Here is a 288,358-nt window from a genome sequence, read left to right as displayed (position 1 = left end):
GCTAAAATCAAAGCTTCCCCAGTCATATTTCAGGTGAACTTGGTGAGCTGCTGAAAACCCTCATCCTACTAGACTGTCATTTGCCTCTTAACTTTATAAATGTGCATTACCTCCTAGAATTGGGCATTTCCTTGGTCCGTGTCCATCAGTTAGCATTGGGCCTTGCCAGGCACAGACAGGGAAGCGTCTGCATGGCCTGCGCAGACTAAGTCCCTGCTATTGTAACAGCAAATCTGTTAGCAATGTTTTCATAGTTTAATAGATCTATAAGACAGAAATCTGTGCCATACCTATTCAACTCTCCTAAGGCATTACAGAATCAAAAGTCTAAAACTACACAGGATATAAGATACAAAACGTCTAAAGGAATGAATCAGAATTGCATCATGACTTCACTGCCTACTGCTTTAAACTCCCAACACATCTAGGCAGTGGCCCCAGAATTAGAAGCCTAAGTTAAAGCGTTGTGCCATGAAGTTCAGCAGATCTTCTCTGATTCTTCTCCCTCTGAGAACAGGGGTGTTCCATTCCCTTCTTACCACAAGCTGACTGCAAATATCTCCCACTGTGCCAATCATCCTACATAAAAACATGAGCACTTGATCGGTGCTGTCTTCTAGAATATCAATTTCCTTGTCCCCTCTCTTCTCCTGAAATTGTTACTTTCCAAGATGGGATTCATTATCTGACAGCTGAGACACAACTGCTTGGATTTTCTAGCCCCTACAACCATGACTGCGGTGGGAACTCTCTTCATTACAGCCTTCGGAGTTCCCCCCCTTTGAGGCAACAGTGCTGACAAGAGAAGGGACTGAGATCCATACGTTACAAAACCAGTCACATGGCACACAGCAGCGTTTCCTGTACGAAAATGTTTTCTCCTGTATCTTTCCAAAGCTTTTATACCACTATACACAGTTTCAATGTTATGAGTACGTATGGGGGCACCTCTGCTCTTGAAGGAGGTGTCCCTGTGTTAAGGTTTAGAGTTTCACACTTGCTGTCCATAGGCAGTGGGCTTTGGCTTCCAGAGACCGTTCCAAATAGATTCCTATCAAACAGCATTAGGCAGTTAAGAGGTGACACTGCCAAAGTTCATCCACTGTTCTGAGTGTTTTTCAAGATCAACATGTTTAACACCTGCTGTGGTATTGTCTAATTCAAGTCAAACCACTTGGATCCCCTTCTATTTGCCTCAAGGCTACAACCTACAGAAAACTTACGTTGAAGAAAGACCAAAAACTCCCTCTCAGATATCACTAACTGTACACAATTCTGTTTACAATAAAAACAAATTTAGTTATGATACTGCAATTGCAATCTTTTATATCTATACAACAAGCAAAACTGCTTCTAAAGATGGTGGACCGGATTCATGACAGACACAAAGAGGGCTATCTTTCCTTGACGTGGCCATTGGTGAGATGGGCTCTGCTGTTCAGTGGCTCAGACCCATTCCTCTGGATGTCATTGCTGCTCGTGACATTGCTGAAACGTGCAATCCCATTTTTCTCTTTTTCCATCATGTTTTCTCTTTCTTCATCCACATCACTCTCTTCTGTTTCACTTCTCATGTCCTTTTCCATCTACAAAAAATGTAAACGAGAAACAGTTCAAATGCAGAAGTGTACAAAAAGCAGTGCTAGCTGAGCCACAGGCTGAAACTGCTCCTTCAGCCACCTGCCTGCAGCATGCATTTCTGCAGTGCGCTTTTAGCTTTAGTTCACCTTTGCAAACAGTTTCATTTCTGTCCCAATTAAATCTTAACTGTGACCCTGATATTCATTATACAAACAGGTTGAAGCAGCCCCAAATCACAGCTGCCCAGGAGTGAGGACAGCCGTGTCAGAGTGAAGAGATCCACACTGCTGCTTTGGGCATCACCGTGCAGAAGAAGGGAGGGGAAAGGCCACACATCAAAATCTTACATTTTCCAAAGGGGACACGAAAATGGGTGCTGCAAGTCCAGCACTCAGAATCACAGGATCACAGCACAGCCTGGGTGGGAAGGGACCCACAGGATCCCTGAGTCCAGCTCTGGCTCCACAGCACCACCAAAACCCAAAACCTCTGGCTGAGAATGGTGTCCCAAAGTTCCCTGAACTCCAGCAGCTCAGGGCTGTGAGGCTTTTGGGCTCCAGGGCACGCTGCTGCCTCAGACCCTACTCACTCTTAACCAGAACCCTCAGGTTTCGTTCTGCAGGCTGCTGTCTGGCCTCTGATCTCCCTCCTGTAGCCATGGCCAGGGGCTGCACACCCAGGGGCAGGATTCGGCCCTTGCTCTCCTGGACTTCATGCTGCTGGGGATTGCCTGTGGCTACAGGTAGAGGATGAGAGGCCAGAGATCAGCCTGCACAGAGAACTGGGGCCTCTGGTTGACAGATGCCCTGTAGTGCATGGTTCCCAGCACTGCTGCTAGGTGAAGGAAGGGGCTGTCCTGCTCTGCTCTGCACAGTGTAGCTTCACTTCGAGCCTTGAGTGCAGGTCTGGGCCCCAGAAAGTCAGCAGGGCATCAAACTGTCTGAAAGTGTCCAGAGGAGATCCATATAATGGCCAACCCACATTCCATATCAGAATACTATGTGACTGCTACATAACAGATCAGCATCTAATCGTTGCATAGTATTTAATCATTGCATATTTTATTGTGAGCATATGTGTAACGTGCAGATCAGTGCCTCTGAAATGTCAGGTGACTTTGATCACCCACTACATTACTGCTCTCGTGAACTGTAAGCCTATCAATGTGCTAAAAGAATGGGTGTCAATCAGTGGTTCTCAATGTTCAGACATTTCCCTCTGCTCTCACTGCCTCTCACCCTGTCCTGAGCACCACTGCAGATCCTGGCTTTGTCTGCTTTGCACCTTCCCTCAGGTGTCTGCATACACAGAGAGACCCCCGAGCTGGCTGTGGCTTGTAGTGCTGATAGAGCTTCATCGGAGGTCTGATGTGCACAGCAACACTACAGGATGTAACCCTCGCAGCCCTCCTGGAGCACAGTGCTGGGCAGAACAGAATCCAGGCTGAACCTGAGTGGTGGAGAGCCACTCCCAGCCCAGTGGTGCTGTGCCATGCCATGCTGTGTTATGCTATGCCAGGCTGCACTACACCGTGCCAGGTTGTGCAATGCCACAGTGTTATGCTGCACTGTGCTATGCCATGCTATGCTATGCTAAACCATGCTGTGCTCTGCTATGCCAGGCTATGCTATATATGCTGTGCTATATAGGCTGTGCTATGCCATGTTGTGCTATGCTGTGCTGTGCCATGCTACGCCATACCGTGCTATGCTATACCATGCTATGCTGTGCTGTGCTATGCTGTACCGTGCTATGCCGTGCCATGTGCTATGCCATACCAGGCCATGCTATGCTGTGCTGTGCCATGCTATGCTATACTGTGCTGTGCTATGCTGTACCACCCTGTGCTATGCTGTACCAGGCCAGGCTGTGCCATGATGTGCTATGCTGTGCCGTGCTATGCCGTACCGTGCTGTGCTATGCTGTGCCATGGTATGCCATACATGCTATGCTGTGCAATGCTATGCCATGCTGTGCTGTGTCGTGCTATGCTGTGCCGTGCCATGCTGTGCACCGCTACGCTGTACCATGCTGTTATGCTGTGCCGTGCTATGCCACGCTGTGCTACGCTGCACTACGTCGTGCCCCGCTCGGGCTACGCCGCGCCCTCTCCGTGCAACGGACCTCTCGCGAGAAGTGTGGCACCGCCGCGAGCAGGAGAATGGCGCAGGAAAATGACGTAAAAGATGACGCAACTGACGCAGAGCGCCCTCGCGTGCTCCTCCACCCCTCCCCACCTCCCGGCGTTCCTCGCGCCCGGCGGCGGGGCGGGCTCTCCTCACACAAAGGCGCAGCGTTGGGAAAATGGCGGCAGCGGCGGCTGTAGCGGCGGCCACCGAAAGCGCCGGGGGTAAAATGGAGGAGCCGCCGGCGGCGGCGGCCCCGCCACCTCCCAACGGGGCGGGCGGCGCCGGGGACGCGCCCGCCAAGAGGTAAGGGTGCTGCCGAGGGCCGCCGGCCCGGCTGGGCCCAACGCGCCCCACGCGGCCTTCCCGCGCCTCGGGCCTCGAGCTGCCTGTAGCGGTGCCACGGGCGGGAGGAGGTGATTAGATGTAGGGAAGGTGTCGGAAAGGGAAAAACGATAAGAATCCGGCGGTTACGGTGAGAGGTCTGTGAGCGTGGTGGTGGTACGCAGGAAAAGCTGCAGCTGCGCAGCGCTTTCGTGTGGGGACGCTGACAGAACGCGGAGAGGTTTCACAGGGAGCGGAGCTTTGCTTTCCTGATTGTGAATTTGAGGAATATGGAGTGCAGGCTGTTGTGGCTTTTATTTCTTCTTTTTTTTTTTTTTTTTTTTTTTCTTCCCCTGTTAGTTTTTGTCCCCAGGCCTTAAATGCTACGTAGATTAGAACACTGCTGATGTTTTGTGAGCAATCCTGGTGGGGAGGTCAGCTGTGCGTGAGTGGATTTCCTGAGGTTCTGCACAGCTCACGGTTCCAGCTGCTGAGCGCTGTTAGGTGCCACGCTGTGCTGTGTGGATCCGCAGTGTGAGAGGTGTCTTGAAACCACAACAGCCCGCAGCTGCAGTAAGGCAGTCAGCTGGGGCTGCGGGAGGCCCTTCAGCTCCTTATCCCTGAGCGCTGGGCATTCGATCCCTCAGGGTTCTCCCATCTGGGGTCATTTTACACCGCACAGCCTGCAGCCCTGGGTGGTGCAGTTACAGTCGTTTCTCTTTGGTAACACTTTGGTAGTTCTGAGGTACTTGGTGCTGTAACGCAAGGGAAACCAAAGTAAATAAAGTGTATTCTGAAAGCTGCTTAAATGTGTTACTTTCTGTGGATCTTGCCTGTGCCCTGGGGGTGTTATTTTTCTGTATACCTTCTGTTTTCTTTGTAAACAGATCACAGTTATTCAGAGTAGTTCCCTGTTGGGATGGGTGAAGCTGCTGTGGAAGTTTCACTTCGGTCGCCTCTTTCTCTTAATGACACACACAGACATGATGTATTTTTAGGTGATGTGGGGAATTTGCTTCTTCCTGCTGTCAGGAAGTCCTGAATAATCAGTTGTGTTTGTGTTTGGCAACTGCAGTGACCTCTGTGGCCCCGCACCTTGCTGTCATGCTTTTACAGTAATTGCTTTTTGGGTGTTGGGGATAGCTGCGGTGGTTTATCTGAAGTCCTGCAAATGAAAAACTTTGTAGCTGAAACAGTTTCTTTTCACCTGGCTGGATTTTGATACATTGAATGTTTGCAGGAATAATTCCTAGCTTTATATTTGCCTTTAATGGCAGGTAGTGCTGCTTGCCTGAATTATTTATAGAGATAAGTGACAGCTTGATATGTTTATAGTATAGTCTGAGAGCTTTAAATGCAAAGCTGGAAAATGTTTTTGCATGGCACTGTGAGCTGGAAGCAGGTTTCACAGCAGTTCTACCCGTGTCTCACAGTTCCAAGGTTGAGGAACAGCTGTGCATTGGGCGTAGCTTCTAGCAGGTGTGCTCAACTCTGTGTTATTTCTTCAGTCAAACAGAAGTTAAGGAGTTCTGAGGATTCTCCTGACCTGTTCTGGAGTTTTTCATCATTTCATCATTTTTCATCAAGTGGGAAAGTCTAAAACTTCATTTTCTGATTAAATACTGTAGATAACTAATGAAAGTGTTTCGTTATAAACCTTCCTTCCAGCATATTACTTGTCATGCAGAACCTATGTCTCCTTTGCTGTGCAAGTGGAGCACAACAGCCATACTTAAGGACAAGTCCTGTTGCTGTTATGTCTGTGCCTGTTAAGTACAACACTTCTGTGTGTTTGATTTTTAACATGTGCTTGTGACTGGAGAAGTACAGGTTGTCACACAGTGGAAATGAGGAACTTGTTCCAATAGAACACTTCATAGACAACTGCATACGTCCCACCCTGCAGGCTGTTGTATCTGCTTGGTGATTTGAAATGGTTCTAGAGGAGTGAAAAGTGTTAATGCTGAAGTATGCTCACATCAGAAATCAAATTTCTTGCGCAAGTACAAGTTTCTGACATGGCTTGGACTGCATAGGCTCTGTAAAAGCTCATTGTATACACAAATTAAATAAGGTGATGTTCTAAGACTTGTGTTCGCTTGGATTCCTTCTAAAGCTGTGTTTTTTGCATCTTCTGAACAGCACACAGTGAGCAGGGAAGTTAATTGACTCAGTTAAAAATTGTGTCAGGCTGAGGCTGAAGTATTTCATTATTTTATTTTTGGACACTTACATTTTACATACTGAGTGCTGTTTTTCAGTAGTGTTGTTCTCCTCTTAGGGGCATTCAGGGCCAGCCCGGATGGGGCTCTGAGCAACCTGGTCTGGTGGGAGAGAGTTGGAACGAGGTGATCTCTGAGGTCTCTTCCAGCCCAAACCATGGGCAGCTAGGTTGGTTTAGAAGTAGTTTCTTCTTGCTCACTTTTAACCTGTTAGAGCTAGTGTTCTGAGATAGTTATGGAGACTGTTCCAGGTGTTTGTTGAAAGGCTTGGCGGCTTTGGATTTGCATTGTCCAAAAACTATATTTGGGGGAGAGTAAGAAGTGTTGTCACTGAAGGAGAGCTTCGGTGCAGCATCCCTTGGCTGAAATTCTTACAGTGCAAGAATATAAATATGGTGGATGAAAGCATTGTTTGTCTAAAGGATGTTGAAAAATTATAGGTTAAGGAAAAAGTAATGGATATCTGGTCTGGAGCATCACAAGGATGTGCAGTTCTGCCTGCTTGGCATTAGAGAGATTCATCATCTGAAGTCGTCAGCAGCTTTAGTTATGCTGCGTAAATAACTGTGGGAGAAGGCAGCGTGTGGTGGTGATAGAAGTTGTCTACTGCTGGGATGTCCTGGTTAGAATGCAGCATGCAGCACTGACTGTGTGAGCGCCAATCTCTGCTCTTGTGACCATGCTGCGGGTGACACAAGTAGATGAAATCTTGAAAGTTTTGGCGGTTGTTCTGTGGAGTGGTGTGACAGGGGCAGAATGTCTGACGGGCAGAATGTCCGCGTGCTTAATGCGTCTCCTTATCTTTCATTGTTTGCAGCGAAGGTGAACGACCGAGTCAGAATGAGAAAAGGAAAGAGAAGAGTGTGAAAAGAGGAGGAAACCGCTTTGAGCCATACGCTAATCCTGCCAAGAGATACAGAGCTTTTATTACAAATATTCCATTTGATGTGAAGTGGCAGTCTCTGAAAGATCTGGTCAAAGAGAAAGGTAAAGTGCAACTAAGTTTGATCAAGTGCTGTCTGTCGTCTGACATGCTGCTAACTTTGTAAACTTAACAGTTGAAGTTCTGGGTGAACTTGTGACATGAGCGTTGGGAAAGGTCTCCTTGAAGGCTTTTTTTTTGTGCTGCACAGTGTTCTCTGGCAGCCTTCCAGACGGGGAGATCTTCCATAGGCATCTGGCATATTTATATAGCGTTTCATCAGAGATTACGAAGAGCATTTGTCTTATTGGTGGGGAAAAAAAAAAAGGGTTTTATCAGGTTTTAGTCTTGACATGCAGTAAAACTTCCTGAAGAATTTTGTCTCTTGGTAATACTTTAGTTATGTAATGCTGATCTAGCAAGTGTGTTCCTACATGTGTGTCTCCAAACTCTGTAGCGATTTGGGCTTAGAGAGAGATCTGCATTGCCAGTTGATGTCAGTAAAAATGTATTTAAGGGTGACCTGCAAAGGAGAAAAATGAGGTTTATGCTTTGGCATGTACCTCAACATGGATAGGGCTTTGGAAATCAAGCTTATTGTTTTCCCCATCCCTGGTTCTCTTCAACTTACACCTGTGAACGGGAACCTTCTTAGTGTGCAGGCCTCATCATCTTCATCTCTTCAAGACAATGAAGAAACTGAGTTGATTGCACTCAGGTGGTGATGAGTCTAAATGCATATTTTTGGCTCACTTGGTGTTATTTCTTTAAGTCGATGCCCAGCCTGCAGATTTTGAAGTTGCTTTGGAAATGCAGTGGGTTGGCCAGAAAATACTTGGCTTCCCCATCAATAAAATATCTCAAACCATTCTAGGAGTTATGAATGCAACCATTCCTCTTGTGGGTCACTTCTAAAATACATAGTATAAGCCTAGCAAGTTAGAGAGCAATGTTCACTGTTGTTTGAACTGGGTAAGGGATGACGGTTCATGAGTTGTGGCCTAAAGAATCGGGAAAAACACTTCCAAAAGTGTTTTCCAGTGTCTGTTTTTGGAGGCAAAATGGAGCTGCTGAGTCTGTGCAATGAACTTAAGGATTATAAGCCCTGACAGCTGTCATAGTTAGAGGACGTGAGATGTTGACACTTGAGGTGCAACCAATGGTTTCCTGAAATCTGAAGATTACAGTCTTAAGAGACTGCTTTAACAGGCCCCCATTATGCATGGTCTCTTGTTTTAAACTATGCTTTCACTTTGCTACACGAGATACGTTGGTTAATAGGAGTATCTGTATGTGTAGATGTCTAACTTTAAGTGCTATGTTGAATTCCGTTCCAAGTGTTTTGTGGTTTCTCTCCAGTTCACGTGGATGGAAAAGTCCGATGTGAGATTGTTTCCTGCCTTGCTGTTCAGCTGCTCATTCCAGCAGATACTCCTAGGGGAACGTTGAAACCTCTTCATTCTGTCTGCAGGGTTGATATGCTAAATATTGAGAAGCATTGTTCTTGGTTTTTGGGACTGCTTCTTAAAACATTACAGTTTAGATTTGCTGTGTAGTTGTGATTCATTCTAATTAGTTCCTGACTTCTTCCAAATTGGTGCTTTTGTGCTGTGCTTGAACTCGCTGAATCGGTGCTTCTTGACATAAGGCATAGTAGTTCCAAGAACCAGGAATGTAGCTGAGGAAAAATCTAAATGTTAGAATTCTTGGTTTGTGAGTGTAAGAATTACAGGCCAAATGTTCAAGGCTTTGAGAGCATGTGAAATGGATTTGTACACAAAGGGAAACGTAGGGCATTTGTGACTGCTGCATCGCTTGGCAGTCTAAAGATGGAAGCTGTTAGCAGCAATGGTTTAGCAGGGGTCTGAAGGGAGGAGTTCACCTCCATCAGCTGTTTTGTGTCAGTAAGTATGGGTTAGGATATGAGCTTTGGAGGTCTGATATTTCCATGATCTGGTTCTTTCAGATGCGCACATCTGAAATCTTCTAACGGTGACATTTCTCTCAAGAGTAACGCCTTAGTTCAGTCACTTCAGTGTATTCGTTGGTGAAACTCAATTACAGGTATGCAGTATTACAAAGTTGTTAACAAAACTAACGAGTGTTCTTGTTTGCAACTCCCTTGTACTGGCTGACAGATGCAGTGTTCTATCAGCACTGGTTGCTGGCAATTGGTAGATGCTTCAGAAGAATGAGGGGGCAGTTCTTCAGAGTGTAAGTGGAATCTGAAAGTAAACGTGATCAAATACTTCATATGGGTCCTACTCTGTCCCTCCTCAAATGTCTCTGTCTTGGGGAACAAAATGGTAATACTTCATGACAGCTGGTATACGTTGTGCAGTACTGCATGGTTACAGCAAGTAATTGAATTTGGGACATATATGGATACCTTTAGTACAGAATTTTGTATTTCAAACCTTTTCTTGTCGAGAGTAGCAGGATGGCAGACAGCACAGAAGGAATGTTAACTATAAAGCTAGTTACATTCTGGTGTGGCAAAGCAGTCAAGGCTGTGCTCACACCACAGGTAGGGGTCTCGGGAAGCTCTAGGGACTGCTGGTATTAGAATGGTTGTAACCACTTACAAAGCCAGATGTGTAGTGTCCTGCAGGCATGTGTTTCTCCTGCTATCAGAACCTAGGTGTCAGAATAGATTTGAGGAGAGAAAACAATGCTTTTTGCAGATTAAACTTTATATGAAGAAAAGCAACTGCTAAACTACATGTGCAGTCTTTTCTCTTGCTCCATCTCCTGAAATTGTTAGAATCTTTGTGGCCTCTTAAAGATACAGCTGAAGCCCTCTTGTTACTGTAGTTGACCCCAGGTACTGCACAGCATTTTCATCAGTTTGAGAGCAGCAGCTGTTCATGCTTCAAGGCAGATATTCCTAGAGGGCTACATGGGCCCTTCAGGCCATGAAGCCCATGGCTTCAGAGCCAGAGAAGATTCACGGTGTGCTCTCAGACTGAAGTTTTTGATGGGCGAAGAGAAAAGGATGTGTTAGTTTATCTGTCATTTCCCTCCCCTTGCTTTCTGTTGGTGTGCTGACAAGTTCTCAACAGCATCTTGTCACAAAAGGATTTCTTCTCCTATCTCAACTTACTTAAAAATGGCTCTTCTGCAGGCCTCTCAACCTCCTTCCTTCCTGAACTGCTTCCATCATTCTTCAACATCAGGTTCCACAACAACCTCTGTACTAGTCAGTTTATTTTTGATATTGAATCTGCAACTGCAGACAATGCTTCAGTGCTCTTCTTTCTGCACAAGGAAGTAGACTTTCAATGAATGCCAGTAAAATATCTTGCATGAGAATCATGCTGTCATCAGTGTTCCACAGGGAGGTCAGAACTCAGGGCTGCGTGCGGTGCTCCTCAGCAACGACTGAAACACTGATGTGTTACCAACATTGTTTTTCACCTGAAGCTGAAACATCATACTAGATGCTATGAAGGAAAAATCGACTGTCTCCCAGCCAAAACAGTTGTACTTCTGTTAATTGCAGATGTTTCAGCTTAATTCACTTTTTGATCAAAGCAGATGTACTGCAGTAAGTTGCAGTGATTAAAAGGCAAGTAGAGCTGGAGTTTTGTGTGTTTTTTGTCAGTGTTGGGAAGAACTTTCGCAATTCAAGACTTGGTGGTACTTTTCAGACCTGTGAGAATGCTGTCTGAGGTCTTTTTTGTCATGAATTCACATGCATGGTGACTGCATAGAGAGGGCTTTGCCAGTACTAATGGGTTTGCTATGCTCACAGCAAGGCACCTGAGTGTTCTTAGAGAAACAAACTAGCAGCTGAGAGCTGAGGTGATTGCAAGCCTTTAACTTCTCTTTGTTTCCTTTTGTATAATGTTTGCCATTCAGGACTTTGTGCAGTCAGTAGGTTGTATTTGTAAGCTTTAGAATCTTTTAAATCCAGCTATGCACCGAATATGAGTCAAAGCAGAGCTGCGAGCACTGTTTAAGCCTGATTTCTAAGAGCACTGCTTCAATTAAATGTATTGAAAAACCATTATCAGTGGAATTTGGTACCTTGGAGGTACCTTTGGTACCTCTGCCTAGATAGTTCAGTTTAATGGAAATTGTGCCATTTTACTAAGAACAGAAGTTGTGCTCGATGCTCTTGAGCTGTCTGCCATCTTGTTCAGGAGGTGGCACAATCAGCTTCCCAGTGAGATGCACAGAGGAGGTTTCAGTTCCACTCTAATGCTGACAATATTTTAAGCAAATATCTTAAATTTCATTAGCATTAAAGCTTTCAGTGTAGATAATTCAATTAAGACTTTGAAATGTGAGGGTGGATCTGACTGTTTCTTCCACATTAAGGTTGGGAATGACCACTAAGATCAGGCCATCAAATAAATTGCAGCCATCAAGTTGCTCTATTTCATTGCTCTAACCATCTTTTCAGGGTTGTGGAGTGGAACCAAAACTGCTCAGGCTTTTTTCTTCTGGTCCCTCATGCAAAAGGGAGACTTCCACTCCCCTATGCTAAGAATTATCCATTTTCCCTTTGCTAAAAATACTTTTCTTCTTTTTAACTAAATCTTTGTACATTATATGCATCAAGTGTTGTCTCTTCCCTGCCCACCGTGAAACTTTCTAGCAGTTGCCAGTCATGAGCTTTTAAGCACCATAAATGACAGGGTAATTAGCAAATTACAAATTGTCTTATTAAAGGTATCTGGCTTTTGATAGCACAGCCTTCTTTTGAATCGTTTGTTTTGACTGTAGTGGAGATAATGGAACTGTTTAATTTTGGTGTTGTCTTGAGAAGCTCCTTTATTTATTATTTACTTTTGACACTGAGTCAAAGCAACTACTGTTACATAAAACATTTACCACTTCCTCCTTTTCTGTGCTTCTCTACTTCCTGATACTTGCATCTCTGGGCCTTTCAGAGAGAATCAGATTGCCCAACTTCATATTCCTCAAATCTGATGTCTGCAGCTGAGCTTTTTCTCCTGGTTGTTTCTCAGATGTGTGAATGCTCTCAGACTAACTTGCTTTAAAGTCTAAATTTTCAGTGCAGATAAAACTGCCCAGATTTCACATTCTCTCCCCAAAGGAGAAATGATAACTGTATGAAGTAGAACTTGGTCATAAATAAGAGTAGAGATTGCCTTAGTTTTTCTACTCATTTCCATTTCTGCTGCAGTCATCTGTATTAGAAGTGCTGAGTTCCTGAACTCTCTCAGATCAGAGCTTTAAGAAGGAAGTCTGTCATGACACTGTGCAGTACGTATTCCTTAATTATCTTTGCATTAACTTACAGCTGGTATTTTCTGTAACTTTCTCTCCCCCCGGAGGCTGATCTGGCACTCATAGAATCATGGAATAGATGGAGTTGGAAGGAATCTTCACCACCATCTCTTTCAACCTCTTGTGCCACGGACACCTACCAGCTCAGGCTGCCGGGGCCCCATCCAGCCCCAGCTTCTGGGCATGGCAACACAGCGGGTCTCACCGCTCAGTAAAGAATTCCTTCCTGTTTCCTGACATCTCATTTAAATCTTTCCTCCTCTGGTTTAAAGCTGTTACCCCTTCTCCTATCACTACACACACTGATAAAGAGTCTCCTCATCTTTATTGTAGGCTCCTTTTAAGTACTGTAAGTGATCTTCTCTTGTGTTTGAATGGAATTTCTTTGCTTGTGGATGCAGGATATCTTCCCTCACACGAAGAGCTGTGTTCCTTTTGCCCTCAGGAGGTTTCAGACAGGGCTGTCTGCTGTTGCTATTTCTCTGTGGTTTGTCTTTGCAAAGTTACAGGCTATCCTTGCCTTTTATCACTGATATATCCTCACTTCCTGATGTTCCTGTGGTTTGGAATCTACAAAGAAGCCAAGTAAAACATGACCTAGTACAGGTTTCCTTTGCCAGCCTCAAACAAGAAGCCTGGAAGAACTGTTAAGTTAGCATGTTGCTCAGGTGGAAAAACTGAAGAGAGCTGTGTTGGCTTTTTTTTTCCCCCTTCAGTTCTGCAATCTGGAATTGTTTTCTTAAATAGTGTAGTGGCTCAGTATCCATGTCATTTACCACTCCACACACGTCGTGTTTTGTTTGTGGTTTTTGGCTATTCAGGAAAATTCAGAGGTCGTTCAAAATGTGTGTTTCAGTTTTAGTGCAGGCATCTGTAGGGCTTGAATGTGAAGTACTGAGCAGATTGACAAAATTTTCCAGGTAATGCACAACTGCTGCTGTATCAGACTTCAGGAAAACTTGTTCAGAGGTGGTGTTCCTTTTTTTAAAAAAAAAAAAAAAAAAAGCATGTTAAATTATATTTAGTATGTTATGTTCAAGGTGGGCAGACTTCTTTCCAGAAGCGCTGATGTGCGTGAGGAGCTGGAGCTGGCTTTGATAGCAGAGCAGAGAGCCCTGGGTCCAGGGGCTCAGCAGTGTTGTTGAGAACTCAGAGTCACAGGCTTGTAACTTGCCATTGCTGTGCTCTGTGAAACGGAGTGCTTTTCTCTTGTAGGCAATCTGGGCATTTGTTGTCTTACTGCATAAATTGTTGAATCACGATTGCGTTCTTGATAAGAGTTCCATTGGCTGCTGCTGTTGAGATGAATGGCTTCAGAATGTCTTGGTAATGCTGAATGTTTGGGCTGGGTACGTGGCGCCCATGTCCCAGCAGGACTGTGACAGTGCAGTCCCTTCACTCAGTTGCTGTGGAAGCAATCCCACGGGTACGGTGTGACCCTGTGCTGTTCAGATTATAGGGAGGAGATGGTTTTTTTATTTCAAGAGCTGTCACTGAAGTAATGAATAATACTGTGGATAATTAGTGAGCACTCTAATCTGCCCTGTCCATTTTGAAGAGGTTTGTTTGCCTCTACCAGGCTTGAACCTCATGAAAATATGCTTGACTGACTGCTTTAGTCTGTCAAACTAACTGCTCTTTGGATGGAATGTTGATGTGGATTAATTTGCTTTTAAATTGGAAATGGAAGAAGAAAAATGCAATTTTATCAAGCATTCCTTTTCTTCCAGCTTCTAGGAAAAAAAAAAAAAGTGGAACAGTCCATTCCAGTGGTGGTCTGTGTCTGATGAAGGACTGCTCCTGTGGGTGCTGGGGCTGAGCGCTCTCCCTCTGCGAAGGAAACTCTTGAATGTGAGATTCCCTTGCTTGGAGTATGCTATCAGTATTTACATCTGGTTGTGATACTGTTTTCTTTCCACCTTTTAGATTAATGCAACTTGGAGTCCTCTTGTATTTAAAAAGTAGAATGTGCAAAGAAAAAAGTCTTTTAATGAAAGAGTGATTCTGAAAACCTTTGTATGCCACTCACTTCAAGGGCAGCAGCCATGGCGGTAGTTGTGTCCTGGAGGTACATCATATAGTTCTGTGGTCACAGAAACAAAACAAAAGTGTCAAAAGGAAAAGGACCAACATAACAAAAAGCAATCCTAATCTTGTGAGGAATGGTGCAGATACAGTTTTCTGGTTTGTTTTGCATCTTGCTTTAAGCTGTTTTGTCTTGGAGGCAAATATGCAGACAGCTAATTACTTATTATCAAGCCTCAAACATGGACTGAAATTTTACAGTGGCTTAACAACAGGCTACATTGCTGGAATGAAGTAGGCAGCGAATGATCTTCTGGTCTGTTGGGTCAGTCTTATCCCTTCTTTGGATTTTTACTGGAGAAAAGTCCTGAGAAAAGTGAATGATTGTTTGAGTTCTGGGCTGGGGAGATGAGACTGACACCATGCAAAGAGAAGGAAAATCGTTCTGCAGACTTCCTCATAGATTTGGATTGCCTGAAGTGTCATCAGTGAGCACTAAAGATCGAGTAAATAGATATTGTGGAAATAGCCAGCTTTTCAAGTGGAGGAAAAGCAAGAACATACTTAATCTTAAGATTTTACTGCATACCTGTAATTGTCTAGTTTTGTGGTTTAGAGAACATGGAGTGTTTCTGGGCTTTCTTTTAAGGCAGAGGCTCCATACACGGTTGATTGTTCTAAATTCCCATTGTTTTCTTGGCTTTTCTCCCTTGGTATATGTGTCGTCTGGAATCTGATTTGTAGTTGGTGAGGTAACATACGTGGAGCTCTTAATGGACGCTGAAGGAAAGTCAAGGGTAAGTGTTTGTGAGAATTTCTTCTGTGGATTTTCTACATGACAAATGTAATTGTATAGAGGCGTGGAATGAAAGGAGGTCAGGGAGGCAGAGAGTGTGTATGCTTATGGCTATAGCACAGGATTGCTTAAAAGCTGTGGGGATGGGGAGGTGGTGGGATGGGAACAGTGTTAGGGTGGTCTTCCACTGTGTTCAGTTGGTGTTGGCTGTTTGCATTGCCCATGGACCCTAGCAGTATGCATAGTGGTATGGAATATTAAAGTAATACTTGTGTTTTGGAAAATGTCACTGTAGTGGTTTGCTGAATTTGTAAGGGCAGTGTGTAGAAGCAGGTTCTGTAAAATATTCTTCCTGTGAGAGTAAACATAAGTACCTATGAAGGCAGTATGCATTTAAGTTTAGAAATTGACTTAAGTCCTTCAGTCCAGTGAAGATATCTTGCAGGAAGAAATAGTAGGAGCTCATTTAACTGTCCTGAAGGATATGGATTTAGGGTGAGAAAATATGGCCAGGATTTTGCTGTATGGCAGAGAACAGTTGATGTGGAGCGTGTGGTATTTTTCTTGGAGAACATGGACTTAGTTCTGCTTGCTACAACTTCAGAAACTACAGCTTAACCCTTTTAATGCATAAGCAATTATATCTTAATTCAATTCAAGGAATTCAAGTAATGAATTGGGTAACATTACATTCATTTTCTTTCTATTAGAGTTAACTAATGTGAATTGATGTTTTAAAAATGTTGTTTGTGTTTTGTGCTTTTACTTACTTTGTTTTTTCTTCCCTCCTCTCCTTGTTGTTCGTCTGTGAAATGATATCATCAGGGATGCGCGTAAGTTCACTTATGAATTTTTAGCAAGAAATGAGGTAACTCTTAAGATACAAGCAGTGTTCTTAGAAGTCTTGTATCTTCACAGTGTTGTTGAATTCAAGATGGAAGAAAGCATGAAAAAGGCTGCAGAGGTTTTGAACAAGCATAGTCTTGGTGGAAGACCGTTGAAAGTGAAAGAAGTAAGACTCACATCTGTTCTTTCAGCGCCGTGGAAAAAGGCAGAGGGGTGCTCTGCAGTCCAGCAGTATGGCTTACTCATTTGCAGCTGATGATTTTTGACCGAAAGCGTGGCTCTTGAAATAGATACTGAATTTTCTTTACCCCTAGCATGTGTTGGTGAACTTCAGTTTGAATGTGATTGCCTAGACTAAACTTGATTTAAAAAATAGTTGCTTCTGATAGTAAGGCAGAACTTGGGCAAAGCAAGCTGTAATGCAGGTATATGACTTGATAAAGCAACTTGCATGAGTGTTGTTTGTTCTTGACTGCTTTCTGTTGAATTCTGCATCATGATAAATGTGTTCTGCAAACAGTTCCGTAAAATAAGCTGGTTTCTGAAATACTCTGAAGATTTGTTTCCATTCTAGTGGCTTTGCTGTCGTCAACCCCTGTGACACGCTCAACTGTACCATGAGTTAATCCTTATTTATTGACAAGTTTAAACTTCTGTTCCAGCAGCTTAGAACCTGTAGCTACATCAAAGGCCCAATTAAACAAAAATCAAGAGAGACTTCTTCAGTGTTAACAGTGACTCTTGGCCGTAGGGTAAGCAAGTTGTTCTTGGCTAAGCAGGCTTCATGTTCTGCTGTGCCTGTACCGCCCCGAATGGTTGGGGAAAAAAACACCTGAATGAGTGTAAGATGGGAAATGTGTGCAGAAAGTCCACTCTCAGCAATGTGTGTTCTTAGAAGCACTTGAGGAAAAGAATGCGGTGTGGAAGTGGCAGCACTTCTCAGAATCTAGCTTGTTTAAATGATTTTATGCATTCTGAGGAGCAGTGGTTTGAGTCTTGCTGCAAGCCATCATCGTCTGCTGGTGACCTCTTGCTGCCCTTTCAGGGAAGTGAGAGTAGAAATGGATCATTAGAAAAGTGGTTCTACCTGAAACTTACCAAGCACTGACTTTTCAGAGAGGCTCTTGGGAGAAAAAGGTATTGAAGTGGGGCTGTGTGCGATCAGTTTTCCTGTTATACACTGTTATATTTGGAACTGAAAGTCACATTGCCCAGTTGGCGTCAGGCCTTGGAAAGAAGTAGTTGTGATTTGACCGAGTCTTCATAAAGCGATTGCCGTACTGGAATATTTCTGCTTAAATGGCACCAACAGAGCAGACATGGTAGCTGAAATGGGTGAAGAAGCATGCTTCAGTTGTAAGGGGTTCAGCACCACTTCTCCAAGCCAGGGGTTGTGACTGTGTGAAAGGAGTTAAATTATTGTAGACAAATGTTAGCATAAGTTTTGCCATCTGTCCAGCACATACATCTGTGTTGGCTGTTTCATTGCTGGAAAGCATGAAAGCCTTCAAGTGAATGACTGATTGAAGTAGATGTTGCTGGATTAATCAAGAAGGGTGTAATTCCTCCATTCCTCAATTTCACAAATGTGCTGTTGTTTCTTCTTAAAATTCAGATAAAGATATTTTTTTTATTTAAATAACTTTTATTCTTAACACCTCTGTTTCTGACTAATGGAATGAATTTTGATTTTTTTTTCACTTGCTCACTGAACACAATTTGACATTTCTGATTTAAGCAACATCAGTTTACCATGTGTTGTAAAGGTTCTCACTTTCAGTATGAAGTTACAATAATTTTATTTCCTTGCTAAAAGTCTTCGTCCTGTGCTTTTAAGAATATCCTAAAATGTGAGATCTCACAGTAATATAATGATACACCCCAACTATTTTTTCAATTTGGAAACTTGGGGCGTTGAGGTGTAGGAGTTGCCCAAAGGAATCTTTGTGAGATTTTACACAGTGTGTTTTGTCTTGTGAAGTGTAATTGCAAGATTAATGAGTTGTTGTATTTTCAAAATGCCAAAGGTTAATAGCAGTTTCTCTTCTAAAACCTTTGAATTGTCATTTTGTCTTCAGAACAAATGTGGCTGAGGTTTGTTGTGGGTGTTAATTAATAAAAGGTACCTTCAAAATGAAGGGAAATGTGTGAGTAACTTGCTAACTTGAAGGGGCCTCATACTTTGGTTTAAAAAAGTAAGATGATAATAAAAATATAGCAATGTGATTCCCCGTAGATCTACAGGGACCTGATAGACCCATATAAAAAGTCTCTTCTTTTGACCTGTGCCTATGCTACTAAGACCCTGTGCATTTATTGGAATCGTGGCAAACTTAATTTGTTGTTTCTGTGTCTTGCAGGATCCTGATGGCGAGCACGCCAGGAGAGCAATGCAGAAGGTCATGGCAGCTGGTGGAATGGGTATTGGCCCAGGCCCTGGTGGCCCTGGAATGATCAATATCCCACCTAGTATACTCAACAATCCCAACATACCCAATGAGATCATTCATGCTTTACAGGCAGGGAGGCTTGGAAGCACTGTCTTTGTTGCAAATGTAAGTGTTTTATATGCTCTGTGAAGAGAAAACCTGGGTTCAATCTGGTAAATTAAAGGAAAAGCTGTAGAGTTTCTCTGTCCCAGTAAAAATGAGTAGTAACTCTTGTGACTGATCTTACTTGGAACACCTGCTGAGTGGACAGTGAGCTTTTAGTGCTTCCTGTGAATGAAAAATGAGAGCTGGGAAAGCTGTCATGGATGTAGTGTAAAAAAATTTTTTTCCTCATTGTACTTCCCTGATTCTTTAGAGTATGCAGTGTTTTCAAATACTAAAACTAACCACGATCAGCAGAGGAAAATGCAGCTTATTTGATGGAGAGGCAGTGGAGAGACATTGAGCTAGATGGAGGCTAGAGAATGTGAACTCGTGGAAAGTCTGAAGGATCTGGGTTTGTTCAGCTTTAAAGGAAGAAAGCTCAAGGAATACCTGATTGCTGTCTCCAGGTCTCTGATCAAGGGACACAGAAAACAGAACCAAGCTCTTTGTAGGGTATGTGAGTTGGAAGATGGGTGCTTCTATTTACATTCTGGGATTTTTTTACCTTGAAATTGATGAAATACTGGAGGGCTTGTCTGGAGAGATTGTCAGCCGTGTGCGCTTCATAGTGCTCACAGCTGAGCTGAACGTGGCCCCGAACGACCCGAACTAATTAGAGCTGTTTTCAGCAGTGAGTTAAGAGTAGCAACTTCTGGAAGTCCCTATTCAAACCTGATTATTCAGTGATTCTCTGTCTGAGTAAAGTAAGGTTGCTGTTTCCTACATGTTAGGGTGTTGAGTAATGCATGAGGTTCTGGAGCATTCTCTGGCATCCTGTTATTTACATTTCATCCCATCTATCTGAACACTGCTTATTCTTATTGCAGATACTGAGAAATGAAAGTGAGAACACTGAAGGTATTCTTTTGTTGGAAAGCTTTCTCATGCTTTTAATATAACTTGTCTTCCAGTTGGATTACAAGGTTGGTTGGAAGAAACTGAAAGAAGTCTTCAGCATGGCTGGTGCTGTGGTTCGAGCAGACATTTTAGAAGATAAAGATGGCAAAAGTCGTGGAATTGGCACTGTCACTTTTGAACAAGCCATAGAGGCTGTTCAGGCTATATGTATCCTTAAATAGTAGTAATGGTAAATACTAAGTAGGTTTGCTGCAAAGCAGGATAAAATGTAAATTATGCTACTGTAGTTAAGAATCTTTATTGCAGTTAGTGAAGCCATTACAGTGGGTGGAAAATGTAAGGAAAACTGGGGGGGGAAAAAAAAAAAAAGAAAAATACATCTTGAAAGAACTTTTCTGACTTGCTCAGAATCATTAACAAGGGTGGATGTATGAATTTGTAGTTAGTAAATTCTTGTCTCTAGGTCACAACTGGTAATAAGTGCAATTTATCGGAAAGGGTTTGTCTTATATTACTGTAATGGAGGTAAGGGAGGAATGTAACAGATCCACCTGCAATGTGACAGGATTGACCTGGTTTGTTCTGTTGTCATCCATATCCTTACTCTGTCCAAGCTGTGATTTGCTGCATAGCAGTCCATGCACACAAACACACACAAAATATAAAAAGTTAAGCCTTGTCGGGGTAAGCTGAAGCTTAAAATATTAACATTAGTGAATCCTGTGACATTTGTGTAGTTGCTGATTTGAAAGTCATGGGAAGGTCTGCATGTTTTCTCCTGTTTGAAATAACTAAAATTTCCAGTGTAATGTTCTAACACTGGTTTTGAGACACGTCTTAAGGGGTGTCTTAATTTATTCTTAATCACAGGACTGCTTTTTAACTCTCATTTTAATTTCATTAGTAAGCTTTGGAAGGTTTTTTGTTTTGGAAAAAGCAGAAGGATTTTTCGTAGTCTGAATAATAACTAATAATAGTCTGAATAATAACTAATAATAGTCTGAATAATAACTAAGCTGGGGGCATGGAGTTCTTTTGTTCTGCGGTTTCTTTTGAACTCTGCATCAGATAGCATTTCAATTTTTTTCATTTTTTTTCTTTGGTTTTAATGCTTGCAAAGTAATCCTTAATGAAACAAAAGCAATGTTTAATGGGCAGCTGCTGTTTGACAGACCAATGCACGTAAAAATGGTAAGTATGTTCAAATTCGTACTGCTTTTTGAACTGACACAGTGATTGTGACTTTTTTTTTGGGTGATGTGTGACTTCCAGATTGGTGTGACAGAAGTAAACAGCATGTTATGGCAAACACAGCCCTGTGCTTTGCATCTCAGTTGTAGCTTTTGAGTTGAAGTACTGGAAGAAATGCACGTTCTGTTGGAAAGACTTGGCCTAATGCCTGGTGATACCAAGTCACATAACTGGGGAAGGTTATATCTAATTATTTCTCTAGAAGATGATGGTAAATACAATAAGGATTGCTTTAAGTTTCTGTAATTAGACGGGGGCAAGAAATAATTCTAGCAAGAAGGCAGGCCAGGGTCATGTACCAGCTTAATGTATTGAATTATTTTTAGGATGAGCGAGCCTTTCCCAAAGGAGACTTCTTTCCTCCAGAACGACCCCAACAACTTCCTCGTAAGTTTCTCCTCCGTGACTGAATGAATATGTTCTGTTATGCTTTTTAATTTGCTTCACAGCAACTTAAACACATGCAAGATGAGACTGAATTTGAAAGCACTTTGCCTTCAGGATTGCATTTAGAGAGATTTCCTTTATATTCCTGGGTTATGCATATTACTGAGTCTGCAGGTGTTTGAATCTTAGGCTTGAGAGGTACTGCTTCTGTGGCCTGCTATATGCGGGCAGGAAGAGATTAATAAATAGAATTTAAATAATAGATAACTATAACTTCTACTACTACCCAGCTGTTTAAACCCAGCCCTAGTGAAAATGGTTCAGACTTCTGAAAACTGGAATTCAAATGATTTTAGTAATATCAAAGGATAAAACAGTAAACGAGTTCATCAGCCTTGTCTCTTTTTGGGTACTTCCTTCAGTTCTTAGTAGCTTAAAGTTTATCCTAAAAACAGTATTCCATTAATGTACTCAGAGTTTCCAGGTGTCTCGAGTGCAATTCAAAAGCCCTACTAAAAACAGGGTTTAAAGGAAACGTAATCAGCTAATAGACATGTGTGCACCTTTTTGTGTGCTCGGATGTTCTAGATATCTTGCATTTTTTCCTTCAGTTTAAAGGGCTGAGCTGAGGACCTGAGAATCTCCCAGGTCTTTTCGGGTTTCTCAGTGGAATTTTATACCACTTTATCAATCCTGAAGGGAGGGTGCAAAGAAGATAAAGCCAGGCTCTTTTCAGTGATGCCCAGTGATGGGACAAGGCATCTAAACATAAGGAAATGTTTCTGTGAGGGTGGCTGAGTACTGAAACAACAAGTTACCCTGAGAGCTTGGGGAGTCTCCATCCTTTAAGATAATGATAAGTGGTTCAGGGCAGCTGGCTCTAGATCATCTGGGGCCTTTGGGATGGAGAATCTGCAGAGGTCCCTTGCAACCTCAACTATTCTGTGATAATATAATGAAACGTTGAACAGAATTGAACAGTGATAATATAATGAAACACTGAACAGAAGGAGACTGGTTTGAAAGGGAGAAGTGTGGAGGTGAGGAAAAACCCCACTATTTTACAGCTGAAACTTAATTTGCTTAAATACAGTGACAAATGTCAAGTTTGGCTGACTGTTCTAAACCGTAAAGTAGTTCTGTTAATTCAGCCATGTGAAGTTTTCTTATTCCTGGAAACAAATTCTGTTGTGTGCTGCTCCCTGGCACGCTTTAGCATTCGTTGATCCATCCCTTAGTTCAGTTATCTGCGTATTTGCCAGAGCTTTGTTCAGTAGCACTATCATCCAAGTTGCTTTGGTTGTTTCTCTCTTTTCTTTTTTTTTTTTTTTTTTGCTGCCTTGACTTTCTGTAACAATATACCTAATCAAGAGAAAGTCGTTGGTTTCTAGTTTAATTACCTTTGTGTTAAGTGGAACAACTAATTATGGAAACATATTTCTTGGCCTTTAATTTGGAAGGGGAGGTTATGGGAGGGGGGAAGAATGCTATCTCATGGTGCTTGAAAGCAAGATTTAACACTTCCTAAGAACATTATGTTGAGATCTAAACAAGGAAGTTGTATTCTCATAGGCAGAGAATACCATTGAGCTGTTACTTGGGTCAAATGCATTAAAAGAACTTTTTCTTCCTGATTAACGATGAGGAAAATGAGATGGTTTGGTTTTTATAATTTTATTTTATTTTGGGGCTGGGGAATCCATAATTGACTTGGGTACAGGAAAATTTAAATACTGTGTCTGGGAATGATGTTCTTCATTTCTGTAGGGAAGAGGCTGGCTGTGTGCTCTGAATTGTATAGGTGGCTGTCATAATGATAGGTGGAACCTTGTGGTCATTTAAATTCTTACCTGCAAGGGCAGAACCTTGGCAAAGACAGAAATAAGCCATTTGTTAATCAAAGGTGTTATTGTGAAAAGGATAGAAGTTGCTTCTACTAAATTGCCCACTCTATTCTCAGATTGAGGAGTTGCACAAAATAAGCAGTGTTCTAGCCAGTTATTTTTCAGGAGTCAGCTTAAAACCAGTCAAACAGAAAAACAACTTTTCTCAGCAGTGAGATAAAACTGGATGATGAGAAAGAATAATTGAGGTTAGATTTCAGTCTGCTTTGAGACACATCTACTCTGGATTTACACTTTCATGCATTAACTATGTACCCCAAAGTGGGAACACAGCAAGATTTTTTTTTTTTGGAGAATGGAAGTAAATTACTTAAGAATAAAACTTGCTGTTTTGTCAAATTATGGAAACAAGGCTTTTTTGATATCTGAATATTTTCTTCAGATGGTCTTGGTGGTATTGGCATGGGATTAGGACCTGGAGGTCAACCTATTGATGCAAATCATTTAAACAAAGGCATGGGAATGGGCAACATGGGACCTGGAGGTAAGAAGATTACTCCTATGCTTTGTTTCATGAGAGCTTTAAGCTGTGTAGAGGGTAGATAGCTTTGTTTTGCCCACAAAAAGAGTTGAAGTGTATTAGGAGTGTTAAAGCCAAGTGAAATTTTATTGAGCTAAGTAATGAGCTTGATAATGGAAACCTGAACTTAACAGATAGCTCCATTTTTATTTTTTAATCATGGTCAAGGCACAGCTCTCATTTTCTGACTCTTGAGCATGAGCAGCAGACACTGCAAATATACACTAAACTTTTAAAACCATCTGTTACTCTTAATACTCGTTAGTGGGCTTGCAAATCTTTGTTTAGGGTATGTTTAAACAGAAAAAGTTTTAAAGAGCCACCTAAAAAGTAGCACACATTCAGCTTTCAGATGCCTATGGGGTTTTTTTTTCCACTTACTGCTTTTATTTGTCGAGAAGGAATGTTTCGATCTACTCAGAGCTATCACATGTAATGTTCAGCTGAAAGAGTGGATGCAATGTATGATCTGTATTTCTGCAGCCAGTCTGATGGCTGAAGCTTTGTAAAATTACATCTGCTATATAAAGCTTTCTCTTTTATTTTGAGGAATGGGAATGGAAGGCATGGGCTTTGGAATGAATAAAATGGGAGGTAAGCTGTGTTTTTTGAAATATATATAGCTTGGGTTTTTGGAAAGCCATGTAAACTTAGCCACATATAACTATCAGGCATTTGTGTTCTCTGTGAAATAGTCACCCATTTAGTACAGACTTGTTCATTTTTGGGTATTAAAAGCAACTTCTGTAGTCGTATAAAGAAGGGATAAAACCTCAGAGAAAACATGAGCTTGGTTTGGATGTTCTTAAGCCTGACATTGGCTTAGGAAATAAAGTGTGACCAAATTCCAACTGAGTTTTGTGGATCTGTCATACAGAGTTGTCTTGATGCCTGTGAAAATGATCTGTGAAAAGCTCATTTTGGGGAGATGTGGTGTTAAGTTGAAAAGCATTGCTAAAAGAATCCCTGGAAAATACTTTCTTTTAGGAATGGAAGGTCCTTTTGGTGGCATGGAAAACATTGGTCGCTTTCCAGCTGGAATGAACATGGGCAGAATGAGTGGTAGGCACTGGGTTATCTATTACTCACCATTATCACTGACCACGCTCCTGAGTTTGACAGAAGTCCTTCTGTTTTCTGAAACTGTAGCAATGGAGGCTGGTTATTTTCCTCTTCCCAGCTTTTATTGGAAGAACTTAAGATTTACACGTGATGCAGTGTCTGCAAGGCCCTTGTTGCCTCTAAACTACAAAAAAAGACTGCTGAGATTTCCTTGAACAAGATGAACTGTGTTCTGTCTGTATTAACCAGAAAGTCTCTTCTAGAGCAAAGCGTCTGCCTTGTCTGCATTTAAGAGGATTTGTGTTGTTTCTGTCAGTTGTGTTTTTGTCTTGGAAAGACAAGACAAAATAATGAGGAGGACACAGTAGAGGTTTGCCTTGCTGTTAACCTTTAAAAATTATGCCTGCATTAAAATGTTCAGTCAGAAGTTATTCGGGTGCCCCAAAGAAAATAATCAAACTTGATCTTTACAGAGATGGATCGTGCTATGGGTGGAGGATTTGAGAGAGAATTTGGAAGAAATGAAATGGGAATGTCTCGTAGTTTTGGAGAGACCTTGGAGAGAGGAATAGGTCAGTATGCAAAGCTAAGTACGTGTGCTTTCTCCTGGAAATACGTGAACTGTGCATGAAAATAGCACTTTTTCTATAACAAAAAAAGACCATATTTTGTAGGTAGCTGCTCTGATATTTCATTTTTTATCAGACATATATGTGACAGTAGTAATCTGTGAGTTCTGTAATGGGATTTCAAATGGAACAGAGAACGTTTGATGGTCTTACATGCTACTTAGTGACTTTTTGTGTTAAATTGCCTTGTGTGTGGCAGAGTTCTGACTGATGTGAGACCTAAGCTTATAATGCAGCCTGCAGTCTACCCAGTAGATAAGAAAAATGTGGTGTAACCTTTGTTTCTTTAGCAGAAATTTAGAAATCGCACAGTGAAACGTAGTGCAGAATTGCTGATAGAACTGAGACATCTCTATGAAATTTGATCTTTAATGTAAAGGAGATCTTTTTATCAAAGTGATTAAAAAAAGCTTGATGACTGAATGATAGCACTTGAGTAACCAGGACTTGTCTCTAACAGCGTGAGGTTAGTGCTTTTTCAGTCTCTAAAGCTAAATGAAGAACACTTCTGTCTTTCAGCTGAAATACTGTATGATTGCTGCTGTCTTCCCAAGAAACTTCAATATATACTTCTTAAAGAAATAATAAATGTCACACAAGTCAAACCCATTCTTTCTTATTTAAGATACTACTGAAAAAAATGCAGAAGCCAGAGTCTTGTTTCTCTTCACTAAATATACTTAGAGTATTTAAGTGGATAGCTTCTTCAAGGCTTTTTCTCCTCAAATCAAACTCAAGGTTTTCTTGTTTTTTTTTCTTTGTTTGTTTGTTTGAGTTTTGTTCCTGAAGTGCTGAAGTTAAACTCAGTGGATAAGGTGGTTTGTACAATAGGAACTCCTCCTAAGGGAGAGGAGACCAAACTTGTACTGCTGGAACTAGAACACTCCGTAGGTTAGTCAGGACAACTCAACCAAGGAATTTTATGTAGCAGATCTAGATAATGTATTCTTGCTTCTGTTTTATGGCATAAGACAGCCTTTTCATACTTTCCACACTAAAAGGCTGAGCGTGCTTTATGAAGCCATACTTCAGGATTCTTTTGTGGAGTTTGCTTTTTTTTTCTCCCCCCCAGTGTACTGTACAGGACAGCTGCCAGCTACAATTTAAATACTAACTTTTGCCAGCTGATCTCCCCAGTATGCATATGCCTTAAAACTTTCCTCCTTCTGCGTGTGATGGTTTTCACTGTACATAGTGTGTGTAAATTAGAGTATTCGTTAGGGATAAAGTGCTCTCTGCCCAGCTGTAGCACAGTCTGACAGGATTAGTGATCTCCTAAAACGTGTTGCAGTCACAGTAACCTGAATAATCAGTGACAGTTATTCTTCCTGTCTGAAATAACTACTTCATATTCTACAGCAGGGCGCACATCGTGAAGTCATTTTCTGATTCAGTTTGCTAGTCTGTGTATGACTACTGATAACTTGTTTGTTTTGTTCCAGGTGGTGGAAATGCCAGCATTCCTGGGATTGAGAGGATGGCTCCTGGCATTGATCGTATGGGCTCGGGAATAGAAAGAATACCTTCTGGGATGGGTCATGGGATGGAGAGAGTAGGGTCAGAAATAGACAGGATGGGTCTTGTTTTGGATCGAATGAGTTCCAATGTGGATCGAATCGGTTCTGGAATTGACCGAATGGCCCCTCTGGGCATAGATCACATTGCTCCTAACATTGAGAGGATGGGACCAGCTATTGAGAGAATGGGTTCTGGCATAGAAAGAATGGGTTCTGGAATAGGCTTTGGTATTGAGAGAATGGGTGCTGCCATTGATCGTGTCGGTACCACTATGGATAGAATGGGATCAGGTGTGGAACGTATGGGCTCTGGCATGGATAGAATGGGTATAGGGATGGAGCGTATGGTCCCTGCTGGAATGGGAACTGGAATGGGTCAGGTCATAGAGAGAATGCCTGCTGGTTTGGATCGCATAGGTGCCACTCCTATGGAAAGAATAGGAATAGATCGTATGGGTGCTGCTAGCATGGAGAGAATGGGCTTGGAGCGCATTGGAGCCACTAATATGGAAAGAATGGGTCCTGCTATGGGGCAGGGCATGGGAGCAGGCATAGATCGCATGGGACTTGCAATGGGAAGCAATTTTGAAAGAACAATGGAAATGGAACGTGGAAACTTTGCAGGCAATTTTGCAGGCTCCCTTGGAGGAACTGGAGGACCTGCAGCTGGGGTGGCCAGAAAAGCTTGTCAGATATTTGTGAGAAATGTGAGTAGCCTTCTTCCTATCTGTGTTGATCTCATCTGTGTTCTGTTGACTTCCGTTACAGTATTTAATATTGGATGCTGCCAGAGGTGGAATGAGGGAGACCGTTGTGAGTGGGAGCTATTTCCTTAGCAGGAGAACAGCTTTCTGCATCTGTAAATAAACACGTTGAAGCGTGGCTGCCCTGGGATGGAAAGCTTTTGAAGAGCTTGCAGTACTCACAGGTCATTTAACAGATCTTCAGTAATTGTTCTTCTCTTTTTCACAGCTGCCCTTTGATTTTACATGGAAAATGCTGAAAGATAAATTTAATGAATGTGGTAAGTTACAAATTATATCACTGGCGATCTCTACTGATAGCTGTGTGAGACAGGAACTACTCTTCTGTCATAGGCACCAATACCTTAACTAAAATTTCACTCAGACCTGGCAGTACTAAATCTCAGGGTTGACAAGTGTTTTGCCCAGGAGAGTCCTACAGTGTTCAGAAGAAATGTTGTTACTGGCCAGTTGATAATCCAGTCAGTGCCCGCTCTCTCTCAGCTTGCTACTCAATTTAGGCTCCTCTCTACCTCATGGCTTACCATGTGGATAGCCTCTGTGTGGTTAGAGAAAGAAATGGGTGTGGAAATCCAGGATGAATTATGAGGTTCATTTCTATAGCAAAAAGCCAGTGACTAATGGAAAGTATTGGTACAGATGTTTTATGTTCGAGTGAACATAGTTTGGGGAAACTGTCCTTAAAAAGATGTTCAGAAATTAATAATAGTAGCAATAAAAGAGAAACAAATCAAGTAGCCAAAAGGATTGCTAAATGTTGTTGGATGTGGGCTGTTCTGCTTCTGGGAATTTCTCTTGGCAGTAGCTACTGTCCCCTCACCTTGTTCCCTAATATTTACTGCTTGCCAAGTGCCAGCCCTCATCAGTTGCGATACAAATTAACGTATTTGCAAGTTGGGCAGGGCTCATTAGCTTTGCTCCGTTCATCTACTTCTGATGCGTCATGCTTGAGGGAGAATTGACAGAACAAGTTTGAATTAATTTGTGCTTCCAAACTGAGAACACTCCTTTAAAAAAATGACCGTCCTGTCGCTTTAAGTCTCAAAGTGGTGGTGGCTTGTGAAGGTGGGCTTCCTGAGGTTCGAGCAGAGCACTGTGAATTGATAGTTAAGTGGTACGTTCTAAGTTAAATGAGAACCTTCCTTTTCTTTTGAAGGTCACGTGCTGTATGCTGATATCAAGATGGAGAATGGGAAATCGAAAGGATGTGGTGTGGTTAGATTCGAGTCCCCAGAAGTAGCTGAGAGAGCCTGCCGCATGATGAATGGGATTCAGCTCCGTGGGAGGGAGATAGATGTGCGAATTGATAGAAATGCTTAAGTAGTTGCTTTTTTAACACTGATACCAGATTTTTGAATTTGTATTTTTCTTGTTAACCATTTTAATTTGAATGGATGTAAAGGTGTTAAAATGATTCAGTTGCTTTCTGGAGTAATTTTAATTACTTTTTTAACAAATGGATTTCCATTTTACTGTTTTTTGCATTGAAACTGCAATGTGCACAATCTTTTTTTGTAGTTGTGGCATCTTGTTGACATTACAGATGTAAACAGTATGACTTTGATAATAAATGCAAGTTAAAGATTTCAGTCATTGCATCCATTACTGGCAGCATATCTTATGCTTGCAAAGCTATCTGTAAACTGAGCTCAGTAAAACTAGAGTTTGTTTTCTCCTGTGAAGTGTCAAGCAAGAATGTTCTTTTTGGTTGTCAGTTTGTGACAGACTTGAAATTGATGCACTTGCAGATCCACGTTAGTACTTAATGGCGTTGGTACAGGGGAGCCTTTGGATTCCCCCTTCAGACCTGGACGACCGCTCTTTGCAGGAGCACTGGGGCTGATTTTTCTTCAGTGGCATTGCTGGTTTTACAAAATAAAGCATCCTGCACCTTCAGTTGTGTCAGTGCCATTCTGAGGCCTGAACTGAAAGTGGATTTAGAAACCACGTGCTTATTTTTTCCTGATGTGGGCTTCAGCAGGGGCTGCACGCACTGCAGTCGGAGGCAGGAGGTGGGACAGTAACAGGATAGTGGTTACTGTGGGCTGCGTTCTGTACTTTATTGGCTCAGAGGCAAAGATACTGAGAAAGTAAAGAGTGAGGACTGCTACTTTTTGTGTTGCCCTAAGATATTACTTAAGCTGTAAGCCTATCAGAAAAGATTAGAAAGCAAGTTGGAGTGCAATCGTATGGCTGCTGTTAAACTAAAGCCTATCAAACTTGTCTTGTGCTGGAAGCGCCCTGCTGTGCTTTGTGCTACTACTGAATTGCAGCGCAAGAAGCGGAGCGGCAGGAAGTGGAAAGAAGTCCTTCATCGAGAGACCCGCCTGTGACCGAGGGGGGCGTCGCTCCGGCCCTGCTGGGCGCTTTCCCCCGAGGTTTCGAGGTGACGCGCTCCAGGAATGCCTTCAGGACAACGCCACGACTCCTGAGCTATTTTCTGTCTGCTTTCTCACTCAAGGAGTTCTCGCCCTTTCCAGCAGCTCCTGCTGTCCGTCCGCGGCGGACTGCACTGGTTCCATTCGTTGCACTGCTCACGCTGCTGCTCCCCGCCGAACCCCCCGCGTCCCGCGCAGCGGAGCGGACGCACTTCCGCCCCCGCAAGCGGCTCGCGCTCCCCGCGCGGAAGTGATGTCGTTGCACCGCGACGGTGACGTCACTGCCTCGCGCCACGCGAGGGTCACACGCTCAGCTCTCAAAATGGCGGCAGCGGCGGCCGGTAGCTGCCGGGTGAGCGCGGGGCGCGGGCGCTGCGTCCGCTTAGGGCCGGTTCTGCGGGTCTCGGGCGTGCCGCGAGACCGAGGTGGGGCAGCGGGAGCCGCCGCCGGGGCGGGGGGCTGGGGGCGCCTGGAGAGCCTCGGGGCCGGCGCGGTGTGGGGCGGGGCCGCCTCCTCCCGCTTCTCAGCCCTTGTACCGCTCGGGTCTTCGGCTCTCGGGGGCTGCTCTCCCCTTCCGCGCCCTCACCCGCACCGCTGGCGTCCCTCAGAGGCGGCAGAGCGACCTGAGCTGCGAGTAAAGCCAAGCGGGGGAACGGAGCCTGCTTAGTCTGTGTTCGGTTTGAGCTCCCGGAGGCTCTGGGTTCTGCGGAGCGCCTCGGCTGTCTCAGTGTGGGACGTGCATCGCCGTGTCTTGGGCTGCGATTTTGATTTTTTGAAAGCAAACGTTTCGGTGGTTGTGGCGCTACTCAAACACGTTAACAAAGCTTTATGGATGATCCCAAGCATGATCATGGCCTGATCGGGTTTCTCAGCAGCACTCTGAATCTGAATCTGAATCTGTGGTGACTGTCCATTTTCAGGATGCTTGTGATCCTTTCTCAGCTCTTCAGGACCGCTGTCATCTCATATTGTGTGCTAACTTGAACTTGTTTTTGTTGCAGAAATGTCTCATTAGTGGCATGTGGCTTATGCCTAGAAGATGCCCAGTTCCTGCAGTCCACAGTGGTGCTGTGTACAGAGCGAGCAGGCCTGTCTCAGAGATCAACCAGGTTGGCTAATGACTGAATGTAGTACTACAGGCTGAATCTGGTTTCCCACTAGAATACTGTATCTGCTGGGTGTGTTCCCCAGCAGCAGCAGTTCCAAGCTGCAAGTTTCACCTTTTCATGAATTCAAGGAGTTTTGTAGAGGCTGAATCGAAGCGACAGGCAGGAATTGTGCTCTGCTTACCAGACTGTTTCAAGCCTGGTTAGTGTCAAACTGCCTGTTAATGGGTACTTAGATGTATCCTATGTCGCCAGAACATCCAGTACCTTAGAATTGACCTAGTGCTGGGCTGAAGTAAATCTTTCTGCTGGCTTTGATACTTGCTGAATTTCTTTTTGGATTCTGCAACATGTAATGATTTTTTTTAGTCTAGATGTTACTCTTCAGGAGGAAGAAAAGGTTTTATATCAGGTTTTGTGGAGAACATCAAGCAAGAATTAGCAAAAAACAAAGAGATGAAAGAAAGTATTAAAAAGTTCCGAGATGAAGCTAAAAAGCTTGAAGAGTCTGATGCACTTCGAGAAGCAAGGAGGAAATATGTAAGTCTTTCTCATGAATTCCTTTGACGTTTTCACTGCGTATTTGCTCAGCTAGTTCTGTTTTTAATGTTAAATTTAAGTCTTTATGCAAATGAACTGTTTAGTGGTTAGCCTGCCTATTTTTATGAGAAGTTCTGCTTGGCTGGAAGTACTGACAGCTGAATGGTTGACCTCGAGTGTTTTTTTTCTAGTGGCAATGCTCCCAGCAGGCTGCTCACTGGAATTCCCAGTTGACAAGCTGATAAAATTTGGGGACGTTAAATTTAATGTTCACAGTGTTTGTTTAAATACTTCTTTTGCATTCTTTGAAGACTATTAAATGGCATTACTCACAGTAATTAAATGCTTGTGTTGGTTACTCAGTTAGCGTTTGCTCAAAGACAGATTTTTATCCAGCTGAGAATGTGCTACATTCTGATTTTTTTTTCAGTAAGAATGCATTTTTCATTTGCTAAAAGTGCTAGGAAGAAAGATAAATCAATTAATTCTATTTAGGCCTGAGCCCTAATTAGTTTTTTGTGGGTTTTTTTTTGCTCTAAATTAGTGTTAATAGGATATTCTGTGCACTAAGGTATTTTTGAATGAGTATCTTCTGCCCTCATCCATCATGTTTTCTTTTTTTCCACAGAAAACCATTGAATCTGAAACAGTGAAGACCTCAGAAGTAATTAAAAAGAAACTTGAAGAAATAACTGGTACAGTTAAAGAGGTAAAACATAGCTGTGGAATCACCTTTTTTTTAAGAGAGCTCATCTCTGAGGTTCTGTGTGTATTTGAATTGTCATCTTGTTTTTCTTGAAGCCAGGTAGTTGCTATTTCAAAGGTTATCACTGTTGCAGATCGTAAAGGATAGAGCTGCTATCAAAGCTGCAGCAATTAACATGTGACAGATGTTTTAGTTGTTGTTGTATGTTGTGTAGGAGAGTATCCAGCAGCTCCTTTCACATTTGGAGGTTGAAGATGGTGCATATGGTTCTTTTATTCTTTAGCACTTATGAAAGAGGATGATTGTATCTATGCAGATTGATTTTTCAGCAATTAAGCAAGTTCTCTTGTAGGGTGGCACCAAGCACTGAAACTTAATGAGCATAACTTCATTTCTTGTTATGTATTGAACTCTTCCAGGCATCAGATGTTTTGGAGTGGTTGCTACACCTTGAGTTCTGTCTCTTGAGTAAATCTCTGTGGAATTTTCGTTATAGTATTTTAAATATGGAGAAAAATTAGGTGCATGCTAGATGCTGGCTCTGATAAACACAGCCTAGGTGATACATAGGAATATGTTAGACTGAGAAATGCATTTGCTATTTCTTCAGGAAGATCTGAATAGCAGAGAGCTCTCAACCTCTGTTGTGTCTTCTCTTAAGAAGTAGTAAATGGTGGTTTTAAAGGAAAGCTCTGGAATGTTTTAACATCAACGGCCCTTCTCTTTGAGGTCAGGAAAAACAGTTTTTGTATGTATGAGTAGCAGCTATTACAAACGTGTGTGTGACTGTGAGCAGTCAGAACTGTTCTGCACAGAGCTGTTGGCTGTGTGAGTTTCAGTGCCAAGCCCAGTAAATCTCTCCTGTGACATATAAACTGTGTGTTCACCTTAGATTGGTTAGCCCTATTGCATTTAGGTCTTTAGCATTCTTGAGAAAGGCTTATACAAAATGTGCTTTCACCTGTGTTGTTATAATTGTCTTCTTTATTCTCTTCCAGAGTTTGGATGAAGTAAGTAAGAGTGATATTGGCCGGAAGATAAAGGAAGGTGTGGAAGAAGCAGCAAAAACAGCAAAGCAGTCAGCAGAGTCAGTGACAAAAGGAGGAGAGAAATTAGGCAAGACAGCAGCCTTCAAAGCTATTTCTCAGGTACACCTCTCTCTCTGGGACCTAGTGCTGCAGGCACAGATCATCTGAACTTGTGCTAATTATAAAATTTATTTGTTAAGTAGAAAGCCTTGGTACTGCTGTCTTTGTACATACGTTTCAGTAAGGAAGCATTTGTGTCATCACCCTCTAACCCTTGTTAGAAGGTGGTGAGGCACTGGCACAGGTTGCCCAAGGAGGCTGTGGATGTCCCATCCCTGCAGGCATTCCAGGCCAGGCTGGATGTGGCTCTGGGCAGCCTGGGCTGCTGGTTGGCGACCTGCACACAGCAGGGGTTGGCACTGATGAGCATTGTGGTCCTTTTCAACTCAGGCCATCCTATGATTCATTCTATGATTCTCTGAGTAAGAGAGATGACAATAACACCTGCTCTTAACCTTTGTCTTTTTCCTTTGACAGAAGCAATTTTTAATTTTTATGGGAAAGACGGGGGTACAGTAAATCAGCCTAATAGGATTGCTTTCCTTTCAGGGAGTAGAAACTGTGAAGAAGGAAATAGATGAAAGTGTTTTAGGGCAGACTGGTCCTTACAAACGTCCAGAGCGTCTACGGAAAAGAACAGAGTTCTCAGGCGAGAGGATTAAAGAGGAGCGAATATTTGAAGCTAATGAGTACGTATTTCATGTAATTCGGGGCAAGTCTTTATCAGATTATACACAGAAATGACTTAAACTTACAGATCAGGTTAAAAATCAAGTGCTGAAATGAGCAGAGCAGGTAGATCTGAGAGCAAGGTTCTACCATAAGCTTATGATACAGAATTTTCTGATAGTCAAGCTGGGCATTTGGAAGTACTGAGTGTGTATGTCATGTTCTGTCTGACTTGCACGTGTTACATTTTCTCTGTTCTAACATCTTGCTGTTGACTTGTATTTGACTTGGCTAAGTCTAAGCTGCTTTACTGTCTTCACTGCCTTGCCTCCACTAAACTGTGTATTTTTTATGCTGTGTATCAGCCTCAGTACTACTGCGTGCTTCAGTGACATTCATCAGAATATTCATCTTTTTGCTCTCTCACCTCCAAGTTATTTGTTCACAAGTTCCTGTCTTCTGTGCCTTCTAGGGAGGCCATGGGTATGGTGCTGCACAAGGACTCCAGATGGTATCAGCAGTGGAAAGATTTCAAGGACAACAACGTGGTCTTCAATAGTAGGTGTACCAAAGACAAAGTAGTAGCACATTATTTTCTCTGATCTGATTCTTGCCTTGTGGGATCTGATGACATTTGTGCAACCAACCCCAACAGAATGCTAATCACAGCATTGTATTGATATAGTTGTGGCTGTGGGTGATGTGAATGGGAAGTATGATAATACTGCAGGCCCCTAAGTTGCCATCCCCCCAGCCAGGCGTTGTCTTTGGTCAGTCTCACTCACTGTAAGTACCAAAACTAGCTTTCACAATTGCTTGAAGAACTCTAGATCCACCTTTACACTGTCAGGAGACCAGGACACATAAATGCGTGTCACAGGGTATGGGTCAGGCAGGTCTACTCTCATCCTTGAGCTTATTGTGAGGAAAGGTCTTGTTTTCAGTGAGCTGATTTCTGTTGTCATCTGCTTAGGACTCTGGAATGTGTGGGACTTTGCATCATTTCTATGTATTAAAAAAAAATAGTCTGAGAATACTGAATATCTGTACTCTGCAGCAATCAGGCAACACTGCACATGTGGCTGCACTGAGCTCTGCAACGTGTGTTCTCCTTTTGTGTATTCCCTGTACAACTGCAGGTTGTTTTTGGCTTTACTTTTTGATATGATTTGAAGCATAAGCTTCAACATTCCAGTTGTTAATTGACTAGCTGCTCTGTACTTACCTGTTATCTTGCAACTGTCTTCTGTGGTTCTGGTCTATTTGATTATGTCCAGAGACAGATAATGGACATAATGGCCTTGTTTTGCCCTACTTTGCTGCTGCAGTGCTCATCTGTTTCAGTGGGTTTGCTTCCTGCTCCCACTTTCAGTCTTCTTTCTGCCTTCAAGATCTTGCTTTGCAGTTCTCCCTGCACAGAATCACAGAACTGTAGAGGCTGGAAGTACCTTTGAGATCATCAAGTCTTTCTATAGAGCAAATTCTCTACAGCAGGTTGCACAGAAGAGCATCCAGGCGGGTTTTGAGTATCTCCAGAGAAGGAGACTCCACCACCCCTCTGGGCAGGTTGTGCCAGGGCCCCGCCGCCCTCACAGTGAAGTTCTTCCTCAAGTTTGTATGGAACTTGCTGGGTTCAAGTTTGTGCCCGTTGGCCCTTGTACTGGGCACCACCACAAGAGCCTCCATCCTCTTGACACCTGCCCTTTTGATACCTGCCCGTTAGATATTGATGAGCACCGATCATATTCCCTCTCAGTCTTCTCCAGGCTAAACATCTCTTAGTGTTTTCTTGTATGAGATGGGAGATGTTCCAGGTCCATAATCATCTTTATAGCCCTTTGCTGCACTCTTTCCAGAAATTACCAGAAGTCTTGCTTGAAGTTGGGAGTCCAGAACTGGACACAGCATTCCAAACGTGGCCTCTCCAGGGCAAAGTTGGAGCACATCCATTGCTGTGCTGGCCATGCTCTTTTTAATGCATCCCAGGGTTCCTCTGGCCTTCTTGGCCACCAAGGCACACTGCTGGCTCATGGTCACCTGCTGGCCACCAGGACACCCAGTTTCTTCTCCCCAGAGCTCCCTTCCAGCAGGGCAGCCCTCAGCCTGTACTGGAGCATGCAGTTATTCCTCTGCAATTGTAGAGCTCTGCACTTGCTCTTGTTGAACATCATCAGATTCCTCTCTGCCCAACTGTCAGCCTGTCCAGGTCCCACTAAATGGCAGCACAACATTCTGGTTTGGCCCCCTCCTCTTCTTAGCTTTGTGTCATTAACAAACTTGCTGGGAGTGAACAGGACCTGGCCCAGCACTGACTCCTGGGGAATGCCAGCTGTTACAGCCTCCAACCAGACTGTCAGACTGTCCTGCTGATCACTAAGCTCTGCCTGTCAGACAGTTCTTGATCCATCTCAATGTCCATTCATCTTTCCCCCACTTCCTAAGCTTTGTTACATGGATGTTGTGGGAGATGTTGTCAAAAGCCTTGTTGAAGTCCAGGTAGACTACATCCTCTGCTCTTCTCTCATCTACCCAGCTTGTCATGGCATTACAGAAGGCTACCAGGTTGGTCAGACATGATTTTCTCCTGCTGAATTCATGTTGACTATTTCTTATATATATATTTTCTCTTCTGCTTGCTTGGAGATGTCATCCCAAGCAAGTTGTTCCATCACTGTCCCCAGGGATGGAGGTGAGGCTGGCTGGCCTGTAGTTCCTCGGGTCCTTCTTGTCCTTTTTGAAGATTGGTGTGATTTGGGCTTTCCTCCAGTCTTCAGTCACCTCTCTCATTCTCCGTGGCCTTGCACAGATGATGGAGATTGATTTGGCAGTCATTTCTGCCAGCAGCTTCAGCACAAGTAGGTGCATCCACAGGTGAGGAGAGGGGGCTGAGTGGAGCCCCATGGTGCTGCAGCTCCTTGCAGGGAGCAGCGGGCAGTGCTGAGTTCTGCTCTGTGTGGACAGCAGCAGGGAATGGCACAGAGCTGTGCTGGGGGAGAACCAGGGCGTGAGGGAAAGGCTTTGGCCCAGGGGGTGGTGGGCATAGAGCAGCTTCCTAGGGCAAAGGGCACAGCACTGAGGGACACCACCCTCAACCAAAGGGTTTGGGTGGTGCTGTGTGGGGCTGGGAGCTGGACTGGGGGATCCCTTGGGTCCCTTCCAACTGTGATAATGTTCGTGTGAAAGGAACCAACCCCGTAGTTAGTGACAACTGTAAAGGTGAGGAGAAAACTAGCTTTTGAAACTGGAGCTTGTTAATCAAGAAAGAGAAGTAGCATGTTTAACCTGCAACACATTGCTTGTCCTTCCTTGTTCAGGGACTCGGTGGAAGGATTCTATGCTAACATCTCTTCTTGTTTCAGGGTTCTTTGAAATGAAAATGAAATACGACGAAAGTGATAATGCATTCATTCGAGCTTCCAGAGCTGTCACAGACAAAGTCACTGACTTGATAGGTAATGTGTCATCATTGCTATGAAACTGCATGTCCACCTTCTGGCTCTTGCTGTTAGTGATGTCCTACATGTGATACTAACCTTTGCAAAAGAGTCTCAAGCTTTTTAGTATTTTGCATTTATTGTTATTCAGTCATTCAGTGCAGCAACCTGCTGTTGGCAGTATGTGGGGTAAATGTCAAGCCTAACTTGGTCTGTTTCAAGGTGACTCTTCCTTCCCTCTTTCTAAAGCCCAAGACCCATCTTTTCTCTTGGTTTCTGGCAGCAGTTGTCATTCTACCAGTCTTGCTGAATTGTTTTGTCAGGTGGATTGTTCTCGAAGACGGAAATGTCAGAGGTTTTGACAGAGATCCTCAAAGTGGATCCATCCTTTGATAAAGATCGTTTCTTAAAGCAATGCGAGCGTGATATAATCCCCAACGTCTTGGAGGTAAGGTGGGGACAGAATGGGATACATTCAAAGAGGTACAACAGGAATTGCCTGGAGAGATTTGTATGAGATTGGCTAAACAAAAGCAGTTATTTTTGTTCATCTTGCAGTGCAGTGATGTTGAAAGAATGTATGTCAAACTGGTGCATGCCAGTAAACACATCACATACCTCTGATCCTCTGGTTGCGAGGTAACAGTGTGAGATAAACTGAAAACAAGAAGCAAAAGCAATGCTTAGAGATACAGACAATGAAACTGATGCGTGTTTGTTTTTGCCACTGCTGTCTTTGTGGTGACTGACTGCATGTATCAGAGAGATGGCTGCAACTGTAACGTCTGCACTGAAGTAAGACCTCCCAGGATTTCTGGGTAGTGCGTGTTCCGGCAGTGGATTGGGATATTATCTGAAGATTTATGCACATCTGCCTTCGTATGTGTTTACAGAAGATCTTATTGCTGCTCCTCTTTGTTAATTCTTGCTCTTTTCCTGATTCAGGATGTAGGACTTCAGGCAGTTTGCTACTGAAACTGCTGATACTCCAATTCTTTGATATGGCATATATTTTTAAATGCTCATATCTTACTGATTTTTTATTTTTCTGTTTTAGGCTATGATATCTGGAGAGCTTGATATCCTCAAAGATTGGTGCTATGAGGCGGTAAGTAGAGTACTAGGAGTACTAAAAATGTCTAAAAAGGTTGTGATTCTCACTTCTGAGTAGGTGTGCTGTGCTTTCTTTGCAAGCTGTGTGGCCATTATGACTGTGGTGCTGCTTACCCACTTTGCCTCTGCTCCCCCATTAAATTTGTTCATGCTGTAAAGCTCTAATGCAGTCAAGTATGCACCGTGGACTTCTGGAGTAGAATGGATGTGAGAGGAATGCTGTTTAGAGAGAGAGAATTGAGAGCCAATCCCAAATGAGTCTAACTAGCTTCAGTCCTTCAAAGCCTTGCATGATTAGATTGGACTTCAGTAGAGCCTTTGAGGTTTGGAGCATTGTTCTGTACTGGTGGTGACTTCAGAGCAATTAAGGCCCTGAAATTCAGAAGTCTCCAGGAACTGAGGAGTCTTTCAAGATCTCAGATTGTGGGATTTTGTGGAGTTTAATCAAATTAGTGCTTAGCTTCAGTCAGTTTAGTGCTTCTGCAGCACCAATTCACATGCTTCCAATTTTATTTAACATGGGCACAACTGCCTGATTTTCCTGGGACAGCTGCGGTGCCTTGACTCTGAGCTGTTCTGGGGAGGCTTTGTGCAAAACCGGGTGAACACGCAAAGCCCTCTTAACTTACTTCAGCTTTTAAGGAGCCACTGGAGCTTGAAGCTATGGAGGAATGACAGGAAAGACAGTGGCTCTCTCTTGTCCTGGCACTGGTCAGAGATACGGGCTGATAAGAGATGTTTGAGCTGACCCTAAAAGGTGATGATTTTCTGGTGGCAGTCAGATCGTCCCTGGAACTGTTCTACAAACAAAACTCCACTGTGGTACCCCAGCAGTCTTTGCAGGCTCAGGGTTTTCTGAAATTGCAGCTTAGGTAACATGCAGCCTGAATACCTGACTGCAAAAAATGGAATTTATTGGTGAGATGGTGAATTTGCTTTTCTTCTGGTATATGTTTTGATCATTGGATGCACTTCTTGGAGAAGTGAATTGGTTGTTATTCAGCGATTGTATTGTTGTCCTTTTAACTTTATGAAAGCAGATCTTTACCTGAAAACAGCATTTAAACATGAAAGGACATTTGTTCTCTTCCTCTCTGTCCCAAAATAGTTCTGCTATAGGCAATGCAGACCTGTGCTTTAAAGTAATGTAGCTGCTTCCCAGTCACAGCCACCACCAGGGGGCTGCAAGTTCACACACTGAAAAGACTGGGTTGGTTGGTGTTGTTTTAATTCCTGCATTTAAATCTTTTGAGGTTGTTAGCTGCTAACATCTTTGCAGCCATGTTGCACAATACGAGAGTAAGGTATTAAAGAATCCCCCTTATTTTCAGACCACCTTAATATTCCAAGCCACTTTTGAGATCATACCATAGAATTCCATTCAGATTTCTAGTGGGAAGTAATAGATTCACTGTGGTCTAAAAAGCATACAAACCCTTCTAGTGGTAGCCAGAAATTAAGGTCATAAGACTCATCCATAAGAACGACCAGGAGGTAAATGAGAGTTTTAGAAACGAGAATGCAGAAGATGGAGGATCTGTGAACAGAGCCGTGCTGAAAGTGTTAAGTTGCTGATGCTGGTCACTGACATGTTAGAGTACAAAGCAGGAAGGCAAGTAAAGCAACAAAGCTGCCTGTGCCTGCTGTCCCCAGAATCCCTGTTCTGTCATTCCAGCTTTACTCTGGTGACTTTCTCAGTATTCTTCTGTCAGGTATTTACATTTGAATGCTTGTGTTGAAGGTTAAAAGATCAGCATTGGGGGAGTCGGTAGGGACTCCTCCTGTTTGCTTGGTAGCTGCCAAGAATGCTGAAATTTAAATCCCAACAACAGTTCTTGATGCATAAATAACGAAGCATATGTGCCTGAAAGCAGCCAGGAGGAGCTGGTCTGCCTGCAGGGTCTGGCTGGGTGTGAGGAAAACAGCTTCATTCCCAAACTGTTTCTCCCTGTCTGCTGTCAAATCAGAGCTGCAAATGCCCTGGCTATCAGGTGCACTCAGTCTGTGTATTCTCTTGTAACCAATGACCTCTTGTTCTGGCCAGGGGAGATGGGATTCTTAGGAAGAATTTCGTTATGTGAAGCACAGAGCATTTGAGCTAGTCTGCAGGGTATATAGCAAGACATACTTGTTCAGTATATTTGCAAAAAAAAAAAAAAAAAAAAAAAAAAAAAAAAAAAAAAAAAAAAAAAAAAAGACTTTTATTGTCATATTTTCTGATGGTTCTCTCTAAGCAGAAAATTCCTTTTTCTTTGACAGAGCAAATTCAAACATGTAACACAAGTTTGTTGCTTCATTTAGACTTACAGTCAGCTTGCTCATCCAATCCAGCAAGCCAAAGCCATGGGTCTCCAGTTCCACTCCAGGATTCTCGACGTAGACAACATTGATGTGAGTGTATTTCTGTATTTCACCTTGGGGATGAATCAGAAACTCACGATTTCAGGGGTTTTCTTCTTTGCTCTATTTTGCTTCGTGCTGGTCTACTTACCGTGTTTGCTAAGGGAGGAACCAATCATTGTTGCAGGAAGAGAGACATGGGACTGGTTTGAGGAAGGAATTTTTTACTGTGTGATCAAGCCTAAGTTGTAGCATTGTGGTTTGCCTCTGTGCCAGGGCATCTTGGTCTGAACCACCTGCAAAAACTGAGGTGCTGTCTATGAAGGGCTTTGTTGATGGTTTTTTGGGATAACAACATGTGGTGCTTTTGTGACTCCAGGCTGTGCAGTGCAGGAGCAGATATCAGAGACCTGAGTGCTGCTCTGTGTGGTTGTGTGGGAGGTAATGGCACTGCTGCCCCAGGAGCCGTGTTGGCAGCTGAGCACTGTGGCAAAACAGTCATCATGCTTTATAACAGACTGCCTGCACAGTGGTTGTGCTCTCTCTAGTCCTCTTTACTCTGGAGTCTGAAGTGTTACTGTTGTACTTAGCAGCCAGTCTGCTGTGCTGCCTTCGTTTAATGAGGCCTTTGGTGTTGTCTGTCACAGTACTGCTGGTTTCTTTCTTTTGTTCGATGACAAAGGCGTCTCAAAAAGAAATTCCCACTTTTTATCAGATTATGAGATCTTTTATGTCCTGTAACAATCTCTGCCTCAAAGGATGTGAGTGAGTGGAGGAAAAGAATGGGGCAGTTGTACATTCACCCTTTGAAACACACAAGAGTTCCAGAAACATCTGAGGAGATGCCTTACAGCAAAAGATTGAGAAGTTCACCTTCTGTAGCCCTGTGAAAGAGCAATGGGAGCTGACTTGTCTGATGATCGCTCAGGGAGCAAGAAAATAATCAACCCATTAACAGACAGAAAGCTTCTCAGGACTGTTGGTGCCTGATATTATCTCTCATCTGTCTGGTTCAGAGGAAATCATGAAACTCTGGGCAGTATCTACAAGCACGTGCCACATGAGCAGGAAAACTTGTGGCATGGACAATTCTCCTGACTATCTAGCAATGAATAACATGTTCTAACAGAATCAAAGCTTTGGGAGTAACAAATGTGATGGCCTTTTTCCTGAGCATCTGATTTAAATCTGAAGTTTTTTTCTGTTATTAGAGTCTAGGTGGCTTGGTTTCCTTACAAGCTGAGTAACCTTTCTGGTGTAGGTAGGTGTATAATCAATGAATGCACAGATGTTATAATTATAGAATGTACCAGAGAGTTTGGCTAAGCAGGTTATTATGCAAAAGAGAGTAGATAGAATGCTTACCTGCGTCCTGGGCTCAGAGCAAAACTCCAAAGAAGGGATCTCCAGAAGAAATCCTTCCCCCTTGGCAGTCAGCTCTTAAATGGCTCTAGGAGAGGTGCAGCCAGGCTCCAGCCCTTCCTGCAGCACCGCTGAATCGCCTTCACCTGTGCTCCCGTGGCTGACTCGCTGCTCAGGTGGTCAATCAGGGTTTCAGGCTATGATTCAGCAGTTCCCATACACTAGGTAGGGTAGCTGCTCATTAGTATAAAGCTCTGCATAAATTCTGAGTGGTGTCTGGAAAGACATTTTGTTATAAATATGTCTTGGGTGCCTATTTTTGCATAAAGTTTCTTGAGAAAACTATATTATCCTGGCTGAAAAATGACTGACATAAGGTGTGATCAGTGCAATTCATATTACACTCTGTGTTGCAAGAAAGGGACATAAAAGGGAGATGATTTTTTAAATTTTTAAATGCATTTCTTTAGAAAAGATTTATGGTATTGTGCTGAGAGATCTCATCCAGAAAAAGGGTTGACTGAGCTTGAAAATCAACATGTAAAAGATTTGAAGGAGTTGACATTCTGCAAAATTTGCAGCACTGAAATTAAAATTAAGCCTTTAAAATATCAATGTATGCACTCATGTTCCATGCTTAAGGACTTGAATTTTAGATGCTTGGCTAGAAGGCATTATCATAGGGTGTCTTGAGTTGGAAAGGGACCTTGAAGACCATCTGGTCCTAACCCTCCTGCTGTGGACTGGCTGCCCCCCAGCAGATCACTGCCCAGGGCTCCATCCATGACCTCCAGAGATGGGTTCACTTCTCTGGGCAACCTGTGCCTCACCGCTCCTTGAGCAGAGTTTCTTCCTAATACTTAATCTAAATCTCTCCTCTTGTAGTTTAAAGCCATTCCCCCTCGCCCACCACTACCAGACTGTGTAAAAAGTCTCTTCTGCTTATAAGCTCCCCACGAGTACTGTAAGGCTGCAGTCAGGTCTCCCCATAGCCTTCCACTCTCCAGGGTGAGCACCCTCAGCTCCTTTGGCCTGTTCTCATAGCTGATGTGCTCCAGCCCTCTGAGCATCTTTGTTGTCTCCTCTGGCCCCACTCCCAACATCCTTCTGTGCTGGGGCCTCAGGCCTGGGCACAGTACTGCAGGTGGGGCCTCATAAGTGCTCAGCAGAGGGGTTCAGTCAACTCCCTGCCCACTGCCATCCCTCTGTTGATGCAGCCCAGGATGCTGTTGGTCGTCCAGGCTGCAGGCACACACTGCTGGCTCATGTCTGGCTTTTCATCCACCAGGACGCTCGGGTCCTTCTGTGCAGCACTGCTCTCAATGAGTTCTCCCAGTCTGTGCACACACACATCTGGGATTGCCCTGACCCAGGTGCAGTACCTTGCACTTGGATTGTTGAATCATTGTTGAAGTTCACATCATCCCACTTTCAGGGTTTTCCATTCCTTCTGTTGTATCAGCTGCACCACTCAGCTTGGTGTCATCAGCAAACTTGTTGAGGGTGCGCTCAGTCCCACTGTGTGTATTGATAAAGATGTTGAGGAGCACTGATCCCAGGACACCACTTGTGACAGTCCCCTACCTGGACATAGAGCTGTTGATAGCAATTTGTTTGCAACTTTCCTACCAGTTCTTTTTCCACCCAATTGTTCAGCCTTCAAACCCATCTCTCTCCAATTTATAGATAAGGATGTTGTGTTGGACCATGTGGGCCTTACACAGGTCTAGGTAGGTGACATCACTTGCCTTTCTTTTGCCTGCTGAAGTTGTCACTCCATCATTGAAGGCCACCAGATGGGTCAAGCATGATCTGTCCTTTGTGAAGCCCTGCTGGCTGTTTTGGATCATCTGCTCATCTTGCATGTGCATTAACATCTCTTCCAGGAGGATTTGCTCCATGATCTTTCCAGGCACAGAGGTGAGACACAGTGGCCTCTAGTTTCCCTGATCTTCCTTTCTCCTTTTCTTATGAATGGAAGAGATGTTTCCCTTTTTCCAGTCACTGAGACTTAACTAGGCAGCCACAACTTTTCAAATGTGATGCAGAGCAGCTTGACAACCACATTAGCCAGTTCCTTGCAGACCCTGGGATGCACATCAAGGGGCCCCCTGGTCTTGTACACATCTAGTCTCATCTGTTCTTGAACTGCTCTTTGCATTGCAGGGTGACTTGGGCAGGTTCCAGGAATCCAGTCCTTACTGGAATGGTGTCAGTTACTGCAGTGCTTGAGAACTGATTCCCTCTCATTAAGCAAAAGAGCACTGCAGAAGTGTGTTCTGTCATTGACTACCAGGAAGGCTGGCACCTCCCTGTAGAGCAAGATGTTGGGAGAATGCTTTGCAGGAGGACTGGTAACATGTGAGCAGAGAAGGTATAACTTGATGAAGAGTTTGGTTTGGGTTTGGTGCTGGAAGATGGTGGGATTGTTTGGCTGTGTAGTTGTGCTAAATACTTGGTGCCTCTACATTAATCTGCAAAAACACTCTATTTTCTAATAGAGTTTTCTTTAATTGCAGCTGGCCATGGGAAAAATGATGGAGCAAGGACCAGTATTAATCATCACTTTTCAAGCTCAGATCGTGATGGTAATTAAGAACCAGAAAGGGGAAGTGGTAGAAGGTGACCCGGTAAGTGATGCTCACCTCCTGAATGTGGCTGCCCCAGGTCCCTCTGTAACCATCTCAGCCATGGATTGAGTTTGTAGCAGCTCCCTATAGCAGTAGGTGGTGTATTTCAGCTTTGCTTACCCACATACGTTGTAATCCACTCACACTGCATTCTCTGTCCTATTCTAAAGGTTTTACTGAGTATTTTTGAGAACTTTTCTCTGGTGTTGTTGCTACACCAGCATCTCCACTGGAACATTTAACAGTCAGTGATTGTGATACGATCTGCTGCTGTGGTTTAGAATGCTTGTGTGCTTGCCAGTGCAGCTAAGCACATGGCTATTTTATGAATTCTGTTGTAATGGTGGTCCCCCCACCATAGACAGGAAAGCTGGGTTCTATAGGGTTGCAGTGTCTTGTCCACCAGTGTGTTTTGCAGATCTCCAGATGACACAGAGCTGGGGTATGAAACAGCTGACTTCAACACAAGTGACTGAGAAAATGGGTTGAGCAAGAGTAACTTTTTGTACCGCAGTAAATCAAATACAGTGTCTTTGTTTCGCATGCTCTCTGCACCTGGGAGGAACAGACAAGCTCTGTTTTGCAAGCAGTGGAGTTGAAATGGCTCCATGCATCCAAGTTAGCATACATACATCTGAGTTATCAGCTTGCTTTTGTGCTTTACAGTCATGACTCTGGCTTTTGGACCAAAGCCGGGTCTCATTCTTTCATCTTGAAGGACTACAGAGCAAGCATGAGCTTGTCTGCAGCTGCTCACATAGAAGAACTGTAGTTCAGTAATTCAGTCAGTTCAGCAAAATCATCTGGATCTTTACAGGTGAAAACAGCTGCCCATATAATCAACTGTTATCACCCACAGTGAAGTCACTGTCATGTAGTTGGGTGAGGGAGTGAGTTTCTCTGTTTGCTAGGCCATTAGAAATACTGGACTAAAATTAAAATACTCTTGGTAGTGATGGACAGATGAGAAAATGAATGAAAATCTGAAGGGAATGAGAAAGCTGTGGCAGGTGGAATCAACCTTGCAGGCTGCCCTGCTTGTATTTCTCTGCAGTCTTACCACAGATGGGTGATGTATATATTAAAGAGCTGGGAGAAGATGTTAACTGATAGAAACCTCATAAAATTCATTAATTGTGCTCTGTATGTTTTCCTTAATCAGTGTTAGCTTCTTCAGGTGGGCAGCTTGGATACAGCTCAGTGAGTCTGTGCTCAGTGAGTCACAGTTCTGTGAGTCTGGCTGCTTGTTGCTGTGGCTTTTGGGGCCTGTAGGTTCTCAATCAGACATGCCTTGTAGGCAAGGCTGCAATAACTGAGCAGAAATAATAAATAAAATAATAAATATAAATATAAATATAAAATAAATAATAAATATAAATGAAATAATAAGCTGGCAGAAGATGTGCTGGTTGTGAAATCCCGTTCAGCTCAGTGTGAGCTATTTATCCCTGTCACACTCTTGAAGTGCTACAGGCCATTAGCTGAACATTATCTTGTATGAGGAGAATCTACAAACATCTGGAAGGAACACAGAGTTGTAGATAATCTTTAATCCACAGTGAGGAGAGGAGCTGGAGTTAGGAGCAGCCCTTTCTCTTCGGTTGCTGCTGTGCCTGGCCAGCAAATTACTAGCCTGCAGAGGGGTTGTGTGTGGGTTCCACTGCCTTGGCACTCTGTGGGACAGAACTGAACTGTTCTCCTGTGGATTAAAGCTTCCTCACAGATTCCCCCCAAGCCTGTTATTTTTTTCCTCCCTTTCATAAAGGGCAGTTTAAGAACAGAGCACAAAGATGCTTGGAGGTTAGGCTGGAGTCATTGAAGCTGTTTGTTAGGAAACTGGGAACGTCACTGGAGCCAACTGGAAGTAGAAACTTCTTTTCAGCTCTTGCCTCACTACACTGGCACAGAGTGCCTCACAGAGCTCTGTTTGCTGAAACTGTCCCATATCCAGTTGTGCTGAGTACTGTGCATCAGCCGTTTGTCTACTGGGAACCTCTGACGGGGTGGTTGAGTAAAGATACAAAGGGCTGTGAGGAACTCGTTGCCATGAAGGCTGAAAATAAGGAAGTTGTGTGGTTTGGCAACACTGCTTTTGAATGAAGGCAGAGGATTTGAAATGGGAGGCAGACGTCATGTAGCATAATGGAACGGGGAAAGTTACAAGTATATTAATTAAGGTAATCGGAATTGGACAGATTCACCAAAGACTGGGTATTCTGCAAGTCCAGATGAGTCTGAGTCCCAGGAAATCTCTGACCTTTCCTTACTGAGCTGTGCAGTGCCCGACACGAGTTCTGTTTCTTTCACTTTTTCCCTTGTGCATCACATTTTGACCGTCTTCATGGGCAGTAGTCTCTATGAATAGGCAGGATTTTATTTCTTCTAATTTTTACAAGGAAAAGGAGATGAATGAGAACAGCTTAAATAAAAGAATAGCAAAAAAGGAAAATAGGTAAAGTAGGATGAAAACCAGATTGATGGTGGTCTCTAGAAGTACATTAACCTTCAATCACTTTCTTAAGCAGGCAAAAGTTCTGTTGTTCTTCGTTTCTTGTCTCCTCTGCATTCCTTCTTACACACCCCCATCATCTGTGCTACTCAAATTGATGTCACTTTCAACACTTCTAAGCGTAGCCAAAGCTGAGTGAAAGTGAAGCTGCTGAGACCCTGAACAAGAAGAAAATGGCTTTCAGTGTAGGATATTTCTAACACTTCCTGCAATACAGAAACTTCCCCTCGTCACATTTACATACCTGTACCTTGTGATCTGTAAAGACTGATGCATTCAGTCAGAAATGTAATAGTTAAGCTCACAGCTGGGAACTGAGCGCAGGAGGGTCCCCCAGTGCTGCTTTGTTATCTGGGGGGAACATTTGCTTCTTGGTGGTTGGTGTGTGCTCAGTATGCATCTCCTCCACCACAGATGTTCTCAGATCCGCTCTACTGTGAATCCCTGTGAATCCCTGGAGATAAGGCAGACAGGCGTGGTGGTTTGTGGTTTTTATGGTTGTTTTTTTTCCCAGTGATTTATGTATTTGGTTATGTGTATTTTGTGTATATATATTTTGTAAGATTTTTCTGTTCTTTTTCTTTCCTGAAAATGAACTTATAAAATCAAGTGCTTATAGCCAGTGATAAGAAGGTTTAAGAATAACTTCTCTGTCTGCTGGCTGGTGATGTACCTGACTTCCATGCAGGTCATGGAATCACTAGGGTTGGAAAAGACCCTCGAGATCATCCAGTCCAACCATCCACCTACCACCAATGCTGCCCACTGAACCATGTCTCTCAGTGCCACATCTACACATCTTCCTTGAACACCACCAGGGACGGTGACCCCCCCACTCCCTGGGCAGCCCATTGCAGCACCTGACCTCTCTTCTGGGGAATAAATTGTTCCTAATGTCCAACCTGAGCTTCCCCTGGTGCAACTTGAGGCCATTCCATCTCATCCTTATGCTGTTACCTGGAGAAGAGGCTGAGCTCCACCTGACCACCACCTCCTTTCAGGCAGTTGCAGGGAGCCATAGGTTCTGCCCTGAGTCTCCTCTTCTTCAGAGTGCCCCATCCCATTCCCTCAGCTGCTCCCCATAGCACTGTGCTTTAGCCCTTCAGCTCCACTGCCTGATGGGGAGAGGCTGCAGCTCACAGACTGCTGTGGGAAAGGTAGGGATGTAGCTGTGGGCAAGAGCCTTCAACTTAATTGAGTATCACAAACAGTAGAGCCTGGCAGTCAAACCAGATTGAAACCAAAAATTTATATTCATCAGCAAGTCAGATATTAATAAAGTCGCCGTCCCTGGCCGTGTTCAAGAGGTGTCAGGATGAGGAGCTATAAGATCTGGTTTAGTGCTTGTGGTAGCAGTGGTGATGGGAGGACGGTTGGATGAAATGATCTTGTAGGTCTTTTCCAACCCTGTGATTCTGTGAAGTTGGCAGGGGTGTCAGTTAACATTTGTAGGCACAGATATTAGGAAATCCTAATTGTGCTTTCAGAAATCAAAAGTTTACAGGTTCCTGATTGTTCTAACTGTGATTTAGCAAACGTTACAGGAGCTAAACTTACATGTGAGTTTGGGGCTTAGAACCTGGAGAGAAAAATTACAATGTTCTCTGGAGGGAGTATGGAGCATCTCTGCATCAAGCACTGAGCTCGGGGGTCTGTGACCATGATGCAAGCTCTAACAAGGATTTTCTTTCCAGGACAAGGTTCTGCGGATGCTGTATGTGTGGGCACTTTGCAGAGACCAGGATGAGCTCAACCCCTATGCTGCATGGAGGCTATTGGACATTTCCTCGTCGAGCTCCGAGCAAGTTCTCTGAGGCGAATTGCATCCAAGAGCTTTCTGTCCCTCCCTCAAAGCAATGCCATCTCTGAACTTGCACCAGTCTACTGCATGATGCACTGTGGGGGAGGGGGACCAGAGTGGTTCTCTTTCAGAAGAATGGGCTATTGGGTGTGCCATCATTACACTGCTCCCCATTGTGAACTGGACGAGTCTGACGTATCTGCCTTACGCTTTGCCGTGTAGCAGTTTGCACTGTAAGGATGTATGGTAGGTTGTAACTCGAATGGTCTAAGACACTTGCAGCTGCTGTTGGCTCCTGTTTAAATGGTGGGTGAAGGAGAATGTTTGGGGTCCTATACATTGACCAGTGCTTCCAGTGATGGGCAGAGGTGGAGGTGGATACTGATGAGCAGCACAGTGAGATGCAACAGGTCTGGTTTCAATCTGCTGTCATCCCCTGATGGCCTTACATCATCTCTGAGAGGAGCTTAGAGCTGCTCTTAAGGCACGTTGGTCTCATTCCAGCAGAAGCCAGGAAGCCTTCTGTTGCTGCAGTGTCTTCACCAAACCAAATACAATCACGTCTTTGCACATGGAACTGAGTGAGGATGGAGATGGTCAGAAATATGTCAATATATGTCCGCAGCTTTGCAGGGAGAACGTTGTTGTTTCTGGTGTTTTTGTTCTATTGTGGAGATGGGTACTGCTAAATGATACACAGCTGCATTTCTCTGTGGGCTGAGCTGATGATGTGGAGGAGACAGACACTCCAAATGGCTGCAGGGAACCAGGCCAAGTGCTGAAACAGTGACCAGGAATAGGGTTGGACCGAACAGCAACAAATGAGTAAGTAACTGCAGTAACAAGTAGAACGTCACCTCTTGTAGCTGAGTTATTATGTGAGGTGAGAAAAGAGGGCTTGTCCCACTTATGTGCTGCATAAGATGCATTACAAGCACAGCTCTCCTCACCAGATGGGTCTTTGCTTCAGAGGGACAACACATCTGTCCTGGAAGTCAGGTAGCAGGGGAAGACATGGGAAGGCAAGCAGCTGGAGCGTGTGCAAGGACTCTTGGTTCTGAGCTGCTGGAGACTCAGGTTGGAAGCTGACCTGGGGGCCAGTTCTTCAGCTGCCTTCTCTTAATGGAAAGTGGTATTGAGGGGAAAAGAAAATTGACGTGGATCAGAGGTCTGATCTGCTGTGCTCTGCGTGCAAAACAGGGTGGTGCAGGAAAGCACTTGCTTGACATGGTTATTAAAGACAATAGTTGCCAGTTCCTTTTGTGATTGTCAAGGTCAGTTCCTTTGAAAGTGAATGAGATTTTACCACAAACCTTGATTGAGACATTCAACTTCTGTAGCAACTCTCTTAAAGTGAGAGATGATGCATACAGCAAGTTCAGTAGCACGGTGCCCTCTTCCACTGCGTACGCCCAGGCTTACTGCCTGGCTGCTGCTTCCTGCACCCAGAGAAGCTGTGAGTGAGGTACAGTCCCGGTTTTCTTGCTGGTGTTATCGTGTGAACTGCCCCGCTCAACTTGTTTACAGCAAATTGCTGAGGGTGCACTCAATCCCATTGTTTATGTATTTGATAAAAATGTTGAAGAGCCCTGGAACCAGGACAGAACCAGCTGTCATTGGCCTCCTGGACATAGAGCCATTGACCACAACTCTCTGGCTATGACCTTCCAAGCAATTCTTTATCCACCCTCCAATCTGCCCTTTGAACCAATATCCCTCCTATTTGGAGCTCCAGCTTAGGAGCAGAACACCTCCCTGCTATCACAGCATCTGAGCCTCCATCATCCTCTGTCATGCAGCTGACACCCATCTGATCAGGGCAGGCTGGGGCAGATGCTGATCACTCACTGTCCCAGTCCCAGGGTGTGTAAGATTTGCCCTCTAGCAGTGTACGGGAGTGCTTTGAACTGTTTTTGTGCCTGTTAGATACCACGATACACTGGAGCAACGGCATGCCCAGCTGCTCCCCAGTGCTGGTCCCAGTCTCACACAAGTCTGTGCGGTCAGCAGCAAAACCATGTGCTGTGTTAGCACTGCTCTGCTCAGAGACATCTCTCCATCTCTGATAGCACCTCCTGGTTACCTGATATTTCCAGTGGCCACTGTCTAATGAGACAGCTCATGCAGAATGGTTTGTGGTTGATAGAGCAAGTTCTCAGTTAGAAAAAACTATTTCTTGATGCAGTCACCATACCAGCTGCGTGTTTTCATCAGCAGTGAATGAGAGCTGCACGCTATGCTCATCAAAACCTGCAGCAGTAGAGATGACCCAGTCACTGAAATGTATCACCTGCACTGTGCTCACAACATTGTTGTCTCCACAGACATTCAGCATGTGTCCATGAATGTCAGCATGGAGGAATTTAATTAGGCCCCTTTGCTTCATCTCCACTCCCACGTCAGACCCATTTTGTCAGACTGCCCCTCTGCTGCCATCTGTCACACAGCAACAAAATGCAATGGGATACTGCTGGGAAGGTTCAACCTCTACAGCCTCCCTCCAACATCTGCCTCCTATGTCATGAGCTGACATGAAAAAAGAGGCATTACATTTGGAACAGTTCTTGTAAAATACATACTATAGAGAGAGCAGACGTGAAAGGAGAGATGTTTTTTCCAGTTGAGAGAGGTCTCCACTCAATCCAATTGTTGAGTTGAATATCCAATTGCAACTCTATACATTACTTCTGAAAATTCCCATGCCATGTATTTCTGTATATGGGAAATGGAGCTGCAGGCGAAAGTTGATGAAAACAAAAAGGAAAGCATGGCTGTGTATTCAATGCTGTTCACAGCAGCCGATGTATAGAAACATAAAACCAAATAATTGCTCAGGTTGGAGAAGACCTTCAAGATGAAGTCCCACCTCAGCCCAACCACACTGCCCTAACTAACAATTCACCACTAAATCATGTCCCTGAGCACCACAGCCAGACGGTTCTGAAACACATCCAGGGATGCTGACTCCCCACACCTCCCTGGGAAGCTTTCTGTAAAGAAGTTCTTCCTGATGTCCAACCTAAACCTCCCCTGGCACATCCTGAGGCCATTTCCCCTCGTCCTGTCACCAGTGAGAAGAGTCCAGCCCTGCTCTCACTGCAATCACCTTTCAGGTACTTGAGGAGAGCCATAAGGTCTCCCCTCAGCCTCCTCTTCCCCAGACCAAGCAGCCCCAGTTCCTTCAGCCTCTCCTCACAGGCCATATTCTGCAAGCCCTTCCGCAGCCTTGTTGCCCTTCTTTGCACCTGCTCCAGCACCTCCGTGTCCTTTCTGTGCTGAGCTGCCCAAAGCTGAACCCAGCACTCGAGGTGAGGCCTCAGCAGTGCCGAGCACAGGGGCAGGATGACTTCCCTGGTCCTGCTCACCACACCATTCCTGATCCAAGCCAGGATGCCGTTGGCCTTCCTGGCCCCCTGGGCACACTGCTGGCTCATATTCAGCCGCCTGTCCATCAGTCCTGCAAAGTCCCTTTCTGTCAGGCAGCTTCCAGCCACTCCTCCCCAAGGCTGTAGGGTTGTTGTGACAAAATGCAGGAAAGCTGTGGAGGGACTTTTTATGCGGGCATGCAGCTACAGGAGGAGGGGAAACGGTTTTAAACTGGAAGAGGGAGATTTGACATGATATTAGGAAGAAATTCTTTCCTGTGAGGGTGGTGAGACGCTGGCACAGGTTGCCCAGGGAGGTGATGGATGCCGTCTGTCTGGAAGCGCTCCAGGCCAGGCTGGATGGGGCTGTGAGCAGCCTGGTCTAGAGGGAGGTGTCCCTGCCTGCAGCAGAGGGGTTGCAATGAGGTGATCTCCAAGGTCCCTTCCACCCCAAACCGTTCTGCGATGCTAAAGTACACAGATAAATAAACAGGAGGAGATGATGAAAACAAGTGAACTCTCCCCCAAAAGGCTTGTGTTACAGACGTCATGAGATGGAAGGAGCACCACTGGTTTAAGGAATCACAAAGTTTATTTTGCAGGCTGTAATTTTTTTAATGCTGTGATAGCTTGTCTGTTGTCATCTGGGGGTCGAGGGAGGAGGGCAGAAAGTCTTCATCGCTCCCAGACTTTCGTCCTGGTCTCAGGAGCACACTGAGTTACGGCGCTTGCCTTCTCTCCTGGATGTGGTGTCTCTGGTACTTCTCAGCTGGGCCCATGCATCCTTTCTTAGCTTCTCGTTCCTTCCTTATCCTCCAAGTTCACGTGCAGACAGTCCGTGTGGTTCCTTCAGATGCTGATGTGTGCCGCACTGAAGGTCCATGCTCAGGTGAGCAGACGCGAGCCACTGCTCCTGTCTGTGCAGAAGGACCGTGTGTGTGCAGGTCCGTGGTGGGGTCCGTGGCTGGGAGGTGCTGTGGAGCTGCCTCTGTGCAGGCGGTGCGGATGCTCGGATCCTGCAGGAGCACGGTGCGGTGCAGAGCGGGGCCTGTGCTCTGCTCACGCTGTGGTCGGTGCCTTGTCCAGGTGCAGACACGGCTGGTTGGCGGAGGCTGCGGTGCTCTGGCTCTGTGTGTGTCCAGATGTCCATCTGCAAGACAGAGGAGCAGCAAAGAAGCAGCTGCCTGTGCTGCCCACCCCTGCAGGCCCCTGCTCACTGGGTTGTTGTCTGCCAGCCATTTCCCCGGCCGTGTGTGGGAAGGGCCACTGCAATCTGTAGGTTGGTGTCAGCCCTGCAGTGGGGCCAGGTTTCAGCAAAGCGATATAAAATGCGGGGGTGAGGGCAGGGGGATCTTGGGGAGCTTCCAGGGTCCCTTAGGACCTTGAAAGGGCGAGGTTTGTGTCTGACTTATCTTCTCTATATGGCAGCATGGAGACCAGTTAGTGAGCTGAGGATTGGCGAGGATCGGCATGTGTCCTGCTCTGGGTCCATCTTTGTGTGGATGGCCGTCTGCAAGGCACATGGGAAGGAAGAAAGGAGCAGCCACGTGCCCTGCTTCCCTGTGCTGCCAACCCCAGCATTGCCCTGCTCACCAGGTTGTTGTCTGCCACCATTTCCATGGCCGTGTGTGGGAAGGGCCACTGCAGTCAGTCGGTCTGGTGCCAGCCCTGCAGTGGGGCCAGGTTTCAGCAAAGCAGTATAAAATGCTGGGGTGAGGGCAGGGGGATCTTGGGGAGCTTTCCCTTCTGATCAGGAAAGGACACTGTTTGTGTCTGACTTATCTTTTCTGTATGGACGCATGGAGACCAAATAGAGAGCTGAGGATCAGCGTGTGCCCTGCTTTGGTTCCATCTTTATGTGGATGGCCATCTGCAAGGCACATGGGAAGGAAGAAAGGAGCAGCCACGTGCCCTGCTTCCCTGTGCTGCCCTCCCCAGCATTGCCCTGCTCACCAGGTTGTTGTCTGCCACCATTTCCATGGCCGTGTGTGGGAAGGGCCACTGCAGTCAGTCGGTCTGGCGCCAAGCCCTGCAGTGGGGCCAGGTTTCAGCAATCCAGGGCAAAACCTGGGATTTGCAGCACGGGGTCTTTGGGGAGCTTGCAGGGTCCTGTAGGACCAAGGTGGGTTACAGTATGGGAGAGACTTATCTGTCCTGCAGAGTGGCCCTCTTGTCCAGAGGTGAATCCAGGTGAGGACAGGAGCACCTCGCCGTCCTGCTGTTCCCCGTGTGCGGCTGCGAGGCAGAAGAGGAGCAGCTCCCATCCGTCCCCATGGGCTGCTCCTGCCCACCTCAGCTTGGCACTGCCCTTCTGGTCTGCATTCCGGGTTGCTGTGACACCAAGCTCACTGTGGAACTCAGCCACCACCAATGTTGTGTTGTTGTGACATGGCTGTGCCAGTTGGGGTGTGGTTCCTGGAGCTGGTGGCTGCTCCTGGTGATGTGGCCATGACACAGCAGGGCTGGTGCTGCCTGGGATGGGGCTGCTGCCTTTTGCTGTGCATGTAATAAAGAGAGCAATGAGTTGTTCTTGAGTTGGTGCCTGATGGTACTTAGGCCATGTGAGCATGAGGATCACAGCCATTCCCTTTCTCCCATCTCCACAGGAAACCAGGCAGGAGATGATGGGAGGAAGTTACTCCTCCCCAAACGATGAGAGCGAGACACTCCTCCCCAAACTTCTAGGGTTGCCTGGTGTTTTTGTGACCAAAATGCATGACTTGACACTTGGCCCTTTTGCATCTTGTCTAGCTTGCTCTGACCCATTAACCTAGTTTATCTAGGTACCTCCATAGTGCCTTTCTTCTCTCTGGCAGATACTCAATACTCTTTCCCTGCTTAGTGTCATAAAAATGCACACAATTATTTGCTTTCATACCCACATTGAGTTGGGTATGCCACCCTTAATGGCTCTTAATTGATCGCTTTGATATATGGTCTGTTATAAATAACTGATGCGCAAGAGAGCATGTATTAATTCCTATTAATTATTTCGTCTAATCATGTGATTGTGAATATGGGAACACCATCTGCAGCTGAGTAGATTTCATACATCCTAAAGAAATCAGGTCTCTGCAGATCTGCTGGCAGACTGGAGTGGTTTTTCATGGAGGGTATTGAGCGATTTCAGGGCTACTGGGTTCTTGGGAAGGAGCAATAGTTGTCTTCCATGTCAGTGAGAAGAAAGGCAAGGAAGTAGTGGGTTCTGTACCCCTGCATGGCCACGGGAGCTGAGTAGTAACCTCAGCAGGCTCTGGGAGAGGTTGGTGAGTGTCTTTCCTGGAAATGTTTAATAGGAAGGAGCTGCAGGAGCAGGTTAGTGGAAACGTGCCTCAGCAGGGAGCCGAACAGATAACCCCGTAGGCACTGTGCTCCTCCTGGTTGGATGTGACATCCCTTCAGGTCCTGAAAGCAACCCCAGTCCCAGCTGGACTCTTTCCAAAGCTGAACAGTGCCATGGAGGATCTCTTGTTTTTCTTCAGTTTTCCAGTGATCATCATGTCCATCTTGGTAGTGCAAAACCTACTGGTTAAGCATGAAACCAAGTGCACCAAACCCTGGGAAAGTCCTTCCTGCCCACGAAGGGCCCCACAAGGACAGGCACTGCAATGTCCTGCCATACCAGAGAGGTGTTGGGCTGAGATGGAGCTGCCCAGCACTGCCAAACCCACGTGTTCTTCTTCCACACTGCTCCAACCCACACACCAGAGTGAGCTGTGGTGGGAGAAGTCGGTGGGCTGAGGAGAAGATGAGAGATCTGCATGGCTGAGGAAGGAAGAAGAGGAGCTGACAGCTTTCTGACACAAAGGATACACCATGCAGTGACGGGGATGCAGGTTTATTTTTGCTCATGCGTAAGGCTTTGAAAACCAGTGCTGACACAACTACAGCCACTCAAAACATAGTACCTAAATCCACTTCCCTGAGACAAAGGAATGGAATGGGCTTCGTCTGCAACAGGATGGACCCATCTCAGTTGCTGTGTCTGCCTGGACACCCAGAGAGCAGGACTGCCCAAAAATTGGTGTTGGGCAGGGCACGCTCAGTGCGTTCCTCTCAGTGCATGACTGTGCCCAGCACCATCCATACCCCAGCACCAGGCAATTAAGGACATAACAGAGTGAGGAGGCTGCAGAGGCTGCACCCCAATTCTCTTTCTACAGCTCTGTGTGGCTGCAGAGCTGACTCCTGTCTCTGAAGGCAGCACCTCAGTAAGGAGAGCTGTGGAGGTATTAAGGCAGATGAAGAGGGGAAAGCGGATTCTGGAGGACTGGGCTTAGTGTCTTTTCTATCCTGCCCAGAGCAGAGAGCCCTGAACACTTCAATTTCCCCTACTGCGGTGTCCCCCTGAGGCTGTTCTGAGCACTATTAGAGCACATCTGAAATCTTACTTCCAGACAGAGCCTGAGCTCTATTGATCTCTCCAGGTAAAGGCTAATGGCATTCAGGAAGTGTGCCGACCATCGATCTGTACCTAATCTGGCTCTGAAAGGTTGCATTGGTGCTGCTTCTCTCATGACAGCAAAGCCATTGTGAGACCTTCTGGTGGCAGTGAAATGGGAGGAGGGCAGCAGTCAGTCCAAGCACCTTAGCTGCTCAATGCCATGGCAGAATGGGATCAGGAAGGCCAGCTGGAACTGGACTTGGAAAGGGACACAAAGAAGAACAAGAAAGACTCCTACAGGTACATCATCAAGAAAAAGGAAAGTCCAGGAGGGCTTTCAGAGAGCAACACAGGCAGGCTGCTTACAACAGACAAGGAGAAGGCTGAGGTATTCAACAACTCTTTTGCTTCAGTCTGGTGACTATTCTACACACAGCCCTTAAGTGGATGGTTCAGAAGGTGAGAACTGGGAGCAGTGCTGTACATGAAGGTGAGGTTGGTGACCTGAAGAACCCGAACATCCATAAATCTGTGGGTCCCAGTGAGATGCATCCCAGAGTCCCGAGGGAATTGGTTGATGTAGCCACCAAGTCACTCTTGATGATATTTGAAAAGTCATGGCTGCAGGTGAAGCCCCTGGTAACTGGAAAAAAGGCAACATCACACTCACTTTTAAGAAGGGTAGGAAGGATAACTGAGGGAATTATCAACCTGTCAGCCTCACTTCTGAGCCAGTGATGGAGCAGATCCTCCTGGAAGCTGTGCTAAGGCACATGGAAGAGAGGAAGGTGATATGAGGTAATCAGCATGGCTTCACCAAGGGCAGCTCCTGCCTGACCAACCCATGGCCTTCTTTGATGGTGTCACTGTGTCAGTGGGCAAGGGAAGAGCCAGTGATGTTATCTCTCTGGACTTCAGTAAGTCATCTGACAGGGTCCCCCTTAATATCCTTCTCTCCAAATTGGAAAGATATGGATTTGATGGGAGGACTGTTCAGTGGATGAGGAACTGGATGTGAGATCAAACCCAGAGAGTGGTGGTCAATGGCTCAATGTCTGGGTGTCTTGGATTCCTGCTCTCTAACATCTTCATCAATGACACTGACTGTGGGATCGAGTGCATTCTCAGCAGATTTTGAATGACACCAAGCTGTGGGGTGCGACTGACATGCCTAAGGGATGGGATGTCAGAGACACCCAGGCAGGCTGAGCAGTGGGCCCAGGAGAGCCACACGAGGTTCAACAAATCCAAGTGCAAGGACATAAACTCATGAGCTGTGTAAGTGCACTCTCTCACCCTGCTGGCCATGATGCTTTTACTGCAGTCCGGGGTATGGCTTGTTGTCTGGGCTGCGAGGGCACACCGCTGGCTCATGTCCAGCTGCCACCACCAGCACCCCCAGGTCCCTTATGGTAGGGTTGTGCTCCACCCTTACATCCCTCAGCTTGTGTTGATTGCGGGGCTTGACATGACCCAGGTGCAAGACCTGTACTTGGATTTATTGAACCTCTTCTCCTGGGCCCACTGCTCGTGCCGTTTAGTGAGCTGTGTCACATGGAGGTTTTCTTCATTTTTCAGTAGTCAGATGTGTCCTGCTGGGCAGTGTAGCCCAGGGCTGTTCTGGGAGCTCTGAGGTGCTCAGCGTTGTGTGCCCACGTGGTGGCATTGCCTAGAAGCGATGCATGGCCCACCTCCCTGAACACGTCTTGCAGCCCTGGATGAACATTTAGAGGCCTGTGCTGGATTGACACGGCGAGGCTTTGGTGGTGGGGAGCATGCTGCAGGAGTGGCCCAGCAGCTGCCCTGTGTCAGATCAGCTCCAGCTCCAGCTGCTCCAAAAGGGACCGCCACTGCCAGAGCTGAGCCATGAGTGATGCTCACTGTGGGACAGCACACTGAAGAAAGGGAAGAACTGCTGTTACAGAGAGAAAGAAGTCAGAAACTGAGAGAGAAGCAGCTCTGGATCATGGAGGAGTGGCAGGGACAGAGCATTATGGTCTGACCACAGCCCCATTCCCTGTGCCCCTCCCCTGTATTCCTCAAGGGAGGAGGTAGAGGAGTGTTGGTGGGGGAAAGGCGTTTTCATTGCTTTTAGTTCTCACTGCTCTGATCTGTTAACAATATGCAATAAATTACATTAATCTCCCTTATGCTGAGTCTGTTCTCCCAGTGATGGTAATTGCTGAGTGGTTTCTCTTTGAAGTATGATTTACAACATCTTTAAATCTCTTCTCTTCTCCATTGTATTTTCTCCCCCAGTTATTTTGAAGAGGTACAGTAAGAAAGTGGTGTAGTGGTACTGGGCTGCCAACTGATTCCAGATTTCCATATAGCCAACCAACCTGAGGTTCCCTCTGCTTTGAACTGTATGTAAATCAATTAGCAAAAACTGTCCACAATTATTCTGCTCCTTGGTACCAGAACAAATACAAGCTTCTTCGTCAGTACTCCAATTGAAGAAATGGGGTGTGATTTGAGCAGGACCAGTTTGCTGCATCAGAGGAGAGAGATCCATGTTATCCAATGGACCTGTGCGAGTGAATTCGACACTAATTTCTATTGCTGGCAATGTGATGGCACAAACATCAAAACACAGAATTTCCACAAATATCTGGGGTAACAGATCCCTGAGCAACAGGTGGCTGACGGCAGCTGGGATGAATTTTGCCAGAAGGCCCAAATTCTTCAGTGAAACAGCTCTGGGGAGTCTGCAAGTGAGGAAAATGCAGAAGACATGAGAAATTGTAGATCTGAGAAAAGCATTCAGTACTTCAGGTCTGGAACACTTAACTGAGAAAATGTTTCAAATGGAGACTAAATTGGATGGAAGGCTGCTAAAGGGATATGGTGAAGGCAGCTTTTCATGTGTGGTGGTGCCAAGGATAGCTGCTTGCAAATGGCACTTGGACTGCTCCCCTGGGATCATCAGATGTTGTCGTGAGTGACTGCCCTGAAGGAGCTGCTTTCCCTGAAGCATTTCTCCATCTCCAGTATTCATCATCTCTTGTGTTATCCATCAGTATCAAGAACACTAGTCAAGAGTGTATTCCTCCTTCTGTGCCTCTGCAGTGCCCACTACCAGTACCCATGACTGGGCTCTAGGCCAGTATGATTATTCAAATGTATGTAGCAGTAAAAAAACAAACAACACAACAAAAAGACTTGGTTATAGCCAGGAGAAGCTGCAAGCATGAGAGCAGAGGGAGGATGCCAGGAGAAAAAGAAAAGAAAAAGAAAAGGAGAAAAGGAGCAAATACGATACAAACGTAATGTGTAAAGCAGCTGCCAAAAGTCTGTGAACCTCTGAATGTTATAGAATCATAGAATCATAGAATCATCAAGGTTGGAAAAGACCTCTAAGATGATCCAATCCAACCATCCACCTATCATCAGTATTTCCCACTGAACCATGTTCCTCAGTACAGCATATAAATGTTTCTTGAACATGCCTAGGGATGGTGACTCCACCACCTCCCTGGGCAGCTACATTGGGTCTTCAGCTGTGCCCCGCCATTGTCCTTGAGATGGGTGCTGGGAACTCCTAATCCTCCCACCTCTGCTGTCCCAACCCACAAGAACTGTTGGGAGCATCTGCTGTAGAAACACAGACAGCAGCTGTCGTCCCAACCAACCTGTGTCCTTTCCATCAAATGACAGGTTTCTCCCACTTTACCCTCATGCCAACAGGCCAGTCCTCCTCACCTATTGCCACAAGGCCGGCTTACACACCAGCTGATGTTACTGCCATCCTTTGGACCCTCTTAGATAAACGATTCTCCTGGATTTGGCCGGCTCAGCATCAGGAATTTCATCAGGAATACCTGAGTGTGGTTCTCCATCCCGGCTGTGCAGGTGATGAGTAGCTTGAAGTCTGCCTGCTTAGGAAGTGATGAGACCCTGCCAAGGCTTGCTGATCAAGCTGACTAGCCTTTGCTCCTACATCCTCTCACCACTGAATGAAGGAATGTCAGGGAATCCAGCTCATGTCCCTTGGCCTTGCAGACAGCTTCATTCATGGTTCCCAGGTGTGGGCTTATGAATCCTGTATTCCCCAGCAATCCTTCATGCCTCAGGCTGCCTTCTTCCTTTTAGTTTCAAGTCTACAGCTGCACTGTTCACATCAGTAACACATACCTGGACTGCACATAGTCAAGTGGGAAACTGAGATTTAAAAGTTGCCTCAAGGACATAAACCCCAATTGCCATCGATGATGGCAAATGTTACAGACACATGTAATTGCACATATGGACAGACAGAGAGCACAGGGGCCAGCTGCACAGAGCCAGGGAGCGTAATTAACTCTGCACAGCTCAGAATTCAGCATAGTCACTGACACTTAGCTTATCGATTTCTTCTTAGGACAAATCTAGTTATGTTTCATGAGATCAAGCAGGCACCAAGCCTGGGAGAGCATAATTTGATTGAGCTGAGAATTTCATGCCTGCTGTGTCTGGAGCTCTGTTTCTGGAAAGTGCAGCTGATGTTCTGCTTGGGAGGGGGAGGAGAGGGCTTGGGACTGAGGTACCTTTTGGGGAGGATGCTGTGCCTGAGGTTTAAAGATGTTGTAAATCATACTTCAAAGAGAAGCCCTTTCACTTTTCATGGAAAGAGGAGAGGAGAGGAGAGGAGAGGAGAGGAGAGGAGAGAGGAGAGGAGAGGAGAGGAGAGGAGAGGAGAGGAGAGGAGAGGAGAGGAGGAAGGAGAGGAGAGGAGAGGAGAGGAGAGGAGAGGAGAGGAGAGGAGAGGAGAGGAGAGGAGAGGAGAGGAGAGGAGAGGAGAGGAGAGGAGAGAGAGGAGAGGAGAGGAGAGGAGAGGAGAGAGGAGAGGAGAGGAGAGTTGGAAGGGTCCTACAATGATCATCAAGTCCAACTGACAGATCACTTCCGAGCTAACCAAAAGTTAAAGCATGTTGATGAGGGTGTTGTCCCACTGTCTCTGGCACACTGATGGGCATAGAACATCAACTGCCCCTGTTCCAGAGTCTGACCACCCTCACAGTAAAGAGATTTTTCCTGAAGTCCAGTCTGAACCTTCCCTGGTGCAGCCTTGTGTTATTCCCTCGTGCTCTATCCTCAGTCACCAGGAGAAGAGATCAGGATCTCCCTCTCTGCTTCCCCACCTGCTATTGACAGGCTTGCAGCAGATGAGTTCTACTCCTTCATCCAGACCACTGATAAAATTGTTGAACAGAACTTGACCCAGAACTGAGCCCTGGAAACCTCCCCGAGTGACCGCTTGCCAGTAGTGCCACTCACTGCAACACTTTGAGCTCTACCATTGAGCCAATTCACCACAAAGTGTAGTGTGAACCAGTTTATCTCACAGCTGGACAGTTTGTCCAGAAGGATGCTGTTGGGACATTATCTGGAATGCATCTCCTTCCACTTCCACTCATATCCACCATCTTCCCTTCATCCCCTGAGCACATATCCTTATCCAAGAGGAAGATTTCCTTAGGCAGGATTTGCCCTTCATGAGCCCGTGTTGACTATGCCTGATAACAGTATTGTTCATTAGATGCCTTTTAATGGCACTCAGGATAATCTCCATAACTGTACCAGGTACTGAGGTTAGACCAACAGGTCTGCAGTTTCCTGTGACAGCTCTGTAGATTCAAGTAACACTGGATGGCTTCCATTCAGCAGGGCTGACTCCGATTCAACTTGACATCAACCGGAACCACCGTGGACTGTGCCTGGATATGTGACTTACCATCAGTCTGTCTCTCAGCAACATAGAGGCAGTAAGGGCAACACAGCCACTGGAAGTAGCCCGTTGTCTTGAAGCTTCCGACCTACTGCATAAAGTGTCCTGCCCCATCCGCCTCCATTGGCATCCCTCCTTTGTCAATTGTGTCTGATTAAGTCCACTAAATATTGTCTGGATTGGGCTGCTGTGGTGTGATGAACACAAGGAACCCCCAGTGTGGCTATTGCCTGGGACAGCCAGCCCTCATTCCCCACACACTGCCAGAATCTGCCTGCTCTGCTTTGGTTCTAGCTGAGTTCCAAAAAAAAAAAGACATGGCTAAACTGCACCATTTGGCCACAGAACCTGAGGGCAGGCCCTTAAACACTTCTATCACGTTCCAAAGCCAAAAGGAAGAATTCATCACACTGCCTGGGAAATGATTCATTAAGTACACTGGAGAGAACCTTCTGGTCCCAGTCCTGCTCTGCCATTCCTGTGTCCTTGGGAATTACCAGGAAAACCTTCAGCTCTGCCCTGGAAGTCTCAGCACATGGCAGGGCTGTGTCTGCTGCTCTTCAGCTGCATGTCACAGCACCAGATGCCCTGGTTGAAGGATTCTTCATTAAAAAAAGACTTTATTATCTGGTAGGAATAAAACATCTGCCCCAGGCAAATTTATTCCTCTTGTAGGAGTGGATAAATTTGTGTGTTCATTTACACGTGCCTTTGGAGTGTTATTTAACAGGACTCAGACAGGCAGTAAGAGGTGCTGCTTCAGTGGCTTTCCATTACCATGGCAGGATGCAATACATGGGCTCCTGTGCTGTGTGTACACATGAACAGATAGTTCAGTTGTATTTCACCTTCCTAACGTATTCACCTTTCTTGCTTCCTCCTCTGTGCCATCCTTGGTCACAGTAGCAAAGCCACAGAGAGGCTCTGGTTTTCAGGTCCTCATCTTCTGGACTTCCCAAAACATTTCACCAGCCTCACATTTTCTACAGCACACACTCCCAGGTGTTTCATGGGCCAGGGCTGTGGCAGTCCTGCAGAGCACAGAGGGGACAAATGAGAAGTTCTGTAGGGCTTTTGTACCGTCAAGGAAACAGGGACTTCCTATATTTCTTCACTTTGGTTCCAACCCATTCCTGTTCTTCAAAGACTCAGTATCCTTAGAACAGTGTGAGAGCTGGGGAAGCCTTTAGAGGTCCCCAGAAGCACAGCTTCACAGACTGTGGAACAGGTGAAGGCTTTCTGCCAGGAAAGCAGCTCAGGGTAGAGAGCACAATGCTCCCAGAGCTAACCTGCCTTTGGCATCCTGGCCTGGGCACTCTGTGAGACGCAGCTGTAAGATTCTGTGCTGAATCCGCAGAGCTTTCAGCACTCAATCAGTGTTGAATCCAGCCCTTACTACAAGATTGGAGGAAAGGGGATGACTGGTGAAGTGAACGATAGACACCAAGGCACAGCCTGTCCAGCTCTCTCCAAGCTGTGGGCCTTGCTGCATGCCGTACCTGAGGTTGCCTCCTACTTCCCAGTGCCTCTCCCCAGTGCCGTGTATCCTCAGGGCAGTGCAAACAGTGCTGCTGACTGCTCTGCAGGGACCCAGCTGCCATGTGTCCCAGGCAGACAGTTCCTTCTTCTTATCCCATCCTTGCGTTCGTGCCCTGTGCAAGGCATCTCCTGCAACAAAGCAACTACTTGCAAGCATTCTTTTGGAGCCTTTGCTGGAGCAGTCCTGCAGTGGAGCAGCAGGTTCTCTTTGTGCTCATGCAGGGAGGCAGAGAGCAATTGAGCTCTGCTGTCCCCCAGAGGTACGCAGCCTGTCACAGCATTGGCCTTCTGCCATGATCAGGGAGTTCTGACAGTGATGCATTTGGCATTATCTGTGCTGAGTGTTGGGGATGCACTCCTGGTAGGGACAAGGGAGCAGTGAGGAGGTCCCCTGATGGATGGATGGATGGATGGATGGATGGATGGATGGATGGATGGATGGAGGGGTTCCCACGTTGTGCCTGTGTGTGAGCTGCACCAGTGTCCCTAGCAGCAGTCCCTAGCAGCAGTCCCTAGCAGCAGTCCCCAGTTCCCACCATTTCCAGTGTTCACTCTCCCTTCCTGCTCAGGACTTGTGGCCAAGTGGTCGTTTTCATAAATAGAATAGAAAATAGAAATCATGAACACCTTTTTTTTCTTTTTCTTTTTCTTTTTTTTTTTTTTCCTTGGGGCCCCAAATAGCTGTGCACGTCCTTCAGCATTTCCCACTTCCTTATGCTGCAAAGCACTCATAAGCCACCAGCCACCAGTCCAGACAATGTTGGAAAGATGAACAATCTTCACTTTGCCAAGCTTGGTCTTTCACTCCATCTGCCTGGTAATTAAATAGCATGGACTTGCCACTGAGTCTTGTCTGACAGAGACTCACGCATGACAAGTATTTTGGCCTCTGCTCCATCAAAGGCAGTTCTGTGGCCAGATTTCTCCCTGAGCTGTCCCAGTCAGAGGTGACCTTTGCAGGAGGATATTCAAGGGAATAAACAGGGCAGGGACAGAAGGTGGCAACAGGGATATGCTGACCACGTAGAACGTCTCTGGACTTAGAAGCATTATCAGAAGAAGGAAAGGATCCCATTGAGCAGGAGAGCTCAGGGAGACCCCAACAGAATTCAATGCCACGTTAGCTCTCTAGGAAGCCCCTCTCTATCTCCCACCCATCTTTTCAGAACCCCATCACTGCTCTCAGCACCTATGCTGTTGTTAAGCACATTGCTATGGTTATTTCTTCCATCCTACTGCCCTTTCTTCTTCAATTCTGCCCCAGGTAGCTCTCTCTTTTTACATGCACTGAGGCCTCCCAAGACCTGATTTGATTCTGTAGAGGTCATATTACCTTGCTAGGGTCCTGCACAGTGCCTTGTGCTGGATGGGACATGGTCCAGGGGTGACCAGGGGCATTTCAGGGGAAGGAACTGCCTCTGCACAGTCTTCTGCCTCATTGTTTAAACATTCTCCCTGCGAAAGCTTTTTCTTATATACAGCTAGATTTTCCTATGTTTCATCCTGTGCCAGCTGCTCCTTTTCCTTTCACTGTTCAACTCCAGTTTCCCCCTCCCATTTGACAGCTGAAGACAAAAATCTTTCCACCTCATCTCCCATTTAGCCTGCTTTGGCAGGGGGGCTGGACTTGACGATCTCTAGAGGTCCCTTTCAACCCCTATGATTCTGTGATTCTGTGATTTCTGTCAGCCTCTTTCCATCCATCCTACACTCCAAACCCCGATGATTTTGTTGGCCCTATCTAGGCTTGCTCTAACTTCTCTCTGTCCGTTTTGTACTGTTCTTACAGCAGGAAAGATCTCCAGCAGGACCGAGAACGGCAGCTCTCAGAATTTTCCTGCCTTTCTGCCCACTGCAGAGCAAAGCCCACCTCTATCTGCTCCCCCTGAGCCATGCAGATTCCTGCTTTGCCATGCTGCAGAGCTCTGCAGGGCCAACCTGCTTGTTCTCTTTGCCTTATTCATCCTTCTGCTCACCAGTCCAGCAGCAGCAGGAAGAAGAAGCCCAGCTCTGGATTCGGTGGGTGCGCAGTGATACCAAGCTGGGATGGTGGCCCATATCCCCACGATGTGTTTAAGGCAAACGGAGTTGCCATGGGAATAGTGATTCACTGCTTGGCCGGCAGCTGACTGCCAAAAAGCTGCTCCACGCAGCGTCTGACATTTCCGTGAGCTGTCTCCCAGCATGGGGGTGTTTTGCCACACAAGTCCCCGGGGCTGTGGGATCTGCAGAGCTCTTCTGGAAGCAGAGAGCTTTCCCAACAATGTCTCTACCTGATTGCCCACTACTCTTTTCCTTTAAGCTGCACTGTTTCTCCAGCAGGGCCCCAACTGGTCAGGCAATATTGAAGGGGTGGAGAACCCAGTGCAGTGCTGCGTCCAGCCTGCAGAAGCTCAAGTTCCCCATCAATCCTCTCATGCCAGGTCTCTGAGGCAGTGGAAGGATGTCAGTGTGCAATTAGAATCAGAATGAAAGACGGCCAGGCTGGATGGGGCTGTGAGCAACCTGGTCTAGTGGGAGGTGCCCCTGCCTATATCAGGGGGTTAGAACTAGGTGATCTTCAAGGTCCCTTCCAACCCAAACCATTATATGACCCTATGAAACACAGTCAGAGCAGTGTGGTAGGCAGAAGGTAACAAATGTGACATGCATGTTCATTGCTACAATGAATTGTGAAATATGACTTGCACCTTGGATGGGCTGGGGAGCATCACCATGGCTGCCAGGTTATGTCACTTTGGAGATGTTGGGCGCTAGTGTAAAAGAAATGAGAGAGCTGCCACATACCCTGGAAAAGAGACATTGCACAAGATGTGTACATGACATCTCCCTCCTCCTTCAAATAGCCTGCAGAGTGCAGAGCTTTGGGGTCTGGCACATTAGCTTATCAAAGAAAGAGTTGGAAACTAAGTACAAGAGAAGAAGACAAACCTTCAAAGCAGCAGTATTCCTCTAGCTGTCAATGCCAGCTCCCTGAGATATACCTCAGCCACGGGAGCCAAGGGAATGACTCAGGAACATTTTCCCTCCTCAGTTCTGCTTGTTAGAGCCATGCAAACTGGGACAAGCGGCTAGGGAATAAGTCCTCACATCATGAGAGCCAGCCAGAGCACCAACCTTTACACTACTCACTGCTCAGAATCACATCCTTTTTTCTTTAACCCAAAATCACATCCCTTGCTCCTTGCCTTGTGTCCCTTGTCTTTAATCTAGTCTGAGGAGTTTTTTTTCTGTGAATATTGGACTCTTTCTTTCCTGAAAGATTCTCTCAGGACCTTGTTTTCTGCTTTCCTTGTGTGGCACATCCTTTACAACATGGGTCCCTCCTGCATGGTCTAGGCTACTGCCACCACCGGTGCAGGAGAGTTTCCCAGCACATATCAGAATACACTTCTCCCTTAGCTTCACCCAGCTCTACACCATCTCTATGCTTCTCCCACTTCTGACCTGTGGTGAGTTCAGGGACCATTGCTGACAGATGAGGATGCAGAAGGGCTGCAATCCCTTTTCCATCTCTCTCACATTGGTCTCTCACAGGGAGTATCCAAGGCCTGGCTGGAGATGGCTCATTGTGTGCACTACTGAACAGATGTGGCAGCAATGCTAAAAAAGGGGGCACATTTTCTTATGGCCTACTTTGCACATTCAGTCATCCAGTTATGCAGGTAGATTTTCACCTCACTTATAGCCTTATGCCATCTGACGTCTTTGAAAATCTTCCCCCTCCTCAGCCTTTTGATCACGCCCATTTCTAATGGTGCTCTGAGCAGTGCAAGATGCTTAATGACCTTAAGGTTGGCTTTCACCCCAGTCAGCTGCTGCTCTGGTTTGCCCACCACAATCAGACCCCCGATACATGGGGCGAGGACATGGGCAGGGAGGACTTGTGCAGAGAGGTGCATGGGGAGCACCTCGTGACATTCTTTTGTTAACGAGCCAAGAGAGTGCAGACAGGGCATAGATTGGCATGTGTGGTCTGGCAAATAAACATAAGGTGCACAGAGAAGTCTGATGCAAAATTGTTTGGGGTATGGGACCTGATCAGTGAAAAATCAGGTCTGGTGCCATTTGGGGGGGGGGGGGGAGGAATGGAATGCAACTCTCTCTTGCAGGAAGCTGTAGTTAGAGGAGCTCCAATTAGCAAAGCCACTGATTATCATCCAGACTCTCAGTGCTGAAAGCAAGAATCATGCAGTTACCATGATTATAGACACAGTCAATTGCAAATTGTAAGCAATTTGCAGCAGAGAATTTGCCTGGCTTTGTAATATGATGTGTATATTTACAGCACTGCATATAGCTGTACAGTCATTGCATGGCTTTAATAACATTCTTGCAGCCAGGCAGGTGTTTTTTAACAACTCAACATGTATCTGTGCGTGCACAGATGTTCAGAATGCCATAACAACACTCCATGCTGGATACACATGGGATCATTGGCAATGATGATCTCCCTCTCTTCAGCTAGGTCTCCTTTTCAGAAAGGATCTAACTTCAATTCTCTCATCAGCTTCTGCTGGATGGGTGAGTTCACAGTCTCATCACAAAGCCCAACCATGTGCTGCATAAATGTGACAGTTCAAATGTACAGGAACCTTTCCTCATTTTCTGTTCTTGTCAGAACTCTTTGCAGGATAATACATCAGTTTCTTGCCCACATAAGAATACATTTTACTCCAGATTCAAGGAATGAAGAAGTTAGAATAGAAATAGAAATAGAAATAGGAATGAAATGGAATTGAAATGAAATGAAATGGAATGAATAGAACAGAAAAGAACGGAACAGAACGGAACAGAACGGAACAGAACAGAACAGAACAGAACAGAATAGAATAGAATAGAATAGAATAGAATAGAATAGAATAGAATAGAATAGAATAGAATAGAATAGAATAGAATAACTCAGTTGGAAGGGTCCTACAACGATCATCAAGTCCAACTGCCAGATCACTTCCGGGCTAACCAAAAGTTAAAGCATGTTGATGAGTGTGTTGACCCGCTGTCTCTGGCACACTGATGGGCACAGAACATCAACTGCCCCTGTTCCAGAGTCTGACCACCCTCACAGTAAAGAGATTTTTCCTGAAGTCCAGTCTGAACCTCCCCTGGTGCAGCCTTGTGTTATTCCCTCGTGCTCTATCCTCAGTCACCGGGGAGAAGAGATCAGGACTTCTGTCTCTGTGTCCCCACTTTGGGAAGCTGTAGGGAGCAATGAGGCTGCCTCTTGGCCTCCTTTTCTCCAAACTCAAATACTTAAGTGCCCTCAGCTCTCCTCAGAGAACATGCTTTCCATTCTTCCTTGAGATGCTTTCAAGTACCTGAATACCCTTTTCAGATTGTGGAACCAAGAACTGTATGGCATATTCAAGGTGAGACTGTACCAGGAGAATCATCTCTTCTGAATGGCCTTCTGTGTATCCCCAAATGCAGTTTGGCCCCTTGGCTGGCAGGGCACACTGCTGGCTCACGCTGATCCCGCTGCCAACCAGCACCCTTTCTGCTGAGCTGCTCTCCAGTCACTTGGCTCCCACCCTGTGACTCTATCTGCCATTACTCCATCCCAGCTGCAGAACCCAACATTTTCTTTCTGAAACATCATGCCCTTGATGACTGCTCAGTGCTCTGATGTATCCAGATTGCTCTGCAGGGCTTCTCATCTCCCCAGAGAGTCAACACTACCTTGCAGTTTATTGCCATTGGCAGGCTTGCAGCGGATGAGTTCTACTCCTACATCCAGACTGTTGATAAAAATGTTGAACAGAACTTCACCTAGAACTGAGCCTTGGAAATCTCCTGAGTGACTGCTTGCCAGTAGCCCCATTCACTGCAACGCTTTGAGCTCTACCAATGAACCAGTCCATCAGCCAGTGTAGCGTGAACCTGTTTATCTCACAGTTGGACAATTTGTCCAGAATGACCTTCGTCACTGTTTGCAGCCTTTCCTGCTCTGCTGCATCCAAATGGTCCAGAGAGATTGCCTGGCCTGCAATCCCCACCATCCCTGCAATACTGGCATGTCTTTCCTTTTCTGTCCAGCTTCTCTTATTGGAATTGTTTAACTTCATTTGAAAAAGGACAGCTCTGGTATCTGGTAGCTCTACCACTTACCTGTGCTCATGTTTGCAGGGCAATGACAGGAAAGAGGAATAGCTCCAAAAGGGCAATATATAAATATATCCAGTTGCTGGTGTCTCAGGCATACCTGCAGACTGTGGGAGATTGAGAACAGTGTTGTGGGACTCCACAACAGCTTCACAGCAGGTTACATTCACACCCTAATGAAGCAGGTTAAAATCAAGCAACAAGCTTTCCTTCCTCGCCCTATGAGCGATTTAGCAAATAGCTCTTCTTCCATGGTTCCACTGCAGGAAATATTGAAGAGAAACTCCCTTGAATTTGGCATGCAAGCTTTACATGAGATGCTGAGAAAGTGGTCCCAGATGTGAAATCACTACTCCTCTGTCATGGCATACTCATGTGAGCATGCTGCTTTGATAGCTCCTCCACAGAGATGCTCACAGAGAGCAAGGAAACTCTCTGACAGCATGGAGCAGCACAGAGCAGCTGGCTATGGGCAGAGCATGCAGAGTGACCCTCTGTTAGCTGTGGCCTGCGTGTTTTGCTGCTGCATTAATCTTTTCTCCAGGCCAGAGCTGAGCCTGTGGAAATGATGTTCCTTGATAGTCATGAGCATGTGAGTGCAAACTAGGAATGAGATGAGCAATGCAGCAGCCAAAGGTGCATCTGGCAACACAGCATCCTTGCCCTGTAAGCCTCTCATTGGTGGGCAGACTAGGATTTAAGAGACTGGGGAAAGTATGATTCCATCTGGCTTTTGTAGGTGTGTTACCTCTGCCTGTGTCCTGCATGGGAGGGTCTGCTCCTCTAGCATAAATGTGACTGCAGGTTATGCCTGGATTCATGTGTGGGCATCTGCTGGCCATCATCTACTTGCTGAGTTCAGTTCTGCATGCTCAGCTAAGGATGACATTAGTGCTAGTGCTAAACCACTGGTGCCATGAACTCACATTGCAGCTTGCTCTATCTTGGATATGAAAGGGAGCTTCCTTATTCACACAACATTTTGTCTCCTAGGAATAAGCTATCACCCCTGTATGCTCCCGCTTGTCTCCTGGCCCTTCAGGAGATAGACTTTAAGATGCTTGAGCAGATTGCTTCAGGAGCAATGTGTTGTGGTTGCACAGTGGATGGATGCCACATGTCCTGAGCTGGACCCACTGTTGCCTAGAGGAGGTCTCAGCATGGAATGGAAAGATCTCAGAGACCTGCAATAGTAAGAAACAGGGATGCAGCAGAAGATAGTAGAGCAGGGCAGGGTGCAGGCCTAGCTCCCAGCATGCCCACAGTGCTCAAGCTGCAGATCTTCTTGGTGCTATGTGACCATGCAGTGTATTTCCCACCTCTTGATCCCATCCTGCCTTTTGCTGCTCCAGTGAACTCAACTGGTTGCACTCTTGCTTTCCTGACTGGAATCTGGGAGCTGGGATTGCTGCCTTCCCCTTGTAGTCTTGCAATGATTTTCAGAATGGGCACTAAGACATCTTCTATCTCACAGTTTTGCACTCAGTAGTGTCAGCACTGGGTGTGAACTGGTCTATGGATGGCTATGAGACACGGGCAGTGCGCACCATCAGCCTGCACCACTTTCCTGGGATTGGCCTACACCACACTCTGTACTTCTGCAGCCTCTGAAAGTCTGTGCAAATCCAGGCTCGGGGGGTGGCTCCGGGTGGGGGGAGGGAGCACCCTGGGTTCGGTGGTAGTTTCAAGTAAATGAGTGGCTGTGACCTGCTGGAGTGGGAAGCCCCAGCTGTGCTTCGGAGCAACTCATTAGAATGCTAATGAGGCCTCTCAGACAGGGTGTTTCTCTGCTGCAGGAAGACGTGTCAGTGATGGATAATGCTGCGTTCCTGAACTTCCCTTCCCAGCTGCCTGCAGAGCAGCCTTGCCTCAGAGCGAGTACAGGATGGTCATCCCAGCTCCGAGCTCGCCTGAATCAAGGGGGGACTGCTGGGCCCAGTCAGTGGGGACAGTCCATGGAGGATTCTTTCCCATCACCCACCGACCCACTTTCCTTGTAAAAGCGGTGTTCTAAGTGTCCCCAGCAGTGCTGTTCACTGGGAGATGCTGCGCCCTGATTCCCTGAGATGGGGCAGCTTCAAGCTTTTCACTGCATTTCACTGCACCAGTATCAGTGGCCAGCAAGTGCCTGCCTTTTGCACTGCGAGGTTGCAAGCAAGGCTCTTTGTGCCTTGGGTGACCTCCATCTGAGTGCAGCAGACACATGCATCCCTTTGTCACCGTCGCTTTACAGTCTCACTCCACTAAGGGGACCAGAGGTATCACGTGCCCCTCGTGCTGCACCCCTCACTGCTGGGTGTCCCACTTCAATACCATGTCTCCATGGCCAGCAAGCCCTCTCACCACCCCTTTCCAAGGGAAATATAAATTATGATGGTTAGACAATAATATATAAACTTTTCCCATCGTACCAGAGTTGGCTTCCTCTATTATGTAGCAGTTTTTTGTTCCAGAATCTTTCTGCATTTCCCGTTGATACAGTTTGATCCAGTGACCTCCCTGCGTCTGCTTTAGACTCCTATAATCTATTTCCCTTTCAGATAATTCCTCCCTCTCTTGGCAGCACACTGCCTACAGCCAACATCTGACCGTAAGCTTTCATGAAAGAACATTGCAGCAGGCATCAGGACCAGTTTCTAGTGGGCTTGATTTTTAATTTTGTGCAGCCAGAATGAAATGTGAACCAGGATCTTCCTTTTTAAAAAAAAAAATTCCTTTTTCTTCTGAGGTTTTTCACAACCAGGGCTTGCAGGCCCTGAATACAAACCAATATGTTTAATATTGTACTCTTTAGGCAAAAATGGACCTTTTCAACGATTCAACGATCAGCAGTGCTTTTCTACAGCTGACACCCAACTCAACAGATCTCAGTTTGACATGTCAGATCTCGTTCAGTAGTTGCACTTTCTAGAAAGACCACTTCTAAGTTGTGGTTACAGTAGCCCTGAAATAGAGAATAAATTGGATGCTTCATTAACAGTTCTATGCCAACCTCTTTGTAGGGATCAGAATGCACATACATGGGCAATGCTGTGTTTGCTCTTTGCCATCATTCTCTTTCTTCTGTATTGCCTCTTTAAAGTGGGCTGTTTTCAGCTTCAGAATAGCTTTTTCCTTTCCTGAAATCGATGCAATTCAGTTTTATGTCACCCTCCATCTAATTCACACAGTTAAGGTCTAGTTGGAATAACAGCTAAGGTCTGGTTGGAACAATTTCATGTGACTCTGTTTTCCTTCTTGTTCTTCATAGTCTAACTTTGGAGAAAGAGCATTAACTTGAGCACCAGAAGTATTGGTCTAATTCTTTAAGAATTATTCCATTTTTATGCAGTATAATTGCCCACAAACACAGGCATCCTTCTACCAACTCCAATTATTAAATCTTGTGAGACCCATCTGCTGCCACACCTCTCTGTAGGACATATTTTGCAAGTACATTACACCCTCCTCCAATTTATATATCCATTATATACGCCATTCATTCACAATGCCAGCCTGAAGATTATGCTCTGTACATGGTCAGTGGAAATCTACCTGGTCTGATAAAAAGAGAAGACACTGCCTCCCTGCTTGACACAATCAAGCCTGCAGTGTTATTCCATTTGCCTTCATGGTCTCATTTTCATTTCCTCTTCTGATCCTACATTTGTGGTTCTGATTCAGCATCTCGTACTCTACCCTCAGACAAGATCGTCTCAGCTTTACATGGCAGCTTCCTTCTATCTATGTTTAAATCTATAATTTTTCTCCACCAGTAATAACTGACTTGTTTTTCATCAATTAATCATCTACTAAGCACATCTGATGCCCCGATTAAGGTATTTAATTAATTTTGATATTAGTTAATTACCAGACCTTGATAGAAAATCTATCTCTTGACCCTCTGTGTTGTCCACTTTGCCTGTTCACCTTCACCAAGAGGCAAAATATTTGTTTCTGCTTTATATTTTGAATATTTTGACAGTTTGAACATTTTTTGCTACTGCTGACTGGACGGCTCCAGTTTGCATCTCCATGAATTTTTGTTGGTTTCAGATATTATCTGCTTCTACTAATGACTGATGGATTCTTCTGAGTAATGAGTGTAATGTCAGGGCTATGCTGGTGCTCAGAATAAGGTAAATATGTGCATTCACATGTAGTAGAATGCAGTCTTGAGAGGGGAGAGAGAGAGAGATATCTCCATCTATGTTTTCAGAGACCAACATACTCACCAACAGCCCAGCTTGTAGTACTGGGATGCTACTGGAGAGCCATAAAATCACAGAATCACCAAGGTTAGAAAAGATCTCAAAAATCATTCAGTCCAACCATCCACCTACTGCCAATATTTCCCTACTAAACCATGTCTCTCACTACCACATCTACACATTTCTTGAACACTCCAGGGATGGTGACTCTACCACTTCCCTGGGCAGCCCATTCCAGTGCCTGGCCACCCTTTAGGAGAAGAATTTCCTAATGTCCAATCCAAATCTCCAATTAGAGATTTCCTCTAGTCCTATTGCTAGCTACACGGCAGAAGAGGCCGACAGCCACCTCACCATAACCTCCTGTCAGGTAGTTGTAGAGAGCAATAAGATCCACCCTGAGCATCTTCTCCAGACTAAACCATTCAATTCCCTCAGCCGCTCCTCATAAGCCTTGTGCTCCAGACCCCTCACCAGTTTCGCTGCCCTTCTCTGGACACACTGCAGGGCCTCAATGTCTTGTAGCGAGGGGCCCAGAACTGAACACAGCACTTGATGTGCGGCCTCATCAGAGCTGAGTGCAGAGAGACGATCACCTCCTGCCCCTGCTGGCTGCACTATTTTGATAGAAGCCAGGATGCCATTGGACTTCTTAGCCACCTGGGCACACTGCTGGCTCAGGTTCAGCCTAGTGTTGACCAACACCCCCAGGTCCATTTCTTCCACACAGTCTTCCAGCCACTCTGTCCCAAGTCTGTAGGATTGTCTGGGGTTGTTTTGTGGCCAAAGTGCAGGACCTGGCACTTGGTCTTGTTGAACTTCATCCCATTGGCCTCAGCCTGGTGATCAACCTGTCCAGATCCCTCTGTAGAGCCTTCCTTCCCTCAGGCAGATGAACACTTCCTCCCAACTTGGTGTCATCTGCACACTTACTGAGGATGCACTCAATGCCCTTATCACACACAGAATCACACACACAGAATTGTAGGGGTTGGAAGGGACCTCCAGAGATCATCGAGTCCAACCCCCCTGCCAAAGCAGTTCCCTACACCAGGTCGCACAGGTCGGCATCCAGGCAGGTCTTGAACATCTCCAGAGCAGGAGACTCCACCACCTCCCTGCGCAGCCTGTTCCAGTGCTCCTCACCTCACTGTAAAGCAGTTCCTTCGCACATTGGTGCGGAACTTCCTATGCTGCAGTTTCCGGCCGTTTCCCCTTGTCCTGTCTCCACTCACCACTGAAAAGAGTCCGGCCTCGCCATTCTGCCCCCCACACTTCAGATACTTATAGACCTGAATCAGGTTCCCTCTCAGCCTTCTTTTCTCAAGGCTGAACAGACCCAGATCACTCAGCCTTTCTCCATAGGAGAGATGCTCCGGGCCCTTCACCTTTTTTCTCCAAGTCATCAGTAAAGATATTGAACAGAAAAGGCTCCAATACCGACCCTTGGAGAACACCACTTGTGACAGGTCAGCAGCTGGATGTAAATCCACTCACCATTACTCTCTGGGCCCAATCCTACAGCCAGTTCATTACCCGGCATGTTCCAGTACAGTTTGCTTAGACCAACAAACTGCAGAGATTTGCCTGGCTCAGGCTTGTCTTTGTCCTGTCCCATGACATTGCTCTTACCACACACTGCCCTTACAGTATTTGGATCACGCTCAGTCTTCAGGCTCTGGTCCCACTTTGCTCGATTGGACAGTGCTCCTGGCCTGTTACCCTTGCGATTTGCTTCAGTCACCCACTCTTACGGTTCTTCTCCTCTCTCAGGTCTTCCTGAGAGTAGAATTTGGGTCAGGTTACTCATGTGCTCAGCAGACAGGACAGCGTGGCCTCCGTCTCACCCACTGTATTCCAAACTTCACAACATCGCTTCCCAAGAAAAATCCATTCCCAGCACTGTAGGAAGTTGAAGTAAGGACTGAAAGAGGAGAGGGCTAGACAGAGAAGGGAGCAGTATTGGCCGTGCCAGTCTTGAATCTGTCTACGTGAAGGGAGCTCAGAAGCACAAGGCTTACCAGAACTCTCTGCAGACCACGTATCTCCTGTGTCTGTTGCTGCCAGTCCCCAATTGAAGTCTGCCCAGCACCATTAGCTCAGGCCATCTTGGCAGGAACCGTCTGCCTCAGTAATTTAATGAGCCCCCAGCTTAATGCATGGCAAATTCGGACATAAATAAAATAAAATGTATCGAAGTGGAGATTCTTTCCAATTACAATTCATTAGCAAGCTCTGAGCCACTGGCCTGACCACAATCAATAATCCTGGTTAGGGAAAAGCAATTTATAACCCTCCCTAGGGACCTCAGGGGGACGCAGGCCTGCCTCACTCCAGCATGATCTGAGCTGGGCCAGCATCCTGCGGGAGCCTTTCACATCCGTCCCACCTGTGAGGACCAGGATGTGTCCTTCTTCCCTGCCCTGCCCCCTTTCTGATGTAGGAATGCACCTGCTGTTGGGACCTTGGTGTTGCCTGAGATGGGTTGTCCGCAGTAGAACATGAGGTCCTGACAGCTTAATGGGGTCCTACCCAGGCTGACCTTAAATACCTCTTGGGATGGGGCATCCACAGCCTGGGCAACCTGTTCCAGCACCTCACCACTCTCTCAGCAAAAAACTTCCACCTGACATCTAATCTAAATCACTCTTCCCTTAGTTTAAAGCCATTCCCCCTTGTCCTATCACTGCCTACCCATGTAAAAAGCTAATTTCTCCTGTTTCTAAACTCACTTGAAATACTGGGAGGCCACAGTGAGGTCTCCCCGCAACCTTCTCTTTTCCAGGCTGAACAAGTCCATTCCCTTCAGTCTATCTTCATAGGAGAGGTGCTTCAGACCTTGCATCACCTTTGTGGCTCTCCTCTGGACTCTCTCCAACAGCTCCACATCTTTCCCATGTTGGGGGCCACAGATTTGGAGGAGGAATTCCAGCTGGGGCCCCATGAGGGCAGAGCAGAGGGAGACAATCCCCTCCCTCGCCCTGCTGGCCTCCCCTCTTCTGATGGGACCCAGGATATCATTGGTCTTCTGGGCTGCAAGTGCATCTTCCGTCCCTCCTGATCATCACCTCAGGAGGTGCCAGATTAGAGCAGACAGATCGCAGGAGCCTGAGACAGCCCTTGGATTTAATATAGGAACTGTGGGGCTCAGCCCATACTGGGACATTCTGAGATGGAAAGTGAGCCAGCACTGAGGCCTGGCTGAAGCCTGCCCTGCTCTTTTGCTCTACCTACTCTGGGCACACTGCCTATAAGGTTGGCAGCATACAGGGCAGCTGTGAGTACAGGAAAGAGCCTTACAGGACAGTGCGTTGATTCAGTGTGGTGGATGCTGAGCATGAGGAGGAGTTCTCTGGACCATTAACAGCATTGTGCCAGCTCTCCTGGCTGCCCACAGGGGGAACTTACTGCCCAAAGTGCTGGGATGGATGCCTCCTGCTGGCTCCTGTCTCTCCTTCTTGCAGGCTCTCCCTCCCTTGAGGCTCTTTGCAGCAGCTTCAGTTCCCGCTGCACTGTGGCTCAGACCCCCGGTGAGCCCCTGAGCACATTACCCCCCAGATCCCTGCAGGGGATGGGAAGCTGTTCTGAGCTCAGTGAGATCAGTGAAATGGAGGAAACAGAACCAAGGCAACTTGCGTGTTGCCTGGTCAGGGAGAAACTGTTTAAATGAGGGAGGGCAGGGCCCTCCAGAGCAGTGTCTGTGTACACCCCTTCCTGGGCTTTGCAAAGAGAATCTGGCATGGGACATCCTTCCCTCTGCAGTTGTTCTGTGCCTGTGAGAGCCCTCCAAGATCCTGCATCCTCCATCAGCGGTGAACTTGTGGGAGGTGACCAAGAGAAGGCAGAGATTTTACTGAGACAGAGCTCAGCTCCAAACCTTCAGCAGGTTTGCTGGAAGGGCTGTGATTCCTGGAAGTACCAGGAGTGAGGCCAGGAGGCATGGCACTCTGCACGTAGCCAGAATAGGCACCTTTTACAGATGATGCTGAAAGATGGTGGAGAAAACTTTGCTCTCAAATCTCTGAGATACATGAGTAGATGCTGTGATGTGTCCCTGGTTTGGATTCAACAAAGACCAAGCAGATTCCATTCTAAGCTCAGCTGTCCTTGGCACTGCTCAGATTCAGCTTGGCTCAAAGCAATTCTGGATTCATTTTGTACTGGATTTATAGAGATTTTACAATAGTACCCAGGCTTAGTTCAGAGGGAAGGGGTAATTCAGACAGCTTGTTGTTGGTATTGTCCAGAACTAAGTTTCAGATTTTAGCAGTAATTAAATCTAGGCACAAATTCCCTAGGAAGCGGTATCCAGGGTCTGAAGTAGATGACTTTTGACAACAGATCTGGTGGCCAGGAGTGTGGTCAGTAGGTGCATGGCCCAAATGAGATGGAAGGTCTACACGATTTGCTTGTCCCTTCTGAATTGTAGACCATGAGACAGCCAGTGTGTGGGGGAGTTCTTGAGAGCCTGAGGAAGAATGTCATGGCTTGCAGTCTCGGATCTTTTCATACAATGTGTTCTCATTTTGTTACTTCCATACCCGTGGGCTTTGCCCTGCTGCTCTGAGTCCTGTTGTGTTTGAGTTTAGGCAGCCAGCCCTCAGTCTTCCTACTGAAGAATTTCTTCAGTTGTTTCCAAGTCTTATGCTTGATTTTGATTAAATGGCTTACCAGGATTAGTTCTTGAACGGGTCACCAGTTGCACCAATTGCTTTCTAGGTGCACTTTGGTCCTCTCTTCCTACAAACAGCGTACATTTGGGATGCAGCCCACGCTGCCAGATGAAATTTGTCCTCTTTATGGCACAGGGGTGTTTTATTCCAGACTCTAGCATACAAAGTGTTCACAGCCAAATTACAGCTACAAGGAAAGTTCTGTGCCAGGAAACTTTGCTTATGGGAAGTTCATTAAAGGTGGAAATATTTTTAACAAAGTGTGTTCTATCCCTGAAAGGTACCCACCTCACTCAGATGCAGGTCCATAGAACCAACGGAAGGGTTCTCTGCTGTGCCATCTCCCAGGACACTCATGTCTTCTATGAGATGGGTTCATTTTAGCAGCAGATGACTCCAGAATGATTTGTCCCCTTTATCAGATTGGCCAAAGTGCTGAGAGCTCTCCCTGAGTGCTGCTGGAGAGAGCAGCAGGAGGGACTTAATGGGGACTGTGTCTCTGTGACTATAAACTAAAACAAACAAGCAAAGAAACAAAATCCTTCTCAGAGGCAAATGCTTTAAGATGCTTTAAGAGCACTTTAAAAACCTCACGCCAAGGGGGAGGGAGGGGAAGCACTGCTTTGAACACTTCTGTCTGAGAGGAAGCATAAGGGAAAAGAAATGGCTTCAGGTTGGACCCTGGGCTGTGTCCCGTGGATGCAAGGAGAGAGCTCCCAGGGACGAGGGGGCTGTAGATGTGCTCGTGTTAAACCAGACAGCCTCTTAAACTGCGGAGTCACTGCTGTGACTCCAGCATGGCACCAGCAGAGAGCAAGCAGCACAACCGAGGCATGGAGCATCATTAAAAGCAGCAGCGCTACAATTGTCAGCTCTGAGTTATGATCTGGGCAGCGGCTGCAGATGCCATCAGCAATTTACTTTCCAGAGGGAAAGTGCTCAGCACTTACAAGCATCACCTCCACGTTGAGGTGTCTACAGGCAGATGCCCAAAGCCAAAAGCTCCCGACATCACGCTGAGCTCGGGATGTGGCTGAACATCCAGCACTGCTGCTCCACAACCAGCAAGCTCCCATGTGACTTTCTGTGCTGCTGGTTTTCAAACAGCTTTTGCTTGAGCAAAAGCTCAACTTTTTTTTTTTGCTGACTACAGATTGGTAGATGAATAAGACATTTTGATTCCTTTCCTTGATCCAAAGCTTGTATTTCTTCAGTATGCTTTCAGTTGCATGTTTTCTATAAGGCTTTTCACTGCAGTGCTTCTGATCCATAAGTGGGGTGATGTGGTGAGACTGGCATATATTTTGAAATAACACCCCAAAATACCACCATTTTTAAAATGCAAATAAATGCAGGAAGAAAAAAACCCGAACTTCATGAAACCACTTTCTTAAAAGATCCTGAAACTGTTATTTTGGAAGAGGAATTCTCTCTCACAGAAACATTTGCTGTTGGAAAGGATGCAGGGCTACATTACAGCACCCTGAGGGGTTCCAATTGTAGGGAGGTGTGTAAGGATGCAGAGACAGGAGAAGCTCTGTGGTACATGTTTGGATGTCTCTGGGAACACGTGCTGAACGCTTGCAGCAGTGGGTGGTACCTGTGTGTCCCTGCCAGGCCCCCCTCCCTCTGCGTAGGTAGGATGGTTTTCTTCTCCAAATGGCATTTATTCTCATCACTGCTGGTTTCTGTGTGGGTCTGCACTGAGCTTCTGAGCTCTGCTCTGATGGAGGATGAGCTCCTGCAGTATCTGTTGACACCACCACGTCTGATTTCCCTGGTAACATCGTACATACTCTGACACAGACTTCTGTAACCATAGATACACATAAGCAGCGCACAGCAACCTGCTCCGTGCTTTTCTCTTAGATGCCATCAGCATCTGCTTGGGCAGCTCCCAGAAATCTTTCAGCCCATAGAAATGGTAAATTGTATGGCTGAGGGAGAGCAGCCCCTTCCAGCACCGGAGAGCACAGGGCTGCACTCTGACGTTGAGCTTTCCACTGCATTTGAAGCACAGGCCCCATCTGGCCAACGGGTACCTCTTCACACTGCATGGCAATCCCAGAATGAACTGAGCTGTGTTCCACTTTGGCAGCTGAGCAGCTCTGCTCTTACCTCTGGAGGGGATGAGGGGCAGGGGAAGAAGACGACTGGTGGAAGTGCTGCTGCACTACACGTGGACCTTGAGAAGCTGCTGCAAAGTGCCCTCCATGACTTGATGGGGAGATATGTGCAGAGTGTCCCAAAGGCTGTGCCAAAGCACCTCCATTCAGCTCAATCAATCCCCTGAGGGCTTTGTGGGGTTTTCTAAACAACAGGATTCCTCTCATTCCTCCCAGCACTGGGGACAGAGATAAAGGATCCACAGATCCCAGAAGGGGATTGCCTTGAATACAGCATGTGCTGAAATACGCTCTCAGGATAAGAACCAGCATGGACCTGTGGAAGTGGGAATCCTGTTGCAGCCACAGCTTGTTCTGGTCCTGGCAAGTGCTCCAGGGACAGAGCTCAGTTGGCCCCAGAGCTTGTGAGGAGCAAGGGCAGCCATTGAAGATGCCAGGAGCAGTGCCACATGGCTCTGGCAGTGGGCAGAGGATGTGGGTCCTGCTTGGGCTGTCCTCCAGTGATATTATTCCCCTGCACCTCCTCCCAGCCCCTGCAGTGACTGGGGATGCTGGAGGAACTGGAGGAGGAGAGCAGGGCATGACTTAGTCTAAATGTATTATTATCATTCCTGACTCTAACTTCCCCAGCCTCTACACCAGCTTGTTGTAGTGCAGCTGTGTCGCTTTGAGATCACCTGTTTTGAATGCAGACCCTGGGGCTACAGCTGCAACCTGTCCTGTGACCCACAGAGGGGAGATGCCCTGTTCCAGAGCCCCTCACTGCCCACACTGTGCCCTCAAAGGGAGCTGGGAGGGCACCTAGGCATTGGTGTAGAGGAGGGAGTGCCTTTGGTTTCATTCTGGTGCCAGAAGGGTTTGAATTTCATCCATCGTGGTTCATCTGTGCTTGTCCCACAGTTCCCCCAAGCCTGGTTGGCCACGGCCTGGGTAACACTCATATGTATGCACAGGTCCAGCATCCAGTGTGCTCAATGCACCTGCAGGAGCAAAGTGCTGAGAGAAAAAGGACCTTGCAGGGAGCTGTCTGTGCTAACACCAGACATATCTGAAGAATATTGCACAGAGAATGGCTGTCACAGCATTCAGCCTCTCAGCACTCAGTGCCACACGGACACCCCATGTGCACCCAGAGCCAAAATCCCTGGGGAAAGGAGCAGGAAGGAGGGAGCACGGGTGAGTCCAACACGGCTGAACGCTCAACTGGATGCTGTGGCTGCATGTCCCACTATGGGGAGTGTTAGAAGAAACTTGAGTGTGTGGGGCAGGCAGCACTCTTTTGGCCACAGTCCTGTGAGCACAAGAACCCCAAAAGTTGTGCCGACCACCCCCATGCCCATCAGCAGCGACCACAGCTTTGAATGCCCATCTAATACCTTTATGACCATCTATATCTATTCTGTACTTTTGCAGAAGACAAAAGTCTGAGTAACACAACCCAGCTGCCAGGACAGGAGACAGGAAGAGGCACAGGTGGTGGGGAGCACGGTCATCTCCTCTGTGTTTTGCTCTTGGGATTGCGTGTAAAGCATTGCTCAGGATTGCAAGGAGGGGTAAATCCAGGCAGGGAGTGGCTGTGGTGTAACTGTGCTTTGACTGCTGGGATGGTCTGATGGTGTGCTGGAAACACTTAGCTTGAGGGGACTGCCTGCACTCCAGCTTCGCTTGTCCTTAGTGCTGGCCCTGACATTTCTCTGGAGGCAGCCCAGCTTTGCTAATCTTTGAGAGCAAAACCTGCTCCCAGCTGAGCACAAGCAGCAGCAGTGCTACATCTGGTAGGGATCTTCTGGCTGAGAAATCCTGGGGGGTCTCAGCCTGGATGATGTGCTTTAGGGCTGTGTCCCTTTCCCCAGCATCCACTGGGCTGTGCTTCCTCCCCTCTCCCTCTGCTGCCCGCAGATGCCCCCCATCCTCCCTGCTGTGGTAGCCACCTCAGCCGCTGTGGTCCCAGCAGATACTCTGGTGCTTCTGGGACGCTCCTCTATGGTTGCTACGCACCTTTGCACAGTCACTCATCCCCACGTGTCTGCGTTCTCTGGTGCCCTCCTGCACCCCCCGTATCCCATTGCATCTCCAAAACACGCTGCACCTCTGCACCCTCACATCCCCTCAGCGCTGCGTCCCTATTACTCCTAAGGCTTTTCCTGGCCCCCCGCGTTCTCGCGGTCGCTCCGCGCGGCGCCGTGACCCCGCAGCACCACACGCACAGGCATCAGCCGATCCACTTTCCTTTCCACAGCACCCCCGTGGCACCCACCACTCCTCCCCGCAGCCCCGAGGTCCTCCTGCAGCACCACACCCACTGCGTCCCCCCACTGCCCTGCGGCTCCGCGGCTCCCCGAAGGGGTTCGCATTCCCCCGCATTCCCCCCACCCCCCTACAAACCCGCGCACACACACACTCCCCCCGCACGGCAGCACATTCCCCCGCATTCCCCACAGCCACCGCATCCCTCCGGCCCCGCGGGAGCACCGCACCGCCGCGCCCAACGCACGCCCCCCGCATCCCCACGTTATCGCCTCCCACCCACTCCGCACCCCAGCATCATCCACCCCCTCCCGCTTCCCCCTACCCCAACCCCTTCCCCCACTCCCGGGCCCCACCCCGGAGCCTCTCCGCCCCCCCCTCCCTTTCCCCCCCCCGAAGCCCAATCAGGGCGGGTTGGACGAATTCAAACCCCGGCCCCGCAAAGCGCCGGCGGCGGTTCTGCTGCGCTCCATCAGCCGGGAAGGCTGCGGAACGGGGCCGATCCGGATGGGCTCGGAGAGCCGCGGGGCGGGCGCGGCCCTCTCCTGCCGCCCGGAGCGCAGGTGAGCCGGGTGGGGGGCGGGGGGGCACAGCGGGCACCGCGCCGGGAAGGTGTGGGGATGCTGCCGGGAAAGTTTAGTCGCGGTGCCACCGAAACCGGAGATGCTCACCCGGCCGGGATGCTTCGGGCACCGCCCGCCGGAGGCTGCGACGCGTAGGGAGAGCCCACCGCCCCACCGCCCCCCATCCCCCCAGTCTCCGTCTCCGTCCCGAGCCGCTCCCCCGGTGCGGCTGCATCGCCCGCGGTGCGCCCTGCGGAGCGGTGGGGCGTCTCCTGAGCGGCAGCGCAGCTGGGATCTGAGGGTCCGGAGCTCGAAATGGGGCTGGGAAGAAATACCATCGCTACGCCAGAACGTCGGGCTGGGGTGATGGGGGGGGATCTTACTTTTTCTTGGGGGGAAAAACAGGGAATTTCTGTGGCTGCTGCAAAACTGCTGGTTGTGGAGTTCTTGCAGCAGGGTGCAATGGGGCGTCTGCAAAAGAACCCTTTGCGTTGAAGGTCTTCAGAGAATACCCACCCTGCGGGTCTGGAGTGCTGGTGTGCATCAGAGAAACTTTGAATTCAATTAAGTTGATTTCTGCCTTCTGGATCTGTGGGTCTGTTCAGAGAACTGCACCAAGCCTTGGGAGAAAGGAGCCAAAGAGCAAAGCAGGAAGGAGCTGTGAAATTTCAATCTCAGCCCCCATAGGAAGAGTTGGAGCTGCAGGAACTCTCCTTGCGATGCTGGGAGTGCCAGTGAGCCCTGCCCATGGCAGAGGAGATCCAGCTCTTCCAAACCCTGGGAAGACAGTGATGAGACTGCTTGGAGCAAGCAGTTTTTGGTGCAGAGCCCTTTGTTAAATATAATGGTAAAAGCTGTTGTTGGCAGGGACAGGTACGCATTTGATAGTATCTATAGGATTCCCAGCTTTACCTCCCCGACATTCCCATCTCTCTTCTGCTTTCTCCCAGCTATTGCAATTTGCCATAAATCATCCCCAAAGTAAAGAAGGTAAAATCCTTAGGATGGCAGGGTCCTCTTGTCTGCAGTACAGGGGAAAGTGTGACTCCAGTTCTGCCTGGTGGACAAGCCTCATTCGATGCACTGCAAATGCCTCAGCACCCCAAGCTCAGGGAGTGGGACTGCAACAAGGTACAAAGCTTCGCCCTCTGGTTGCTTTGCCCTATTGGATCCTGGTCAGTTTGGGGCACAGATCATGAGCTGAGCAGAACCACTGCATGCAGTGGAGATTTGTCCCTGGGGTGCTCAATTTGCAGCTAGGCAGAGCAGGCAGTCTGGGAGCGTTCCTTGGTGATGATATCACTCAGAATGTGCCAGCCCCGGTTTTGCAGCTGGCAGAAGACAGAGTTGCAAACATCCTGGTTCACTTCACGTGTGGTTCTTGCTGTGCCTCTGTAGGGCAGGTGGAGGGGGTGGCAGGAAAAGTGTGTGCAGTCTTGGCTGCCTCCAGTTTGTCTGGGCAGGTGGGCTGGGTGGCAGTGGGCTTTGTCTCATGCTGTGACATGCTTCTAAGACATGGTCCTTGCTGGCACTAAATACCCAAATCTTCAGGGCAAGATGGCTCTCTTCCCTGAAGCCCAGGGAACCCTTGGTGAGCTTCTGCAGGACATGTTCTCAGGAGCACTTGCCATGGCTCTGCTTCCAGGAGAGGAAGGGGCACTGTGCATTAACCCTGCAGAACATAAGAAAGGCGTGGGCACGATGGCAGCGTGCTGCTCCCCCTGGAAAGGACTCAGCACTGCTCCCTGAATGCAGAACCCCCGCGGCTCTGTTTGCCTGCCAACCTGCTCTCCGTGCTGGGAGAGGCCAGCTGGTCCCAGCAATGTGCCACCCACCTGTTGAAGGCAGCACTGGCAGAGAACAAGGCATCACTGCCTTCCTCACTGTGCTGCTAACAGAGAAATGTGCTCTTTTCCTAGAGCTTGGTAAACTCTGCTGCTCTGCCTGCAGCCTTACAGGGGCAGCTCTCCCACTCCTCACCGGGGGTGGAGTGACATCAGTGACCAGCACTCCTTGGTGATCGTGGAGAGGATGGGGCTGCAGCAGTGACAAGCTGTGGGTGGATGCTGCAAGGCCAGAGGGCTGCAGCAGCAGGCCTGTTTCCTTGGTAGTGTGGTTTGCTCATGGAAGCTGACATGGGTGACAGAAGCCGGTGGCATCCTCTGGCTCCTGGCTATGAACTGCCTCATATTGTGAAATGTCAGTAGATCCCAAGCTGGTGTGTTTTCTGAACAGCTGCTCCTATGGAGAAAACACTTTTGGGCTGTCAGGCGCCTGGGAGTTGCTCTGATTTCACAGCAAATATTGCCTACAAAGTAAAATCAGAATCTAATATTCTGAAGGGGAACTTAATGGCCATTAGGCTGCTGCTTTCCTGCTCTCAGTGCAGATCTGCACCGCTTAACTGAAGGATTAAAGACATCAAGACAAATGAAGAAGGCTGCCAAATGGGTGTAGGGTGGCATGGGGATGGCTGCTCCAGGGCACAGGGCCAGGCAATGGGGCAGGAGGAGCAGGGAGCAGAGGAGGCTGCTGAGACCATTGGCAGCAGCACATGTACTCACTGTCTGCCAGGACAGAGCTGCAGTGACCTGCACTTGTAACCTGGGCATGAAATGGTCCCATCTCCAGGGGTCAGCATCCCTGAGTTCCCCAGCCCTGGGCCTGCTCTCAGCAGAGCTCTGCCTGTGGGTCTCAAGCCTGCTGACCATTTTGCATCCCAGACCTGCTGCTCAGCATTGCCCCAAGACCTTTTGATTGCACTGTTGAGATCAGCAGACCAAATTTGGGGGCAGGAGTCATGATCTGCACGGGCCACGCTGCCCCACAAATTTGCTGTTCTCCCTATGGCCCTGTGCTCTCTGCCTGTTTTCTCCAGCAGCATCCTGTAGATAGAAGTGGCCAGCAGCACCTCACACTCCCCACCAAGCCCATAGGTGCACTCCTTCCACTGGGGATGATGGGCAGCCCATCCCTGCACATCTCCATGTCTCTGGGTTGCCAGCCCTGTGAAGCCGGCTGCTCACTGGCTGAGAGGTGCAGGCTTTGTGCTTTTGCTGCAGCAAACACCCAGCCAGCAGGGCTGCAGAGCTGAGCCTGCACCTTTTCTTATCCATTTAATTAGGAAGGGACAGTGGCCATTCCTGAAGCAGACTTTGACATCCAACGCAGCACTTGCTGCAACCAAGCAGTCTGAGCTCAAAGCTGGTGGGGATCCTCCAGGGGTGCTGCTGATGTGAGGCTCTGGTGTGATCCCAACCCAGAGCACCTCTATGGGTAATGTGTGATGCTTTCTCCCAAACTGCTGCATTGGTGATCACATCAGTGATGGATCTGCCTTCTCTGAGGTCTGTCTAGAAGACAACTGGATGCACCTTGAGCATCCCAAGGTGGGGGGCTGCCCTCCAGCACAGATTTTATTGTGTGGAGAGGAGAAGAAGTTTCAAGAGTGCCGTAAAAAAGATCATCAAATGTTTGGTATATTTGCAACTCCATTTTCAGCCAATGTAAATCCATTATTTGTGAGTTGTCAAATGGAGTATATAGAGTTGCAAACAGACATTCAAGTCAAAGGAAAATTTGACCATGTCTCCTCGTTAGACCTCTATAAATGTCTCTCTTACCAGAGAAATATCCCTCCCTTTACAGTCACATCATGCTCATGCCGTCACTTTCTGGCAGTACGTACATCTGTGAACAACTGCTGTCAAGGATGAAACACAGGAAGAGCAAAATGTCGTAAAAAATGTGACAACCACCTTGAGCTCACTGAGAACTGCAGCCACTGCACTGAACCACACTGATGTGTTAGTTTCACAAAAACAGTGCTACACATCCCACCAATATTATGTTTTTGTTGTTCTCTCTTTTTTTTTTAATGTTTTAATAAAAAATATTGACTATGTTATACAATATTAGCAGGGCTGGTCCAAAAGTAATGCCTCCTATTTTATGATGTTGGCCTATTCTCAATGCACCTCACTGTCCACTCATCTATCAAACAGTTTCTGAGCTTACACGTGAGGATTTATGGGAGACAGCATCATGAGCTTTGCTGAACAAAGACAACATCCTCTGCTCTCCTCTCATCTATCCAGCCAGTCATTCTGCCATAGAAGGTTACCAGATTGGTTAAGCATGATTTCCCCTTGGTGAAACCATGTTGACTGCCCCGATCAACTTACTGTCCTCCACATGCTTAGAAATGGCCTCTGGGATGAGTTATTCCATCACCTTTCCTGGGATGGAGGTGAGGCTGACAGCTCTACAGTTTCCTGGGTCCTCCTTTTTGCCCTCTTTGAAGAGGAGTGACACTGGCCTTCTTTCAGTCCTCAGGCACTGCTCCTGTCCTTCATGGCCTCTGAAAGATGATGCCAGTAACATCCACCAATTCCCCCAGGACTCACGGGTGCATCCCATCAGGGCCCATGGACCCATGGGAGTTAAGTCTGCACAAATGATTCCTAACCCGAGCCTCTTTCATCAAGGGAAAGTCTTCCTGTTTTGGGACGTTCTGGGCTCCAGGGTCTGCAGTTCCAGTGGGTTGGTCTCAGAAGTGAAGGCTGCAGTAAAGAACGCACTCAGTAACTCTGCTTTCTCACCAGGGCTCCTTCCCTGTTCACTATCAGGATAACATTTTTTGCTAGTCGTCCTTTTGCTCCTGATATATTCGAAGAAGCCCTTCCTGTCCTTTATACCCTTTGTCAGATTAAATTCCAAATGGGCCTTAGCCTTTCTCATTGCATCCCTGCATACTCTGATGATAACTCTGTATTCCCCCCGCATGGCTTGTCCTCTTTTCTACATTCTGTACATTTCTTTATTCTGAGGTTTCTCATTGTTCTCATTGTTGCCCCAGCCCAACTAAAACTCCTTAATACCAGTGTAGTATTAAGAAGCAGGCATTACTGTTATTACAGTGCTGGTACATTTCCACCTATCGTGTACCATGATGGAACAAAGGTTCATCCTTTATGTACATTTGGGTAGACATTGCAAAATTCTGCCTACCTGTTTGGTAGTTGCCTTGAGATCTCAGCCTCACCTCTCCCACTCATCCATATTTGGTCAGGTAACAGTAGGGCTAATGTCCTTCCAGCCCTTCCTGCAGGCTGAGAAGGTGTGCTAATTGCTAAATCTTTCTCCTTCCCAAAAGACAAGACCAGTCACACCAACAACATCATGATCTCCTTGCTCAGTCATGCAGGTCTCTTGCCTCCTTTGTTAGACTTCTTACTAGTACAAATGACTCTGAGCCCAGACGATGAGATACTGGATTCCTCTTCCTTCTAGGAGCTGATTCCATGAGATTCCTATCAGCAGGCTTCTGAAGAGGCCAAAGTTAGCTCTCCTGAAGGCCATGGTTGTGTTTGTTGTTGTAGCTTTGCATCTTCCCTGTAAGGTTCTGAACTCCACCATCTCATGTTTGCTGCAGTCAAGGCTACCCCCAGCTTTCACTCCAAACACCTCTTCCTTATTTGTTAGCACAAGGTCCAGCAACACGGCCTCTCCCTGTTGGCTCCTCTACCACCTGTGTCAAAGTTACCAGCCCTCTGCAATAACCTCTTGGACTGCTGGAGCCTGGCTGTGAAATCTTTCCAGCTGATATCAGGTGGTTGAAGTCCCCCATGAGAACACGGCCTGTGATCATGGGCTACTTCCAGCTGACTGTAGAATGCCTCATCATCTTCCTCATCTTCATCAAGTTGTCTGTGCACTCACAACCCCTGGTAGCCTGCCTTTAATTCTTACTCATAATCTCTGGATTTGCCCTTCAGCCACCCCAAGGCAGAGTGCAACACATTCCAGTTGTCCATTGGCACCCATGGAGCCGTGGGTATCGATGGCCTGTCAGGTCCTTATTTGCCAGCTCTTTCCCTTCCTGTCCTGGCAGGGGTCAGTGCTGCCTGCCAGCAGCTACAGGGTCTCTGTGCTCCTGACCCCAATGCAGAACCGTGTTTGGGGAGGATTTTGATCATTAAACCAGTGTGTTTGGGAGCATATTTAGCTGTTCCTTAAATGGACTGGTGTAACTAAAGCTGTACCCAGTTCATGTGGCTATTTAAGAGCAAAAGGGGTTTAAGCAGAGAGCACTGTGTCCACAGGAGACCAATCATTTGAGTCCACAGAAAGGAACAAACAACTCCAGGGAGCTCTAAAATAGGCAGAGCATTATTTACTGGACTCTTTCAACCTTATTTAGGCTCTATAGCACTGAATGCCTCTGAGCTAGCAGTCTGTAGAGCAAAAGAAAGTCTGTTCTTGTCCCACATTCCAAAGGTATCACAACTCACATATGATCTCTGGGAGACTGGACATGCTTTGGGGATGGTATACTGTTGGTCTGTGTGTTCTGTCTTGCTTTCCAGCATAGTGTGCAATGATGTGAGTGCAATGAGCTTGCTGCAACTTCACCTACTTTTCTGCACCTCTAGGTGAGGCCTGAGGGCAAACGATATCCAGTCTGGGTCTTCAGAGTCTGGGCTCTGAAGATTCTTCTCCACCTTTGGGTATGATGAGTTTTTTGATGAACTTGGCTAGCTCTAGGCCTGCATTGCTAGTTCTGTCCATTCTTTGCTGCAGGGGTTCTGAATGTGTGAGGCAACAAGGCAGCATGACACAGCTCTGGGTGCGCAGCCACGAGCTGACCTTGTTCTGCTTGTTCTGGCCATCACTGGTGTCAGCAGTCCCCATAGCCCCACTGAAGCCCAGAGGCTCAGAGACAGTGCTGCTCACAGTCACTGCAACCCAAGTTTCCATTACCCATATATTCAGTATAACTTGCTGTAGCCTAAAAAGGGAAGCCTGAGAAAAGGGGCAGGAGTTCAGGCTGTAGTGAAGCTGATGAGCAGATGGCCATCTTCACCCTTCTCTTAAAAGATGGTGTGATCTGGGGCAGCCTGCATAATGGATGGACTGATGCCATGGTGCTGTAGTGGGGACAGCACGGAGGTACCAGGAACCCTTGGAATGGAAGGTAGTAAAGGGCTGGTGAGGCTCCAGATTTGCTGCCTTTTAGCAGCCTCGAGGCCTTTGCACCCTTTGGGTATGTTGTGCCCTCAGCCTCTCTCCCTAGGCTTTTGTGTGGGCATCAGCAGAGAAATGTTCCCCTATGCTAAGACAAATACTGAATTTGCACCACCAAGCAGGGCAGTTAACCTATTCTCCCTTCTGGGAGGAGGGAAGGGTCAGCAGGCACTGACCTCAGTCAAAGCTACTCTGAATGCCCTCCTGCTGGTTTTGTATGGGGCAGGGCATAAGCAATGGGATCTGTGGATCTCCGGGATGGAGATACCAGCACTCGTGTCATGCTCCTTTTGGGCATATGCAGTGCTGATGTCCTCACATTCAGACTCCGCAGTGAGAAGCTGGAGTAGCTTCTAGTCAAAGCACTAGCTGGGGAGGCATGAGCTGGTTTTAGCCTGGAGAATGGAGAGTTACTGGCCTTGGGTTGGGGCTAGATGACTAGACTAGTGCTGTTATAGCACCCGTGTCTTTTCTCCATGGGCTTTTTATGTGTCTTGACTGACAGCTGGCAGCACCAGCCGCTGGCTAACTGTCTGATATGGGCTGATATGGGCTGATATGCCGCTGCCTGTGCTGCATCTCACCCAGGAAGTGTGGTGTCACATGCAGCTCAGCACTAGCTCCAGGGTCTGTTCAACACTTGCACTCACACATCAGTACAGCATACAGGTCCTTGTGCTCTGCTTTACAGAGCCTAGTAGCAGAGGATAGAGCTGTCAGCAGCAGTTGCTGCCCAGGATCCTATATGTATATTGGCAGGTGCCATGCAAAGCCATCTTAGAGTGGAAGAAAGGTGAATGAAACTTCAGCTCCTACATTCAGGCTTGAGCCTCAAGCAGCACAGCTCAGTTGAGTTTCACTGGCTTCAGATGAGCTGGGCAGATTCATGGAGAAAAAATGCTCCTGACTGCTGTACCTTCTGGGGTGGGCAGACCCTCTGCTCAGTTGCAGGGAGCTTTGCTCTGTCCTTGTGGTATGGAGAGGGCTGCAGCTTCCCTCTCCCAGCTGTGCTGTAAAACCAGGCTGCAAAAACACAGCTGACACCTGCGAGGCTGGAAGGAAGCTGCATCAGATTGGCCTCGTTTCCCATCCCAGCTCCTCATGGGCAACAGAGAGAGTGAGTACTGAGGGAGATGGGGGTTATAGTGTGATCGTGTGGCAAGGATCAAACATAATATGTGTAGCTCTCAAAATTCTGGGATAAGCTTAAAAATCCTTCTGTCTACAGAAGCGATCCAAGATGCTGGGATCATGCATGACCCAGCCATGACTCTCTACTTTTATAGTAATAATAGCAATGATAACATAGTAATAAATTTGAATCAGGGGCTGATACTAAAGTATTACCTTTATAGTCTTGGGAGATACTGGAAACAGCAGGACGACTGCTGTGTGTACCAGATATATGGGCCAGGCAGCCCTCTCCTCTTGCTTCACAGTCCTGCAACTGCTGTGAAGGGTGATGTTACCCCAGCCAGTCCCTGTATTTGCTCTTGTGCTCTCAGACTGGTCATAGAATTCGCAGAATTGTTTGAGTTGAAAGGGGCCTTTAGAGGTCATCTGGTCCAACCGCCCTGCAGTGAGCAGTGGGCTCAGAGCTCCCTGTGGGAGCTGCTATTACCTGGTAGTGGGGAGGTACACCTTGGCACTGGGTGGTTTGCACAGCCAGGCAATTCCTTTTCACTGCTCTGTGACTTCTCATTTCCCATGAGAAACTATTGGATTTCTTCCTTAGGTGTATCCTTCCCCTCCAGGAGATGTTGCTGCCCTTGGAAGGGTGGGCACAGGGCTCAGAACCATGGAGGTAAGTACATCTCCAGGGATCTGCAGAGAGGCAGGGCGTGCTGCCATACCAGATTTCGTGCAGCCTTATTTCCCTCTCCTGTAGATCCCATGGGACCCACTTGTTTGATCTCCCAAGACCTGCAGTGATTGCAGCTTTAGTTTGTCAGCTCAGACAAACTGCCTCTATTTCTGCTCGGAGCTTCCACGTCCCTTGCAAGCAGCAGTTACCTCAGGGCTAGTTATCAAGCTTGGCCAGAGGTGTTTCTCCCCTATATTACTCAGAGTCCGTGTCATCCAACTGCTTCTAAAACAGCCTTCATCCCTGCTCTTGTGCCATGAGGTGTGTGGCCAGGCAGGGCTGTGATGTCTCCATCATGCAGCTGTCCTGCCTCAGATGTATGCTCCAGGCAGCAGCAATCCAGCTCTGGCAGCGTGGCTCTGGAAGCATCTCTAAGTGCTGATGCTCTAAGCGTATCGGTTTTCCAGTGCACTGAATAAAAAAAAAAAAAAAGAAAGAAATCCAAGGGGATAATAAACTAGAAAGTGATAGGCCAAGAACAGCGACAATAAATGGATAACCACTCAGCCTCCAGGAAGGAGCAGAGCAATTTGTTGTTCTTGAGTGCACATCTGAGCAGAGACAGGCAGGGCGTGCAGGCAGATATGCATACCTCTAGGGAAATGCATATGCATTTCTGGCAGCACATATGTGCATGGTCACACACTGCTGCAGCAGGATACACAGAGGCAAATTGGCCACGCTCTCCTGCTCCCTGTTCTCCAAATTTTCACCGTGTCACAGATGCTCCTTTGCTACCCAGGTATAATGGATATGGGATGAAGGCTCTGCTTGCATGGTGTGAGATGTTGGTGTGTTGCCAGTTCTGGAAGTCCTCATGCAATTAAAGTGAAAAATCACTGCGAAGTCCACAGTTCTCTTCACTGCTTGCAAGGAGAGGCTCTGCCTGTTTTGCTGCATCCTATCCCTTTCATGCAGCCTGTTGGGATGCATCTATCGAGCCTGGTTCTTGTTCATGCTGCTCTCTGCATACACAATGGGATGGACATAGAACCACCATAAAACCATGATCTCTGTGCTGCCTGAGCTCTGGGAGCATCCAGCAGTATGTTGCTCCTACCTCCTGCCCACGTAAATAGGATCGGCCTTGTGTGCCCATTGACCTGCTCAGCAGGGAAGCTGGGTCAGGGGCTTGCTTGCAGGCAGGAGCAGAGTTCAGGGGTTTTTGGTGTCTTGTGCAAAGTGTGGAAGGGACAGAAAAGTTGGCACAGATGGCCTTCAGCCAAGGCAGACTGTTGCCCAAGTTCCTGGGAGTCATGCTTAATGAACATGTGGTGCATGGACAACATGGATGTGGACAGAACCCATCTCCTGGTAGGGAAGGGGGCTGAGGGAAGGTACCAAGGCAGGGTGTGAGGACATCTAGTAATAGATAGCATTAGATATGTCTAGTAGTAGATTTGGAGGTGGACGGCCCTACGTGTGGTAGGGAGGTTGGAGCTTGATGCTCCTTGAGGTCCCTTCCAACCCAAACCACTCTATGATTCTATGATGACATCAGTTTCAGGATGGGGTAAGCTGGCCAGTTAGTTGTTCTGGATCTTGCAAGGTTGCCAGACCTTGAGGCTGGATGGGGCCACCCCAAAGACCCATTTTCTTTTGCTTGGATGTGTAGTTTTTAGTGTTTGTGCTGCCATGGTGTCTAGAGGCACAGCTGCACGCAGTAAGGGTGCAGTTCAAGGAGAAATGGCAGGACGTGGGCACAACCTGGAGAGCTGATGATGCAAAAGAACAGGGGGGCATACAGGCCAGCCAGGCGGATGTGCCTAGGCCAAGTCACAGGACAGCTATTGCTTGCAACCCCCACCAACACTGGCACTCAGCCTCTTATCAGCACTGCCCTTATCTCCTTGTTTATTTGTCCTGGCTCATTTTGTACTGCATGCTCCCTCTCCTGATGTCTGTTGTACCTTCTGTGCTCACTCCCACCACCTTGGCTCCTGCTGGTTGTGTGTGATGAGCTCCAGCTCTGCTGTGGCTCAGCCATTCTGCTCCTGTCCCTCAGTGCAGAGGGCTCCTCTATAGAGCCTGGTCAGAGTGTGGGGGTCCGTTGGCCCTGGGCCACCCCCACAGAGCTGCACCACGTGGAAAATGCTCCTAAGCTTGGAAGATACCTCTAAATGCAGAGATTAATTCACTGGAGCCTTTGTTGGTGCAGACTGTCTGCATTGCAGGTTTGGGAGAAACTTGTCTTTAATTGTATCATCAGGCACTTGTGTTAACGAAGGGATTAAGGCCCAGAGAGGTGAACAAATGCAGGCCAACTTTTCCTCTCCCGTTTCAAGGTCTTTCATGCTGTAATGTCCTCTGTCTCTCCTCTCCTTTTCCCTCCTTTATTCCTGCCCTCTGCTTGGAGCAGCCTTCTGGTTTTCCCCCAGTGGAATCCAGTGATGCTGACCTACATTCTGGATATGGGTGTTTGCCTCAGACCTCCTTCCACCAGCTAGAAAAGTCTTCCTCCTCTTGGCTCCTTGCAGAAGCAGTGGGGCCACTTTGCCTGGATATGGGTTCTGTGTCACTGAGGTACAGAAATCACACTGATAGTAATGGCTCTTATTTATGGAAACTATGATAAAGAGCACAATAACACTATTTGATAGAACATATTCTCAGCTACAAAACACCCTTGTTCGACATAATCGCTGCTAGCTGCTTGTTTTCATCAGTGTTGAACAAGAACTGCATGCCATGCTCATCACACAAATCTGCACCAGTGGACGTGACCCATGGTTGCTGTCACCACTGCTGAAATGCACCACACACCACCTCAGTGTGCTCACAGATGGTTGGTCTCCATGAACATTCAGTGTCAGTGAACTTCAACGAGTGCCATTTGTACCTCAAGGAGGAATTCAGTGCCACCCCATTTGCTTCATCTGCACTTTCATGTCAGACCTCCCCTCTGCTGCCATCTGCCACATGGCAACAAAATGTAATGGGTGAGAAGGTTCAACCTCTACTGCCATCCCACCAACGTCTGCCTCTGATGCTGTGTGTCAGCATCACAGAACATGAGGCATTACTTTCGGAGCAACCCTTGTAGATGTACCTGTGACCAGGGAGAAGCAGGGAACCTTTCTGTTGTACTGTGCATCACAGTGAGGGCAATAGGAAAGGATTCTTGGCCCTTCTACAGAATGATGGTCAGTTAGAGAAATATGGAGAGCAGAACGGCAAACCATGGAGGACGGAGGCTGCCCAGGTTGACCTCTTTATGTTCTGTGCCTCTAGCATGGCTGTATTGAAAGCAGTGCCCCACTGACTCCTGCTCTGCTCCTGCTCAGGTGTGTGAGCCGGACTTTGCCATTAGCAGAAAGGTGAGGGCTCTCTCTTGTAGTGCAATGCTGAAGGAAGGGAGCTGATGGGACGTAAGGGTCACAGCCAAAGGCAGTGCAGTGTTGGTCTGTCCCTGTATGCCGTGCGGGGCAGTGCCACATCACTGCCTGCAATAGTGTGAGCACAACTATGAGCAGCAGTGGGATGCAGGCATTTCTGGCATCAACAACTGTGGGAATCAACCTGCAGAAAGGCTGGGTCTGTTTGGAATCCCTGAGTTTTGTGATGAAGAGCTTCTGTTTTCTTGGCTTTGGTGTGAACCTCCTTGCCTGCGCCCACCCAGCAGCAGAGCTGGAGGGAGGCAGAGGGGCTCTGGCAGAAGCCAGTGCAGTGCTATGGGGTCAGGAACTGGGGTGGGCCTTGTGCCCATGTCAAATACTGGAAGATCAGAACAACCTGACAGTGCTCCTACCAGACCTAGGGCAGTGGGGAGAGACTCAATTGTAAGGCTAGCTTTGCCAATGGCTAAAGAACATCTGAGTCCATAGGAACCAGTTGACTCCTGGTCTGAAGGTGATATTTTGGTACCTGTGGAGGGTCTCTGGGGTTCATTAGCACTGAAACAGATGATTAGCACTGCCAACAGAAGATAATAGGCATCGGAGATATCTTTGTAATTCCAAGTGAGCTCAATAGGGGTTGGAGAGCCTTGCCTTGTGCTGGTTTTCACGAACACGAATCCTTGGCCATGATGTCATGCACTGGAGAAGTTGTGGGCAGCTTTGGTTACAGCCTGGGCTGAGGAGATGATGAAAGCTCAGAAGGATCTGCTGGAGCCCACGCTGTGACCCAGGGTAGTGCTGTGCCTGCAATGTGTCCATGGTTGTTCCCACATCTGGCAACTTGTTTCTCATGCCCACCTTCACACCCTAGCACAGCCCAGGAGCATGCAGTGAGTTAACAGCAATCTGCTCCGTGTGCTGGCTGTCTCAGAGCTGTGGCTGAATCTGCACAGGACCAATATTTATTTGAAAACAGCTGAATACTTTGATACGCTCAGTGTTGTCAGAACAGAAGTGCACACCTGTGTCAGCTCTGTTCCTGCCAAGTCACATGAAGTCTAAGCTTAGTTTCAAGTGTTTTCAATTTTAAAATTACATTTTTTGCATTGTAACTTAGCTTTTTGAAACAAGATATTCAGTGACAACTGGGAAGGCTTATTACTCCAATGTCTCTTCCCAGTTTGATGCTGTTTCTTGCAAATGCTCCATGATTTCCATAGCACAGCTTCTGCTGCAGTAGCTGTGGACCCAGGCAATGCTCTGCAATGCCAGCAGTCTCCCAGAGGCTGCTCTGGAGCTCCAACTTGAAAAAGACACTGCGTGTGTTTTGCTTTTGGCATAAACAGGAGTGCAACCCCTCTTTGGTTCCTATGCTTTTATTTGATATTTCAGACATTTAGAAAGCAATCCAGTGAGATCAACGGTGTTCTCTAAGCTTAAGGCCCCTCTCTATGGGATCCAGTCCTTTATCTGTAAGGAGAGGTCTGGTCTGGAGACGGTGTCTGGATGCAGGACTCGAGTGGATGCTGAGTGTGAGGACAGCCCTAAACTGGAGGAGCTGCTGACTCCCTCAGTGGCAGAGAGGCCTTGCAGAGACCTTGACACACGGCAGGGCTGGGCAATCCCCAGCAGCGTGAAGTGCAGCCAGAGCAAGGGCCGAATCCTGCCCCTGGGTGTGCAGCCCTGCCACGGCTACGGGCGGGGGATGAGAGGCCGGACAGCAGCCTGCAGAACGGGACCTGGGGTTCTGGTCGGGTCTGAGGCAGCAGCGTGCCCTGGAGCCCAAAGGCCCCACAGCCCTGAGCTGCTGGAACTCAGGAAGTGTTGAGACAGTGATCTCAGATATATGGTATAGTTTTTATTCTGTCCCATGTGACTTGATCCTTTAGTTTCCCATCCAATTTGGCATATTCTGCACATCTTCCAGAAAGCCTTGGATAGGTTAATCTGTCCCTTCACTTTCATCATCCTTCACCCCTTTGCCTCTGGTGAGTGTTGAGGGGATGTATTCCCAGAGCATACAACTTCCAAGGGAAGGGTGTTTGCTGCCTTACTTTTGATATCCTAATGCCAAAACATAACATCATACTGTACACTGTGAAGAAAACACAGAAGCTTGGCCAACTGAAGATGACAGCAACATAGTGCTGGTTTCAGGCATGTATGTTCTGACCTGTGGATGTTAGTTTCCCACTACAGCCAAGAACAGTGGTGGGCTGACCAGTGCTGGGCAGGCAGGACAGAAAATAGTCCTGGGAATATGAAATTCTGACTTCTGATTTTTAGCTGTCAGGAGCCCAAGAAGACATTTCAGATACTTGGTAGTTGCCAGTAGAGGCCAGAACAAGGCTTGGATGAATGAGACAGACTTCCCAGTTATGATGTGGTGGAAGGAGAAGCTGTGGTCCATAACACAAGGGCTAATGCTGAATGGGTATCATCAGTGCATGTTCCTTCCTCCTCCTGGTGTCAGAAAGGCCAGCAGCAAGCCCAGACCCTGGCTTGGCTTGGAATTAACAAAAACTCCCCAGGAGATAGCTTTGTCACAGCCTTTGTATTGTCATTACCTCAATCAGGGTGAGCTAAAGGGTTAGAAGGCACAGTACTTGCTGGGAAAAACAACCTGTGCCATTCTTCCCTGTTCCTTCTCCTCCATGGCCATAGTCATGCCAGCTCTGCTGGGAAACACAGAGCACAGAAAGGAAATGGTTTGATATGCTGCCAGTGCTGGAATAAGTGCATGGATTAGCTTTAGGCCAAGCGTGGGCTATCTTGTCAAAGTGGCTTGAATAATTCAGGTCCTTAGGGAGATTTTTGCTGATTTGGAAAGATGTGCCTATGCACAAGGCTGAGGGATAAGGCCTGAGGGGCAATGCATAATTTTAAGGCTGCCTCTGTTAATGTTATCCATTTACCTCTGATATTGGAGCTGCTGTTGAACCCATTGCCTGACAAGTACTCTGTTTTGGTGGTGATACTACTGTGTGAGCAGGAGGATTGTCAGGAATGATCCAATTACAGCCCTAGGGCAGACTCACCCAGGCTGCAGTTTTTCCCCCTGTGACTGACCAGATGTCTCTTCCTAAACAGCACCTTGCAATACTGCCCTGCCTGCCTGCATTCCAGGCAGAACAGAACCAACCTTCTTCCCACCAAGCAGAATCAGTGCTGTTTGGGGCAGGACAGGGTGGTATGGGATGCTCCACTTTGAATTATCTTCTTCTTGGGCGGTCAGTATTTCCCCAGATCTGAGAAATAAGCTCTGCAATTGCTCTGGGAAGCCATGTGGGAGCAGGAAGATTTGCCAGAATGTTTCTTGGTTGCTCTGATTCCCTGGCCTGAGATGCATTCCCCTGCCATCTTTCTGCAGAGCCCTGTGCATTCTCAGCATCACTCCCGCTCTGCTGGAGAAAGCAGCAAGACTTGAGAGGCCTAAGAAGAACCTGAAGGGCTGAAAGAGCAAGCTGAATTTGATCAGCAAAGAAAGGGAGTGAACTCTTCCTAACACATAAAGCTATTGTGAAGTGATCAACATTTCATTGCATCTGCTGGGACAAGATAAGAAATGATAAGTTTCATTTGGAGCTAATGAGGTTTAGGATAGATACGAATGAGATGCAGACCGTTTAAAGGAATCTTCATCAGATACATTTTAAGAAAGCAAGTGACTGTTCTAAGCATCCTAGGACTTATTTCAGTGCTCAGCCCACGGTGCAGTAAGATCCCTCTGATGGAGGGAATGCTGCGTTGGATAAATCACTGCTTGCACATTTACAGCCAGGCTGGATCCATCCACGGAAATACCCAAGCACAGCTATGAATGCTGTTGCATATGAATGGTTCCAGGCAGGACAACAATTCAGACCACAAAATAATTGATAATCTTTTAATTGCAGCAGTGGTTTTCTTTGGAGCAGCATATTTGCCCACTTGATAAATAATTCATAGAAGAGCCTGGTAATTAAATGTTAAAGACCTAATTTGCTTAGCATTGTTTGTACTTATATTACTATTTAAATGCAAGAAGTCACTTAATTGCTAATTAGAAATAGTACAATTATATACCATCTTACAAGAATTTGTCAGCATTTCTGTGCATTGTTTGTACAGAGCATAAAAACTTATTCTTTTTTCAGCAGTCATCTTGCAAGCTGCTATCCCATTATTTGTGCTGATGGAAGGCATGCACCCCATCTTCCTTTAATGGCTATTAAAGACATGAAGAAAAATAGTAATTAAAAAAAAATAAACTGCCTGTAGAGAATCTCTGTGGAGCTGCTTAGCTGTGTTCCCTACCTTCCTGCAGATTTCCTTGCAGAATGTTCCCTGGACATCAGCCCCCATTGCATCTGAGGTGTTGGGTTACGTATGGTGCCCAGTAATGGAAGGAGCCTCATGGGTCATGGAGAGAGCAGCACAGAACGTTCTAGAAGTTGTCTTCAACTTCAGAGCAAAAGCTAAAATTTCAGGTTCTCCATCTAGTCCTAAAGATGACCACAAGATAGCAAGGGAAAGTAAGACAAAATTGCCTGAAATCTATTGATGGCATGCTGTTGGGATTTGTGTAGTTGTCTTTGTTTGCTGTTGTCACTGGAATGTCCGGGAAGAAAACTCTTTAACTCTTTAGCTTGTGGTGTCAGAAAGCAGGAATTCTTTTAGTTCACAATGTGTACCGGGTGACTTGGCCAGCCATGAGCACCTCTCGGAGCTCTGGTGCTACACTTCTTTAGTTAGTACATGCATTGGCAGTACACCTCTCGGAAATGGCATACCTATTCATTCTTATTCCAAGGACACATTAGTGCATGTTGATGTCCTTTGAGTGTGTGCAGTGTGGCCCTCTGGTGCTCTTAAGACCCTGTTCTTCATCCCCTTGATTCCATCTCTGGCCTCTTCACCATGACCCTTGTCCTTTCAGCTGTTTTCCCCTAATTTGCCAAATTTCCATTGCCCATTATGCCACAATGAGCAACTTTTTCTCTTGGTATACGACAATTCCAAACAGCGTATATGAAATCCAAGGGGAGTCCTTGTGCCCAGTGATACAAAGCTCCCAGTATGTACTACATAGATAAGAAGTGGTCTGCTGTGACATCAGTGAAGCAAAGAGTTGCTCATACAAAGCAGGACTGTGAGGCCTTCACATTCCAAGCAGAGCTAAACTGAACTAGCACACATCGATTCCTTTTCTAAACTAATATTGGTCCTTAAACTAACTTATATGGATCCCCATTGCTAAACCAGCCTATGTCACTATGATTATTTTTCCTTCCCACTCACCCCTGATGGCTGACAGAAGTGAGTTACTTATTAGGCTTTAACTTCTTGGCTGCAAATACTTACATAAATCCCGTAATTAATTTTTTGATGAAACTGCCTCTTCCTTCATCAAGGCATATATATTTTCTGAAATACATATCAAGGGTGATATTCACAAGGTTAAACTCAGCCTACTGCATTTTATCTCACTGGGCTCTCAGACTCCTTCAGAATGTATATATGAGGCAAGTTCCCACCACAGATCACTTTCTGTCTTTATCTTTAGATGTAGTTGGCCCAGGTTGGAACAGTTTGGAGCAAGATAGCTTATGTGTACAGCTCTTACATTTCAGGTACTCACATGAGTATTGCTAGACTTCTCTGGACACTGACATTATTTGCAATGAAACATAGTCATGAAACATCTCTAGCAGAACATAGTCATGTTATCTGTTAATAGTTAAAACAATTCCATAATATAAATGCTTATTCATGTATGAATGAATCTGCCCTCAGCTTTAAAAAAATAATAATAATTATCTGATCAGGACTTTGTTTGTTTCCTATGCAGTAAAACAGGAACATAGCAGTACTCCAAAGGTGTGGATGAAACTGTGGGTGCACACAAGTTCATACAAGGCTTGATAGTGAATTCCCAGTAGCTTAGGAATTCATCCTAAAGGACTCATACTAGTTAATACAAACTTAATATGAACAGCACGTGCAGTTTCATGGTGCGTTGGTTGGTTTTGGCTAAAAACATCTAAACAGGTTAAGGGGAGAATGTAGGATGAATAAGTTTGTGGATCAAGATAAAGAAGGGAGATCCCTTAGCAGTTACCATCATGGCAAAACAGACTCAGGGAAAATGGATTTAATTTATTGTCAATTAAAACAAAGCACAGCCCGCTGGCAGAGAAGTGCTTATGGCAGCAAGCCTGCTGGAGCTCAGAGAGCATTTGGACACTGCTCTCAAACACAGGGTTTGGTTCTGGGTGCTGCTGTGTGGAGCCGGGAGCTGGACTCAGTTGTTGTTATGAGCTCCTTCCAACTCACGGTAATCTGTGATTCAACAACAGCATGAAATAGGCTGGAAGGGCACGTTCTATTCCCTGACACTTGAGCTTCTAGGGAAAGGCCTTGGAGGAGGCAGTAAGATGTGCTGGGATATTCCCATGAAGGGTGAATTAGATGTAAGGACTAAGGAACCAGAGGTCCCAGTCTTACAGAGGACACTGAGAAAGAAAAACAGCAGAGCTGTTGGACCAGGTGAGGGGTATGGGTGTAAATCAGGGTTTGGCTTGTCCATGGAGCAAAAGAAAAGTGTGTGGAGGTGTTCTGCACTGTGTGCTCATCAGGTACGTGGGATGGAGGGGATGAACTTGGTGGTGGTGGGGGTGTATGTTCTGCAGACATGTTGTGTGCTTGCATGCAGACAGAGGCTGTGTGCATGTGGATGTGTGCAAACACAGTCTGAGCTGGGAGTGGGGGTGTGGGAGGTTTGGAGTGCAGGTGCTCTCGGTGTTCAGGTGTTTGGACAAAGGAACATGTCTGTATTTTTATGTGACTCCCAAGAAACAATGATCAGTTCCCAACTTTTCTTAAGGGAACTTGAGGGATGTGCTAAGGTCTTGCCTCTATGAATTCATCATTAAATATTGCTTCTGAGTCACTCCCAGTCACAAAGCTTGCTCAAAGTCAGTTCATTACACAGCTTCTGCTCATGATTCACTCATAGCTTTTGATACCAGGGCGTGAAGGGGGGACAAATCACAGAATCACAAAATCACAGATCTGCAGAGGTTGGAAGAGACCTCAAGAGATCGAGTCCAACCCCCCTGCTAAAGCAGGTGCCTTAAATAGGTCGTACAGGTTTGAGTATGGACAGGTCTTGAGTATTTCCACAGAAGGAGACTCCACAACCTCCCTGGGCAGCCTGTTGCAGTGCTCCATCACCCTTTCTGTAAAGAAGTTCTTCTGCATGTTTGTGTGGAACTTCTACGTTCAAGTTTTAGGCAATTGTTCCTTGTCCTTTTGCCATTTTTTTGTGCTGAAGTGAGGATGAGTGTTGATCATTCATTTCATTCTGGGAATCTACTCGTGGAAAAGGCGGAATGCATTGCTCTGGGGTACTGTAGGATGTCACCCTACCCCTAGATATAATTCTTCTGCCCTTACAGCTTTTACCAGGTTCTGAGTGGAGATACAGGTGTCTGTAGCCCAAAGAAGGGCCTAGAAGGTGCTCCAAGCTGCCAGGATTCCAGTTTAATGAAATAAAATAATCTCTCCCATGGATTGTTGCCTTCTGATTAAGTGATAATCAGATCCGAGCTGGTGACTATCTTTTAAGTGTTGTGCACAGGAAATGTTTACAAAAGACAGCTTGATTTCTACTCTGGTGGACTCTGACCAACAAAGAAGTTACTGTGGCATCTGGAACAGTCATGAAAATTGGTCCTGCCCACATCAGTGGGTATACTGGGTGTCATCACAGAGTAGAGGCATTTCTAGATGTTTTCACCAGTTGTCGGAGCTCTTGGAAACAAGTCCTTCAGCTCTGGCACCCTTTGCCCTTTTCATTGCTCCCTTGTTTCACTCCCCAGTGGAGCTCTTCTCCTAACCTTTATTTTGGGTGATTGGTTCAACTCACAGCTGCTCTGCATTATGCAGTCGTTGGCCTTCATCTTCTCAAGGACGCACATCTGACTTCTGCCCAACTTGTCCAGAAAGACTCCAAAGCTTTTTCTGCAGAGCTGCTTTCTTTGTTTATTCTGACTCCAGCCTTTCAGTGAATAACTGGACTTCCAGTGCATGGCCATGCCAAATATTCAGATGAGATCCTTGTCTGGAGAAGGTAGTCTTGAGCAATAGCGGGACTATGCCTTTATTGTCATTGGTCTCTAAGGCTGAACAGGATATTATTAAGTTGGATAGAAATCAGTGAAGAATGAGGCTGATGAGTGAAGATGGGCAACAGAATATTTTCTGTGAAAGTTTGGATTGTCAGAGGTATCTTACCACAAGATATCAATGCCTGACTGGAGAGTAGAAGAGCGATACCAACTTATTCTACCAAGCAAAGCCATCATTAGGCCCAATGGCTAAAAGATGAAGCTAGATAAGCAATGGCTAAGTACATGTGCACGTTTTAAGGATATTATTCAGTTACCAACATGGTTTGTTGTTCAGTTTTCAAAGAATAAAAAGAATCTTAAGCACGTTGGCTTCCTGACACTCACTCGAAAGTGAGCTGAGAAAACACAAGTTCTGTGTCTGTCTTTGGATGCACCGAGTGAGGCAAACCTCACTGTCATGTAGACCATCTGGGTCACAGCAGGCACAGATGCCCTGGTCAGGGATCCTTAGCTGATATTGCTAATGGTGGTGGTGAGGCAGAATACAGGATTGCAGGCCACTGATTCTTCTGGAGAACAGCAAATATCTTTCCTGGACTGAAGACATTAAAATAGAGATACAAGCAACATCATATTCTGTATAGTCCAGCTACAGCAACACTCAAGACTTTTAAAGTAAGTTGGGAACAAAATAAAACACATAAACAGGAAACAATATGCTACAGTATTGAGTATGACTGTCAGTTAGATTGAGTTCTCTTCGACAAAATTAGCATTGAGAGAAATAAATTCAAATTAATGTAACCTACCAGAATTTCAGCAAAGCATTTGACATGCTGAGAAATCAGTATTGAGACTGGGGGTGATGGTGAACAAAGCAAGATGAGCTGCCAAACAGAGGAAGATATGAATGGCTTTGCTGTAAAGAGAGCATTGAGCAGTGTTCTCATGAAGTTTCTCACTCCATGCCTCCTGAGGACTGACTGCCTTCAGGTTTTGTTAATGGTCAGACTCAAACAAAGAAAGAAATGTGCTGAAAAAAAATGGAAGATGACAGAGGCATCACTGAGGCTTTAAAGAACTGGGACATTAATACGAGGATCATGGGGTTAACAAGGAGCCTGACCCATAAGAAAGAGGGGGTCTGAAGGATCAGGATAATGGGTTGGATATAGCAGTGCCATGGGCAGGGGTATGTATTTAGATTGTAATATCAAGAATTCCTGCTGGAAGCTGAGATTAACAAGTAGAAATGAGACAAAGAAGGAAAAAGCACGTAGGCCACTCTGAAAGTAATGCTTCCTATGTATTTCCATGGAAACTACAACAGACTCAAAGAGCATAATAACACGATTTGATAGAACAAATTCTCAGCTATAAAACATCCTTTTTCAACATAGCCATCACCATTAGCTGTGCATCTTCACCAGCAATGAGCAAGAGTTGCAAGCTGTTCTTGTACAAATCTGTACCAGTGGAGGTGAACCACTGTTGCTGTCACCACTGCTAAAATGCACCTCCCATCCCTCACGGTGCTCATATTCACTGTTGGGTCTCCATAAATGTTCGCAAGTGTCCATGAATGTCAGTGGGTGCCATTTATTCCACACGGAGGAATTCAATGACATCTCTGATTCATCCACACATTCATATCAGATGCCATTCTGTAAGACTGCCCCTCTGCTGCCATCTGTCACACATCAACAAAATGGGATATTGGTAATGGGGTACGGGTGGGAAGGTTCTGCCTCTACTGCCATCCCACCAACATCTGCCTTTCATGTCATGGGTTGATATCATGAAACAGGAGGCATTACTTTCGGAACAGCCCTCGTACCTACAGGAGCCTTTCTGCCTTTAATCTCTATGTCCCTGAGTGGGGCTGTATAATATTACTTCAGCGTTTTTCTGACTGGAAGAACTCCCAGTGAACATTTACAAAAGCCAGCAGCCCTACAGCGCACTGCTAGGCTCCCCAGCAGCAGATGCTGAGTTTCTGTTTGCCTTATTACACTCAGTGATGAAACCAAGGTATAGAGTCACTGTTTCTGTGGCTGCTGAGCTGACTCGTCATGGCTGTGCTGGATAATTCAGATGATTGGCAGACCTGCAAGGTCTTAAATTTAATTGCTCAACTTTGGCAGACAGTACTCTTCTATCTTATTCTGTACCCTGATGCAACCACAAACATCAGCATCTTCCTTCAGGCACAGCAGAGACACTTCTGCCATCCCAAAAACCTTCTGACCTCCTCTACTGACACAGAGGGATTTGCTGACCTCTTCCCAATGTGGAGCACATGAGCATTCTCCATGCCACAGGCCAGGCACTCTTGGTCTATGCTCTGCCCATGCTGCCTCATCTCTCCCATCACCATGTCCATCACTCTAGGCCTCATGCAGTCCTTTGCTCTAAATTATTTGTCCTCAACTGTCTAACAGTCACACCTGAGTGAGCAATGCAGTGAACCCCTCTTGCAGCTGCATTGATGGGGACAGAAACCCCAGGCAGCACGCGGTGCCTGTTGCTCTCTCCTGACTCTCGTGCACCAGCACCACGTACTCACCCACCTCCATCTGCTCTCACTGTGAGGCTGTGAGCAGGCCTGTGTCCAGAGCAGGTTGCCACGGCACCCAGCCCGGGTTTAATCACATCTCCATAGGGTTTGCTTTTCCTGAACTGTGAGCAGAGCTCGGTGTGAGGTCACCGCCACCTCCCTCACTCCATTTTCCCTTAAATCACACATGCATATCCTCAGTCTTCTCATCACAACCCTATTTTGTCTAGGAATATTCATAGAATCATAGAATCACACAACAGTTGGGTTGGAAGAGACCCCAAAGTCCCCCCATGCCCCCAGCTCAGGCTGGCCAGCAGCCTGGTCCCCCCATGCCCATCCACGGCCTGGTGCATCTCCAAGAATGCGGTACCCGCAGCTCTGGGCTGTGCGAAGGCCTCACCACCTCTACGTAAAGAATTTCCTCCTCACATCTGACCCCAGTTTAACATTCAGTCCCAGTAGAGGTGCAGCCACCTTTGAACACAATGCTGTGGCATTAGCAGACCAGCAGGACAGATGCAGCTTCTCCTGGTCAAGAAGATTTTGCTGGCACAAAACCAGGGCTGTACTTTTCCCCTGAAAGTAATGCCTCCTATTTATTTCCATGGAAACTGCAACAGAGCACAAGAGCGCCGTTTGACAGAGCAAATTCTCAGCTACAAAATGCTATTTGTCAGCATAGCCAGCACCACTAGCTGTGCTCTGTCACCGCTGTTATTGTGGTTTTCAGATCTTTTTTGATTTCCTTCGAAATAAATAGGAGGCATTGGTTTGGATTGGCCTGCATTATTTACCTGCTGTTATCAGGCAGTACCTTTCCCTTGCTGTTTATTTCCATGCTAACATGAGTCCTTGCACATTGGAGTTGTGCAAGACACAGGTAACCTCTGCTTAATCCCAGTTTGCAGTTATACTGGGATGATTTTTGCTGCCTAAGCCCTTCCATTTGCCCTTTCCTTCTTTCATTCCCAAATTACAGACTCCAGAAGCATCTCAGCTCCTTCTCATCAAAGCCAGAATCTGAATTAATAATGTGCCAAGAAAATAAAGATTGTTCAACAGACTTTAAATCAAGGAGAACAGCATGTTAAAGAGTTTGGACAAATCATATTACTTTGCGTGCAGTTTTTGGACTGGCAGAAATAAATCTCTCATCAATTTATTGATGGTGACAAATTCTTTCCGAAGGAGCCTGCCCAGGGAGTGTTTCTCTTTATCACTAAACTCTGTGAGAATTATCTAGAACCAACTTAATGTGTTCCAGTGAAAGCATCAACACTTTGTATTCCTGAGTCTCAGTGTCACCTGGGTTAGCACATTATATGAATATATCTGCTGAAAACCATGTTGGGTTTGGGATGCTTCTCCTTTTGCAGCTGTCTGGGTCTGAGTTTGACAGAATCACTTCCAGAGTCAGGTAGGTCCCCAGGCAGAGAGTATTGTCAAGTACACAGCCTGTCTTACACTAGATGTAAAATTATCTGTGTAAAATTATTTGTGCGAGCTGGTGTAGGGAACCTGCTTTGGCAGGGGGTTGGACTCAATGATCTCTGCAGGTCCCTTCCAACCCCTACTATTCTGTGATTCTGTGTAGATCCATGGAATTGTAGAATGGGTTGAAAAGGACCACAATGATCATTGAGTTCCAACCCCCTGCTGTTGTGCAGTATCAGCAACCAGCAGACCAGACTGCCCAGGGCCACATCCAGCCACATCCAGCCTGGCCTTGAATGCCTCCAGGATGGGGCATCCACAGCCTCCTTGGGCAACCTGTTCTTGTGTGTCACCACCCTCTGGGAGAATTATCCATGACAAGAAGAAAGCACAAAGAAAGCTGCATGGTCAGTATTGCTGATGGCTCAGGTGCTGCCAACAAGTGCTTGAGAGAGGCAGTCACCAAGGCTGTGCTCACGTTGCTGGTGGGACCGAGCACCTGGACCCTTCTTGATATTGCTGTGCCCGTGTCCTCTTCCCGAGTTTGCACTGCCAAAGCTCGAGGAAGGACAGAGGACAAGGCTAGTGCAGGAGACACCCATGTAACACTCCAGTATGTCATTCAACACGAGCCTCCCAGATTCTCTTACTTGTTTGTGCCTGCCCCCCACTGCTTGCCCCCAGCCCAGGCAGAGATACTTGTTCATCACATGAAGCCATCCCTGCACCTCTGGGATGAGTGCTTGGAGCTAGGGGGAAATGTGGGACAGCTCTGTCTGCTGCTAACCTGGTTGGAGCTGGTGTCTAAGTAAGTGGAAATGGGGAGGTCAGGGCCATCTGCAGGAATCAGGCTACAAGGCACGATGCCTTTTGCAGCTTGAAAATTCAAGGAGATGCTGGAGAGCATGATTCCATCCCAGGCAGTGACAGTAAGGGAAAGGGAGTCTCTTGTGCTTTGTCAAACAGCACTTAGGTTTCTGCAGACCTACAGTGTGAGACTCGGCTGGGCAGCACACTGAGAACTTCAGGGAGCAGAAATCAGCCGTCAGCTGGCTCAGAGCCTGGCCATGGGGGTCACAAGCTGGGCAATCTGTGCCCAGATACTGCTGTTTACTCAGCAGCTACACTACAGCTTAACAAGGAGAAAAGAAGTTAGTTTATTATTGCAAATGACTCTGAAGTAATTAATTGATGTTGTCAAAGGCAAGGGATAATTCCATGGCTGTATAATCCCAGAAGAAAGACACTTCTTGTCTCCTGACAAGGCAGCTTTGATACAGCTATTTCAGTAACATGTGCTGCAGTCAGGAAGGGGATGTCTTATTTAATGATTCATTCTAATTAGGGAGAAGTAGACATGTTCCCTCTCTGCCCCACAGCAGAGTGGCAGTCAGGTCTTTCTTGTCAGCATCATCTCCTTGGGCTTGCAAGCAGAGTTGGTGCTGGGAGAAATTTTGTTGGAGTACTTAAGAACAGGAGTATTTTCTACTAAATGTCAGAGCTCTGCAGCACTGATTTAGTGGTTGGGCCAAGCCCTACACGTTCCTATCACTGCCTGGCTGTTTGTCTTGTGGAACTGCCTCTGCTGGCCACAAGCAGCTCCTGGCACCATAGTTCTGGCGGACATCAGATCCCAAGGGCCTTTTGGCAGTGCCCACAGTAAAGAACTTTCTCTTTTGTGCCTGCTGCTGTCACAACTTGTACATAAGAGAGGCAGTTTACATAGTTGCTTCTTGCTGCAGGTAGATAGAAACAAGGCCACACCATCCCCAGCAGCTCTGTCACAACGAGCTGTCTCAGTTTCTCCTGCCACCAAGGGATTTGTGCAGCACTGCACAGCCTGAAGGCAGCTGGATGCACACTGCACAGAACTGAGCCTTCTCAGGTTAACAGTCATGCGTATCGCTGACTTCTCACGATACCACAATCTCTGTGTGAAAATCACTGCAGTGTGTCTCGTCCCCCATATGAAAGACTCCACATGCACATACGTGCTCACCAGCATCTGAGTTAAATTGCTGGCTGCTAAATCTGGGCTGCATGTCGGTGTCTTTGGCTGTCTCACCACAAACCATCATTTTGTCCTTTGTAATGCTTTCATCTTGTCCAGTGAAAGCAGACAGGGAATGCACAGGGAGTAGGGCAGCAGATCTTGTTGCCTCTGCTTTGTACCATGCCTGCCTTTCACCTCCCAGGAGCAGTATCTCTGTGTGCCTTCCTTGGTGTGCGTTGGCTCTCCCTGGGCTGGCTGTGACCACTGCTGTCTCTGGCCTGCTGAGGACTGTCATAAGCTGTGGGTGCAGCTGCGCATGGAGGACTGCGCTGTTACTGAAAATCATAACCAAGAACATTCTCCAAACCAAATGATAGTTTAGAAAGCCAAATCTGGTTTACTGCAGCACTAGGTGCATGGGGATCTCTCCACAAAACATGCACACCCCAGAGCTTCATCACCCTTGTTATATACATTTAATATAGGAATCTTCATTGCAATTTCTGCAAAGTTCCCACCTGTTCCCAGAATTGTCACCAATAGAAGCATAGAATCATAGAATCATCAAGGTTGGAAAAGACCATCAAGATTATCCAGCCCAGCTATCCACCTGTCACCAATATTTCCCCACTAAACGGTGTCTCTCAGTACCACATCTAAACATTTCCTGAATACTTCCAGGGATGGTGACTCCACCACTCCCTGGGCAGCCCATTCTAGTGCCTGACCACTCTCTTGGAGAAGAATTTCCTAATGTCCAACCTGAATCTCCCCTGACACAACTTGAGGCCATTCCCTATTGCTGAGTTACATGGCAGAAGAGGCTGACCCCCACCTCACCATAAGATCCTTTCAGGATATTGTAGAGAGCAATAATGTCTCCCCTGGGCCTCTTCCTCTCCAGGTTAAACAATCCCAGTTCCCTTATCCACGCCTCATAAGCCTTGTGCTCCAGACCCTTCACAGCTCTGTTGCCCTTCTCTGAACACACTCCTGGGCATCAATGTCTTTCTTGTAGTGAAGGGACCAAAACTGAAAATGGTTCTCAAGATGCAGCCTCACCAGAGCTGAGTACAAAGTGATGATCACTTCCCTGCTCCTGCTGGCAATGCTATTTCTGACAGAAGCCAGGATGCTATTGTCCTTCGTGGCCACCTGGGCCACTGCTGGCTCATGTTTAGCTGAATGCTGACCAACACGCCCAAGTCTGTTTCCTCAACACAGTCTTCCAGCCACTCTGCTTCAAGCCTGCATCATTGCCTAGAGTTGTGTGGCCGAAGTGCAGGACCCAGCGCTTGGTCTTGTTGGGCTTCATCCCATTGGCCTCAGCCTTGCTATCCAGCCTGTCCTGATTGTTCTGTAGAGCCTTCTTATCCCCAGGCAGATCAACACTTTCTGCCAGCTGGGTGTCATCTGCAAACTGGCTGAGGGTGCACTCGATGCCCTTGTCTAGGTCATCAATAAAGATACTGAACAGGATGGACCCCATGGTCAACCCCTGGGGAACATGACTTGTGGCCGGTCACCAGCTGCGTGTAACTCCATTCACCACTACTCTCTGGGCCTGGCCATCCATCCAGTTCTTAACCCAGCAAAGAGTGTATCTGCCCAAGCCATGGGCTGACAACGTCTCCAGGAGAATATTGTGGGAGATAGTGTCAAAGGCTTTGCTGAAGCCTAGTTAGACTATATCATATTAAATCTATCATTGCACCTGCACCGTTCAATCAAGAGGGTCTTGCCAGGGCTCTCTCTTGGTCTCTCAGTTGGCCCATAGATGGTCCTGATGCTGAGGTACACAGACTGCTCTTTGGCACCTCCTTGTCTCGTACATCACCCCTCAGTGCCTCCTTACAATGTCTACCCACTCCCATCCATCTGGAGTTTAGAGGGATCTGTTCCCTGAACGTCAACCAGACTCTTTAAGTCTTCGGTATCAATGCTTCCTCTCCCTCTTTCTGTAATGTTTAAGGGAGTTCTTGGCAGCCTCTGGGGCCAGAAGGCTTTGAGGAGAGAATTCTCAACGTGCAGATAAGGAAGAATAGGTCAACTATAAAACATCCTTCACATTATCCACAATAGTTTTGCAAAGCTGAAGTTGGCTCTGAGGAAAGAGTGATGAGGTGCAATTCTCTGCTTGATTAGCTGCCATTACAGAGGATTCAGCTGCTCCCAAGTACTCTGGATTAGCAGTGGAAAGGACACACTCTTCCCTCACTGTCACCCAGGCATATTGAGAAATATTCCCTCATCAGGAAGGTTCAGGTCAGCGCTGAGTACTTTCCAGGAAAGGGGATGCTAGTGTGCCATGAGCCTGCTAGTATCAGGGCATCAAGAAAGGGGAGCTGGTGTGTTTGAACTGGCTCAGTCCTTCCTCAGTCTGCTCAGCTCAGCGCACTGTCATCTGGCAGCTGAGAGGTGACAAACTCTCCTGAGTTGTCTTGCCTTTCTGAAGCAGCGCTGTGTTTGTTGCAATCCAGTCTCACAGTAAGTCAGAAGTTAATGTTCATTAAGTCCTTCGCCACTGGCAGTTAAATTAAAATCTTCAGTTGGTGAAAACTGCATGAATAAATAATTATTTTCACTGAGCCATGGGCAACTATTTTTGCTTTGAACTGAAGCCTCCGGTTGTGCATTTCCACTCACTGTCCTCAAAGACAAAAACGTTCATTCTATGCCACAGGGTTTTACCCATCGCTACCGCTGCAGTATTTTACAATATCACTTTGTCAGCACTAAAAAAAAAAAAAAAAAGTACAGAGGTCCCATTTATTGCATTTCATAGGTGAATAGATTTTTGATTAGAGAAACACTCAGCTTTTTTTCTTTCAAAAGTGCTTGGCTGAGTGGTGAGATAATGCAAAGGCTGAACCTCATTTAATTGTCCAGCCCTTCAGGTCCTGGCAGAATGAGCTCCCTTACTGTCTGCACAGTGCAGGTAGGTGAGTTCCAACCACCACTCCTGGTTCTTTGCAAATGTGTTGGGCTGGTTGGAATTAGGCTTCCACACAGACATGATTCTTCTCAGGGACAAAGGAATAGAATACAGTGCTGGAAGACAATATTGTGTATGATCTTATGTCCCTCCATACACAGTGAATCCCATGTTGTGCAGCTCTGGATGGAATTTGAACCAGGGCATGACGTGGTGCATCTTCATCCCATCTTCCCATGGCAAGCCTGAGCCATTCTACGGTTCTGTGATGTTTGTTCTTCAGAGTTCTTGCAGAATTTTCTTAGAAGAGAGCAATTCATAATTTCTGTCATTAAGCAAAATAATGTTTGCAAGAGCACATGCTGCTTTGCCTTAATCTAAAGGCAAGGACATCCATGGGGTGTAATTGATATGCCAAGTAGGAGCTGTCTCCAGACTCCTCCATTACCTTTAGCCAGCTAAGTTGATCCTGCAGCCAAGGGATATGTGCAGCACTGTTCAGGTTTACTGTTGCTTTGTGTCTCTGTCATTTAAATGCTCAGTTGGTGGGGAGCCCTTGAAACAAGTCACCTTGCAGCTGTAATTCATCTACATACCTGCAGATGTGTGAGCCATAGACCACACACAGCTACATCAGCAGTCAAGTCTAATGCTTGAATTCCCTGCCTAGTGAGGTATTTCTTCTGGCCATCCTCTGTGTTTACTCTGAAGGGGTGCATGGGTGACTTGTGCAGATTGTCGGCACTGGGGAAGCTGCACATGTAGCCACTAAAACCATTCTTTGCCTACTCTGCCCGAAGGAGAGGTCTCCCTCACTGAACCCAGAGTTTGGATGTGCAACCACAGCATGGGGTCTGCTGCTCTGGTCAGGGAGCCTTACAGATCTGCCTGGTCACTGCTGGTAACATTTGCTGCTCCTGTTGCAGTAAAGGATGACTTCCATGGCTGGCGTGGTTTTATGCTGCTCTGGGAACACTCCAAAGTTATCCAGTGAGGGTCTTTACTGCTGCTGCTCACACATGCTCTACCTTTGTGCTTTTGGGAAGCTGTAGGCACAGTTGCTGTAAATTGCTGCTCCTCTTTGGCTCTTGCTCAGTGCAAAAAGACCACAAGATGTCCCAGAAGCAACTCTCTGTTCTGAAGTGCTCTGCTGGAGACAGTCCCAGACAGGGAAGTCCTGGGTGGTCCATAACACCAGAGAGAGCATTCAACTAATGTAATTGTGTTTGCAGAAGCAATGCTTACTAATTTAAAGAAGATAAGATCAGCAGGAGCTCATTGACATGCTGTGGTTTAACCCACAGCAGCTCAGCACCACACAGCCATTTACTTACTCCACCCTCCCTGCAGGATAAGGCTGAGAATCAGGAAAAAAAGTAGAACTCATAGGTTAAGATAAAGGCTATTTATTAAAAGGAAAAGAGAAATAATATTTCTAAAGCAAATGATGCACAGTATGATTGCTCAACATCTGCCCCCCAGTGCCCAGCCAGTTCCCTTACAGCAGCTCCCCCCTGGCCAACTTTTCACTGTTATACAGGTTTTTTTCCATGCTCTCATATGGTATGGAACATCCCTTTGGACACTAGCTCAGCTGTCCTGGTTCTGTCCCCTCCCAGCTCCTCGTGTCCCCCCAGCTCCCTAGCTGATTGTACAAGGAGCTGGAAAGCTGAAAGAACCCTGTCTCTGTGCAGCACTGCTCATCAGCAATGGGAAATTCAGTATGTTACCAGCATTGCTTTTTTCCTTAAGTCAAATCAGAGCTGTACCAGATGCTATGAAGGAAAAGAACGCTGAAATAGAGACAATATCCACTCCTTGTTCTGTATCATTTATGTCACATTCAGGTCCCACACTTTCCCATACCTCCTATTTATTTCCATGGTATTACAACAGACCCAAATAACACAATAACACTGTTTGATAGAACAAATTCTCAGCTACAGAACACTGTTTTTCAACAGAGTCACCACCATTAGCTGTGCATTTTCACCAGTGATCAACAAGAGCTGCAAGCTGCTCTTGTACAAATCTGCACCAGCAGAGGTGAACCGCTGTTGCTGTCACCACTACTGAGAGGCACCTCCCATCCCTCACGTTCACTGTTGGGTCTCCATAAATGTTCTGTGAGTGTTTATGAACGTCAGTGGGCGTCATTTGCTCCACACGGAGGGATTCAGTTCCACACTGTTGCTCCATCCACACATTCATGTCAGATGCCATTTTGTCAGACCTTCTGCTGTCATCTGTCCCATGACAACAAAATGTAATGGGGTACTGGCAGGAAGGTTCAGCTTCTGCTGTCATCCCACCAAATTCACCTCTAACATTCCCTGTCATTATCATAAAACAGGAGGTGTTACTTTTGGAGCAGCCTTTGTACACACAGATACCATTCTCATAATCTAAGGCCATGTCTCTAAGTTGCCAAGGAGTTCATTTAGTGAAAGACTTTGGGTCCATCTGTCATAACGTTCCTTCATGGCAGGAGGGGCGCTGCGCACTCTTACACTGCTGCACGCTGAAGCCAGTTCTGATTCCATCACAATACATTCATCTTTAATCTGGGTAATACGCACTGTGGTACCACTGATACGGCGTATAGCAACACCAGTAGTGGTGACATGCATTATTATGTAGCAACTAACATCACACAATTCAAATTATTGGCTGTCCTCACCCAACACCAAATCATACTGAGGTACACAACTGACTTCCCCACCTTTCTGCATTCCCCACCACGTGCACTCTGGTCCTTGAGCAAAAGCAATCTCACGGATAATCTTGCCTTTGCCAGATGCAGAAATAGCCCTGTCTGTCCTAACCGGTATGTTTTTTGCATGTGCACTACAGGGACATCATCTCCTGCAGTACATAAGGTTTGTGACTGATGGCAGATCCCCATGTGTCAACTAACAGGTGGCTTTTGCTAACAGTTGAATGCCCCAGCACCTGTTGCCCATCTATATGTTGCATCTCTTCCCCGATGCCCTGAGGAGTCATGGGCATAATTCACCCTTATGTTCGTCCAAATTCCCCTGAGCCACTTCAGTCCTAGCAACCTGATCCACCTGCTGGTTGTTCTGGTGCTGTACAACGGCCCAACTCTTGGATACCTGGGCAATACATAAGTACTGGTACAAACAGCTTCTCTACCTTGGACACAGTATCTTTCCACCAGGCAGTGACTCAGATAGTTTTGTTTCAGTTGTTCTCTTTCCATTGCTGTAATTGTGTTAGAAGTGCAAAAAACTTTGGCAGAAAATAAATGCCCTTGCATCCCAGCTTATCTTCAGATATCAGAGGGGTTGTGGGCAGCTGGGATTAGATTTTGAGAGATGTTGAATTCAGAACTACAAGCCTGGTCGGGTCCAATACACGACGTGTCATGATTGTGGATTCACAAATAATGCTCTCCAGTTGTCCAGTCACACCTGAATGTACTCTCATGATCGCTCTTAAGGAATTTGGCTGCTCCCAGTGAGAACTCACACAGCCAGGTAAATTAATAGCACAGTTTATTAATGCAGCAGCAATACAAGTTCTTTTGTCTGCAAAGTATGTGAAGTTAACCAAGAACACACATAGTACAGATGACTACAACCATGTTAAATGGTTGGAACAAGTCTATAGAGAATTCTAGGTTTCCCAGGGAAGAACTTAACACAACCTCACATGTGAATCTTACCCAACAGGCATCCCTATGGGGGAGGAGTGGGGCTCAGCCTGTCATCTGATCCCAGAAGCCAGTGTTGTGCTGTTGACCAATCTGTGATGGTATCTTTCCTCCCCTTCCTCCTCTTAAGCCATTTTTAACTGTTTATTTTCTTTCTTTCAGGTGGAGCTTTAGTGATTCTAATCAAACACACCTGCATATTGTAAAGTTTATTCAGAGAATGCATTTTTGACAGAAAGGTGGAATGCTGCTGGCTCAGTGTAACAAGAAGGATGTTTATCTGTTCTGTAGCACTATCAAGTTCCCGCCTGCAATGTTATCACTGAACTTGGCTGTGTGTTTGCACTCCCCCCTCAGTGGTGTATCACTTACTTAGAGTCAGCGTATCAAGCTCCTCTGGCACTGCTAGCAACCTAAAGTTTGCTGGTCTTGTGTTGCTTAGAGAACTAACATGGAACAGATTATCCACTTCATTCCACCCTGGAATTTTGCCTTCTCTCAAGGACTGGACATTTCAATAGATCACCTCCAGTAGATATCCCATGTAATCTACCCCAAGGCTGTAGTCACTCAAAATTCACAGTATTTAGAAGGAACTGGGGAGGTCACATGCAGTTTTGTTATGAGGGTTAGAGCTCCCAGGCTGCTCTATATTTAAAGAATAAGATGATTGACTCATAGTCATAGCATTTATAGAATCATAGAATTGTTAAGGTTGGAGAAGACCTCTAAGATCACCTAGTCCAACCACCAACCCATCTCCAACATATCCACTAAACCGTGTCCCAAAGTGCCCCACATACCCACGTGCAGGAGCCCCTCCAAGTAAAAGCAAACCGAGGCCTGCACTCAGCTACCAGAGGGACTGGGAAGATCACATTAGTGATGTCAGTTGTGGCATACCACTTGGCTGCCTTTGACTCCAGTTCGTTTTGGCTAGTATGACAGGCAGCAGTGCTTAATGGAGGTGTGACTTCATTTGGGCCATGATAGCCCACTGTCAGCCTCCAATCTCTGCTGAAATTTTGCATTGGTCATATGGGACCACTGAAAGGTGAGTGAGTCTTGCTGATTACTCCTTGGTTCTCCAGCTGGTGAATCAGCTGATGGATGGAATCAGGGAGTCCTGGTTGGTGTGATATTGACACCAGAGCATTGCTGTGGTAGTGATTGGCACCTGCTGTTCTTCCACCCTTAGCAACCCCACAACTATGGGGTCCTTTGAGAGACCAGGCAAAGCAAATATCTTCTTAATGTCCTCCATCTTCAGTGCAACATTGCCAGAATCAGGACATATCTTTTAAAAAAATTCTGTCTGCTTTTTAGGATTCCACACTTGTTCAGAGATGAATTACAGACCCACTGGAGGTGATAACAGTGACAGTACCTGCCCGTCTCCTCCCACACACCCTGCCATCCACAGCCTCAGGGGAGAGCTCTGGGTGGTATTTTTTAATTGCTTCTTAACCAAAAGTGGAAATACATGCAGAAGACATAGCAATAGGATTATGCTAGCTTGAGCGTCCCAGCTATGCAAGAAAACTTCAGAAACTATTTTAATTTGCCTGTAGTAAAGAGTGTTCTTTTTAAGAGTTTCCATGATAAGGTTCCTGAAATGCAAAAGTTATGTCTGTGCTGAGTGCAGATGTCAAATTAAATCCATGGTCAGTATAACATGAGCGTCTGCTATATATAAGCTGGCGAAACTGCAGATAAGCTTAGGCCAGCCCCCTGAGATGGTAAACCTGGAAGGAGTTAAGAAAAACAACCCGGAAAGCAAATAAAACCACACTGTGAAGAACAAGTTCAGCATTGTGCCAGCAGCTGTTGACCTACTGTAACACAACAATTTTGTTTTAACGCGTTCTGGTCAGATATGCCTTTATCTCAACCCACTGAGCCCCACACTGGGCACCAAATGGACTGTTGTGATTTAACCCAGCAGCAGCTCAGCCGCACACTCCAGGACCAGCTGCTGCTGTGAATTTGGACACTGCTGGCGCACGACCAGCTCTGGCCAGAGGTCGTGGTGTTCAGCCCTTAGGCAAAGATGTGGCAAAGCTCCTTGGCTAATCACAGCACATGAGGCACATGAAAGCCATGGCTGTGGGGCCAATGGGGATGTTCAGAAGGGTTGGACTGAGTTGGCCTATGCTGGGCTGGAATGAGACATAATGGGAGTTGGGCAGGGATGGATTGCACAGTGCAGAGCCCCTCAACTCTGCCAGTGGCCACACATCAGCAAGGGGGTCCTGAGGCACCCCTGTGCAAGCAGCTCCTCTGGCTTACGGGTCACACAGTTCCATAGCCAGGGACACCACAGATCATAAGGGGCTCCTATGACACTTCCATGAGCGCCTATGAGGAAGAATTTTAGCAATGATTCGTTCACATACTCCCAGTTCTGGCCAAAAGACTGATGACTAGCAAAGCAATATTAATATTGCAGGGAGGCCACTCATGGCCCTTTGCTCCTGGCAGTGTGTGGTCTCTGTGATGATTAAGTGTTAGAATGTTTTCTGTAAGCATCTCTGAAAAACAAGCAAACAAACACAACCACAAAATTGCATTTCAATTAGCAGCTGCGGTGGATTGGACAGGAAATACTGTGGTTATTTCTAGATATTTACAATGAATTACTTTACTGAAGGAAGGGAATATGCTGCACTGTGCTGAAGGGGAACCATGGAGGATTTTGCTTTTATGATTTGGTGATTAATTTTTATAGAATGGATTTTTGCACTGGGGAAATTGTGAAATCATAACAAGGAAGCAGTGTGGAGAAGGACTGCAACACCTCCCAGCAGATACATGCAACTTGGGCTTCTAATCCATACTTACGGGTGCCACTAACAGCCAGTAGAAGTACAGCAGCTTTTTATGTCCCTTTCTGAGCACATGAATGAGGAGGGATGAGTCACTTTTTACAAGAGCACATAGCAGTGGATGTCACCCCTGGTTTCCCTTCCATTAAGTCTCCTGCTTGAACATCTGCCTTTGTTCCCTTGGAGTCCCTGTAGGTCAGAGTTCTCTTCTTTCTTTCTTTTTCTCATGAAGATTTTCATTCATGAGGATCTACGTGTGCAAGGCCCTGCTGTTAGCAGATGACAGGAGCCACATGTGGACATAGCAGTGACAAATTACAAGAGAATCTGCGTTCAGAGGGATATCCTGCTTCCAGAACTTGACTGCCATTCTCACCCATGGTGCCTGGGAATGGCCAAATCTTGCTTTCTGGGCTTGCTCAGACAGCTAAATTCTGCCAAAAACTCAGGGATGTTGTTGGTCAGGCTACATATATTTGTTTACCAGGCACTCTTCACTTGTTAAGCTCCTGCCAACCCTGTCCCCATATCTTTTAGCTCAGGACTCAGAACAAGGAGACACAGCCTTTGTCTGTGGATGATCATAAAAACTGGATGTGGATCATCTCCCCATGATCACTGCTGCAGTGGGTCTGCCAGTTATACTGACCCCTCCTGTCCCTGACACTCTCCTTTTGCATCTAGTGTTAGTTCTTCCTCCAAATCATATTGCCCAGGCTTCGAGGCTCCTGTCACCTTTCTCCAGAAGAGAAAAGATTGCCATCATTTGCTTGTACAGATCTGACGCACAGAGGTGGGGAGGGCGTGCAGGTGGGAGGCAGCAGCAGGCAGAGCTGGTGGCACACACTCAGCCACGAGATTGTGCAGGAGTGTTAGGCAGCGGGGCTGAGTGTGGCTTCTGGTTGAGGTCCAAGCATGTATTCACACTCCTGGACCTCTCCCGAACCTCGGCTTGTTTCCCTGTGAGCTGGGTGTGACACTGCCAGCCTGACAGCACTTTGCATCCCAAAGCTGCCAGGCTTGGCACTGAACCTGAATCACTCCTTGAGCCTGGAGTGAGAAGGTGCATACAGGGTTGTAGTGATATTTTGCACTCCCAGATCCTTCACTCCTTAAACATCTTCATGGCCAGCTGTGCACCCAGCATCTCATACTTAAACTGCATCTTGGAGGTGCAGTTCCATGTGCTGGGTGCTGCATGAAGTCAGGCTTGGATTCAATGCAGGCATAGCAGGGGTGTGCCTGCCCAGCAGGAAGGCTGTGCTTGCTCCTGTGCATCTCAGCCTGCTGAGAGCAAAGCTGTGGCTCTGGGACAGACACAGCTGGAGCAACTTTTGCAAGGGAGTTGAACAAAAGGAGGGTTGCATGGGAAAGGAAGGGCTGTCTGTTCTGCTGTACAAAACCTTTCCATGCTGGGATCTGCTCCTTCCATGGGGACATGGTAAGGGTGGGAGTGCAAAGGCCTGTGCTAGACAGATTTGTAGCTGGATAATTCAGATTGCTCCCAGTGCCTTCCCTTCCTTTTGGGAAATGTGGGTGAGACATGTAGGTTCATGGCAGACCCCTGTACGTAATGCACTGGGAGAGCTTGGAGCACCCAGGGGGACACTGGGATTCAGGAGCTGGATCCCAGAGATGGCCAGGCCCAGCCCACAGTCCCCAGCCCCATTTCCTCTTACAGCATCGCTTTGCCAGGAAGGCAGCTCACAAAACTTCTCCCAGCTCCAATAGCTGTGCTCCACCTTTTATTATAATTGATTCTGCATCGCCATAGGAACCTGCTCCAGTGTGAGTGAAGAGCAGTTGCCTTCCCTGTGCGCTCTCCAGGAGAGAGGCATCTGCTCCTTCCCTCCAGATGGCAAGTGCTGGAGCTGGGAATCGCTGTGGCTGAGTGGCTGGGCCCCCCGACCATGCAATCCAGGTATTGTCCATGCCCCAACCCCTCGCAAGTGTTCATGCTATGGGGAGGACAGAGGATTTGCAGAGCCAGGAAGTGCAAAGGGGAGGGGGAAGTTGTCTCTATGCTTAGTTGTCAAGGACCTTTCACTGGGGATGGGTTCGGGAGATGGGGTAGCTCTGCTCATCTGGTGTTGGGACCAGTATGTCTTCTGGAGGAAACTGTTGAGTCTAGATGGAGAGAGCAGGATGTTGGGCTTTTCTGTTGTTATGGGTAACAGACAGATTTATTGTTGGGTTATCTTCCTACCGGGTGGCTTGGTTTGGTGGTGGTGGGATTTCTGTGTGCTGGGATGACGGAAGGCACGTGAAGGGAGTTCTGCAGAGCACTGTGCTGGGCTGAGCTTCCCATGCCCTGCTCCCAGGGAGACCAGGGACTGCAGTATCTGGGAAGAATCATCTCTCCTTAGCTGAGGCTCTTGCCTGGAGGTTGCCTTCTGCTTGTCTGTCCTGAATGTGATTAGAGCAGGCCATCTCTGTGGTGAAAACTGGATAGAGAAAAGGCAGAGTTGGGTGAGGGGCACCGTGCCTAGCAATGTGCCAGGGGGGCTGACTCTTGGTATGGTTCAGTCTATCAGGGCACATGATGCTGTGGACCTCAGAGCCCCAGAATTGCCCCTGCACCCTCTAGGGGCAAGAGTGCCTCACCCTCAGTGTTTCGTGCTGCTGCCCTGGCCTGATTAGCTCCATCCTGTGCTCCATGCCCTGTCTTCCTCTACCGTAGGGCTCAGCAGCAATCCTGAAGTAGAGCTGCCTTGCCAGCAGGTCCCCTCCACAGTGGCTGCATGGGACCAGAAAAACAGCAGAGTCCCAGCCTTCCTGTTAGCTGTGGGCTAACGTGTCAGAAGACTTGCCAGCCTTTTACAAGGGGGCTTGGGTTACAGATGTGCAGGGCTGCAGGGCTGGGATGGAACCAAGGGGCAGTGGGCAGAAAGGGCCTGGGGTCCTCCTGCAGCCCAGGCAAAGGGCTGTGGGTACATCCCCTCAGCCCGGTTCTTCGTGTCATGGGCAGATGGGCATTCCTCAGCCCTGCCCTGGTGCCTCCCTGCACAGCGCATGGGGCAGAGGAGAGTCACAGAGCATCCCTCCCAGGGTCTGGACCTGTGTAGTCCATGACAGTCCTGCAGGACAGAAGTGTCATTCCTTCTGGAAGGTGCTCGAAAGCAAACGTTAAACAATCTTTAGAGCATGAGGGGACATCTGGACCCATTGGCGCAGTTAAGGGATTCTGCTGACACTTGGGGTCTTCCTTGGACCTTCATGGGAGCTGGGAGCTGAGCCAAGTGATGGAGAGGTGCTGGCAGGGCTGGTGGTGGAGGCCCTCCTGAAGGAAAACAAACTGCTGCCACACATCCCTGCAGACTGCTTGTAAGGGACCCAAAGCCCATTCCAGGGCACTGCTTTGGAGCAGAAGCTTGTAATGCATGTCTCCATGCCATGATCTGTAGCCCTGTGGGACGGATTCCACAGAGGATCGGGTGCTTGTTCCTGGAAACAGAGCCTACAAATTCTCTCTTCCTGAGGGGCAAAACTAGGCTGGAACAGGAGGAGATCCTGTGGGAGAGAGTTTCCTCCAGAGGAAAGGTGAGCACTGCAGAATGGCAGGTGAATGCAATCGTTTGGGAAGCAGTGAAGAGGGGATGCAGCTCCTCTTATTCCCTCCTTAGAGGGATCTCCAGCTGCCCCTGGCTGTGGCAGCAGCTCTGTTGATCCTGGCAGCCGTGCAGTAACCCAGTGGCATGTGTTCATTTGTTACTGTGGGGAATCAGCAGCAACATTGACTGAAAAAGGCAATGCAAGCCCTGCCAAGAATGCTGCTGTGCAGCGAGATCCCTATGGCAGTGCCAGAGGTGTGCCCAGCCCGGCTTGGAAGGAGAAGGGCCTGTGGGCCAGGAAGCACGGCTGTGGAGCAGCGGAGGGAGAGACAAAGTCCTTCAGTGCCGCAAGTAAAGCCTTTCCGTCTCTCTCTGGAGCTGGTAGGCCTGCAGACCTCTTGCTTAAGCACTTTGCCTGCAGCTCTCACAAGGGTGCTTGCTTCCCTGTCTCCCTGGCAATCGCGTTTGCTCTCCGGTTGCAACAGGAGGTTGTGTGCCATGCATGGCAGTGGGATGAATATTAACAACGGGGATCATGTTGAGCCGGGTCCTGTGAGACCCCTGGCTCCTGCAGAGCAGCTGAGTACTCCCAGCTCTGAGCAGAGCGTGTATGTGGCATTGCTCCCCTGTCCTGCTCATTTTGCACACCAATTCCTCCTTGAACCCTGGGTATTTGGGATATTCCTCCAGTTTGCCTTACGTAGGTTTGTATGGAGAGCAACAGTGGATCTGTGCTTTGAAAAGCAGGGTTGCTTTAGCAGCATCCTAATGAATTTAATGCCGTTCCTTGCGTGCAGACATTTTGTTTGCTCTCTTCATGTGGATTTGAGCATTTTAGCCCCCTCATAACTCTCCTCCATCAAAACTAGTTCTGCTTTCTCTGCTTAAGATACTACACACATTTATTGATGTTATATAATTGTACGTCTTCTTTTGTTGTGAGACGGGACTAAGAAAGTTGCGTTTATTTAAAAGCGTGCAAATGAAGTCCCTCCCTGGCTGTTGGACTGCATCCATGACACAGTGCAATTAAACCCCGCTTCACTCATAATAGTGCTCATCTTCCAGTTCCATTCTTGGAATAGGTCAGCACTTCGGGTACAGTTCTGCTTCACTGTGTCAATCATGTGGGTCTTTTTTCAATTTCTGCCACTAAAATGCATCCTTTGCAGGGCTGGGTGTTTCTTGATATCAACTACAGTGTTGAAAAGCTGTCTTCATCTCCTAGCACTGTAAGACAAGGGTTGTTAGTGCCTTGGTGAGCTGCCTCAGGCCCTGGCTCCACAGCTGGGTTCCCTTCCCACTGATTCATTTTGTGCTTTCCCATACAGCCGCTAGCTCTCGCTCTTGTCTTTTGGTCAAAAACCTGCAAGGACTGGGAGGGTGGAATAAGCTGATGCTAGTGGATCTGTCTGAGGGCAGTGCAGGCAGCAGGCTGAGTCATGCCATGGCGCCATCCCTCCACGGTCCCATAACCTCTGGCACTGCTACTCATGGGATCAGTCTCCATTTGGAGGTGTCTCCAGTGGGAAGGGTGAGCCCTCCACACCAGATGGCATCCTGCATTGTAAGCACTGTTCTGTGCCTCTTTTTGAGGTTAATATTTCATTAGATATTTGTCATTTGCCAAATTAACATTTAATTTGTGTTTTGTACCCGTAAAAATATCCCCACAGTGTTGCTAAATAGTTGACAGTCCTCTTCCTTTGTGAGTTCTCTCCCTGTTTAGTCATTTCCTTGCTCATGCATTCTTTTTAGTTACTAAGGGAACATGAATCTTAATAAAACTCAATCACATATTCCTTAAATAACAGCTGCCTTCACTTAACTACCTTACCAGCATTTTCTTGGGAAATTAAGATCTGATTCTTCACATGGTAATAAAATAGCAACACATCCTGAATGCGAGAGAAATACTTTAATACAGGGTTACTATTTGGCAGAAAACCTTGTATTTTCCTCCACATATGCATGTTTCTCCCTGCATTTTTGATATCAGTTACAAGTCAGTTGGGCACCTCCAGACACATGATTTGTGCTTGAGTTGATTATATTGCAGCAGGACCTGTTCTCAGCATCGCTGGTACCAAGGATTGCAAATTGGAATTCTCCTAACCCAGATGTATCCATGGGAAGCATGAATCTCCACTGAAGTCTCTGGTGGAGGGCTGCAGCTGGTGGAAGTCATTCGGCCAGCAGTGGCTACTTGGCAGCCACAAAGCAGGGATGCTCTGCCATGTTAATGCAAGACATGGCGTTAGGGCTCTTGGTGCAGGGTTGGACTCTGAGATGCTGTCTTTGTGCAATCACAATGACCAGATCACAGAAGGCCCCAAATATCCCAGCACCGAGCTGGAATAGATAGTTAGCACTTGGGAAGAGCTTTCTGTGCAGAGATTATTGCAATTTTCAGCCCCACAGCCTCATGCAGTATAATTTCTGGAAGAATAATTGGCAGAGGGAGAGAAGGAGCCTGGTTGCTTTTGTTTACTTGATCTCTGAGCTATTTTCACCAAAGTCTGAATTCTGACAGCTGTGGCCAAAAATTTCTGTGCGTATCCAGAAAGTCACTGTGCTATGTGTGGAAGTTATAGGATGACGTTACTGAATGTATCCTGTGGAACAGCAGCTGGTTCCCACCTACACATTTTAGCTTTGCTCTCTGTTCAGCTCTATGAAATCGAATTACAAAAAGGTCCATGAACATCTCTAGGCCCTGACACTCTAGCTTGGGATTTTCAGAAACTGTTGGAGGGTCACTTAGTATTACAGTCACAGACTTGAAAGGGTTGAAAAGGACCTCTAGAAATGGAGTCCAGTCCCCCTGCTAAAGCAGGTTTCCTTCCATAGGTCACACATGTTGGTGTTCAGATGGGTCTCGAATGTCTCCATAGCAGAAGACTCCACCACCTCTCTCGGGCAGCCCGCTCCTGTGCTCTGTCACTCTGACAATAAAGAAGTTCTTCCTTGTGTTACTGTGGAGCTTCCCGTGTTCCAGATTCTTCCTGTTGCCCATTGTTCTATTGCTGTTTGCCATCAAAAGGAGTCCGCCTCCATTGACTTGACTCACACACTTCAGGTATTTATAAACAGTGATGAGATCCCCCTCAGCTTTCTCTTCTCCAGGCTGAACAGTCCCACGGCTCTCAGCCTTTCCTCATGCAGAAGATGCTCCAGGCTCTGAATCATCTTTGCGGCCCCTCTGATTGGGTCACGTGGAACCATCATCTGCTCCTGTGCTCACTTTGTGTCTGACCACCATCTTTCCATGGGAACAACATCAGACCAGTCTGAACAGCTTCCAGGCAAAGAAGTCAGCTCACTTTGAGGCCCTGGGGATGTTTTATTTCCAACTCTGTCCTCATCTTCATGGTTCACATCCACCTCTGGACTACTGACCACTCCTTGCAGAGTGTGAGGAGCCAGGTTCTACAAGGCACTGTGCTCTGAGGCTGGCCATTCTCTGCTGACTGGGAAATGTGCTTCCTGCTCAGCTGGAAAACTCCCCAGCTCAGTTCGTTCACCCCATCCTTCTCCCCTCCTGATGCAGTACTCATGCCATGGGAATCCACAGCACGAGCAAGGGAGAGTCAGAGGCTTGCCAGTGTAGGCCTGAGGGAGCCTAACTGACTGCCTGGGCGGCTGCTACCAGGGAAGGCAGGAACTGCCATAGAAACCTAATATTTGCAATTTGTACTCATTAAAGATCAGATGATACATTTGTCAAAATCCCTGACAGAGAAGGTACGAGAAGTGCTCCTCCTCTGCCCATGGCACTGCTTGGCTGAGCAGTCCTGGTCTTCCTCCATAGACCTGCCAGCAGATGGTTGGGTCCTGAGCCAGCACGATTTCCCAAGATCAGAGTATATATGTGTGTTTTTGTGAGAGCACTATGGACCAGAACCTGCCAGGGCCATGCGTGCCTTCGCCCAATCAGTCATTCCTGTGATGGAGACCTGTCATTGGAGATAATGACCCACGTGCTGTCCTTGAGAGGTAGCTCATGAGAGCTGGTGCCTTCCTGAAGCGCTAAAAGGTTGTATCTGGCAGACCCACAGGCTCCACACTGCTTGAGCTGGGCTTCCAGCATGGTTGAGAATATATGGGAGGTGGGTGTAAACCTCAGCATGATGAGCACTTCACAATCCAAGAGACTTCTGACTGCAGTCATCCTAGGGGTGACAAACATCCTGTCACTGGGACACTGGATATAAGTAGTTTCCCTTTGGAGATGTGCAGTGGGTATTTCCCTGCAATAATGTAGCTGACAAATGAGGGTAAAGATACTACTCACCCTCCAAGGACATAAGAAGCCTTGACATGTAATTGGGAAGCTGGTGTCAGTGGAAGTGTTGAGAAAGCTGTTTTGGAGTGGTTGGTATTTGGGGTTTAGACATACCTTGGCCAAGTATCGGCATAGATGCCAGCTCAGGGCTCATCATCCCTGTAGAGAGGTGTGTTTCGGTGGTGCTTTGTGCCAGTGGGAGAACTGGGCTGTACTGCACACTGCTGTAGAGATGCCTATCAAGAGAACATTCTATGTCTGGCCTAGACACAAAAGATATTCTGGGAAGGGAGAGTACCAAATAAATGGGGTGAAAAGGGACCAGAGAGCAGTTGTGATCAGCTCTGTTCAGGTCTGTGCCCACACCCATTCAGCCTCTTCGCTATCAAATCTTGCTTTTGCCTGTTTAGGCTTCTCAAGCAAGGACAGAGGGAAGGGGATTTGTCTATTAAGTGCCTCCCACCCCCTGATCACAAACTGTGCTGGACTGAAAAGTGCAGCATATGAGGATCAGCCAATCTCCAACAAGTGGCAGATCACTTCTGCTGCAGGAAGTTGTGACAGATATCAGAGCATCCTTCTGCACACATCACCATTTCCATTCACAGTGTACTCAGAAACAGGAGTAGCTTACCTCTATACAGATCACAGGGCACTGGGTCACTGTCTTGCAACTGAATCCTGGGACTCAGGAAGGTGGACAGAGAGCACACCCCTCTTTCTCACCTTGCTGCTGCTGTTGCCCTTTATTTTTCTGTTTTTGTGATATGAAATTATTTTTAAAGCCTGCAAGCACTGTTCCTTGCGGTGTCCCAGGAGGTTCAGATAAAGGAAAGAGAGCAGGTGTTCAGCATGAGTCAGAGCCATGTCAAACATTCTGTGGTCCATAGCTGTCTGCCTTTTCCTACTGATAGTTGCTCCCAGTATTGCTGCCTGGAGGGCAGGGGCATGCTTGGCTGGGTGTCTCCTAGTGGGACCTTTTGCTGCAGTCTCCACAACACTAAGAGCACTCAGGCTCCAGGATGGAGCAAGGGGACTTTGGTAAAGATGTTCTCCTACCCAGGAGAGCCCTGGTCTAAGAGACACTGAGAACTCACAGCATTTGCTAAATCAGGAATGTCTTTGTTGCTTTGTTATGACAGCTAAGTGACTGCTGTTCTTTTAACTTCTGTCAATTTGTCTTTCTGCTTTTCATCCCTAGCCCAAGAAAGCTGGATCCTGGAGATCTTTGCTCAGTGATGTGGCTGTTGGGAGGCAGTCTTCTGCTTCTCCTGCAACAGCAATGCTAGTGCACCCACACAGCTGGAGTGAGGTAGGTGCTCTCCTTCTCCTCCAGGACTCAGCCCCTTCTAGGCCTGGTCCAAAACTGAAGGCAGTCATTAACTCAAGGGACACACAGCTGCTGAAAACATCACCCTTGGTGAGAATGGGCAAACTGAGCTTGTGCCCATCTTGGGAAATTGTCAAGGCCAGACAGGTAAAGCCCTGAGAAACCTGCTCAGATTCACAGCTAAGGTCCTCAGTCTCATTTTCCTGTGATTCAGGGCAAGTGGTCCCACGTGCAGCACTGTGCTTGGCAGGCAGCTAGCCTCTCCAGAGGGACTCTGGGGATTTACGTAGAGGCAAGCTCAGGACTAGCAGACTAAGTTGCCACCCACCCTGTTCCTTTGTGTCCCTGCTGAGTGGCATCACTGTGGCAGTGCTTCCTGAGCTTGCCAGAAAACCATGGACCCACTTGTGAACCTGTGTCTTTGAGGTGGTAAGGGAGATTTCCTTTTGAAACATCCTCACTTTCTACAAAGCACCTCCTCCCTACATTTACTCCTCCTTCCTGTTGTCTTTCTCACTTCTTCAGTTGCCAAAAGTAAAAACAATAACCCCTCTGATTCTTAAATTACTTGAAGCAAAAATGACTCCTGATGAATGCTGACAGTTTAGAAGCTGAATTTAAAACAATAATAATTAAGAAAAGTTTCAAGCTGAGAGTATTACTTTTCAATTAACAAATACTCTTCCCATGTTTCCTGCCTGAAAATACATACTAAATTCAGCCTCTGGCCATAAATATCACTGTCCCCAGGCTTTTCTCTCAGATAACTGACTGCTTGTCTGGCTGCGTCAGCAAGCACATAACTGCAATTCTGGCAACAGAGACTCTTCCCTGCCCTCTCCTGTCTCTAATTATTTAGCAGCTAAGGTGCTCTTTAGCTGAAGCCCGCTGCCAATTCCTCCTCTCTCTCCATCTTGCTTTTCCCTCCAGGAGCTCTCGGTCTGCACAGGAGTGAATCCTGAGCTCCTTGGCTCAGCTTAGCAGTGCTGGTGGCTATGGAGTGAGCGGTACAGGTGGTGTTCCAGGTGCACAGCAGGAGGCTGGAGCTGGCTGCCCAAGCCCCGATGCTCCCTGTCCTCGTGTTCTTTGCAGCTCGTGTGCCTCACCTCTGCCATGAATGATGCATCGACGATGGATTATGAACTGCTGTCCCCGTCCTTGGTTGAGCACCCGGCCAGCACTGCAGGCATGGATGCCGAGCAGAAAACCGTCTTTGCCTTTGTCATCTTCCTCCTCGTCTTCTTGGTGATGCTGATGGTGCGCTGCTTTCGCATCCTGCTGGACCCCTACAGCCGCATGCCTGCCTCTTCCTGGACTGACCACAAGGAGGGGTTGGAGAGGGGCCAGTTTGACTACGCCTTGGTGTAGAGGGCAGGGATGGGGCGAGCCTGGGTGCTCCGAGTGCCTCCCACCCCAGCTGGCCCCGGCCCCGGCCCCCCCTTCCTCTGTGGTGTTGCCCCGGGCCAGCAGGGATGCCGTGGGCAGGGAGGCGAGGTCGGGCTCTTGTCTGGGGTGGGTTTTCTAGGGGTTTCTCTCTTTTCTAAGCACTTTTCAGTTCTCTTCGCAGCCTGCAGCACTCTCGGCAAGACGCATCGGAGGGGTGACGTGACTCCCCACGGGTCTCGCTGCCCACCGTGCCCGGGGCAGTGCTGCGTGCAGCAGAGAGGGGCAGGAGGCAGCGGGGCAGGGCATGGCAGGACCTGCCCTCGGCCACGGCCCCCACGGCTCCTGGTCTGGGCAGCCCTGCCCTGCACCAGGCCCGGTGTTGGACCCCCACCTCCTCCTGCCTTCCGCGTCACCTCTGTCTGTGTCCTCTGGGGAGTGCTGACCGTGGCCCAGTGTGTGTGCGTGTGTTTCCCTGTAGCTGAGCTTTGTCTGTGAGGGGGTTTATAGGCACCTGACCCGAGTGTTGGCTTTGTTCCTCTCTGTGTGGCAGCCTCAAAGTGCCCCCCACAAGTAAGGGGGAGATGGAAACCCCACGTGCAATGCCCTTCTGCCCTCCAGCCCTGCAGCCCACTCTGTGCTTTACACCATCATGACCGCTGCCTGCCAAACTGGTGGAAATGGTCTGAGCAAGGTGCAGTCATGCAGCCACTTGCAAACCTGCCTGGGAGCCCTGCGGGGAGCCCTGCAGGGATCTAAAATCCCCACGCAGCACTTGGGAGGTGGCTCTCATCCAGCCCAGGCCTGGCAGTACCTAGCAGTGCCTCGCTCTGCACATCGCTGCTTCAGCAGGACCTGGGCAGCCTGGGCGTGCTCCTGCATCTGCCTAGCAGAAGGGCTGTGTAAGTGAGGGGAGCTATGGCTGTCCCCATAGCGGGGGAACCCGACTGTGGGAACCGTGCCTCTTAAGCAGGGGTGCTGCAGCTGGCCGCAGGGCTAGCTAGCAAAAGCTGTGGTGGGGTATGGCTGTGGGCTGGCAAGTTGTGTGCTATGGGATCTGAACCCGTGGGAGAGAACTTCCTCCTGCTCCACGGAAATAAAGCTGCACTGTGCTAACCCCACACAGCTTTTCCTCTGCTCTGTGATGCGTCCCATCGGGCACTGGGGTGTGTGGGTGCATGTCAGTCATTGCTGGGAGTCATATGAGCACTGGCACAGGGGAAGGTGCAAGGGCTGACTGCTGGGTGATGCAAAAAAACAAAGGCCCAAGGGCTGCTTAGGGCACTACATAACACCCTGCTCTGGTAGGAAAGTCTTTCAGAGTCTTCTCTCTTGGAGGTGGCCAGACAGAGGTATTAGGAGTATGGGATCACATAGACAGCAAAGAAACGGGACACTGGTACCCAGCTCCTGTGAGCCTGCTTCTGCACCTTCCTTGACACCACTGGGTGCATGGCCAAGAACCTACATCACAGAATGTACTGCAACAAACATTCACTGCATGGTCCAGACAGTCCCTATGTTGTGTGACCTCTGCTCAGCACAATCACTATTCAGCAAAACTGCCACAAAGCAGCAAAAGTGGGGCTACTCCACAAAGGTGCATCAGCTGGGAAACAAGAGTGAGCACAGCACAACAGAGGCAGCCCCACAGCACCAGGTGAGGGGGGCAGGACAGGACTGGTGGCAGTTGGATGTTGCACTGACAGTCTCAAACAAGGTGAGGTGCAAAAACCATTCAAAGAATCGAGTCAGGAGGAACAGAAGGACACAAAGACAAGACTAGAGATAAAGCTGCAGCACTGTGGTTCAAGGTACAGGCAACAGATAGGGCTGGAGACAGGGCAGAAGAGAGGTGTATCTTTGAATATACCTCAGGTAGAGAATGAAAGCCCAGTGCATCCAGCACTCAGAACATCCTCTCAACAGCCCAACAACTCATTGCACAGCACAATCCAAACAGTGCCCAGCAGAACTGCCATGCACAGTGCCTACTTGCTGCACAGCACACATGCTCAGGGACAATTCCACTCCCTTAGGCTCATTTTCTGGAGCGAATTGATTTCCCATCAAGCCTTAAGCCATCTTGCACCATGCAAACCATGAGGTGTGATACAGCATTTCTAACTGATGTGGTTTAACCCAGCAGCAGCTTGGCATCACACAGCCGCTCATTCACTGCCCCCCTTAGTGGGACGAGGGAGAGAATTGAAAACAAAATAGAACCTGTGGGTTGATTTAAAAACTATTTACTAAGACAGAAAAGGAAAATGGAAACAAGAATAAGATAATAACTATATATATATATTTATATTCACAATGCAATCACTTGCTGCTTACCAACTGATGCCCAGCACCCCCCCAAGCAGCATTTGCCTCCTGGCCAGTTCCTCACAGCTTTGTGCCCTTCTGGATGAAGTCACTTGGGATGGATTCTCCCTACGTCCTGGTTCTGCTGTGCCCCCTGAGCAGCTCCCAGCAGGACTGAGATCTGCATGCAGGCACCAGCCCATCCCCATGTCCATGCACCCAATGGCTGCATACTGGGCCACCAGTTCTGCCTGGGCTGGTGGGATGCATGGAACAGAGCAAGGGACATACATGGAGGATGGGGAAGTGGCACATGGTGGCCATGGGGGCAATGAGCCTTGCAGCACAGTGTGATCCCCCAGGACACCCCTAGCCCTGCAGGGCAGCAATGCTGAGGGGACCCAAGCTGTACATGGAGGTGGCTGAGCTGCCTATGCAGGTTGGGTGGCTGTGATGTGAAGACTTGAAGTGACTGTTGGTGCAGGTTTGAGAAAATGGACAAAAACTCTGGTGAGTGTCCATCACATTGTAGAAGCACTGCACTCTGTCCTGGAAAGAGTGAAGGATGGAGAACATCATGAGTGGGACCATGGTCACCAACTGCTTCTGGAAGCGTCACCATGTTGTTGTTTAACTAATATGCACCGCTCTCTGCCTTAATTTGATAATTACCATGGATGTTAGATTTTGGAATATGGGGGAACACTAAGCTCATCTTCCATACTCACAAGATATATACGCATTTGATGTGACTGATAATCCTCACAAGACACTCCTCATTCCTTCTGAATATCATGTAGCTTGAGTGATTACAATCACAGGGTAGAATATGGGGGATAATAGCTTAAGGTGTAGCACTGTTCACTGGAAATTAAGGTACGGGTCATTCACAGGTGCACAAGAGCAGAGTGCAGCCTCTATGCCACTAAATTGCACAGAAGGTAGAGTGGAGTGGAGCTCCACAGCCAAGTGCTGTGACCTACAGTAGTTCCCTAAGCAGCACAAGGTGTCAATAACATCAAGAGAACTGATGTACTGACTTCAACAAGAGCAGTGCTAGGATGGGAACTTTGTGGTGCTAAACTACTTCCCCAAGTCTGTCATCTTCTTGACAAAAAGCTGTCTTTGGTTGAACTTTGCTCATTATACACTTATTATAATACCAAAACACACCTCTGTCTCAAAGGCTGCCTGCCTCCAAGGCATGACCACCCCTCACTGAGCATGAGCCCTGGAGGTGTTTAGGGCCAGGTTGGATGGGAACTCTGGTCATTCTGATCTGGTGGTTGGAAAGCAGCCCATGGCAGGGGTGTTGGATCTCAGTGATCTTTTAGATTCCTTCCAACCCAAGCCATTCTATGATTCTATGATAAAAGTGGGTCAAGAAGGAGGGAAGATTAAGGAAGATCCCATTGCAGACAGGTCAGACGTGGCCTATATCTCACCTCTGGGATCTGCCAAGGGGCTGAGCTTCTCCTCCCCCCATAGGGACTCACCTTGGGTAAGATTTGCACACTTGGCTATGCTGAGTGCTTCCCTAGGAAACTTAGTAGTCTCTATGGAGTTGTTTTATACCTTAGGATGCTGGTGGTCAGGCTGTATTACACTTAGTTCTTTGCAGATGCTTTGTATTATTCTTGGTTAACCTCATACACTTGGCAGACAGTGAATTCTTCACTGGCAATCCAAAAGAACCTGTCATCCATTGCTAGTAAACTTCACTGTTCACTAAGCCAGCCGTGTGAGTTTTGATTGGACACGGCCAAAATTCCTTCAGTGCTCTGGCTGTTTGTGCGTGCACACAGGTGCCCCATGTTTCCCTTCACACCAGCACAGCACTTAGTGCTGCTTATCCTATGCAAGTTTCCTTTTGGGTTCATTTCCTGACCAGTCATTATGTCTTTATGTCGGCTGCTTCCATCACCGTTAGCTTCATCCAGAGAATGGCAGGGACTCTGCTCTGCCCCACACTCACTCCACTCCCAGAGCCATGCTGGTTGCTGACAGCACTGCGGGTCTTCTGGAGCTGCAGTGCTTCTGTCATGGTTCACCAAAATCAGGCTCACGGCTGCAGTGTGAGGCTGTGCAAAAAAACAGGGGTTGGGGTGAAGACCTCAGTGGAGCTCCACGGGGTGGGCTGGAGGCATCTCAGGGCCTTGGGCTGGAGGAGAACCTGTTGCATGGATCCTACCCACAAGAAGGGCCCTTATTCCCTGTTCCCAAAGCTCACCGGTGATGCCAGGGCCTTCCTCCCCGCTCTGCAGCCTGCTGGCGTTGTGCTGTTGCCCAGGCTTTTGGTACAGCTGCAGCAGGCAGGAGGGGGCCCTGCTGGGGGCCAGGGGCTCCAAGGACATCGCTGTTCCCATGGGGCAGCGGGGGGCTGAGTGCTGAGCACTCCCAGCCATGCTCCTCTCCTCGCAGCCTCACAGGACGTTGGCAGGGTCACTGCCATGGATGAGGCCATAAGCAGGGGGTGACCCGCAGCCCCTCCTGGTGGACCCTGAGGTTGGGAGGCCTTGTCCTCGTCCTCTGCAGCTGCTCCACAGCCCAGCACTTACAGCACGAAGAGGCGCTGCTACCCAGCACTGGTTGGCGTAGCAGCCCATCTCAACCCCCTCACATTCACCAGTAATGTTTTTTCTTCACTTGTGTGTTGGTTTGGAGGTTGACACACGCACAGTGCTACGTAGTGGGATTGCAATTCCAACTAGATGAGAACGGAATGTTTTAAGTTTCATAAATAAAACACACAATCATCTTGAAGTCTGTCAATTTACTCATTTACGACTTGAACAGCCATGTCTGCACTACCGCCCTTCATGTGGGCAGAGCTTTAATGCAGGCCTGCTGAAGCTTGCTGATCCAATAACCAACTGAAGCCTTGTAAACGTTCAGCCTTAACAACACCTCTTCACCTCTTCTGTCTTCAATCATCAGCTCTCCTTTTTCTGGCTTCTAGCAGCAACCCAGCTGTACAATCTGTCCATCTGCTTCTGGCTATTTTCAGAGAGGTCAAAGGTGTCGATTTAGTGACTCAGATCTTCATCCCAAGCAGCAGGTAAGGCACCTCATTCTGGGGGCCATGTTTCATTGATAAGGGTAAGAGAGATGTGAATCATTGGTGGAAGAACATTTTTTCGGGTTATGCCCTGCTCTGGGCAAATGTGCTTTCAAAGCAGGGAAAAACACAGCGTGGGAAGAAGCTGCTATTCCTCTGCAGTCTGATGGGCAATGATGCTGGTTTCATTTCTTTTAAATATGTGCTTTCAGCAAAGAGATGCTGTGACAGAGTTCATCCAAAGCTCCAGACTCCTGAATTCTCCAGACCTGCAGAAATTTGCACCGTCTCTCATGATGAATGGATTGCCATCTGTTCTGACAGGAGATCCTGAAAGTGTCAGCCACAGCGGAGCACTAATTGAAATGGCTGTTCATACTACAGCTGTCTTGCTGTGCAGGCAGAACCCCATCCTGCAGCCCCTGAGGAATGTGGCATTCTTGCCACGCCACGGAGTTAAAGAGACGTAACTCAAGTGGTAGTTCAGCACATTCATAACTCTTCCATACATCTTGCTGCATCCTCTATGATGTAACATCAATACCAAAAGGCATCAGCTCATTGTTCTAGTTGTAAATTACTGATGTGTGAGTATTTCAGTGCTGTTGGGATTAATTAGCACAGCACCAAGCTTTGGACTGGTACCTTTTCCAAGTAATTCTGTCCACTGAACAATATCAGACAAATATTTGAGTGAGCAAGTCACTTGGCTGATCACAGTGTGAAAACCTGTGTGTTCCAGAGGTTGGAGCCATAGGCTGCCAAGATGGAAGGATCTGCTGCTTTGCTTCTTCTGGCCACCAAGACTTAAGGAAATTTCAGGTGCACACCAGGGACATGGAGTCATTCCAAGAGGAATCCAGTTCAGGATGTCTAGAGAGTACACATGCAAGCAAGTCAATACTAACAGTTTTAAGAGTAGAATTTGAAAACATACACGTGACTCACACTCTTTGTTTGCATGTCCTCTGCTCTGAGATGTCCCCATTCCCCATTGTAGAATCATAGAATGGTTTAGGATGGAGGGGAACTTAGGTCACCTAGTTCCAACTCAGATGCCACGGGCAGGGTTCCTAGCCACCAGATCAGGCTGCCCAGGATCACATCCAACCTGGCCTTGGATGCATTCAGAGATGGGGCATTCATGATTTCTCTGTCCAACCTCTTCCAGCACCTCCGCACCTTTTGAGTAAAAAATTTCTTCCTAACATCTAACCTAAATCCCCACTCTTTTAGTTTAAAGCCATTCCCCCTTGTCCTATCACTTATCAGATCGTGTAAAAAGTCAATCTACCTCCTGCTTAGCAGCTGCCTTCAAGTGCTGGAAGGCTGCAACGAGGTCTCCCCAGAGCCTTCTCTTTTCCAAGCTAAACAAGACCAACTCCTCAACATGCCTTCTTAGGTGAGGTGCTCCACCCTTTCCACCCTTTGGATCATCTCTGTGGCCCTCCTCTGGATCCCCTCCAACCGTTCCACATCCCTCCTGTACTGGGGATCCCAGGCTTGGGCGCAGTACTCCAGATGGGGCCCTGCAAGGGCACAGTAGAGACGGACAATCACCGCCCTGCCCTGCTGAACACCTTCCTCAGGCCTTCCGGGCTGCAGGCACGCGCTGCTGGCTCATCTCCAGCTTTTCATCTGTCCAGACCGTCAAGTCCTTCTCCAACAGCTATTTTCAATGAGTTCTTCTGTCAGCACACATATCTGGGATTGCATCAAGCCCAGTGCAACACCTTGCCTTCGACCTCATTAAACCTCATTAGGTTCTCTTGTGCCCACTATTCAAGCTTCTCCAGGTCCCTCCAGATGGTGCCCCTTCCTTCTGCAGTGTCAACTGCACCACTCAGCTTGGTGTCATCAGCAAACTCCATGAGAGTGCACTTAGTCCCACTGTCTACGTATTTGATAAAGATGTTGAAGAGCACCAGTCCCAAGATGGACTCTTGGGGGCACTACTTGTCAACTCCAACTGGACATAGAGCCAATGACAACAACACTTTGGCTGTGACCTTTCAATAATTCTTTATCCATGTAATAATCCACTCTTCAAATCTATCTCCAATTTAGAGATAAGGATGTGATATGGGACCAAGTTAGAGGCCTTGCCCAAGTCCACTTGCCCTTCCTTTGTCCAAAGGTGCCATCAATCCATCATAGAAGGCCATGACAACGAACCAGTGAGCAGCTGCTGCAGTGATGGACTAACTAATATATTCCTTTGTCACTTTTTTCCTCCTTAGCACTCTTTTCTGTCTACTGTGGCAGAAGATATAGTGTCTCAAGCGAGATCCTGGGAAAGAATGCATTGGCATGGGAAGTGCTTCTGACTGGATTTGAAAGAAACTGAAGAATCCTTGGTTTTGAATGAAGCAATTCCTCATGTAACCACAGACAAACTCCTCTGCATGATTTATCCTTGTAACTTTAGAGGTGTATCTACAATTTTTGCTGGTAATGCACCAAATTTCACTGAGTTTCTCTTGGGTCTCAAACTTATAGATTTGTTTATAGAGTTTTAGACTGAGGAAGACCCATCCTACCACTTCTGGCAGAGTTAGAGGGGTATGAGCAGAAGAGGAGCACTTTCCCATCTTCTCTGCTTTTTGCATTAGGATTTACCCCCAAATTAGGAAGCTGGAGACATGCAGGCATTCATGCTCACTAGTCATTTTGGCACATAGTAGCAGAAATTTTCAGGTTTCCATTCTGTGTTTTTCAAGGAGAGAAGCTTTCTCTAGTTCCTGTGTGGACCTTTCACATTTTATTGGGCTTTGGGAACTTCATTGCTTTCCAGTAGACATATTTCTTGCTTCAATATGATGGTGCCCATGACCAGAAATAACAGGGATTTCATAAAAGGCTCTTATAATACTATTCTGTTTATTTCTCTTTCTCTACAGCAAGACCAAATAGCCACCCTTGAGGCAAGAATTTGAGACTGGTGTTTTTTTAAAGCAGATAATGTTTTCATCAGTAAATCCTCATATTTTAGGTGCTATTTATGTTCTGTTGCACAGTGGTTCCTTCTGTAAACTCTCTGTATTACCAACCATCTTACCATTGCAATGTACAGTTCATGATGGCTCTGACACAGATGGTTGGTGATAATCAGGTGTGGTTCTGATACTGCTGCCCAGAGAAGCTGTGGATGCCCCATCCCTGGAGGTGCCCAAGGTTGGATGGGCTCTTGGGCAGCCTGAGCTGGTGGGTAGCAACATTGCCTATGGCAGAGATGTCGGAACTGGATGATTTTTAAGGTCCCTTCCAATTTAAGCCATTCTATGATTCTATTAAATCTAGAAAATAAGGCAGGAAGAGGTAATTTATCCAGAACATAGAAGTTTTCTAATTCACCAGGTAAAGCCTGGATTTTTGCTTCATTCCCTCTCTATTCTTACACTGGAATTCAGTGTTCTCATTTTTACTTTTTGCTGGTCTCACAAGCCCATGGAGATCAGCTGCTATCTTGGCTGTTGTTCCCAAGTTGAAGGGCAAAACCAGAAGTCATTGCCTGGCTTTCAACAGTTCTGGTATGCTTTGATTCAATAACTTTCTCAGTACCCAAAGATGAAGTTTTTGTCTGTTGTGTTTTCAGGACAGAAGGTACTGCCTACCTGAAAGATTGCATGTGGGGTTTTCCATTAGTTTATGCATTGGCCTCTGGGAGGTGGAACGAGCCATGAGGATTGCTGGTGTAATTCTGAATTTGCAAAACCTGCACTTAAAAAAGTGCTTGTCAAGCTTCTGGTTTTAGGCTTTTCAACTCCCTGCTCATCCAAGCTGATGTAAGTTACATGGTTCTCTACTGACATATAGTAAAAGGCTACATTTTCTTAGATGGACCATGGAGACTGCAGTACTTCTACCAAAACTCCAAGAACTATGATGTTCTATGATGCTCTCTCCTCCTTGACTCTCTGGATCTGCTCTTCCTGTCCTTGCATAAAAACGTTGAAGTTGCTAAGTCTAATGGCAGTGGCTTCTCATCTGTTCAGCATGCAGCTGGCCCCACAGGTCTGAGTGTTTCCACTTTCACAGAAAATACAATAAGAAGAAATGTCCAACAAGAAGTAATCAGCCAGCAAAACCATGGGAATTGGCTTACTTGGTACAAAACTTACTGAAAATCTTCCTTCCGTAGTACCTTTATTTGGCACTTGTTATGGCATTCAGAGACATCACTGGGTGTGAATAACCTCGTGTGTTTTCTGTCAAGGCAAAAGTTACTGCACACACTGTATTTTCCAACAGGAATAATAAAGACAGAACTCAAGCTGGCTGCATGCTTGGGGATGCACAGCACAGAAAAGGACTGGGAGGGTCTGACTGACCCACGTACCCACTTGTCTGCATTCAGATATGCCTGCACACACATTTAATGCTGTAGTTTCAAATGGCCAAACAAAATGCGGTGAAATCTTTGTATGATTCTGCCTCTTTTCATCATGCTACATCATGACTATGGCAATCTTTGAAGATGCAAGACCTGAACTCACTGCCCTACTTGCCCAGGAGTCGCTTTGGTTTCATCATGCAGTTGCATGCATTCTTGTGCACTCGTAGATGTGCCACTATTTGTTTAAGTGGTAGGAATCCATCCTATAGGATGGAGAAGAGACTTTCTGGTAAGACTGGAGATCTGCGTGCCTTGTGCTTGATCTGGACATTGTTGGTTGTACTCGTTCTTGCCTTTTGCCACTCTTTAGTCACTGCTGAAGATTATCCAGACACAGGAGTGCAACTCAGCAATCTTCCTGCCACAGCACATTCACAAAGACTTGGCACAGCTGACAAAAATTTGGGGAAAGAGTGTGGATGAGACTATCCACATCCTTCATCTTGTCCTAGGCAGCTTCCTTAAGGATCCCCATCAGCACCTATGGACAGTGTAAGGAAACTGCAGCCACATCACACCTGCAAGAATTTTAAAGGCAGCAGTTATTTAGACTTCCTTAACTCTTTCCAACGGGCAGTAGCTGAACTGATGAGGAAGATGCATCAATTTGGGGCTTGTTTCTTACAGAAGGAGTAAAAAATTCTTGGCTGTTTACTTGCATTTTGGAAAAGGAATTGCTGAATAAATCCTCATGATGTGATGACAGAGCTTTCAGTTTGCAAACAGAGGTGCTAACTCAAAACACAGTGCTGTGTGTAATTTATATGCTACCCTTTAAATGCTACCAAGAAGATATTTGATAAAAGGGGATTGGCAGAGTATGGCTTACAGTAGAATTTGGAGTTCAAGTTAACATGAGTCATTGCTGTAGAGTGTTTTATATGTAACAGCCACTTTTTTGGTCCATGACAGCACAGGTCATTACTCAGGTTCTGTTCTTTGGTCTGTCATTGCTCACAATCTGACCTTGGACAAGTTGTTTAACCTTTCTGGGATTATGACTTATAAATGTCTGCCTCATTCACATAAAAGCCTGAGGTTACTGTGTGCTGTTTTGGATGGTGCTCTCTGGCTTGGCTGAGATACTCATTTTGCTTCTAAGACCTCTGTAATTCCTCTTGGCTCATCGTGCAAACTTACGAGGATGTCCTGTCTAGAAGCTAAGAGAATCAAAGCTTTTTTGTTGTTGAAACACTGTGAACATAAGTCTTAAATACTTCTCTTACAGGGCCAGTTCACTTTGATGGGATGCTTTCAAGCAGGGAGATAAAAAGCAAATAGGAAGAAATTGTTGCAAGCACAGTTATTGTTCCTGATTTGAAGGTGATAAATTTGTTGTAAAAAAAGAAAATAAATGCAGTAGCTGAGCAATTCAGAAGCCACTTTTTTGGAAATCTGACCTGCTGTGATGCCTGTGCTGCCCTTTCCTCTTGGCTATTCCTGAATCCAGGCTGTTTATGGTACGACTGTAGGTAAGCATAAATTTATTGCCATCTGGTCACTTCCATCTCTAGGCTCAATGATTCTGTGATTCTTTTATAAAAAACATGGAAGTTGTATGTGTGAGGTCAGCCAACTTTATCCTATGTGTGGAAATGAGAATCTTTTCATCATGCTTGGGTTGAGTTGTGCTGTGATAACTTTGTACAGATGGGGAATAGAAATACCTGAGTTCAAAGCTTTTGTCCCAGTGAGCAGAGGAGTGCCCCAAATTATCCGCTTTCTTCCTCCATCACTGTTATCTAATTAATGGAGGATCTGAGAGCTGAGTGAGCTGCAGAACGAGGAACAACTTTATGGCATAAACAGCAGTCTGGCAGTCTGTCGTTTTGACACACCTTTCTCTAAGAGTTCTTCAGCTTTGACGTATTTCTGTGTCAGTTGGTCGTTCCATTAGGATCCTTTCATCCAGATCACAGAGCTGATCTCAGCCCAGAGATCACCAGTCTCCTTGGCACTTCCTTGCCCACTCAAGACTGGAAACCTTCTTGCAGGAGCTCTGTGAAGTGACCGTCCTAAAGCTGAGGCACATCAGATCTTTGAATGAATTCAGACCCACACGGAGGCAATGGATTTATGCAGCCCCAGCAACCCATATGTAGAGATGACTTCCCCTTCTCTGCCTCTGAAAATGCCTGTGATGGAAACAGTTCTGTTAGCACATTACTGCTCTGCTGACCACACAACACAAGCATCACTGTTAAGAATACACAGCTAGTTGGAAGACACCCTGCACGTCTCTGGCATCTGTGACTCCTCTGCATCTTATGCAGCCTGTTTTGGGAACACTGCTGAAATAGTTGCTTGAGTGCTAAACACAAGCAGCTGCTCTGATGACTGTGCTTAGCTTTCTACACACACAGCTTGGTCCTAACAATTTGATTCCAGGTTCCTTAGTCCATGAAATCCTCCATGGCATTTGTAGGTTGCTGTACACTGGGTGTTAATGGTACTCTTACTCTTTGATTTCCAGCCTGAAGGAATTGTTCTTTCCTCTCCTTGATGCAAAAAGACCCCAAGTTGGCTGCAGAGCTGCAGGATGCATTCCTGGGTGAGGCTCTCCTTTCTCATTCTGTTGCTACCCGGAAAGCAGCTGCTGTCTTCAGGAGAGCACAGGGAGGTCGGACAGCTGGCAGCACAGTCTGCCCATGGCCAGCACAGTGACCTTCCTCCTGGTGCATGGGCACTGGTAGTGCCTCAAACATGCAGTGCCAGTGAGGGCCTGGATGTGCAGGGACGGGCATTTCTTGCAGATGCTCATTACAGCTGGTGATTTGGTGTGGACCTCTGACTGTGCTTTTACCTTAATCTAACTGGGGGTCAGCAGAAATCACAGTCCATGCGATTGTTAGCAGCAATGGATTCGCTGCAGGTTCAGACCACCCACCTCTAATGAAATTACCCGAATTTTGCCTAATGAATTTGAGCTGCAGATACTGTGCTACTCGAGTGCAAATTAATTTAATTATGCTCATGTTGTATACACATTTCACTTCCACCACTGTACAATCCATTGTTGGAATGCAAACACGTGAATACTGATTTACTGCAAGTTGCACAGCTTTGGGTGCCAGGGGTCTCCTGCAAAGCCAGCACACCCCAGGATTTTTTGTGATGCTTTTTTATACATATTTTTATCACATTCCCACTGCCCTGATACAGCCCTCTGTCCACAGTGAGTGAGTTAAAGATAGGGCTCATCTCCCTACCTGCAGGCTATGTTAGTCATGCTAATTAACTACACGTTTTTTTCCCCCAAGATGCTCCTATCTTCAAATACAATTTGTGTTGTGATTAAGAGTTCCTCTACTTAATTAATTAAGCAGTTTCAAGAATGCTCATCCTGATCTAGATAAAAGTACATGTTTACTGTATCTAAGGATGCACATACAAAGACTTGTACAGACTACAGTTCATACTTGACTGACAGCATTATGATTTTATGATTACACTGACATAACCACACTCCTGTCCTTCGGCAGTTAAAGCTGGATAAAGTAGTGCCTGTGATGTATGAGATGAGCTTTCAATTTTTTATCAATATAAATATGATAGAGCCTGAAATGTCATCTAAGCAATGGCAGCACAATGAGAGAACTGTGATCCAAGAGGGAGGCTGCTGGAAGGGGTGGTCATAGGGTAACTTAGTGCAGGGCAATCTAAGGGGAAACTCGTGGATATTGTTTAAACATCTGAAAGGCTGAGGTACACACGTGTGCCCATGGATTCTCCTCTATGGCCTCTTCGTTGGGAGCAGCACAAATGTTTGGGGTTCCAGCTGCTGCAAGGGAGACTTGGGTCAGTGTGAGGTGATAGTAAGGACAGAGAAGTATGGCAGCAATTTCTCCATCACCATCAAGAGCAAGTCTCACTTGGCCAGGAACACCAGGAGTAAAGCTGTCCTGCTAAGAGGTAGGGAATGTTGTACCACCAGCACAAGAGGTGCCATGCTCAATGCTGCCAACCATCCAGCAACACAGTGGGACCTCCAGCCATCTGGTGACACAGTACCCAGAGCCAGTGGTGAGTGACAAAACCCAAAGGTTCCCATTTCTCAATACCACCTGGTAACTTCTGGATGAGAAGACTGTGTGCTCCTGCCTCAAGATGAAGAACTGATTGACAGAGAACACAGTGAGTCCCTAAATGTCTCAGGCTGTACCAGCTTTAGTGATGGGGATGTCTGTAGGAGCACACCTTGCTGTTCAGTGGGAATACCAGGACTTGCTTCCAGTGCAGTGTGGAGCAGAGGCACCTTGCTGACCTCTTGCAGATGCTCCAATGCTATCTCCTGCAGAGCATGGGTGGCTTTGTGCTGCTGTCTGCAAAGCTGAGGCTGGGACCTGCCTGTCTGATGTCTGGGTTTTGCTCTTGGTGGAAGGCAGGGCAGCCCAAACACACCCTGCCAGGTTTGTCTTCCAAGCTGCATTCTAAGACTGCTTGGCATTGCCACCCCGATGGTTCCTTGCCCTGTTCCCTGGGGGACGATGTGGGCAGGGACATGAGCTGGATGCTGGGATGGGCTGCAGGCTGGGAGCTGGCACTGCTCACATTGAAGTTTCCAAACAGAATCGGGTCGAGCAGATTAATGGAGGGTCCCAGTTTCTATACAAAGACCTCCAAACTGTGGTATGAACTGCAGCAATCACATCATCAGAGCTTCAGTGAAAGTGCTGAGCTCTGTGTGCTGGGCAGCACAACAGCTCTGACATGTGGACACAGAGCTGCAGGGGTGAGGCAGCCTGGGCTGCACAGCTGACCTGGGCAGAAGGCAGGCAGCCATCAGCAAAACAATGACAAAAAGGAAGAGCATCAGGGCTTGGTTGCCAACGAACCTAAAATGCTTCTGAAGCAGCAGGACCCTTCCCACATGCATTCCGGCTCTGCAGTGCAGTCAGAATGCAAGCAGTTCTCCTTCTAGGCATGGTAATGCAGCCTCCTTCCATGGACCATTCCCCAGGGACAGCTGGCTGTGTGCTGGCAGTGATCCTAGTGGCTGTGACATGCCCAGGGTGACTCCCCCTGCAACTCCCTTTACTTCCCAAGAGCCCCGTCTGTGGGTCCACCTCTGCTCCTGTCTGCACTGCTCCTAACAAGGTAATGCTCCCTAAGAACAATGTAAGATTTTCGTATCAATATGTGGTTTGCGCATAGCAAAAGGTGGAGAAATAGCAGAGGACAGGAAGGAAATCAAGAAGGTCCCAACCGGACCCACACTTAAGAACGGATTTAATTCTCACTTTTCTCCACACATGAGAATATGAATGCTCTCTCAGCAGCTTTCCCATTCTTTCTCTCTCTTTTCCTAACACTACCAGAGATCTGTGTCCCTTGCCAGCCACCCTTACCGTCAGGCTCCTCAGACTGCAGCTGCATGCTCTTCCAGACCCTGGGGAACCCACGTCTGAGAAAGGGACATGGCCTTTATCTGATGACACGGCCTTTATCTGATGACACTGAGAGCCCACCGAACAGGGCTAAGTGAAGGTACAGCTCTCAGCTCTCATCAGAAATCCAGTTTTACCAACAGCTACTTTTATGGAACCTTGTGGCAGCATCCGTATGCTCATGCAGTCACAGTCCTGTGTTTTCAGAAGGCCAAACGAGACTCTGAATTTATGTACACTGTGATCTTTGTGTTAGGATCTGGAAGTTAGGATGCTGTCCTGCACGTTTCTGCATGTCTCTGCTCTGATATTGAGAATCTCACAGATCTCTGCAGCCTCCAGCCCTCCCCTCTGCCTCCAGCCTCCTGTACGCTGCATCCTCCCCCAGCCATCCCTGTGCTCCCACCCATGTCCCAGCTGCCAGGTTGGCACCGTCCCCAAGGAGCACCAAGGAGGAACCAAAAGCCAGCACTGCCAATGGGTGCTGCCAATGGGGGCTGCTAAAATGCACTGCCAACGGGGGCTGCTAATGCCAACAGGCACTGCAGATGGGTGCTGCTAATGGGTGCTGCCAACAGGTGCTGCCAACATGCACTGCCAGTGGCTGCTGCCAGCACCAACAGGCGCTGCCAATAGGTGCTGTCAGTGGGTGCTGCCAGCATCCACACGCGCTGGCAATGGGCACTGCCAACAGGTGCTGCCAAGGGGCACTGGCTATGGGGACTCCCAACAGATGCTGCCTGCAGGCACTGCAGATGGGTGCTGCCAACACCAGCAGACATTGCCAGTGGCACTGCCAGCATCTGCCCCGCGCCCAGGTGGGAGGAAGGCACAGAACCACTTAACCCAAAATAATTTTATTGTTGCTGTTGCTTCCGATACAAAAAAGGAATCCCACAAAGAGCCATCTCTCTCTGTGAGACAAGGGCACAGGGTTCAGTTTCAATGCTTCCAAAAACATCCAGCAAGAAATGGCAATACAAAAAACACCACACCAGAGAGGAATTAAGGAAACCTTGAGCTTCTTCATGTGATAGCTTTGGCTCAACACACACACACAAACCCATCTCTGCTCATTTATTATTATTAATAGTTTTGTTTTTGTTTTTGTTTTTTTAAAAAAAGCACCTGTTGGGAAAACCAAACCAAACCAAAATAATAATAATAATAATAATAATAAAAAAACAAACATCAGGCCACCCATCCTGTCACTAGCTCTGTAACTCTTGCAAAACCAGAGTCTGGAGCTGCATTATACAAAGAGTTTTCAAGTTTGACGTTAGCCCAAATACAGTATATGTACACTTCCCCACTCTGTGCAGTGGAAGCGTACCAGGAGAAAACAACCACCCCACCCCCAAATACCAAGAAGCAGTTACAGAATATGCACTCCTCACACCACCGAGCAATCAGACTGTGGTGGTGACTCATAAATACGGAAGGGTGGATGGGTACAGTGCACTAACGCTGACAGTTCCATACCAGCACCAGCTTCTGAAAGCACCTTTGGTTTGTTGTCAGGTAGTTCTGTATGTCACCAGAGTGAGTTAGCACCTTTCTTGCCTTTGATGATGCACAGTGTTGATGCAGAAGTGAGAACGGATTCCTACAGAACGGGGCCGTGGCACTGCGGAGCTCTGTGTGAAGGACCACCCAAGGTGGGGGAGAAGCCCACCTGGACACAGCAGCCCACATGGCCAAGGGAGGCAGCGGGGAGAGCTCCTTTCACTTCACCTGTACCTTCCGGCCCCTTTGGAGCGCATTTCATTTGTCTGCACTACGAGGGATGCCTCTCAGCTGTCACCAAGGTGCAGGCAGTAATGAAGGCAGTGCCCTGCAGCTTCCGTTTCCACTCCTGGCTGTGGGCAATCAGCCCCCTGGTTCACACCAATGGGTGGCTCAGCGTCAGGGACTGACCATGAGGGCTGGGCTGTCCCTGCCCCACGCTGCAGAGCCCACCCCCCTATCTGCTCCTGCTGGGAGGGTTTTAAAAGATTTTAAACCACTCATCAATGGTAGCCAGCAAGTCTGCCCCTGCAGTGTGCCATACGTGTGCACCAAGTTCTCCATCCCCACTGGCAAAGGAAGGATGGATGCTCTGAACCAGGTTGGTGACATGTTCCCTTCCAGTTTAGTTTGTTCATTTGCATTAACCAGTGCAATTATTTGCTTTTCCCCAGAGTTCCTATTCACATCTGTAAGGACACATTAACCCCTGGCTTGCTGGAGCTCTGTAGAACCCCTTCCAGCACCAATCTTTGGAATGAATGCACTGTTGAGCACACTGCAGTGTGAAAACCCTACGCTCCCTGCAGGAGCTCTGGTCCTTCGGGCTGGCTGCTTCATGACACGAGGTTTGCAGCTTGAGCTGCCCCCTCACTCACTAGCAAGCTTTTCAGTTTGAGACAGCAGCCCAAATGGACCACAGGACATGGAGAGGACAGAGAGACAGAGGAGCCAGCGTAGGTAGGGCTCTTGTGCAGCGCCATTATGACAATGCAGAATCAAAGAAGAAAATAAACTGTTGGGAAAGGCACCAACATCACACCCTTGAAGCAACTCCCAAAGCCGCCCCCAGATCCCCTCCCATTTACTGGGATGTGGGGCAGTGTATGGGCTGCGAGTGTGAAGAACCGGAACCTTCCCACGGTGCTGCCTCTGCCAGCTCAGATCAACAGCACCTTGTCTGAAGGAAACAGAAGGAGCTGAGTGCAGGGCGGACGCCCCTGCTAACACAGCGGGAACCTTTGGCAAAGCTTGCATGAGCTCTTTTGTGGTGTGGCTTGGTTTTGAGCCAAGCACCCCATGGAATGGAATACCCCTGCACGGCCCAGGTGAGTGCTGAGCCCACGGGGACATTTCCCATCAGTTGTGCAGTGCAGTGGGGGAGGTGGTGGCAGGGGGTGCAGCAAGAGAAGAGGCAGATGTTTCCAGGTGTGGATGGCAAGGCTAAGGACTGTACTGTCGGTTGGGTGGGTGGGTCTCATGGCTGTTAGTAGAGCTGGAGCTGGAGCTTCATCCTCAGTGCTTGGCCCAGCTCCCCTGCTAAGTAGTTGAGGTCATTCTTGGCCTCTAGTTTCTGCAGTTCCCTCTTGCGATACAGGGGCACGCTCATGATTTCCAGCAGGTAGGTGCCTGGCACTATTTTCTTGCGGCCAAGGTGCAGGAAGCTGAGCCCTTCTTTTTGGTGGATGCGGAAGTAGCCATCCTCATTCCCATGGGAGATGAGGTACCGCACGCGGTTCTCCAGGGGCTCCACAGCTGGCAGAAGCTCCAGGATGTGCTCGTTGTGTGCCAGGTCAGAGAGGTTCAGCATCATGGACAGAGGAGTCTCCACATCCATGCTGGCCAAATTCACATTGTGATCCTAGGGAAGGAGCCAGGCATGTTACTTACAGATGCCAAGAAAAAGATGCCTGATATGAGAAGAGTTGATTTAGGGGATTCTGCCTCACGTGACATCCTAAGGCAGCTCTGAAGAATGGGTGCCACTTCTATGGTCCTCCAAGTGTTTCTTGGTGCCCTGTTTCCATCCTTGAGACAGAACCAGCATGTCCACAGCCCTCATCTTCAGTGAAAAGCACCAAGAAATTCTTGGGCACTTTGCTCAAGGCTTGAAGAGCCTCCCAGACCTACCTGTTCTGAGTAAGCCTGTGAACTTGGAAAGCCTTTTAAAGAGGTCAAAACTTCCTCTTTCAAGGAAGAACCTGTAGGGAGACTGACAGTCTGGAGCCTGATAGCCTTCTATGGTACTGTGGGACCTGTGGTTACCCCAATCGCATCCCTTGCCAGGAAACATGGCCAGACCACAGAAGTGTGTGTCACTTATGTACAGAGTGGATCTGCCTGGATTGAGACAACCCCATGGGAATGGACATGCTGTATGAGTTCCACTCCAGGCAGCCACCCCCAAGTGACTCAGTTCTTATCTTGCTCCACCTCATCTGGGATGTCATTAACTTCTTACCTTGTGCCTCTCGGTGCCATTGACACTGCGTCGCTGTCGACCTCTCTTGGGATAGCCATTTATCTTGCACTCATAGCAGGTTTCAGGGGAGAGCAGATTGTCTTCATCCTCTTCTTGAGGGGCAGGAAGGTAGGCCCCCTTCCCAAAACCCAAGCCAGAAATACAGTGTCTGGTGGCAGAAAAGCAGAGAGTTCCATCTCAGATTCATGCTTCGAGAAGGAAAACTTTGCACTGCACTCATGCGTTCCTCATGTGGCACCCAGACACAAAGGGAAGATCACGCCTTTCATGGCTTGTGCAGAATGTGGACCTGCCTGGGGGAGATATCAGGCCACATCTTTTTTAATAAGGCAGTAGGTTTAATCTGTTTGAATCTGTGCTGCATCTGCTTCACTGATAGCAACTGCACTAACTAGTGTGCTGGAAGAGGATATGGGATTTGGAAGAGGACATGGGAAGAGGATATGGGCATTAGCAAGGGGATTCTGTGAGATGACAGCAACAGTCTGGCAATGGAGAAGCCAAGGGCTCATGGGAATAGGAGCTCACTGGCTCCCAGGGCTCTCCCAGATGGTTCTGGTGATTCTGGCAGGCAGGAGAGGTGTGGTGATAGAGGATGCCCAGGGACAGCATGCACAGAACAACCTGCAACATTCCCTGGCATTGTACAGGTGTCCATGTGGACACCACAGAATACACAAATACACACTGTGCAGCTCATGGCCACCTTGGTTGTCATTCTCAGGGGCCTGAGCTACAAACTGTGGTGGAGCTGGGGCACCATCACCTGCTACCTGGTTACCTACATACTCTGCGCAGAGCAGCAGGCACTTCTTAAAAGTGTCTTGGAGCACAGGAGAGGAGTGTGAGATTGCTTTCTGGCAGTAGAGAGCACTCAAGCACTTTGCTTCACAAAGTCGAGGTGAAGCACAAGCCAGGTTGGAAACAGCACCTGATACACAGCTGCACTTCAGCATCCACAGTGCTGAGAGATGATCACTTACAGACAGGGTGAGGGTGGGGCAGTGAGTGAAACTGCATAGGGTCCCTGCCAGGAAGCACTTCCAGGCTCTGGTTTCACCTAAGTCTAAAAGCATCCATGATACAGAAATACATGGCTCCAGAAGCAGGCTGGAGATGAGCTTGGGTGAGAACCAGCTTCCAGTCCTGCTGGTCAAACTGGGCCGTGGGGGGCAAGTCTCAGTCTCTTAATGACACTCTAGATGCATTTCAAATGTGCTTATCCAGGTATACCTCAAAGAATAAAAGGTATACCTCTAAGAAATCCCTACAGCAGAGACTTGGCTCTTACCCTTGTCCTGCTCGGAAGTAGCCTCCAGGACAGCCACAGAGGTAACCTCCATCTGTGTTGGAGCAGCCATAACTACAGGGGCTGCCGCCAGCTGAGCATTCATCCACATCCTGGCACCCCCCAAAGGCCTGGTCAAAGTCAAAGCCAGACGGACAGACGCACTTGAAACTTCCCAGAGTGTTGTAGCAGGAGGCAGAGCCACATGCAGTTGGGCTGGAGCACTCGTTTTCATCTGCACCAGAGACAGCAAACTGGTTAGAAACTTAGTGGGCAAAGGTATCTGGGGCAGGGCAGGAAGCACAGCGATGGCTTTGCAGATGTGAACCCAGAAATCAGTGTCAGCAATGGTCAGGGTGGCTGCAGAGGGACTCAGGGCCCAGCTGCCATCTATCCCTCAGCCCTCAGCCCATGATATAAGGGTCCCTGTCCCACACTTACCCACACACTGATTCCACTGATAGTGCTGCACGTAGCCCTGCGGGCAGCCACATCTGTAGCCTCCAAGCACATTCTGGCAGCCATGCTGGCACCGGTGGTTTCCGTCACACTCATCTACATCTGCAGGAATGTAACACAGGGGGTGGTGAGACAACTCCTCCCTGTTCTGTGGGCAGCAATAGGTGCACAGGGACCACACGTGTACAGAGTACAAGCTTGGGAGCCAGTACCCATCAGGGTGCTCATGTAGGTGAATGGTTCTGCCTTATTATTGCTCTGTGGCTTGCACCTGCATAGCACCGTCACCCCCAAGGCCCACATATATCCCCTTGCAGCTGCTGCTTGGATGGTTTTTGCTCTGAGGCCTCTTGTCCTGCCTGAACCATTCTGTTCTGCCTCATTCCGCCTGTGTTCAATACAGGCTTCTCTTTGGTATAGCACATGGTGGGGTTTGCCTGTCATGAGCTCTCCCACAGTTAGACACAGGCCTATTCCTTTCCCATTCTTGGCTGCTATGATTGCAATACCAAGACCTGCTTGTCCAAGAGCAAGTCTGTCTCCAGGCAGATCAGGGCAGTGTGATGCTGTGAGTCAACCAGGAGCTCTTCCACATCAAACACATTTCTGTCAAAGCCCCTGGGAGAAAGACCTACCTTCACAGTTGACACCAGAGCTGTCCAGGGAGAATCCCTTCTGACATTCACAGTTGTAGCTGCCTGGTGTGTTCAGACACTGCCCTTTGGCTCCACACAGAGAGGGCTGAGCCGTGCACTCATTATTGTCTGCAAAACATTAACATTGTAAGTCCAAGCCCAAGGGGAGCGCGCTTTGAGTACAGCTCCCTGGCACTGGTGACAGAATGAAACATCAGATGCTGACTGCAGAGAGGTCAGCAGCAGCTCTCTGCAGAACTGCAGTATTCCACAGCCAAAGCTGCAGGATTTGGAGAGACTGCAGAGGGCCTGAAGCTAACCCCCCCCCCAGGACACTCTCAGCACGCACAGCAACCAATGCCTCTACTCACCAATGCAGGACGAGTGATGCTGAGTGAAGCCTGGAGGGCATTTGCAGTTGAATCCTCCAATAACATTCACACACAGGAACTGGCAGTTGTGCTGCTTGGTGGAACATTCGTCCAAGTCTAAAGCAACAAGCACAAGAACACATGTCTCAGTTTCTCTTACTGAGATAGCTTATCTCTGTGGTCTGAGTTGATGGCAGCTGTACACATGGTGAAACAGCTGTACTGAAAAGATCAGGACCTGGCATGGCCTAACCTCAGGAACATCACACACAAAGTTCCTGCATGAGAATCACAAGTCCAGTCAGCCTTTCCCCCTCTGATTACATACCAACACATAGGGAAAACACAATTTTTTTTCTCAGCCTCTCCAGTAAGCCACGAATCACAGCCCTCCCAGATTCCTAGATCACTTCTGCAGCCAGAGATGAGGCAGGTTCTCTGCTGCTTCCTTCTCCTGGGGAAATACCTTTGCAAATCTTCCCATCTTCTTGCAGAACGTATCCTCTGGGGCACGAGCACTGGTAGCTGCCCTCTGTGTTCTTGCAGATGAAGTTACATGGTTTAGGGGACTGGTTACATTCATCCAGATCTGGAGTTGAGAGACATGGGACAAAGCGTTCATGGGCTGTGCTACTGGATCGGGCCCCATGTCACACTTGACCATTCAGGCTATCCTTAATGCAGATGATCCTGGGTTTCATGGCTCAACAAAACTAAGCAGTCATATGGCCACATGGGTCCTAACACTCCCTGCTCCAAACAAATCTATTTTTTCCACTAGGAGATCTAGAAGACCTCCTAAGGAAAAGAGTGTAATCATCTTCCTGCTCAGACATGGGATGTGATGCGACGGGAGGATCTGCCAACCTCCCCAGTTCACTCCTGGCTGAAGAGATGTATGGAAGCTCCTCCCAAGTACCAGGAACAGCCCTGTATTTCTTGGGACTGTGTCACCTTGGCTGAGCAATGGGCTCTGAAAATGCCCTTAACTTTTGAACCAGGCCAGAGGGCACACACCTGGAGAAATCATAAATGTTTAGAGAGAAATCCTGGCTTGGTGCTCAAGGTCACAGCTGCCCTCCTGGGCACAGAGCTTGGTTTCTGGGATCTAAGACCTCTTTTCCATTCTGTGTCCAGGACCTGTCTGCTGGCACAGTACTCAACACCATCTCAGTACTGGATGTGTGGCACCTCTTCATCTCCTTCCATACTTTCCCAAACGCTTGCAGCTGTGATTCCAGGAGTGGATATTATGGCAGCACCTGAGTGGCACTCGGGCTGGCTAGAGCCTGCAGCAAAACGTGTGGCTGCTCACAGATTGTCATCTCTGGATCATGTTCCCTATCTGTCTCTGAGGTCAGAGGGACAACACAAGGACTTTGGGTTTTGGGGTTCTGAGGATGCAGGGATGACTTTGATGCACTGTCATGTAAGAGGTAGGTCACACAGGACCATATGGACAGAGGTGGAAACCAAGATCTGGGGGAGGAGGGAGAATATAGGACCCTCTCTTTGCATGCTGAAAAGTCAGACAGATGGAGGCCTGCCAAGGCCAAGGGCTGTACAGAGAAATGGGTTTCCTTATCCCAACTCACCTACGCAGGCTGTGCCTGTGATATCTGCTGTGTAGCCCAGCCTGCAATGGCAGCGGAAGGAGCCGATGCTGTTGATGCACTGTCCATTCTTGCAGAGGTTGGGAAGTACCTTGCATTCATCAATGTCTGCAGGAGAGAGGGAAGGAACTGTTAATGCCAGTGCTGCCTCTATCCCCATATCCTATGACTGGATTCTGCCGGGGCAACCCAGGATCGATCTGAGGTCACATGCAGGGAGCTGTAAGATATTGTTGTAGAGGCTTCTTGTCTGCTCCAGGGACTGTGCAGACCTGCCCCAGATAGTTCCCAGTGCAGTTCTGCTTGTACCACATTTCTGCTTTCTCCCCTCTCTGCACTAAAGGTGATTTGAGCCCCAGCTCACCTCTCCCATCAGTGGAGTACCCTGGACCATGAGGACACATTTTCTTGTACTGTGCAGTTCCAAGTAGGGGACAGAGCTCACACTGGGGTCCCCAACTGCGCCCACTGTTGCAGCAGCACTCAGATTTGGTGACCAGGTTGCGGTTGGTGGAAGACATCTGGCACATGGTTTGCAGTACTTCAGTGAAGCAGAAGCCCTGGCGGGTGTCTGAATAGAGAGGGTGGGAAGACAAGTTCGGGATGTGAGACTGTGCCAGCAGCAATGATAACTGAGTAAGCTGTCCAGACTGTGCAAGTTCCAGCACAGAGGCTATTCTGGTTTGGGTAATACAGAAGACAGGGGTGATTCCACAAGAAGCATCTCCCTGCAGCTTGGGTGCTAGGTCTCCAGGCTAGTCCCTGTCTCTAGCCTTTGTCCTTCCATGTCTCTAGCCATGTGTCCTTCCATAGGCTTTGCCATCTCTTTTACTCAGAAACATTCCCTGGCACTGCTTGAATATACATCAGAAAAACTGTGACCTGTGCCACGGGTGACAGCTCCCACTTTCTGAAACGCATAAAGTCCTGGTTTTCAATGAGGATATGTAGCTCACATGGGATACTTCTGTCCAACAGGTGAATCCTTTTTGTTCCTGTCCTGAGCCCCAGTTCTGGCCCACTCCCTTCTCACTGAACCTGCCAGATCCTGGGGGTCTCCTTGGAGCTGCCCTGACAGCTCCCAGCTCTCCTGGCACAGCAGTGGCTGGGCCAAGGCTCAGTGGCACAAGGCACTCGAGGTGCACCTTGCCTTTGTGGGCAAAACTCAACATGGTTAAGTATGGACAGCAAACTGTCCATGAAATAAATCTTAGCAGCAACCTTGTCTCCACTTTTCTTCTGTCCCCACAGCTCACTGAACTTGTGGTTCACCATTTTTAAATCTTACTTTGGGCAAATTCAATTCAGAAACCCTGAAGCACCTGAAAAGCACCACGTGTCACTAACTAGAGGCTGATCAAGACCATGGTAATTACCAATACACTCTGTGCCAGAGGGACTGACTTCAAAACCTTCATTGCAATCGCAGCGGTAACTTCCCACTGTGTTGATACAGCGGCCATTGGGGCAGATTCCAGGCTTGGTGCGGCACTCATTCTCATCTAGGAAAGAAGTCACAAAGAACTGTGGTGACAAATTTCAGCTTTCTATGAGTTTCCATGCTACCACTCAACTTGAAACAAGTCCACACAGCCCTTTGAGGTACAATCCCACATCCTTGGACAGCTGAGAAACATACCCATGTTCCCGGACCTCCCTTAAAGTGCCCAACTTCCATGCTCTGCACATTCTCCACCTGCAAGTGGCCGAGCTGCCAGAGTGGGAGTGGAGCTGGGCCTGCTCTGCATTCCTCCTGTCCCTACCACTGCGCAGATGTGCATGGGCCAGCACTTCTGAAAGCAGCACAGCGCAAAGAGGCTTGACACAGACATGGAAAAATTCAAGAAAAGCAACAAAAGGTGTAATGCTGAGTCATCCTGGGCTGGATACGGGTTTACAGATGAGCAGAGACTGTGGGTATGCAGGCATCTAATAGGACTGGAAGGTGTGATACATGGGAAGTCCCAGGAAGGACTTGTTTGACAGGACATAAGCAAAAGCTACATGTCTGCATACAGGTCCAGCTCCACTGAGAAACCCTCCCAGCCCAGCCCTTGGTACCTGTGCAGCCCTCTCCATCAGGTCTGCGCTGCATTCCTGGTGGGCAGATGCACATGAAGGTGCCAATGAGATTCTTGCACAGCATTCCTCGAGACTCGCAGTCGTGCAGACCCTCTGCACACTCATCCAGATCTGCAACCAAAAGTTTGGTGAGACCATCCTGCCAGCTTGCACCACTGTGAGAACAGCTAAGTGGCGTTCAAAGCTACACTGCTCTGCCAATCCCTGCTGCCTTGGCCAAAGCTGGCTGGCACACAGCAGACACCAGTGCAGATGCAAGAGCCCAAGGACAGCAGTCCAGATGTCCTGCCTTCTGTCTAACACCAGAGACAGACAAGAGTCAGGGACCTGGACAGAGGGTGGGAGATCCCCAGATGGCTGCAGAAGGAGGATTTTACCTCTGCACATTCTTCTGTCATCTCGGAGGGCATATCCAGATGGACATGTGCACTCATAGGAGCCAAAGGTGTTGATGCAGCGGAATGCACAAAGCAAAGGATTCGATGCACACTCATTAATATCTAGAAGGCAGAAAAGAGGAGAGAGCTTGACTTTGCACTCCGAGCAGGATCAGCTGACAGTAATGTCAGTAAACCTGCCCAGACTTCCCTTCTGCACATTCATCTCATGACAACTTTCTGTGCTTCACCAAGTGTTCCTTTCACAGTCTGCAGTTGTAAAGGGGTACACAGCAGGTGACTGAGCCCCTCTGATGGGGTCCTTGGTGAGGCAGCTGCTGCCCTCATGTTGGCCTCCAGCACTCACCCTGAGCTCTAACCTCAGAGGAAGCCAAAGGGGATGCTGACCTGACTGCAGCTCACTCAGCCAGGCAGTGAACCAACTGGGGGCATGCACACGGCCTGGATGTGGCTGCGGTTTTCTGGGACAATAGTCCAATTTTTGTGCAAGTGCCTATGGAGGCAGGGGGATGAAGGGCACTGGTGGGAACCAAGAGAGCAGGAGAGTGGCAGGCAGGAAGGGATTTCCTTGGTTTCTCCCATCTGCTGCTCTGCAAGGTAGAGTGAAGGGGCAGCCCCACAGCAGCCTTACCTTCACATGTCATCATGGGCCCTGGCTCAAAGCCCTCATCACAGGCACATTCGAAGCCTCCCACCACGTTGGTGCAGGTACCATTCCCACAGGGGTTGCCGATGGAGCATTCATCTGTATCTGGAGGAAGGTAGGACCAGGTTAGATAGATGATTTATACAGGAAAGCTGTAAGCTGGTAACTTCTTGCAGCCAAGCATTCACACAGGCTCAGCAAAACCAGTAGCCAGAGTTAAAAAAGAAAGGGCAGGGTAGAAGTGCATTCAAAAGTCCTTCTTTCCACACACACACTCACGTGCTTGCTCATAGCTGCTGACATGAGGAAGACAAACACTCAGGCCCTTACCCACACAGTTGACTCCTGTGTAGTCGAGGTTGTACCCAAAGGGGCACTCGCAGCGGAAGGAGCCGTCAGTATTAATGCAGGCCCCGTTGATGCAGACACCCAGGTTCTCTGAGCATTCATTCACATCTAGAGCAGTAACCAAGACAAGGTTAAATCACATGGGAGTGTGTGGCCAGAAACACCCCTGTCCTCTCAGAGCTGGCCTGGAAATCCCAGCCTCCTGCCAGAGCTGGGGACTGCACAAGTGAGCAGAAAGCCTGAGCTCAGGAGGGACTGCACATCCCCCCCTTACTGCCACTGGGATTCAGTCCTTCTCTCATGATAGCCAAGGTATGGTTGCTTCTGGACTGACACCCCTCACCCCCACAGGACACACTGCTTGTCCCTGGACCACACCTTACCTTCACGGGTGTCACCCGGACCTGGGATGGCTCCGTGGCCATATGGACACAGCTCCTGGAAGGCAACTGGAAGAAAGCAGAAAAGTGAGCTGGGCTTAGACATGAACCCATTCTCAGATGCCAAAATCTGCTTTTGCTTCTTCTAGGGCATGACTTAAGGCTTGACAGCTCACTGCACAAATGAGTCCATAAAATTCCAGCTCATTGGGAAACACCTATGCCTGCCTTGGATCCGGAGGCACTGAGATGCTTTTGTTTTATCTAAAGCCACACTGAGAATTTAGAGCATATCCAAAACAGAACTAAGCGATCCATTTCCCAAGAACCCGACTGTGGTTGCTTTAGACCTAGAGAAAACTGCAACCTGGTCAGAGTGATGAGGTTGCAGGACAATTCTCCCCTCACAGAGGAGCCTCTTTGGCTGGACAGCTCGCACAGCTACACGTCTGGATCAACCTGCACACCTTCCCTGTGCTGCTCATGTTGGAGGCCATCTCTCCTAGGGCCCAGCCCACCTACCATTTCCTTCTTGTGGGCACAGTTCACATGGATCTCCCCAGCCTTCTCCTGGCATCTTGCTGCAGCAGCACCGAGCCTTGGTGGTGTTGAAGGCCTTGGGGACAGAGCACTTCCCGTTGTCAAAGCGAGTGAAGCAGAAGCTCTGGCGAGTATCTGTAGGAGAACAGGGAAATGCACAGAGCATTGCAGTGATCCAATGGTGATGCTGTTCTCCTCTCCCCATTATAGCCCCTTCAGCATCAGGGAGGGTCTTCTTCAGGATGCTGATGTTCTGGATGGCTTTGCAGGCAGGCAGTGCTGCCCACCCACCCCTGAATTTTGGCTCAGAGACACAAAGTTGTCCTGCAGCAAACCAGGATATCTTAATATCCAACCCCACTCCTACCGATCTTGAGAACAACTCTAAGGGGTCACAGCAGACAGCTGTGCCAGCTTCTGCTTCCATCAAGGGTGTTTGTGTTTGCCATGTCCTGCACTTCCCCATCATCCTGTGGGCAGAGCTGCACTCACCAAAGCATCGCCGGCCATTGTCAGACAGCACAAAGCCTGGGGGGCAGACACACTGGAAGCTGCCAGGAGTATTGGTGCATGTCCCGAAGAGGCAGATGTTGGGCTCCTCTTCACATTCGTTGATATCTGGAAGCATTGCAGATGTATTATTTACAGAGCAGCCAAAGGTCACTCCTTTTTTCATGGCATTAAAACCAGGTAAAGTCGTGATCTCTGGGGAACTCTGCTGCCTGCAGGTCACCACATTTATTGGATACAGAGACTCCAGCCCTAACCCTGAACATACATTCAGGGCAAATGGGACAATGAAGTGGTCAGGGTACAACAAAAACACCGACCCTCCTTTGTCCTGGGAACAGCGTGGCCGTGCTCTGTGCCCAGTTATTTCAAGACAGTATTTGGGGGTGATGACATATGCCTAACCCACCCAGGAAGAATACAGCTGCTATGAGACCCACCCAAGTTGGTCACATGCTGTGCTGGAAATGGAGGAGGCAGAGAGGCAACATTACCAATGCAATTGTCGTTCTGCACTTCATACCCAGGGGGGCAAATACAACGGAAGGAGCCCTCCAGGTTCTGGCAAGTGCCTGGGGAGCAGGTCCCAGGCAGGCTCACACACTCGTTGATATCTGCAGAGGAGGGGAAATAAGCAGTGCATCAGTGCTCAGCTCTGATAACCCAGTTGCAGGGTGCCTTTCTGCAGGCAGGCCCTCACCCAGCAGCTGCACACTGCTTTGCTCTAAAGACACAAAGAAAGCATTTTCCAGACGTGCACCTTGGCAGTGCAGGCTCAGCTCTGCAGGACAGTGTGCTGCAGGTGGCACTGTGACAGATACAGGTAACTTGGGCACAATATGCTTGTCTGACCCTGCAGCCTCAGGGGCTGCACAACAGCACTGGCAACAACTCCAGCAGAGCCAGTCCTGACCGTAAGGTAGTTCCCAAGGCATCGCAGGTACAATTCTGGATGCTTCAGGAGGATGGACAAGGCAATGTTCGCCCTTGCTGCCTGTAGGTCTCAGTTGGCATTGCTTGATCAGAGATGCAGGCACAGTGGGCCCAGTTTCTATGGGCAGTAAAATGATAGTGCTTTGGCTTGATTGGACCTGGGGTCTTGTGAGTGGTTCTGGACAGTCTATTGCCTCCTATGGGAATCCCTTGGAGTAGACCACCTCAAGTCCATGTCTCTCAGCACTGCCCTGTGGCAGCCATGCCAACACACAGCCCAACTCCCTGGGAAGGGAACTCACCTACACAGTTCTTCCCATCGGGAGTCCTGTCGTAGCCCTCTTGGCACAGGCACTGGAAGGAGCCGATGCTGTTGATGCACTGTCCATTCCGACACACCTGTCCCACCATGGATGAGCACTCATCAATGTCTGTGGGAGGGAAATGACGGGCACAGGAAGAAATACACACAGCACGTGAGTGTCAGCGTGCCACCACAGACATCCCACAGCCCTGCCTGGTCACATGTACAACCACCCCTGCAGCCTGGTGAGATCCAGCAATTACTCCTGTAACTGCTACAGATACACAGAACTGAATTCCTGTATGCCACTGCAGGACACATAGGGCACGCCGCACCAATCTGTCATCCATGTGCAACTCACCCATGCAGTCATTATTGTGTGTTAGCTCAAAGCCAGGGAAGCAGAGGCAGTTGTAGGACCCAACCGTGTTCTTGCAGGTCCCATTTCCACAGGGCTGTCGGTCACATTCATCAATATCTGCAGGGAAAAAGACACTGCTGACTGAAAGGCTGAGAGCCGCTGTCTTGGAGGGGAGGGCAGAGAGGGCACAGCCAGATGCACAGTGTCACTGTGGTTTTGCAGCCTGGCAGTATGAGGACACGGTGGCCCTGCCCTTGGCTGTCCATGGCACTACCCAGCAGGTGCTGGAGAAAGCTCACGTCCATTGTGAAATGTGATTCGCTCAAAAGGGCAGTACAGAACTGGGGTGGCCACACTGACCCATGCACATGGTCTGCTCCCCGGTGGCCTTGAAGCCGTTGTGACAGATGCAGATGTAGCTGCCCTCAGTGTCAACGCAGTCCCCATGGCTGCAGACATTGGGGATTTCCTGGCATTCGTTGCGACCTGCGACAAAGAACAGTGGGTGCTGGTGAGCAGAAGGGATGGATCAAAAGGAAAAAGCCAAGGTGCTGCCCTTCTGCAGGTACTACTGAGTCTGTGAGCAAAAGCACAGCAGGACAAAGCTGCAGGTTTCTGAGAGATGGCTTCACTGAGAACAAGCAAGACGATGTTCTGATCTGCAATCTCTAAAAAAGGATTTCAGTGAGTCACTGAATGAAATCTGCTCTGCTATTTCTGCATCCTCTGGGCCACATTAGGACTAAAAAGAGGAGCAGATAATAGAAGGATCTGGTCTTCTGCTGGGTGATAGACACCTGCATGACCAGAGACCTTTCCTCATCCCTCAGGGGCCTACAGTCCCTAAGAGCTATTTGTAAGTGGTGGTATTCCACAGTCACAGTGTGGGCAGGTTGTAGTTCCCAGATCTGACAAAAGACCAGGAAGGAGCGCAGGGGAATGGCACATCCCTCATCCCATCCTTCCCTGTGCCCACCCCAGTGCTCTGCAGAGCCAACCAAAGGCCCAGCAGTGCCAGCACTCCCACACTTATCTCTGAAGCAGGCAGCAAGCAGCTCCCATCTTACCCACGCAGGCTCCGCTAGGTGACAGCTTGTATCCAGTCGAGCATTCGCACCTGTAGCTGCCTGGGATGTTGATGCAGTCAGCATTGCGCTGGCAGAGGTTCTCTCCGCTGCTGCATTCATCAATGTCTGTGGGAGACGCACATACAGACAGTTGGGGCATCATCCTGCTGGGGCTGGAGAGGCCCAGTGGAGTCACCTGAATTTTAACCCTTGGTTTGCTTCAACCAGTGTCTTTTTTTTTTTCTTTCTTCAATAATAAAATGCATTTTAGGTGCAACTCAAATCTTTTAAATGCTTTTAAACCTAACAATTCATGCCAAGGGACAAAGGAGGAGAAACAGACAGACATTGATTCATGCACATCAGCAATTTCTGTCCAACCATTAGCATGGAAAATTAAAATTATTTCAAGAGAAATAATGGCTGAGAACATGCAGATTCTGTTCCATCTCTGCTGACTGCCCTGACTGTGATGCACCATGAGTGAAGGAGAGAAGGCTGCTACACTGCAGCCCCCTCTGCCTCCCAGCCCCCCCTGGCAGCAGTCCTGGCACCATTACCTTCACAGATGAGCAGTATGTTGTTGTAGCTGAATCCAATGGGGCACTCGCACCGGAAGCTGCCAATTTGGTTGATGCAGACACCATTGGTACAGATAGCAGGGATCTCACTGCACTCGTCAATATCTGCACACAGACAACATCTGTCACCATCCCAAGGAAGGCAGAAAGGAGGAAAGCGCCCCTCATTACTGGAATACCATTGCCCTTGTTTATTTTAGAAAGAAGATCAGCAGGAAGGAGCCAGCAGGCAAACAGCAGAACAACTCCTGCAGGGCCGATACTGGGTTGTGCAGACAGCACCGGGCTGTGGCCATTCTGCAGAGCTCTGTGCACACAGCAAAGCCACACGAGACTCCATGTCATAGGAGATACAGGATTGCTGGCAAAGCCTGTATGGCATGCGTTAGAAAGGAGCCTGCCCAGGACATGCGCTTTGCTTTGTCTGAGTGTACCTCTGTGGTAATGAGGACATTAGCTCAGGGTCAGGGACCAGGCTGCAAACGGGGAGCTCAGGAGAGCAATGAAGCACTGAGCTGGCTCAGGGGTCCCTGACTCTGACACTGTGATCAGCACAATCTACCAGCAGCCCCATCGTTCGACACACGTGGCTGACACATTCTGTAGCACAGCTCACATCTTTGCTTCCTGGGGATGGAAGATGAACTCATTTTCTCCCTCTTCATTCTCCTGTGTTTAGGTTGGCACTGCCACAACCAGGTGAAGCAATGATGAACTAATCTGCTGTCTCAGAAATGCCCAGCAAACCCATCTTTCATGACTGCAAAACATCTGTAGACTCCTCAACATCTGCAGACTCCACAAACACCGGGACTCTCACCAGCACCTCTGGCTTTCCATCTCCTGAAACACCTGAAAGTTCAGCTCTCAGCACTCTGAGGCTGTCAGGTCTGTGCTGCTGGCAGCATGAGCAACAGGTGAATTCTGGGTCTACCTGGCCACTGCCTGTGGTCACTGACCATCTGTCTCTCCAGGTGGAATAGAGACCAACAGACATGTGCAAATGTGGGAAGCTCTGAGCAAACTGGAAACTTGGGAGAAAGGTCTGAAGCCAATTATATTTGTCACTCTTTTCTTTGCCTTTTCTCTGCTCAGGTCTTAATTTGCTGAGGGAAGGGAAGCAAACAAGCTCACAGGCAGTGTGGTACTGCAGGGTGTGGGGCTGCGGGGCTGGCAGTACTCACCAATGGGCTTCCCTGTGTGGATGTCGATGATAAAGCCAGGGGCCTGGTTCCCACACAGGATTTGGTACTCGGCTGGAAGGGGAATATCACAGTCATGGCCATGCCTGGTGTGCAGGCAGTGAGGAACAAAAAGCCCAAATATGGCCGAGAGGATACAGAGAGCAGGGGGACCCGCACAGTGCTCAGCCAGGAACCACAGGGCTGGCATGTGAGTACACCAAGCACCTGTATGGCTCAGGGTAAAGGCCCCAAGCCACTGCATGCCCCCACACCTCCTCAGCAGATCCCACAAACCTCCCCCCTCTGCAGACATCAATTTGGTCACCTGCATCCCTCCAGCATGCAGAGCTGCCTGTCTGACATTGTGCACATCTGCAAGAACTGCCTGCCAGCCATGATGCTCTCCCTTCTCCCCAACTATTTTGTTACTCCCACTGTGCCCACACCCCAAATTGCTTGGGGGCAGCCATGGTCCCGATGTGCCTTTCCAGGAAGGCCAACTTACGGCTGGCTGGTGTAGGGCAGGGCTCGCACGGTTTGTTCCAGGCTTTGCCAATGTTGTAGGAGCAGCAGCACATCTTCTTGGTCATGTTGAAGGAGAGCTCGTTCTCACACGTGTCATTATAGTTGCGATAGCACACGCTCTTTCTCATGTCTGCAAAGGGAGCCCAGACACTGACTTGTGCCTCCTGAGCCCCAGCTGTGCTTCCAGCACTTCCCGCTCCTTCCACGCAGCCACAATGCCCACAGTGTGCTGCCCACCATACACCCATGAGTAGTGCACAGCCAGGGTACTGGCACAGCCCTTCCCAGAGACTCAGATGATGCCATACCCATGCAGTTGTTTCCTCCATTGACTTGCATGTACTCGGGGGGGCACACGCAGGTGTAGTTGCCGAGGGTGTTGTAACAGGTTCCAGGGCCACAGATCCCAATGTGAGCAGAGCACTCATCAATATCTGCCAAAAAGAGGAGTCTGAAGGTTAAAGTACTGAGCACAGGTAGTGACAGGCCTGACACAGAGTGAAGGGTGGGCTGGACACAAGATATGGACAGGCCTGGGAGAGGGCTCATACAGCCTGGCATAGGGAAAGGAGATAGGGTTTGTGGTAAGGATGGAGAAAGGAGAGGTTCCGCCAACCACATCATGAAGGAAAGGCCTCGCACAGACAGAACCACAACCCTGCACACACATTCATAATCATGATGTACACACCAGGCACACAGGCATGCAGGGCAAGGTGCATTTACCTTCACAGATCCGTGTGTCCTCGTTGAGGTAGTAGCCAAGGGGGCATTCACACTGGAAGCTGCCAAAAGTGTTCACACAGTTGCCACCCTGGCAGAGACCTGGCAGCTCCTGGCACTCGTCGATATCTGTGGTGGGAAAGCAGGGGGTGTTCACCACCTGCAGCCCCAGCAGCACCCTCAGCCCAGGACCCCCAGTGTGCTGACCCACTGCGTGCACCCACTGCTGGCACCTAAGCAGCTCTGCCAGGTGTCTGGAGAATGCTTGAGGAAAACACACGTTGTTTGTCACTCAGTGGTTGGAGCTCAGAGGGCCCAGCAGTGCAGCAGACAGTGGGAAGGCTCTGGGCAGGCTTACCTTCCAGGATGACAGTGATGGGGTTGGGCCGGAAACCTTCTCCTCCTGGGCACAGGGTTTTGTACTCAGCTGTAGGAAAAGTCAGTCAGGAGATCCTGAGCCAAGTGAGCTCATGTGAAAGAGGTCAGGGAGGGAAAAACAGAATTCCAGGAAAAACAGACCATGAACATGGTGACAGTGGTCCAGGCTGAGTGGCCTGACTCTCATCATACTCCAAGCCAGCTTAACTCTCGCCTTTTACCAGCCCACTCCTGAAAGGAGTTATTTCACATCCACTTCCCTCCCCCAGCCTATGGTGATGAGGAACAAAGGATACCAACTTGGACTTCCCATATACAACTTGCTGGTTTTCCCCATTCCACCTTCTCTCATTCCTGGTCCACCTATGCGGCCTTGCACAGCAGGGTAAGCCTCTCCTCCCTCAGCTTCCTTTGCTTTATTGTGATGGTCACAAATACCAGACCTGAGGCCCCTAAGAAACCATAAGGACCCCGCCCCTTCCTGTCTCCTCCCTCCTCTACTGCCCATTCAGCCCATACCCAATTTCATCCCAGATGCTTTCCCACTCACTCGTGTTGGCTGGAGGACAAAGCTCGCAGGGGTTGCCCCATGCACGACCCAGTGAGCAGCAGCAGGATGCCCGAGTGACACCAACTCCAATTTCTGCACTGCAGGAGATCCCCCCATCTCCACGATCCTGAGTGTCCAGGAAGCAGTTCCCGACACGGGTATCTGCACAAAGAAAGCACTATGTGAGCAAACCTGTCCAGCAAATAATTGTATGGGTGGGAGAAATAACATCTCTCCAATCAGGAGAGTACCCACACTGGTGAAACAAGGTGGGCCAAGCTTAACAGGAGGAAGATACTCTTCTTTTGCTGCAGTTAAGTCTATCTCTGGTAGTGGCCAGCTCTGGCCATGAGGGACCAACAAGAAGGACACCAAACTCTTGGTTGGAAGGTGTGGTTACAGATCCCCACTCACCCACACAACCCACACCAGTGGGGTTCAACTCAAAGTCTTGTGGACAGTTGCACAGGTAGCTGCCAGGTGTGTTGACGCACAGGCCGTTGATACAGTTCACAGGGTCTGCACATTCATTGATGTCTGAAAAGATGGAAGGATGATAAGGACTGAAAGAAATGATGAAAATGCCACAGAAACAACAGTCCCTACCCTAAGTTCTGTGTGCTGTGTACAGGCTGTGTTCCCACAGCTGTGACATTTGCAAGGCTCGCAGAATATGCTTACAGAACAGCTCAATTGGAACAGACCTACAAAGATCATCAAGTCCAACTGCCTGACCACTTGAAAGCTAACCAAAGGTCAAAGCAAATTAAAGAAGGCATTGTCTGAATGCTTCTTGATCACTGAACAGGCATGGGGCACAACTGCCTCTCTAGGAAGGCCGTTTCACTGTTTGACTACCTCCACAGTAAAGAAGTTTTTCCTAATGCCCAGGCTGAATCTCCCCTGGTGCTACTTTGCACTGTTCCCACTCTCCTGCCATCAGTAACCACTGAAAAGAGATCAGGATCTTGCTCTCTGCTTCCCCTCCTTAGGGAGTTGTAGAGAGCAGTGAGGTCACCTCTTAACTTCCTTTTCTCTAACCTAAAAAACTTGAATGTCCTCAGCCCCTCCTCATAGAATAACGTCTTGCAGCTTTTTTACCATTTCTTATGCCCTTCTCTGGATGCTTTTAAACATCCTAACATCCTTTTTACACTTTGCAGCCCAGAACTGCAAACAATATTCAAGACGAGGGTGTATGGTGTGTTGAGCCTCATCCCATGGACCCACAGAAGTCCATCCATACATACATACCTGTGCAGTTGCCTCCACTTCTGTCCAGTTCGTAGCCATCATCACAGGCACAACGGAACATGCCAGGCAGGTTCTGGCAGGTCCCAAAAACACAGATATTCTGGAAGGTGCATTCATCAATGTCTGAAAAAGAAGGAGAGCTGGGTACTCAGGATCTAGCAAAGTAAGGGACAGAAAAGGCTTCTCCTACTCCCATTGAAAAGCATTCACAACCCAGCCACCCATATGGTAACCCACGTCCTCATGATTGCTCTAGAGCCAAAGGATATCACCTCCTGAGGGAGCAGAAGCAGGCATGCCGTATGTGTGCCTTCTCCCCTAACTCTCATTTATTTGATTGCTCATATCTTGCATGGATCCTTGGCTTAGACCAGCTCTCTGCAGGCTGGGGACCAAATCCTTTAAGTGAAAGAGCTGACAATTCTGCAGTGTTGGTCTCACATGGACCTGACAGCCTGAGGAGCAGCAGTCTGGTGTCAGAGCAGAGCCTGCAGCTTTGTACAGCCCACAAGGGTCTGCTCACTGGCAGTGTGGTACCCAGCACTGACTGACAGGTTTCTGACCATCTGTAATAACGCAGGAGCCTTGCACTGCCAAACGATGGTGAGTTTTGCTTAGTAGTGGATCTGGTGGTTATGGTGCATTTGCAAGGGAGAGATCTAGGTCACAAAGGACCCTGCAACTCTTGAAGCAGCAAACAAAACTCTGGTTACTTACCCTGGCAGGCCTTGCTGTCTTCTGTGGGATTGAAGCCCATCTCACACTCGCAGCGGTAACCCCCAGGTGCATTGAGACACTGCCCATTCTCACACAGGTTCACATTGTCTGCACACTCATCCACATCTGGGGAGAGTCAGGTGTGAGATTGAATGGCATTAACCAAGAGATAGGACTTCCTCCACTTTGCCCAAGACATTCCCACAAGCTTGTTCCCTCCCCTCTGCTAGAAGGCTGCAAAGAAAAGGCACTGCAATACTTCTAATTGTCCTGAACTTCTCTGAACACCTGAGAAGAAGGTGGATCTCTCCCTAACGTACCTCAATAGGTTATTCTGCAAGGCAGGCTGCTTTTAGGGGATATCTGGTTTGGGGAGCTGCCCACAGGCAGCCAGATGCCAAGAGAGGTTGGTAGTTAAGATGAGATCAGACAAGCAAGACAGTTAAGTCACATTCCTGCTGCTAAGTGGGTCTGTGGGCCTCACCTGAACAAGAGAAGCCATCTCCATTGAAGCCTTCTCGGCAGGCACAGCGGTAGGAGCCTGGTGTGTTGATGCAGTTGGCATTCAGGTTGCACTTGTGCTCTTCTGTTGCACACTCGTCCAAGTCTGGGCAGGGAGAAGCACCCCCTCAGTATTTTGCCTCTGGCCTTTCCTCTAGGCATGAAGAGCTCATGTAGGGACTGCAGGGATGTGCTCCAGGTGGACACATAAGCGGCCCAGGAGGCTGCAGCCTCCAGGCTCTTAGAGCACCTGTGAGGCTCCATGGCCATTACACACTCCCCTGGCAGTGCCAACAAAGTCTGGCAGTGATAAACACTCATGCACACGTATCCATATCCCTCATGCATCCCCAGTTCAGGCACACATACCATGCATACACCCGTGCATCCTTTTATACACACCCTACACTTGGATCCAGTAAATCCCTGCACTCAGGTACAAGCACCATACACACAGCACAACCCCACATACCTCCCACACCCACATATCCCTGCACATTCTACACCACGCACCAACACACCGCCGTACAGCCATGGTACCAGTCAGACACTCAGCACACACCTCAACATCACCCACACACTCCACATCCCTCAAATACATGCCCTCACTCCAACATTAATTGCCATGTCCTTCCCAGGTATAGTTGCAGAGCCTGACAGTGCAACACCTGCAGACACTCTCCATCCCACACCTACAAAAATCAACATCTAGGGGGGTTCAAGAACATTGTAAGCACAAATGCCAACACAGCCCAACCCTCAGAGGTACCCACAGAGCACATCAACATCCTCTTCAAGGTTGAGAACTCACCATTGCACTTCAGCCCATCTCCAAGCCAGCCTGTGCGACACTTGCACTTGAAGCTCCCAGGCACGTTGATGCAGGAGGCATGCATGTCACAGTTGTGGGCCCCAATCTCACATTCATCAATGTCTGCAGAAAGGAAGGACATTAGACTATGACAGAACTCAGCTTCCCAAAGACACAACGAGGGAGCCAGGTGACATCCTGCTAACTGCTCAAGACACTGATGGCTCCTGGGAGCCTGAACCCCAGGGAACGAGAACCAGGTGATTTGTGAAACAGGCTGCCCTAGGGTCATATCCGTGAGCTGAAGAGCTGATCTATACTCCCCACTGGAATATAAAGATAAAAGGAACGGCAGGTCCCTGATTCAGTTATAGACCAGGAAATGTTACCCTGTCTGAAATCTTCCTTGCCAATGCCTGCCTGCCCAGCAGGGGCTTCCAGCTCCAAGTACATTCCTGGGTGCCCACAGTATCCCCATCAGAGGGAAGACGTTCCCTCCATGGCAGCTGCTATGGGTGTTTGTGAGGGTTCCTACCAGCACTCCTGGCTCCAGGTCTGGCGTGCTCTCACCTGTGCAGCCTGTGGTTCCCTTCTTGACAAAGTAGCCCAGCTGGCAGTGACAGATGAAGGAGCCCTTTGTGTTTTCACACTCGCCGTGCAGGCAGATGTTAGAGTTAAGATCACATTCATTCACATCTGCAGAAGAAGAAGCATTTACTTTGAGCATCACAATAACCATATTCTGACCCTTGGGCAAGCTTCTGCTGCCATCCTTCTCTCTCTGCAACAGCAGCCTATAGATCCAGTGCTGGCATGTACCCAGGGCACAGCCTTGTCCTCACCGATGCAAGTTTTCATGTCCAGGGATGCCATGAAGCCATCAAAGCAGAGGCAGCGATACTCCCCAGGGATGTTTGTGCACTGTCCACCATCACAGATGTCTGGATTATCCTCACATTCATCAATATCTAGAAAAAAGGAGACTGTTGCTGAAGTATAGATGTTACAGTGTGGGAAAGTATGCTGTGGGAATAGCAGGGGCAGGAGGGAGTCACAGGTGGGGCTGCGTAACAAATCATGCAGTTACACGACTGGGGGTCCCAAAGTGAGGTGCAAAGCAAAGAGTAGTGCAGAGAAATCACCTCTCTGGAAGGTGACCCAAAAATGAGAACCTTTCACCCTGAATCCAGTGCTATGGGCAATGGACACAGAAAACCCCAGGACAGGATCTATGAGAGCCAGGCTTACTGCTCACCTGCACATGATCTCTTGTCTGGCATCAGTGCATAGCCTTCACTGCAGCTGCACTCATAGCTACCCTCCGAGTTGGAGCAGTGTGTGTCACAGCCACCATTGGTTATGGTGCACTCGTCAATATCTGGGGGAGAAAGGAGAGGTCAGAGTCTGCTTGAGTCACCATCCGGACTACATGCATTGCAGCAGAGCTGCTCAGACACAGTGCCAGTATGGAAAGAGAGAAAGTGGGTGAGGGGCCTTTGTGGTGGGCTTACTGAAGAGCTCCCCCATGACAGATGAAAGCATCACTGTCAACTCACAATAGTTGATTAGAACCCTTTGTCAAGAGCATTGGTCTGCCAGCAGCTCAGGCAAAAAGTTCACCCCTCATCCGGAGCTAAGGCACCCCACTGAGCACCACAGGAGGTACAAGGCCAGGAGCTCTGAGATCTTGGCACAGCATTTGGCAAAGCAAAGCACTCACCAACACAGCCCTGTCTGTCTGGTGTGGCCTGGAAGCCTGAATCACACGCACACTGGTAGGTGCCAATGACGTTGACGCAGCGTCCGTTGCGACACAGGTTGTCACTGAGGGAGCATTCATTGATATCTGTGGTGGAAAGAACGTTTTGAGCAGCCAGCCATCCTGATGCCACGTTGAGCATCATCTGGCAACCTGCTCTGGGTACTCATAACTGCTGCTTCCAAACTTGGATCTGTCCTTGCTTTCGGACCTGAAACACTCCCACGCACTTTCTGTCCTAAGATGAGAAAGCAGGCTGATCCCCAAGTCAGGATTGCAGATCCTAGGCTCAGCTCTGGGCTGGTATGATTTCACTCTTTCATTTTTTCATCCTTTCTGAGCCAGCAAATCCTCACAATTCACTGCCTTCTCCCATCATTACTTAGTATTGTTTATGATTCCCCAAAACCTGAATCAGACTCCTTCCTGGTCATGCTAGAACCTAGCCTCAGTTCAGAGTGTCCTGGTCAAGTTCCTTTTGCTCACATGCCTTTTGCACAGCTTACAGGTTATGGCCATGCAAACAACCTAAAGAGAACTAAAACTGAATTTGGTGTTTAACACATAACAGCCCCTGACACCTCGTCACACTGGGTCTACATTTCAGAGATTACAAGGAACCATTCCTGCTTGAGGTGCAACCTGCTTGGGAGGTGAAGAGTTAGAGTGGGTAGAGGTCATGGGGCTCCAGGTTTGGGAATGATATTTCATTTACTGGTAAAGACAGAAATATAGCAGTTAGAAGGAAACTCAGATTTTCCGTTGCCTTAGCATCACCCTATTGCTCAGTCTTCAGTGAACAGCAGTTAGAATAAGAGACATCCTAGATGCAATGAATTCCCAGGAGTAACCTCAGCCCTTCCTGGTGGAATGTATTCTACTCATACAAGGGATTGGAAGGACATTCCCAGGCCGAGCTTGACACTCATTTCTCCCCACATCATTATCCTGACCAGACTCTGGTCGTAACATAGCTTTCCATTATCTTACCTATGCAAGTGTTCCCTTCCGAAGTCAGCTCGTGTCCCGGGGGGCAGATGCATTCAAAGCTGCCATCTGTGTTCATGCAGATCCCACCTCGGCACAGCAGTGGGTCTCGCTCACACTCATTGATATCTGCAGAGGGTGACATGAAAAGTGGCTGACAGAACTCTTCAGCTGGGCTTTTCAGATGATAGGGTGATGCTGGTGCCATGCAGCACAGCTTCACCACCAGAGATAGATCATAAAGCAGAGGCACATCTCCAAATTAACAGGACTTGGGTGCGAGCAGTGAACTTTAGGGTAATAGCAATTCTTGCATTGAGCTCAGCAAAATGTGAAGTGTGACATTAGAAGGAAATAAGAAATCAGCTTTGTGCAGATTAGCTAGCAAGGACTGGATGGAGAGCTCCCAGTTCCCATCCCACCACTCTCAGTTGATTTCCAAAAGTCCTGTCAATGTAGTGAGAGATCTCTGGAAAATTCATCACTAACAGAAGATCACCAGACAGACTTCATCGGCAACAGCCTTTGAGACAGCCCCAGTATCACACACGTGATTAGGAAATAGCTTGTCTGTACACATCTGAGAAAATTACACATGTACAAGGTGACTGAATTTACTAGAAACTGGAGAAATTCCTTAAACAGCTGAAACTGCTGTGATGTGATCCAGCCAAACTAAGACAAAACCTGGCTGCTGGCACTAAAAAAGAAAAAAAAAAATAAGACAGTAAAGTTTATAAATGCATTAAGGAGGGGAAAAAAAAAAGGAAAAAACAACAAAGCAATGAACAGAAAAAAAGCAAACAAAACAAAGACCATAAAGAGAACCAATGGAATGGTGCAATGGTGGTAGCTAGACACAAAAAAAAAGGGAGGGAGGGAAGGAGGGAGCGAGGGAGGGAGGGAGGGAGGGAGGGAAGGAAGGAAGAGAAGGGAAGAAAGTAAAAAGAAAGGAACACAATACCTTTGTATAATAACATCAGAAATCTCATTACTGAAAGTCATCAGTGGGGACTGTGACCCACTCAGTAGCTCAGAAAAGTGGAAGAAAGGTGATCAGCCCAAGATGCTGCAATCCAGGCTATAAACTGTATGGAAAAGACAGGGATCCATTCCAACAGCAGAGCAATGAGACATATTAAAGAACCCAGGGAACTAAATAAGAAAAATAAATTGTATTGGATCATGGCACAGATTGATATGGTTTGAAATTCCATGCCAAAGCAGAAAAAGCACAATATTAAGACTAAGTTATCCAAACAAGTTAGTCTAGCTAGTCAGATAAAAGGAGGACCATGGTATGCCAGGAGATGGAGGACAGCCACAGTCTGGCTGACTTGGTGGAGATGAATGGCCGATGATAAAGGATGACCAAAGGCACAAGTGCAGGGAAGTCTTAACAGTGATAACTGGAAATAGAGCGGGGTAGAAGAATGCTGCTGGTTTATCAGCAATTCTCATGAAGGACTTGCTATGTGCTACATGTGGGGGACTGGGCACTGAGGCTGTCAGTGCATTCCTCAAGAGATGAAGCTGCTGTGAAACTGCTGCAGATTCCAATCTCAAGGAAAGGTGTAGAAACAACAGCAATTGATTATGTATCACTGACAAGTGAGATCAGGTTAACAGTCATTTTGGAAAGATTCAACAGAAAGCAACTGCAGAAAAATTGGATGAAACAGCAAGATTCAGAGCTGGAAGAAACCCAAGTTATCAAATGCGTGATCTGTTGCTGAGTAATGTATGGCACTTAGGAGACATCTCCATGTTCTGATGCTAATGAAGGCATTTGATTTAATGGCACATGATTCTAAGATGTGCAGAGACAGAAGGAGGTGAAGCAGTGCTATAAAGATCAAAATTTGTCATGTATGTATCATTTATGTCTATGGATAAATTTATATATAAGAATGGAGATAATAAGTCTACTAATTTCAGCAGTAATCTGATGTTAATACAGCTGACAGGAGCATTTATGAACTACATGTAAGTGGATTAAAACGAGCAGTGTAGCATTTGTGACAGCATTTAGGGCAGGTAAGTAACCCAGGTTAATCACAGGAGGACAGCTGTGGTTGTACCACACAAGAAGATCTACAAGTTGAGAAACATTTTGCAGTGGAATATGAAAACAAAAGAGTTGAACATACCATATCACTCACGCCTGAGATGGGTGTATACTTAGGAGCGTGGATATGTAAACAAACAGTGGCAATAATTAATGGTCATGTAAGAAAAGGCTGAAAAGTAGTAGAAAGAGCTGAGTGGTCACACAGAGGGAAAAGCCAAATATGTATGAAAATTGGAGCTCAAAGCCATTAAGTTCAAGCTACTGGCCTGGCAGAGCTCCACTGAGCATGAGCTAATCCCCAAGCGTAAGGGCGGTATCCCCATATGATAGGAATGAAAACACCAGGCATGGACTCTGCTCTTGGATTAGTGACAGTGGTTCCAGACAAGGTCAGAAGGCAGCTGATCAAATACCAATTAGATAAGAGGTTCAAAAATGGATGCTTAGGCACTCAAGCTGGCTTTCTGGCTCCCTGAGTTCCCGCTATGGGCTCACTTCTGGCCAGGACCACCATGGCAGGGCAGGACCAACGATGTCCCACTCCATGTCATGGCAAGAAGAGCCATGGATGCTTCCCTGGGCCACACACTATTCCCAGCGGCCTGGTTGGCCAATCTTCATCCTCAGCTCAGAAGGCACCATCAGCCCAGGTGCTGGACAAAAGTTCTGGCTTCCAGTTGAGAAGGTCCTGATAAATAGATGTCTCTGAGGGAAAGCTCCCAGTTGTGTCCCCTGTTTCTGTCAACTTCACTGTACTCTGTCCTTGCTCTCAGGAGTGCTACTGTTCCCTAGCAGGGTCAGCACCAGGACAGTTGTTGATGGATTATCGACCCACAGAAGGTACAAGATCTGTCCGGAGGTACAGGTTACATATTTGTATTTTTGCCTTCCTTCTTTGAGGGGCCCAGATCTCAAGCCAATGCTTGCTGGGGATGTGGCCTTTCCCTATGCTTGCTCTTGAGAGGTGGTGCTGTGTCACAGACCCCTGACTTCACTTTGCATACGCTTTGCTGTCATCCCAGGAACATCTGTGGTTCTCTCAGCTCACACACACAGACCTTTCTCTCTCTCACTGGTGCTGCCCTTCAGCCCAGTTCTATCTTTGCAATCTAGGCAAGACAGAGAACTCAACTTGGCCAGGTATCACTTCAGCATGGGGACTCCTGTGATACCTCTAGAAGGCAATGTACAGATTTGGCCTGACACCAAAGAACACAGAGCTAATCAAACTTTTTGTAGCATCTCTGCAGGCCCAGGTCCTGTTTTTTGTAATCAGCAGTGTCCAGATACAGAGAGAAAATGAGAAAGACAGCAGCTTGGCATGAGAACCTTTACCAGATCTGCTGCATTGAAAAACAGTAAGGGTGCTGTTATTAGCCCTTACCCATGCAGTTCTTCATCATCATGAAGCCGCTCTCATAGCCTTCGAAGCACTCACATTCAAAGCTGCCCGGCGTGTTGACACAGGTGCCATGACCACACAGGTCTGGCGAGATGCGGCACTCGTCAATATCTGTGGGGAATGAAGAGCAGGTAGTCATGGCAGAACAGGCTACAAGCACTGCTACAGCTGGCACTGGGCTGCTTGTCTTGCATGTTGAATTTTATGGCCTTGGATTGGCAGATCCACCCAGGCAGACCAAAGATGTCTGCTCCCTGAAGGGAGAGATAGCAGCGAAGAATTCTCTGGTGCAGAACCGATCCTTCTTCCCACAAGATGGAGGAGTCTTCTGATTGTGACCTGCCCTTGGCTTCTCTGCACATCCACACAACAATTGCCATGAATCCTCTGGGTACCACCATGCTGAGCACCCCACAAGGCAGTCACGGCAGTGAGATGGACGAGAGTGGTTCAGAGGCTGGTTGTTCTTCTCTTACCTGTGCAGTTCCTTTCCTCAGCATCCAGAGCAAAGCCATTGCCACAGATACATCTGAAGCTGCCAATGGTGTTTCGACAGGTCCCATGAGTGCACAGGCCAGAGAAGACTTTACATTCATTCACATCTGTGCAAGAAGATAAAAAGTAAGTGTTCCAGGGAGGGGATGCCTGCAATGAATTTAGGGTCACAGAGCAGGGAGCAGCTTCCTTGAGCTGTAATTGAGATGGGCTGTGGACAGCCTACAATTAGCAGCTCCTTTCTTCCTTCTTACCTTTGTAGAAGGGCCTGCCGGAAAGCACATCCCCTCGGTTGGCAAAGCCAGGTCCCCTTGGGCAGATGGCCTTGTACTCATTAGAGCCAACCTTAGGACATTCTTCGCAATCGATGCCCCAGGCTGAGCCCACAGAACAGCAGCACATGTCGATCCGGTACTTGCCCGGCAGAGGCTCCGTGCACTCATCTTCATCCCACTTCATGTAGCACTGTTCCACACGCACATCTGTGAGAGAGCAGAGCTGAATGCCTTCCTGCAGCACCTGATCTCTGGGAAGGTCAGAGATACCATTTTCTGGAACAAGCCCTGTGGCGCAGAGCATCGTCCTTAAGATAACTCTGACTGGGGCTGGAATGCATCCTCCATTCAATACCCAGATATGGATCATTTTGATACGGCCACCTTTGTTGGGATGCTAATAAAGATTAGAATGGATGTGGCTGGTCTGTCACTGCTGGTACTGGGGCACAGAATGGGCTCTTCATAGGGAGCTAGTAATGCAGATGGCCTCTGGAGGACATGGGGTTGTCACAGTGTGCCAAGAAAGCAGGCAGAAGTTTCTATAAGGCTCCAGGGCAGGGTCATTAACTAATGCTGTTACATCATCTATTTAAAGTCTAATCACTGCAATAGCCAACCATTATCAGAAGCAGTGGACCCTTGAAAATGCAGCACACAGAATTGGTTACCCATTAAGTCTACCTAACAACAGTGATTGCACTACTGGCTGCACATGGGGGCATGAAGCAGTGGCAGACTTGCTTTGATGGGGTTGCTTGGTTTGGCAGCTTCTAATGAGTATTTTGTGCATCAGACAACAGTGGTATTGGGAACCAAGTGTGGTGGGATAGGGGATGGTTGGGGCTAAGTAGCGATAGTTGATGGGGATCAGGAGTCTGGGTGAGATGAAGTTCTTACCCACACATGTCCTAGCAGTGCCATCGAGGGTCAGTCCTTCTGGACACTCACACCGGAAGGAGCCAGCTGTGTTCACACAGCGACCATTTGGGCAGACACCAGGAAAAACATCACACTCATTCACATCTGTTGGCAGCAAAGCAAAAGGCAGGCATGAGAGTGGCACAAAGTCACAACTAGCACGGCACAGAGGGACTTCTGGGGATCCAGAAAGAGCCCAGAGCTGCCCAGCTGGCAAAAACTGGTGTCTCGTCACACTGAAAAACACCCTCCAGACACAGCCACAGCCACACACAGAGATGTTTGCAAGAAGGCTGTATCACAGTGTCAGAGATGAGCAGACAGAGGACAGCACAGGTCACAGCTGGCATAGTGCTGACAGAGAAACACCAGGACTCACAGACATCAGTACTGTGTCTGAACACACTGGTGTTACACACTGGCCATACTCCAGCTGCAGTGCTCAGGGCAGGCGCCAAAGCAAGAGATAACACAAAAATCACAGGTCCTCATCAGACTGCGTCCAAACTCGAAGATGCATAAAGCCAGCAAATAAACAATGACTATGTTCCCAATTAAAAAGTCCTCTGTGTCCTGCAGCACTTTACCTTCACAAGTAACCCCCTTCATCCTGGCATAGCCCCGGGGACAGGCAGTATCTGCAAGAAAACAGGAAACAAGAGGATTGTTAGCAGAGAAATGGGCTGCAGCCTGCCTTCCTGCCAAGCAGAACCTTACCAATCTCACAGCGCTCGCAGGGGCTTCCCCATGCTGCTCCCAGTGTAGCACAGCACTCTGATTTCAGTGTGGCCCCATTGATGTTCACCTCACAACGTCCATCCTGGATGTTCAGCCAGCAAGTCCCTTTCATGCTGTCTGCAGGGGCAAAGGCAAGGCATGAGTGAAGAGTGGTCTTTGGCCATGTTTCCCAGCTTCACAACAGCCAGCTTTCCACAAGAAGCAAGTAGGATAAACTATTTCTGAGTGTGTGACTCGCTTTTTGGCCTCACTTTATCTTTCAGGCTGTGGGATGAAGGATTTTGTAGCATGGACCCTAACTTAGCTCTTCCCCAGAGCCTAGTCCTACCACTGTTGCAGAACAGCGTACCTGTGCTCTCTGATACAGCTATTTCAACAGTTCTGTGTCCTTCCCTTTTCCTATTTCCAGCCTCTTTCTCATTTGGGTCACTCTGCTTTTCTGTCCCAAGGTCACCACACATCATTGCTCTGCAAAGGGCTGACCATCTAGGAAGCAAGTACCAGCTCACCATCTTGATAACAAGGGATGTGCTTTATCCTGGCATGCCTTAACCTCAGCACAAATCCATCTGGTGAATAAGAACCCACCATCCTGATGCCCTGTAGGGTCCCCTCAAACCCCACGTTGGCTCTTTGTCTTGCTGCAGTGTATTTATGGATTTCTCTGTGACAGTGCTTGGAGCACTGCTGGGAACTGCAGCTTTTCAGGCTTCCTGGACGCATGACAGAGATGTTCATTGTTACCATCAAGCAAATAATTGCAAGGTGAGAAAAAGAAAGCCTCAATGGATCCCCATTCCTAAGCTAGGATTGCAAAGGGTGATGCAGGGCAGGGCTGGTATCAGTGTCCCAGATCTGCCTCCAGAAGGCAATATCCTTACCCACACAAATGGTGCCACTGGGATCCAGCTTGCTGCCTGGGGAGCACTCACAAGCAAAGGAGCCAGCATTGTTCCTGCAGACACCGTTCACACAAGGGTTAGAGGTGCATTCATTGATATCTGCAGAAAGAAAGGGACTGTCACTGTGGTAAGTGCCATGGGACCCAGACTTCTGGGCCAGGTACTTGAAGAGACAGGAGGCAAAGAATATGAAGAAGGGGGATTTTCACTGTGCAGAGGATCACCAGCCCAGGCTATTCAAATTCTGCATGTACAACTCAAGTATGCATCATCTCAAGGAGAACAGGCACTGACAGCACACAGCACTACAGCAAGCTGCTTCAGGGTTGAGGGAATGGATGCACTGAGGTTAATGATGAAAACTATGGGGGAATGATGGACTCACTTGCTCAGGCTGCTCCTGGTTAAGGTGGAGCAGTCACAGCACTGAGTATGGCCTTCATAAGCTATGTGAGTCTACGCAGCACTTGCCATTTGTCACAGACAATGAGGGTTTTGTCTAAACACATGGATAAAGTTCCACTGTTCTGGGGCTTTGTGGCTGGAAAACAAATCTCTCACACTCCATGCTGTAAGGTTTCAATTAAACCCCCAAAACTTGTAATTTTGGTTAGGCTTCAGCTACAATTTGGGAAGCCTGGAGGAAATTGTTCTAGTTTTCAGTCACCAGAAGGCCAGGATGTTTTGGGTTTGGATGTCCTCTATTCTGAAATAAGAGTGAGATTCACCCCCCTAAAAAAATAAAACATCCCAAAGCCTGGATCTACTCCAGTTCAAACCACTGTGGTTAAAAGACAACCAAAGCCACACTGAACCTTGAGCTCCTTTTAGGCAGGATCACAAGACACAGCTCATCCTTTACACAGATGCTCTCTGTTGCCTTAGGGTCGCATTACCTTCACAGGTATCTGTCTCAGTCCTGAAGACAAAGCCCTTGGGGCAGGTGCAGGTGTAACTGCCAGGGGTGTTGCGGCACAGCCCGTTGTCACACAGCAAACGGTTGACGGTGCATTCATCAACATCTGTGGGCAGAGAGACAGGATTTCTGAGCTACAACACCAGCATGTGCCCTCCTGCAGCGCTCTGGCAGTTTGAGAGGCAGAGAAATGCCCAGATAACACTGTACAGGACATAAAGTATGTGAGTGAATACACACAGGTCTACAGACAAATACTGAAGGAAGATGAGACAAAACAATCATCTTCCACACACTGACTGCTTTCAGTGGTCTGCAACAACACTATGCAGTGAGATGCACCTCTTTACGGACTTAGCTGAGTTGGGTGGCATTTCTAAGGTAGGTCAGTCCACCACACACAGCCCAGCATCTTTCCTACAGCTCACTCCCCTCATCTCTCTTGGGGTCTGGTGCTTCCAGGCCTGATACCTGGATATCATCACCAGGTGCTGGTGGCAGTTTTGCTCCAAGGAGGAGGCTGAAACAGATCACTTTGGAGGGCTCCTCCACCAGAACTCCTGTGATTTAGGTCACCTACCCCTCCCTTCTATCCAAGCTCCTTATCGAGTCAATGGAAGGTAGACAGCAGGTGATATGGTGTTCCTCAATCAGACTTGGGGTGGCCTGAATTGTGTTCTAGAGGGGCCTGCCCCTCCTGAGCAATCCTAGAGCAAGGTTTAGGGAGACAGTGAGGAGGAGATGCAGTTCCATCCTTACAGCAATGCAACATGAAAAGTGTGTTAAATCCCACCCAACTTCTCATGTAGTTCCTTGTCCTTTTCCACTGGGACAAGGTAGGGATGTTGCAGGGCATCAGCTGCTGTACTGCCTTAAGATCCTGCACAGCTGTGCTGTGCTGTGACTGCCTCACAGTTTCACGTGCTGCATCTGCACTGCCTCTCTCCTAGCACTGAACTGCTGCTTCCCCATGCCACAGCAACCCGGGATGCCCCAAACTCACCCACGCAGTTCTTGCCCGTGGGGTCAGACTCGTAGCCCAGGTTGCAGATGCAGCGGTAGCTCCCCCGCAGGTTCTCACACATGCCATTGGGGCAGATGTCAGGGTTGAGGGCACACTCATTGATGTCTGCATAGTGAAAGAGGACAAATTAGATGGATCATGGCCAACCATAGACACAGAAATCTTCCACACTCTAATTCCTCATCGTTTATTGATGCCAATGGCCAGCTGAGTCACTCCTCTGCAGAAATCCCTCATTCCTAGCCTACCTACCCCTTGGTATAAACCAGTAGATCCTGGGAAGCCTTACTGCTCTCCTCTTGGTGCTTTGGAGCTGTGTGACTTAGTGCTGGGGATGCACAACTTACCCAGCACAGAGCTCTGAGCTCAGGAGGAGAGAACTGGATAAGGGGTAGAGATGAACCCAGATGTATTACCACACCAAGCATGCCTAGGTCTCCCTGTTTTGATCCTGAGTCTCCTGACAGTATCACTGTCCCAGGTACTCAGGTCAGACCATTTAACTGTCCTGTTCACTGGAAGAACTGGGAAGAAGAAGCTGTTTGGAAAGTGCTCCTAGCAGGATGCTGGGATAACTGGGGTAAGCACAGAGCATGATAGACAACCCGCTTATGCATATACAGCCCTACTGTAGGGGTCCACTGCTGAGGGCAAAACAGGGCTAACATTACCCAGCCATGCTGGAGAGCACCCTTGGGCAGTGGGGCCAGCGAAGGGTCATGCCCATGTCTAGATGGTCACAGCAAAGCTGTTTCAGTGGCACCGAATCCTTGCAGCCCCTAGCCCAGCCATGGTGCTCAAGCTGAGCACTTGCACAGACTCCCTGAACAAAAAGTTGTCAGGCTGGAACATGTACTGGTCAGGTCAAAGTAAATTTTCTTTTCCTTCTGCTCAAAGAACTGATTGAAAGCAGTTTGGCACCCTGTGAAGACCAGGGGCTCTGAAGAATGTGTGGTGGTGGTAGGGCAATGAAATGAGGGGTGTGTTATGCCTGAGTGAGTCTAGTGCCATGAGCCAATGCCTGCAAGGTACAAAAACTTCCGTTTCAAAGACTTCCAAAGCGCCTTGGATAAATTTGTCCCCGTCTACAAAATTCTGGGGCAGCTCTGCAGTGATGTGCAGAGGGTACCACAGGCTGGTGTGCATGGCGAGCTGGCTGAGGTCTGCAGGGGTCTGGCAGTAAGAGGCAGAGGTGCCTGCCATCACCAACCTCCTATTTCCCCCCACAGTGGGAGCTGTGTCCTAAAGAGGAGGGTGCTGCATCTGCTAAAGAACCGTGTGCCCTGTACATGTAGAAAGCAAGGTAGAAGGGTAGCATCCATGTGGGCAGCTCCTCCTGCTCACTATGAACAAAGCTCTGGTTGCCAGGCAAAGAGATTCCACCATAGAAAGAAACAGTCTTCCAAAAGAACAAAGCAAGTTTTGTTTGTATAGTAGTGTCCTCACAGTGCCATGGTCCCACATGGTAAGCCCAGGCAACGTCAGGACTGCGCAGAGACCAGACACTGCTGGTCTTATCTCCATGTAGTCAGGGTTCACTTATATCCACAGGGAGCTACAACTCCGGAGAGGTGCTGAGTGTACATAATCCTGGCTGTGGGCAATTCTAGGCTGACCAGAGCATGTCTGACACTAGCATCCTGCATGGATCTTATCATCAGCCTGAGAACAATTTTGGCCAAGAAACAGTGCCCTGGAAGGAAGCCTGAGAAGTCAACAGTGATTTGCCTCTGGCTCATTCCCATTTGGAAGGTTTTGAAAGGCTGTAGTTATCCATCTGCTTTGCTCTCTTCCTGCTAACCCAAGCACTGCCCAGGGCTGGCAGAGCAGCCCCCCAGCAACACATCTCATGCAGCACAACTTGCATTCTCAGCTGCCACTCCTTGGGAGACTGTGAACCCTCCTGGTCTGCAGCCTAGGAGATGGAGGGCATAGGAATGAAATGAGCAAGAAGATGTAACTGTCATGCTCTTTATTCCTATCAAAGCAAGGCATAAAGTCAAACTCTGTGTGCACACCCCCAGTAATGTAGTTCCCAAAGGGTGCCAGAAATCAACCACTTGATTCAATACCCAGTCCTCAGGGATGTTTAATATGGTTTCAAACTGACGGAACAAGGGGAAATGGTTTCAAACTAAAAGAGGGGAGATTTAGATTGGATATAAGGAAGAAGTTTTTTACAATAAAGGTGTTAAGGCACTGGAACAGGTGCACCCTGACGGAGCTGTAGTGTCCCTGTTCACTGCAGGGCAGTTGGACAATATGAGGGTCCCTTTCAACTCAAAATGATTCTATGATACTATGTTTACTTAACATTAACTCATGGTGCTGCAAGGAGGAGAAAAAACAAAGAATGCCCCTTTCCCATTCTGCCCAAGCCCACATCTCACCACAGAGGTATGCTCTTGCATGCACTTACACCCACCCTGGCTATGCAACCTCCCCTGCACTTACTCACCAGCAGCTCTCACACACACATGCACAACATTTTAACTCTCTTCCACAGCACTAAGTCTCTCATGACACATGCTCCCACAGTCACACAGATGAATGCACACTCAGCTAAAAGCAGCTGAAAGAAAGACCTGAGAGTGACTTTAGATGTGTCTATTTAGAGTATAGCATGTGGGATGCACGTACCTCTGCCATCAGCTGTTATTCCAATGCCACTGCTGCAGAGTGCCTGGAATTCAGCTACGTAGAAAGCACAGTAGAGTCATCAGCTTTTCTGGACAATTTAAGTACAGTTAAATTAATGCTGAGTAACACTGAATTTATAGTTTGCTTGTTACAATATCATTTGTGGGCTTCCAAACAGTTTGTTTACGCTTATGCAATATGTATTTTAGATCTGATACTCTTCTAGGAATAATTAGGAATCCAAAACTGTGAGAATCCCTGCAATGAGATCAGTGTAAAGTTTGCTTTTGATCCTACCTAAATGTGCTGACTGCAAGGTGTTGTCCCTTTCTCCCTGCCCATGTCCTTACCATACCACTGCCAGGCTCTCTAGGGCATCTCACTGACAACCCATCACAGACTCAATGTCTCCAAGCACATTCCTGGCTTTTTGCAAACCCATATGGGAAAAGGAGCTTACCAGAGTTTTTGGCAGGGCAGGGTTGGCAGGGCTCTCCAAAGCCATGATCTGGGTTCGCACAGCAGCACTCAGACTTGGTGACAGCCCCCGGAAAGGGACGGGCACACGTGCCCTTTTTAATGCCTCCATAACATGTGCTGCGCATGTGGGTGTCCACGCAGACCCGTCCATCCACCCCGATAGCCAGGCCTCCAAGGCATTCGCATCGGAAGGAGCCCTCTGTGTTAATGCACCAGCCATTCATACAGATTCCTGGTGTCTCACATTCATCAATGTCTGGAAAAAGAACCACAAGGCAGCTGTTAGCAAACCTGGGGCAGGAAGACACAGAAAGGGGCTTGGGTTTACTCTGCGTGGAGATTTGGAGTTCACAGGGGAGCCAGCAGGGCATTTTGGAACATCATGTCCCCTGCTGATGGTTCAAGGAAAGGAAAAGCGGGCTGGTTGTCTCCTGAGACTCAGCCCCTCTCAGAGCAGCAGGGTCTGGTCCCTCCTACATTAACAGAGCAGTGAGCTAGAGAATTCATCCTGTGTCACAGCAGTATTAGAGGAGTGCTAAGTTCTCCTTCCTTCCTCCACTCTGCCTTCATATCCTGAACTTTGTCCTGTCTTTGGCAGATGACAAATCCTCACGGAACACACTCTAGAGGCTGTTGAGAATCTGGAGAAGACTGCTGTCAGCTCACACTATGTATGCCATAGAGAACCTCATAGATCTACTTAACCTTCCATGGAAAGAGGATTTAAACTCAAAATTGCACTGATACAGTGGAGGTGCAAAAACATTTTTTGCATCTTGTCCATTCCACTGGAGAGGGGAATTTCTGGCAGCAGAGAAGGAGATGCATAGCAACAGTTTTGCTTTTTCTCAGCTTCCTTTGGCCTCAGACCCACTGCAAGCCCCAGCAACATGGACAGCAGGGTGGGAAGAGAGCAAGGCAGAGACCAAGCTCAGAGACATACGCACCAACACAGTAGCGCCCATTGGGAGCCAGCACAAAACCTGGCTTGCAGATACATTTGAAGCTGCCATCCTCGTTGATACACATCCCGTTGAGGCACATGTTAGTTGTGGCACATTCATCATGATCTGGGGAAGACAAGCAGAAAACATGAGCAGAGTCTGAGAGCTGTAGCAGGACTCTCCTGTGCACAGACACTTCCGTCACCCATCCTGTAGTCAAATTGCTTCTTATGGCAAAAGTTGTTAATCATCAAGGCAGAGTTCCCACTGCTACTTCTGCTAAGAGCTGTCCAGATGCATCCCTACCACTTTAGCACCTTAGTGATCCAGCTCATGGCAGGACTTGTACTGGAGGCAGCAGCTCTCAAGGTGATGGAGAATGTCTTTCTTGCATACCCATCCCCACTCAAGCTCCTGGATCTCAAAAAACCCAAAGGAACACTCCAGGAGCATCCTTACAAAAACGCTTTCGTCGTTTGGTACATCTCTTCTTTCAAGATTCACACTGTCAGGGCAGCATCTACCCAGGAGGAAGGAACCTGATGATCCTTGGGGTTCCTTCCAACCAAGCCATTCTATGATTCAATGATGCTATGAAATGCAGCTCAGATTGAAGTAAACACCAGTCCCCATGGAGGACCTAGTTTCAGCTCAGCCTTCCCAGGGTGATGAATGACAGCATATCAGAAAATAGCTTACCAACACAATTCTTGCCATCAGGGGTGATTTCAAAGCCAGCATTGCAGATACACTGGAAGCTGCCATCAGTATTAACACAGCGTCCATTCCTACACATCACTCCATTCATGATGCACTCATCAATATCTGGTAAGGAAATAAACATAGGAAATTAGTGGCAGGTGGATTATGGAGCAGTTCCAGACTTATGGGCTCCATGAGAAAACCAGAAAAATGCTCTCAGCCTCTCCAGGATCACACACTTCCATTATGTACAAACTGCAGGAGGTGAAGATGTAAAGAAAGCTCTCTGCATGCTCTGGCAGTAGCACTACGTTTGGGAGTTGGTCTCTGGGACTTCTGGCTTTCCATGATGTCTCTATCAACATTATGTCCCCAGGCCTTCCTTATATCTGAAACTACCCTAGGTCTGTTTAAGTCCATGGTAGCAACAAGAAATCCATTCAAAACCATGGACTCTGAACCACTACTAACTGCCTTAGAGATGTGGTCCCAATGTCTCAGCAAAAGAAACAGCAGGCAGAAGAGAATAGATCAGAATATTCCAAGCTGGAAAAGATCCATAAGGATCACTGAGTCCAGCTGCTGGCTCCACATAGGATTCCCTGCAAGTGAGAACATACTTCTGAGTATGTTGTCCAAATGCTTCCTGAACTCCAGAGGCTGTGACCCTGCCCCGGGGAGCTTGTTCCATGCCCAACCACCTGCTTGGCAAAGCAACTCTTCCTAACACCCAACCTAACATCCTTGGTTAGAAGCTGGGGTACAGAAGTTGGACAGGAGGTTGGATACAATGTGGTTCACTGAAGGATGGCAGCAGGGAAGGTGCTGTGTCACAGATCGAGGACACGGTGTGCACTCTCTCAGGGAGACAGGATATGAATGCCTATGGCTAAAGACGAAAGACAAAGAGGATATCTCAGGTAGTGGATTGCTGCTGATCCTTTATCAAAAGCTGGGAAAGAAAGGGTGATCCCTTCTATGAGCAAATTACAGGAAGTCAAGAGTCCCCATAGCAACAGGAGATACAGACTCTTTGTGGACCCCTGATATAGGTGGAGAAGTTACCTGGCAGAAAAGGATCTGAATCACAGCTGAAATGGGATGGCTGGGAACAAAAGAAAACCTCCTTTGGGCTACACCAACAGAACAGCACTGTGTAAGCTGCGTGGGATAGTTTCTTCTCCTGACAACTAGGGAGGTCACAGGTAGAGAACTACATCCAATTTTAGCACCATGCATTAGAAAAGATAATAACAAAATTGAAAAAGTTGACAACGTAAAAACAAGGATGATGACACGATCAGAAACATTAAACTCAACCATTCTGCAATTATTTATGAGACTGAGAGGCTGTCTAGACAGGAGATGGTATCAGAGGGGCTGCAGGTTGCAGTTTCCCAGCACATAAAAACATTCTGAAAAAGAGACAGCGATGAGCTCATTTTTGTGGCCAGGAGGAAAGATCCAGGAAGAATTCAGCTTAATTTTCAACTAACAGATTTAGACTGGAAATCAGGGAAAGGCTTTCACATTGTCAGACCATTGGGAGTTCCTCTGGAAATCCCTTTATCAGAAACATTTGATATCATGCCCCTGGAGGGAGATAACGTGATCTCCTGAAAACCCTACTAAGACCTATTGTTAGTATTCCACTTCAGACATTTCTCCTAGCATCACCCTGCAGCTTCTCCTTGCAATATGAGCCCATCTATGTAATGCTGCACAAGAAACAGACTACAAAAAAAGCCAAACAAACCGCCTCGGAATAAGAGGAAGCCAGAGTAAGAAATTCCTGCTCTGTGCACTGTGCTAAGTTAAGAAAGAAGTGGACTGCAAAATAAAAAAAACAAAGGTCAGCCATTAAGAGGGTAATTTGTCACTTCTTTTTTTCTCATGGGACATTATCTTCCCATAATTCTTTTACAGCACCTCACCTGGAGTGCCACTCTGCTGCAAGACACTGACAGATCTTCGCCAGAAACCACTACTTCTACATTAATACAGAAATTACTCAAAATCCTAGCTTTTTATCAAAAGAAAACATCATCTCAAAGTAGAATTAATCTCTTTAAAAGAACTCCACAAGTTCCTGGATTGCTGTTAGCCAATTCTATGGTAGATAAAGGCAGAGGAAACTTTCTCCCAGACAGACTGTGAGACACAACTGAAAACCCAGCTGAGTTGACCTGGATGCCATCACATACCTGGCTGGGAAGTTGTTAGGTGCTGGGAATGTCACTGCTTTTCCCCTTTACATTCTCTTTTCATACCTAACTCCCTGATAATCCTGCTGACACTGGTGCAGCACACTGAAAAAACATACCGATGCAAGCCTGCTTTGTTGGGGTGCTCTGGAAACCTTCATGGCACTTGCAGTGATAGGAGCCAGGTGTGTTCACACAGTCACCATGCACGCAGGGGCTGCTGGAGCACTCATCTACATCTGTAAGGAGAAAAGTATAAGTCTGTGAGTCACCATCATGCAAGGAACTCACACAGAGCTTCCAGGAAAGTCTAGCTTCTGTGAGCTGCTGTGCCCATCAACAGCATGGCCAGCAAGGGAGAAAGCAGTCAGACTGCTGGGGAGCCCAGACCTGGAGCTGCTGGGAGGATAAGGCCAATCAGGCCTGAGTACACAATTATGTAAAAAGAGGGCAGTTAGAGAAAGGGATCTGCAGTCAGGATACTGGACAACCTATACTCTTGCATTTCTTTCTGGAAGCTCTGCCCACTGAGCAAAGCAGAGGGAACACAGATTTGCTCTACACTGGGATGATGTTCAAGCACTGTCAAGCAGCTACACCAATAGCAAGGTTATGGCTACCAGAGGAACGCTGCCATCCTTGCTGGACAGACAAATACTTCCCACCTTCTTCCAGCTTCATTAACTGACATGAGCCCAATGCAGCCTCTTGAGGAACAGTCCAGAATAGGAACTGTTGGGTCAGCAGCTTGAGGTGGTATCAGGAACAGGCATGGTGCTGGGGCGCTCTGGGAGCTGACTTGTATTTGTATGTATCCAGCAAATCCCACTCACCGATGCACTCTCCACGCACATCCTGCTTGTAGCCCATGTTGCACTCACAGCGGTAGCTGGATGGGGTGGGGATACAGCGCCCGTTCAGGCACAGATTAGTGAAATGCTTGCATATGTCAATGGTCTGGTTTAAAGTCGCCGTTCCTGGAAAGCACAGAAGTGGCATCAGACAGACAATTACAGCTTTTATTTTCTCATTGGAGCAGGATCACTAAGTGCTGCAGGCACAAACCCAGCTGCATCAGAACTCTCTGTGGGCACCGTGATACCCAGTGTACCCCCACCCCAAGGCATGCTTAGGATTGCACAGCAAGCATGAAGGGGATTAATATTTACTGACATGCAGTGCGCTTTTACAAGCCTCAGTTCTTGGCAAAAAGCTATATAGAGATGTGTATAAAAAGAGTGTCTGACACAGTGGGAAAAACAGTTTTTTTAGGGGAAGCAGAGAGGGTGGAACTGATGTGAGAGCATCATTCCTGTTTGGTAATTAGAAAGTTATTCCGCACTGGAGCCAGCTTCAGCTTCCTTGCTCTGCCAGGAGACACTGTTTGATCTCCTTCTGGGTTCAGTATTCTGCACAGCATTAGTGTCACATCCCATCACTCCCTCAGTGTCAAAATAAACCTTGTATCTGGCTAACAGCACTAGTGCTCTGCTCATGTGTACACGGCTGGCACACAGGCAGACACGCTGCGTATGTTCTGACACAGGCAGCCAAACCAGGTCAGCACAGTAAGACAGTAATTTTAATTACCAATGCTTGAACTTCCCGGGCCCATTCCAGGCAGGCCTGGGATTCCACCTTGTCCATTTGCCCCATTTGGTCCGATGCCTCCGGGCCCGTTGAGTCCTGGCCCAACACCATTGGGCCCAAATCCAGGAATTCCTGGAAAGCTCCCAGGGAACCCTGGCACGACTGGGAGTCCTTCGATGCAAAGCCTGCGGTACTCATCTGAAACAAAGCAGCTGCCTTAGTGCTTGTCCAAGAGAGCAATAAAACCCTGCCTGCCTCTGCCAGAGTGCAGAGAACAGAAGTAGAGGGATGGAGAGACACACAGCAGACAGGGTGGGTGCTAATGGGAACACAGCAGGTTGGTGAGGAGGGCTGTAATGCCCAACACACTAGAAAAAATAATAAGATACAGCTTGTAGGGCATTTGGATTCCTGTGGTGTGTTGGGGAGCTGGTACCAGGAGTTCCTTTCAAGCAGGAAAGGACAAGACACAGAAGGCTGCCAGACTGGGACCATAAATCTTTACCCTTCTCAGAGGAGGGTTTGCCAGTGATAAAGCAAAAAAGGCAGAGATATATGGATGGCTAGAGTGTAGTGCCTTCCGATTGCCTCCCAATGCCTGACCTCACTGCTGTTTGGCCCAATTGGTTGTGGTGTTACGGTGAAAGCCACAGATAGCAAAGGGGGAAGAGGAAGGGGATAAACTCTTGCCTTGGCTGAACTCACCTGGCTCACCTTCAAATGAATGCCATTCATTCCCATGTGAAATTTCTCTGGGTGTCATGATGACAATTCACCATGTCTGTGCATCCCTGGGGTGTCACCAAGATAGCAGAGCCACAAGTTGGCCCAGCAGCAGGTGGAGATCCTTTGTGTTACACTTACCGGAGCCTCGGACAGGGCACATTTCTGGAGTTTGACCAATGGCCCAGCAACGCCCTGAGTCACAGCAGCACTGCATCTTGGTGTATTGGCCAGGGAGGTCCCCAGCACAGCGGCCCCCAATCAAAGCAGAGAAACATGTCCCAACCCGCTGGTCTGCAGAGAAGAAAGAGGAGAAGGAGACAATTTAGAGGGTGACCTCACCGTACTCTCAGGTCACAAGGGACTGTTTCCATTGGTGTGTTTCCCTGCTATCTAATATCCAAATCTGAACTTCCGTTCTTCCTCATCCTACCAGATTCTGATGTTCTCCACCGCCTTCATCTAGAGCACGCTGAGACTGTGGGGGCAAGCTTCCTTCTCACAGATTGGATCTCACATTCCCATTTAGCTTCCTATATACTATAAGCAGCCTGACCAAGAACCAGTAAGTGAGCAAACCCCTTTCCATTGGATTTTCTCCATTGGCTGTTGCCCTGAACCCTGCAGGAAGAACAAGTTGACCCAGCTGATTTTGGCTGAATTCACTTACAAGAAAATAGATGAGATCCTCCACTTCATCTCATCATCATTTGATTTTAACACACATTTGAGTTTCTAGGCTGTGGTCTAAGAAGGAAGTGCCCCACAAACAGTGTTTGAGGGACCCTTCAGAGCCTTCTCAACACCTCTAAGCAAGCACTGGGACAAAGCCTCTCCTTACCATTTTCTGGCTCAAATACTGTATCAAAAGAAATTCAGACCTCCAGTGAACTCCAGGAATAAAGCAGGCTTGGTGAAAATGGAAGTCAATGTATTTGGAAACATCCTTAATGCAATTAAAGTATTACCAAATCAGATGAAGTAGCAGAATGAGAGTTAGTCAATATCTAGTTACAGCAGCAGGCAGAAATATAAAGGCAAAACCTGTTTGGCTTCAGGACATGAATTAGAATCAATTCAGAGGAATCACGACCTGATAGGAACAGGATGCAGAAAACACCAACTAATTGATTATAGTGCCTGAGGTACACAAGGAGACAAGGCTCTTTAGTAAACCTAGAGGGCCAAACACTTGATTTTGCTTACAGCATCCTTTAAACCCTCTGGTCAACTCAGATGAGCCAAGATCGCAGCTACAATGAATAGCCTTTTTAATGAGCCTTGTGCACCAGTCTCATGCATGGCCTGAGTAACACTCTCCTTTGGCAATGGCACAGAGCAGGAGGCAAATTCATCCGGAGAAACACTCTCTGGGAAGAGAGAGCCTTGTGATGTAGCTTAGTGGTTGTAACCTCTGGAAAAGGACACATGTAGGTCACTCTGAAAGTAATGCCTCCTATTTCTTTCAATAGGAACTACAACAACACTATTCGACTGTGTAAATTCTCAGCTACAAAGGATTATTTTTCAACAGTCACCACCAATAGCCATGTATTTTTTCCAGCAATGAACAAGAGCCTGGATGCCATCCTCATAAAAATATGTACGGTTGTCTGGAATGCGGCTTGTCTTTCACTTTGCTGTCACCAGCGTGATGCACCTTCCTCTAATATCTGCCAGTAGAATTACTTTACTATGATAAGAACAATCCAGAACAGCGTGCTACTATTATGAGGGCTCCCCAACCATTCCGGCTGTATGTTTGACTACCACACTCCCTTCTCCTACTTCTTGCAGGACAGAGCTGGCAGACCAAGGTGATCAGCATTTCCTACACTGCTGGTGATGCTAGGGAGGAGAGCACAACCATTCCAGCATTAGCCAGTGATCCCCAGTGTTGTGCTAAGCTATTACCTTTCCACAGCCACCGCGATCCAGTGTGGGCCTGCACTTCTCCACCACAGCCCTCCCCCTCCTTCCCACCATGGCTGTACTGGCACACGCCGCGTCCTCTGCCTCCTGCCAGGTCCTGGCACCTCTCTCAAACCAGCAGCAGCTGTTTCCAACCTCACCGCCCTCCAGTCGGATCGCCTCCCATTCCCAGCGGATGCCTGTTCCAGGTCATGGGTCAGTTCCCACCGCCTGGCCTGAGAACAAGCCCTGGATGGTGGTCAAAGTCTGTGAGCCCAGCCAAAGCCACAGACACCAAGCCTGGCACTGGTGTTCAGTGTGTGTGGCTTCTGGACAAGACCCAGGAGACTGAGGGTCTTTCACGTGTCTAGCAGGCCTTGTTGGCACCAAGCCCTGTAGGAAAACCTGGAATCTTCCACTCATTCTTCTCCTGTCCTTGTTTTTCAAGCAAATTAATGAGGGGGAAAAGTCTGGTCTGATCTGTTGTTTGTGCCTCTCGACTGACATTAGCCAGCAGGCTGACGTTTTCCTGAAATATAATTGAAATTAATTGCATAGAACTGTTTGATCTGTGGCCTGTGGTTACATCTCTTCCCTAATCACAACTCAGGGACTTGCAGAGGACAGTGACCCCATTTAAAGCCAGGGTGACTAAACCAGCAGGTCCTTCCTTAGCCACTCTGCAGCACTGAGCTTAACATTAACCATTCCTCTAATCACAAACATTATCCACCAAAGACTTGCAGAAGGACAAACAGACTCGGAGAAGGGAAATTTGAGCAAGGGGATTGAATGCAACACAGGTTTAGCTGCTAATCCTAATGAAACTATATGATGTTTGAGCCATTCCAGTCCTTGAACTGTGGCAGGTGATAAGAGTGCCAGAGCAGTGCCCATGCTTTTGCAGGTTTTGGCAGCAGCTGCTTGAGTGCAGAAGAAGGTTGTGCTTCCACAGCACCTTGACAGGTGACTTAACACCACACATAGTCCAAAAAGCTGCTGCACTCTGAACAAATTAGGGAAGAGGAGTGGGACCATTTGGAAAATCTGCATGAACCTCTGCACCTCAAACTGCTGGTGTGAGTTCAGCTTAATGAGTCGCTTAGGACAGAGCTTAGATGGATTTCTAAATCTGACCATCCTAGCTTGGAATAAATTCTCTGGGTATTAGAAAGGAGAGATCCCACCCAACCCTTCTGTTCTTTTGTGGGATGATTGCTGTCATAAAGTCAGTGATACAAGGTGACAGCCAGCCAGCTAATGAGCAAGAAGTGATTTGGAGAATGCAACGTCTTTCCAACAGACAGACGTTTGCTGACAGGTTTGACAAGGCAGGGAGGTCACACTAGTTTGTGTAATGGAGGGAATGGTAAAGCCCTTACTCATCTGGACAAATGTTTATTAAATTCAGCTGTCTTTGCTGCAATTCGTAATAATCTCTCTCAGAAATGAAGGCCAGAGCTAATTGAAAACCCATCTGGAGCTGCCTTGGGCAGAGGCAGGGGTGGATGGAAAGAACAGTGGGTCCTTGAAGTCCCTCTGTGACCTCTGCAGGACCACCCACACGCTGGAGGTGCAAGCACAAAGCCAGCACGATTCTATTCTGCCCATTACAGCTGATAAGGGAACAGGACACAAGGATCTCAGTGCGTCAGATAACACTGCAGGTGAGAAAGGAAGTAAAATTCCACAGGAGATTACACAGTGCACAGAGGTAGGGAACACAGCCACAGATTTGTTGGTTGTCTGTGATTCTGAATTTGTCTCTGATTCAGAACCAATTGCTTTACTAGGGGCAGGGGATGGAGTCTGGCCTATATATTGTTATGGGACAGGAACAAGTCTGAGATGGAGTTGCCTGCTGGTGTCTGCCAGAGTCTGCACTCGTGGCTGTGAGTATCTCAGGGGTACAGTGTGCCCTGATGCCTGTAACAAGCTGAGCACCACAACCTGCACTGTATGGGAACATTATTCATCATGGCAACTCAACATCATCCCTTTCTGTGGGAACATCATCTCTGTGGTGGGCACAAGATCTGCCATGAATCAGTGCACTTTTTTTTTAGGTTTTCAGACATCTGGAAACTCACTGGGGTTCAACAGAAGAGACAGAAGTATGTGCAAAAGAACTGCATACAGCATGGGTTCCCCTGATGTACATACAAAAGTCTGCTTGGCTTAGCCATGAGTAGCTCATGGAAATCGTTTGTGGAAAAGTGAAAAAGTCAGAGCACCAGGCCAAGGAGCTTACACAGCTCTGCCAATGGAGCTGAAACCATCCCTAGGAGGTACTGAGAGTGGCACAGGGCAGTGCAACTGCAGAGCTGCGTGCAGCGCCAACGCTGCTGTTATGGGAGCTGGTAGTAGAGGGAAAAGCAATGGGTACAGCTTCTCAAGTAAACGTGAATAACCACATGCAAGGTGTAGCACTGAGATTGAAGACAAGAACACCTCAAAGCAAACCTGCTGTGAGTCATCCCCACCTCCCTTAACGCCTTAGGAATTGCTGGGAGTTGTTGGGGGCTCTGTTCATGGTCTCTCCTGCTCCTTATCAACCATTTTGAGACCGTGTCCCTCACACCACTTCTCTATTGCCATTTCTTGGCCTTATAAATACCATCTCCTCATATTTCCTCTTTCTCTTTCCCTTCCTGGACAATGACAAAGCAGTCAGAGGGGTTTCCCAGTCAGGTGAGGCCTTCAGCAACATCCTCACAACCTCCTGCAAGCTCAGGAATTTGCAAAATAAACAAGATCTAGCCCTAACTGGAACTTGAGGCAGTAAATGTGCTGATGTTACCCAAGGAAAGATAAGAAACAAATCTCTCTGTCAGAGCTTTGCTGCATTATTGGGAAAAAAAGAGCAAAGAAAGCAATGTGCTGGAGTGCTGACTTGCAATGTGCTGGAGTGCTGACTTGCAGAGAACAACGGGACATGATGTACATGACTGGAAATGCATCTGGAAGTCTTTTTCTCCTATGCTTTTAAGCTGTTCTTTAAAAAAAAAAAAAAAAGGAAGAAAAAGAAAGCTCACAGCCTGCGAGAGCTGATTCTTCTGCTGCCTGCAAAACAGTGAGCCTGTTTTTTAGATGAATGAAACTGTTATGGACACATGTGGAACTGGATTCCTTCTGTCAAGCACAGGTGGGTGAATCATTCAGTGAATGTTCATTTCAAACTATGATGGACTTTCTCCAGCCACGCCACTAGCTCCACTAGTGCTAGTACAAAAATACTGTTTGTATTTTCACTGAGGAAGGCAGCTAATGAGATTTGGGATCAACTCAAGCTCACTGTCTTGCTGTTTCAGCTGCAAAAACTACAGGACGTTATTCAAATGCAATAAAAAGATGTTTACTTTACTAAAAAGGGAGGGGAAAAGGATGGGAATATATTGAGGTTGCCACTATAAAGTCACAGCATAGGCAGTGTGGGTGCCCCATGATATATGGGCCACATATGGTCCTTTCCAGTGTAAACATCTGAGAGGTAGCAGCCTCTTCTGCTCTCTCCTGATGCTCTTCTAACGGTAGCCACATTATTTATTAACCTTCAATTTTATGAACAATTTCTTTGATTGATATCACAGAACGTAATTCACGGGTTTAAACTCTCAAAATGAGCACTAAAACCCCCTCAACTGGTATAAACAGGGTTTGTGAAATATGGATCCCGGGGCAACAGCACTTTATAGTAACTGTGCATTTTGCCAGAAAAAATATTGCCTATCCCAAAATGTGACAGTCCGCTAGCTCAGGGAAATGGCTGCAGCATGATGCATTGAGCTTAGGCACAGTTACAGCTCGCTGCAGCTAACTAAGGGCTGGGCTATTTTTAAATGTTGGCTTTCTAATTTTATTTAGTTTTCCTTTCTTGAAGCACTCGGTTTCAAGGAAAGTGGAGAAACGTTCCTTTGACTCATCATGCAGCCATCACACCCTGCAGGGCTCATAGCAGGCCTGGGAAACAGCGAGGAAAGGAATTCCACTCTTGTTAAAATCAGGTGCCCAAACAAGGTGACTCACACGTTACACTTTATGACTTCTTCTTTCTGGAACTGGAACATGATTAATTTTTATTGCAGATTCTGGGGATATAAAAGAGCTTAAAAATTCCTTTTTTCTTCCTTTTTTTTTCTGTATTAATTTCCAGGTCTTTTGAAAGAAAGCCGTACCTAGCGCTTTCCACTGCACTAACAATGATGCTTGTTTTTCATGTAACAGTTTCTCTTTATTTGTCCTTGCATCCTTGCCTTTCTAAAGGCAAATTAACTTGTTGAACAGGGAGACAAACCCTGGGATTCATTTTGACTGAAGTGAAGGCCCCTGCTGAGAGCAAGTAAACAGAGAGCTGATCTATTTGTTATAGAAACTGTTGTCTATTACAAAGAGAAATGGACCATCAAATATTTAGAAGGCTTGGAAAGGAATTTTGATCTGTTAAACATGCAAGATTCATTCCAGGTTCTGTAGTCTGGAGGCAAAACAGTCTGTAAGCCTGGGGAAAGCTTGCCTGGACTCGAGCCAGTTCTGGAAAGCTTTGAAATAAAGCCAAAATAGAGCCAAACTGAGACCAAGTGAACGTGTATGTCTGAGCTTGTCAAGCAGCACACACTAGCCCAACCAAGTCCTTCACATCGTCTACAGGATGAGGACTGCAAGACAGTGATTTCCATGCAGGCCTGGAAGTCATTTTGTTGCCAGTAACTGAATATCATGGTTGGAAGGTGGGCTATGGGATAAGGCGTAAGAGCTCTCACAGCAGCTTTGTGAGCTGACAGGCTCAGCACATGTGCAGGAATGGGTGCCCCAGCATCCTGTCCCATGCTTGGGAAGCACCTCCTTCTCTCCACTGAATACGGAAGGAAACCAGACAGCCAGCTCAGTGCCCAGCTTGAGAGTCTGAGTTCCGTGAGATGAAGCCAAGTGAGTTCTAAGCCCTACTGACCATTAGTTTAAGGCAGTAGAAATTTATGAGCCGTTGCCTATGGTCTAAGCAGGAAGAAGGAGAAGATGATCAAAGTCACCATTTATTTGCATTGGTTATGCAAACCTCTAGAGCAAGCTCTCCTGCTCCTTCACCTCTGCTAAGCAAGAGGATGAGTGTGCAGGTGCAGGATGTTCTCCACAACGAGGCCCCTCTCTGCTCCAGGAAGGCACATGTTCTCAGGCAGGTGTTCTTTTGGACCTACACACTGCGCCTCGTGCCGACCACAGCCACACACTGCACCTGCAAATTCAGCTGCAGGGAGAACAGTGATGTCTCTGGCTGACATCTGATGTGGTAGAAAAGGGGTAGGAGTGCAAGGATCCTTCTTGACCTGCTGCAAGGAGCCTGCTTTGGCGGGGGAGTTGGACTTGATCTCTGGAGGTCCCTTCAAACCTCTACAATTCTGTGATTCAAACTGACCACTGTCCCATACAGACACCTTCTACCTCAGTCCTCCTTTCAATGTCCCCAGCAGGACCCCCATGGAATACTTCAAGCACTGCAGTCCAAGTTAGTTTCTGGGGCTGGGAAATGGCAAAAACCCTGGTCCACAGGAGCCAAGGAGGAGAGCAACAGTCTGTGACAGTGACAGACACTGAACACAAACCCAGCATTTTCCAGCTATTGCATGAACAATGTGTCCTTTTGGAACAACCTGTAAATCACTGTCGTGATGTGAGGTCTGGGTTTCTTACCGATGCAGCGGGATCCATCATGGCTGGTCATGAAACCACGTGGACACGTGCACACGTAGCTGCCTGCTGTGTTGGTACACTCTCCACCATCACACACGCCAGAGATTGTGCCACACTCATCCACATCTAGAAAAGAACAAACCAACAGGGATTACGTTTCCTTGCAAACCATTTCCTACCTGCAGCATGGATTCCGGACCAGAGCTGAGATCACATAGGACAGCTGCTGTGTTAAGGACTGCCGTGGGATGCTTGAAACCCTTAGTGGACTCCCAGCACTGGATCCATTGAGAAAACAAGACCCTCCCAAAGAGTTCTTCACAGGGCTTCACAAAGGTGTGTGCCTTTCTCTCCTCCCAACATAGGTTTTTGGATAGGCTGATTTAAAATGTTAAGCTCAAAGGAAGTTTAGGACAGAAACACATGCTCAGCAACAAAGGTGAGGGGACAAGGAGGTAGAGAAGGATATTCAGAGTGATGGCATCCGTTTGTCTTCCAGAGAAACCATTACCTGTGATGAGTCTCATTTCCCTGGAAGCGGATGGACATCTGCTTGACAATGGGAAGCAGTGAACGAATTCCTTGATTTGCTCGCACACACAGCTTTTGCTTTGTCTTAACCCATGAGCTCTCACAGATTTACCTTTCTGATTTTCTCCTCTATCCCACCAGGGCAAGAGTGAGCAAGTGGCTGAGTGGTGCACAGCTGCCTATGGGGTTAAACCACGACACCATGGAAAGTAATGGCATTACAGGAAGGCACAACAGCTGGCTTTCTGAGCCTCAATCCCAAAACTGAGCAGCTAGTTTTGAAATCTTGCTCAGAAATTACATTCTAATCCATGCTGGCAAGATGAGAAGCTACAGTTTTCTGTGCAGTTTTCCCAACCTTCCAGTCCAGACCAGCTGAAGTAGAACTTTGAGGATATTCCTGGGGTCACTATTTCTTATGCACTATTTGAACAGCTTCATACCCTTGTGAAAATTCTGCTTAACAAATGGGAAACCGTGGAGAAAGGTCAAAGGCCACAGCTTAACAAACACCAAACGGTAATGGAACAGTGGGAGGACAAGGTGCAAAATACAAGCAAAGAGAAGAAGATTGTGGCTTTTGGGTATAGTTATCACCTGGGATTTGAGGAAAACCAATGGGAAAAGACTTCCAAATTAGTCATTTTGCAATTAGTAAGCTGTTTTCCACACATTTTGGACAAAATGCCAGTGTTGTTAAATGTATGGGGCCCTGATACGATTCTGGGGCAGCTGACTGGAATCAAGGCTGTAGATTTGCCTCTACTGCCAACTGAAATCTCTACCAGAAGTCAAGGTAGAATTAGACCCAACCAGCAATCAGCGCACTCAAAACAGTCAGTTGGTGGTTATGGTCCAGGGGATGAGTAAAAGAAGGAATATTTTCTGGAGAGATTTTTACAGTGGCAAAAAAACCCAAAAACCAAAAAACCAAAAAACAAAAAACCAAACTCTCAGCAACTGGCAAAATAAGTACTTTCTGATATACACCTTTATTTATTGTATTTTAAACCTATCACAGTTTTGCGAGTGAATGGAGGGTTTCATATGCAATTTAAGTGCAGCTCAGGTCAAAGTCTGATCCTTTGAGGGGGCTTCTCTGATGTGAACAGCACAACAGCCTTGCAGCAGCTGCGGTGTTACCATGTGTGGGGGGTAGAGTTACTGTAGGCAGAGAAAAACATGCAAAAAAAACAGGCAGAACATCAATGTGTGCTTTTCCTGGAGACTTTTAAGGCGAGGCTGGATCAGGCCCTGGGCAACCTGATGGAACTGTGCTGCCCCTGCTTGCTGCAGGGAGTTGGGCTAAATGGCCTTTGAAGGTCCCTCCCAACACCAAGGATTCTATGATTCTCTGAAAGTCCTCTCATCTGGGAGTGGAAATGGAGGATGCCTTCAGAAGAGATGAACTGGCAGACTTCAATGATGAAAGCAGCATAAACACGGTGTCAGGGAAATGGGGGGTCACCAGGAACTCGTGTGGGTATGTATGAGTTACAGTGATGCATTTCAGAACTGGGTAAGAAATTTCTGTATGAAATGGGTGTGGGCTACTCAGAAGGCTACTGAGCTCCTTCCTGTCCAGTGTGAAACTGAGAAAAAAATGAGTCAGGAAGGAAACGTCTGACTGTAATCTCACAGTGCCATGCAGTGGCTAATGATGCTAATGCAGGACTGAAGACATATGGGAGAAATACAGAGCAGAAGCAGGTGGGTGATGTTACCTCTGAAAGATCACAGTTCTGCGTGGTGCCAGCTCCTACAGCAGGATATTAATTACATGGAGTGGTTCTGAGTCCAGGGGAATGACTCAGGCCTGGAAAAACCTGTCTGACATTAAGGTATTTGCAGGACTCAGTTTGATATCTATGCAAAAAACAGTGGGGATGTGACTGGAGCATAAAAATAAGAAACACAGGAATAATTCTGACATCACAATGCCTTGCAATCTCAAGAAGAAAAGATGAAAGGCGAAATTTAGGCTGGAGTCAAGTAGGTAGCTGTACAACAGTGGTAATTAAACCTTTGTTCTGGTATCCAGGGAAAGGGCACTCCAACACTCAGGTTGAATTCAGCTCATCTAACTTTATGTCTGTAAAAGTCAGTCTCATCTGGGCACACTCTGAGGCCACCAGAAATTTACCTCCTCAGTGAGAAAAGCCTTAGGAAGGTGTTGCATTCCTCCCTCTGGAGATCCCACCTGATCATCAAAGAGGAATAATCAGTTTAGATTCAATTCCCTGTCTGGTCTTGCAAATGAATCTGCAAATGAAGCCTCCCCTTCTCCAACAGGCAGCTCCAGAGTTTGTCTCACCCACCTATCTCTGCAAAGCTGGACTCTTCTCTTTGTTCCTTGCCCGCTTCTCCTTCCTGTTAGAGCAGCTGGATTCCCTACAAGGAATTCTGCCTCCAAGCAAACCGCTCCACAACCACCAACATTTTCCAACCAACCATCAATCCCACCTGAACATGCTTTCTTTTCCTAAGGGAAAGCTCATAACTGTCCCAGTGTTCCACACAGGCTCTGTCAAAACTGCTTCCTACACATAATTGTTCAGCTGTGCCTGAACAACTAAGGATTGGACCACTGATCTCAAGAGTCAGCTTTTTCATTAGACAGGCTACCAAGCTAATGCTGTGTTTCAGGAGACTGTTAATTAATGCCCGTGCAGCTGAGAGGTAAATACAGCCATGACTGCAACACCCTTGTAAAGCTGGGCAAACCTCTGCACAAAACCAAGCGTTAATACAGAGAACAGACTGGAAGTGATTTCATTTCTACATCTCAGCACGCTTTTGGAGCACTGGGGGTTGGTCTCGATGATCTCTAGAGGTCCCTTCCAACCCCTACAATTCTGTGATTGTGTTTTGCCAGGCCCTGCTAAGACACTGATCAGCATTCTACTTGTCTTTTGTCCTGGCTTTGAAAACTTTTCTATAACATGCAAACCAAAACTAGAAACCAAACATGAATTCAAGCTTCAAAGTTGTTGTTTTCATCACTGATTTACAGGTCTTTCTGCTTTGTCCTTTGCAAGCTGATCTCTAAAGCCTTCCTTTGGAATGGCTGTACTCAAGTCAGTGTAAAGGGGAATCAGCTTAACCTCCACAATGCTTTCAGTCTGAGGAGGAGGGTTCAGTTCTCCCAGTTTGAGCACACTGGGCTGGCAGATAAGTATAAACCAATGGTCACATAAGCTAGAATCAAAGTGTATGCAGGCAACTGGTAATTGATTCCTCCCCTGGGTGCTCCATCACAGAACCATAGAATCTCCAAGGTTGGAAAACACCTCTAAGATCATCCAGTCCAACCGTCCATCTATCACCAATATTTCTCACTAAATCACGCCCTCAGCACAACATCTCAATGTACCTTCAGGACAGTTCTGGTGTGTAGTTCCACATGAACTTCTCTACCATGAGAAATAAGGCCCTTCTTTGGAAGCAATTCCTATCCCTCCAGCTACTGTGGATTCCCCAGGATAGATGTATCCCCATTGGAGAGGGGAAATTCATCCAAGGTTCATATCTAAGTTGTGCCTGTACCAAGTGGGAGGGAGTGCAGAGGTTTCACAGAACGAGTGCAACTGTTATTGGGAGCCAAACTGGGACAGGGGGGCATGAAATAGCACAGAGGTGACTGTCATGGAATTAGCATTGTCCTCAGACCTTCAGAAACACTGTCATAAACTTCATCATTGGCTCTACAATTAGACTGCCTGCCAGGAGCCTTCAGTCCTTGCTTCTCAGGCCCAGTGACTGCACTACCACTGGCCTTTGCCTGCAGCGTGGGACAGTGATGGAATTGCAGAATTACAGTTTATTGCCCTTGCTCTGGCTGCTCTTCACGCTGCTGGGGATTGCCCAGCCCTGCCGTGTGTCAAGGTCTCTGCAAGGCCTCTCTGCCACTGAGGGAGTCAGCAGCTCCTCCAGTTCAGGGCTGTCCTCACACTCAGCATCCACTCGAGTCCTGCGTCCAGACACCGTCTCCAGACCAGACCTCTCCTTACAGACAAAGGACTGATCCTGTAGAGAGGGATGTGATCTGAGAGGCTTAGAGAACACCACCTTCCTTCCTTCAGTGGTGAAATCTCAGATTGAATTTGTACTTCATCTCCTAAAGGAAGTAGAAGCAATGGTTCCAATGTCAATTTAATGGTTTTCTGCAAAAATCAAGCTCTAGGTTCATAGCTGCAGAGATACACAAACAGATAACAATCACAGCAAAACACTGTTAATTTCAAGGGACAGCTTCCCTCATGGAGTATCTAAGCGCTCTCAAGCATGAGTGCTACTATGGCAGTGCTGCCCTATGGGAAACTTTTCAATGCATGGGGAAGTCTGAAGATCCCATGAGAGATGCAACAAATTTACAAAACACGAGATTTGTGTGATGTGACTGATTGCCATCTGACACTTCAAACGTGATTTAAGCTGTGCCTGACTCTGTTTGTTCTCCTTAACCAAGGACAAGTATGGAAGATCTAATAAATATAATCTCTTGTTTCAGAGACCTAAAAACATTGGAATCTAAGCTTGGATTCATGTGACTTGGCAGGAGTGGATTTGACATGGATGTGCACTTCTGTTCTGACAATACTAAAAGTATAGAAATAATCTGTTTACAGTTTTCAAATAAATGTTTGTCTTCTGCAGATTCAGCCACAGGTCAAGGAAAGCTGGTGTAGCTGTGAACAAGCTGTAATACTTCAGAAAGGTATTTAAGTCAAGTTTGGAAGGAGTGTTAAAGGGGACAGGTGTAACTGAGAAATTTCATGGAATTGCAGCACGGCCCGAGTTGGAAGGGACCCATGGGATCCTTGAGTCCAGCTCCCAGCTCCACACAGCACCACCCAAACTCAAACCTTCTGGCTGAGAATGGTGTCCCAATGCTTTTGTCTCCAGGGGATGCTGCTGCCTCAGACCCAACTTGCTCTTGGCAAGAAACCATAGATCCCTTTCTGCAGGCTGCCTTCCATCCTCTCATGCCCCATCTTTACACACAGCCAGGGCCGCCCAGTCCCTGGTGAAGAATCCAGCATTTACTTTTGTTAATTTTATACAACTGGTGATTGCTCAGCCCTCTAATTTGTAAACACTGCTCTGCAAGGCCTGTACACCCTCAAGGGGTCAACAGCTACTCCCAATTTGGCATCATCTGCAAACTCAGTACAAGTTTGAGTCCTACGTTCACATCATTTACAGTAACTCTGAAGAGAACTGGCCCTAAATTTGAGTCTTGGGGAACCCCACAAGTGAGCGGCTGCAGACCAGTGTAACCTTTTACAATATAATCCTTGGCCAATTGTTCACCCATTTTATTACGTACTTCTCCAGCTGCGTGCTGGAAATTTTGTCCAAATGGATACTATGACAGATAGTAATCACAATCTTTGCTAAAATATGAAAAAAACAGCATCTGCTGGCTTCCCTGGGTCATCTAGATGGGTAGCTTTCCTTGTTATAAAAGGAAATTAAGTTAGTTAAACAGGATTTCCCCTCATGAATTCATGTTGGCTATGACCAATGGCCGTGCCCTCTTTCAAGTGTTTTTTAATACGTTTCAGAATGAACCCCTCCATAATTTCCAAGCACTGAAGTGAGACCGACAGGCCTGTAATTATCAGGGTTTTCTTCCTTACTCTTCTTAAAAATTAGAGCAACATTTGCCAGTTTCCAGTCAACTGGGACCACTTCAGCTTCCCAAGACCATTGAAAAATAATTGAGATAGGTCTCATAATGATACCAGTCAACTCCTTGAAATCCAGGGATGAATCCCATCAGGACTCAGAGAATTATATGCATCCATCCAGAGCAGCAAATCCCAAACGAGTTCAGAACTGGGGAGGGAGTTTATCATTGCCACAGTCATGATCCTCAGACTCAGGTTTCCAGGGATCTCAGGGTTCATCATGAGTTTACAGAGAGGAAGAAGGCATTAAGCACCTCTGCTTTGTCTACACCTCTTTTTGTGAAGTGACCATCATTGAGTAACAGGCCAACATTATCTCTGCTCCTTCTTTTGCTGTTGTCATAATTTCAAAAGCTCTTTTTGTTGTCTCCCACAGTACTGGTCAGCTTCAACCCCAACTGAGCTTTGGCTGCATTAATTTTCTCCCTACAATGGCAACCAGCATCTCCATAGTTCTCCCATGTTGCCTGACCTTGCTTCTCATGCCCATGTCATCTGATATCAAGAGAGAAAAATGCATTTTTACTTGGTTTCTCAGTAACTCTAAAAGTATACTTTCAAAAGTGTAATTTCTGCTGCCTTTTTTTACACAGAGCAAAAGACATTGCTTCTATCCTTGCAGTATTCCTTTATCTCTTTGATATTCAAAGTTACTGCAGCAGATTACATGATTTGAAGCCTGGAAAGACAGCAATGCAAGCCTATAGAAAACACTTTCCCCACATGGGCCCCGGCAGGGAATGAGATTTTATCACTGCAGCCTACCCTGCCATTTAATAACAGGCCTGTGTTTGGTTACAATTTGCAGAACACTCAAAGTGAAAGACCTTTATAAAGTGAACGCTGACTGTGCTATTAGAAATAACTATTTAAAACATCCACATATCTCCCTTGAAGTTTGTCGTGTCAGAGATCTGGAGGCCAGCTGACATCAGTGCTTGGAATGTCAGTCACCCACGAAAAGGTATTGTGTTGGGATAGCGGGGAGCAACAGCAACTTGCATTCCACTCTTAAGGAAAAACAGAGTTCATTCAAAAAGTTAAATGAAACTGCAACATTTTTTTCTTTCCATTTAAAATCCTGAGATGAGTGTTAGCAACAGAATCACCGGGAAAAAAAAGCAAATGTTTCTGAAGACTGCTTTCACATCCTGTACTTGGAGAAACTGAGCTGCAGTCTTTGTTGTTGTTTTACTTCTTTCCCACCACATCCACCTTCTTTATTACACTGAAGTTTTGGTTCATTCAGTGCTGAAGCCCTTGGGGAAGCTTCACGCAGTGGGACACATATGTGCACCTCTCATTAACACCCAGCTGCCAGTTCTGCCTAGGGAATTCTTCCAACTTCAACCTGGCTACTTCATGACTTTTCCAACTTTCTGCTAAGAATTAAAGCAATATTCTTTGCACTCTGCTCTTCAGACAATGGCAGAATTCAATGTAAACGTTGATTTTGGATCTGGTCTCCCATAGTGCTGGATTGGGTTTGGCCCAATCACTTAAAAGCTGAAGATGCTGGAAGCCAAAGGCTACAGAGCTTCAGAAAGAGAGCTGCAGCCTGCAAAGCACATCCAACTCGGGTGCCCGCAGACATGCTGAAACCCCAACCTTCCCATCTGCTAAAAATACAGGAATTGATGGAGAAAACATCTCTGTGTCACGTAGCAGAGGTCATGCCTCATCAGCCCTCCTCTCGTGCAGCACACGGGACTTTCAGGCCTTCCTTTCCAAAAAGCACAAAGAAACCACAGAGGAGAGTAACACAGCCCTCCAAACCATACTAAATCCATGGAAATGAGCTTTTAGTGGGTATAAACAATGAGCTCTTTTGTAGTCATTTTGTAAGAAAATTAGAAACATGCTAATAAAATGGCTATCGTGTTCCATTTGGGAGGAAAATGGGCTGGCCTACCCTCTCAGCTCATGGAAAACACAGGAAAACTCCCTCCAATTTTAAAATATGAATGAGATTCAACAGAGTAAAAAAAATAGAGCCTTGTCTTCATCAGAATATTTGAAATGTGGATTAGTTGTGACAAAAAGACTGCTGCAGATTAGCCCTTAGGGTTATAAGTAGCATCTAATGTGTCAGTCTACAAATGCTAAATAGAAGGGGGTGAGTAAAAAGAGGTGGGCTTTGTAATTAAAGGATCTATTCGTCCTTGGCAGAATCTGTCTCTTGTGGAGGCAGACGACTGTCAAAAAAGAACTGTCCTGGACGGATTTAAACAGAGCTTGCTGCACACAGTATGCAGTGCCTTTCACCTCCTGGTCTGCTTTTTGTCTGTGTGCTTCACTACATCTTGTACCTTATCATTCTAGAACAATTTTGGTTGTAGGACAGTTACTGCTTCTGGGGCACTGGAAAGCATCTTGGGTGACATACTGGCATTACATACTTCACTGATAACAGAGCGAGGAATTCTGCCATGCAGTAGAGGAAGTGCTATTAAGAAAAGTGAAAGTATTGGAAGAGAACCATTAAAACTATGGAAGGAAAGGATTTATTCAGCCAGTGATTCCACCCTTGAGAACAACACAAGGAATTATTCCCTTAAGTATAATCATGAGGTTGTTTCCAGGGTATAAGATGTTACTTGGAGTAACAACCCCCCCTCCCCTCTCATTTCTTAATGAAGATCTTTGTATAAGGAAGATATGCCTGATTTCAGGTGTGACATTTTTCTTCATTTTGTACCACTGTTTTCAGAAGTGTTTTCTCGTGTACTCCACAACTGCTTTCTTCCAGAGGTTAAGCAGTTACATGATGGACGCACACCCTTCTTTCAGACCCCGCACACTTCTAATTCCCTGCAAACCTCAGCAGGTGCTGCTCTTTTCCAGTTCCTCCATCTGTCAATTTCGCAGTAAACTGACGACACCTGCCTTCCTTGCTCACCTTCTCATACAAACACAATATAAATGCAGTCCTTCGGTTTTCCCAAAGCTGGCTTTGTTTTCAGGACTTGCTAAGAGAGCAACCCCTTCACCTTCAGATCTTGTCTCTCCTCCTCTGTGTTTCACAGAGTACCTGCATCCATCAGAAAGTGAGCAGGCAACTCCCTTGTGCCAGAAATTTCTCGTTAGGTGTGTCATAGCCCTGAGCTCAGCAACTCTTGATCCCTCGAGCTCACTCAGAATACAGTGGCCAAAAGCATAAAATAAGCCACTATTTGAAACTGTCACATTCATCAGAGATGAGCTGCAGCAATAACTCTAGAATTGAGCAACCCTGTATTTGCGGGACATACAGGTTCAAATTCAAACTCGATTCCATGTGCACATTTTCTCATTTTGCAGATGGAGCATTTTCATTATAGGGCTGACCCAAGATTCATCCAGTGTATTCAACACCAGCCTTGCAGCCTTCTGATATGCTTGGGAAATTGGGACCTGAGCTTGCTTGTCAGCACAGTAGATCCTGCGTAAGAAAAGCATCTTTACTCTTTGGGGATTCAGAAACTGAAAATGAAGCCTTGATTCCAGGTGCCATTTGCATTAAGAGATAAGTATCAATATGGGAAGCTAACAACATTATCTCTGCTCCAGCATCCTCCCACCAATAAACAGCCCAAAGAAGACTGGTGTTACATGCTGCTGTGTTGATGGGGGAGACATCATTAATCAGCAAACACAGTGACACAGGCTCTGACCTTTGGCTCAAATACAATCCCATCTGCTGACTTCACTCCCCAGGAGGAATTTTCTAAGTAGAAAACACAAACTCCTGGGAACTATGGAAGAATTTAACAGAGATATTTAATCTAGCTTTAATATTTCCTGGTTGCCTGGCTCGGATGAAGAATCTGAAAACAAGTGAAAACCATCTTTTTCCTAAGCAAGATGGTCTCAGTGCAAACTGAGAATTCACTGTTTTCACCAGCTGCAAAATAAGTACAAACAGATTCAAAAAGAGAATTGCAGCTTTGAGGTTTTATTTTTGGAGCACACCTGGATAAAGAACTTATCTTCTTATGGTTGAGGTCATTATCTTGATTTAAAACCCTTGTCCAGTGTTGCTTGGACTGTTACAGTAGTACAGACATTTCAGGAGAACAGAAATGAGGTTCTCTATCTGTTCTAACAAGTAAGCTGCTCTTGACATATCAAAGCTTCAGCAAATTCTTTGAGACAGGGCCTTTTATATCGAGGAGAGGAGAAGAGAGGAGAGGAGAGGAGAGGAGAGGAGAGAGAGAGGAGAGGAGAGGAGAGGAGAGGAGAGGAGAGGAGAGGAGAGGAGAGGAGAGGAGAGGAGAGGAGAGGAGAGGAGAGGAGAGGAGAGGAGAGCAGAGGAGAGCAGAGGAGAGGAGAGCAGAGGAGAGCAGAGGAGAGGAGAGGAGAGCAGAGGAGAGGAGAGGAGAGGAGAGGAGAGGAGAGGAGAGGAGAGGAGAGGAGAGGAGAGGAGAGGAGAGGAGAGGAGAGGAGAGGAGAGGAGAGGAGAGGAGAGGAGAGGAGAGGAGAGGAGAGGAGAGGAGAGGAGAGGAGAGGAGAGGAGAGGAGAGGAGAGGAGAGGAGAGGAGAGGAGAGGAGAGGAGAGGAGAGGAGAGGAGAGGAGAGGAGAGGAGAGGAGAGGAGAGGAGAGGAGAGGAGAGGAGAGGAGAGGAGAGGAGAGGAGAGAATGGCATGGGATAGTTCAGTTGGAAGAGATCTGCAACGATAATCAAGACCAAATGCCTGACAACTTCAGGGCTACCCAAAAGTTTAAGTATATGAGTGAAGGCATTATCCAAATGTCCCTTGAGCGTTGATAGGAACAGGGCACCAGCTGCCTCTCCAGGAAACCTTTATCAGTGTTTAATCACCTTCATGGTTAAGAATTTTTTCCTAATGTCCAGTCGGAACCTCTCCTGGCACAGCCTTGTGTCATTCCCTCCCATTCTAAATAACAACTTCATACAGCATTAGAGTCGGATAAACCCCTGACAAGATGCCAGTTCTCTGTTCTCCTATTCACATAGCTGTAGTGACTCACATGAAGCACATGGAGCAGTGACAGCCCAGACAAAGGTATCCTCTTCTTCCGACTTCATGGTTGGGACATGTTGGTGATTCATGTCTGGGAAACGAGCCCTCAAAAACAAACTCAACCCTGCCAGTTTACAGCATCCTTCATGTTTATGTCGCTCTCACAGAAAGATCTGTAAGTCAACAGGTTATGCCAAAGGCAAGCACCACTCTTTTGGTGGTCTCTTTAGCAACCGAGGAAAGATAAACTATGGAACAGACACTGTAGATGCTGGAGATGTCTCTTTTTATGGCTGTTCAGGAAGCAGAGTGAAAGGAAGCTGTTTATGGCTGCATCACACTGCTTTTGCAGGCGTTCTGGGAAGTGAGGACCCACGCAGAGGCCCCTTGCATCTGGATGACAGATTCAGACAATGAATTGTTTTTAATCTTGGTGTATAGAAAATTCCAGCTAAACTGATTTCATATGTGCTTTGTCTGGTCCCTGGCCAGCATGGGTGAGGCAGACCAAGGCAATGAGAACAATTTTTTTGCATACTAAAGTTGGGTTCATGGTTCTAGTGTAGTCCAGCCTTGGCTCACTGACCAGTCAAATTGCATGGGACATAACTTGATACGGGGAACTGGTTTGTTGCCTGAAATCTGTGTTAAAGGACTGTTTTGGATTCTACTATTTCCAAGTCCACGGGTGCTGGAGAGCTGCAAGAAACCCTCCTGTTCAAACTTCAGAAAGTCTCATGGCATCCTGCCAATAAAAATCCACTGACACAGATGTTTTCTCAACATAAAAGACTGTCCAGCCCCCACGGAAGATTAACCTCCATAGCTGTGTCTCACTTTGGAAAAGTTTTTCTGAAGGGCTGAACCCAGGTCCCATGGCATGCACTGACACAAACACTGCTCGACTGTACCAGCAGAGTGTAGGTCTGCATTGCAGGAGTGGTGATATGGGAGCAGTCACTTGGAAACAGTGATTTTGTTTTTCCCCCCTGAGAAATGACTCTTAGGAGGAACCTCACAGGAAACACATGCTGCAAACCCATAGTGTTAGGAAGGTGGGTTTCTGGCATGCTGACTGCTTCTAATAGCTAGCTGCCTACAGCTCTGCCACTGTAAATAACTTTGCCACCTGGAAACAAATTCCAGGTTAAACATCTGGATTCTAGTGCATTCATCATCCCTTGTCTTCATTACAACAGAGCTTTGGAGGGGAATGAAAGGCAAGTGTAATTCCTGAAGCCCAGCTAGGTGGGACGGAGTTGCATGAGTACAATGAACACATTCCATCCTTAAAATGGAATACACAGGCCAGCAGGGTTTCATACAGTATGAGCTTTCATATTCGAGACAGGAACCATTTAATGTTGTTTTCATTTGTCAGATGTTTGGAAAATGCAACAAGTGTTTATTCCTTTACTTCTGAGAAGTGCAGCCTGCCTGGCAAGGCACAAGAACTGCTGCAAAACATTCGGGGACAGTGTGTTCTTCCCATAGAGGTCTGCACACCTCTCAGAGAACGTTCTGAGCAGTGACAGAGAAGCTGCTGAGGCTGGACCCTAAGGAACTGGAGCTAGGCTATCAACACAGCATCAAGAGTGCCCAGATAGGTGACACTGTGAATGATAATATATTGACTGTACATAATCCTAATCTGTGCCCCATGTTTTATAGAATCATCACAGAATAGAATCATAGAATGGCCTGGGTTTTAAAGGAGCACAATGCTCATCCAGTTCCAACCCCCTGCTGTGTGCAGGTCGCCAACCAGCAGCCCAGGCTGCCCAGAGCCACATCCAGCCTGGCCTGGAATGCCTGCAGGGATGGGGCATCCACAGCCTCCTTGGGGTTCTACTGTGGAATTCTGTGTCTTATGGTGTAGAAAAGGTGATGAAGACATTGCTTTCTGTGTGAGTTCTGAATGCATCCAAGTGGCACAGTGAACAACTTATCCTGAGCCAGTGAGTAAATGACAGTTCCAGAGGCTTCTAGGAAGCGTTCTGCCTTAATTACCACAACTTGTCTTAACGCAGTTAAATTTTCACACCCTAAGCAAAACTAGCTCTCTGTTCTGAGGACCAAGTCATTTGGCCATTTCCAAACAACACTACTTAACCCCTGGAAAATATTTTGCTTGGAAATGGTGGAACAGTGCATCACTTCATCGTGCCCTCTGAGCTGCTGAGACTGATCCTTGACATTTCCTGCACCTTTACCAACAGACTGTAAGCTGACTGCTGACACTGCAGATCAGCTTGCCCACATGCTCAGAGTAGAGCTGCACCTGCTCACCTGTGCAAGGCATCTGGGTGCACCACTGAAGTGCTTTTAGAAGACAATTAATACTTAAACAGCATAGATAAGCACAAACCATGCCCCAGAAACGCTGCACCATTTCCAAAAGAAATGCTGAAAATGTCATTCTCATCTCCAACTCGTTTGAAGAGAAGCAGGGGCTGGGATGGCATCAGACATCAGGAGGCTGTTGGTAGCCATGCCTCTGACAGGCAATTCCTGCCTCTGCCACCAAATTATTGATGGTATGCAAGGGCAAATTTCAGGTTCTGGTCAACACATCAGTTGGAATAATTATCACCAAGTCAGTGAAACAACACTGCACTGAGTTGCTCCACACTCTCATCCTATGAAATCAGGTCTTCTGCAGTGCAGTGATGTTATTTCTGGTTGTCTTTTTCGATCACCACGAGCCAGTTGGATTCCACTCCAGACTTTCAATTACTCTACTGAACTACAAGCAACCAAGCTGTAAAAAGATAAATACCAATTGGATATAAGGGAACTATTCCTCACCATAGCCGTGGCAACACCCTGGGACAAGAACCCCAAAAGGACAGGTCTTAAGCATTCAAAACTCCATCAGAAAAGACCCTGAGCAAATTGATCTAGCTTTGAAGCTAGCCCTGATCTAAGCAGAAGGCTGAGCTGGAGACCCCTTCTGTTCAGTGAGTCTCGTGTTGGAATTAAAACAGCCTTCAGAAAACATCTGCAGGAAAAAAAAAAACCAACACACATACAAAAAAAAACAACCAGCAAACTATTTTGAGTTGAAGAGAAGACTGGATAAGATCTGTTTCTCATTTCCTTACTTTGCACTCCAGGAAGCAGATCAGAAATTCATACTGCAGTGCATTCTCTGACCTGACTTAGTGCTTGTAGAGCCCATTCCTGCTTGGAAATCAGGATCAAGGTGTGGAGGCTCTCTTGCATCTCTGTTTTCCCAGCCTTGGAGATACCCAGCACTGCTGAGAGATTCTCAGGTGTTCACGTGTTTTTCTGTTCTCAGAAAGAACCTGGGAGCAGTGTGCTGAGCAGTCTGCCTGGGAGCAGTGTGCTGAGCAGTCTGCAGTCTGCAGAGCAGATGTCTGCAGTCTTACCTTCACATCTGTGGCTGGTCTCGCTCTGCTTGTGTCCTGCAGGGCATTTGCATTCATAAGAACCCACTGTGTTGATGCAGTTACCACCCTGGCAGAGTCCAGGAATGGCTTGACATTCATCCACATCTACAGGAAAAAAAAAGCAAAGACGTTGGAAATCATAGCCATTGAAACAGGTGAAGGTTCAGCTTACAATGGTGAAGAATAGTTCTATAAGAAATAGGAAGCCTTGCTCCAAGTAGGTGAATTTATATTTTTCAAAGCAATTACCTACCAGTTGCATTAGCTGTAAGGACATAAAATGGACAGATTGCTGGCACAGCTACACAAAACAAAAAGGGAGAGAAAAGTGTAATGTTTTCCAAAGCCAACATCCCCAGGCTCAGCAAGAACCTTCGTATGGATGGCAAGGCTATGATTAGTGTGGCTGCTCCCTTATGGGAGTAGTTGAGTTCGTTCCAGGTTGGTGGCTGAATACGATGAGAAATGATTTGCGTGCAGCCTTTAGAGAGCAACATCTGATGCTGGGCAAAGAGGGGAACCTACAGACCGTTAGCTGTTCCATCAGCCCAGCCCCAGGATGCTCAGCCTGCAGCCAAGAGCTCCTCAGCTGTGAAGGGGCACTGCTTTCCAAAGCACCTCAGAAGTTCTCAGCAACTTACTGCTAGATCCAGCACTCCCAGGTGCAGCAGATATTGATACTCCAGTTTTGTCTGCAAGTGACGGTGACAACATATAAATAAGCCAAGCTCACATAAAGACACTGGGGACATATAATGCAGATTACAACAGGCAGCCAGAAAGATCTCTGCATTTTCAGTTTTATCCTACAGACAGTGGTTAATGTGGGTGTTGGATGCAATAGGCTTTTTGGTCACAACAGGTAAAGGCTCAAATTGGTTGCAGATGCAGAAAGGAATTCATGCATCTATGCATGGAGATCCCTGCAACAGACCAGTGGGAAAAAAACAAACAATCTTGAAGGCTGCCAAAAGGATTTACTGATCAGAGCTCAATAGACCATTCTGCTGTTATTGCCTGAGTGTCCTGGACATTGAACAAAACTTCTAAACATTTTTTATGCCTATTTTGTTTGTGTGATCTCAAAGGAGATATGACTTCTGTTTAGACCCAACGTTAAAGTTTATAGAGCACCAAGCACCAGATACAAGAGCTGACTATGTGCCCCATTAGCAACAGCAATGCTCCAGAATGAAGATACATGGAAAGCTTAATTGGTAACATAGTTTTAAACCTGGTGAAACGTTAGCCTGATTTACTGCATCTTGCAGCATAGGGGATCATCTGAGAGCTACAGCATGGACAGAACCTTTAAACGAGATAAGATTATCTGAAAAATGCAAAGAGTGTTGAGCAGAGAAAAATTTCACTGAAGCTATCCATCATACCTCTGTGTGCAGAAGATCTGATCAGACCCACATGAAAAATTCTAGATTTTATTTTACTTGTGTTTTAAACTGAATGTGACCAGGAAAATCCATATATTGAAACCGTCTCAGAATGGAAATCCCTAACAAGTTTATTTGGGATCTATCCAGATGCCTGAATGCAACTATTACAACATGTTAGAAAACCAAATACCTACATGCACATTAATTAAATTATAATATAAAAAGTTTTACAAGTCTTACGAAGGAAAAATGAACAAGGAGGGCAGGTGTTTGGTCAGAGGAAATGGAATAAAATGATAAAGTTGAGATATCCACTTTTATTCAAATAATTCCAAATGTTCCCTGTGGAAACATAACCAAAGGCAACACAATCCGCAGGCAGTCGTATCTCACGAAATATTTCCAGCTGAAGGTATTTCTACTTGCAGTGCTGGTAAAACCTGAACACACTGCCTGTGGCACAAACATTTCTCTCCCCCAGTTCACTTCCTTGATTAAGGGGAGCAAACTTTGGCCTCTAGCAATAGTTTTCCCATACACAATTTTTTGTCACCTATGAAAAATATCACTGAAGTGGTTGTCAGGTGGGAGAGCTAAGTCCATGGTGATGCTCTGTGACGTATGAGGACAGATACAGCACACACATTTTCACAAATAAATGCCCTCTGTACCGCGGCTCCTGGCAGTCAACCTTCACTTGAGCTTTCAGTACACATCAGGATGGATAAGAGAAAATCCTCTTACGTGTTGTGACATTTACCTTGGCAGGCTCCAGTACGAATGTTGGGAATGAAACCTCGTCGGCAGGGGTGAGGCTGGGCAGGGCACATCTCACACGGGTGACCCCACGCCCGTCCAATGGTGGCACAACACATGGTCTTGGTACAGACGATCCCGCTGAGTTGGCCCTGGCACATCTGGTTATTTACCTGGCTAAAGCAGGGACCGGTACGGTAGTCTGAGGGAAAATAAAAACAGCCACAGGTTAGATCAAGATACAAGTGCAAGGTTGTCTGTCTAAACTGCCTGTCTAGTCTTACTGGATCTATTTCTCATCCTACCAGCAAAGTTTTTCAAGTGCAAACTCACAGAATTGTAGAATCATAGAGTCACCAAGGTTGGAAAAGACCTCCAAGATGATCCAGTCTAACTATAGAATCATAGAATCACCAAGGTTGGAAAAGACCTAAAAGCTCATCCAGTCCAACCATTCACCTCTTACCAATAGCTCCCACTGAACCATGTCCCTCAACACAACATCCAGTCTTTCCTTGAACACCCCCAGGGTCGGTGACTCCACCACCTCCCTGGGCATCCATGGCAGTGCCTGATCACCCTTTCCAAAAGGTAATACTTCCTCATGTCCAGCCTGAATCTCCCCTGCCGTAGCTTGAAACCATTTCCTCTGCTCCTATCACTGATGACACGAGAGAAGAGGCCGACCCCCAGCTCACTACAACCTCCCTTCAGGCAGTCATAGAGAGCAGTGAGGTCTCCCCTGAGCTCCTCTTCTCCAAGCTGAACATTCCCAGCTCCTTCAGCCTCTCCTCATACGGCCTGTGTTCCATCACCTACCATCAGCATTTCCCCACTAAACCATGTCCTTTAGTACAACACGGGTAAATATTTCTTGAACACTTCCATGGGCAAGTTCTGCAAAAATATTAAATATTAAGTAGCCATAGGAAGAATAAAGATTTAAAACTAAACTAGAAGCTAGCACTGGATAGTGGTTGCCTTTCGTCCACCTTTCATGAGACCACTGGGAGGTTCTCCAAGTCAGCTCTTCCTGGTTTCCCCAGGCTCATCCCAAGAGCTACAGTGATTCCATGTCTTCAGTCAGTGTTCCACAAGCACTGGCCCAAAACCAATTCAAAATGCAAACATCAGGCAAAGAGGAGATTTCAGGGCTGCAAACTCAGCTGCACTGTGGACTGCTGGCAACAGTGAAACAGTCAAGCTTCATATAAATTAGATTAACTGGAGAGAAGGTAATGGCAGTGCTTTAAACTAAAAAAGAGCAGATGGAGATTAGATATTTGGAGAAAACTCTTAACTGTGAAGCTGGTCAGGTGCTGAAAGAGTTGCCCAGAGAAGTTGTGGATGTCTGATCCATGGAAGTGTGGAGGGCCAGAATGAATGGAGCTCTGAGCAACCTGGAGATGTGGAAGGTGTCCTGCCTCTGGCAAGGGGACGAACTGAATGGGCTTTAAGGCCTCTAGGGACAAAGACACTTATGGAGATGGCATTTCTTGGACAGCCTTAGGGCTTGGCAATCCAAGTAACAGAAACATGCATACAGGCAAAGTAAGTATATCATTTCAGTACTCAAGGACATCCTTTCATCTCCAGTGTCCCATTGCTATACTCAATAAATGCAAATCTCATACCTCCAGGTCAAGAAAATTTATAAAAACAATCTTGTTTCAAGATACTGGGTCCCTTACTGTGATCCTGCAATATAAACGAGCACTCAGGCAGTCAGTCAATACAATCACACATCACCAGAGGAGAGAGATGAAGGCACTATGCTCATAATCCTCTCAGTTTTGGGCACCCAAGGATTATGTATATCTAAGTACATAAGTGAAGGTGCTCCTCATTTAGAACAGTGGACTTTAAGTCACCATTCCCTCCAGCATCTTCGATACCAATCTCAGCACAGAGGGAGATCCACCAACCTACTCACATTACACAAAAGCTGGACTTGTCTTAGCTCCCATGCACCCTGCAGTGAAAGGCAAATGGGGCTCAGGGCCATATGCTTTAGAAGCAGGATTCACAGCTGTCTGCTGAGAATGAATGACAGCACTGTGATAAGCTCGGACCATCAGTTCAGCTGGCTGTTCTATTAAAGCAATAAACAATTTAGGCTTCCTATAGCACCAAGATGAATACACGTAGTACCGTCTGCCTTGGGTCAATGGTGAAATAGAATTGAGAGACAAAGTTGTCTCAACAAATATGCAACACAGTTCTGCTAAGAATTTTCTCTCAAATTTTTGTTGGTGACAATTTGGAGATGGAGATGTCTTGCTGTCAGCTTGCTGCTGCTTGGCTTGCAGAGTACCAGCCCTAGATTCACCCAAAAACCTTCTGAGAGAGAATTCCCCAAACTTTCTCCATGCTGTCTGATGTAAATGGTGCTCATAAAAGGATTTCTGTACTCTCGGACAGTCTCTGCGAAGGCAGCCTCCTTCCGTAACACATGTTATAGTGACTCATTTCTTCTGTTTAACTCTTAAAGGTCCCTTGGCAATTTTAACGAGAGCTTTAAAACCAGATGCTGCAAAAGCAATCAGCTCATTTTCCATCCCCAACGAAGTTACTCCCAGCCCTTAAAAACAAAAGGACTTTGAAGGGGCTTGTTTGCACCATGGGCACTCTCTGGGCTCTCATGACCCTTGGTTGGGGCTGTTAGCACAGCAGGCATTCATCAGGAAACAAAGTTCTTAAGCTTCTTCCTTCTACTGGGAATAAATGAATGCACGTAAATGCTTGATCAGTGGCTGGAAAAAGGACATTTAACCATATTACTGTCCGACCAGAAAATTCCACATTCGCCATGAAGGAAGTTAAATGTTGGTTAAACACGCTGTTCTCTATCAGATAACAGGCTACAAATCTCCGCCTGAGGAATTGCCTAGGGAATTTTGATGTTGGACTAATTGACTCAAAATTCAAATCCCAGCATCAGTGGCCAGATTAGCCCACAGATGTCTTTGCAGTGAAACATTTGGATTTGAAATGTGAAGTAAAACAATGTTATGTGGAAAGTGGTTCTAAGAGCCACAAGCAGCAGTGGTACACACAGCTATTGACTTATAGCTCTGTTTCTGGAAATGGGTTTGTACAGCATCAGTGCTGAACGGAGCAACGCTGCTTGTCCATGCTCCACTTCTCGGCCTGCAAGTTTTCAGGTTGTGACCTTTGTGATCAGCTGCCTTCTTTCTAAATCCCAGCACGCATGTGCAAAGATAGGGTAGATGGTTTGAGACAGGAAACTTTCCCCTCTGGACATCTTTGCAGGACAATCACATTGCCAGACCTGCACTTGCATGAAACCACAGAGAGGCTGGGCTGTAAAAGGTCATCTAGAAATGCTGGTAATTACTGCAGGCCTTAGAATGAGAGTGTATGTGCTGATGAGCCTTCCTCACTCCTGCTGCATGTACTCAGTGAAGTCTGGGGGGTCCATCCTTGTTTCAGTTCCACCTGGCACCAGGTATGCATAAACTACATGGGAAACATAAAACAAATCCTCCTCTATTCTGGGACAGAACCAGTGACCACAGGAATTCCTCAATCACATCTTACGGTTCTCTCTCATTTCTATTTTTCGAGCAGCTGAAAGCATGACAGTACTCAAAAATTAATGCTGATAACATTGTCCACAGCAGTGTTGGAAAGTGGATGCCGCTGAGATGTAAACAACAGGAGGTATCTGAGGATAAAAGGGCAATGCTTTTGAAGTTACTTTGGTTAAAGCAGCGACAGGTGTGTGTAAACACCTCTGTTTAGACATGAGAACAGAATTATGTACTCTCTTTGCAGTGAATTACCAACTAGTCATCGTTTGGCCTTTGACCCAAATTTTAACAATACCAGCCCACATGGTTCTCGTTAACGTTGCCTGCTGTGCCAAGTTTAATGCTTTAGTTGGTTCTAATTTATTCCTAGAAAACAGATCAACATATTTTGAGCTGATTTCTCACTCACTGCCTTTCTTCTGTAACCTGTAACAATTCACCTTTAAATGGAAATGTCTGCTGTCATTGTGGTGTGCATCTGCAAAGGGCTCCAACTGACTTAGCAAGTCAGATCACAGCTGAGGGCAGCACTGCCATGGGGTAAACGTGCACCTGTCTGCCATCCTGCTGCTGCAGGCTGGGAGCACTGCAGCAGGAATTCCTTCAGACTGATGATGAAAGAGCAGTGGTAAGGGGAACACTCAGTTTTAAATAGATAATTGGCAAAAAATAGAACTGCATATGTAGATCACTTCCTTGGAGGGAATGCAGCTAAGGAAATTGCAGCCTTGAGTGCAGAAGGTCTGCCTGCATTCCAGCTGCCATCTGTTGCTGATTTTAATGGGTTTACTAAACATTGAATGAGGCACCAATCAAGTTTGTCTTTAAGGAGATACATGTGCTTAAGAGGCGTCTGAAGCCCTGCTCTGGTGTACATACAGGATCCCATCTTCCAGCCTTACAGCAACAGCATCCACTGGTAGAACAAGGGTGAATCCCAGTTTTTCCACCTGCAGGTAAATCTCTCATTAAAGGGACAGCAGAAAATACAGGATCAGGCCTAATTTTAGGAAGAAAAGCTTCAGTCAGACGGAGTCTTTCCAACTCTACGGGAGAGACTTTCAACACAGCAGGGCCATGCACATCCAGTCCTTCACCGATCAATTCTAGATGAAAAAAGCAACACGCTAGCTCACTGCCTGGCTTATCTCCTCCAAAAAATAGCAAACAGCAAATACTCATTATAGGACAGACATCAGGTTTCCTCCTAGCATCTATCAATCATCAGCTTCATCAGTGCATGGCTCTCACTTCTCCTCGCGCTATTAACTTCAAAGCAGACCGTGCTCAGTGCGTTGCTCCGTGGGCTGCTTATCTCCGTGAGTCAGATTAGGTTACTGTTCACATCCTCAGCTCGAGCAGCCCACAAGGAGAGAGAATGCTGCAAATGCAGAATGCACCAAGGAATTGGAGCTGCAGCATCAAAGTGTTTGTGTTAGCTGTAAGAAATCGTATACCTCGCTCTTTGTTTTCAATGCTCTCCTCCCCTCAGCCCCACTCTGACAGTATGGCTTCAAGCACCAGCAAACCTAAACTATGGAATGTATGGGGAATGGCTGTTTACACGGGTGCATAGTGATAGGACAAGGGGGAATGGTTTCATACTGAAACAGGGGAGGTTTAGGTTGGATATTAGGAGGAAGTTTTTCACACAGGGTGGTGAGGCACTGGAACAGGTTGCCCAAGGAGGCTGTGGATGCCCCATCCCTGCAGGCATCGAAAGCCAGGCTGGATGTGGCTCTGGGCAGCCTGGGCTGCTGGTTGGCGACCTGCACACAGCAGGGGGTTGGAACTGGATGAGCATTGTGCTCCTTTGCAACCCAGGCCATTCTATGACTCTATGATTCTATGACTTCTGCAGGTGCTGCAGTCAGCTTGAAACTGCAGTAATTCCCATCTCCCAAATGCTGCAGCTAACACAGGGCTCAGATGTGCTCTGAAGAACTGACCTCATCCGAATTTCCCTGTTTGGGGGCTGTCATGGGGATCACCAGGAATACCTATGGCTAATGAACAGTGACTACAAGCCCCTGGGGAGTTCATACGAGGAGTCCATGCTGCTGTATGCATGTTTGCATTGCACCACTCTGTCCCACCTGCAAACAGCTTCCTGCAAATGTCCCTCCAGATATTTTTTACCTTCCTCGTTACGCGCCTACGATACAAGCAGAGGAATAACTTGCTGCTGCTGCTGACATCTCTTTCCCCAAACACGCTGTATGGCCTACTGCTGGAATGTGTGGGACAGTCTGACACTACAGTGGAGCAAGAGGGCTCCAGTGCCCCTGGCTGAGCACACTGCAGCACCAGGGCTGCCCTGCTCAGGGGTGCTGCCCTGGCTTTGCCTGCAACACTTCAGCCACTTTCCCAGAACATATCTCACTACCTACAGGCAGTAATAAAGAAATGCACATGACTCTTTGCCAACCGTGGTGATAATTTTTGCCAGAAATACAGCTTGGTCTCATTAAAAAGAATAATCCATTTCAGACTATTTAAAACTACCACTCTGAGACTATCAAACTTTTATGTAGAACAGTTGGAAGGCACCTTCTTTATTGCTAAGTTTTCCCAACACCAAATGAAGACAATGGAAATCTTTTGTAGGGAATTCCTCTCTGGGACACAGAGCTCAATGGAATGCCATTACTTTGTAGGAGAATATTAATCCGAGCAACTCAGTTTGAGTTCTCTGAAGGAGATCTCAAACCAAACGCAGTAAATAAGGACATTTTATCAGATGTTAATTATAACTCCACAAGCTGCTTTACATTGCTTTTTATAGCATCTGAATTGGACCCGAAATATTTACAAATTAATTTCAGAATCTAAATTACTGCTTTGCATTTAATTGAAATTCTAAATTAACTTCGTGCTGCCATCTAATTTGTCCTTATTGTCCCTCTGGGGAAAAAAAAAGGTAGTTTCAGATACTGAACTATTCTGTGTGACAGTTTTCCCAAGTAGGAGAGCTCTCCCACTCCTGTGACATCCATCAGCCCCGTGCTGTAGCACCGAGTACATCACTGCTCACCGTGGGAATTCAGATTCCTGGGTAAAGATTCAAGAGCACCAACAATCATACTGCTTTCTTTGCTATTTAGAACCATAATCCTGGAAAGCCAAACACGCCTGACCCCTCTGCTGCTTCCAGAAGGAATGCGAACCAATTGAAGTGCTGCGTCTCTGCCTTCCAGACCGTCCCTTCTTCAGCACCATTTGTCTGGCATCCCTGTGAGATGGGCTGTGGGCTGAGTGAACTCCCTCTTCACAAAATAAGCAAACAGAACAGCAAGGAAGAAGAGATCTTCTGTGAGAAAAACCAAATTCCTACTCCTAACAAACAATGCTTTGCTGAAGGTTTCTCCTTCAAGCAGCGAGGACAAATGCTGCTTGAATCCACAGGGAGCTCCAGCGCCCACCACAGTGAGGTCAGTGCAGCAAAGCTCAGTCTCTGGCATTGCTCCATGCTGCTCTCTAAAAGCTCCAGCAGCCAATAACGTGGAGCAAGGACAGGGGATAGCAAGCCTGACATCTGTTTTTTAATTGTCACTGTGTGACTTCTTTCCCATTCATGCCCAGCTCACAGAGAGATCACAAACTGGGAGCACCAGTGTGCAACAGCCACCAGCCAAACTGCAGGCTGAAAGCTGTTGGCACAAGGCTACCCAACAGCGTGCAATTGTTCCTGCTGTACTAAATGCACACTGAAAAGCACCAGTTATAGGTCTCTGCAGATAGTGCAGCTCTGCATCTCTGCTGGGCTTCCCAGGCTGTGTACAACGCCAACAGCACAATGGGAAGGGAGAGGGCAATGCAGGGAGAACAGCATGGGGGTCTCTGCAGGGCTCCTTCCCATGGAATGCTTTCCCCACCTCATCATTTCCTTACCTCATGCAAACAGTCACATTCCTGATGTTTAACTGTTTGGACTTGTGCAAAAAAAAGAAAAAGCTGGCAAGGGCAGTCTATAAGGCCAGACATTCTATGCACTGAAAAAACACTCTTAAAGGAAATAGTAAGGAGAGACCTTTTTAACATTTTCCCGTCCTATTTTTTAACAGTTTCCCGTCAGTCTCAGCCTGGTGAAACCTGAGAGAGAACTCCATGCACAGCCCTGCTCCAACAGCTCTATGGAAATCACTCTGATGGAGCCATCTCCATCAGATCACTCCAGGCAGCGGTAGAATCGTGTGGGTAGGTTGGAGCTGGCATTGCTGCTCTGTGCTCTCCATCCTCAGAGAGAAGCACTGAAATCCTGATGGGTCAGCTGATGAAGACATGGAGATCCCGGGGGGGTGGCACAGGGCTTTCAAAGAATCACAGAATCATAGAATGGCCTGGGTTTTAAAGGACCACAATGCTCATCAGTTCCAACCCCCTGCTGTGTGCAGGTCACCAACCAGCAGCCCAGGCTGCCCAGAGCCACATCCAGCCTGGCCTTGAATGCCTGCAGGGATGGGGCATCCACAGCCTCCTTGGGCAACCTGTTCAGTGCCTCACCACCCTCTGTGTGAAGTACGTTGGGACTCTTCTCCATGTTGTAAACTTACTTATAAGTGATTCTATGATTCTATTTTCCTGCTGTACAGTGAGCTTGGAACAAAGACTGAGAAGGACACAACAGAGTGAGGACTTGTAATAGTCTGTCTGGTTTAACAGTTCTTGTCTCAACATTACCACTGTGTGAGCTGCAGCCAACTGCTTGCTGCTCCTTCAGCAACGTTTCTGTATGTGAAAAGCAGCAATGCAGTGGCTTATGCTAAGGGGGGGGAAAGGTGATCATTGGAAGAAGCTTATCCACAACAGAAATATCTTGAAATAGAAGAAAGAAGTCTCAGGAATGACCAAGCAGAAACAAATGACATTATCTTCTTTCTAAACTCAGTCAGTGGAAGTGAAAACATTGCACACTCCTTAGTATCTCCTTATCGCAGTACATTGTAACAGGCAATGGCTTTTCTCTGCATTCAATGGAGAAAGGATCTATTTATTAGGCAGATTAAAAAAACATGCAAAAAGGGCAACCTTAACTTTTAGATTGGAAGCAAATGTGTGCTCAGAGCTCAGCTCAGTAAGAGATCAACCAGTAGTATCTCCTAGGCTAGAAACATACTGCCAGCCACAGTGACTGCTCACGGAATGGAAGAAGCTCAGCAGGAAACATGGAAGGCAGCTCAAAGGCCACGACCACAAAATCATCCATTGTCCTGATGAAGCACTGAAGATCTAACAGCACTGGCACTGCTTTCTAATGCCTTGTGTAAGTCACTGATCGTGAGAGGTATCAGAATAAGGTGATCAGATACACCCTGATCTGTTACTTGTACACCATCTTGTTTCCAGCAGGACAAAATCATATGCTCTGAGTCTTACTTCTTCAATGACTGCGGACTTTCAGAGGCAAACACATCTGCCTTACCCAATAAAAAGCCAATTTACTGCTCTGCAAACTGCTCAAATTGTAGAAAAGTGTGTGGAATTGACCCTGTCCACTCCTTGTGTCCTTGGGTTGGAGTTCAATTCATTGATTCTTGGGATAAAATTAAGCTCAGAAAAATTTTAAGTCCTCTTTTTATTTTCTTTTTTTTTTTTAATCCCAAAACATTTTTTTTTCTGGTCTCCCCATGAAGAAGTAGTTGCTTCATCCATTCATTTTGCATTAAAAAGGCACTTTCTTGAGTGGACTTTCAGTACATCTCCTCTCAGGAAAGGAGACAAAGGTTAGTGCTGGGGGTGAAATAGTGATGAGAGAACCTGAGCCCAGTTCAGTTTGTCCACCCTTCATTCATATCCTGCCCCACACAGGAAGGGTTTGGCTTTCTTGCAGAGTTCCTAGATTTCCTTCCAGTTTCTTATGCTCTTGAGGAGCAGGACAACACACTGCTGCAGTTCTCAGACACAAGTGTGGTTTGTGGACCCTGCTAGGCTGCACAAGTCTGGATCTCCTGTGCCACTGTGAGCTGAACACCCATTTGTAGGGCCTTGACTACACATAAGTCAAGCAACGCCTCTCCTGCCACTTTGCATTTCCTCTTCCATCTTCACAGATTTGCAGATGACAGTGTTAATGCCCATCACCCTTGGATTGATCTCAGGGCACTGGAGCTGCAGCCCTGGTGGCCTGGTACTTTGTTCCAATGTGCCACGTGTTCAGATCCACTCAGCAGCGGCTGCCCTGTGGATTTAGCTGTGTGAGATACCAGGGCAATGCACAAGCTCTGCACCTTCTGCTCCAGAGGTGCTCTGCTTCCAAATGCACTGATCGGAAGGTTCAGAAGCATCAGAACACCCTGTTGGATACCTGGACACACTGCATCCTGAAGTGACAAAAGATCAGAAGATAGGAAGTCTCCTTCCTGCTTAACCTACTGCAGGCAATGAGGTGCCAGCTACAGAATGGGAGGCCCCAACCTGTGGGCCTTCCACCACGTGGAAAATAGCAGTATTAGATAGCTACACTGCCCCAACACGGGGAGGAAAAGAGTGTGTGATCCCCTCACTAAGAACTGTACCCTAATGCCCTAATGGCCATGCAGCAAATTGGGATGTGTCTACATCCCACCCGGCTATCAGCCAACCATGGCACAACTTTCTGCAAAGACCAGAGGGAAATGTGGTTTCTCAGGACTATAGCTAGGCTTATCAAAGAAACCTTTGATAAGGGGAAAATAGTAAGCTGCAGTTGTGTCCAGAGCCAAACTCCACGCATGGTGATGTCTCTATCGGATCGTTTTGCATAAAGCGTGCTACAACTTAGAGAAGTAGAAGTTGGCACAATCTTTGCTGTCTGGACTACATTTGCTTAATAAAGCACTTAATTTAGGTGCTTAATGTAGAGAAATGTTTAATATGGCAAAACTGGAGTCCATGCCTCACCTCTGGAGGCAAGCTGAATAGAAGGAACACAATCACATCTCTCAGCTTTGAGTTCTGTTTTATGTCTCATCATCCAGATTACCAGTCTTTCTAATGGAAGGTTTTTAATAAAAAAATATTATTTTTTATTGGGAAAAAGGAATAAATCTTAATACTGTCAGTAGCATTTATCGATCTGATTTTTTGCTTGAAGTAATTTCAAATTTCATCTGGAATTAAGTGGAAGAGCCACTCGTTATGTGCAGGCAGACTCACATCTCAGTGACTCAAATCATTCAGACAGCTTTGATGACAGAAATGAGCCACAGTAGCCACCGTTTCCCATCGTTTCGTTTTTGCTTTTTTTCCCTATCCCAGAGAGCTGTAACCCAAGAAAAGTATAAGAGTTTTTGAAACCCTGGAAGAGCCTTTCAGCTCACGGGATTCCGGTGGAGAATCACACGAAGTGAATTTCAATTCAGTGTTGTATGAGCGCAGCTTACTGAGCACTACTCCATCCATGCTCACTGTTTTTCTGAACAGTGATACCAGAACACTGGTTTTCTGAACAAGATATACCAGCAAGGCAAAGGCACAGATGTGTGCCTAAAACAAAAGCGAAGACTGCCCCACAGTATAAATGAAATGATATTTCTCCTACCTCTTCCAATCACGGGATCAAAGCAGACTGCTCCATCAGTCCTACTAAAATCCATTCCAACGCAGAGACACAAGAACAGCACAACAGGAAGGAAACGTCTCCCTGTCCTTCATCAATCTTTCACCATCTCCACTGTGCTGAGTTCACGTCCTTGCTTATCCCCTCAAAGTGCTGCATCGTCTCAGCTGAACAAACCTCATTAAAAGTCCTTCTATGTTATCTTGGGGATCACTAAATGTCCACGAAGTTTCCATGGTCCCCTTTGTTAGCATGATGTACGTTCTGGCATGCCTGATCTCTGGGGCAGTTTCCAGCTGAAGGTATGCAATATGAACACTGGCTCCTGGCTATTCTACTAAAAGCAGAATTTTGGAAGGATTATGACCTAAGTTAGAAAGGAGTGAGCAAAAGGAACGTGTTTATTGCTGGCTGCTTCCTGTTAGGACTTTCACACTGATGCTAAGGGGATCAGACACACCCTGTGTAGCTGCTGCTTTTCTCATAAGACTCCACATTAAACTGGAAATGTTGAAGAAAAAAAGCAGCAAATGTTCTGATGAGAAAGCCGAAAAGCTGGGAATAATTCACTCAATAACTCTTCTTATGGTTGGAGAGGCCTTACATGCAAGAATAGTGGAGTATTCTGCAATATCCCCACCATCTGATAACCTGTGTGGTTTAATGTGCCATCCAAAGTGACAGATCCATGAACATCATCTGTGTGTTACAAGACAGAGCACATATTCTGGTTATATACAGCATGGGGTGTCTTGTCACTTGAAAAGCTACGGCTGGAGGGAATGTATGAGATCATTTTGGATTCTTCCTTCCCTTAGACAAGACTGACTCTACCAGTTTTTGTGTTGCTTGCTATCAAGCACCGGCAGTAAGAGAAATCCACAAACTCCTCCAGAAACTCTTCTATCTGGACAGTAGATAAAAGTGGCAGTTAGATTAATCGACATTAAATGTCACAAACAATATGCATAGAAATTAGAAGGATGAGAGGAACTGCTGTCCTATGCAGAAAAGATCTTTGAGAAATTGATGAAGCACACACAAAACGTGCTCATCTCATGACCTGCAATTAGTCTTACTGCTTGTTAATGGAGGTTTCTTCCAGGACTAGAGAGGTCTCAGTTGTGAGGAACCCACTGTTTGCAGAATCAAAACAAACAAACAAAGACATCAAAGTCCTTTGGAAGCTTTGAAGAATCTACAGACGCAGACACGTTGTACAGATCAGAAATCCCCCCTGAGATTTCGGAGATCCTCATGTTATGTACGTGTTAAATATAAAAAGCTTTGTCTCAACATATGGAAAATAATGGACATGCAAGAAGAAAGCAGGCCACTGTCAGGAGCAAAATGCACTGAGTGGTGCCCTTTTCCCTACGCGCTATGTCTTGTTTACTAGCAGATGGTGTGGCTCTTCCTTCCATGAGTAGCTGTGGCTTCACCTCAAGGCCTGTTGCAGAGGCTGGCCTTGACCACGCCAAGCGATCAAGGCCGACGCACATCAGATACACCCTTTATATGGATTCAAGCTGTACAAGCGTGGCAATCTTTTAACACTCCTGTCCTGCTCTCCTTGTTATCTCTGCGCTCAATGGTTGACTTCTTGTGTTCGTAAAAAAAAAAAAGGAGAAATAAGAGTCCCTTGTAAATGACAATGTATTGTTGTAAGACATGGTGAGAAGGCGCTGTTCAGAAGTGTTTTCACTTCATCCCAACCCAGTGCTAGATTTGGTTTCGAAAGAGAGCAGTCCTGCAATGAGGACTGAAAGAACAGGAGTTACTTGCTATGTTTTCAATGGATATTGATGTCGAGGGCTTCCTGTGGCTCAAATCCTTTTTCTTTTTAGCACTGCAATATTGTGTGCAGGAGTATGGATTGTATGCAGGAGTATGGCTAACGATGAGCCAGAACTCAGACAGTGTGTGCCAGTTCTGAGTTTGCTACTATCCTTATAGATGGACATGATCAATTTCTGGGTCTTCATGGTTTGGGACGAAGTTCACTAGCAGGATAGGAGCAATACTGTGTTCTACATTTCTCAGCCCAGCATCCATTAGACAAACACTGTCACAGAATCACAGAATGGCCAGGGTTGGAAGGGACCTCAAAGATCATGAAGCTCCAACCTCCCTGTCACACGCAGGGCCACCAACCTCCACATTCAATACCAGCCCAGGCTGCTCAGGGCCCCATCCAACCTGGCCTTGAACACCTCCAGGGGTGGACGGGGCATCACAGCCTCTCTGGGCAGCTGTTCCAGCACCTCACTACTCTCACAGCACAGAACTTCCCCTTGACATCCAACCTCAGTCTCCCCTCCTTCAACTTCAAACCATTTCCCCTTGTCCTGCTGTTATCTATCCTTCCAAAGAGTTGATTCCCCTCCTGTTTGTAGACTCCCTTTAGGTACTGCAGGCTGCAATGAGGTCACCCCACAGCCTTCTTTTCTCCATGCTGAACAAGCCCAGCTCCCTCAGCCTGTCTTTGCAGGGAGGTGCTCCAGTCCCCTGATCATCTTCATGGCCCTCCTCTGGACCCTCTCCAACAGCTCTCAATTGTCCAAGGACACAACAGCCATACACAACATGTACAGCCTCATCATCAGGAGGCAAAACACAAAGTCTCTTGAGACAGAGCATGGAGCATTCTGGGCAGAGAAATTCTCATCTGCACCAATGCACACTTTGCCTGGCATCTCTGACACATCCCAAACTGCAGGCTTCCTGTGTACTCCCCTCCGTCTGGGACATGGCACCTGGGAACAGATATGCAAGGCTCCAGAATGATTTAATGAGAGGTAGCAAATGGCATCTATGGTGATGACTTCACCATTTGGATGGGAAAGAATCCCACAAATTAAACCTCATCCTTCTAACACAGGAGAAGCTTCCAATCCTTCACTCAAGATAAATAGCATTTTTTCCAACAATTTCTTTTCATTCTTGAAAGAGGGTAAAATCAAATAAATAACATCAAAATGTTTCCTTTTCTTTACAAAGAAAACTCTAAAGAAAATCATTACATAGAACTAGTCTCTCTCCTCACCGATTCATTTTCTTCTACACTAAGTCTTTCCCTCCTAAATCAATTTAATGTGAGTTCATGTCACCCAACATGTCAAGCAGAGGGAGGAAATGATGCTAAGATTCCTTGAGTACTTTGCTATTACTGTGTTTACTTCTGAAGTGGAGCATTTCCTGAATGAAGTGTGAAGGTAGTTGACTTGCTCCCATTACAGAGCAGTCTCTTACTGCTGAGCTGTTTTGAGCTGTTGAACATGCAACCTGTTGTCTGTACAGCAGCAGAAGCTGCTGCTTGGTGTTGAGAAATTCAGTTTCTTAACAGTATAAGACTTAAATTATCTCATTTTATGGTTTATAGCACAAAATAAAAGCACATCAAAAGCCCCCCAAAAGTCTGCAATCTGATAGACCTATGCATTTTGCATGCATTCTGTTCACCAACACAGATGGGTACGTATTTGATGCATGCCTGTCTAAACTGACACCCAACTCTTTTATGGAGTTAGACCCTCACAGTGCACTGGAACAGCTAATGGCCATTCCAGTGTTGGTGCTACAAACAATAGAGCTGTATCTGTCCAATGTTAATGATCCTTTCTGAGAATCCAAATGCTTTGGCACAGATGTTAGCTGGACAAACGGAGCTGTGTGTTCAGTATCATTATATGGCACTGCCTTCTGTACAAACAACAATCTGAGATAAGGGGACAATGCTGTACACTGCAGCAGGCAGAGCTCTACAGGATTTAAAGGTTTAAATCCAGCATCAGATAAGCCACTGTATGACAACCAGGGACTCTGCCTGCAATCTTACTGCATATTCCCTCTTCATCTGAAGATGAAGATGGGATTCCCATGAGATGGGATTCCCAGGGATGGGGTTCACTTGGATAAATGTTGAGAAATTCATAGTGCTAACATCTGAGGCAGAACTGATCACCTAAAGGAAACATCTGCGTTTGCTCAGTGAATCCTGCCCTCCAGCACTGCTATCACTCCACCACCAATCAGTTTTGTGAGCTGTTGTGCTCAGTTGGAAGTATCAACCCCACAGGAGTCTAAAGAGAGGAGATTTAGCACAGGGGGGCTGGACTCATTCCTGTGGAATACAACCAGCTGGAACTAACCTCCTCATTAAGAATATTCTTAACGATATCTTTTTTCCAATTTGTACTGGTTTTGCAGCAGCTTTCAGTTCCTTCACCTTGACTGAGCAGAAGGACTCAGGTCTCTGCTTTCACGGACTGTAACATTCTAAAAGAAAGGTTTCTCATCTGATGAGCATTCCCTCTGAGCTGCTGCCAAACAGTCACTTCTGTATGTGCACAGCTGGTGAGCATACAGCCCTCAGGCTATCAACTGTGTTTGACCAAAGGTTATTCCTGAAGTAATTACACCATTTCATTCAGGTGTCCTTGACAAGAAATGCCCCTGAGAAAGACTGGTGCTTCAGCTTCTGTGAAGCACTGAGAGATTTCTCCTGGGTAAAGGAAATCCTTGGCATTCTGGGCTATGGCTGTGCTGAGTGCAGGGGTTCTCCTGCAGAGCTCTTTGGTCAGGATGCTGATAGGCAGAGGGCAGACAGAGCAGGCCTTCCGACACCTGAACAGCACGCCAGGCCAAGCAGACAGCAGTGAGTGGCACTGCTACATTAGGCATCATCTGGGCTGTTTCTGCTATACTTTAACCCGTGGATGACAGTGAATTTTGATAATGGATTTTTAATGGTTTTTATTTCAAGCTTCACTCCTTTCAGGAGTGGTTTTGTTTTTTTTCTTAGGTTGAGGCAACATCTCCACCTGCAGAAGCATAGTCAAATACACAGAGTGCTGATGCTGGCTGGAGACAAACCAGCTCCTGGTCCAGAAGCCATTCACGGTAATATGCACTGGTCTGAGTCTATCCTTCCTAACAGACCCATCTCTTAACATGGCTTTCCAATCTGAGGCACCTTATGGTTTATTTAACACTGCGGTTCCAGCCTGGAGGCAGCTTATCTGGAAACATGGACAGGAGCAAATGCTCAGCTGGCTTTATCTCACCACATGGTCCCCTCAATTGTTCTCTTATCAGTGACAGTGGGTGACTTACCAGCTCTGCTGGAACCCTTTGGTGACTCCTCACAATTCCCATGCTGCAGCCAAATGGCTGCTATTTTATTGAGAAACACAGGGGATGGATATGTAATGAACTGCCTCACCAAGCATAAGCTGTGTCCTGAGCCAGGATAGAACAGCAAACCTTGTTCAGAACATAACATCTCCACATCATCCAGCTGTGAATCAAACCAACTGCCCATTTCAGCAATGAACTAGAAGGGATGCAGAGATGCAGTTTACAGCACATCCTGTCTTCTGCAGGCTGCAGGCCACTTCTGTAAGTAGACAGCTCAGAATTGAGGGAAATCACTGTAAATAATAGGTTACCATTTCTAAAAGCAATTACAGACTGCTTTAACTACCTGGTATTTTCTTTGTAGTCTTTAGCCAGGACAACCTCCCATTTTGTACTCTGGAAGTATATTTAAGGATACTGGAGTTACTTAGGCAATAAATAAGGCAGAGAGCTGTGTTCAGTAACTACCAACAGCTCTCCCTACAGAAGCATCACAGTAGATACCCCAAGTGGAAAGGAGAAAGACGAACAATGTCTCATTAGACAGTAACCGGTATTAATTGAAGCCTTCTCCCTGTGGAGACATGGTAGGAATCTCAAGTATTTCTAGAGTACTCAACCATGTATAGAGCCACACTAGGAGAGCATCAACATGGAGCCTTGGGCTGAAACTTGGACTTCCTACATACAAAGTCAGTAGGTTCCAGGTTCTGTATTTATTAATTGTATGTATGGTTCTTCTTTCTTAGGGATGAGACTCAGAGCTAAACTGAGAGCTAATCCATGCTGCTTTCCAACCTGTCTCCTTGTTACTGGAGACTTCCAAGGATGCTTGTAGATACGTCACATACCATGGCTGACTTAAAAGGTGAAACTCAATGGTGATCATGTCTCCAGTAAGTCTGGTGTTTAAGGATTTAACGTGCCCAGCAATGGAGCAGGTATTCAGCTTCTCCTTGGAAGGGTTAAGTTCTTCACTGTCACACTACTGGTTACCAGTAAGTCAGTCATAGCCACCTCACCTGGCTGCAAATTCCCAGCCTTCCCAGCCAGGAGCCTCTTTGAGAAGTGTAACTTTTAACATCCCCCAGCCAAGTGAGTGCTCTGTTTGTCTTGGCAGGGAAGACCTGTGTATACACAGCTGGAGAGCTTGTTTTGTCTCTTAGTACAAGTCTGGACCAAATCAAATCTCTATAGGGTTTCTAAAAATGCTCTCTTTATTTAAAGAATTTTATACATTACAAGATGTCTCCAAAGTTTGCCCGGCCTAAGTCCCATTTTGCCTGCCTCTCCCACTCCCAGTTCTATTCCTTCTCCTGCCAAGCACAGAGTGAAGTCCTTTGGATTTTTAAACCTATCCTGGTATTGCTGTGTCCAGAACTGTCTTTAAGAAATGTGTAGGTTTCTTTACAAACACAGTCAGCGTCCATACCAACTTTAGATGACTGCGAGCTAAGGAAAAAGCAAGTGGCTTTACAGACAGCTCTGGAGCTCAGGTTCAGGATTTGGCTGGAAGAGAGCCTGCAAGGTAGAGTCTTCAAAAGGGAAGGTTTCTGTCATAGTATCTTTCCATAACTAATGCAATGTGTGTGTGCTTGAGAAAGGCAAAGGGAGGGATTAAAGAATATGGTTTGCAGTACAGTAGAAAGGAGGAGATTGGAATAAAGAAACGTTACTTACGTAAAGATGTGTGGAGGCTTTTACAGAGCTTTCTAAGCTTGGCATCAAATACGTGTGAAGCTCAAACTACAGCAGAGGCCTTTTATGTGGCACCTGCACCATGAAGTTGGGTAGATACTTCTACAGCCCAGGAAACATTGCACAGCTATGCTGAGTTCTGCATGTTTCTGCTGGCTGCTGTTCAAACAGGACTGACTGATGCCTGGGCTACCGGAAACCAACTGTTATTCCTATCTCACCCTCTAAATCATGTTACCAAAAATCCCCAATTTGGAAAAAAAAATATTAAAGGCAAGAACAGAGCAATTCTTGAACAGAGAGTTAAACAGAATTATCCCAGTGTTGGGAAAGTGAGAGGCTAGAAAGGTAGAATGTCTCCAGGGCACCCTGATTTGAATCCTGGGAGTCTGCACATCAGCTTGGTGTTTCAGTTTCATTTCTGCTCTGTGCCTCTCCAGCCCTTTGCCAAACATCGTTATCACAGCGTTGTCAGATGTCCTCTTCTCTCGTGTAACTGGTGATAGGACTGGAGGGAATGGCTTCACACTGTGCCAGGGGAGATTTAGGCTGGACATCAGGAAATACTGCTTTTCTGAAAGAGTGGGCAGGCACTGGAATGGGCCGCCCAGGGAGGTGGTGGAGTCACCAACCCTGGAGGTGTTCAAGGAACATTTGGATTTTGTGTTGAGGGACATCAGAGAGAAGTATTGGTGATGGGTGGATGGCTGGACTGGGTGATCCTGTGGGTCTTTTCTAACCTTGGTGATTCTATGATTCCATGTCCACCTAAGCCAACAGAAAACGATGAAATTTCGTATCTCAGAGCCACCACCTCAGCCACAGCCACACTGCCCACATGTAAAGCTAACAGAGCCACTCAGCACGTGCTGGCTGGATGAAAGGCAGCAGTCACCTGTCACTGGGAGCCAAACTCTTTGCTCCTCATTGTGGCGTTCAAATATTGAAGAGAGCATAGAAACAGGAGAGGAAACGGCTGTTTATGTGGACAGTGATAGGACAAGGGGGAATGGTTTCATACTGAGACAGGGAGTTTTAGGTTGGATATTAGGAGGAAGTTTTTCACCCAGAGGGTGGTGAGGCACTGGAACAGGCTGCCCAAGGAGGCTGTGGATGCCCCATCCCTGCAGGCATTCAAGGCCAGGCTGGATGTGGCTCTGGGCAGCCTGGTCTGCTGGTTGGCAACCTGCACACAGCAGGGGGTTGGAACTGATGATCTTTATGGTCCTTTTCAATCCAGGCTGTCCTATGACTCTATGATTCTATGAAAACTGCAGATCCTTGTGAAGCTGCTGGTATTCATAGTGGATGAGCAGCTAGCACCAAACTGCATGAGGTTCAAAACAAAACAGAGCTGGCTAATGCTTCTCTTTGCAATGCTGTTACTAAAATAAAGCTGCTTCACTGAAAACCTGATATTCTGGTTGTAGTTTTCTAGATTTTCAAATAAGTACTGTACCAAATCATAACAATAACTTGCAGATGTTAGAAAACCGACTTTCTGGGTTTTAAGTCTTTGTTCATTTGAAAACCAACAGCTGTTAGCTCTGGTGACATCATTAGTTTTCATTTTTGAGGGTATGTGGTATTCACCCTCTTCAGCCCAAAGAAATGGTGTCTTGCAGCAGAAAGACCATGTCAAATTGAGGGACTTGTTGCAGGAGTTTGATTCTATATTGAAAGATGCAGGAGGCTGCAGAAATGGTCCTTACACCATAGGAACTGAGCGCTTGCCTGGTGAACTGCAGACTGTGTCTGGCAAAGTTCCTGCAAGCTGTCCAAGTCCTTAAACCAGCAAAAGCTTTTAGTCCCCTAACTGCATGTGTTCTTTGGACATCACTCTTCCTCAGCTGCTGCAGTGAGAAGCAGCTGCACTCCTGAGCAGCCTCAAAGAACCTTGGAAATCTGGTTCAAGATAGGCACCAAAATTAGCTGGAGAAGTCACTGATGTTTTAGCTGTTGATGAACAGTGCTTACACAGCATCAAAGCTTTCTCCCCAGCCCCCTGACCCTCACACTCAGTACAGTGCACTGCACTGGGGCTAGGCGAGAAGCTGGGAAGGAGGCATAGTAAAGAATCATAGAATCCTAGAATCACAAGGTTGGAAAGAACCTACAAGATCATCGTGTCCATCGTCCTCCCACCAACCACTGCTATCACAAGCACCAAACCAGGTCTCATAGCTCCTCATCCAGACGCCTCTTGAGCACTGCCAGGGACGGCGACTCCACCACCTCCCTGGGCGGCCATTGCAGCACCTGACCACCATCTGAGAGAAAAAGTTCTTCCTTGTGTCTAACCTAAACCTCCTCTGGTACAGCTTGCGGCCATTTCCTTGGGTCCCGTTTGTTTGCCTGGGAGAAGAGGCCAAACCCCTGCTCATCACAGCCTCCCTTCAGGAGGTTGCAGAGTGCAATGAGGTCTCCCCTGAGCCTCCTCTTCTCCACACTGAACAATCCCAGCTCCCTCAGCTGCTCCTCATAAGATTTGTGCTCCAAACCCCTCACCAGTTTCGTTGCCCTTCTCTGGACACGCTCCAAGGCCTCAACATCTTTCCTGTAGTGAGGAGCCCAAAACTGAACACAGCATTGGAGGTGCGGCCACTGCAACCAGAGCTGAGTGCAGGGGATGCTCACCTCCCTGCTCGTGCTGGCCACACCATTTCCAGTGCAGGCCAGGATGGCACTGGCCTTCTTGGCCACTTGGGCACACTGTTGGCTCAGGTTCAGTTGAGCATCAACCAACACCCCCAGGTCCCTTTTCTCTTCACAGTCATAAGATGGGACTTAACTGATGGGATACTCCCCATGCCATATGACTTGAGCTTAGCAGTAAGATCTCAGGAAAAGGAGGGAGGAGGAAAATAACATGGTTCTGGGTGTTGCCTTGCCTCAGGCCCTGCCTCCTAGAAAGTGGTTGGACATCTTTCTGCCAATCGGAAGCAGTGAATGAATACCTTATTTTCCTTTGCTTCCACATTCAGTTTTTGCTTTCCTTATTAAACTCACACTATCATAATCCATGAGTCTTTTCACTTTCTTTCTACGTTCTCCCCATCCAAAGGGAGAGGGAGGTGAACAAGATGCAGGGTGAGTGCTTGGCCAGAATTACTGGCACATTAAAAATTTTAGCTTATATTTCTTTTCACAGAATCACAGAACTGTAGGGTATGGAAGGGACCTCTGGGGATCAAGTCCAACCCCTACCAAAGCAATTCTCTACAGCAGGTACACAGAAATGTGTCCAGACAGGTCTTGAATATTGGCAGAGAAGGAGACCGCACCAACTCTCTGGGCAGCTGAGAGCAGCTGAGAGTTCTTCCTCGCATTCAGCTGGAACTTCATGTCCCAGTTCATGCCCAGTGCCCTGACCCCATCCTCTTGACTTGCACACTTCAGATATTTATAAAGTGATGAGATCCCATCTCAGCCTCCTCCAGGTGACCAGCCCCACGGCTCTCAGTTTCCCCACCAGGAGATGCTCTGTGCCCCCCCATCTCTGCAGCCCTCCACTGCGCTCTCTCCAGCAGTTCCCTGTCTTTTTTGAAGTGAGGAGCCCGGCACTGGGCGCAGTGCTCCAGCTGTGCTTCCCCAGAGCAGAGCAGAGGGGAGCAGCACCTCCCTTGCCCTGCTGGCCACGCTCTGTGCAATGCACCCCAGGGTCCCATTGGCTTCTTGGCCACCAGAGCTCACTGCAGGTGCATAGTCACCTCTTCGTTACCAGGACACCCAGGTCTTCTCTTCAGGGCTTTTTTCCAGCATGGCAGCCCCTAACCTGTACTGATGCATGTGGTTATTCTGTGATTCTGTGATTCTATGATTCATCTTCAGGAGCATAACCCTACCTACTCTTGTTGAAGCTCATTGGGTTCCTCTCTGCCATTCGCCATCCTGTCCAGCTCTCACTAAATGGCAGCACGGTTTTCTGCAGTGTTAGCCACTCCTCCCAGCATTGTACCATCAGCAAACTGGCTGAGGGTGCACTCTATTCCTTCATCCAAGTCATCGATGTAGATGTTGAACAAGACCAGGCCCAGTCCTAGCCCATTTTCCCTCCTCTCTCAGTGAATAGGAAGGGGCTGATAGTGTCACCTTCCTTTATGAGGATGCTATGGTAAGGGGCTTTCTGGCATTTCTAAGCCATTCCTTGGTGATCAAGAAAAGAAGCAAGGAAATGCCCAAGAGAAAAACGCAATTTTTGTGCTGAGCACAAGGGTATTTTCATGTTTAACAGCTACTGCAAGAGGCCACATGTGGGTGAGGAGTATCCACAGACACAGAACAGCAGGCACTTTACGTACTTAACACTTGATAAGCAGAGATCCCAGAGAGTGCTTTGGACATGGGGTTGTTATTAGAATCATAGAATGATGAAGGTCCAACTGACCTGAGAACACCAGGTCCAACCGTCAACACTTCACCACCATGCCCAATAAACTTGAGTCATGACTGCTCTCCCACTGGAATGGCAGCATGAGTTGGTGCCCTTGGCTCTTGAGCAAAGGAAGAACCAACCAAGATGAGGGAACATTTGCACTGATTAGGAAAAAAACTTCATTACTCGGTGGATCTCAGCACCACAAGATTTTCTGAGGCTATAAGGATGTATTTGAGGAACATCATCTCTCAAATAAGACAAGTTAATAAAAACTGAAACTAACTATATATAAAAACAATCACCATATTCATACTGAATATAATGGAAGAATTCCATACCATCAGCTATGCAAGCGGAAGAGATGAAGTTTTCTCTCACAAGACAGTTCTAATGTCTGTAGTAAACCTTTTTCAGACCCAGTTAAATCCCAGAATTAGGGACTGTATCATCAGGCTAGGAAACTGAGAAGAAATTCACTTAGAATCAAGTATCTCTAGCATACATACTTGAATATACAACTCCTATGCTCAGTCAGTGATAATATGAAGATGTTTCTTACCTCTCTCACACTGGGGGCCGGTGAATCCATAAACACAAGCACAGCGGTTTGGTCCAATGCAACGACCTCCGTTCTGACAGCTATTTTCACAGACAGCTGTTTTGAAATAGAAATGGAAATCAGTGATTTCTGCTCTCAGGGAAATGACAGCGTGAGCTGTGTAGTGCTGGAAGAGCTCAGGATATCTATCACCTACTCTGTGTTATTCATCTCTTCCATGTAGTGAACATATCGAGAAATGCATGATCTTTTCTTTTTCTTTCCCCTCAAAAATGATTTCCTGTTTATGAGTGAAACCATTTATAAAAAGGCTACAAACTCCCATTTCACTTGAGAGGATTTCCTGTGCTATGGAATCTCAAGCTCATTCAGGTCAGCACTGGGACTTAAATGTCAAGGTCAAGATGAATTTATACAGATGAGAAACTGCATAAAGGCGATTTAAATCTAAGGAGAGGAGAACAGGAAGACAATAAAATGTGAGAAGAGAGCAGTCAGCCATTTCATCCCATGCATCTGAAGCAAGGAAGAACCAGAGGCCAGTGTGATATGGCAGCAAACAAACATTCTTTGACTTCAGATTAGCCCTGCTATTCTTAGTTGAAAATCTCCTGTCAACATGACGGAAGTAAAGGCAGAACACTTATGTCACTGATTAGGCTTTTCTAGCTGAAAAACCTGCATGACATGAGCAGTTGCTGGTTGTGACAGGTAAGAATGTGAGCTGCTGAAGAAAGTTACAGGTTGTGCTGCAAGCATTGGCTGGGTTTTACTGGGAGGTGAGGTGAGGGACATGGTTTAGTGGGAGCTATTGGGAATAGGTGAACGGTTGGACTGGATGAGCTTTTAGGTCTTTTCCAACCTTGGTGATTCTATGATTCTATGATTCTATGAAATCGTGGGCAATTGCCAAACCTTGCAAATAACTGACTGGGGACTTCTGAGGGTGTTTTAGAGGTCTTACAAGGCCAGCAGTATTTGGATAACTGTATTGGTAATAGCATGCAAGGCTGAGACTGCATCAATAATAATATCAGAAATAGCAAATTTGGGTACAAAGAAACAAAACTGGGACAAACAGGACAAAGTTTATTGGGAACAGGTTTACCTACAATTAGACTGAGGCAGAAAATGAAAGTGGTGGTGGAAAGCAGGGTCAGGAAACAAGTGGCAGACAGGTATGCCGTGTGAGCTGTGGGTGCTCATCCTGCAGGACCACAAACTAAACCTGCTGTTCTGACTGCACCACCATGTGCGTCAGGAGGACCCAATGGTTTTGATTTCCCTGGCAATTAGAGGAACACTGAATGGATGGATCAAACATTCTGGCACAGTGTCAGTGCCCATTCTAGGAGGCACTGGCGTCAAGTCATCATTTGCTAACATTGTGGTAGGATGAGTTCATTCAGGCTGGCAGTGATATCAAGAAATAATGCTCTGCAGGAGAAAAATAACTTTCCAGAGAACTGATTTATTCAGAGACATGAATAAAGCTCAGCTGGTAGGAACTCCTCTAGAAGTGAAACACTTTCAACTGTTTTGAAAATGACTGCCTTTAAGTCTTGCTATTTCAAAGAAGCTATATCCTTCACAGCAAAACTCCTGTGAAGGATTGTGGATCCAAAGGGTCTCTGTGCCCTGTCTTTCCTCCACAGAGGCTGAAGAAGCAAACTAGATGGAGCTGGGACCCTCGTGAGAGCCATTGTGAGGGGAGAGGGGTTCATCCCTCCTACAGAGAACTCCCTTCCTTGGGCTGGTTAAAAAACATAAATCAGAGGCTGCATCTTCTCTGTTTGCTCTTCTGGTGCCATGGACAAGCTGTGCTTTCATTTTCTGTCACGTGGTGTGATCCTATAGGAGTTTGTTCTCAATAACCTCAGGCAGTAAGGAACCACTTCTATGCCTTTGAGATCACCATTGCTCAGGCTACAGCACCAGCCTGAAAGCCAAAGGCACGAGGAGAAAGAGGACTGCAGATCCTGGAAGCTCAAGATTAAAGTAACCATCCTTTTGTTCCATCAGACCCTCTGGCAGATTCTGTGATCAGAATGGGAGTGGGAAGTCCCTTTGTGAGCAGTAGGTAAAGGAACACAAGCCTGAGAAAAGTCAGGAAATTTGGTTTCTTCTGTGAACAATCCACATTCTGCTGTAGCAAGTGTGGTATCACCAGCTCCCAAAATGGAAACACCTGTCTTCCTCAGACCTACCTTCTTCAGTACACCCACACGAGCTGGCATTCTGCTGTGTGTGAATACATGATGGAAGTCAGCAGTCACCTCAGCACAAGTGCTGCACAGAGTGGCAATGACAGGCTGAGAGGGGCAGGATCCCACAGAGCTATTAAAATCTCAGCACTTGTTGGGACTAATTAGGGCTGCTAAGGTTTTCCTGAAGTTCCTACACAAATTTTCACCCTTTGAGCTACTCAGTTGCCTAGCACCACTGGCACACTGAATACGACACGTAATCTCACCTGAAAAGTGAGACCCACAGCAATCTTGTCCAGCACCTGAGCGTGGCCATCACTAGCTGCGTGCCAAGTGCCAGGCAGCAGAGGCCAGGTGCTGCTGCACATCACAGCCTTCAAAGGTTACACCCATTTCAGAGCTGAGGAAGCTGAAAACTGCTTGGCTGGAATGCTGCCAGCGGGGTCCCACCCTGCCAGTGATGTGCTGCCAATATCTGAACCGTTACGAAAACCCTACTGAGGATATTATAGGTGGAGCTGGTAGCAGCACTTAATAAAGGTTGCTTAGCACGCTCCAGTATAAGCTCTGGTTTGCTGTTACTTACAATTTTCCCAAGCTTTAACTGTTCAGAATGAAATTTTCCATACGGTGTGTCTGTCTTCAGTTGAACTTTTTGGAACGTTCCAGCAAAAATGAATCAGTTGTAGCTGAGGATAAGCTTAGGGAAAATATGGTCTTTTGTCTGTCCTAAAGAAAATTCTCATAGATTTCACCAAGAACCTCAGCAGTTCTCATACATGGATTTGAAATTTGCCTGTAAAATTCCATTTGATCAGAGATTCTTTTAATATTCTTCTGCATACTTGCTTGCCAGCTGCTTATTACAGACAGCACATAAGTTCTTCAGTTGTTTATTCCACAATACAAATAACCATTTAACTGCCAAATCCTTTCATAGGGCACTGGGGAAAAAAAATGCAGTTTTTCCCTATGAAAAGTAAAGATGCTTTGACAAAATACAAGATAAAGTTATAAATCACTGTGAAGTTTCTTTGGGTGACCACGTTGGGGTTTCTTTATAGACAGTCAGTGCTGTCACATTAGCAGAATTAAAAAAATAAATCTTCAAAATGTAACAAGTATTGTTTATAACCAAAACATTTTTGCCTTTTTTAAAAAGGTTTTTCCTCTTCTAATTGAAAGCAGACTTCATTTGTGCTAGAATGAAGGTTTCCCACAGGAAGACTTTTCCCTGAGAATATGCTGTTTTCCTAAAAATATTTTCTAAAAATATTTACAGAGAAATAAAACGTAACTCCAGCTAGCTGTAAAACAACAGGGGACAATCAGCAAAGGCTGCACCTGCCCTTCCTAGCATGGGGTGCTCAGGCTGAGAGCCAAGAGATGTGCACTCAAAGGCCATATCTTTGATATGAGCTCCCTCACACTCATGCCTGGAGAGCAAGGTGCAAGTCAAGGCAGGTCATGACTTTGAGGTCAGCAGTGCACGATGGGCAGCGCTGGATGGCTGTGCAAGTGCAGGGCAGTTTGGACCTACAGCTGTGGGGAAGCAGAAGGATGGCTGTAGTAACAGCGTTGATCTTCTCCCAGCCACACCAGGCAGAACAAATGTAACCTACGTGCCAGTGAGAGTGAGCTGAGATTCCAATGGAGAGCAGAACGCAGCGAGGACATCAAAGTCTGTGCTGCAACCAGCACATCGGTACGTGCAAGGTGACCTCTCTATTTATGGGGCTGTACAAGCCTAGCCTTGCCCTTCTGCTCTCTGTGCACACATACAGCTGGTGTTGCAAGTACTTACGCTGCCCACAGTACGTTCCGGTGTAACCTTTCTGGCAGAGGCAAGATTCCTCATTGCAGCTTCCACCGTTCATGCATCTGACATTGCAGGTTTGGACTGTGGAGAAGAGCAGAGAAGTCTTACAAGACAATGCAAAAAACAGCCCATGGCAGGAGGTGCACACCCCATCTGTAACCTTCTTAATCTCCTCTCCTCTCCTCTCAGTGCACAGGTGATGTTAAATATTCCTTCAAGTTAAACGAAGTCACTGCTGAAGTCTTGCCATAGAATATGTGCCCACCGTGGGTTAAAGGCTTGTACTTTTACTGAGGTAACATTACTCCAGAGCTTGTTACAACTATGAACACTGTAGTCTGTTCCGTGTTCCCTGGACACAAGGCATTTGGGCTGTACTACAGCTGGAAGCATTGCACTGTTGAAACAGGGACAAGACACGAATGCTACAGGCAGGGGAGGTGACACTTCAAGGCCATGTCACACAGGACAAGGTGGGATTGCTCTCTTATGGCAAGCAGTCTTTAACAGAAATAGACATCATTCTATGGAAACCAGAGGATCCTTCATTACAGGATCCACCCTGATTAAACACCTGAAGTTGTGTCTTTTCTAAAGACATGGGACTGAGAGTAAGGGCATATTTACTCCTGTTTCTCTTTCTTCTAGGATACTACACATTTCAAATATTTGTGTACCCTTTAAGCTATTTTAAAGTTTTTGCTCTATTTTCAAGCTTTTCTCATCCTGGGTTATTTAATCTTTAAAACGTTTTCTTATTACAAGCATGTTAAATGCTGAGGGGGCTTGGGAGTAGAATTTATTCTGTGAAGGAAAATCATAAATGTTAAAGGTATTTCTCTTCTTTTTCCAATGACCATGTGGCCTTATTAATGAAATCCATCTACAAGAGATGTTTTTTTAACAAATCTGCAATGAAAAGCATGCATTATCTATTCTTTCTATGTTAAAGTTCAGCTTCCACTGTAGATTATGGAGCAATGAATGTGAATAATACGCTGTAGGAAAACAACAGTAATACAGAAGAATCAGGCAGTTTTACACTGATGGAGACACATCGCCAGCACTAGGTTTAACTGCTTCATTACTATACAATATTTAAGGAATGTGATATTAAAGCAGAGGAGCCCCAAAGGGGAGGTTTATTACTAAACTCTGACTTACAAATACAGGTCAAACAGCTCTCATTTGTTACTGAAATGCCTGGAACAACGCATTCTTTCTTTGTCAAAAATGACAACTCAAATTGCGAGTGCCTCAGGTTATAGCAAGTTAAGTAAAAACTGTTTTTCAGCACGTACATCACAGTTCCTGCCTGCCAGGATGGGAGGGCTGAGAGAGCTGGGGCTGTCCAGCCCCCAGAAGAGAAGGCTCTGCAGAGACCTGAGTGCTGCCTTCAGTAGCGGAAGGGGCTGTAAGAAGGAACAGGACAGACTCTTTACTGGGGTCTGCTGTGACAGGACACGGGGAAGTGGTTTCAGACTAAAAGGGGGGAGAGAATTAATTTGGGTATAAGGAAAAAGTCTTTACAACAGAGGCGGTGAGGCACAGAAACAGGTTGCCCAGTGATGTGATGGATGCCCATCCTTGGAGACAGTCAAGGCCAGGCTGGACCAGGCCGTAGGCAACCTGATTGAGCTGTGGATGACCCTGATCACTGCAGGGGAGTTGGACTAAATGACCTTTAAGTATCCCTTCCAACTCTAACAGTTCTGTTGTCCTATGACTTGGCAGCTTGAAGAAGGTGGGACAAGGGAATGCACATGTAAGGAGATGCTCAGATGAGGTTTGTGTCTTCTCTCTACGTGTAACAACAGCTCCAAAAGAGAAGAGCTGGGGGCAGTGCAAGTGAAACATCTGCCCAAAAGGCAGCAGGAATCGTAAGTGTCCAATAAGGATTATTACATGGTTCATGCTTTGTTCATAGAAGGCCTGACAGGAAGGAGTGGAGTGAGAAGTCTTGGAGCTTTGCGTTCAAAATGCTAAGCACATGTGCTGTACATTTAATTCATATATTTCTAGTATGGTTTGAATTAGTTATAATGTCTACAGTCCTTCCTATTGCTTTATGGCCAGAGATGAGGCCAAATTTAGATGAAACTTAATCATTAAAGAAACTAAGCTTAGGGCTTCAAAGCATTGCCCAGATTGCCAGACATGAGACCAGTCTTTCTGGGAAACAGCTCTGTCTCCAGCATGTTCTAACCCTACATCCCTCACTACAATTAATCAGTGCTGGGAAAGCAATTACATGCCACAAATCTGGGAGACCCACCCAGAAAGAGGTAGCTAGGAAATGTATGTCTGTCCGCTGTCCATCTGTCAGAGCTTTTCCCTACAGTCTGCTTTGCTTTGTACTCAATGCATTCAGCAAGGACTAAGATTTAATGAAGCTGAGAAAATTTAGGAGTTTGGAGTGCAGACATAATGCCCTGACACTCATCCAGAAATTTTCCAGCTAATTGGCAGTGATTGCTCACAGCAGGTCCTATTCCTTACTGCTGCTGTGATCCCAAGGGCCCTGAGATCCCATTGCTATCTCATTTATCTGCAGCACTGGCACTGAGAGGTCTGCTAGATTTGGAGTGAACATAATTCAACCAAGAACTGAAAGGCCTGTTACACTTCCTTGGGATCTTCCAAGATAGCAGAGACAAAATATCTAGGAAAAAGAGAATGACAATTCACCCTAATTAACTCTTCCCATTGCACTGGATCAGTGTTACTTTATTTTAAAGGATCGTGGCTGTGGCTGATTTGCCAGCCATCAGCAGTGCAGTCTGCAGGCAAGTTTTATGTCTGCTAACAGATTGCTACTATCTAAACAGCCACTTGCAAATTACTCTTTAAATATGTCAAGTAAGAAACCAAACTTTTTGTTATGACAGAGAGAGGCAGAGCAGCTTTTATTGCCTCTGGAATGTACTGTTTGACTATTTTACCTCCCTGAAGCATTCATGATAAATGTAGATACAAACATCCCCTCAATGAATGCCAGATTTGATAAAGCCTCTGCAGAGAAACCAACCCTACCCCCTAACCCGGAGTGCCTGCTGAAATCCACCCCAGGCACAGAGGAATGCCAAGTCTGTGCCCAAATGTATATACTGCTCACAGCATTCCTCGCATTCCTCTGTGATTGCTAACATCTGGACCCTCATTCCAGAAACTTTTGTGTCTCCAGCACCTTCCTCTCAGCAGAGCACTGGTGAGGTCTGCAGAGCAGTGCTCACATAGGCTTCAGTGCTGAGCACTTTCTGGGGACATCTGCAGGGTTGAAGGGCAACGTGGCACTCTGGGATCAGATACTGAGAATTTCCTTCTTTGTGTCATGCTCTGAATGTGGTTTTGAGGCTTGACGGGGCTTGGTCTCTGGCCTGCAGTCAGACGCAAGTCACTTTATTAACAATTGCATGCCTATAGATGGGCAATAGTGGAAAATAAATTACTGAGTTGTTTCCAGCAATCGCCGTGAGACCTAAAAAATCCCACTGGATTCTGCACCTTGCATAGAGCCCTGGAAAAAATAATCAGCATTCTTAAAACACTGTGCCACCAGCTGCACACACAGACCATAAACTCAGAATTTCAGCACGTCTGGTGTTGGAAGGGACCTCACAGCCCCCTCAACCCCACTCCTGCTATGCGCTGGGTTCCCCCAGCTCAGGCTACTCAGGGCCCATCCTTGGCCTGGGGCAGCTCCAGGAACGGGGCTCCCACAGCTCTGGGCAGTGCCAGGGCCTCACTGCCCTCCGAGTGAAGAATTTCTGCCTGACATTCAATACATACAGGCCTCACCGGCTCCTCTGGATGGGCAAGAGTACTTGATAACCACCTCCTTCCGGCCTCTGAGTCCTATGAAGGACTCGGATGATTTTGTCTGCTTTTTATCAGCTGCTTGGTAGGTATCAGCTGTTTTCCAAAGAGTCGTGCACAGACACACACAGGTTGGTTACAGGGCTTGCTGAATGGCTCCATCCAGCCTCCCCATGGCCACGATGGCTCTTTTTCTGGCCAAGGGTTGAAGCCACCCAAGGAAGGCGATCTCCCACACCCCTGGTCACCTGCCCAAGTACCGCGCCACCCTTTTGCGTACAGCCCAAACATCCCAAGCTGCAACTTGTGGCCAGCAGGCATTGTAACACTGGCTACCACCACCAAGAAAAGTTTGACTCCACTGCCTCCATAGCTTCCAGAACTCACAGATCCTTCTGGCTCTTCTTCGACTAAATCAGCTCAGTTCCACCAGCTTCACTTTCGAGGACACACACTCAAGCCCGCTGCTGATCTATCCTCATCTGCTACACATCCCTCTTGCAATGGCAGCCCAGATGCAATGCTCCAGCCACAGTCCCACTAAGCAGCTAACAGAGAGGACAACACCTATCTTTGACTTTTTCATCATGATTTCCTTCATCTAGATTGCAGTGACTGGTTTTACTCACTGCCACGTCGACTCCTGACTCCTATTCATCCTGCTATCTACCATAAATCCCAGATCCATTTCAACCATACGATACAGTGGGAAAAGTTGCACAGAGGAACAGAAAGTCCACACCAGTGAATATACAAGGCCAACTAACAGGGGAAATGGCTTTAAACTGGAATAGGATAGATTTAGACATGATATTAGGAAGAAATTCTTTCCTGTGAGGGTGGTGAGACACTGGCACAGGTTGCCCAGAGAGGTTGTGGATGCCCACACTCTGCAAGCATTCAAGGCCAGGCTGGATGAGGCTGTGAGCAACCTGGTTTAGCAGGAGGTGTCCCTGCCTGCAGCAGGAGGTTGGAACGAGGTGATCTTCAAGGTCCATTCCAACCTAAACCATTCCACAGTTATATGGTTGTATGATTCAGACTCAAACAGGAGGAGTGCCTTCTGTGCAGAGCCATATGCCGTAGAGTAATGGAGCATCTGCACACAGAATCTCATCTTGAATATGTTCTGAAAGAGTTACCAAAGGGTTATGGGAATTGCCTACTGGATATTTGACTGTCACTCTTCAGAGTCCTCCACAGTTTGTTTCTGTGCAGTATTTTTCAAAAACCTCAGCCACACAAGTTCCTCCCCGAGCTCCCCCTGAACCTCCTTTCAGGTTTTTGTCCTGAAAGCCTGAGAGGAGAGAAAAAGGCAGAAAAAGTGGCAATGGAATTTCTGCACTCCCAACTCTGCCAGCACGTTAACTTTGTGTCACTGCAGTTCATTGAAAGCACTGAGCGACTCTCCCTGACATTTAAATCACAGCCTAAGCAAAACATGAATGAATTTAACATTGGAAAAAATAATTGTTTAGTAAACAAAAACAGTGACGGATTTAATTCCACTTCAAGGAGCAGTCAGGAGTGGATGGAGTGCTGCTATTTGCTGCTGTGAAATTCAGTTTCTGAGCTTTATCCTGCAAGATTTCTCATACTAAAGAAGCATAAGTCAAAAGAAATAAAAGATTTTGCAAATACTGCCCAAGTCAGTTTAGGACCCGCTAGCCTACTGTGACTGCAGAATTTTTATGAAATCACATAAATACTCCAGAGGGAGAAGAATCACCACCACTGTTTTCTTACCTCCAGCTGAGCCACAGTTGGGAGAGAGCTGCCCATTGGAGCACGTACACATGTTTGGCCGTGAACAAAATCCATCACCACAAGAATTCCTGCAAATTGCTAGAGGAAGAGAAGGAGACAGTGATTAGTACAACATGCTACTGTGGGAGCTTACAGGCACTGTTTTGGCTGTCAAAGGGGTGTGAATTCACCTTGTTTGAAGAATAACCTGGGGAAGAATATGGGCCACATTTTGAGGACCCTGGTATGGGCAGAACAATGGCAGAGAAGGATCCATTCATTCACAGGGCATGAGCTCCTTCCAGGCTTCCCAGAGCAGCTGAGATGCCCCAACCCTGGAGGTGCCCAAGGCCAGTCTGGCACCCACCTCATGGCACAGTCTGAACTGGATGGCCTGCATGGTCCCTTCCAACCCTGTCTATGATCCTAAAGATGTCTTCCTTTTATCACACACTGCGGCTGCCTCTGTTACCGCATATTCACCCCGGAAGAAAATGTGGAATCTCCCTGCCAAAAATGTCTGCACTCACTGTGACATTCAGTGAGACAGGTTTCTTTAAAATGTTGGTGACCCATGAAGCACTGTGCAGTCCATCATTCGGCTTGGAGCAAGCAGACTGTTACTGCGATGCGGCTCCAACAGAATGAAGGCTTAGCTGAGTCAGGCAGAGATGCATTAGCACGATGCCTTCATGTTATCCTTTCTTGTCAGGAACCCCTGTTAATCTCTTCCCCTTCCCATGCCATAGGAGCCAAAAGCATAGCTGACAGCTGATATTGTTTCACCTGTGTAAGCAGATTTTATTAGAGTCCCATGAAACCTCATCTCTGTGTGTTTTATAAATACAATCACAAGGCAGAATTCCCTGAGGACCTCCAGCCCAGATGGCATGTTTACAGCTATGAGAGAAGTCAGCAGACAACCCTCAGTGTTACTAACCCTGCATGCCACCGAACGGCTATTTGGCTGTCAGTTCCTTAACCCTTCGCTTCAATCAGAATTAAACTGGAGCCCCACGTGCTTCATGGGGTGTCTGCTCTCCGCAGAGAGGCAGACTTCCTAAGGTGATGATTTTTTGAGTTCGCTCATCTCTTCCCATAGGTGAAGGAGAATATGCAGAACACCGATCTTACCACTCAATCTTTCCATCACCAAGGGTGAAGTCAAATGCACTTAACTCTGGAGTCGTTACTTACTGCTGATTTTCAGTGAGTTGCTTGCCATACGATGGCACTGGTTACTCAGTGTGTGCAAGGACACATAAACTGACCCCATCACTTGTGATGCACTAGACACCATTTCTTCTAAAAGCACAAGATTTGCAGCTCTGGGCTCAGCTTTGTGCACTTGAGATCCTGGACAACTGCCTTCTAGGAAACACAAGGCATTCCTCACTAAGACAACTGAGTTTTCAGCTCAGTTATTTCAGTGAAATAACTTGCGAACATTATGTCACAGATGCCAGAAAACCTATGGTTTTTCCCCAGCTTGAAATATCTCACTGTCCATTATTTTTAGGAAGTTTTGCAAAAAAAGCATTCCAAACGTGCTCTAATGTAGAAGGTTCTTTCAGAAATCTAAGATATGGGCAAATCCAAGCTCAGAGTGTTTTCTGCTATTTGGTATGTCCAGGATATGGTCAATATCTGCAGGACACCGTTCATTTCCAGTATGTGCTCACTGTGCTTCACGTAGCATGATCAAACACAGGCACAACGATGCCTTTTGTTTCCAGTAAGAATCTCATTTATTTATCCCATGGGAGCATCCTCTGAAGGGCAGACCCCTTCATCTCCCTATAGCTTATGCCTTACTCTACAGAAGTGAGAATCACCAGCTACAGGTCCCAAGGCCCTTAATGGATTGTATAGGTGTGTATCAGCACTTGAGAGTATAATAACGCTCTATTCCAAACATGACAGCTACCTGTTGAAACAGAGGTGTGCTCCACACAAGTCAGCATTCTGCTTTAGAAACAGGACACTGAAAGAAAGATGCAAATTCCTGCTTGTGGACACTTTCACATGATAATGTACTTACAATGGCAGCATCTAGCTCTTGTTCTAGCAGCCAAATTATTTCATCTGAATGAAGACTCTAAAATTACTTTCTCAGGAGTCACTAAAATTGTTCCTATGAGCAAACATAGAAGCTGTCAAGCAACAAGGAACAGCAGCAGCTTAGCAGAAGACAAAAGGCCATGCACTAAATGGGACCGACTGCAACAACCCTTCTTTGAACAAGAGTAGTAGAGACATGAACACCCAACGATTACTGCTTCTATCCTTGTGGATTATGAAATGTCTTGTCATCTGCTGAAGCATGAGCTATGTTTTCCTTCCCACGTGGCAGTGAGTCCCCTTGGTGCCCTCAGTAGGAAAATGGATACTCACGGACAATGCACTGGTTCCCTCCAGGCAGCGTTTTCCAGCCAGGGCAGCAGTACGAGTGGAACCTTGAGCCACACACATTGGGTCTGAAAATTAAAAACAATTTTTTCCTCTGTTTCTGAAGAGTGCCACTGGACATTCTGTACATATTACTGGTGCATGAGAACAGTTGAATAGTCTACTAAACGCCATTTTTTCTGCCAAAATCCACTCCCTCACTCCAAGCTTAAATAAGTCTCATTTAATTCCCACCGAATGGAGTCACCATACAAAATTTTAATAGCTGACTTCTGACCTCCCTGTTCAGAAAGCCCCAATTAGCTACACATTTGTGCAAAGGGGACAGAGGGAGAAATGACTGCCATCATTTCAGCTACGATGCACTGTGCTAGGGTCATGGAGCTCAAAGCTCATGCTGCACAGAAAGACTGGCTTTCTGTTCCTCTTTCCTCTGATGACTTGCACAAAATGTATGGTTGTTAACACAGGTAGCACCCTGTGTCATCAACAGTGAAATTTAGGTTGGGGATTAATGGCCAAGTGTCATGGCAGAGCTCTTCTATGATCTACTGGGGAGACTGATTTGCCTAGAGCAGATCTGGAAGTTTCTCACATCAGTAAGAGAGGGACCTGAGCAGAGACAAGCATGAGAGCAAGTCTGGCCCCATCCTGGTCCTCTGAGGGAGAGGCCACTGAAGATCTAAAACCCAAACTACTTCTCTTCCTTAGACCCAACATAGCTAGTCCATGTGTGGTTGGAGGCAGTATGTGGTGTGGACAGTACCTGTGCATGTGGGGATTGCTGGATCTTGGAGCAGAATCAACATGCCAGGTGAGGTGCTGTGGTGAGCTGACCAGAACAGCAGGGACTCAAGGTCCCACAGGTGGGCTGGTGGGCATGATGGACTCCAGAGGGGGATGCTGAGTGAAAGCTTGGCTGAGTAGGACACATAGAAATGCATGCCAAGTTAAAAGCATGTGGAGGCCAGAAGAGAGACCTGTGGTACAGACACAGGTGTGACCGGTTCTAACCCTATCTAAGTATGGATCAATTGTACCTGGTGTCAGCATCCCTGAGGAGTAGAAGGAAGGAAAGTGTCCAAGGAAAGTGCTTCTCCCAAACTGAGAGGCACAAAGGAGACTCAGGTGCTGCCTGAAGTGCATCAGGCTGGCAGGAGAGGGCAGGCCCAAAGGATGGCAGCTACCTATGTAGCTAAGCAACTCCATAACTGCATGGGGTATGGAGATGCTCCACCCCCTCATGGGGACTAAATGTCCTTATACATTTTTTTTCTGCAGATTGCTCATGGAGTGATTTGTTCGCAGCAGCCATAGTAGCTGAAAACAGACCTACTCTTGTGACTCCAGGCTGTCAGACTACGTAAAATCCGAGCTCCAGATGCCTAGCATGACCCTCTTAAGATGACATGGAGGAGTGAAGAACTGAGGCACAGTCAGGTCTACTCTGATAAGGCAGAGCAGGCAGGTAGGATCCTAGGTAAGGAATGGGACCATAGCCACAAAGTTAGACACAGTTCAAGATCTTTTCACATGGGAACAGAGACTCCTAGATACCAAACAACCCCCAAAACCACAGGCAAGTGAAGTCTTCATCATCAGAACAGAGCAAGGGCAGCTGTTCCTTGTGCATATAACTCATCAGTGCTGCATATGCTCAGTGTGGACAAAGTCTTGCTCTTTTATTCTGAGTGGCAAACTTATGTGCATTCCAAACTGCCAACCAGACAAGCTGGCCATAGCTTCTTCATCTTCAAACGTTTTTTATCAGTTTAAGCAATGACACATAGCAAAGAAGACATGAAACCCAACCCAAACATATACTTCAGCTTGGTATCTACACCACGCTGTGCCATGCTACACATCCACAAATGAACTAGCAGACTTCCCCAAAAAGTCTCCCAAAAGAAAACATGAAATCCACAAACTCACGCGACGCCCATACTCCGTGACTTTGTCAGTGTGGAGTCATGAGAATGCAGCCCCTTGCAAGATCTCTAACAAAGGACCGAACACTTGGGGGAAGCCAGTAAACAGATAAGTAGAGAGTTCATCCAGACCCTGCAACTGTTGAGGGATCATGACTTTTAGAGAATGAGAATTTGAGCTAAAATCACTACTGAAAGATGTTCTGTGGCAGAATACCAGTAAGAAGCAATCCTCCCTGTTAAGGCTGCTTTATTTGGGATCTGAATTCATCTAGTTTATACTTTCAGCTACGGGATCTTGTTCTGTATTTCACTGCTGAATTTATTAATGAAGACTCTTCCACTTATAGACCTATGCATGCTCTAACACCACCACAGTCATTTAATCAGGATATTGCCCCAGATTTATACTGTTTGGCATCGATCATACATTCTCATTTGAATTAATCAAGCTTTATGTCAACCAATTCGGTAGTTTGCTTGGGGGTGGTGATTGACAATTAATAGCTACCATCATCATTGCACAGAGATGGTGGTGTGATCAAATCACACTAGGCAGCTTCTGCTATGCAGTTCAGAATGATTCTGAAACACCGAAGTTTGAACATCAGGAAACACTTCATCACTGTGACAGCGACAGAACGTTGGAGCAGGCTGACCACAGCCTCCATCCTTGGAGGTCTTCAGAAGCCATCCAGACATGGTCCTCTGGGCACCCTGCTCTGGGTGACCCTTCTTGAGCAGGGGTTGGATTGAGATCCCTTCCAACCTCAACTGTTTCATGATTCCATGATTCTACGTTCCCTACTGTTCCCTACAATCCATTTCACTGTGAAATACACTTTCATAACTACATATATATCTCATCTACTGGTAGAAATACCTCTAGCTAAGCTGTGCCTCAGCACAGGAGCAAACGTACGGATGCGGCTGAGTGGAGCAACACCAAAATCTGATTTTTAAAAACTATAAAAGCATTGGTTGCTTTATTTTTTTGATTTTCGTTCTGGAAACAAGTCCATTCACCTCAGCTAGACCAGCGAGTTCATTTCATTTTCCAGATAACAGTCTCTTCTCATTTCCCTAGTGCTCTGTAACAGCTCTGCTGCTGGTCTGTGTCGCTGCAGATGGCAGCTGTGAGGAAATCACATCTGAGAACAAACCCTAGTTTGTCCTTTTTCAGAGTCTTGGCTGAGAGCAGCCTTCAGCCTGGACATGGTCCTTTCCAGTACTTTTCATGAGATTACTACTTTAAAACCAGAATTGGAACACCTACTTTTAAAGCCAGGAACAGAAATGCCTTCATTGCTCATATTTCATTGTTCTAGCAAACTGCATAATTGAACCCTCACCTCCTACCAAAACCAAAATGCTGTCAAACCCCTGCGTAGATTGTATATGCTTTGGATACATTTAGAAGAAAAAAGTGACCTTAATAGATAAAAGGATTTCAAGATCTAAAATAAGAATCTGAGCATCTGCTTCCACTTCTCATGGAGGCCAGAGGACCCCGCAATCCAATATGCTCCTTGAAGTGACTCAGTGAGAAAGCACAGAAAAAAATGAAATACTAAGGACAGCTTTCAGGAAAAAATTAGCGGCTTAGTATTACCAGTCACCTTGCAGGAGCAACACTAAGAACACTGCCTCTCTAGCTGTTCCTGAATGTGTTAAGCAACTCAAACAACAATCTCAATTCTCTGGATGGATCTGGTTTGTTCTCACAAAGGCCAGGCTGATACTGTTTATTGCACCGCCTGCACAGCATCACCCAGCTGAGTACAGACGTCTGTGCTGTTTTCCTTGTACCAAATCACTGCTGAGAAATATTATGCATTGCTCCTGATGTGAATTTAGATAGCAAACTGGACCCTCCAGTATTCTGCCACCAGCAAAGAAAACAGGTAAGATACACATTGTCTCAGCATCCCTTCATTGCTTCAGAACAGCATCCCAAACATTGCCTGTGACCTTATAGATGTTGTGACTGTGCCTCTACCTTCCTCCCATGCCATTTAGTGCTTACTGCAAAGCTTCTCTTGCTAGTTCGTCCTCAAATCCTGAGGTCTCACAGAATCACAGAATGGCCAGGGTTGGAAGGGACCTCAAGGATCATGAATCTCCAACCCCCCTGCCACATGCAGGGCCACCAATTTCCACATTCAATACCACCCCAGGCTGCTCAGGGCCCCAGCCAGCCTGGCCTTGAACACCTCCAGGGATGGACGGGGCATCACAGCCTCTCTGGGCAGCTGTTCCAGCACCTCACAACTCTCACAGCACAGAACTTCCCCTTGACATCCAACCTCAATCTTCCCTCCCTCAACTTCAAACCATTTCCCCTTGTCCTGCAGTTATCTATCCTTTCAAAGAGTTGATTCCCCTCCTGTTTGTAGGCTCCCTTTAGGTACTGCAGGCTGCACTGAGGTCACCCTGCAGCCTTTTTTTCTCCAGGCTGAACAAGCCCAGCTCCCTCAGCCTGTCTTCGTAGTGGAGGTGCTCCAGTCCCCGATCATCTTCGTGGCTCCTCTGGACCCTCTCCAACAGCTCTCTGTCTGTCTTGTGCTGGAGGCTCCAGACCTGGACACAATGCTGCAGATGGGGCCTCACAAGATCAGAGTAGAGGGACGATCACCTCCCTGTCCCTGCTGGCCAGCCCTCTGCTGATGGAGCCCAGGAAAATTACATTACAGCAGGTGTGCCATCATTCTACACCACTCCATGTTTTCCTGAACTTATCCTTGTTTTTTTCCTGGAAGTTCTGCCTGAGCAGTGGGGATTTTTGAAGGTTTTCTTCCTCTGGTTTCCATTCCCAAAGTTCTGTAGGGGAGGCAGAAGCTCCTGGGATGGCTGGGCACCCTGAGAAAACAGCCAATCTCAGTAGCACCCTGTAGGGTCCATCTCCCAGGTTCCAGTCTGTATTCTGGCAAGAACTTGTAGTTTTTTGAAGCAACAGACCTATGGCTGAGAGAGACTAGTGTGTTTCAGAATACTCAGAATAAGCCACCCAGGCATACACGAGTTTTCCACCTTCAGCATGACTGCATACATGTTCAGTAAATACTGGGAAAGAGAAAACATGCAGTAATCATGAAGCATGCATACAACATACGTGCATAAAACACTAAACATCTAGAAGACAGCAGACGCATAGCAGTCTTACACTGTACACAAAATAGACACAGAGAAACACAACATGTGCACAGTAGTCACAATGAAGATGTGCAGTGCACATCCAGCAAATGTACAGCAGAAGCACAGCAGACACAAAACAGGGACATGGAGAAGTGCAGCACATATGCAGGACATAACCAGCAGATGTGCAGCAGACACACAGCAGATATATGGCAGACATGTGGCAGAAATGCTGCAGGGGTACCTTTCCAAGTGCAAGAAACAGGATGTTCTCCAAAGGGAAAATGCAACTAGGTAGAGTTTACAAGAATGACGAACCAGCCACTTTGGGCTGAGAATAAACTCTCAAAATCCCTCCATTGAATATCTCCATCAATAATGAAGATGAATTCTGATAGAACGAAGCTGGGAAGAGTGGCTGACACTGCAGAGGGCTGTGCTGCCATTCAGTGAGAGCTGGACGGGATAGAGAAGGGCAGAGAGGAACACAGTGAGCTTCAACAAGAGTGAGTGTAGGTAGGGTTGTGCTCCTGGGGATGAATAACTACGTGCAACAGTACAGACTGAGTGCTGTCCTACTGGAAGGGAGCTCTGCGGAGAAGGACCTGGGTGTCCTGGTAACGAAGAGGTGACTATGCACCTGCAGTGAGCTCTGGTGGCCAAGAAGCCAATGGGACCCTGGGGTGCATTGCACAGAGCATGGCCAGCAGGGCAAGGGAGGTGCTGCTCCCCTCTGCTCTGCTCTGGGGAAGCACAGCTGGAGCACTGCGCCCAGTGCCAGGCTCCTCACTTCAAAAAAGACAGAAGCTTTGGAGGGCCACAAAGATGACTGAAGGCACGGAGCATCTTCAATGTGAAAAAAGGCTGAGAGCTGGGACTCTCCAGCCTGGAGAAGAGAAGGCTGAGGAGGGGAAATCTCATCACCATTTTATATATCTCAAGCATGGGAGTCAAATTTTGAAGGTGGGCCAGACTCTTCAGTGGTGTGCTGCAACAGAATAAGATGCAATAGGCAAAAACTGAAACCAAGTTCCATACAAACACAAGGAAGAACTTTTTTACTGTGAGAGTGATGCAGCACAGGAACAGGCTGCCTGTAGAGGTGGTGGAGTCTACTTCTCTGGAGATATTCAAGACCTGTCTGGGCGCCTACCTGTGTGACCTCCTGTAGGGAGCTGCTTTAGCAGGGGATTGGACTCAATGATCTCTTGAGGTGCCTTCCAACTCTGCAATTATGGGATTCTGTGGTGTTCCATGTAAAAGCAATCTTAGCTTCTGCTTTCCATGGTGGCTACAAGATGAGCAGCACAAATATTAAATGACTTTCTGTGCAAAGTTGCGCGCTGCTCTCCTTCTCAGTTCTGGTGTTCCAAGAGCACACAGTGACCTGTGCAGAAACTGGGGCAACTGCCTACATGTGCTGCATTCACCTGGTGCTCTCTGGAGCCTCCTTCACCAAACCCAAAATGCAAAATCAAAGTCTCTGCTATAACACTATCAAATGTGTTGTTACAATTGAAGGTGGAGAATAAATCTGTATTTTGACTTCAAATGAGCTTACTTTTTTTCCAAGAGGCTGCGCATCTGTTGCTTCTCTGTGATGAGCAGATAAAAGGGGACCCTGAATGCAGAATTGATTCTGCTGCCATGGATTTAAGTGCCCTGCAGATGGGGGAACATTCTGGGCTTCAGTTCCTGATTGCATTAGGTTGGAAAATGTACAAAGCCAGCCAGTACTGCCACTCAGATACTCAGTTGTAAAACTCAGTAGAAGCAGATACACATCTGTGGTCAGTATTAACTTGGAAGGCAGAGTTCACTCTGAGCAGATGGTGGTCTGCAAATCCTAAGTTTCAACTCTCAGGTCCTCAGGATACAGAAAAGATGAATGGATGATCTTTAATGATATAGGACTCCTGATGCAATTTACAGACCATACGGTCACCAAACACCGCAGTTTGACTTGCCTCTGAATCTGTCTACTGGTCCCCATTTTCAACACGCAGACGTGAACAGTTATGCACAGAATGGAGCCACTGCTCTCAGCACACTCACGAGTTTGACACCCAGGCCTCAGTCTACTTCAAGCCTATGTGAAGGTTAAAGAATATTACTACTAAAATAAACTAGTTATTTTATCAGACAAAATACTAGGAGTTTTTGGATCAAAATCAGGGAAGGAAGAGAAATCCGGCATCAGCTTCATAGACTAACACAGAAGAAAGTGGAAGTTGAATTAAATTCAACACGAGGCGTGGCAAGTTCCAACTGTGCAAAGGTAGAGATAAGAAATTTTCTTAAAGACAGTCAGCCAAGGATTTCATCAAACCCTGTGCAGAGATCCTGGCAGAACTTCTGGGCACTCTGTTACACAGTAAGTTAAGCTACAAGTTCACCGCTGTTCCTTGAAGACTGAGCCTTTACAAGCACGTGCTAAAAAATAGCAGAATTTCTAATCAAAACCTGGGGAGAATTCATTGAAGTTAATGGTGCCACAGAAACTACCTGGAGGGAGAACGAAATTGGATTCCAAAGCAAGACCTCAGTAAGGAGAACTGCGTTTTATGGGAAAAAAATAACTTCATCAGCAAAGTTGTGAAAAAAAAATGCTTGTTGAAAGGAATAGCAGTTATCTTGATCCTGGAAAACACAAGCTGGCAATACACGTCCCTCTCAGCGAGAGGGTATAAATAAAAAGCATCTCATTTACTTGTTCGGACGACAGCAACCACCGCTCATAGTGAAATGCTCCAAGTAACAAGAAGGTGAAAGCTAGAGGAAAATTCATTCAAGTTCAGCAAATTTGCACACAACATCCTTATTATAACTGGTAATTGAAACACATAGATATTTCAGAGTCCTAAATTAAGAATAAGGAGATTTTTTTAGCTCTCCTCATTTCAGCTTTACCTCTTTGGTAGCCAGTAGTAGCAAGGGGGTCTTATCCAGACATGATGCAGTCCTGGGGAGACATAACTATAATGCTGAGACAGTGCTAATAGCCTTGTGACTTTTCCTTTGGGTATCAGAGCCGTGGAAGCAACAGAGCCTGTGCAGACAAGGAAAAGGCTAAAAAGATGTTAAAGAGAACCATTTTAATAAAAATTAATATGGATTAAAGGATGATGCTAAGAAAGGACAGAGGGAAGAGTAATGCTGCCCATAGTATCTTCTTTGTTCACTTTAAATAAACAATAGGATTACAGAGATAAGCATGAATTTCAATTGATGGCACCAAGTCCTGCCTGCTGGCAGTGACTACATCCAAGAACTGGGAAAGCAAACACTGAAGCATGAGCAAGCACTGGGAGACAGTTTACACCACAAAAATGTCCACAGGCTCAGGATGCCAAGCTCCTAGTGGGGACAGAACACAAGTGGCACCGGGCTGTTCCTGTTAACAGCCTGAGAACTACAGCCTAGAGCACTGAATTGTTGCCTACTAGTGATGCAAGCAGACGAAAAGGGCTCCGTTTGCCAATTATTGTCAGATGCCTAATGTGACCCCAGCAGAACTGTACTCATTGTTAAAGGTAGAGGAGGGCAGACAGCACAGCATGTGAAGTTTGGGCTAGGAATGTTTGGCAGACTCAAGTCTGGCCAAAAACTAAGTACAGCTACCCTGAACTTCCTGCTTAACCCACAGCTATGTTCTCAACACAAATGCATGTACGCAGATCTTTGCCCACTCCTTCAGCCTTAGCAGAACGAATGCCCAGTGTGAAGTCTGTCTTCTTCAGAAGGCTGTAATGGAAGGACTGCTTTGTGCAATGTCCTGCAAGTGGCACTTCTGCCACCCAGGAAGACCCAAAGCTAATGAAGCCTTGGCTACATGTAATGTGTGCTTTCCAGACAGCAGGCGCAGCAGCCCAGGATTTGTCTCCCCTGTCGTGGGTAATCAGCATGTCTCAGTTGTTGCTGGCTTTCAGAAGTGGTATTTCCATTCCTTAAATCAGAGGAAGACAGAAGTGAGTGAAAATTGGTGGACTGCCAGGGCCGGGGTAATTCTCAAAGCTGCTCTGGTCTGCACAGGGATTGTTCCCTGCTGCTCCAACATTCTCCTTGATGGCCTCACCATCTTTCCAGGAAAACAAATGATAATTTAAACCTTTGTAAATGGTTGTGAAAGACTTGTTATCTGCCCTGCACTCACTGACTGTTGCATTACCAGTAATATCTCCATGGGTATACCCTGGGCTACCACCAAAAGTGATGCTGCATTTCCAAAAGCACAATTGCACAGGGCTCCTATCGAAGCCAAAATCTCCCAGGAATGTGGTTATGGTGAAATTAAAGCAGAATCTGCTTGCAGTATTGATATTTTCCCACATTTAATCCTAACACCTTTCCATGTAGCTGCAGAGCTATATCCATCCACTCTGAGATGATTTCATTTGTTCTTTACCCTCTGCAGATCACAGGACCTTCACAGGAAAAAAGGATCTTGGTCACTTTGTCTTGTTTGCCACAATGCTATCCATTGCTTGGCTTACTATCATCATTTTTAAATAGTCCTAAAAGACAGTTTTCAAAGATGACAGACTTCAGATCTCTCCAAACAGGAGGATATGAGCTTAAGATAAAGCTGAACAGAAGTTGTTCTCCAGATCCACAATGTAACTGAAGAAACAAATGCATTCAGCTTTCCAAGGTCAGGCCATGAACCATTTCCCTCCCTGACACAGCCTAAAGCTTCTTCCTGCTGGGTGGAAACAGATCCTCAGTGCTGTGGCAGCCTCCTGAGAACTACTTTCCAAGATTATTCCCTGTTCAGTGGAAAAGAGTCTGAATTAAAATGGTCAAGCCAAGATACACTGTGCTAAGCAATGACTTTCTGCACTACTTTGAGTCTCCTAGTGGGGACAGAGACAGCAACACTTTACATCTCTTGCAAGTTTAATGTTCTCAGACTGAGAAGCTGCACAACTTAAGTATCAAACCACAGACATAATGACCAAGAGGTAAGAGATTTCCTCCATGATACTAAATGGTAGCATGGAATGTGGTCACAAGAATGCAACCAAATGTAGACCTAGAACCCAGAAGAGTGTGACTGCAGGAAGACAGGAGGTGGAGAGACGTTTTTCCAGATGTTTCACAGCATGTGCACATGTCTCTGTGTACAAGCTTCACAGGGCAGTTAAATGAACTTGGCATTGCACCTTAGCAGCTGCTGACTGCCCACAGATTAAAAGGGCTCCTAAGGGTTCATTACCAATGCAAAGTAAACTGTGTTCAGACCATCTACAACAGCCAGTAGCACCACCCTGGGTCCCTGATCGTACGTTAGTGAAAGCTTTGTTCAACATCATTCTTGAGCACAACTGTGCAGGCACTGAACTCAACTGTCTCCTGGGGAACCTACTGCTTCCATTTGGAGACCGCACGTACTCACACAGTGGGTCTTCAGGGGCAGCAGTGGAAGAAGTTCTTTCAGTTTTTATTTGTCTTCCAAAATTCATCTAATTATTTATGGTGAAATCAAACCCCTTGGCAACAGATTCGGACAATTCTCAAAACTTCTGTTTGTTCAGTTTTAGGAATGGCCATAGGCCATAATACCCTAGATATCCACAAACCATCTTGAGTTACTCTTTGCTGTGAATTCACCAGCTCAGTGACAATTTAGCTAATTCCAGGCTGGTAAATATTTATTTGATATTGCAGAAAGAAAGGGCATCTGCTTTCCACAGATCATCTATTTTACTTATGAGACATGGAAACTCTTCTTAGAGTATTTGTCCTTGCAACTCATTTTCTTGTCATGGAGTTCATGTGTGTGCAAAGTCAAATAGGAGGAATTTGCATCAATACCATTACTGCATTCTCTAGTTGTATAAGATTGAAGCTTGTGGCTTTTCAAGGAAGATGATCTTGCCTCTTCGATGAATCATAGGAAATCTTTCCTATGATTCAGAATTCCTTCTGGTATTGATCTTAGCCTGATTCTTTGTTGGGCTCCAGGGATCATCTCACACAATAAGTGGGAACACTACTGCAGGCAGTGGAGATCACTAGGGGGACAATAATTACTGCCAAATGTGATAGTGGTTTCTGTCCGTGTATCTCTCCATCTACAGGGATTTGGGATTGAGTCATGGGGCGAGAATAAATCTGAAACCATGCTGACATTTGCATCCCTGGCCTCAGGCACAGCTAAGGATCTTGAGCGGAGTTCTTGACTTACCCAGTCCTTCATATGCACTGCAAGTACTTCTAGAGGTTTATTGGTTTTGTAAGCCTAGGACTGGGCTATCTGTACATTCAATACTATCCCAAGTCTAGTCTATACATGTTCCTGTGATGGACAGTTTGAAAAGTAATTAAGAAGAGCAGTGCCACTAGAGAAGCTAGCTGTCTTTATCATCAATAAATACACAGAAGGAGAAATATATCAGGCAACCCCATTTAATGTAAGGATAGTGACTCCATCCCGAAAACGAGGTCCTTAACTGCTCCTACCAGAGAAATCATTCTCTTGTTCTGCAAAGCAGCATATCCTCTACTTAGCTCTTAGGAGTAAGTTTGTCCCAGTGATGTCACTTATATTTGGTACTAAGAAACCAGTTTTAAAGGTGCAGAAATGCACCTTTAGTCTTTTTGATAACACCAGCACAAGTTACGCACTTTGAAAGAGACTTTATGCACTTGGAAAGAGCATTTATTTACTTATCTGGGTAAGACTGTAAGCATGAAAGTAGTGACAATTCAGAACATTCTGAAGTTGCTTGCTGAGCAGAGCTACAGATCACTTTCCTATGGCTCTCAGCAATACCCAAACTGAGACCACCACCATGTCAATGGGATGAGCCCAGGAAGGGGCTGCTTCATGCTGTGTCTGGCACAGTCAGCAAAGTTCTCTGCCCTGGGGTGACATGCATGAACCAAGACAGAAAAACCAGGCAGCTGACCCTGCGTGGGACCAGCCATGAAGGAGATGCTCATCTGTGACAACAGAACTATTTAAATCTGAGCTCACTGAAATCCTAGACTTACGATGTCCCATTCCCACTGGAGACCATTATCTCTCTGGCTCCTGGAGCTCCCCTTACTTCAGTTCCAGAAACCTCAATCCTACCTCCCAAAAAGTAGTTGTGAACTGGCACACAACTTCTTCCTGAGCAAACTCTAGTGCTATCACTGAGCACTTCTCTCATCTGTGCTCCTTAACAATGCCAGCCTGCCCTCTGCTTGAGCCCAGACCCAGCTGGGACTCGGAAGATCTCAACATTAGATCCCCAGAGAGATGAAACTCTCAAGCACCTGAATTCAGCTGCCAAACAGACTCTAGCAACAGAACTGAGATATCTCAGAGGTGACAGCACAGTCACTTAGTCCTGGAATGGGACCAACCTCTTGTTTGTTGAGCAACACAGAAATGATGGTATCCACTTAAAATGACCATGACAGAGACTGGAAGCCAACAGCTTGTTTGCGTTACGGCTTCTTTTGAGGAGAATTTATTCTTTGAGCAAAGGATAGAAGAGAGGAGCAAGGAGATTCAATGAATTTTATAAAGGTGAGAGAGGATGCACAGAGTAATGTGGGAAGGGTATGTAGAAGAAATTTTAGAGGAGAAATGGGGATGGAACACAGTGCCAAATAGCAGAGCAAGTATGAAGAGCCATGGAAAGTTCTTAGGGCAAATGAAATTGTCCCTTGCGCATTGATTCTCAACTGCAGACATCTTTAAGGAAGCAGCAGCTCTACGAAGAGGAGCAAGCATGCATCACTGCTCCTCCCCTCAGAACCAAGGACGGGCTACAGCCAGGAAACGTTGATTTAAGTGAAAAGAGACTGTATTTTTCTTGGTTGTTTTAGTTAACAAAAGGAAGTCTTAATTTAAACAATTATTTTAATATCTGTTTTAATGTTTTAGTTATTTTTCCTAGAGAATGGATGATTAAACATAGCCTTGATGCTTAAATTAGGGAAGCACACAATATGAGAACATATACCTTACATATATACCTTACAGGTAAGTAATTATGTAGCTTAAAATAAAGATATTCATGTTTACTATTTTCATTATTATATTCAAAAATGGTGAGAAATTAACTTTTTTTTTTTCAGATGTCTCTTACACTTTTTAATATGTATTTAATTATCTTTGGGTTGAAATTGAAACAGCATTGAAATGCAACAACAAAACATTTATCAGAAATTCTTTGCCTTTAAAAGTAATTTATAAATTGAAGGAAGTGCTGTGATTCCAGAGATGCTTCCTGGGTGAACTCTAAAAGGTATCTTCTGAAGGGTAAGATGGGATTTCTTGCTGCCAAACACAGCCTTCTCTGAGATTTTGAAATCAGTGCATCTCATCCTCTCAGTGTATGTTTATATTCCTAAAGCAGTAGAAAAAAACCAAAATTCCTGGTCTGTAATTCCCAGACACTAAATTGATTTGGCTGAATAAAAAAGTGGGTTGCCTCAAATTTATGATGGACTCTGCCTGAGAAGGCTTCAGTGGGCCTTTATACTGTGTGCCAGAACTGCTCTGCTCTCAAGGCAATTTTCAACTTTGAATTTTGAATTTCAAAGTAATTAGGAGGGCAGCTCCTTGTGCTCTGGGAACAGCCCACTTGAAATATATCGCCATTAGAGATTGCACACAGATGTCTCTAAGCCTCATTTCATCGAGGGTGGAGACAAACAGGAACAGGTTGCCCAAGGAGGCTGTGGATGCCCCATCCCTGCAGGCATTCAAGGCCAGGCTGGATGTGGCTCTGGGCAGCCTGGGCTGCTGGGTGGCAACTCTGCACACAGCAGGGGGGTCTAACTACATGATAATTATGCTTCTTTTCAACCCAGGCCATTCTTTGATTCTATGATTCCTTTTTCCTGATGAGACGCAGCTAACTCAATACATGTGAGCCCTCTCATGAAAGCAATGGGGCAAGAGCCTGCAACAAGGGGAAGTCTCATCCTGGACCTCTGGATCTCCAGCTCAGGCTCAAAAACTCTCCCTCCACATCTCCATGTAATTCAGGAAGAGGACTTTGGACAGAGAGGGAAAGCCAACCTGAGAGGGCTGCCTGACTGCCACTGACACAACTGGCTCACACCAAAATAACCCCTTATGCCTACAATACAGTTCTTAGAATCATAGAACGGCCTGGGTTGCAGAGGCCCACAATGCTCATCAGTTCCAACCCCCTGCTGTGTGCAGGTCGCCAACCAGCAGCCCAGGCTGCCCAGAGCCACATCCAGCCTGGCCTTGAATGCCTGCAGGGATGGGGCATCCACAGCCTCCTTGGGCAGCCTGTTCCAGTGCCTCACCACCCTCTGGGTGAAAACTTCCTTCTAATATCCAACCTAAACCTCCCCTGTCTCAGTTTAAAACCATTCCCCTTGTCCTATCAGTATCCACCCTCATAAGCAGCCGTTCCCCCTCCTGTTTATACGCTCCCTTGAAGTATTAGAAGGCAACAATGAGGTCTCCTTGGAGCCTTCTGTTCTCCAAGTTCTGCTGACCCTAGCTGTGCAAAGCTGAGTGAAGGATATACACACCCTGCAAACTAACACTGCGCACGTGCATGGTCAGTGTGCATACATGCATTCAAAAGCTGCACCTTGGCTATTTCTGGCATGCAACAGTAACCTCAGGTCACTGCAAATCGTTAGGAGGGCATTTTGCCAGAGCCCCAAAGCAGCAGTTATTAATCGTGGAGATCTATGAGCAGGCTGCTCTGTGTTCTAAGACAGCAGGTATTCCACTCAAGACCTATGAGCTTAAATAGGCAGTATATACAGGGGGGAGAAAAGGCACCTTGAGAGACTGCAGAACTATGCTCTTATTAATACACATTCATTTCCTATTTACCTTACTTACAGCTAGGGAACACAAGTTTTATTTTGCTCGTGACAGTAATTACATCAAAAATTAGTCCTCCTCTCCTGCCAAAAAAACCCTGCGTCTCATTTTTTTCTTTAATGCGTTATCTCTGTTGTGAATTTGAAAGCGGACAAACGGAGCCTAAATTAATGATTTTACATTTTTAACGAGTTATTTCAAGTTGTCAAAACTTTCCTTTGTCTGCCGGCCTCTCTGTTTTGACACAAATGTTCTGACGTCTTAAAAAAAACCTCATCTCACTTACTTAAAGGGCATTAGTGGTTGATTGCTGTATGCTGGGAGTTCAGTTCCCATAATTTTCAGCACAGTGAGCCACGAGATCCAAGATTCTCCCATTATTTTTCAGTTTCATAAAAGGAAAAGAAGAAAAACACAAAGAAAGCCTTGCTTTCACAAGACTGTATGCATCTACAGTTAATGGCAAGTTCAAGACCAATAATGTTAACAACCTTTTTTTTTGCAATGTGTGTCCACTACATCTTTCATTACATATATTTTCTTTGTCAGTAATTCTGTTTTTTCCCTTTATTCAGATCTTCAAGCATTTTGTATGAATGATGGTAGGGAAGTCTGCTCTTATTTGTGCAAATTTGCTTAAATCCTGAATGTTGGCAAGAAACCACAAAGTAGACTTTCCTTTGAAAGAGACTGAAAGTGCAACTGATTTCCAGGAACTGCACAACACTTTAATTTGGAAAGCAGCATTACTGACTCTCCCATCCTTTTTTTTTTCTTTCACACATTTTGAAATAAACCAAACTTCAAACCCATTTCTTAAAAATTCTGAACAAGGCCCTGTACATACCACACTTCATGCCAGACAATCTTTTACCATGCCAATACTTGCCATAATGTTTCCTGCCAATAACAAAAGCAACAGAAGCTCAAGCTTAATCATTTAAATAATAACAATAATAACAATAAAATCAACACATAAAGAAAACTTAGGAATGTGAATCCTAAATCAGAAGCTGTTGCCTTATCACTGTTCCTTCTGTTGGTTGTAGTATTTCCCTTTTGGCTTTATGACAAAATATAAAGGTTTACATGTGTGGAGTACAAGGATCTGGATGCTGTCGAGATGTTCCCAAGGAAAGAGTGGAGCTCAGTGAAAGAAGCTCCAGCCGTACCTTTACTGAGGTGCCACACAGCTAACATATTGTCACTTAAACTCATTTTTATCAGGTCTTGCAGCTGAGAGATGGGAGAAAGCAAGAAAACTTCACTAGAATTTGGCCATGCTCTCCCCTGCCATGTTCTTCCCTGCTGCTACATGGAGATGCCCCACAGCTGCCTCCTTGAAGATGGAGAGTCCTTTGTGCATGGGCAGGCAATTCAGGGGCTTGTAAGGAAAACCCACTTGATGTGTGGACAGCCATAAGCAACACAGCTTCTTTCAAACAACAACTCTTTGGGTACATGCATGTGGTTTCTTTTGTTGAAATTGGTTAAATATCCCACAGATCTGCTTATTGAAGTGTTTCTACCACTCTGGTTCAGGGCTTTTATCAGGAACAACACACACTCAGTAGGTGGAGCCTGGCTGCACAAGCTGTAAAATTCAGAAATGGGACATTTTAGCTTCCAGTGCTTTTCAGCAGCCATGATTCCTGCTCAAAACAGGAATTCACTTTCAAGGGAATTTTCTACCACTTTGAGGTCAAAAATTTTTTTTTTCTTAATAAAGACTCAAAGTTGAGCTTCTACATCTAAAGGACTCTGACTCTGGGACTTTGGGAAATCAACAGCTCACTAAACTTAGACGAGGGCTGGGATGGTAATGGTGCAAGAAAGATTTGCTGACTCCCATTTGAGCCAAATTCCTTTCCATAAAATCAATGAAAGTGTTATCCTTAATCTTAGGAAAGGCAGAATCAGGCCCATGATCATGAAACACACAAACAAGTTGCTTTTTTCAAGGATCAGCTCTTTATAAAGGCTTGTTTCCAATAAACCTAAAGTATCAGCGGGGAAAAAATTATAGTTGATTCTGATAAAAAAAATAAAAATCCTGGTGTTCGTCACACAGGGTATTTGTATATGGGCTGATATTTTTGCTGAGTAAATATGGGAGTTAATAATCCCCACTTACAGAACTGCAGATGCCACAAGACACGTGGGATTTGGCTGTGGTTTCACTGTGCTCTGCTCCTACCAGGACTCCAGGCTGATGCACACTGGTTTTGCCTCTGAGTGGGACTGCTCATCTCTGGATGCTCACTCCAGTTGGGCATCATCCTCTCCATAAGCATTCCAGCAGCAACACAGATTAGGAAAGCAGTGCCAGCAGTAATGCAAAACAGGGAGCCAGTGTGATGGTGAGATCCCATTATGCAAGGACAAGAGAGCTGATAACAGCTAATAATTACTGTATTAAGGTGCTTGTGGAACTGCAATGTTAGGTATTAAGTCAGATTAAAGTGCTGCTGGAAATCATCTGCTCTGTGCACTTCTCAGTGAAGCTGGTCTACGCTGTGCCCAGCTCCCTCTGACATTAAACATCATCGCAGTGTCAGCTGAAATGTAAATGGCTGCCACAGCACACAATCACAGCCCGTAGCTCCCCCCACAAACACTGTACCTGAGCTTCAAAGCTGGGGTGAGTGGAGAGTTTAGCTTATCCACACCCCATCAATTCCTCCTGTCTCCAGCAGTCACAGCGCGTCCTTCCTCTCCATTCCCCACAACTCACTGAGATGCTTCTCTGTCTTTTTGCATAGATCAGAGCAATAGAAGAGATGTGATGTATGTCCTTCTTTCTGAAGCATTCCATCTTCATCCATCTTCTCAATTGCAGTGGCCATTTCCTAATTAATGGGCTTGACATAATTAGTTTTGTATAAAGTCAGGCTGTAGCTGAGCCTTTATTCTGACTTAAAAAAAATAGGCAGCCATGAACTTACAGGAAATCACACTGCCAGCAAACAGCTTAGCTGGCTGCAGACTAATCATCTTTTCTTTCCCCTTTGTTAAACACATTCTTGCTCTTGGAAACTGTTCAGTAGTTCATTAAACTAATAATCCTATTCAAATCCTACTTCACAAATGGATTTGTCAGTGCTGTTCCTCACAGGAGACAGTAATTCTAAATTGCCTCTACTTTAATGGGTTTAAAGACAGATTAAATCACAGCTTTGGCTGCGATTTATTGCTCCACATTATTTCATTATTTGCTATTTGTAGAGGCATTGGTGAATAATACACTTGTTTACTTGCATCTATTCCATTCTTTGCATTTGTTTCATACTTTCCCCTTATTAAAGAAGATTGGGAAGGAAACAGAGCACTATTTTCTAACAGAACCACATCCAACCTGCATTTCAGCAGTGGTGACAGCAGCAGTGGGTCACCTCCACTGGAGCAGATTTGTACAAGCATGACATGCAGCTCTTGTTCATCGCTGGTGAAAATGCACAGCTAATGGTGCTGACTGTGCTGGAAAATAGTGTTTTGTAGCTGAGCATTTGCTCTATCAAATAGTGTTTTTGTGCTCTCTGCATTTTGTTTCAATGCAAATAAATAGGAGGTGTTATTACTTTTGAAGTGAGCCACGTACTAATTGATGATGCCTTCGTATAAAGCCACTGGACACCAAAGCAGAGCAGATCCAGTGCTGCTTGTGTTTACATAAGGCTTTCCTGGGAAACCCACGGGGAATTACTCGTACAGTAGGAATGTGTGCTACGTGCAGCAGCAGGAAGGAACACCAAACGTGCCTGCATACTTGATTCCTCCAGAGTTGGTAAACATTCCCCATATGGCAAGTTGGAAAGAAGTGGAAGACACCTGGTCACACTTCTTTGTCCAGTTCAGCTGCGATCCTAATTTCCTGCCCAAATTTAAATCAAACAAAATGTAGAGATGGAGAAAATCCATAGTTCCATTCACTCAGGACAAAAAGAGGGGCACAATTAATTGGTAGAATAAGTATCATAGAATCATAGAATCATAAAATTGCTCAGGTTGGAAAAGACCGTCAAGATCATCAAGTCCAACCTCAGCCTAACCATACTTCCCTAAATCTAACAGCCCCCTGCTACATCCCATCCCTGAGCACCACATCCAGATGTTTTTCAAACACATTCAGGGATGGAAGAACCAGCTCTAGCGCGTTGAAGTTGATTGCTTTAAGTTCTCTCATGCATACATTTGTCTGTCATATTCCACTTTGAGAGCAAAAACATTTCTGCCATGGACAAAATGATCTGCTCATGGCATGTTAATATTATAAAAGGCTTTTAAGATCTGGCAGGATAGGAGGTATCAAGCATACTGTATAAAAGGAAAATAGATTTTATTAACTTGCACTGACAAAATGAATTCTTTCTATGAACAAGAAGTCAAGGATATGGACAGCTCTGAAGCCTCGAGTAGAAGGCTTCCACAAAAGAGAAGAGGAAGAAGAACTTAGGACTATGTGCTGTACCATCATCATTAGATCTGAGCGGAGACCCACAAAATCTTTTTGCCTCTTTCCTTCCATTCAGTAGTGGTCTACAAAGTCTACAAATTTTTGAACACTGTCACCAAAAATAGAGAGCAATCAGGCTGGGTTGGCAGCCCAGGTCTTACACAATCATCAGGCTGAGAAAGGGAAGCCACCAGTTGAACTCCACGTAATGCAGTTCAGCTTCATTGTATTTTAATTCTGAAAGTCTCAGAACTAAAGAAAGTCTTAGAAACAAAGATATCTCAAATGAAGGCTGAACTGAAATTAGTGTATCTCTCTGAAAAAAAAAGTTGTGGGTCTTGGAAAGCAAATTCCAAAGCAAATATTTGAAGTGCTGCCATAAACACTACTGAAATACACTACGGTTAAATATATTTAGAGGTTCAGACGTATGTTAGAGGTGTGGATTTATAGGACAGATGATTGCAGTAGTCAAGATATGCCACCTACATACCTACACTACAAAATAACAATAAATTAAAATTAAAAAAAGAAAAAGGAGAGAGAGAAAAACTACCATTTAAACTTGCATTAATAAAACTTACTGTTAATTCATTTATTCTGCTACTAAAGCATTAGCCTGTGAGTAAACCAAACCTACAATTATGGCTTTTCTGATTGTCCCAAAGAAGGGTCAGACAGATCAGGGAAGATGCTCAACCACAAGTACACCTCTCTACATTTGTTTCTAGACAAAACAGCACCAGGGACTAGCAGGGTTCTGGGAATCTACAAAAGCAGTGAGTCTGTAACTCTGCAGGGGATGGCTTTCGCTGGTTTACAGCCCCATCCACACCAGTACAGTTGGTGACATCTGTTGCTGTATTCTCAGCCCAGGAGAACACAACTTCAAACACCATTCTGCAATAGATTTCTCATCTTAAGTGGTGTATCTACCTGTGAAAAAGGAGACTTTAAACAGACAGTTCATTGACGGGCTGAAGGAGAGATCTGGACACAGAACAGGGGAGACTCTCAGGGTCACTTGACACAGAGCATGGGAAGTGCCCGAGGCACGAGCCCAGCCACTGTGCTTTGGCAGCTCCTTGCATTGCTCACCATCATTCTCTCAACAACAGACTGCCCTCCCAAGGGCCAAGAAACAATGAACCTCCAGCTATCTTAATTTACATTTGCTAAGATGTCTTTAAACAGATCTTGCACGTTCCCCAGTGGAGTTTTTCTCTTCCTACAGCAATTGCTTCAGAGGGCATTAGGAAAGCAGAGGGAAAACCAAAGAGCCAGTGGTGTGGTCCTTAGCTCTCAGCAGGGGATTTGGAGCCAGACACTTCAGGCCTGTTCCCGATCCTGCCTCAAACTTACTGTGTGGCCTTCAGTTGCTTACACAACAGATAATTTAGTATTTACTTCAGTGTTGGCCAACCAGTGTCTGAGGCTTCAGAGAAAAGTTTTCAGAAGTCATTTCTAACTTGGGAACTCAGGATCCATTTTTTAAAGCGTATGGCATTTGGATGCTTCAGGCCCACTGAAAGTCAGGAGAATTCAAGCTCTAAGTCATTTTTGAAAACAGAGTCTGGTTACCAAAGTCCCTGAGTTTCGTAAGATCACTGGCTTCTAGTGACCTTCCCTGAGATCCTGTGAGGAATGGAAATATCACTTCTGTGCTCTGCTCTTCCTTCTTTCTCACAGGGCTGCACAAAATAGGATAATCAATGAACACATGAACTAACTCCATTTCTTTCTATCTGCATCGTGAAAACTGTGATCACCTCTAGCCCTGGGCAGCCACAGTCTCTGGTCTGGCAGACTGTCATCTTTTCCTCTGCAAGAAATGTCCTTCATCCCTTTAATCATAAAGGTTTGCAATGTTTTATCTGAATGGACTCAAAGATACCTGAAAGAATCACAGTAAAAGTCCTTCTAGATTTTACTGGGTGAGACACAGGGTAGCCCTGCTCTGTGAGGGAGCTAACAGCTACTTTTTTTTGGTAGCTAGCTTTGAGCTAGGGATTTGACCAAACCCCTAGGACAGCTGTTGTCCATCATCTCCAAATCCACCATAGCAGAAGCAAGTGGCCATGCACTTTTGAATTCCATGAGCAAATGCTGCAAGCACGATGGCCCTGCCTGTTGCAGCTCTACTGCCAAGCTCTGGGTTCCAGCTCCAGCCCAAACATGCACATCTGATTGTCTGGGCTGAAAACATGGCGCTCCATCCCATTCAAGAAGCATTTCCCAGCAAGTTCTGGAGGACTCTGGCACACTCCAAACTTTGCGCGTGTATCACGTTCTGCTCTGTTTCTGCCCACTAACACAGGAACTCTTTCCAAGAACTACAGCCAGGCAGACTTAAAATAACCCAGAATCAATTCCAGGGCCAGGAACCATCTTGAGAGCAAGCGAATACAGATGAGCTCCAGCACAAGCTTGAGAATTCTTTGCCAGAACCCTGTCTCCCTCCTCAAGTGGAAAATCCTCACGGATCCAGCTCTCATACCAATTTTTCCTCAGGTGGGGCCACAAGCCCCAGCTTTACTTTACAACAGATGACTTAGCGTGTACACTCACCCATTAGCAATGGTAGAGAAAACAACTATCAGTGTAAAATCAGCCAACAGTATAACCCACATCAATTGGCAGCATGACAGAGGTAGCACACCCAGTCAACAACATCCTCCCTGGTGATAGAAAGACCAGCCAGAGCCATCCCTCCAGGTAAATGCCCAAGACTCCTCCCACCTGCAGGCAAGATGTTGATGACTCCTCACAGTACTCACGCATGAACCCGAAATTGCTGTGACCCACTGATCAATGCAGAAGAGCTCATTGCACAGCACTCTATAAACACAGCAGCCTGGGTTCTCTGCCTGCTTTGCAATTCCCTGGGGCAAGAGCTGTCCTCCTACCCTGTGTCTGCAGAGCAGATTCCTTCCTGAGCTCAACGAAAGGGCAGAAAAGCAATTCTGTAGACATGTTACTATGAGCTATAATAATAAACCAAGCTCTGCTTTATAAAATAGAAATGAACATTAAACGTACCCTCGTAAAGTGTCTTGGCCTCTTCTTCTCACTCTGTTTGCTGGCTGTCTTTCCTCATAGCCTGCAAATCTGTCTGTCTGCAAGTCCCCTTCATATTGACCCTGGGCTTGTTCCACATACAAAACTGCTGTACATCCCAGCATGAACCTGGCCAGCCACAATACCCCCATGATGGCACGGATTCCACGGTTCCTGGCTGCCCTGAAATCTTCTTCCAGCTGGAGGGTCCCTGCTGCCTTGGTGGAGAATGGATTTTGCCAGCAGCCTTTAAGTGCCAAGGTGCCTTCCTGCCGTTCACCTTCTAGAATCAAAGACAGAAGAAAGAGAAACAAGCAAGTGCTCTCAAGAGCTTCCACGTTTTTAAAATGACTGTTCACCCAGACTGCCCCTCCCCAGAGTTAATACAGTGAGGTCATACAGTCACACTGAGTGTGGCTCCTTGTACATACAGCCAACATGCTCACAATGTCATTTCCCACCATATCATTGCCAAAGCCCTCCTTTCCCAAGAGGTCGGAACCAAATGATCTCTAAAACTCATTATTCTACCTTTGCATCCATTTTCCCGCCTTTCTGGTAGGGAAATGAAGAGTGACCATAGAGCAATCTGTCCTGGAACCCCCTGGTATCAGGTTGTGCTACTGAATTCGGCACGGTAGCTGAGTTCAGAGGAGCAATATGAGATGCAGAGCTATGAAGCAAGAAGAGACCAGGGATCAACTTCCCAGGCCCCACTATATTGTATTCTAGCCAGGCCAGAGCATGGAATAAAGATCAGTCACTTGAAAACTACCTCCAGGTACTTGGTATTTTGAGCAGTCAGAGCGAGTGGTAGAAAACACATCAAAGGAGCACGTATGTAAGTGCTGAGGTAGGCAAAAGGGTCATTGCAGGCTGGAGTGAGATGTAATATTGTTGTCTGAGGCTAGAGGATGAAGACAGTGCATTCAGCTAAGCCTGGTTTCCATGATGATGAAGTGACAGAGAAAAAGGCAGAGGGCTGGGCATGCTGGGAGGTGTGTAGGAGCAAAGCCCATGTCTGCCAACACACCTCGTGGTGAGCACAGCAGGGCCAGCTCTCCTGGGCTTCAGGCCTGCACCTGAGCACACGCATTGGGCAGGGCCCACCACCAGGGTTTTGCCCTGAATCACATCAAAGCAGGCCCAAGAGATTTTCTGCCCCATGCAAGCCTGTGAGGACCAGTCCTGAAGACCGGAGCCATGCTTTCTCCCCTGGGGTGCAGTGACGGGGGAGACACGAGCTCCTGTGGGCAGCTGAGGACGCTGCCCTGGGCCAGGGTGCAGTGCTGGGGAATGAGCCCCGCGGGGCGGGCGGAGGTCACCTCCTGCCAGGGGCACCGAGGTTGCGAGGCACAACGGCCTCCGGAGCGGCTCTGTTTCAGTCCTTGCCGTCATCTGAGTCTGATGCGGCTCCGACAGCACAGGAGAACGCCTGGGGCGCAGCTCCGCACGGCTCAGCCCCTGGAGGACCGCTCTCGGCCTCGGGGCCGCCCCAGCGCCGTGAGTGCGGCCCGGGCCTCGCCGCGAGGAGCGGGCGGGGCGGCGAGGCGGGGTCGGGGCGAGCGAAGAGAGGCGCAGGGCTGCGCGGAAGCACGGCCGAGATCCCCAGACTGCGCCCCCCGATCCTACGCCTCCGTATTCCTCCCCCAGCCCGCGCTGCCCCTCCCATTCCCCACATCTCCCGGCCCCGCGCTGGCACGTCCAAATGAGCGCTCGGCTCCTCCGTTTCCCACCCCCACGCTCCGGGGTCGGGGTCCCTTCCTTCCTCCTCCCGGCCGGGGCAGGGCCGGCAGGCAGCTCTCCCCTCCGGATTCCGAAGTGTGCTTCTCCAGGGAGGGGTCCCACCGGCCTCCCTTCTCCACCCAGAGTGGAAATATCTCGGAGAGACGGGGCCCCTCGACTCCCCCTGCCCGTCCCCCAGCTGTCCCACAGCAGCACGTTCCTGCTCCAGCCCAGTCCCACAGCAGGCACAGTCAGCCCAGACAAGGCAGAGAGTGAGCCTGAACTAATAAAGTAACAACAAAAACAAAACCAAAAAACACACACGCGCGCACACACACACACACATAAAAAAAAAAAAAAAAAAAAAAAAAAAAAGGACACCCAAAATAACAGTAATAATAATATAATAAACCCTCCCAGCTTCAGAGCAATGTCCTAGCTGGGAATCTCAGCTCCTGAGGGCATGCATTTTTCAGGCTCTTAATATTTCAAATGCAGTGAATGAGAAAGACGGAGTGGGAAGGAAAAGGCAGGGCTGGGAGCAGAGGCAGAGACAAAGAAACGGCCCTTCCTGCAGCAGCCCTGCGAGCTCTGCTGCTGCCTTGCTGCACATGCCTGTGCCGAAGGCTGGGATGTGATTATCTTCAGCAGGACAAAAGGGAGAGCGTTTACTTTTCTCCCAGAGCTCTATAGGTGGCACACACATGGAAAAGAAGTCATAAAAAACCCACATTTTTTACACTTCCGAGAGATTTCCAGCTTTCATGCAGAAACTTAAAATGAAGGAACTCCATTTCCTCACAGAACTGAGAAGCATGACAAATGATCGATACATAGGCACGTACCATGAGAGCATTAACACAGTCCTTACTGAGAGTAAGGGTCATTTTACACCATAAAAAGAGAATTTTAAGAAAGGCTCAAAAGTTACTTTGAGCTCTGAGAAATTCCATCAAGCGCCACTTGTAAGAATTGCACTGACAAAGCAAAGAGAGAATCAATCACTAAATCAGACTTAAAACTTAGCTGCAAGTTTGGAAGGAATCGGGAAAGACATCTCAAAAAGCCATGTCTCTTGAGTGTGCAAATTAAATTAACCCCCCGAAAAATGTGCAAAACAGTAAAATACAGCTAGGCAAACAAAGAATTGCGATTACAGATAGAAAGAAATCAGATCTTAGCTACGCAGGTCTGGATTTAGTCTGAAACTGTTTAAATACCTTTACGTCCTGGAACTGGTGATGTGCCCAGAGCTCCTTTGTTTAGTGGAGATCTGGGCAGAAAAGAAGGGAATAAAACCCTCACCCTTGAAGGAGAGAAGAAAAGGTACAGCCTAATCCAAATTGAGCAGGGGGAGGGCCTTGCGGCGGAGGAAGGGGTGCAGGAGGAGTGGGAGTAGCAGGAGGACAACCCTACCGCATTCTTGAGCCAAAAGTTTTTAACTTCAAGGAGGGGCTGAGGAGGGGGGGGGAGGTTGGATTCGGCGTTTGCATGCAGACGTGGTTATCACCTAGCCGTTCCTCGTGAGCGCAAGGCTCCTTGGCTCACTTAATTAGTGAGTGCTTTCAGTTCAGCTGGACGAAGTGACTCCTTGTCCCAAATTTGGGCTGGAGCTGCAGGAGGTAGGGGGGCATTAGTAACAGTGACTTCACATCAAAAGGTTTGGTAAAGAAAAAGAAAAAAAAATCATTTTCAATTTGGGACTGGTTCTTCATCTCATTTTTGAAAAGCGATCGTGTGCTAAAGGCGAGCAGAAAAAATAAAAAGGTTTCAAGTAAAACAATTTTCTTGCTGATCGTTCTCTTGTACAGCTAATATAAAATGAGGCAAGACAGGGGACTTGAAGGATTGATGACACAGCCTAGGATCTTCACACTCAGAATTTACCTTGGCTCCAAAAGAGAAATTCTTTGAAGTTACAAGCACTTCCTCAAGGTTAATAAATAATAAATGTACGACAACCTTTGTTTGAATGTCAGATCTGAGTCTAATTCTGCTCTTTGGCTCTGTGCAAAAATAATTTCTCTGCCTCTTATTTAGGAGCCATTACTGATGTCTTTTCTTTATACAGAAAATACAATGCACATGTTCCTCCTCCTCTTTGAACTGCCTCTGCTCCGTGCTGCTGCACACTATCAGAAGGAAGTGCCGTCCCCACGCGTGGATGGCCAAAGTCTCCCCAGAAACCTCAAATCGAGCTGTTTGTCGGGTCAAAGATGTTCAGATAAGTCTGCACCAAGCGGACCCCAAAAGGCTGCGCACGGCACGCGCGTCAGGGAGCTTCGCATTGTCCTGCCATGTGGCTCAGAGCTCAGTTACCTTTTTACACGCAGCAGATGAGGGCTGAAACACCACTCATTTCACAGGGGTGCAAAAATTCCAAGGCAAACCCAAGCTGACAGGGAGATTCAGTCCTTCTCCTCCTGCCCCTCTTTGAAACATCCTCACTGCCGTCTTTGTTCTTTTCAGTTTTCCTAATCAACCCCCTGCTAGTTTTATAGAAGTCAGAATGATGCTCAGCCTAATTAACAACAAACTTGTGGAGACTTACAGGGAAAAGGCAGACCTCATTTTCACCAGCAGCCAATAATGGAGCATTTCAAGGAATGTGGCTTCACCACCAAGTCTGCAGTGTTTTGTAGAGCTCAACAAGATTCAAAAACTATTTCCTGGGCCTAATCCTGCGATACTTTTTCCTGCTGAAATGAATGTGAACTTTACCTGATTGAGAAGAGCAGAAGTGGGCCCTCAAACAGAGCAGCACAGCAGTGGGAGCACAAGAAAATACATTTTCCTCACTGAGGGACAGCAAGTTGGTGACAATTGCTGATGCAAAATATTCTTTTTGTCATTCCACTCTAAGGCTTCCTAACTTCTGCATTGTCTTCATGACAGTGTTTACATAAGTATTGGATTTTTAAAGGTATTTTGGCATATAAAAGTACACACAGGGTCTTTGTTATATTTGCAGAAGTTCCCAGAAATATATCTGTGACTTTTGACCATGGAGTAGTTTAAAAAGTAGGCTTTGAAATGTCCAAAGCAGGTGATACTAAAATGGAAACATTTTCTTGTCTCCTTTCTAGGTGCAAACTCAACCACAGGTCTTTGTTTGTTTGTTGTTTGAGATGCATTTGTAATTCCAGTTAGGTTTTAGTTGGATACACAGTGTAGCATATCTGGGCTAGTGAGAACTGTTCTTTGTGCTTGGAATAGATGCTGTGTTGTGTCTCACCTCTGCCACGATTCTTCTCATTCCATTTCCTCTGTTAACTCAGATGTAACATGAATCTGAGCGAGCACATTTAATTAACATTTCCCAGGTTCATTTGCTCTCCTTTCTCTCAAGCTTCTCCATCAGGACTGCACTTGGACACAGCCCTGCCTAAGACTGACCTGCAAGGGAAATAAACTTTTTCTTTCTACAGTCCTCATTGAATGGTTAAGAAGCATTTTATCCACTCAGTGTGTTCAGATCCTTATGAACACGATGCTTTTAGCTCTCTCTCTGATTTTCTAGACTGAGGCTTTTCAGCACAGCTGCATCTGATTAAGACACAGCGAGTTCCAGGATTCAGACATAGCAGCGAGATCTCCTTCAAAGTCCTATTCAAGCCTCCAACAGTTCTTTATTTCCCTGCCATCAAATGGTTGTTGCTGGCCACATGAAGTTACAAACACTTGTGTACGTTTTGTCTGGCTCTCCATCTGCTTTCCCTCTGGGTAGCTGACTGTTTGTGCACAACAATGTGCTCACCCAAACTGTTCTTGGATCTACCTGGTCCAAGGCATCGCGAGTATCTAAGCATGTAATCTTCCTCTGAAGTTTGCGCCCAGGATAAATTTATAGCAAGCCTTAGGCTGGGGATGGGAGGGGAGACAGCACTGGAGGAATGTCATCTTTCTTTCAGGCAGTGTCGGGTTGTGTCCCAGCCCCCTGGGAAACAAGAGCCGGTGCCTGTGGCTGTGGTGAAACTGCTGCTTTTTCTCTGCTGAATTGTTTCATGGTCCAGGGAGAAACTGGAGCGTGAGGCAAAGCAGGATGCTAAAATGTACCCCCAACCAGCCCACAGAAAGCTACTCTCAGTAATTAGACAAGAAACAGTTGTCCTTGTGTAGTTTCAAACAGCCACATGAGCATCTCCGTCGGAATGAAGATCTGTAGACAGATAAGTATGTATCATGTAGCTATCTATCTGTATCAGTGTTTCTATATGGTTTCTGTAAGTACAGAAGAAGCTGTTTTAACTAAGGCTGCCTGCCCGCCTAACATAACTTAGAGATCTTTTATAGCATGGCCTTTGTAATTTCCAAATCATACCCACAGAAAACTTTCTTTTTCTGCCTGTAAAAATTGTCTAATAAAGATTGTTGCATTCCTGTTGCCTTGAAGTGAAGAAAATATTCCCAGTTCGGTCTTCAGATTTTCATCATACTTTTTTAAGATGCTCATGTCTTAATGTGAGCTCTGGGTCTCGTCCTGTGAAGCTCTCCAGAAGTTTCTCATGTGGGTGATGGTAGAACTCTCAGTACATAGGTCTCTATCCTCTTCTCTGAAATTTAGCTACAACAAACCAATTGCGATAGATCAGCTTTTAATAGACTATTTTGTATCATATTTGTCTCTTTCCACTTAACTTTGCAGTTAAGCATGGGATTTCTGGACCATTTTTCACCATGAACATCATCTGAGATGTTGCTTAAGAAAGGCTCAGAGCTTGCATAGCTTAGTAAGTATACAGAAGGAGAGAAACAGACTGTAAAATGCAATGAAGCATTATTTTTCTGGCATTTTTAATCACCTAATTAAAGTAAAATGTAGAGCCCTACTCACATTCTTTATATATAGAGAGAGAAGTCAGTTGTCATTTTGCAGGAAAGATATATTCAAATCGTGTTCTCATAAAATTATCTGATCTATTCTGTTTCCTTTCTACTGTTCCTACTGGTTTACTTTCTATCTCAGCTACTTGTGAATCTTTGTGCTTTGGTACTCAGCATTAGAATCTGTAAGTAAAGCAAGTTCTTCAGATAGTCATTAACACAAAAAATAGAATTCCCTCTTATTAAAGCCACACATGAACCATTCAGGAAGTAAATATGCTTTACATTATGCACTGCAAACTACCATCTGTTTTACTTCATTATATCTCATACATGGAAAATAACAATCTATGAAAGTACTCATTAAACTACTTCCACACTTCATATCAAATTGCACTGACATCTCATTTAGTGAGTATAATTTCAAGTATTTCAAGTAGATTACATCCATTGCTCTTCTTTTGTTCTACAGAAGCCGTCATTCCATCACAGAGGACCATGAAGCTGTGCTGGTTGTCTTGGATTACCTCCTGATTTTGCATGTGCTTTGACATCTCTTCCAGCAGGATCTGCTCTGTGATCTTCCCAGGCACAGAGCTGAGGCTCACTGACCTGTAGTTTCCTTGACCTTCCCTTCTCCCTTTCTTATGAATGGGAGTGATATTTCCTTTCTTCCAGTTTCTGGGGACTTCACCTGACAGTCATGACTGTTCAAATGTGATGGAAAATGGCTTGGCAGCTGCATCAGCCAGTTCCTCCAGGAGGCTGGGATGCCTGTCATTGAACTCCATAGACTTGTACATGTTCAGTCTCATCAGGTGGTCTCAAACTTGCTCTGCTCTTACAGTGGGAGGGATTGTGCTCTCCCACAACCCTACCTAGAAGTTCAGGAACATGAGAGATGTTAGAAGCCTGACTGCCAATGAAGACAGAGGCAGTGAACTTGCTGAGTTCCTCAGCCTTCTCCATGCTGGTCTGATGCTCAGACTGACACCAAAGTTGGGTTTAAAGTAGCACGTTTGAAGAGTTTGTTAGCAAGGATGAAAGACCTTGGAACCAGGGCTGGCACTGCTGCATTTTCCCATAGCTACATGATTTGGAGTCCATTGTTTTCAGAGGCCCAGCACAGAACCAGAGGGTCTCCTTTGCAGAAATGACCCTGTGGAAAAATAACATGAGATCATCATTAATTATTGTCACTATAATCATTAAAATGCAGAGGGGAGGATGTTTAATGTCACCTAGAAGGTTGTTAATCCTCTTTTTTTTTTTTTTTAATGCCTGACTTGGCTATCTTGTGGCTTCTCCTCTGGGCAGCGCAGGGCATTGGGACCTTAGGAATAAATGTGTAATGAGAGAAGTGAACTTGGCTTTTTCTGACTCTGTCACCAGTGTCAGTTCTGATGTTACACATTATCACACTCCTTTCCTGTATTTCTGCATAAGCGTGTAGGAGATTATTATTGGTGAATGTCAAAAACATACAACAAAGCTGAGTTGTGGTTGGTTTAACTTTTCCATTTTTGACTTCATGGAGGGTAATCTAAAATTAGTACATCTTGCTTCTTGCAAGATGACACAGTTGCTGTCAGGACAGCAGCAATTCTTAAGCATGATGTCATGTAAAACAATCAAAATCAGACTCTTACATTCAGATTCTTGCTGAGAACTGAGGTCAGGGAATGTGGGATTTATGCTGCTGCTCCACGCTCCCTGCTAGGCTGTGTCCTGGCAGGCCCACAGCTGCTCCCTTCAGCTTTGAAATGAAGAAATCAGAGATTATATTTAAGGGGGATGGTGTATAATAGTTTGAGCAGGATGCTGCATGGCATGTCCAGAATCTTGTGCCTCAAAGAGCAAGACTTGTCCAAAAATAGGCCATCTTAAGTGACCTAGGTAGTGGAAGGGAAGGACATAAGCCCCGAATGTGCTTTACTGCCAGCTAATAGAGCACCAGGGTTGTCTTCCAGGCCAAGTTTCTGGTAGTACAAAGCAGTCACTGCAATTCAGACTCCTGCATGGCAGGAGCCCTGCAGCAGTGTGTGCATGTACAAATAAACCTGGCAACTTAGCAGAATGTCTGACAGTCTGGGCAGGTGGCCATGGGCAGTCTGCAAGGCCCTGCATGGGAAAGTGGCATGTGCTGCTCACAGAAACTACAGACACTTTTTAAATTACTTGTCATTGTTTACCCAGAGTTTTCTCAGCCTTCCATAAGAATACAAGTCCCACATAGTATTATATAGCCAGCACGTTTTTGATGCTCTTCCTGGTGTTCTACATTATAACTGTTTTATATGAGCTCAAGACCCAGTCGAGGAAACAAGTTCCATCTTTTGTGCTGAGACATAATCGTGTCATCTCTCTGTGCCACAAGGTACCATGCTCCCAAATGGGGGTACAATCATGTTTCTTTTGAAATGTGATTCTGAAGTGAATAGGAAGCAAAAATAAGTGCAGGAAATTTCCAGAAACTTCACATCCAATTTCATTTCAAACAAACAGAGATCAAAAGTGAAAGCTATTAGCACTATATGGAAGAATTTAAAGATTGGGAGGAACAAATTCAGACAAAGGCTTCCTCAGGGAAATCATCCTGCAAGAATCATTTCATTTACTTAGATCTGTCACCAGAACAGACATCAGAAAAATTTTATCATCCTATTTGGCATTCCAAATAATACATGCCAGATCATTTCGCTACCTCACCTTTAACAGTAATTTTTGTTGGCCTAAAGCATCTATTTAAAAAGGCTCTATGTGAGCATCATGGGAAGAGGATTAATGACATGAAGCCCATAATGACACAGAGTCAGTGGAAAGGATAGCTGATTGCTGTCCTAAGGTCTTGAATAAACAGGCAAACTGAGCTGTGTACTATATACTGCTGCCCACAGTTAATGCCATGTTAGTTTATTGTGTGATGGGAAGAGTTAAATTATGTGCAAGTTCCCTGCCTTTGCCATGTAATGCCACTGATCTCTTCCGCATAAAATTTACCACTTCCCTTAGAAATTTTTTTGCATCACTCTTGGATCAATAGGGGTCAATAGGAGACAGACATCTGCCTAGGTCAGTGACAGCTGATGTTAGCCCATCTGCTGACAGTGGGAAATAGCAGTGGTCTTCATCTCCTAGAATACTACAAAACTCTACAACAGTGCATTGACTAGAATAGTTATTTCAGTTGGAAGGGATCTACAAAGACCCCCAAGCCCAACTGTCTGACCAGTTCAGGACTAGCCAGAAAGTAAAGCAAATTTAATGAGGACATTATGCAAGTGCCTCTTGAACCCTGACCAGCATAGCACACCCACCTTGCTAGTAAGCCTATTCCAGTGTTTGACCTCCACCACGGTAAAGGAGTTTTTCCTAATGTCTAGTTTGAATTTACCTGGAACAGCTTTCTGCTGTTCCCTCATGTTCTACCATTGGTCATCAGGGAGAAGCAACCAGAACCTCCTTCTCCATTTGCCCTCTTCCATGTGGTGTGGAGATTAATGCGGTAGACTCTCAGCCTTCTCTCCAGGCTGGACAAAGAGTCCTCAGCTTCTCCTCACAGGACATGCTTTCCAGCCACTGTAAAACTTTATTGCCTTCCTCTGGATGCTTTCAGGTATGCTAACATCCTTCCTATGTTGTGGAGAGCAGAACCATAGAGACAGTGTTCAAGATGAGGCCACACCAGCACTAAGTATAGTGGGAGAATCGCCTTCTTTGACCGACTGGCTGTGTTGAATTTAATGCATCCCAAAATGTGGTTTGTCCTCTTGGCTGCCAGGGCACACTGCTGGCTCATGTCAAGCCTGCTGCCAAGCAACATTCCCAAATCCTTTTCAGCTGAGCTGCTCTCCAGGCACTTGTTTACCTTGTCTGTACCTGTGTCCAGCATTACACCATACCAGTTACTATGAAGAAAATTATCCCAGATGAAACCATGACATTTTTGTTACTACATGCTGTTGTTGATTGCCTACTATTCCAGTGTATCCCAGTCCCTCTGCAAGACTTCTTGATTCCTCCAGGGAATCAATAGCTGCTCCTATTTCAGTATCATGATCCTTGAGGTCCCTTCCAACCCTGGCCATTCTGTGATATCATCAGCAAACTTGTTGAGGATACATTCTATTCCTGCTTCCAGATCATTGATAAAAAATGTTTGAACAGGACTGGCCCTAGAAACAAGCCCTGGGAAACCTTGCTAATGACTGGCCTTCAGCCAGACGTAACCTCATTCACTGAGATCTATCACTGAGCCAGCTCATCATCCAGTGTAGCATGAACCTATTTATCTCACAGTTGGACAATTTGTCCAGAAGGATGCAGTGAAAGATGGTATCAAAAGCCTTACTAAAACTGAGAACGATTATGTCTGCTGACTTACCTTCATCCTGTAAGCGGGTGACCTTATGATGGAAAGAAATCAAATTTACAAAAGTATAAACCCTTCATGAACCCATTCTGACTATACCTGGTAACAGCCTTAGCTTTTTACTGCCTTTCAATAACCTCTCAGATTATCTTCTCCATAACTTTTCCATGGACTGAGATTGAAATAATAGTTTGTTGCTTCCGGTGTCTTTTCTCATACTCTGTTCTGTAGGTGGGCATAACATAACATTGGCTACCTTCCAAGCAGTGGGAACCTCCCCAGACTCCCAAGACCTCTGCTAAACTGTTGTGAGTAGTCCAGCTGTAGTATCTGCTATCTCCTTCAGTATGAGTGAATCCATTAGGCCCTGTGGACTTACGAACATTCAGCTGATACAAGTAGTCCTTTTTTATTTTGGTCACCACAGATGGTAAGTTATTTCTCCCACAGTCATGGTCCTCCAGCTCTGAGGTCTACGTAGGACAAAATCTGTCATTACTACTAAAGACTGAGGCAAAAAAAGCATTAAATGCATCTGCCTTTTCTTTATCCCTACTTCTTAGGTGACCATTGGCTTCAAGTGTCAGTCCATTGTTTTTCTTTGGTCTCCTCTTGCTTTTCACAAAGGAAAACTTTGGACCTTAATATTTCACAATATTCCTTATGCTTGGTACATAAATTAATCAAGGTATATGGCACCCAGGCAAGAAATAAGGCTGTAGAGTCTCCAGATCCAACCATTGCAGCCTGGGGTGAGCCCTAGAAGAGCTGCCTCCATAGAAACAACTTTGTTTTTTTCTGAAAAAACCCCCACAAATGACTCTCATTAAGATCTTCATTCAGAAGGTTTATAGCACAGCTTATAGGAGAAGAAGTTTTTGCAGAAGTCCTCACTGGACCCTCCTTATCATTAATCATTGTTCGGTATTTCTAGAAAGGCAGGTTTTGTTTGGTGTGTTGCAAAGGGAGCCACATGGCATGAGAAGAGCATCGGACTCCCAGCATACTGAGTGACAGGCAGTGGAGAAGTGGGGAAAGGGACTGGCAGCGACTTACGGGTGCAGTGAGCAAACCAGTCACTTGTGGCATTGGTGGGAGATGTTACAGGAGATGCAGGTGCTAGAAGCAGTGGGAGAAGATAGGAGAGGAGTCCAACCTGCATAGAAATGCTCAGGACAGTAATGTCAGCCTTACCGTTGCCCACAGTTCCCATGCAGGATCTGCAGAGTCCTGTTGCAGTTCATGCAATTAAAAAAAAAATGCATTTTAATAGTTAAAGCAGTCCTTTGTTTCACTAATTTCCAAAAGCAGAACATGCACTTACTTCCTTTGCCTTTTGGGTCACATTTTCCAGATATTATGACCATGATTGAGGTTGGGCAGGAAAGGACAACTTTCTTCTAAACATGCAGGAGAGGAACAACCCTCTGTTCTCAGTGCATGCAATTCCAACCTGAAACCACTGTTACTCTGTATAACCCACAGACATTAACGAGCCTGAAGTGGCCATGTTCCTGCAGCAGGGCAGCCCTTGCTCTGCTTGCATAGTTTCAGTGTTTGCACTCCACAACATGATCGGATCGGGATCCCACCTGGGGAATATCTGCTGGCTGGGAGACAGCCCTAGTGCAGCTGGGCTGTGAGTCACCACAGAAGAGCTAGTTAGATGTATCTTCAGTTCTGTTAGCATTACAAGAGTTAAATTTGGATTAACTGTCTACCTGCCAAACTGAGACTTGGAGGTTCAGTCAGAGGCATTCAGATGGCGCTGGGCCAGATTCAGGCCATGATGGGGTTGCCACTGGCAGTCACGGGAATCTCAGAGCTGACCTTAGGAGGGTCGAGGGACATTGCCAGTGGAGCTGGGGACACAGGGGACAGGAGGCAGTCAGATCACCACTGCTTTCTGCCTTTCCCAGGGCTGTACAAATATTCCTTAATTTTGCACATAAGGCACTTATGTAACAGGACAGTGGGAAATTGGGATGCATATTCATCTGAGCAGACTCATCTACTTTGCTGGAGCCAACAGTAAAGCTCAAACAAAAGGTATCCACTCATGATAAGTCGCTATCAGTGTTCTGCTCAGACCACGGCTCCTGTCTGTGTGTAAGATCTGCAGTCTTGGAGCTTGTGATCACAGTTGCAACATTCCTTTTGTTTTCTAGGAATTCAACTCCACCACGGAGGGAAACCACAGGGAAATTGTTTCAGTGTGCATCTGGACTGGGAGAGAAAGGATGGGGCTGAGGCATGATGTATCACACACAACTCAACAGCCAAGACATCTTAGAAAAACACACTTTTATTTAAACCTAAGGAAAGTAACTTTTTTCTCTTTAGCTTGGCAGGCGGCAGCAGCCGTGCTGAGCCTAGGCAAGTGTAGATCAAAGCCAGGCAAGTCTGCTGTGAAAATCAAGCACTGGCATTTATTAAGGTTTTATTCATAAAAAGCCATGCAGTGACTGCAGTGGGATTTCACTGTGGAACTTTTGACATGGGAGCTGCCTGATTTAGAATGAAAATTGCGTCTTTCTCCTGCCAGGAGTAAGGTGATCCTTCCATTTCCTATGAAATTCAAATGAGGGATACAAACACCTTTCTTGTTGCCCTCAGGTGGGCTGGAGCCTGCATGCAGCCTCATTTGTGGGGTGAGAGATTTGCAGACTTGGAGGGGTCATCCCTCCACACTCTCCTTTGAATGTAGACAGGTGTCCCCACTGCAGCTGTCTGTGCTAGCCCCAAAGAGGCCCACCTTTCCCTTGTCTAAATTCCAAGTCCCTTGCTTTCAAACCTTTTCATTTGTAGTTCTTTTCTCTCCTTTATGCAATCTGTAGCACAGAAGACTAACTTGGCAAGAGTGCCAGAACAGATGGGGAACAGGGAACCAACTCCCCACATCCCAGGAACTTCTGCTCAATGCTGCATGCAGGATTTTCAGCTGCTTACTACTTGAATCTGCCAGACAAAGCCTAAAAACAATTTTCAGATAAAGAAAGGGGGATTTTCTTTAGGACATCAGCAATCAGTGAGTCACTGCATGAGCGTACTTCCCCAGTGGAGGGGCCAAAATCCACATTAATTCACATTTCACATGAATTAATATCAAGTGGAAAAAAGCCACAATGATAATTTTAGGGAAACCTATGGTATCTATTCATATGACTCACTTTATAGAAGTATCAGTGTGATAAATCCATAGGTGGCTTACCTTGAAGATGAAAATCAAGAAGAGCTCTGTGCTTGCCTTTCAAGCACATTCACAGTTTTGAGCTGAGACATGAGCAAGGCACAGTTTGGAGTCATTGCTCTTGGGAGAGAACATCCTTTTAGTTCCTTTCAGGAAAAAAAAAAGAAAAAAAAAAAAGAAAAAGCCATACTCATTAGCATTGTGTACAGTGCAAACCTAGAGTAGGCAGTTGGCTCAAGGAGATACAGCAAAAGAAGGAACCCACAGGGACTGGAGAGGTTCAGGAGGAGAGCGGAGGGCAGGACTTCCCTATTTCAATTGTAAGAGAGTCAGAGTTCATGATGCACGAGGAGAGATTGAGTAAAATGAGTTTGTTCAGTGAGGAGAAAGGAAAGGGAGGAGGATCCTGTTACTGCCTACCGCTACCTAATAGGAGAATAACAGGTTTTCTCAGAGATGCACAATGAAAGGCCATTATGCAATGGATGCAAGTATAACAAGAGAGAAGACTTGGTGTTTTCCCATAGTACTCCAATGAGAAGGACTCAGTGATGAAGCAAAAATGAGAAAACTAAGAAAACTTGTGCTCAAGTGTCTGTGCTCTCAAAAACAGATGAGTTGGTTTGGTATTTCATTAATTCAAGCAGGAAGGTGAACACTGAAACATTGTTATGGGGAGACAAGAGCTACTGGACTCTCCATCTGAACAAAGTGCGAGGTTTTTAAGTAGGAACTAAAATAGTAATGACAGTCCAGGACATAACCAGTAACCAAAGTGCCAGTTTGGGGCATTGAATAGGTAAGAAGTGTTGACTAAACTGTGTCCTACTAGAATTTCTGGAGAGTGAATAAAGCTGCTTTGTGATCTGGACCCAGGTCCTGTTCACCACTGTGTTATGATCTCTGCTATTGTATGCAGAACATGTGATGTCCCTGTCATGAACTACACTCATATTGGAGAGGCAGAATTTTAGATATTTAATGATATTTGTGCTACAGGAGGTGCTATCACACCATTCTGCAGTCCCGAAGACACCTACCTGTTGGAAGGGGAATGGAGATAGCCACAGGCTCATAAGGTATCCTGTGTATGTCATGGGCTGGTTGCTCCTCTCACCTCTAGCTTTGAAGGCACCATGGGTTTGTGTGACTGATGAGTGTTTCTCAAATGAGATGCTTGCTCACAGATTGTTCCTCCCCACTGCCAGACTGAACACACCTCCTTATGGATTGCAGAGAGGCAAATGACAAGCATCTCCTACAAGAAGATGAAAGCAGTTAGTTTAATTAGCTATTCATTTGGAGAATAAGAGCTGCCCCATGTATGATGTTTTTAATTTCCTACTCAACACTATTTTCAGATGGAAAAGACCTGTGAAGTCATCTTTTACAATCCCTGCCAATGTATGATGTTATATTACATTTTGTTTTCCTTTCTTAGTAGACAAAATAACTACATGTTGACTGGGACCATGGACCTCTGAATTTTGTTCTTCAAAATTTGTCTGGTTTTGGTTCTGCTCTGTTCAAACAAGTGATCTTTCTGTACTGTGAAAAGAAGGGCAGAGCAGAAACTGATGTGAATGAAGGGCTGGGAGGAATATTCCCAGCATCTTTTTTGGACTGAAAATGGTTGTTTCAAATGCATCATCCCATCTCAACCCATCAAATTCCACAAGTGTCACTGAAAAAAAGCTGTCCTAGCGGTGACCAAACATTACAGCTCTCAGCTGAGTAGAGAGCAAACATCTGTAGAGGGATTTAGAAATAAACAAGTACAGTGCTCTTATGTTTATGAATTTTTGCAGTTCTGCAAAACATTTTGCTACAACAGCATTATTCTTCCTTGAACAGATCCTCCCCTGTAGCAATGACTCTTGAGACCTCTATCAAATGATGGGATGATGCCCTTTAAGAACTTCTAACCATTTTCTTTCATATCATACCTTCTCAAGCACTGCAGAAGCTCTGCTAAAAGCAGAGATATTAAAAAAAAAAATTCTGAGCTCTGCGTATACACAAAAATCCACTGTAGACAAATACCTGGGTAAAGATGAGGATGTCCTGTGAAGGTTATAAGCAGCGCTTCCTGGATGTTCACACGTGGAAGAGTTCCTCGTGTGCCCATGTTCTTTTTGACCTTGTCTTCAGCCTACCCTGCCTACCTAGAACAATACGGGAAATTTTTTATCTTTTCAATCAAGTCTTCTCACCTCGGATGAGATTATCTTCACTAGTTATTTCAGCTCCCTGACTGAATAAAGTCATACTTGTACACCTCTATTGCACTCATGGCCACCAGGCTCCCACATGCCACCAAAGCTGACAAAGCAATGTTAAGAGTCATTCTCCTGTATGCCAAGGCGTCAGTTTTTAGCCATGTAAATAATAGTGAACAACTGTAATAAAATCAGACTAACCATGATCCAACTCGGCCATGAGCACCTGCTTTTTTTCTTCCTATATCTTCTAAAATGCTCCAAGGCTGTGTCTGCACAGGTAGCAAAACAGACCAGTCATTGTTCTCTGGCCCCAAGTCCAAATGGAATGGAATGTTTTGTGTCAAGCAGTCTGTCTCCAAAAGCTGACCACATCCAGAGGGCACATTGGTTACATCACTGGACGTGTTAGCCCTGCTGAGAATGATGGCATATTCACTCAGGTAGAGCCCTGCACTGAAGTGGTTTTCAGGCTCCCCATTCACCAGTTAGCTCCTACACAACCAGTTGAGGCATCTCTTCATGCAACTGCATTGCCATGGATGTATCTGTTCCAATTCTTCTCCAGTGACACGTGATCTGTAATATGGTGATCAGTTGCTTTCATAAGATGTCTGCAAATTTTGATTTGTCTGCCTGTTCTGAATCAGTTGGTAAATGCAAACTTATCTCAAATTTTATACTGCACAAGGCTGTTCTTCTCTTCTTGTTCAAGATGTGTATCAATGGACAAAACTGCACTGTGATCGTTGTGATCATTGTGAGATGACACAGGCAACACGCAGGCTGGGACCGACAGCCTTACTGTCCAACGCCACAGAAAACAAACCAAGCCAAGAAGCAAATTCAGCCCTGTATTGTCTCTGCAGTAAACTGCAATACTTCAAATG

General features: G+C 46.7%; 4 protein-coding genes across 6 annotated transcripts; 3 read left to right on the top strand and 1 right to left on the bottom strand.

The window, feature by feature from the left end:
• Positions 1-16,173: 16,173 nt before the first annotated feature.
• HNRNPM (heterogeneous nuclear ribonucleoprotein M) lies at positions 16,174-28,907 on the top strand (the record flags this gene model as incomplete). Of its 3 annotated transcripts, XM_079546578.1 has the most annotated exons (13): positions 16,174-16,267; positions 18,462-18,500; positions 18,621-18,656; positions 19,607-19,760; positions 20,695-20,744; positions 21,131-21,191; positions 23,478-23,579; positions 24,165-24,209; positions 24,603-24,677; positions 25,151-25,267; positions 26,749-27,530; positions 27,796-27,847; positions 28,744-28,907. In XM_079546578.1, exons 1-13 carry the CDS (start codon positions 16,190-16,192, stop codon positions 28,905-28,907), a joined length of 1,755 nt encoding a protein of 584 aa, XP_079402704.1. In that variant the 5' UTR covers positions 16,174-16,189. The 3 variants fall into 3 exon arrangements, with proteins under 3 accessions (XP_079402704.1, XP_079402703.1, XP_079402702.1); XM_079546577.1 differs by having other exon boundaries at positions 18,462-18,656; positions 25,151-25,249; XM_079546576.1 differs by having other exon boundaries at positions 18,462-18,656.
• Positions 28,908-30,287: 1,380 nt separating this feature from the next.
• TIMM44 (translocase of inner mitochondrial membrane 44) lies at positions 30,288-49,276 on the top strand (the record flags this gene model as incomplete). The annotated part of the gene is made up of 13 exons (XM_079546929.1): positions 30,288-30,317; positions 30,967-31,074; positions 31,441-31,611; positions 32,240-32,320; positions 33,316-33,465; positions 33,955-34,094; positions 34,547-34,632; positions 37,434-37,526; positions 37,832-37,956; positions 38,566-38,616; positions 40,923-41,012; positions 44,843-44,953; positions 49,157-49,276. 13 exons carry the CDS (start codon positions 30,288-30,290, stop codon positions 49,274-49,276), a joined length of 1,356 nt encoding a protein of 451 aa, XP_079403055.1.
• Positions 49,277-130,203: 80,927 nt separating this feature from the next.
• CTXN1 (cortexin 1) lies at positions 130,204-130,458 on the top strand (the record flags this gene model as incomplete). Its single annotated transcript, XM_079546870.1, has 1 exon — positions 130,204-130,458. The coding sequence occupies one exon, from the start codon at positions 130,204-130,206 to the stop codon at positions 130,456-130,458; it is 255 nt and encodes an 84-aa protein (XP_079402996.1).
• An 18,158-nt stretch (positions 130,459-148,616) lies between these two features.
• FBN3 (fibrillin 3) lies at positions 148,617-271,290 on the bottom strand (the record flags this gene model as incomplete). The annotated part of the gene is made up of 64 exons (XM_079546590.1): positions 148,617-148,991; positions 149,592-149,760; positions 150,904-151,135; positions 151,342-151,461; positions 151,995-152,123; positions 152,366-152,482; positions 152,832-152,954; positions 153,961-154,086; positions 154,343-154,549; positions 155,355-155,480; positions 156,040-156,171; positions 156,438-156,560; positions 157,090-157,209; positions 157,435-157,560; positions 157,836-157,901; positions 158,355-158,507; positions 158,865-158,990; positions 159,377-159,496; positions 160,118-160,246; positions 160,481-160,597; positions 160,841-160,966; positions 161,548-161,673; positions 162,108-162,233; positions 163,313-163,384; positions 163,818-163,967; positions 164,146-164,271; positions 164,564-164,689; positions 164,919-164,987; positions 165,489-165,650; positions 165,903-166,025; positions 166,743-166,865; positions 167,460-167,585; positions 167,944-168,066; positions 168,772-168,894; positions 169,342-169,467; positions 169,614-169,739; positions 170,027-170,149; positions 170,492-170,617; positions 171,521-171,646; positions 174,973-175,101; positions 175,467-175,592; positions 175,740-175,967; positions 176,661-176,786; positions 177,269-177,319; positions 177,399-177,536; positions 178,301-178,420; positions 179,218-179,343; positions 180,241-180,366; positions 182,902-182,955; positions 183,362-183,637; positions 184,329-184,451; positions 185,025-185,150; positions 187,351-187,470; positions 188,065-188,208; positions 188,822-189,019; positions 189,686-189,838; positions 197,141-197,266; positions 211,722-211,847; positions 213,894-214,091; positions 236,755-236,850; positions 240,766-240,861; positions 246,343-246,441; positions 248,737-248,819; positions 271,121-271,290. 64 exons carry the CDS (start codon positions 271,288-271,290, stop codon positions 148,617-148,619), a joined length of 8,622 nt encoding a protein of 2,873 aa, XP_079402716.1.
• Positions 271,291-288,358: the final 17,068 nt, after the last annotated feature.

This window comes from Tetrao urogallus (genome assembly GCF_951394365.1).
Source record: "Tetrao urogallus genome assembly, chromosome: 25".
Classification (NCBI taxonomy): domain Eukaryota; kingdom Metazoa; phylum Chordata; class Aves; order Galliformes; family Phasianidae; genus Tetrao; species Tetrao urogallus.
The sequence above is the reverse complement of the archived record's forward strand: the minus strand, read 5'-3'. Positions and strand labels throughout refer to the sequence as shown.